This window comes from Colias philodice, chromosome 7 (assembly GCF_061535455.1).
Source record: "Colias philodice isolate Cphi_HAF_F1 chromosome 7, ilColPhil1 Martin Lab GWU primary, whole genome shotgun sequence".
Classification (NCBI taxonomy): domain Eukaryota; kingdom Metazoa; phylum Arthropoda; class Insecta; order Lepidoptera; family Pieridae; genus Colias; species Colias philodice.
The window spans coordinates 9,858,875-10,105,134 of NC_143092.1; the positions used below are offsets into that span (position 1 = coordinate 9,858,875).

Genomic DNA, 246,260 nt, shown 5'->3' on the forward strand with positions numbered 1-246,260 from the left:
AAAATGATGTACCCACTTACCAGCAGCTATTTAGACTTACTTATATTAAAAAATATTATAAAAGCTTGAATTTAAGGTTAGGTAATTATTATTTATGTATGTCTATCAAACTATCGTCTAACTATACCTTGTACTGTATTTACTCAATTGTAGCAATTTAGTATCATTTTTAACCGACATCAAAAAAAGGAGGAGGTTATCAATTATTCGGCTGGTATGTTCTTTTTTTCTCGTAACTAAATGGATTCGAATCATCAACTTTCTTTGAGTGACCTTAACTTTCAACCACTCAGCAGTAAGGTAATAAGTAATATTTTGCGTTGGCCTCTCTGAAGCCCCACAGTGCTATCTTGTTACAGTATCGATCGTCACGATTCATGATACGTTTCGTAGTAAAACGAATAGAGGATTATCCGTGAAGTAGGGGTCTAAATCGACTCGAGGTTTGTATCGATCAGGGGCACAATTTTTATATAAAAAAATAGATTCCCGCTCGCGGCTTCACCCGCATTTTCAAAGAAATAGCATAGTTCCTGTTCCGGTGGGATAAAAATTTCCGTTACCTACTTAAACTTCACCTACCTATATAACAAATTTAATTGTAATCGGTTCAGTAGTTTTTTCACAAACTTTCTAATTTATAATATTAATAGGAATATTTAAACAATAGCGGCCTTTATACGCACACTATATCGCGCATGAATCAGCAATCGTGCGTGAAAGAGCGAGCGTATAAATGGTGTAGGGCGCGGAAGGATAGACCACATGCCGCGCTCATCAGTCGTGCGCGCAATCGCACTCACGATTGTACTGTGGTTGCCTTAACATATAAATTCTTTCGCGCACGAATAAGATGGCGGACATACGCACGTGGAGCAAGGAAATAGTATTGGAGCTTATTACTTTATACAGATCTTTCCCATGTCTCTGGAAAATTAAATCGGTGGAGTACAAAAACAAGAATTTAAAAGACCAAGCATATAAAAAACTTGTCGACTTTTGTAAAGAAAAAGGTTTTATTGACGCCAATCGTGATTTTGTTGTAAAAAAAATGCAAAGTTTAAGGGGATCGTTCCGAAAGGAATTGAAAAAAGTTATGGACAGCCAGCGTAGTGGAAGAGGAACAGAGGACTTATACAAATCTTCCCTCTGGTACTTTGACTATATGCTTTTTACTAAGGACCAAGAAATACCTACCAATAGCATATCAAATATTGATGAAGATCTAAAGAATGAGATTATAAGTGACGAAAATCTTGATCACGATGTTCTTTCGCCTCAGGAAGAAGAAAATACTGTTGGCGGAAATGAGCAACAAAATAGAATCGTAAGTGAACTTTATCATTTTTATTTATAGTAAAGTATGTATTGTACAGTCTAGTAACATTACAAGTCAAACATCTTACTTTTTTATCACCACGCCCGTTGTAACCCGCAGGAGTGGGCAGAGGTGTAATAATAATAGGTACACCCGCGTATCGCTAAAGATATATTCAGTCCCATCGAAGCAGGGAAGCAACTTACCTACTTTAGTTTTATTATTACAGTTATGTATTTTTTAATTAAGTAAAATAATTAATCTAGGTACTCTTAAGCTCTTCCATTTGATACCATACTATCTTGCCACTCAACACTTCCATCTGTATTAAAATAAGTTTTGTATTGGTCTCTATTTCGTTTGGCTTCTAAACTCATATTATGAACGTTGGAACGTCTTTGAAGATTAATTAATGAAGTAGAATTTTCAACTGTCTTGCCATGTTGAATTGTGTCTGTTATAGCATCGCCCCTTGTGAGGCTAGAAATTGAATATGAGTTACTGTGTTTGCACAAATAATTATGTTAAGCGCAAATAGCAACGATGACATAACATATATTGTTGGGGCTTTTTATATTTATAGCCGTTTGTAATAATCTAAACCTTGCTGAAATAATCCCAAAGATTTTTCAACTACATAACGAGCTCTTTTGATAAATTGCCATTTCGTTTCAAATTCCTTTGCTACCTTAATCCATTCTTCCTTCGTAGACGGCATCTAAAAAGTGAAACAATTAAATTTTATATTTTTTTAGGCTGAAGCTACTCTAACTGAAGCGGCGACACCTCAAAGAAATAAAAGAAAGGCTACAACCAACTACCAGGCAGAGTTCTATAAAGTCTGCTCTGATTCAATTATATCCAGTAACAAGGAACTTTCGGAGTTTGATGTTGCTGGAATAAATATGGCCAAAAAATTAGCCAAAATGGATCCGTTACAGGCCATTTATGCGGAATCTATAATAAATAATGTTTTACGCAGAGGGTTATTAAACAAACTAACAGACGATACTGATATATGTGACAATTTTTGTAACAAGGATATTCAAAGAGCATATCCTACAACATCCTCACGCTCGAGAAGTTCTTATGAATCACCATCTTTGGTAAATCAGTACCTTCCTTCTACCTCTAGTGAAACAAGGAACACAGAAGAAAATATAAATTATTAATAGCTTAATAGCTTAATTAAGAAAATTTTATGAACATTAAAATTTAATTAATGAATAAATGTTGGTATCGGTAAAATTTTAGTTGTGCCACGTATTCTTGATATTGTTAATTCCTATTTGTATTTATAATGATCATATTTATCACTATTAAGTCGTAATTATACCGAATAAATAGAAATAAAAGTAAAAGTTTTTGTTTTGACATATTAGACCAGGGTAGAAGCCTTTAAAAATAATAATAAGTGAAAAAAAATCGCAGTAGGATGTAAAAGCTCATTATCACACTGTTTGTATGCATTTCCTGAGAACATTTACTATGGTAATGTTTATTTTTTTTACACCATATGAAAGTAGAGATTTCAATGAACAATAGGCACCCCAAGTTTTTGAAAAAAGCTTCTTCTTTCTAAAGCTCTTTTTTTCCGTAGGACTTGTAGTTTTGTCGGAAATCGAGAGATTTATTGTTCGACGTTATTTATTTTGAAATAATGTTTATTACGATTTACTTTTCACATTTGTCTTGTAAATTAAAATATTACCTATGTAATAAATGTAAAACTTAACGAAAGCTACATTATCGTTTGTTTAAACTCGATAAAGTATTTTTTTAAAGTGTTAAATAACACTATTGTTTTATTTTTATTTCCGCGAACTGCGGCTTATTTACTTAAAAACTTTAATCGTTTCTTAAAGTAAATCAAGCTTTGAATTGAGCTATATATTTTCATCTTTAAGTTTGATTGCGATACCAAGTGTCATAGTCACTTGGGCAATCTCCTTTATATGTTGATTTTTAATATGCAATTTATGTTGATAATAAATATTAACAAAATTTGCAATAGACTTTTATTTACCTTTAAATATTCCAGCTTCAAACTTTCATAAATAGCTCGACACGTTTCTGGTATTATTTTAGAAAGAGATGGAGCAGATATACCGGTACTGAATTTTTAGTCTTCAAATGAACGTCCTGTTGCTAGATATCGAAGGGTTGCGGCTAAACGTGCTTCTGCATTTATGCTTTCTCTCATAACAGTATCTTGTTTTGATATTTTAAACTTGATTTCATTTTACAGTATATTAAATAACTCATTATTCATACGCAAATAATTATTGGAATCGTCTGGATAGTTTTCTCCAAAGGCATGTGACAATATTGCTGTCTATATTTTTTAACCCACACTGAACGTTTCTTTTTCTTTTTGACCTTTTAAATTAAACCAGCAAACATGATAACTTGCGCCACCCGATATCTTGTCTCCATTTTTTCACTTCTATTACCCGCGGTTGTCGATAAAACCACACGGTTTTATCGACAACCGCGGGCACAATGCACACGCATTGCACACACTCCAACACACGCCTCTTTCACGCGGTCTATCACGTGAGATTAGTCTTTACACGGCCGCTCATTCCGCTAAGGAAAGCAAACACGAATAATCGCGCGCGAAAGAACAAGTATCGCAAACAAGACATACAAAGGTAATCGCGAGCGATTGTGCAGGCTCCCGCGCGTAATCCTGTACGATCCAGCTGTCCCTATGTCCCTATGTATGCTTAAATCTTTAAAAATACGCGGTTATTTTTAATATATATTGAGTGATTTTAATATATAGAGGCCTTCCTCTTGAATCACTCTATATATTAAAAATAATTTTAGTATATAATTTATTAGGTTTTAGACAAAGCGGGCGAAGCCGCGGGCGGTAAGCTAGTTTATTATAGTTTCTTGACGTAACCGCAGGCGTTCCATTTCACTATCATAATTAATAATTAGGTATTATCTATAATTTGATCTCATTTTGTCACATACACGTAGTTAGGCACTACATTAGAGTTTATCCTTTTCAAGTATAAACTTGTATTATTTTAAACCACAATCCGTCAATACCAATCTTTTTCGAGTTTTAGTAAGACAAACTCACGGTTTGGTTTTACTTATACAGGGTTACTTGTAAAACACCAGCAACCTCGCAGGACAAGATAGCTAACATCATAAGTAACAACATTTGTTCTACGACTTTTGGCATAACGCAATAAATTATTTTTAAATGATTTTTTAAACTTTTATTGTACTCTCCTTACATTTGTAAGTCTATGTTCTATTCATTATCGGATGGACGACGCGACGCCCCCTTCCCCCTCTCGTTCGCTTTTTGTTTACGTAATTTTTGGGAGGCGTAGAGTTTATAATATTCAGACGGAAAATTAAATGAATATTTATTTTTGTATGAAAATAAAATCTAACAAATTATCAAAAGTCGTAGAACAAATGTTGTTACTTATGATGTTAGCTATCTTGTCCTGCGAGGTTGCCGGTGTTTTACAAGTAACCCTGTATACGTCTAAAGTGGTTTTTAAATTATATTTATACTTAAAATTCTATTCTTTCCCTGAATTTGTTCAGCTTTTAGCGTGAATGAATTACGCACATAAGCATATTTTTTGGCCTTATTTATAACTAGCCTACCGCCCGCGGCTTCGCCCACTTTGACTTAAACCGAATAAATTATATATTAAAACCTTCCTCTTGAATCACTCTATCTATTAAAAAAAACCGCATCAAAATCCTTTGCGTAGTTTGAAAGATTTCAGCATACAAAGGGAAATAGGGACAGAGAAAGTGACTTTGTTATATACTATGTAGTGATGATGTATGTAAAATGAAGATGTAGATTTTTAGAAAGCTGAGTAACAGATGTGTTTTATATTGAAGTGCATAACATAATATTATATTCTTTTGTGTGACTTATATATCTTAGTAATGGTACTTGATATTATGGTAGAGACTAGAGATAGACTAACTCAATCTGTTATCGATATGTACCTATGGAAAATTTTAATTAAGACGCGTTACTGTAGTAGAAATTTTTTTATTTTGTTTAACAAAATGAAAGATATTTTTGCGAAGTTATTGTGTAACTTCACTACATTGTATAAAACAAAGTCGCTTTCTCTGTCCCTATGTCCCTATCCCTTTGTATGCTTAAATTTTTAAAACTACGCAACGGATTTTGATGCGGTTTTTTTAATAGATAGAGTGATTCATGAGGAAGGTTTTAGTATATAATTTATTAGGTTTTAGACAAAGCGAGCGAAGCCGCGGGCGGTAAGCTAGTTCTTTATAATTGTGTTTTTGCTAAAATTAAAACGTTTGCTTATATTTAATCCTTGTATCGGGTATATAATAATATCGGGTGGAAAATAATAAACGCGATTAATTTTTCAACGTGTTCCCGATGCAAAATATCATCTTTAACTTTTAAATCTTCACAAATATTCAACTTTTCAAGCTAAGTTCTCTATCTATGAAACAATTCACAAGTCTCGGTATATCTATACTAATATTATAAAGAGGAAAGGTTTGTACCTATGTATGTATGTATGGTTTTCACGCATAAACTACTGAACCGATTATAATGAAATTTAGCACACATATAGAGGGTAACTTGGATTAAGACATAGGATAGGTTTGATCCCGGAAATCCCACGGGAACGGGTTTTCCTTTGAAAACGCGGGCGAAGACGCAGGCGAAAAGCTAGTAATTTATAAGCTAGAATTCGGTTTTGAACAGGCATTTTCGCATTTATAATATCCGCCATTCTTACTGAATATAAATCTACTAGCTGAGCCCCGCGGTTTCACCCGCTTGGCTCCGCTCCTGTTGGTCTTAGCGTAGGTAATGATAGATAGCCTTCCACGATAAATGGGCTATCTAACACCGAAATAATTTTTAAAATCGGACCAGTAGTTCCTGAGATTAAGCGCGTTCAAACAAACAAACGAACAAACTCTTCAGCTATAAAATATTAAAGTAATGATTCAAACTGAATAATCCATAAATACCAAAAAATATAACTTAGGTAGTAACAGATCACATGAAATAACGAACCCCTCGAAACATAATAATACCACGGCTTTGTCTGCCTTTTACCTGAGTCACCCTTGCGAAACGAGAGATAAAAACGTTCTTATTATTACCTATGAACAAACACACGGATCCTATTTATAAATATCGACAGGGTTCATATGAAAGGCACCCTTTTTGATACTTTTGTAATCGGCTAAACTTTATTTAAATAAATCGATTTATCTACACTTTTAGACCACTTTTAAAAAGATTTTTATGTCTGTTTGTACCCCTATAATTTCTTTATATGGAACCGTTTTGAAAATTCTATCAGAAGGTGAAAGCTACACTGTTTTTGTATGTTTTTTATTCTAACATAATTTAAATTTCCTTAAAAATATATGAAATACTAAAAATTATGTTTTATTTCATTCAATAATGTCGTCGTAACCTATATAAAGAGCAACTATGGAGTTTCTCGCAGGTTCTTCTCCAAAGATACTGCTTTCCGAATCGGTGGTAAATGTTAAAAATATGTAATGACGATTCGAAAGTGCTTCTAAAAGAAGTCTAATTGAATAAATAAATGTTTGAGTTTGAAATATCGTAACTTTATAATGAAAGGGCATTGTTTACCTATTTATTTATTTATTTATTTATTTATAACACTTTACTATGCTAGTTATACAAATTACTTAAAAACTAAAACTTATAGCTAAACTAGCACAGAGGGCGGCCTTATCACTAAAGAGTGATCTCACTTGTTTCGTTTTGGACCTAATTAACAACCAAAAATTATTTTACTTATCATCTAGATCAGAAAAAAATGTTGTGTGGTTTTATGAAACCACGGTAAAAGTGAAACTGTTCGAACGGTTCCGAACACTGCTTTGTGTAGCGCATGTCGCGTGACGGTCGGCTGCCGAGTAGGTATACCTACTCGGCAGCCGCGATACACGCGACATGCGCTACACAGACCAAAAAGTTTGAGACGATGTAATAAAAGTTTCACTTTAAAAAATATGAAAGTAATAATATCTAGTAAAAATAGATTTATGGAGATAAAAACAATATAATAAGAGAATGTGTAGCGTGTGATACAATATTTAGTAGACTATTGATTGTAGAGGTAGTTATATCTCTTGGAAAACACGCTATGTGGATTAACATTTCATTCGCTCATGCGTGTTTACTTTCTATCTAATAAATACTCTATGAACAATTTAATTTAACAGATAAATGTGTGTTTGTCAACCGACTTCAAAAAGGAGGATTCACAATTCAAATGTATTTTTTTGCTTTGTTATATCAGCACTTTCGACTGGATGAACCGATTTTGATGATTTGTATTTTATTTGAATGCTGGGCCTTCCAGTTGGCCATTCCAATTTTGTCTAGAGCATCTAAATGCAGCTGTTCGTAACTAAATAAATAATTATTAATTTTATTTCTACATAATTGTAGGTAGTAAGTTTTTATTATTTGGGTCATAAGTGGTGTGGAAATTACGTATCTATTGGAAATAAAAGATTTATTTTGTTTAATGGTTAAAGTAACTAAAGTCTAAACAGTTATGGGTGTAAATATCTTGAAAAATTATTACTTACTTAAATATGAATTGTTCTTTTGCCTGGTGGAGATCGCTACCTAGCTATAAGGTCGCTTTTTGCTTATTTTAAATATTGTATGCTTTTATATTTGTATTTCTATAGCAATAAATGATTTTCATTCATTCAATATATCATAATTTATATCAATACATATTACTGTTTAATTCTTATTACAAGGTTTCGCCATTATAATATCTAAGTGAAGCCAATACCGCGTAGAACCTGGGTTTAATACCAAAATCTTCTTTCCAGAAATTGGACTTTTACTGTAACTAAGCTTTTGATTTCTGTAAAAAAAGTTTGTCTCTGTTCTTTCTCTACGGATCTATATTTTCCAAGTCATTAGGCAATAAAGAAAAGAAAGGTGATTAAACAGTGCTTAGTTACTTTTATTTTAACTCATTTTAATGTTTTACCACAAGAACATTAATGGTAAAACTTGAACGAACTGCTTCGCTCGCTTTGTCTAAAACCTAATAAATTATAGGTATACTAAAATCTTCCTCTTGAATCACTCTTTCTATTGAAAAAACCGCATCAAAATACGTTGTTTAGTTTTAAAGATTAAAGCATACAAATGGACATAGGGACAGAGAAAGCGACTTTGGTTTATACCATTACTATGTACTTATGTAGTGACAATGAATTACTTTTTAACTGAAACAAAACAATATAAAATATTATTTGAAAAGGATAACTTATAAAATCTTGTACTTAACAGCATATTATATCAAACTAGCAGTGCCCTGCAGGTTCACTCACGTCTACGCCATTACAACAGCCTTCCTGAGTAAATGGGAACAGCCCAAGGTAAAATATTTTTTCCATTACTACCAGTTTTTTTCTGAGATGAGCGTGTTCAGACAAACAAACAAAATCTTCAGCTTTATAAGTATTAATAGTACCTATGTAATTAGAAGGATTTTCAAAGGCAAGATTTAAGTAGTTTCATGATGCGCTACGCTTGAAAAACAATGACATAAGAAGGTTAATAAATAAAATACAGTAAAATGAATAATGTTGGTGCGAAACTTTTCTGGAAAATCCAAGGAGAATCTGGAGATCCATATTTTTAATTTAATATATTTGATTATTGTACACACACAAATTTCAGAATAAAATCTACTTAATTGGCTTAAGTTAAAATTTGATTATTAATATGAAATTAAATTGTTGCAGTTATTATTTTATTTATTTTTCTGTTAACACTGATTTCAAAGTGAAACGCATAATAAATTCCTGTATTCTTCTATGATTCATCTTGACAAATAACAAAGTTTTTGAACGGTTTTGTAAAAGTTTAATTTAATTAAAAACTTTGTGTTCGTGTTAATGAACTTTGAACTTATCATCTTATAAAAAGTATTGCTTATAAGTGCTTATAAGTTTTAAAACTTCCTGATAAAGTAGGTATATAATCAACCTATGATATGCATAATATTCAGCTCCGTGGACTTAAATTTCCATACGTTATATTTTGTACCAGAAGTTGTTTTCAACCCTTGACCCATATCCTCGGTAGTATAGTGGTGAGTATCCCCGCCTGTCACGCGGGAGACCGGGGTTCGATTCCCCGCCGGGGAGGATATTTTTTGCTTTAAATTTAAATACAAAAGAAATCGTCGTATTCAGTAAGAAATCGAGTTTATTAGGCTTAATTTTTTATGGATTCTTTTAATTATTCCTCTGATAAGGAATTGAGCATAACAGTATAACTACAACCGTATATTTAAACTGAACGTTTAAGTTTAAAATAATATACTTAGAACTCAGATGGAATCTTATAATGGTGAAAGTGGAAAATAATAAATAATAATTCTTTATCCATTTAAATCGTTTGTTAATTAAGGAAAAAAGTTGATAATAAAGTTCACTTAAAATTAGGATTTCGTTCTTCGTTTAGAACTTATCTATGACCGACATAAAAATTCTCTAAGTTCTTTAAGCTACTAAAAAAGGAAAATGTCACGGTTTAAATAAACTGCAGTTCTTAGTTTAACCACCGAACCGACCTATTTGCTTATTAAGAATATCATAATTTAACACCCGAAAATGGTGTTTTATCCTGAAAAACCCCATGCGAACTCGTACAATATTAGAATTACTAGATATTTCTAAGTCTTTAGCGGGTTATCTATAAGTACTACTCGACCAAGCCAACTAGACGCTCGGGTGGAATGCGGCCTCCCCGCCCGCTTACCGCCTCAGGTACCGCGTTCGCCTTAGTACGGTTCGCAGCATCGACGCATTCGTACGTTTCGCATCGCTAGTTATTTCTGTACTTTTTATTATTAATCGTTAAAGCTTGTTGTTGACTGTTAAGTTTTTCGTTGTTATTTGTTTAAGTTTTTACTGTGTTGTTATTCATAGACAGCCCTCGAAATGGGGAAAAATAAGACTATTCATAGCGGAGAGCGAACAGTGATATTATTAATATTTTTTTTTTGCTATCTGTACCCGAGACATGGGCGGGTGACGTCACAGTTGAAAAGGGTCTAGTTGGCTTGGTCGAGTAGTATATCTTATGTTTTTTTTTTTACGAAAAGAACAGCTGAAAGCTACTTCTATTTCTAAGAGTAAATATTTTTACTAGAAAATAATTTTTATTAAAACATTTCTTGAGTCGATTTGAAGAATGGAATAACAATTTTTAATTTTTAGTTAGTTCGATTCCCAGTCGAATCAAGTGAATTTTCTAAAATCTTAAGCCGGGTATCCACTTAGGTTCGCCGTGGATTGCGAACACTGTGCGCTCCGCGAACGTGAACGTGTACAGTGTACACACTTAGGCTGCAACATCAGTGCTCCTGTCGGAGCGCTAAATTCCGCGCTCCGGTCTCCAGTCGACACACGACAGACGGTCGGTGCAAACATGCCGCCTTCAGTATTAGTAGGAAGTGCAGCTTATATTTTGATACATTATATTATGATGGAATACAAACGACCTACTCGATTTTGGCAAGCTAATATATATATATGTATAAGGGAAGAAGAAATAATGAAATAATGCATATATTCATCATTTCATCGGACCACTCCATGTTCGCGAACTTAACAAACACACGCTCGCGTCCACGAACAAACTGCGCTCCCCTTTGAGTTCGCGCAAAAAACCGCTTCTGGAGCGCTCCGCCGTGCTCCGATCGCGTGCTCCAGTCGCGCTCCGCGATCACGACGTATCCATTATGTTTGGTTTGCGGAGCGGGCGCGTTCGCAAACCACGGCGAACCTAAGTGGATACCCGGCTTTAGAATACAGTTCTATTTCTTTTCAAAAATAAAGGAATGTTTCATTTTAGCAAAATTTTCTATCTCTAGTATTTCAAGAACTTTCCCTCCAGGGCCCATCGAAAATTTCCACACTGTATATAAGCTGTGTAGTTGTGTTCAGACTACAATATGAGGTCTTAATATTTACTTAAACGGTTGTTACTGAAAAACCAGTGTTACATATTTTTTGGCATCATTTATATAATGTTAACTTGTATTGTAACTAATTGTAAAATTTTTGTTTATCGTATTTTAGTTTTAGTACCTAAAAACACTAATCTATGTCTATGACTAAATTTAAATCTAATTTCATTTATTATTTATTTATTTAACAATTTTATGTACCATTACAAAATTTTCAATCATATAATATTAAGAGAAAAGGAAAACATTCATAGCACATAAGGCAACCTTATTGCTTATCAGCGATCTCTTCCAGGCTGCCCAAGGTTGCCTTAGTTGTGGTTTTACCTGTGTTTTATATCTTATGGTGGGTAATTCCCACTGAATACTAGCTACTATCTACACAACTACTGTATCATAATAAATAATAATATAAGTAATTATATTATGTGTGTTATAATATTATTGTTGTTATTATCTTTATCAACTTTATTGTTTTATAACCTACATTGATTTTAATCAGTACTGTAATTTAGATAAATACATTTTATTATATCATGATTCATGTATCGATAAACAGACATATGTTTACTTTTTAGCGTTCCGAACCTCAAAAGGAATCACTTTGTCTCATCTCACTTTGTTGTCTGTCTGTCTGTCAAGACCCTTTTTCTCAGGAACACGAGGAAGCTGAAATTTATATCGAATACTCAAATCTACGGTCCCTTCAAGCTTTGAAAAAATCAAACTTATAAGCCAACGCAATCAAAAGATCGAGAGACATTTATGCTATACGCAAATTTCGACATTCGCAAGAGAATCAAAACCTACAGGGTACTTTCCATGAACACAGCCTTGAAATTTGGTACAAAGTAACGTCTTATAACACAGATATGGGAATTATTACGAAAAACATGAATTTTTAATTACATTATATAAATAAAAAATAATTTGAATAATTTTAAACTTACAACCCTTTTACTCATGAACGCTTAGGTACATGTATAAAATTGATATTCACATCAAAAAGTCAGGTCTATAATATCTTTAAGGTATAATAAAATCAAACTTATAAGCCAGCGCAATCAAAAGATACAGCCTACAAACTATTACAAATTTCGACATTCGCAAGGGAATCGAAACCTACTGCCTACATTGTACTTCTCATGAACACAGAGTCTTGAAATTTGGTTAAAAGTAAATGTCTTATAGCACAGACAAAGAAAAATTCAGAATTACAATATAATAAAAAGTAAGTACCTATGTTTGTTCGGAGCCTTATTGATTATTATCCAGTAAAGCAGCTGACAATCTAGATGTCGTAAGGGGTCACTGAAAATCAGTGCTGAGGTATTATGCCTCAGGTATCCTCAGTGGCTTCCTTTTATAGCGCACGCAACCACACATAAATTAATATTTTTATTTATAATTTAAAATTCTATTGTTGTGTGTTTGAATATAAATGGTTTCTTTCTTTCTTCATGAGGTTTTACACTGTGTCGAAACTGCATGGAGCCATTAGTCGTAGTTCCATAGTAATTATAAAATCTATTTTATACATTGCATTGAATCTTTTGTATAAGTACATAGATCTTATTATCCATACTAATATTATAAATGCGAATGTAACTCTGTCTGTCTGTCTGTTACTCAATCACGCCTAAACTACTGAACCAATTTTCATGAAATTTGGTATGGATATATTTTGATACCCGAGAAAGGACATAGGCTACTTTTTATCCCGGGAAAATGACGCAATCCCGAAAATCCCACGGGAACGGGAACTATGCGGGTTTTTCTTTGACTGTGCGGGCGAAGCCGCGGGCGGAAACCTAGTATCATCACTACATAGTACATACATACATACACTACATAGTATAAAACAAAGTCGCTTTCCCTGTCCCTATGTCCCTATGTCCCTTTGTACGCTTAAATCTTTGAAACTACGCAACGGATTTTGATGCGGTTTTTTTTAATAGATAGAGTGATTCAAGAGGAAGGTTTATATGTATAATAACATCCATTAAATAGTGGAGAAGTACTGTTATTTTTGAGATTTCTAATGTGATGTCGTAAAAAATTATATTTTCTCCGCTTACATTGCAAACGCAGGCTAAACCCTACGAGTTTTATCAAAATAATGTACTAAGTATTATACACATTGAAAAGATCTAAAGAAAAGTCCGCGATGGTATATGTCTATCTCTTATGGATAACCCACAATAACTTTTTTTTGTCATTTACTTTTTACGACAAATAATGGCAAATTTTCGATGCGATTTTAACCAATACAGCATTAATCCTTAACAAATTAAATACCTTGAATACATTGTTCATTTAATATAGATCTATATGGCCCTTTACACCGTATGATTTAAGTGAATATTTTCGAAGATATTACAGATTTAAAAATTGCGGGACGTAGCGTTTGCGGCGGTACCGGCCGGCCGCCCGGCTATCTATTTTATACCCGTGAGAAGCCGGAGCGGGTCGCTATGTTTTTATATATAACGTTCACAGTTTTTCTGTAGTGTATTTAGTATCAGCATTGCACCCGTGCGAAGCCGGGGCGGGTCGCTAGTTTTATATAAAACGACCTCCTGCTTTTTATAGAACGGGATCTCCCCAAGGATAACCAGTAGATAAATGATACTATAGTCGCCCAGGAAATATTCTACGAACTACAAGGCAAGGGCAACTCATTGAATATTAGTAAAAAGTCGTACCTAACTACACATTTATATAAATAAATAAAAATCTATACTTTAATATTATAAAGCTGAAGAGTTTGTTTGTTTGTTTGAACGCGTTAATCTCAGGAACTACTGGTCCGAACTGAAAAATTCTTTCGGTGTTAGATAGCCCATTTATCGAGGAAGGCTATATAGGTAGGCTATAATATATTACCACGCTAAGACCAACAGGAGCGGAGCAATGCGTGTGAAACCGCGGGGCACAGCTAGTATTTAATAAGCATTTCTGAGCTAAATAGCTAAATGATTTTATATCAAATTTGGTATCATAGTTTTCATCCTGGATTAGTTATTGACACTCAGTATATTTTATTAAGTAAATTTATGTAGGTATAAAACCTGTTTCCAAGAATCTGAAACAAAACTTTGTCACTGTAAATATCGTCGTCAATAGAATTAAATGTATTGAAAATGTTGTATAAACTTTAATATTCAATCGGTGGGATTGAGGTCGCTTTACAGTTTGTTCTAATTTATATAAAAGTAGGGCTCCTTTATAATATCTACTAGCATACCGCCCGCGGCTTCGCCCGCTGTGTCTAAAACATAATAAATTATATACTAAAACCTTCCTCTTGAACTCTATCTATTTAAAAAAACCGCATCAAAATCCGTTGCGTAGTTTTAAAGATTTAAGCATACATAGGGACATAGGGACAGAAAAGGCGACTTTGTTTTATACTATGTAGTGATTTATTTTTTAGTCCTATTATTGTAGGAAGATGAAATTCGAATTTGTTTCAGTGATCGATTTTCATTCTCGAGAAATTAATTAATTAGTCCGAGTACCTATTGCCAAATTGTTAAAGTTGTTATTTTTTAATTGTAATCACTGTAAAAACGAGGAAAACCTTCTAAACAAATACCTACGTGCCCTATTTATGAAAATTTGAAAAAGATTTTCTAAGATAATAACTACTTCGTTCCACGGATTCCAACAAGAATTTATTCTTCAATCTTATATCAAAAGAACTATAGGTAATAAGTGTTAGTTGTTAATATACTATTAAAATTAAAAATAGAACCTAATTTACCCAAAGAATTATTTAGAAAATTTTATTTGAAACAAGACATGAAAAATAAAAATTGATTTTTTTTACTACAATCTCGCTTTTTATTTACCTAAGTACCTAATAATAAAAAAAAGTAGCCTCGACATCAAAAGTTCAAAGATAAACTGTATTTAAATTTATTCGTGAAAGTCAACAATCATTAAATAAACACAGTGATCAAAATTCAACCTATCTATATATCTAAGCTTCTTAAAACAATATTTATCTATGTTTTACCGAATCCTATTTTATCTATGCTAACATTAGAAATTAGAATAGGTACTTGTCCTTCCATCCCTGAATAACACCATATACCTAACACTATTCGTTCTTTCATAATGCTCAATTTTAATCTAAAATGGACTGCTAATTTTATAAAATATATTTTCAGATGAATGGGCGTTGAGCAAGCCTTATACTTACGTAATTCATGACGTATTCTCTGCATTCAAACATTATAATATGCTTATAACGTTAACGTTTCAAGTTTTGCGTCATGAATCGTATTTTTACTTTATTTTTATTCACAAATGGCTAATGTTCTTTTGACGTAGGTCGTACTTTTCTATTTTTATAATGTGAATGATAAATGGTATAGGAAGTCATGTTTCGCGTTATATTATTTGTATTTAGGACAGGGATATCTCAAAACATTATAATATAACTATAAACTATCCCCTCGTCCCAGCTTGATGCGAGATAAAAATAAAATTAAATATTGCAGGAAGTCACTCAAGAATTGTAACTTTTCATAGTGGTCAAGTAGTTACGCAGCTTATTCTATTCAAACAGACATACAATCAAATATTAGCATTGAATGAACTGCTTAGGATTTTACGTTACCTAATTATGATTCTATATAATATGATATACATATGTTTTAAAAATAGGTAAGTAGTTGAGCAAAAATATAACAAAGTAAAAACAGGTTCGATTTACCATACCTACCTACTTACTTTTTCTAAATCCTTCAGTTGCATCTTGGAGCGGCGCTGGTTCTTCTGCCTAGTTAAAATCTAATTATTTTATCATCTAGTTTTTTATTATCAGGGCAAGTGAAACCGCTTGCTGGTTATGCCCATATTTGATTCTTTCTATGTAATTTTTAATTTTCATACACTATTTTGTTATTTAAACTGATGCTAAGCGAAATATAGCAGGGATCATGAGTAGCAGAGTGATGAGTGGTCAGGTGAAAGGCGCAGGTTAGAATTCCGCCTCATCATCGAATTTTTCTATTCTTTCAAATATTTATAAGCATTTAAATGATTTTTCGATTAAATTGGTAGATATTAAAATATTTTTGAAATTAATAACTTATCTACTCATAAGAATGTATAATCTAGAAAGTATATGTATGTTTCAAAGATATATCAAAATTGATTAAATCGATTAACTTTGTGTACAGAATTTTACCCTAACTTCAACCCTATATTTCGAATCTATCTTACTACAGCCTAATTCCCATTTAGTCATTTATGTCTTAACCCAATGCTAATCTATAACGGCTAACCCATTATTACTATAAAGGTAGAAAATAAAACAACCTCATACACAAATAATTCTTTATTTCTGTCCAAATTATTTATAAGTTACGAAAAAACAACCACACAACCTCTCAAAATAAAACAACATTTTACACAAAATCTTAACTAATCAGCCCGTTCCAATAGTTTCCTGACAAGTCGCCAGTCCTCCATGATATCTGCGTCAGGTAGCATGTACACCACATAAGGGGGGGAGACGGTTACTTGCCTCTTCCTCCGTTTCCTGCCCCACTCTGCCCCACACGTCCAGAGGTCCACCGTGTGCCTTTCCTCTTCGATCTTGCGAATCTTCTCTAGGATCTCCTCTTTTAACATCTCGTAGGCTAGCCACTTTTCGCTCTGTGAACAAAGATAATTTGTATTATTTTAATGATAGAAATAATCGTTTATTTTTAGGGTTTGGATAGCCTCGATTCTCTTTGTGGGGTAGGGAGTGGATGCATTTATTTATTAATAACTTTATTCTGCTGGTAAGCAGAGAGAGATCTTTCAACCATCCCATACAAGACGTTAGACAAGTCAGTGAACCGTAGCTACCTTATAGCAAATTTACCGTTACCCTTGCCTCAACGTTAGTTTGAAATAAATCTGTCCTTTAAAACTGGGTCAAAATCGAGTTTAAATGACTAGGGTACATACAAACATACAAGTGAAGAACTAATATTTAATAAGCGTGGTAAAAAAAAACATTTAATTATACATATAATTAAAGCAAGATTATTCTCGTCGCCAACTATCTAGGGGTATAGAATTTTCAAACACACTCCTCGTTATGTTATCTTAGGGCCGATTTTTCAATCCTTGGTTAAAACTTATTCGTCGAATAATGTATAAAACTACCATTTAAAAACGTATTCTAATTTCCCGTATTTGACAGTTTACGTGACATTTTAATATTATCGTGTAATACTTATTGGACGGATAAGTTTTATCCAAGCATTGAAAAATCGGCCCTTATCTAAATAAACTTATCTATCAGTTAAGAGCTGGCGCACACGAGCAACTTTGTCTCCGCAACTATTTTGTCTCTCCCATCAATTTGTATGGGGAGTTGCGTCGCTACGTGCGCGTACTTTCATACTAGCCCATAGGTGGGAGAGACAAAATAGTTGCGGAGACAAAGTTGCTCGTGCGCGCACTGTCTAAAGTGACAAATACAAATACATACATACAAATACTTGACAAATACATATGAATGTACGTCAAATAATATCAAAAATATATATATAAATTATGTCCTAATAAGGTATGAGCTAAATTTCATCTATACTAATATTATAAAGCTGAAGAGTTTGTTTGTTTGAACGCGCTAATATCAGGAACTACTGGTCCGATTTGAAAAATTCTTTCGTCTTAAGATAGCCCATTTATCGAGGAAGGCTAGGTATATCAATACGCTAAGACCAACAGGAGCGCAGCCACGCGGGTGAAATCGTGAAGCGCAGCTAGTAAAAGATAAATATTATTTAATTTGCCGTTGCATTCTTCTTCTCTTAAAATTATTTTTAACTGCATTTTAAATAAAAATTTCTACAATACATGTAAATTGTAAACCATCATATTATATTATTTCAATCCACACAGGCCATATCAAGCTTGACCTCGCTTCTCAACGGAAGCGAACGATGTGCGCGCATCGCAAAATACATTATTACCTTTTTACGTTGATGTGAAAATTAATTGGTTCATTTTTTTACGCTGCATCTGTCATTCTATAATCTATATTGATTTACTAGTGATCCGCCCCGGCTTCGCCCGAGGTACCTACATGTTTAAACTATCCTATCTCTCAAGTTGGATCGAACTGCACATGGTGTGCGAATTTTATTATAATCGGTTAAGTGGTTTAGGAGTCCATTGAGAACAAACATTGTGACACGAGATTTATATATATTAAGATGTAGGTATATGTTTATTTTACAGAACTACCTAATGTTCAAATGCTTTAGAAATGAGCAAATTAAAAAAAAACGAATATCGTCTCGAGATCGAATTCTTTCGTATGTTAGGTACTTATTATGAAAAAGATGATAATATTTACTTTGGGAATTAACACATTAGCCAAAATAGGGCATATAAATCAATATCAGCTCACGTTATCACTACATAGTATAAAACAAAGTCGCTTTCTCTGTTCCTATGTCCCTATGTATGCTTAAAATTTAAATCTTTAAAACTACGCAACGGATTTTGATGCGGTTTTTTTAAATAGATAGAGTGATTAACGAGGAAGGTTTTAGTATATAATTTATTATGTTTTAGATAAAGCGGGCGAAGCAGCGGGCGGAAAGCTAGTTACTACATAATACTGAATTTTTAAAATTACAACACATGTTTTCATTGTTAAAACAAATAAGTTAAACAAACATCCTTTGAATTTGGTGAAAAGATAAACTGTACTAATCTACGCATGTCTTTTTACAAAGATTCAAATTTCATGGCACGGCAAAGTCTGCAACTTGCGTCTACTTAGCGGTTTACACGATTCGTACGGCGCGAACCTACCCCACAAATTGCTTTTTTGTGAAATAAATGCTTTTTGGATGTTTACGCCATGCATGAAATGAATGACATGCAAACTACATGTTCGTTTAAGGGCCGATTTTTCAATGCAACATAAGTTTTATTGGATAAAACCATAAAACTTATTCGTCGAATAATGTATAAAACTACCATTTTAAAAACATATTCTAAGAGCGTATACGCACTATGCGGGTAGCCGCATTGCGGGTAGCCGTCCGGCTGACCGCAATCACAATTATGTATGTAATATTCATTTCTATGCGCACTGCGATGCGGCTACCGCAGACCGCACAGTGCGCATAGAAATGAATATTACGTACATAATTGTGATTGCGGTCAGCCGGACGGCTACCCGCAATGCGGCTACCCGCATAGTGCGGATACGCTCTAATTGCCCGTATATTTTGACAGTTTACGTGACATTTTAATATTATCTTGTAATACCTGTGTGGAATAAAAAGCTTTGTGTTCACGCACTATACTTAAATGGCGCGAACTGTATACAATACTAGCGGTCCGCCCCGGCTTCGCCCGTGGTACATAATATTTACGTTTTCTACATAAGAACCATCCTCGTACTTCAAGGAATATAATAAAAAAAGAATTATTGAAATCGGTTCAGCCGTTCTCGAGTTATGCGCTTACCAACAAATTTTGCGATTCATTTTTATATATAAGAAGATTATATGCATGATTTTATTTTATTTGGTCACTCATGCATTATGAGGACATGCATGTTAACGCATTTCATGCTTTCATTAGCGTTTAGGGACTGTAATATTATCTACTAGATTTCCGCCCGCGGCTTCGCTTTCGTTTTCAAAGGAAAACCCGCATATTTCCCGTTCCCGTGGGATTTCCGGGATAAAACCTATCCTATGTGTTAATCCAAGTTACCCTCTATATGTGTGCTAAATTTCATTGTAATCGGTTCAGTAGTTTTTACGTGAAAGAGTAACAAACATCCATACATCCATACAAACTTTCGCCTTTATAATAGTATTAAGAAAGATTAAGATTAAGATATTAAGATTAAGATGTATAACGGCCAACGTGACAAAAATTGTATTAATTGGAGTAATTACTAATTTGTGAGGTTTTAAAATGTAAATTGATTACTAGTGTAGTTTCGAATTCTTATACTATGTTGCTTCAATAAGACTGTCGCGTCCGCGTCGGTGGGATTTAGAATTTTCTGTATTATTTTTCAACTACTTATACGAAAAAAATATGCCTTTCTAACAATCAATTCAGATGTTTTATTAAAAAAAACAAACAATTTTGTGATATTGTTCTTTTTTTTCTGCTTTGTCCATTAATGTTTGCTCAATGAAGTGTAATAAATAAATAAATAAACAATTCTCTATTCACTAATAGATCAAGAGCCCACGACGGCCAGACTTTCCTTTCTTTCGGAAAGTTGAAAGTTTCTCTGTATATGTCTCCTATACAGATAAGAACGACCAGCGACTATCAAGTTTGGGTTGTGGTTACTTTGGCAGGAAACAGGTAGTGAAGGTGTATAAAATAGTACCTAACTTTCATTATAGTTTAAAAGCTAAATTTTATATATGTTACTTGGGGACCTATAAAAAGACATTACCTTAAGAGCCAGACAGTTTTCATGGTTCTTACATCTAGCCAGACACATTTAAAAAATAACTAACATATCATCAAATTCACATAACTACCTAAAAGCGTAACAAATATGAAATAACCCACTAAAACATTAGTTAACTATAATTATTAAAAAAATAAAAGTATAATATATAATAAATAAAGTTATTACTTATCTTTTACTTAGACTTATGTTGATGGAATTTCACGTATCTCGATGACACAATAAAAAAGTCATCGGGATACGTGAAATTCCATCAACATAAGTCTAAGTAAAAGATAAGTAATAACTTTATTTATTATATATTATACTTTTATTTTTTTAATAATTATAGTTAACTAATGTTTTTAGTGGGTTATTTCATATTTGTTACGCTTTTAGGTAGTTATGTGAATTTGATGATATGTTAGTTATTTTTTAAATGCGTCTGGCTAGATGTAAGAACCATGAAAACTGTCTGGCTCTTAAGGTAATGTCTTTTTATAGGTCCCCAAGTAACATATATAAAATTTAGCTTTTAAACTATAATGAAAGTTAGGTACTATTTTATACACCTTCACTACCTGTTTCCTGCCAAAGTAACCACAACCCAAACTTGATAGTCGCTGGTCGTTCTTATCTGTATAGGAGACATATACAGAGAAACTTTCAACTTTCCGAAAGAAAGGAAAGTCTGGCCGTCGTGGGCTCTTATATTATAAGTCTTCTGATGTTTAATACTCGTTATTGTGTCACACTAAATTTATATTATAGGTAGTATCTATTAAATAAGCTTTTTTCTCCGCGTCATAATATCTTACTTATACTGGAAAATATATGTATGTACTTATTATACAAAACAATTTATTTATTTATTTTTACACTTTATTGTACAATACCAGTAATAAAAAACATATATAATTTAACATAGAGAACATGAATATGGTAAGTGCACAATTGGCGGCCTTATTGCTTAAAGCAATCTCTTCCAGGCAACCGTAAAAATAAAGGACTGTATGTACGATGCTGGTTAAACGCGAAGGCGCAATCAAAAAGAAAAAAATAAAAATAAAATCAAGGTTAAGAAAACAATATTATTTAAGGAAGTGAAATAAAAAGTCAATATTTTACAAAAATGTACTTTTTATTATTTAAAAATTAAAATTGTAAGTTATTCAGCCTGTTCAGAATTAACTTCAAGAGTCTGAAGTTTTATCATCATCTCGTAAATCTATTTCGGTTCCTTTTACTGACGGTCCTGCTTCGAGAGGATCGTGATCGTGAGAATCCATCGTGAAGTCATGTTCTTCTATCGTAACTTCCGTTATCTCTTCTACCTTGACATCAGATTGTTCAAAGTTGGCTATCATGTGTTTCTCTACCTCGACATTAGATGGTTTAAAGTTGGCTATCCCGTCTTTTTCAACCTCGACATTAGATGGTTTTAAGTTGGCTATCTTGTCTTTCATTTGTTTAAGCATAGATATATCTGCAGAAGAATACCCGTTTTCTTCAGCCCACTGTATACAGAGATCGAAGTTCTTTTTCGCACGGAGAGGCCTCAAATCTTCTTTCTTGTCTGAATAATTTATATCTTCTGTTTCTTCTATTCCATCTAAGTCAATTGTTAAGGCATAGGCTGCAATGTCAGCGCAACGTAGATATTGGGTACCATTCTTGTTCTCGTAAATACCCATGTACCATGTCCTTAAATTTTCGATTGAAATACCGAGTCGAAATATAAATTGTTCTAAAAACTCATCTGTCGAAGAATCATCAGTGTCTGCAATGTACACGCGCGAAGTTGTTTGCACGTTTTGTCCCCACGAACGGACAACATGCTCCGGCATGGTATTCCAGCAATCGGCTAAAAGAAATGCCATGTCTCTGTAATTAAATTTCAGCGTGAAATCTTGCCTTGTAACACTAGAAGAAGCCATTCGTAAAAAGTTATTCTTGTATTCTCTTTTGATATAATCAAAAGTAGCACGGCCATAATCATAATTATCTTCGTAAGGTAAAACCAATGTGATGATGGAATCGTCTTCAGTTCTAAGTTCCTTATGGTGAGGGTGAGCACACGACGAATCTATGAGCAGTACGGCTTTTTCCGGCAACCCTTGTTCTCTAAGGGACAGTTTTACTTCGGGAACGAAGCATTCAAAGAACCATTTCTTGAATAAACGTCTGTTTATGTAAGCGTCTCTCTGTGAAAAATAATGTATTGGTAGTTCAATGTCCTTCAAGGATTTTGGATCTTTATATTTACCAATAACAAGCGGAGCTAATCTATGCTGTCCAGTGATATTTGTACATAGTAAAAAGGTAATTCTATTAAACACATATAATTTCTCAGAATTTTTTGCCGGAAGGCGCCAATAAAGCCCAGATTCGTCGGCCATGTAAACCTGCATCGGAGACAATAATTTTAAATCTTTCATTAAATCATCAAATGAAGTATCGTTCAGTCTCCAAAGTCCAGTTTTGTTATCATTGTTAAATTCACTTATAGTACCGTATCGCTCTTCAAACTTCTCCAGAAAATTTATTTTGTTTACATCGGACACGATTTTAAGGGTCGCGTTGAATTTAATGCCCATGACACGCACGTCGTTCTCGGTTAGGACACAATTCGGTTTCATTTTAGCCATCTGCAGCAGCCAAGAATACACTGCCTCTAGAAGCGGTTCGATATTATGATCTTCCTCGGCTTTCATTGCGTTGCAATATTAAAATGTACTATTAAATAAGCGCGCAATGAAATTTACACGCAAATAATAAAGATAGACGCTGTCAGTTGTGTGATCGTGTCACCTCGTCTGGCACTCTGGCCGCCATTCAACGAACAACTCGCGACCCCAATGAAAGAGAGCGCGCTACTGTTAGAGAGAGAAACCAAACAACGACCTTGAAGGCATCGCGCGCAACAACTTGATATTTTTTCGATGATATGATACCTAGTATTGTTGAAATATTGGAGCTATTTAATTACCTGTACTAATAATTAAAAAGGGTTTCAATAAAGTCAATATATTTCTTATCAAAATAACCTAAAATTACATAATATTAATTAGAATTATTACAAACCCCTCGATTTAAACTTAAATTATGAGCAAATAAAATACGTAGTTTAAAAAAACTAAAAAACACGCTTTTCATAGAAAACCGAACTAAAAAATAGAAAATTTTATAATTATTGTATTGTCATCGGTCCTCAATAAATCTACAAAGTTTGAACGAAATCTGGCCGTTTAAAGTGGGTCAAAATCGCGCCCAAAGAAGTCGGTTACAAACATACAGGTGAAGCTAATATAAAGCGTGTAAAAAAAGATTACATTCTCAAATACCTAGGTAATTTTACTAATTAATAATAATGGCAAAATTTTAATTATTTAAACTTCATTCATTACTATATTTTAAACTTCACTATTATAATATAGACCGTATGTACCAATTAAACGAATTACATGGTAGTACTTAAATAGTTACCTACATAGTACATAGATTTAAGGAAGATACCTATAAGTATATAGACTTTAGAAATAATATAGGTACATCAATATATTTTATAATGTACAATAATTGAATATTAGGTACATAGATATATTCATTTATTAAAGAATATAGGTAATACTTAACTATTACAATATTTTTTTTAATGTTTGTATTTAAGTAAAAGTATTTTATTGGAATGAAATATAATTATGACTTTATTAATTTACTAGCGGTCCGCCCCGGCTTCGCCCGTGGTACATGTTTACGTTTTCTCTACATAAGAACCATCCTCGTACTTCAAGGAATATAATAAAAAAAGAATTATCGAAATCGGTTCAGCCGTTCTCGAGTTATGCGCTTACCAACACATTTTGCTATTCATTTTTATATATAAGAAGAAGACAAGATAACACTAGCTAACCGCCTTAAACCTAATAAATTATATATGTACTAAAACCTTTCTCTTGAATCACTCTATAGTCTATTTATTAAAAAAAAACCGCATCAAAATCCATTGCGTAGTTTTAAATATTTAAGCATACAAATGGACATAGGGACAGAGAAAGCTACTTTGTTTTAAATACTACCTATGTAGTTAGTGATTACTGATTACTTATTTGCATAAAAATCGCAAATAAAGTTTATAAGTACCTACTTACCTAAGTATTCGGTTTCTATTCATAAACATTTATCAAATACATAGATAATTTCAAAAGTTCGATTTGGAAGTTATTTACTTTTAAAAATCTTGTGTTCTTCAACGAAGAAAAATAATTAAATATTTAACTACTTATATCCTTTTTTCTCATTTCGCACATTATGCATTAGGAATAATTTTTACAGTCTGGTTTTTTAGAAGTAGGTATAAAAAAATTAATACTTATTAATTATTATATAGTTATGTTATACTAGATTTCCGCCCGTGGCTTCGCCCGCGTTTGCAAAGGAAAACCCGCATAGTTCCCGTTACCGTGGGATTTCCGGAATAAAAACTATCCTATGTGTTAATCCAAGTTACCCTCTATATGTGTGCTAAATTTCATTGTAATCGGTTCAGTAGTTTTTACGTGAAAGAGTAACAAACATCCATACATCCATACATCCTTACAAACTTTCGCCTTTATAATAGTATTAAGATTAAGATTAAGATTAGTTTTTCGCACGCAAAACAAATCCCCAAGGGAATGAGATGTTTTAAAGATAGTAAAAAATAGCATATTCAATATACATATCACTCTATTCTCTTAACTCGTTTTGACGTGGACGAAAGAAAGACAAATAAACACATTTCGCATTTAGAGCTATATAGGTACTAGTTATTATTCTGTGATATTAGTAAGGATTTTGTTAGTGAGCATGGTGTAAAAACTTTAAAGAAAACCCCATAAATAACATCATATTTTTTATTAAAACTTGCAATACAAACACTAACCTATATTTTATAGTGGAGCCAATTTAATAGGCAACATTTGACGTCTATCAATTTTATCTTCGAAGAGAGGTAACCTGCTTAAAATCATCGATTAAAGTGAATTACTTAATCGATACCGACTTGAAACATTAATAATTGTCAATGTGACTTGAAACATGTAAATTTTAATCATCAGACAAGTCCATATCCCAGTAATATATTTTCTTTCGTAAATTTAAGGAATATCTAATAAGAAAAATATATACATAATTAAAAAATGCGTTTATTCAGTTTTAATTCATAGTTAACTAGCTTTCTGCCCGCGGCTTCGCCCGCGTTTTCAAAGAAAAACCCGTTCCCGTAGGATTTCCGGGATAAAATCTATCCTATGTCCTTTCTCGGGTATTAAAATATCTCTATACCAAATTTCATGCAAATTGGTTCAGTAGTTAAGGCGTGATTGAGTAACAGACAGACAGACAGAGTTACTTTCGCATTTATAATATTGTAGTATGGATTAAAAGAACAATAAATAAAATTCTGTTTTATTATAAAACCAACGAATTTATTAATTTATGGTGATATTTATACACAAGTAGGTAATCATTACATTCGATTTTTAAAGTAACGTCTCTGGTATTTAAAAAGGAAAAAGGTTAATTGTCACAATATTGCAGCGACGTCAGTTCTTTAAATCAGAAATTGTTTATTATGTTTAGAATGGTTAATTAATTAAATTAAATCTTAAAATTACTTGTATCGGTCAATATTATTATTTTATTTTATTATAAATATGTAATCGCAGTTGAAAAAAGTTAAACAAATGTGCAGTTCTAACAAAACGAAATAATATATTATACTATGCCGTCGTTACTAGGTTACGTTGTTGAATTTTGTTGAACTGTCAAATGTTGCCTAAAATGACTCTACTATAACTGCCTCTTCTGTTTTAATTCGTTTCAATTTACTCTGTCCGTCTGGGGTTTTCAAAATGTTAAATAGTTTCGACAGCGATTCTTCACCTGCCTCTGCTGGTTTACTTCGTTTCAATTTACTATTTGATGGGGTTTTCAAAATATCATATCTCATCCGGCGCAAGAGGGCTATCTCCGAACATAAGAATTTCTTCTCTTCCGCCCAGCGTATGCAATACTCAATACCTTTTAACGCTTGGCCCAGTTCTACTTTCGGCTTCGAATCAACAGCGCCAACATCGCCCTCCTCTAAGTAAAGCAACGGAGCAGTGTCCGCGATCTCTTCCTCCGAGAAAAACTGAGATCCATTATATTCCTCGCCCTCTCCTTCATACCAGGTTGTGATATAATCCGCGCTGACGTCGAACCTTTCACAAATTTGTCCTATCATGCCGTACGCCAGTGCGTAGGACGGATTGTAATCCATCGGTTTGCCATTATTTAAATTTATATTATCAAATGCCGATAATATATGAGACGCTGGAACCGCCTTCCAACTGTCCAACAGGAGGGAAGCCATATCTTTGAGATTAAAATTGCTAAGGTCCTCGATAGACTCGCGCTGTAATATCATGCGCAGAATACTATCCTTGTAATTCTTTTTAATAGAGTTCAAAACGATTTGTGTCGATAGCCTCTCGTGAGAATTGTTTGGCAACAATAAAGATGGGAAATTATCATCACTATTTAAACAAATTGTTGACGGATGGCAAGCTGCAGGAAAGAGAAGCAGCAGGGCCGTCTGTGGCATGTCCTGTTCCCTCAAGTACTCCTTGACTTCAGGGAGGAAACATTCAAAAAACCATTTCTTGAACAGGCGTCTGGTAATCCAACCCGATCTATGGCTGTAATAATGTATAGGTAAATCGATGTTTTCGAGCTCTTTGGGGTTTTTTACTTTTCCAATTACCAACGGTTTCAATTTATGTGTTCCAGTGACGTTGGCGCAAGTTAGAAACGTGATCATTTCTGGTTTTCCCGAAGAATTGTTGATCTTCCAATAGAGCCCAGCCTCGTCAACTATAAATACTTGAGCGGGACAGAGGTGTCTTCTGTTTATATACGACATTAAACGATTATTAAAACTCTGCAAGGCCACTACAGAAGGTTTAACAATAATCCCGACGTAGTGCAGGTTGTATCGAGCTTTCAATTCATTCAACCAAACAGGAATGACTTTGATGGGTTTCTTGGGTTTAAACTTTTCGATGAAAACATTCAGGGCGTTCAAGACGTCCGCGTAACGGAACTGTTTTTCGTTACACATATACACATTATACGATTGTAAGATCCAGCTGCAAAGGCATTCTTCGATGAGTCGTTGGTTCTGGTCCATTTCAGTGTCTGGGGACGGCATATCTGAAAATATAACTTCATAGATAACTGTGTGATATACTCGTAACTTAAAAATACGTATTTATTGTTTATACATACGACAACGAAGCGTAAATTACGCGCTCAGTTGAAATAGTTCGACTGACGGGAGCGGAGCAGCGACGAGACGAGCGTGGCTCCCTTGCGTCGCTCCCCTCCGTTCGCGGCACCGCGTCACGAACGAACGAGACAGCGCTATCATTGAACGAGATAGCTGTGGCGCGCGTCTAAAAATAGAACCGGCTGAGCGACTGATCGCATCTATTCCATCTTAAATATAAAATTATTTGTTTTATTTAACTTAAAAATATGAAAAAATATTGTTTAAAAAAGAAAAAAACTATAAGAAAATGCATAATACTTAAATAACTTATAAGTAATACCTTTGAAAGTCATAATTTATATATTTATATTTTATCTTTAAATTAAAATAAATACCTATCGGCTATAGATCCCTGTTTGAAAGCTACAGCCTTCACACAACAAAAAAAAACCTGCTAGGAAACGGCGTATTTAGACAAGAGTTAACGGAATTTAAGACTGATGCAAAATGAAACCCTTGTAAGTACCTACATAATATCTGCAGGTATATTTTAACATTTTTAATTCTTCGAAGTACCCCATATGAAAAAGGGGCTGGTCACTGTTATTTTTATTTATATAATACTAGCGGTCTGCCCCGGCTACGCCCGTGATACATATTTCGCAATAAAAAGTAGCCTATGTCCTTTCTCGGGTATCAAAATATCTCCATACCAAATTTCGTGCAAATTGGTTCAGTAGTTTAGGCGTGATTGAGTAACAGACAGACAGACAGAGTTACTTTCGCATTTATAATATTAGTATGGATTATATAATATATTGATACTACTTTCAGTATACTTTGTCTTATTTTACTTACAAATTATATTTTTATGATTATGTATTGTTATTGAACCAAATGAGAAATGCTATACGCTGTATATCTAACTGCAGATGATGTAACGAAACTGGTTGAAGTTTTTATAATACAAATCTAAATAAAATTGGAACAAGGGAATTGTGTTCCTTTAAAAAATCAAAGCTATAAAATGCAGTTCCATCTAATAAATAACAGCTACAACCTACAAGCGAAGCAAATCCCTACTAATATTATAAATGCGAAAGTAACTCTGTCTGTCTGTCTGTCTGTTACGCTTTCCCGCTTAAACCTCTCAACCGATTTCGATGAAATTTGGCACAGACAATCTTTAGACGGCTACCTTTTATCAAAACACCACGCGGGCAAAGCCGCAGGCGGAAGCTAGTTACCTATAAATTATTTAACGCAGAGAACTTTATATAAATCTGATGCACAATAAGAATTTTATATACTTAAGTACATATAGATATATCTAAGGCAAGAATACATTAATAATTTATTATTCATACATTATTCTAATAGCTATATACTTTATACTATAGGTTCTTATGGAGAGAAAACGTAAACATGTACCTACCACGGGCGAAGCCGGAGACATATAGACACATAGAGACAAAATTACAATGGTATTATATCATTTACGGCCGATTTTTCAATCCCTTTAAAACTTATCCGTCCAATAAAGTATAACACGATAATATTAAAATGTCACCTGTAAACTGTCAATTGCGGGCAATAAGAATACATTTTGAAATGGTAGTTTTATACGTTATTCGACGAATAAGTTTTATCCAAGGATTGAAAAATTAGCCCTTAATAACATCAAAATATAAATCTTGCCACTTTCATACCTAAAAGGACCTTTAAATGAACATAATTTCAGCTTGTTACCTACTAATTGTTGCGCTTAAAAAAGCTCATTTGTACATATTTTTGACAATTGCCATCTATCAATTAAACAAAATGGCCGTGAAGGTAATCTTGTTCATAATATTTCTCATCAGAAGTTACGAACAATTTTGTCCATAGAGATTTACGAAGCAAGAAGGTTATGTAACGAAATTATTTTAAACCCTAAATATTATAATATAGAATTGTGAGAAAATAAGTTCAGTAATGATCATATTATTATTTTTATTATTTACAACAATTTATTGGCAGATCCTGTTTGTCTGAACAGGTACATTCTAGGGAAGCTGCACGCTCCATCTTAGGCCACATCTCAGCTTACCATCAGGCGAGTTCGTGGTCAAGCGCTCCCCTATCGCAGCGTACAAAAAAAAAGTGTAAATTATTACTATTAGGTACTGAAGACTCAGAAGTAACAAATAATCTACTACCTGTTTACTTATCTCACTCAGTTTTATGACTTTATGATAACGTTACAGATAATTATTTACTCAGTATTTTAATATTTTTAATTCTGTATTTTTATTTATCTAATGTAAATAATTTTATTGTTAATTTATTATGTGGCAAAAAATTGTGTTTTTTGAAAATAAAAAATAAATATTATGTAAATAATGTCTCTGGACAATATTCCAGAGGTGGCGCGAACACCCTGTGATGGCGGGTGCATTTAAAAAAAAAAGTTACAGATAGCCTATTAAACAATAATTAGACGTTTATTTTCGTATTATGGTTTTCATCTTTTTATTATTCAGCTTTGGCCAAGTTATGTTTCAATGCAGTTAATGCAATGAGGATGAAAGTAGGTGAGCTGAGAGGGTCGAACAAAGAACACAATATCAGTTTTTATTTAAAGAAGAAAAATGAGCAATCAATGGACAAAGAAAATCTTTATTTATAAAAATGTGACCCGTTGTCCTTGGTCACGGCATCACACGTGAAAGGGTGGACCGATTTCGATAATTTTTTTATAATATTCCTTGAAGTACGAGGATGGTTCTTATGAAGAGAAAACGTAAACATGTACCACGGGCGAAGCCGGGGCGGATCGCTAGTGTTTAATACAAATTTCTGTGTCCCTTCGTCCAGCATACTCACCATGGAATCCTGATATTTCATGAATGTCAAAAAACTGTTCTGAAATAGTGCTAAATAGTGCCCAAAGGAAAAAAATAGTGCTCTTGTACTTGCGAAGTTATAGCCATAGTTCGATGAGTATGCTGGACGAAGGTTTCGCCCAGCATACTCACCTCCGTCCGGAGAATCTGTATACGCTTCAAACATAATTCATACTTCAAAAAATAGTTCCCAAATAGTGCCAAACGGTGCCCAAAAAGAAAAAACAGTGCTCGAATAACTTCGGAGTTATAGGCTTCGTTCAGTGAGTATGCTGGGCGTAGGTTCTACGCCCAGCATACTCACCTCAGTGCGCGAATATCGAACGAGCTATAGGTATAATTTACGTCTCAAAAAATTGTGCTTGAAATAGTGCCCAATATCAGTCCAATTTTTGCTTGACTTTTGACTTAGAAAACCATTAAATTTTAATGTAAACTTCTACATACTAACGTAAAATGGGGTACAGTCGTCGACACATGTTTTTGGACAAAAATATTAAACTTTCTAATTGTAGACTTCATGTTATTGGAAATAATTATGGTATTTTCTCACATGTCAAAAACTTTCGATTAAATGCATTATTATATATTTTATAAATAATAATAAATGAATGAAACTTTAAGCGTAAATGAAGTCTATTACTTCATTGCATTGTGTGTTTGTCTGAATAAAAACAGTCATTTGCAGCCAATAAAATTAATATCTTGAAAAATTGTAAAAAGGAAATTATACAGTTTCTTTTTGTATATATGTTTGGTTTTGCAACCCACTATGTAGTCAAACTCAAAAGCCGGCGTTATTATAATGATGTGCGACGAAGTAAACAAACAAAGAAACTGAGAAGCGCTTGTTCGTTTCGATTGCTTTGTGACACAAAATGGACCCTTATCACCTTCAAAATACAGATCAGTCTTGTCTAATAATCGTAAGATGTTAGGGCAGCGCCATCTAGTATTTAAACATAAACATATTCATTTGCGTCGCGGGCGCCGCGCGTCGTAAGCCCCATACCTATTGACCGTACGTGCATCCATTACTGCCACACTATATTGAACTTTATCACATGAGGAATACAGGTCAATTCCGTAAACGTTGTGGTACCGTCCTTGATCCGGAAAATGATTATTCTGAATAATTTTGTCAGTTGTAATGTAAGCATTAATAACAGCAACTTTATTTTTCATGCATGATTTACTTCATTTGATATCTTAATCCTTCAAGCGCCGTGATCTAGACAAAATATATAAAATCATTATTCCTAGCTACCGGGGTCCCATGCGACGCGCGAAGGCTTAATCATATTATTATAAAGTATTATTAAAATAATGTGTAATTAATAATATTGCGATTCTAAAGTAAATACTCCCTTACATAGACAATTAATAATTTACACAAGACAAAAATTGTTAGAAAGAAAGTTAATAATATTGTATTCGACTGTACTCAATGTAATGTATGTAGAAGTTTACAATCAAATTTAATGGTTTTCTAGGTCAAAAGTCAAGCAAAAATTGGACTGATATTGGGCACTATTTCAAGCACAATTTTTTGAGACGTAAATTGTACCTATAGCTCGTTCGATATTCGCGCACTGAGGTGAGTATGCTGGGCGTAGAACCTACGCCCAGCATACTCACTGAACGAAGCCTGTAACTCCGAAGTTATTCGAGCACTGTTTTTTCTTTTTGGGCACCGTTTGGCACTATTTGGGAACTATTTTTTGAAGTATGAATTATGTTTGAAGCGTATACAGATTCTCCGGACGGAGGTGAGTATGCTGGGCGAAACCTTCGTCCAGCATACTCATCGAACTATGGCTATAACTTCGCAAGTACAAGAGCACTATTTTTTTCCTTTGGGCACTATTTAGCACTATTTCAGAACAGTTTTTTGACATTCATGAAATATCAGGATTCCATGGTGAGTATGCTGGACGAAGGGACACAAATTTCTTGTCTCTAACTCTTCTCTGAATAAACTGCTTTCCAAACCGGTGATGAATGGTAAAACTATGTAATGATTCAAAAGTGCTTCTTTTAAATAATAGATACATATTTAACCACTTATAATTGTAACTAGCTGTGCCCCGCGGTTTAACACGCATTGCTCCGGTCCTTTTGGTCTTAACGAAATGACAAATGGGCTATCTAACACAGAAAGAATTTTTGAAATCGGACCAGTAGTTCCTGAGATTAGCACGTTCAAACAAACAAACTTTTTAGCGTTATAATATTAGATAGATTACCAATTTGTGGATGCTCCTACAAAGTACAAACCCATCTTGAACCCTCATCCCATTTCAATAAGCTATTTAATTTCCATATTTACGATGAAGTTAAAAGTAAGGGTGAATGTTTATTCGTGGTAAATGTACCTAAATACTCGTATTTATGGCAATTTGTTGAGCAACAATTGATCATCAATGTTGCTAAAAACTGTAGTGTTGTCGGACAAGGCCTAAACAACTTATGTATGTACTATTCACATATGTAATTAGCTTTAAGGTACTTTCTACAAAAAAATTATGATTCTAATTGTCTATCCACTCATACAGAATTAAGTTCTTTTTTTAGCACAAAAAAGAAGGGCTTACTCATTATTTTAACATTCTTTTACATGAATACATAATTGGTACTTATTTTCTAAACATACTCGCACAATATTAAACCTATAGAAGGTATATGACGTCACCAATAAACCGAATGACGTCACAACCTTCGAGAATATCCTCTGACTCACGATCCATTGAATCATTCGAATTGGAGTCATACAAGTTTAGTGTCAATACTTTTTCATGAGAATTTATTTCGAAGAAATGATTTTGATAAGAACGTACACGAGGAAGGAAAAAACATTAAATAAGCATTCTTTTAAAGTGTATTAATATGTAATTCACATCAGATTTATGTACTGTAATCTTACGTAATTAGTATTTGTTAATCAGTATATTTTACCTTTATTTACAAATAGCGGTCCGCCCAGGCTTCGCCCGTGGTACATATTTCGCAATAAAAGGTAGCCTATGTTCTTTCTCAGGGTCTAAAGATTGTCTGTGCCAAATTTCATCAAAATCGGTCTAGTAGTTTATACGTGAATAGTGAATACCATACATACATACAAACCTTTCCTCTTTATAATATTAGTATAGATGAAAAGTAATTCGAACAATAATTTTTAATTCCTTATATTGTGCAAATGTAAATCATAATAGCAATATGTAAACTACTTATAAAAATATATAATGTGTTTTGAGTAGGTACTTACCTATCCCATCTAAAGTAGAAAAGCACGTAATTGAAGAGATAAAATAAAATAATTTACGAACTGAACCCGAAACTCCGAACACAAAACCCAATGAATTAACCACTGCGCAATAAGGTATAAAATCAATATAAAATATGAAAGTCAATATATCAATAATACATATTAATAAACACGAAATTCGTAGCACCTTGAGAGCTACGCGGCTACGGGTTACGATGCGTAAATATGTTTTTTGATATTTAGTATTATAATTTATTTGATCTTCTTGGCTCAGTGGTAAGCGTACAAGCATTTGTACCGTATTTACTAAGTTCTATTCCCGACAGACACATGAGATGATTATGCAATCCATCTTGTGTTTGACTTTATTTTATAAATGTTAAAATAATTTAAAGATAGTGATGTGAGTTTGATTGACATTTAAAGATAATAAATTGCACTCTATCGAAAGGTAAACAGAATATTAGTTGAATTCTCTACATTAGTTTAAATTAAAATTTAAATATTCGAAACCACAGAATTGCTATATTTTTTTTTTAATTATTACCAATTTAAAAGTAGTCGAATTTAAGTTTGATTTCAGTTATGTAAATAGGTACTTAATTTTATCCGTTTGGAAGCTACGAAGCCGCAGCAAAACAAACATACAATTTTTTAACTTATAACAACTACAACTGATATAAGTTTGCGTTTGAAATTAATAATAATGAATAAAAGTTTAGATTGTACTTAACCAAAATATAATAATCCAACCAAACCTATTGATAAATAATAAACACAAGAATCAATTTGTTATTGCAACATATAGAGTAGGTTTACCATTAACCATTTCAAAAACCAATTCATAACCAAAAAATAATATAAAACAAAACAGATTGCGCAAGAAAACCCAATACAAGTCCATCAAAAGCGAACTAATAAACAGGCTTATATATAATTTAGTATATAAAAATGTAAATAAGGCTATGTACACAACATCTGCATAGCCACGCATGCGCACTACACTGCTCGACGATCGATTTAAACTTACCTTATTCTAACTTATTCTATTTTGCTTATATTGTGTACATTCAGCGGAGAATCCGTCTGAGTTAAACCAATGTACACTATTCAATATACCTATATCAAATGAAACGGAGAAATATACAATACTACTAGCGGTCCGCCCCGGCTTCGCCCGTGGTACATATGAAAAATAGATGTTGGCCGATTCTCAGACTTACCCGATATGCACAGAAAATTTCATGAGAATCGGTCCACCCGTTTCGGAGGAGTATGCAGACTAACATTGTGACACGAGAATTTTATATATAAGAGATTATAGGTCTGAAAGACTTGTATGTTTGTATAATAGAGACAGGATGTAGTTATAATTCATTTTATAATAATTTCAAGTTTATTGTTATTTTATAAAACGCTTTATTAGAAAACCACGTTATTGCTGAGTCATATAAACTATTGATTACAGGTAAATTTCCTAATCATCCTAAAAATAATGTCTATTATAATAATAATGAGTTGAGCATTATAGTCCTTACTTGCATTTTAAATGCGAAGGTGTTTTGTCTATTTGTCAAGACACATGAAACAAGTTTCACTTCGCAACGGAGTGATTTTATGCTATAAAATCTGTGTTTGGAGATAGTTAGGAGGCTAGAGAGTAATATGGGTTACTTTTCCTCGCTGTGAAACACTCATTCTCATGGAAATTTTCTATGGCGAAAAGCTATAGTTATTATAAATTAGAAATTATTACTGTAACAAATGGGATAATATTTCATCTTTTGTAAACAAATACAGTACAGTTATGAGTTATGTAATGAAATAGGTAACATTTTTTTGAATAGCGCTCTTATTAGCTTTAGATTTTAGAGTTTTTATTATCTTTAAGTAATATAATAGCACAATTTTACATATTGTTTTTAATAAAGCATATTTTTAGTGAATTTACACATAAATAAACTTAGTTATGTGCTTAAAAGCAGGAAAATGATGTTTATTTTATATTGGTTTTTGATCGTGGGTTCTTAATTGGTATAAAATATAAATATATCTTCACAAAAAAGCAATTTGTGCATAAAAAACTTTATTTTTAATGATCAAATGATGTCACTAATATTAGTATTTTATTTTTATCTTTCTGAAGCTTGGAAAATGCTAAAAGACAGACCGGTTGCGAAATCGTATGTTCATTAAAACACATTTCAAAGTTATATTTTGTTAAAACAATATAAAATACCTATAAGTACATCTTCCAGTATCTTTCTTTTAGTTTTAAATGAAAATATACACTTAATGAAGCCAATGTGACAGACTTTCTGCTGTAGATTTCATAGAAAAAAAGAAAGTTATAAAGAATTTTCCGTTCAACTTTCCCAAGTTAAATGAGTAAGCAAATAAACATCTGCTAATGATTTTACTGTTAGCAATGTACCTCACTTTATTTTTATCCCTACTATAATATTATAAATGCGAAAGTAACTCGACTGTCTGTATTACGCTTTCCCGCTTAAACCTCTCAACCGATTTTGATGAAATTTGGCACAGACAATCTTTACAGTTTAGACCCTGAGAAAGAACATAGGCTACCTTTTATCAAAACACCACGCGGGTGAAGCCGCGGGCGGGAGCTAGTATTTTTAATATACAGGGTGACTGGTAATTCGACGTGATCCTTCAAAGGGTCATTTGCAACAAATTAAGTCCCGTTAACCAGGGGTCAAAAATGGATGGTTATTGAGCTATGACGGATTTTGATATGAAAATTTTCTGCCTTTTTACCAAAAACAATTAATTATGAAAAAAACTACTACACTGTTAACATTCAATTGATATTTTTTTGAAAGCCGAAGAATGAGCGATCAGTTAAAAAAAAAAACTTGCCCAAAACTTGCATCGTCTCAAAAAGAAAAGGGTCATAGCTCAATAACCATCCATTTTTGACCCCTGGTTAGCTGGACTTAATTTGTTGCAAATGACCTCTAGTAGGTATAACCCCTTTGAAGGATCACGTCAAATTACCAGTCACCCTGTATATACATTATATTTTGCGTGTATAAGTATTAATCGCAATTCCTAATAGATAATTTAACTTTGTGTAATTGTGTATGTGTATTACCTTTCGACAATCTTGTTCGTAAATACAGTCATCAGTATTCAGTATATTTTATAGCTGTTAATAACAACCACTGCATCGTAAAATGTTCAAATGTTAAAATTAAATTATCTTTTCATTGAATATTTATGATATTTTTAATGGGTGGAAATAATCAATTCATACTTACCTTACATAACTACTTGCCAAATCAACATAGTATCAATTACCTGTAAACAAAGAAAGCATACATTAAGGGCTTGGTCTAGTAGTGCAAACAAATGCATCCTGTCATCCTATATGTAAATAATACAAATGTACTAAGGGAAAGTTGCTCCACTTAATTTTTAAAAATTAAATCATTCGTATAATTTAATATTCGTAAAGTACCAAAAATGACAATTTGAAACAATTTTCGTGAAAATTACACCGGGTGATTTTTTTTTATCAGTACACAAAATTTGCGAATACTTTCTATTGATATCTTCAACTTCATGTTTATATAACTGATCAACTTTTACAAAGAAATTTGGACGAAATATAAAAAAAAATAAGCTTTCCATACAAAATGCATAACTCTATACATTTTTTTCGACCTAAGTTTCTTAGTGAAAGTTGTTCAGTTTAACTAATAAAACGGATAAACAAATTTTGTATTTAATAAAAAAAATGTAATGTTTGTGTTAAAAAATTATAAAATAGAAAAATACGCAAATGAAAACAAAAGATATTTATTTCTGACTAGCTTCCGCCCGCGACTCCATCCGCGCGGATGTCAGTCTTCGCGTCTTCTACAGATTTATTATATTATGTATAATATATAGATTTATATTGATAAACCTAATAAATCTTTTGCTAGCATTCTGATGCTTTATCGGTTGCACTGGATTTATCTCTTTTTTTTCAATCGCTTGAATGATATAGGATGGGTCCTTGATGGGCATCGAATACTGAAGTCTTGAATCAATCAATTCTGACAGTAGGCAATTTATGTAAAATCCAATAATGGTCCATCATTTTATTTTGCCTAAACGTTACATACTTTTTTATATATTCTATTTTTAACGAATGATTCACTCCAGTCCAAACAGCAAATAAGCAGACTTCTGCTTCTGCAACGTTTAGTTGTCCCTGAATTTGGAAAAAATAGTCATGATTCTTATCTAAGACAAAAGTGTTATTTTTTGCATTGTATTTCAAATATTAAATTTTTTTTAACCGCATCTTCCGCATTCATGTCTTTTGCCGGAATTAGACATTTAACTTCTACTAGTCCCATTTTCCCTTTTTGATATGGGAGTGTATAAAGTAAATTTTTTAGATATTTCTCGTTATACTTTTAAAAAGTTATTATTGTCATTTTGCTCATTAGGTAAAGTAATTTCGATATCAGTTTTAAGTTTTTTGATACCTGCAATAATAACGTCATAATCGCCTGCACATACTTATCGATTACACCCTGTATACAATCCACCATCCACATTCATAATGTTTTCCTGTCCTCCTCTCCTTTACGCTGTTCACCGATACATTTTACCACTGAAGGATGTTTCATTGTGATCAGCAAATTTTCACCACTGTTGTCGATTATTTGTTTTTCATTTTTAATCAGCAATTGGGAATCATCAGTTTTGTTTTTTGCAGATTGGTGATGTACCCTAACAATACGTCGAAAAGGGAAAGCATCAACGAATTATCGTTTTCGTCTTCTTTTTTTATTCTTCGCGTCTCTGTTACTTCTGTTTGTTTAGTTCTCAACCCCACTGAATTTTGATGATGTGATGATAATCCATTCGTTTTAATATTGGTACTTAGAGTTTTTTGGTAGTTTTGTAGTTAGACTAAACTAGAAATGGTGGACTAAATTTGTCAGCGCGTCTGTAAGATCAGAATATAAAACCAACATCCTGTATTTAAGTTACAAAATTAATAATCAAACAACATGCCGCTACGTTGAAAATGACTAGAAGAAAAAATTAAAACACCTCGGATCAATTTTGGAGTAAACAAATCATTTTCCCCGTATGGGGATTTCCCCGGATGAACTTGGGAAGTTCAAGTTCTCAATACAAGTTTATATTATATTTCGTATTTCTCAAACGAAAAATAAACATTTTTGGAACTTCAAAAAAATTATATTATAAGAAAATTTATGAGCTTACTTTAGTTTTAAAGAAATATACATCCCTTTACTGACACCCCGTAAAATAAAGAAATTGTTGCCAATCACCTTTGCAATCTATTTGGTTTCATTAACTTTATGTTCGAAGATAATTTTTTTTCTAGTAGTTACACGCGTATTTTTTTCGTTTATTTTCCATATCGAAATCAAATGTTTAAAAATACGAATATTTGCACAAAACTAAGATAAAAATAATCAATTAACAAAAATATTAAATTTAATGAAGTAGAGCAACTTTCACTTCGGTATGAAGGAAAATCGAGCGTAGAGCACACGTCAGAACGCTCCGGCCCAAGGAGCGCGACTAAAGAAATTCGCTAGGATTTTTCCTTATTATTTTAAATATTTTTTTAATATTTAAAGAATTATCAAAATTCAAAAAAAATTTTTTTTAAAGGATTAATACACATTGGTCTTCAACCAACTCGAATAAATTAATGGAAAAAATAACTTTTAGCAGTATTTATCAATCGATTTTGTAAGGCAAAAAATGGGAAATTTAATGAATTTATAACGCTCTAATTAAGAAAATCATAAGTTTTTCGGCAATTGTATTCAGCAGTTTTTAATAACGACTATATAAGGATAATAATGCGCTGATCAGATTATGTAAATTGTAATCGGTTGCAACGTAGTGAGTGCACAAACTTAGCTCGAAATGATTTTGGGGGAAAGAGACTTATCTTGAAAGCCTGATTAAGGTAACATAAAGTAACTTTATAAATGTGAAAAAATTCACGCGCATTGCGTATATAACACTAATTGATAAACAAGAAAAAAAAATTCAGTTTATCATTTCATTAGCCGGGAAAAAATTGTCAAATAACTTGTTGAAAACGCAATTTTGCTAGACTGCAGCCTTAATATTTCAAAGAATTCAAAAGTTCGTTTAAAATTTAGTTCGCTTGATGGAAGTACCACATAAGGCTTTTTTTAGGTTTATATTTTATATTATGATTCTACGAAATAAAAAAAAATATAAACACATGTTGAAGTCAATTAATATATTTAATTTGGAGAATGAATGTGACTTACAAAATCAGATCGTTTACAAGCTTTTGTTACACAGATGTGTGTTTTTTATAAAAAATATGCATATTATATTCGTCATTTCATATATGTACATATTTGCAATATGAGAAAAATGTTTCTCTATAAAAAATATGTATTCCCATTGTTACGCAAAGGGAAGACAAACATACACTTATATTTTTGAAATTAGTATGTGACCTGAACATTGAACAACTCAAAAAGGAGTTAAAAAGATTTCAACGACTATTTTGCATTTTCACATTTCAAAATTTATTCTTTCACATATTGTAGAAATGATATTAAGTTTAAAATTATGACAAATAAGAATGAAAGCGTAACTAGTTTTTCCTGCGACCTCGTCCATCATTGTTTGCATAATATGAGTACGATACTTGTAGGTAATTTTTATGATCAGTTTTAAAGATCAGCTAATAAATTGAATCGAATAGGTGATTAAATAACTACCTATCTATTAAAATTGTGAATTATAATAAACTAGCTTTCCGCCCGAGGCTTCGCCCGCGTAGTAAATAAAAATTCGAATTGTTCCCGTTCCCGTGTGATTTCCGGGTCTCAAAGTGGTTGAAGCGTGAAGAAGAGACAAACAGACAGAGAAGCTTTCGCATTTATAATATTAGTTAGGATTCTCAAGGAAAAATTTCGCTATAAAATCTCTGTCGCGTTTATTTTCCGACGATAAGTTCCAGAGCATTGAAAAGAGAAATTAATTAATTAAATGAATGCTATGTACACAATTGAATAAGATTGATGTAAGTACTAAGTAGTTATCTATAATGTTTTCTAAAATAGTAATTATAAAATTCATACAACACATGTACCTAACTATGTCTCTAAACAAAACTATAAGCACTGCATTATTAGTCAGTTTGTCGCAGTTAACCTTCAAAACAATTACATCGCTTTTACCTCAGTTTTACTAGCCGCAATAAACTGCTATAATATTTTACAAAAACTAACATACCTCATATTAATTATTATACAGACAAAGCCGCGGTTTACAACTAGTCATATTCATAAGTGCAATAGATTAACATTCCAATACGGCGCGCGAGAGCGTCCCCGTTTCATGTGAAAATGCGCACACACGCGCGGCGCCGGCGCACGCACACATGCTCGTGTTCGTGTAGGATGTACTACATCCTGTACTATGTAGTTGATATTATTGTACTAGCTGTGATATTATTGTACTCGAAAGCATGTATTTTTTTATAGCTTATGTGTTGTTCTGATGTATAATCTATATTATTTTAAAGTTTCATCAAAATCCGTTCAGTGGTTTTCGAGTAAATGAGAAATAAACGTTTACATTTTTAGTTATGTACCTTGTAAGACTAGTAGGATTTAAAATATGATGGTATTTCATTGTAAATGTTTGTTATATAATGAGGATAGATTGGCTTGTTTACAAGTATGTTGTTCCGAAATAGCAAATAACAAAGTATTAGTAGTTAATACTTACAAAGTATATGAACAGTTTTAAAGTCTTACATTATTGTAATTTGTACGGTATTTCATCATTGTATTATGCTTTCTGTATATTATTTCCTATAGCAAGCCAGCAACCTTGTTCCTAAGAAAAATGTAAAAAATCTCCTAAATAATAAGTCTCATTTTATTTGTTGTTATCCCGAGCCAGATTCGGTAGAGCCGGCTATTCAGGCTTTTTGATATTGATTATTTTTACTTTTTTAAAGAAAGAAATTTTATACGTAATTAGAAGCAAAAGTAAAATTTGAAAATAAATGAGATAACCCGTGATTCGTTTCGTCAGTATCTATTTGATTAGATACTGACGAAACGAATCACGATAGGGTATTTAATATTTATTTAAAAGTTCGTATGTACAGGGTTACTTGTAAAACACCAGCAACCTCGCAGGACAAGATAGCTAACATCATAAGTAACAACATTTGTTCTACGACTTTTGATAATTTGTTAGATTTTATTTTCATACAAAAAAATTTACCTTATTCACAAAATTACAATTCTATTTTTGGTATGACTTACAAAATGTTTATAGATTGAATACTAAGAACACTGAAACTAGACAAAATATACACATCTCAAAGACCTTGAAAGGTTAGAGCTCAGATAACAATAATTAGGTTTCTCCAGAGCTTCAATTTATCTTATGATAAATACCCAAAATTGTAGAGTAATTTAGTGTAGAAAATAAAAACTTTGCTGAAATATTATCAGGTTCAATCATGTTGGAAAAATTGTGACGATACAGTATAGCATTTAGCGATGGGAAGATTTTGGACGATGGAAGTTTCCGTTCCGATATATTATAGGAATAGGTAATATATGAAAGATCGAATCGAGCCGAGTGTCGTATCCTCCTCTGTGATATGAGGAATTTAGCAGCAAGATTAATTGATAAACTAATCCATACTAATATTATAAATGCGAAAGTAACTCTGTCTGTCTGTCTGTTACTGAATCACGCCTAAACTACTGAACCAATTTTCATGAATTTTGGTATGGAGATATTTTGATACCCGAGAAAGGACATAGGCTACTTTTTATCCCGGGAAAATGACGCAATCCCGGAAATCCCACGGGAACGGGAACTATGCGGGTTTTTCTTTGACTGCGCGGGCGAAGCCGCGGGCGGAAACCTAGTACAAAATAATACTATATTTAGGTGATGACTGATGCACGGTGAACCTAACGCAGACAGACAGACTCCTGAAACGCATATTTGCATTAACTTCTATTCATCCTTTGTATTAAATAAATCGGAATTGTCTTTAGAGAAGTTTTCAAAACATTTAAAATTAAAAGATTGTCAGGCACATACTTAACAGAGAGAATCCAAAAAAAAAAAGATATGAGTAAAATACTACAAAGAGACATACTAAATATTATTTATTAGTAAGTAGAAACCTATTTTACAGCATAATACATACAAAAAATGCAACAATAAAATTCAATAATTATTCTCAGTTGCGTACACGAACAAACAAAACCAAAGCAATGAGTTACACAAGCTTATTTGAACATAAATACAAATCCACGGCGTGCTCTCAATAAATCTCTTAGTGTAACGAAGCAGAGCGGGCCAAGTTAATTATAATAAGGAAATAATAAAACCGGCCAAGTGCGAGTCGGGCTCGCGCACAAAGGGTTCCGTAGCAGCAAATATAATAAATTACAGTTAAATCAACCTATCTCAAAAACTATAAGAGATACTTTGATCAAACCAAAAATCGTTGAAAGAGTTAATTAGCATGCATCACCTCTATTTTTTTTAGAATTTTATACCCCGTAGTTATAAAAATAGAGGGGGGGGGACATACTTTTTACGACTTTGAGAGCTGATATCTCAAAAACCGTTCACTTTAAGAAAAATGTTTTTTAGAAAACTTTATATCATTTTAAAAGACCTTTCCATTGATACCCCACACGGGTATGTACATCGAAAAAAAAAATTTCATCCCTCAGTTACATGTATGGGGGGCCCCACCCCCAATTCTTTTTTTTACTATTTAGTGTCATATTTTTGTAGCGGTTCATACAACACATATTCCCATCAAATTTCATCACTGTAGTACTTATAGTTTCCGAGTAAATCGGCTGTGACAGACGGACAGACGGACAGACGGACAGACGGACATGACGAAACTATAAGGGTTCCGTTTTTGCCATTTTGGCTACGGAACCCTAAAAACGCAAGCGAGGGGTTCGCCGCCATCTTGTTGTGCGCTTGCCGCTCATGACGCGCAACCATGTGTTCGAAATTTAAAATTTGAATTCAAAATTTCATTGACGCGTTCGATTCTATAGTTTTTCTGGAATAAATTAAAAAATGTTCGATTCGATGGAAAGAACAATGGCCAAATTTGTATAGGAGCTGGACTTGACTTTTATTTTTCGTGTCCCAAGACAAACTATAGTTAGATTAGTTTGTTTTTATGTTGTAAACACCATACCGTTTGAAAATCACCTCTAAATAGCCACAATTTATTAGACTAAATACCAATTGTCTTTCAGTCTTCAATACTCAAGTTGTATATGTATTGACAAATCGAGTAATGGTTGCTTATAGGAGTAATTTATGAATTGTAATTTAGGAGTAGGTACTTAAATGAAAGAAAAAGGCTTGACAAAAATACTTTTTATTCTTCATCCTCTCTTACAACTATTTTACGATTTTATAACTTGTCGATGACAAATGACGTTCCGTTGTACGTAATTCAGCTTACTATGAACCTACATCATTATTTTTATGACAATAATTCAGTGCATAATAAATATAGTAGTTGATTTGATGTCTACAAACTAATTGGATTGAATTATAATAAACAACTATTCAGAAAAACGGAAATAATTATAGTCTTTCAATATTGAGTCAATTTATACGCGAAATGAATCGTCTTTAGGTGCGTTCTGAAACTATTATTTTGAATAATTTCGAAACATTTACAAAAACAAAAATAAACGGATATCTTTTTTTTGTGGCTACTTAGAGAGGTATTTCTTGTGTTTTTTAAAGACCTTAAAAATAGGGGTATTTTTCATATATATGGCATATTGGGACGCCATCGTTTCGTCATCTGGTACGATTTGGCCAACCTCCTTTCTAGAATGTATTAATAGTTGTGGGGATAATCAATTAGTTTCAGACTATATTTATTTATTAAGACAATATTGGTTTTATCGTTGATGAGTTTTTAATGTTTGATCCGAGTAAAAATAAGTCACGAGTCACGACCAATAAGTACCTATGGAAAATGTAGAATGTAATTTTTTTAAAAGAATCATCAAAAATATGATAATAGGGCAGTCCCTCTACTACCTAAATCTCTATATTATATTTAGATTTGAAAGCAACAATACTTGCTTTTGATCTTAAAATATTGTTAAGAACACCCCCTAAGCTATTTTTTTTAAATGAATAAATAATAACCTAAGCTAATACATACTTACATCAGGATTCAGGAATCAGAATGTAAAAAATACAACAGTTAATAATTTTAAAGTAACATTGTTTCCTCATATTACAAGTTTATTCTAATAATTTAAAAAGTCTGTATCATACAAGAAACGATCAAATTATCTGTTACTCCATACCTAGGGAATAGCTAGAATTAACTTTACTTATTTATAACTTGTGTTCCACGAAGCTATTACACTTAATGAATAACTTCGTATAACATTTCTAACTTAATTAGAATATTTACCGTTATTCTAACGAAAACTTGAGATAACTTTGTCCCTTGTCCCTCATGGGGCAGATGCATTAACACCTGTTTAAAAGTTTATTTAAAATGCATTTAATAAGCTTTATTTAGATGATCTATCAATATTAGTAACTCAGTAAGTACATACTAGCTTTCCGCCCGTGGCTTCGCCCACGTTTTCAAAGAAAAACCCGTTCCCGTAGGATTTCCGGGATAAAACCTATCCTTTCTCGGGTATCAAAATATATCTATACCAAATTTCATGCAAATTGGTTCAGTAGTTCAGGCGTGATTGAGTAACAGACAGACAGACAGAGTTACTTTCGCATTTATAATATTATAGTACGAGATCCGGCTGCAGGATCAGTGCGTTCATCGGTTTTTTGCTGAAAACCGAATTTTTATGTATATTTATAATTAGGAGAATATATATCGACTAGGTTGCCAGTCAAAATTTGGCCGCAAGCATGTTTAATTAAAATTTTTCTAATCGATTTTTGGGAAAAAAATTCGTTCACTTGTTTTTTGAATAAAATGTAGTCTACATCACGTCAAATCCAAAAAATCCAAGTATTTAAAACTAATTATTCTCAACAGCGTAATTACGCTATGTACCCTACATATTTGTTATGCTATCCGCCTAATGGAGGTCAACGAACGGCACTCGAGGTTATCTCTCGTGCATTTGATGCAGCTCCGAGTGAACGATACATGAATATATTTCATGTATTGAATACGTGGTGGTTAACTTAATGTAGGCAGCATTATATTACACGTATTATCATGTATTATGTCGCATCTTACTAGCTCTGTTTCTTAATATGTAGTGCCTAGCTATTTAGGCTCTTGCCTAGGCTCTTAATTTAAACGTTCAGTTAACAGCCCAAATAAGCTATTAAATTAAACAGTTGGGCTCGAGATTGAATGATATAATAATCTATAGGTGAATATTTGCCTAGCCAAACGAACTCGACTCTTAATTGTATAGGAGGGATATTTGCAGGACAATTTTCACACATAGCACGATCTGATCAAATATTGGCCCTGTAGCTATCAAGCTATAACTTCCTTCCCTATTAAAGTTAATAAATATTTATACGGTGCTATTGTAAGGCTTTCGCCTTAATAAAATAGCACCTACAGTAGGAACGAAATTGGAGATGGCATTTTACAGAGTTAACTTTTTCAGAAATACCTATCTCAACAACATGAAAATAACATAATTATTTGCGTAAAAGCCAATTTGACCAAATGAAATTTCCTGACCTAAAAACACATCGTTATTACTTAACTATACATATAATTTAATATACACTGTACAATCAATCCAACATCTTACATCTTACGAGATACATCCACGTCACATCCAGAGGTCTAACCAGCTTCGACAAACTTCGGCAATTTCCGTAAACGCTGTCACCCATAAACGGATCCTTCACATAAATAGATGCTTGGCAGTTTATCAAGACGAGCCTTATAAAAATTTATTCGGTCTCTTATTTGAATAAGGGCCGATATTTCAATGCTTGGATAAAACTTATCCGTCCAATAAAGTATTACTTACACGATAAAATTAAAATGTCACGTAAACTGTCAAATACGGGCAATTAGAATACGTTTTTTAAAAATGGTAGTTTTATACATTATTCGACGAATAAGTTTTATCCAAGCATTGAAAAATCGGCCCTAAATGTATTAGTCATTGACAGAAGTAGGTAGGAGTAAGACCATGTAAAGCAGAATTTTCTATTTAACAGAGAACTTTTATAGAGTAACAATTTAAAAACTATGTATTAGTTTTACAAATGTAAACAAAAGTATATTTACAGACAAAATAAGCTCATCTATGCAAATCTTCAATCTACGCGAAGAGTAATAATTTCAGGAAAGCCCAAGGTATCAGTCAAATCATTTACGCATAAAGTGAACAAGAGTGTGTCAAAAAATAAAAAATAATTTGTTTGTAGATAATATGTGGAACTACTGAACTGTTATATGATGAATGATATAATATTATGTCTATAATATCATTCTCTCTATAATATTATGTATATGTAATAAGAGCCCGTGGATCCACTCGCTGTGAAAAATTTGGCTTTTATCTAATCACTACATAGTATAATAAAACAAAGTAGCTTTCTCTGTCCCTATGTCCCTTTGTATGCTTAAATCTTTAAAAGTACCCAACGGATTTTGATGCGGTTTTTTTAATAGATAGAGTGATTCAAGAGGAAGGTTTTAGTATATAATTTATTAGGTTTTAGGCAAAGCGGGCGAAGCCGCGGGCGGTAAGCTAGTACAGACTATATTTCTGTACATAAGATTTCATGCAGTTCACACTCTTTATATGTGAAAAAAAAAACAAACAACTACCCATCGATCAAAACCTTTATTATATGAACACAATAGGCTTACAAATAACATCGTCAAATTAACTATCTCTTGACTAATTTTCACCCTCCATTACATCCCCTAAGTGTAATTTTCGTAACACGATGAATAAATTAACAGCAACAAATCAGTACAGCCATTTAGTCATGAATATTAAAATTGCCCATATACTTTGTACAAACTTTCAGATATAATCTATATCCATACTAATATTATAAATGCGAAAGTAACTCTGTCTGTCTGTCTGTTACTCAATCACGCCTAAACTACTGAACCAATTTGCATGAAATTTGGTATGGAGATATTTTGATACCCGAGAAAGGACATAGGCTACCTTTTATTGCGAAATATGTACCACGGGCGAAACCGGGGCGGACCTCTAGTTACTAATAAATAAATAAATAAATTATTTAATCTTTATTTAGGAGTAACAAGCATTACAAACACAATACACAAAAATTACATACAAAAAACTATAAAGCTGATGAGTTGGTTTGAACGCGCTAATCTCAGGGACTACTGGTCCGATTTGAAAAATTCTTTCAGTGTTAGATAGCCCATTTATCAAGGAAAGTTATAGCTATATTATGTCATCACGTTATAACCAATATAAGCGGGTAAATACTCGGGAAGCTAGCTAATTCTTATATATAAAAATGAATCGCAAAATGTGTTGGTAAGCGCATAACTCGAGAACGGGTGGACCGATTTCGTTAATTCTTTTTTTATTATATTCCTTGAAGTACGAGGATGGTTTTTACGTAGAGATAACGTAAATATGTACCACGGGCGAAGCCGGGGCGGACTGCTAGTCTTATATATAAAAATGAATCGCAAAATGTGTTGGTAAGCGCATAACTCGAGAACGGCTGAACCGATTTCGATAATTCTTTTTTTATTATATTCCTTAAAGTACGAGGATGGTTCTTATATGTAGAGAAAACGTAAACATGTACCACGGGCGAAGCAGGGGCGGACCGCTAGTCATCTATAAATATAGGCATATATACCACATATTAGTACATAGTTATAGCAATAGGTACTAATAATAGTACTTAGAAACTGTACTCAATACGAATGTTTTCGACCTTATCTATCAAGCCTGATCTAATTAGTTTATAGCAGTAATGGTCAATTATTCAAATTAATTATAATTCGAGATGTAATATGAAATTAGAACAGAATACTTGTAATTAATTAGTTATGTAATTACTACTTATAACTAAGACGAATATTTGTGTATGTTTGTATATACTACTAGCGGTCCGCCCCGGCTTCGCCCCTGGTACATAATATTTACGTTTTCTCTACATAAGAACCATCCTCGTACTTCAAGGAATATAATAAAAAAAGAATTATCGAAATCGGTTCAGCCGTTCTCGAGTTATGCGCTTACCAACACATTTTGCGATTCATTTTTATATATAAGATTCAATGTATACGCGAAGGAACGCTTAAAAAAGCTTTGGCAATGACTAATTAAAGGTTTTAGGGTAATTTAAAATATAAACAGTAAAAACTGTTATTAAAGGCACCATAAAAATAAAAATACGTATTACTATTCTACCTATTGACTATTCGAAACTTCGGGAATAACCCTAATCGGAATTTGCCAAACGAACTTTAAAACCCACACGAAGTATCACTTTTTCCTATTTACATATACACTAGCGGTCCGCCCCGGCTTCGCCCGTGGTACATATGAAAAATAGATGTTGGCCGATTCTCAGACTTACCCGATATGCACAGAAAATTTCATGAGAATCGGTCCACCCGTTTCGGAGGAGTATGCAGACTAACATTGTGACACGAGAATTTTATATATAAGATATATTCCATATACATGTTTAGGATATAGCACAACATTGTATCCAGGGAAAATCGTCTATATTTAGATAATAATAGACAGTAAATTGGTTTGAATTACGTTTTTACCATTAAACTAGTTGTCATCCGCGGCATTGTATTTTCAGTTTTCCTTGATTTCTTTTTCCGACCCAAATATCGACCAATAGAATTGCACCAATCGACGTCACGTGGTACAACCTACATGGTATTATACTGATAATTTTTTGAAAATTTTCTCTGGTCGTTGACGTCAAACTGACAGGTTCAATTCAATTGTGAAATTATTGGCCGCCATTTGGGACGGAAAAATAATCCCCCGAATACCACACGAGCTTCAAAATTATCTGGCATTTCCCTTAAGGTTCCCTGCAAACAAATAAAGTTTTTCAGGAAAAATCACTCGCGCTTCGCGCCTTTGATTTTTTAACCTTGACTAAAACTTGACTCCTTCATTTGTTTGCAACGAACCTATCGGAAAATACCCGATAATTTTGAAGCTCTTGTGGTATTATAAGTGATAATTATTAGCCCTTTGTAGATATTAACCATGTGTTTAATTCTTACACGGGGGAAAATATTTTTTAATATAGCATAGTAGATACATCCTGCATTATAACTCAAGAACAGCTGAACGGATTTTAATAATTTATATTAGGTACTTTTATTCCTCTTAAATTTTCGGGTTGTCTGGCAGAAATCGCTTACAGCGATAAGACATTATTACTTGTATTGCTCTTAGTTTCTAATCCTGCATTTAGTGTGCAATAAATAATTTTTCATTCATTCATACTTTAGCTTTGTCTCAAACCTAAAGGGACATAGGGACAGAGAAAGCGACTTTGTTTTAAATACTATGTAGTGATTACTTGGGCGGGTAAGTTTTCCGCCCGATTGTTTGTAAAACTTTATATAATTGTACCGATAAAAGAAAGTAAACAGACCGCAAATTAAATTTAATAAAAAAAACCTTAACCTTATATTAAACCTAGCCTTAAATAATAAAATAAAGCTCTCTAGATATTTAATTTAAAGCTACACGAGAGAGCTTATTTGTCATAACTATTAGGATAATAGAATCTTCTAACGATATTCCATGCATATCAAATTATGAAAGGGAGATGGGCTATTTTTGGTGAGATGAATGTATTTAAATGAGACTAATATAACCCTTCTTTTGGTATCTTTACTGTCGAGTTGTTGATGTATCAAAATGTGGTTCACAGAATGAATACAATTCACAACTTTTTTCAATAGACCGTATATGTAATTGGTTATACTGATCTATACTAATATTATAAAGCTGAAGAGTTTGTTTGTTGGAACGCGTTAATCTCAGGAACTACTGGTCCGATTTGAAAAATTCTTTCGGTGTTAGATAGCCCATTTATCGAGGAAGGTAGAGGCTATATATTATCACGCTCAGACCAACAGGAGCGGAGCAATGCGAGTGAAACCGCGTGGCACAGCTAGTACTTAGTAGACTATTAGATAAGTGAAAATGTATCCAGGTGGTTTGTAACTCTTTCTGGCAAAAACAGTTGATCGGGTATGTACCAAATATGGTACCTACAGAGATAGATTAAAGTTCGAATTAGCACATAGGCTATTTTTTCAGGCACATAGGCTATTTTTTCAGGCACAAGGCGAACAATACCACGAACTCCAGGTTTTATGACTAGTATTATTTGGTTTAGAAAAATACCTTATAGTTTTTAAATCCGAATATCCGAATTTTAAAAAATCAAATCAAAATATTCACGATTCAGTATTTTTCCAGTATTGACTGAAAACATAATTTATTCTCTCTTCTAGTTACCATATTTAATTTATTACCATTTCCAAGGCGCAGATGATTTATAGCGTGATCGTTAAAATATTATTCATAGATCGTCTTTCAGGTGTCTCCTTGATCAATTTTCATGCTATTTTTAAATATGTAAAATATTATTATTGTACTCTCTACAATACCTAACCTTATATAGGTAGGTATCGATTTTAGTTTTCGATCTAAATCGAAGCTATGTATAATGATATTAACAAAGGAGTTAAAAGGTAAATAAAATTTGATTTCTAGTTTTAATTTGACGGAATGAGTGGAATCATCAATGGTCATCATTTTATTGATTCCTAGTATGTGTTAATTATATGAGTTTCATCATCATCATCAGCCCATATACGTTCCCACTGCTGGGACACGGGCCTCCTATGAGGGTACAGGCCATAATCCACCACGCTGGCCAAGTGCGGGTTGGCGGATGACACATGTCGTCGAACTTTTTTTTTTTTGATTCTTCGACATGTCGGTTTCCTCACGATGTTTTCCTTCACCGTTCGAGTAGTGGTAATGTTACAACATGCGCAGATAAATTGAAAAATCAATTTATTTCCTGCGCGCTCGCCCGGTCTCGAACCCCGAACTTATGGATTCGAAGTCCGAAGTCTCACCACTGAGCCACCACTGCTCTTATTATATTATAATTATATGAGTTTATCTAAGTCTAAAGTTTATTTGAAATATAAATTCACTCTCCTTCATTAAAAAAAATAGTTTTTGTATAAATACAATCGCAATAATAACAGCTCTTCTATTATATTATCTAGATTATCTAGATAAACAATAAGATATAATATATTAGAAATCTTATTTATCTCAGTATTAAGATAACGAATCAACGTTAGCGTAATATTCCAATAAATGACCGATTTTCATTCAATAAAAACATGACTAACCAAATACGAAAACATATTATATCTACGTTTTTAATAACTTTTATATCCAGCTTAAAAATCCGCATAGTTCCCGTTCCCGTGGGATTTCCGGGATAAAACCTATCCTATGTGTTAATCCCTTATTAAATTACCCTCTATATGTGTGCTAAATTTCATTGTAATCGGTTCAGTAGTCTTTGCGTGAAAGAGTAACAAACACACACATACACACCCTCACAAACTTTCGCATTTATAATATTAGAGGACATTACAATACCACTGCCAACAAATTTCATTTCCTCATCATTTTATTAGTAATTCCCAAATCCCCGTAAACTAACATTCAACACCAATACATAGCAAGTAAATAACCAAAGAAACACTTCACAAATGATTGTATATCGTCATATACCAAAGGTCAAATATATAAGAATATGGAAGGTAGCGCCATCTAGCGGCGGCTGGTGTCAACCGCTCCACGTGTAAGCTACAAGGGTGAGTCGACTTTATTAGTCTCAAGTTTACTATACTATTTATAATCCATACTAATATTATAAATGCGAAAGTAACTCTGTCTGTCTGTCTGTTACTCAATCACGCCTTAACTACTGAACCAATTTGCATGAAATTTGGTATGGAGATATTTTGATACCCGAGAAAGGACATAGGCTACTTTTTATCCCGGGAAAATGACGCAATCCCGGAAATCCCACGGGAACGGGAACTATGCGGGTTTTTCTTTGACTGCGCGGGCGAAGCCGCGGGCGGAAACCTAGTAGGCTATATCTCGCTAAGACCAACAGAAGCGGGGCACTGCGGGTAAAACCGCGGAGCTCAGCTAGTACTTTATATATCCATTTATAGCTATATCTATATAAAGTAGCTAGCTAGATTCATGCGGCTTCGTTTATGTGCTACGAGGTTTCTATGAAGCTTCTTGTTGCAAAATAGTTATGAGTATGTTAATTGCGTTGTTGTGACGTGGAAAATGGACAAATAGACAAACAATTAGTAATGAAGATATCGATTTATATTGCACTTGTTTGCAAATTGATTGCACATGGTAGAGTTTGATTATTGAGTGTCTAAACTTTTAATATATTTTATGACCCATACCTACTTACGAAGATGTGTTCTATGTAATAGTAAATTTAAAACAAATCTACGAAACGTTTATAACAATAACTATAATTATGTATGCATCCAATTAAAGCCTACAATTTTATTCTAGACATCTTTGGCTTCATCCAAAAGCATTTTTCGTAAACGTATACAATTAGATCAAACTGTTATTTTGAAAACTGTTTAAATTATAAATAGGTATTAATAATTCTTATATCTTCACTAATATTATAAAGAGGAAAACTTTGTTTGTTTGTTTGATTGTAATGAATAGGCTCATAAACTACTGGACCAATTTTAAAAATTCTTTCACCATTCGAAAGCTACATTATGCACGAAAGAAAGCTACATTAGGCTAGGTTTTATCCCGGAAATCCCATGGGAACGGGAACTATGGTTTTTCTTTGAAAACGCGGGCGAAGCCGTGGGCGGAAAGCTAGTTTCAACATAAATGACAAACTTATATTTTTTCCACCTTGTATCTTCCTACATTAAAGTACTTCACAAATTTTAATGCGTTTATACCACATATTATGCGACTGTATGGGTGATTAAAAATTTAGTGCATGATTCATCTCGATTCGTCATCGAGAAGGCGTGATACATAATAAGGAACAAAAATGTAGTTTTTAAATTTTACTAGCTGCTCCTTTTTCACTGATATCTATTTAGTAAGTCTATCTTTGTAAATATTATTTATTAAGTAATTAAGTAAAAAATTAAGTAATTATTTTAATCCAGGTACAGACAAAACTAATAATGTGAAAATCATTAAAATCCTTTCAGCCGTTATTGAGTTATAAGTGGCCTAACTACCACAACCTAATACATTTATTTATATAAGGGCTGATTTTTCAATCCTTGGTTAAAACTTATCCGTCCAATAAAGTATTACACGATGATATTAAAATGTCACCTGTAAACTGACAAATACAGGTAATTAGAATACATTTTTCAAATGGTAGTAATACGTTATTCAACGAATAAGTTTTAACCAAGGATTGAAAAATCAGCCCTAAATGTAAAATGGCTACAAAAATAGAAGGCTTTAAGACATAACAAACAATTAAATAATTACAGGTAACATAATATCGATAACATTTAAACCTTGTTTATCGTCGATGTCTGAAGAGAGACGCGTAGGCGAAGGCTTTCGTTGAATGCCAGGTTGAATGTCTTACTTAAATTGCTTACAGGTTAGAAAATAGAATCTATTTTTATTCACTTACTAGCTGTCCCGGCGAACTTTGTACCGCCCTGTCAATGAATGTTGTGTCACCTTTTAGCTGAACTAATTTAGGCTTTGATGAACGTAATACAATGATACAAAATAAATAAAGATATAATAAATAATAGATATAATTTTTTTTTAATTTTATTTTTTTCTAGCTGGCCCGGCGAACTTCGTACCGCCCAGTCAATGAATGTCGTGTTACCTTTGGGCTTGGAACTAATTTAGGCTTTGATGAATGGAATACAATGATACAAAATAAATAAAGATATATAACAGCATTTTATTTCGATGAATAACACATAGGTATAGGAAAAAGAATAAAAAAAACAATAATTAGATACTTGATTACTTCATACACGTGCCAGAGAAAAATTATCGAATTAAACTACGGTTTGCAGCCTGGGATGCTTTTCATTCTTTAACTGGTGTCGACCACGAAATCGTTTCCTTTCACTTTAGTTATGATAGTTCTACCACTATCATCTTGTTGCCTGTGATAGTTTCTACAGTAAATTTTCGTGGATTCCTTTTGGAACACTCGCTGTCAACCATGCATGGTGATTGGCGGTTGATGGTGCCACACGGTCCATCAATCATATTCGTGATTACAACATAATGTCGGTCTGGATCGATTGAATACAGCCATCATTGAATAATCCGAAAGATGTGTTGCTTTAATGTAACTCATTGCTTGAAAACACGTGTGGTAATGTCGAGCCGATCACTTGATAATTGTCCGGGACGCAGCAGTAGAATAATTTCCATCCATTTTGGATTTCATGTAAATGTAATGAATAGATCCAGGCCGACCATAATGACGAACATATTATGTCATTGCATCTTGCGCATATTCATGCGTATGACTTGGGCTACCTGTGTAATGTGTATGTCGCCGGTAAAATAGCACCTAAGCACCTAAATAGCCCAATATTTTCTGCATCTTCTTCTCTGTGCTAATTGCATCGCGTAAATGGATGTAATCTTCAAAACGCAATTTAGCTTGGTTCAATCGAATGAGCCAGGGCCTCCGTTTCAATTTTAACGTTATAATATTATTTCAACGCAATATTGTTGAAGCAGTCGACGAAATCGCGACAAATAGTTGTCAGAATTTTTACATTTTTAGAGATTTTTTTTAAAATAATTAATCGAACTATCCTTCTTGGTTAGTTTCCTCACCGAAAATACCTTATCAATTTCTGAAAGCACGCGTAAACACAAATATTTGAGGAATTTTTATGTATCTGCTTTAATTGCACTTTTCAATAATTGATTTAAAAAAAAATACAGACAATAGTTTATTCACCATTTTTATTTTATAATTATTTTACACAAAATACATTTTTGAACGCATGAATGTCAAACAATATTTTGACCGTATTCAACCGTATTTGACAGGATTGACAACTAATGATTGACATGTACGAAAATCAAAATTATTTTTTTATAGTGGCCCGCCCCGGCTTCGGCCGTGGTACATATTTCGCAATAAAAGGTAGCCTATGTCCTTTCTCGGGTATCAAAATATCTCCATACCAAATTTCATGCAAATTGGTTCAGTAGTTTAGGCGTGATTGAGTAACAGACAGACAGACAGACAGAGTTACTTTCGCATTTATAATATTAGTATGGATTTTATATTCTATCTTAGTTCTTTTAGCGATCGTTTTGCATACGAATATACTATACAGGGTGTCCCACTATCGCGCGAAGGGATTTGTAGTTTTGCATTCACTGATCACGACAAAATTACGTCAAAAATTTTTTACTAAATTTTTCCTTAAAATCCGCGTTTTCGCTTCGTTAATGTGATCATTTTGTCTATGTAAACATAATTTTAAAGGATAGCTCACGTGGGTGGCAAATTTGGGCGGATTGCTTGTTAGGGGTGTACACATAGAGTTTGAGAATTCATCTATTGGAAAAATAAAATGCGTCTGGAATTTTTTAAGTATTTTTTACGTACTCAGCGTATGCAAAACTATAGCCTTTGAGCTTAGTATACCAACGGTGGGACAGCCTGTATATAAAAACCTGCCTCATAATATCTGATGATGGAAAAATTTAACATCGGTCTCGTAAACGTAAAAAGAAAACAATACACAATATTTACAGATTTATGATCCTTACTTAAACTTATAAATACAAGTGTTTGTTTTTTCTTTCCCATTGCAACTGAGTTCATTGTTAGAAAGAGTGATATAGGTACTTTTTAGCTCAGTGAAACATCTAATTCTCATGGGAATTTCCTATGACGAAGAGAGTGAAAGGCTACTACATATAATAAAGTGAAAAAATATATTAATATTAAATTAAAATGTTTACTTTAATATAGCTTTTAGGTTCTTTCACCTGTGATAGAACTGATGAAAAAAAATGTATTTCTTTGTAGTAAATAATTAAAGGAGCTATGATGATCCTCATAAAAAAGCTCGAAACTTTTATTTATATGCTACTAGTGGTCCGCCCCGGCTGCGCCCGTGGTACATATTTCGCAATAAAAGGTAGCCTATGTCCTTTCTCGGGTATCAAAATATCTCCATACCAAATTTCATGCAAATTGGTTCAGTAGTTTAGGCGTGATTGAGTAACAGACAGACAGACAGAGTTACTTTCGCATTTATAATATTACATTATTATCGAGGTTTACAGTTATACTTATTACTTACTATATATTTTCTATTTTACCATTTGATCGGAAAAACATGAGTAGAAAACATAAATTTAAACTTCTTCTGTCTTTTAACACACTTTTATAAGCTTCATCTGTATATTTTTGGCTAAAACCAACTCGTTTAACTCGATTTTGATGCATTATAAAATGGAAAGATACAACTAAAACTTTTTAGATAAAGGACGGTGACGGTGACAATACCATAATTTCAAGAGTTTATCTTATTAGTGCGTGATTTTTATTTTAAACTATATTTATTCACTACCTATATAAGGATAAAGTCAATAGGTAATAGTAGGTTGACGAAAAACTTACGTAAGTAGCTTTTGCGTATTGGGCTTTTCAACTTTAAGAAGTAAAGTTTCTTGTATCTCCAAATGTTTAAAATATTATTTAGGGTGTTCAATATTGCTTCATATTTTTTAGTTACCTTTCAGGACCAATCGATATTTACATGTCTATTTACTGTTTAATATTTATCAAGAAAGACCAGAGACTTCAAAATAATTTTCTCCCAATCAATTATGCCCATTGAACATCTGGTACAATCAAACAATTAATAGCGAAGTAACTTGTCGTCGTAAGATAACGATAGTCCAAGGTCTTTGTTATGTAAATAATAGATTACTGGGATCGACTGCCTGCTAATCTAATGAGATTCAGTTTTTAAAAAATACATATTATACTATATTTTTAAAAGTACTTCTTTAAACTTTTATAAATTTTAAGTTATTTTCCAGATCCATTCGGAGAGAAGACAAACAATTTTTAAATACGTTCTTGATTTTATTTTATACTAGCTTTCCGCCTGCGGCTTCGCCCGCGTTTTCAAAGAAAAACCCGCATAGTTCCCGTTCCCGTGGGATTTCCGGGATAAAACCTAGCCTATGTTACTCGTGGATAATGTAGCTTTCGGATGGTGAAAGAATTTTTAAAATCGGTCCAGTAGTTTATGAGCCTATTCATTACAATCAAACAAGCAAACAAACAAACAAACAAAGTGTTCCTCTTTATAATATTAGTGTAGATGTAGACATAGGAAAAATTTTATTGAAAGGCTCCATGCTTTATGTTTTATTTCTTCGACTTCATACGTTTTAGTGTATGTTAATATTTGGAGGAAGACCAACGGGAAAACTTAAAAATAGAAGGTATAGAATCGTAAATTTTCGTTTCTTAACATATAAACCAAAAAAATAGGAACCACCCTATTATAAACAAAGATATAAGACAAAAATGTACACTAATTAAATACCTATGTATTCTTTGTATCCATTTCACAATTTTATGAACATTCGGTCGCAATGAATCTTTCTTCTTTCTTATCTACAATCAATGTATTTGTTTTTTTGCACGCCTCATAAGCGAAGCGTTGAGGTGGGTACTACTGTCACTTCCCGCAAAACATCTGAAATGTCTTTATGTATCATACATTGCACTTGTAAGATAATACATACACACACGTCATATTAAGAAAAAACACTATTTTTAACATTCATGATATTTTTGATGTCATTTTTGTTATTTAAACTAGTTAAAAAACAGTTTAAAAAAGTTCTGTCTTGGACGTCCGTGTGTCTGTATGTGCGGATCCTTTTTCTTGTTAACACGATAGCGACCGAAATACTTTACTAATCGAGTCTTTCTTTTTCTCTTACGCTTGAGTATGCTCAGGAATAGAACCCTTTCATTTTTCAGGGTCTGATTCGATGTGGTTTAATTGTTATTAAATAAACAAAAATAATAATTAATAAACAATTATTAAAAAAAAATTATGAGGCGTGCACTTTTGGATTTTCCAAATTATTTTTATAATATACGAGCTACGTTCGTTTATTTGGCAAGTTTACGTTTAGAGAGCAATTTCAACCTAAATAACTTCGCTGAAAATGAAATTAGTGACAAAATATTGAAACAATGTAAAATTTTGTAAATGTATGAGTTTATTAAATTACAATCACTAGAAAAACATACAGTTAAACATTTGTTATTAATTATAACGTAAGTTTTAAGAAGGCTTCAGAGTACTTGCTATTGACGAAGTAATTTCAAATATTTAGGTGAGATTGTATTGCATTTTTATACTCTATGGTCTAACAAAATTAATGATATTTTGAATTGACTTTTACAACTTTAGAAGAGAAACACACGATAGACCGGGAGATACTGACACAAAATTTCGAGTCATTTGTAACAGGATGGCGGTTCTACAGGGTTCTTAGTACGCAATGACAAAAAGAAAAATGATGGTGTGAACGCTGGTACTGGCGGCTTAGTCGCGTGGGCGTTAGTCGAACTCGTCGGAAAATAGCGAAAGTCAAACGATTTGTAACAGTATGGCACTTATTTTTCCTGTAAGTTTGAGGATCAACGAATATAAATACAAAATTTCAAAGATCTAGGTGTTGGAAATCTTCACTTATATAAATTAATAATAAATTTATTTTTCAAGTATGACAGCACTTTTTCCCCCTACTAGAAGTATGGCAAATATAATAATGGTCACATTTTATCAAATACTCTCCACAAAGCCAAATGCAATACTGGTACAAAAAGATAGGCGAAATAAAAAATTTTTGCAGATTTTCGGCGGTATGGCGACCATTTGGAATCGTCCGAAAAGTATGGCATGGCGATTTTCGTAAATGGCTGCACGACGATGGTTACCTGTGCAAAAGTTAGCTTGGTACAAATGGTTGAATAATTGTTTTTTTTAAATCAACACATTCGCGTCGGTATGGCGGGCTGTAAGTCATACCGGAAAAGTATGGCATGACACTACCGCCTACTTCTTTTTTATGGGCTATCGGTAAATTCTAAAATTTTTGTGTTACAAATCGTTTGACTTTCGCTATTTTTCCGACGAGTTCGACTAACGCCCACGCGACTAACCCACCGGTACCAGCGTTCACACCATCATTTTTCTTTTTGTCATTGCGTACTAAGACCCCTGTAGAACCGCCATCCTGTTACAAATGACTCGAAATTTTGTGTCAGTATCTCCCGGTCTACGAATATTAACTGTTCCTAAATACAAATAATCCATACTAATATTATAAATGCGAAAGTAACTCTCTCTGTCTGTCTGTTACTTAATCACGCCTAAACTACTGAACCAATTTGCATGAAATTTGGTATGGAGGTATTTTGATACCCGAGAAAGGACATAGGCTACCTTTTATTGCAAAATATGAACCACGGGCGAAGCCGGGGCGGACCACTAGTAATTTATATACGGGTGATTATACAAAAATGGGGTAACTCGATGTCATCAGCCAATTTAAACAAAGTCTTATTATATTTTATTCAAATAAAAATATATATTAAATCAATGAAGCGTCCTTTATTTGGTCACTCAATTTCACTTCTTTATTTAAAATACAAATGAGTAAAAAAAATAAATTAATACTTCAAACGTCAGTACTTTGGCATGTCACAACTCCGAAAACCAACAATCAAGTGACTATCGTTTAAACATTATCATCGATTTAAGAAAACTTACTAATTCACTACAATCTTTGATGTACATAGTATTATATACTACAACTTTCATAACGCAATGTTTTCCATTTTATTTAAAAAATAAAACTAAACTTTGTCATCGTTTTCACTAGTCAGTCCGTTGTGTGTTTTTTAAATTTGAAATTCTCGCTAAATATCACCAAGTCAAGGTCAAATCCCTGTCTAAGTATTAATGTTGGTAATGAAGTAACTTGTGCACCGCATATTTTGACGGCCGTCATAACTGTATCAGCGCATGGGTTGTGTTTGTCCTCTAAACTCGTGCTGGGCCAGTCAAATTTTCAGTCCTATGGTGAGTCGTTATTTTATTGTTAATCTGATTTTTATTTTCATTTATAAATGGTTAACTATGATTTGTAAAAATATAGTTTGTTGATATTAGAAATTAGGCAAAAAAACATAATTTGTGATTATAACCTCATATTATGTCCCTTTTCATCAATCCGCTGGCATCAGTCCTTTGTCAGATATCGCGCCAGAGGACTGACGCGACCCCATAGTACTGATGATTCTATCGTTTTTGAGAACTTTTCTCTTGATTGATATTGGTATAAGCATTTCTATTTTATATTTCAGTTTAAAACATCATGCGCCACGCTAAAAGAAACTCAATTTGACTAGGGAAGAAACATTTAAAAAAGAGTAGCAAAGAAAAGAGCTATTGAAACAAACTACTAATAATTTTATTAAAAAGAGCTTATTATATTTTAATTATTGATTTTGATGCTTTCAGGGCATAGCTTTTTATATTTATCAGATAAATACGTATATATATAATACTGTGAAGTAAAATTACCTCAAAATAACATAAAAGTTAATTAATATGCTTAACAACATTATAAAAATGTCAAGGGGCTCTTATAAAAACTCAGATGAGACTTTCATTCGAGCCTTTGGTTTAATTTTATTATAATTAGTACTTTTAACATAAATATTGTTAGATTTTTAGGGCTCCGAACCTCAAAAGGAAAAAACAGAACCCTTATAGGATCACTTTGTTGTCCGTTTGTCTGTTAAGACGTTAAATTTATATTGGATACTCAAGATTAAGAACCCTTGGGACTGTAAAAAAATTAAACTTATAACGCAACGCAATCAAAAGATACCTACATCCGTTAATACTGCAAATTTCCACAAAATTCAATATTCGCATGGGAATAAAAAACACACAGGATGCTTGCCGTGTATACAGTCTACTATAAACTATATAGTCTACTTGGTAAATAGCAACGTCTTATAACACATATAAAGGTAAATTGCTAAAAGTGTAAATTTTATGTAACAAACATAATAAAAAATAGGTTTATTAGGAGTCCAACTCGCACTTGGCCGTTTTTTTGTTTCTATTGTTTGTGAATTACTTGAAATATTAAGTAAAACTAAGTCAAAGTAGTAAAAGTTAAGTAAGAGAGTAAGAATATACACGTTGCGTTATATGTCAGAAGGCTGGTTTGAAAATTGAGACATTGTTATTTCCCAGTATCACATATTATTAATTATCATTTTTAAACGTAACTAAGTGATTTTAATACTTAAAAGACATGTGGCATTATTAAAACTGAGAGATTTGTAGTAATATTCATTGAATTTCTTTAAGAATATTACAATATTGTGTTTTTTATCAGTACCGTGTAAGCCTCGTCAGTCCCCTGGAGGCCAAATCCAGAAAATTTCAAATATCTCACAATCTACTTAAAAAAGTGGCTGGCCCGATTTGGTACAATATATTCATTAGATTAGCTATCATATACACCCTTATTTGTAACAATCTGATATAAAAAATATAGTAAACAAAATATGCTCAAAAGTTACCCCATTTTTGTATATACCTATTTAAACGCAAGGTAGATAAGATAAGAAAGCTTTCGAATTGGAGTAACAACGCGGTCTAAATTTCAGCGAAAAATTAAGCGAATCCATGAAATAGGGGAAAGTTTTACTAATGTAAGTATTCAGATTAATTTTCATTACATATGTACAGGTTTAGACGTTTCTTATTGAGTACATATTCTCATAGTACCCTTTTTTTTGAGTTAGTGCAAGCTCACTTATTTTGATTGAACGAGCGAATATCAGTAACAATAGAATCGAATGGAAATGTATTTCTATGCTGGATAGACCGTTTATCTAGATAGATTATATATAACATGTGATTGACGATTTATATAAGAATTGTTAAAAAGATGGAAAAAATATCCCTTTAAGAGCAGACGTGACTCAGCAAAAATCAGAAATTACTAATGATTATTATGCAATAAACACATTTATCATTATTTTTCTTGTACATTCGACATTAAAGGAATTGTTTTTAATTTAACAAAAAAAAATTAAGCTCTACCTACAATATAATTATATATACCTTCTAGAAACTCCGAGAGCCTACGTTTCGTAAACAAAGACACTTCCACTTTATCTGTTAAATTCTTTCTATCGATTTACTTATGAGTACTTAATTGGTAAATTATTATTTTTCTGCATTTTGACGCTTCAAAAGCACTAAATTAAGTCTAGTTGAATAAATAAATGTTTGAGTTTGAGAATATTAATATTTAGTATTTACAAACAGTTTAATTTAATGACTGTTACAATAATAAACTATTACAATAACTTTTTTATATTAGACGTGAATATACTATTCACAGTATTTTCCATAAAATATTAAACTGAATGATTATAAACATAGGTAAGTATTTAAATTACGACGCAATACATAATAATAATAATAGTTAAAAAAAACTAAAAAACACGCTTTTTATAGAAAACCGAACTAAAAAATAGAAAATTTTATCAAATTAGTGTATTGTCATCGGTCCTCAATAAATCTACAAAGTTTGAACGAAATCTGGCCGTTTAAAGTGGGTCAAAATCGCGCCCAAAGAAGTCGGTTACAAACAAACAAACATACAGGTGAAGCTAAGCTAAAGCGTGTAAAAATATGTTGCATCATAATGAATTGAACCCCGTAGAAATAGAGTAAGTTGATCTATTTTATATTTATATGACGATTAATATCACTTGTAAAGGTCTGTTTAAATAAATAAAACATCGATTTTAGAGTTAGAAAAAACCCAAAACCACGCAAATACCCACCCTTATCTAAACTAACTAAATCCTCACATACTTTTAATTCCAGACTATTAACTCATATGTATGTATGTATGTATCTATCTCATAAACAACTGGCTCATGTTTATTATAAGTTATATTAAACAAAAGATAACGGTAAGGACGCTTCTTTCAAGCCTTGTGTCGCCATCTACCGACCTACCTACGTTGCTTAAATATATACATATTATATAACTTTTATATCAATATTTTCAGCCTCTACCTTGGAAAATTCCATTTTATAATATCAATATATAATATCAATAGGGTGTATGAAATGATCTTCGTAATAAACACTTTATTTTAGATACATAAATAAACGATATTCGACTTCGATTTATAATTACTTATAGTTTGTCTGTTTAGAACTATTAATTATAAAGGACGAATTTCGTGTAAAATCTCAAATAACATCTTGTTTAGGTAGGTACCTACTTTACATTCTCTTAATTTGTTTTTGATAGAGTTTTGTATCAAACAAACTAAAATATGATACCTATACGTATCACATTTATAAGCAAATTGTATCATTTATTTTAACAATTCATTTTCCATGAATATAAAACGAAGAAATTACAATACGCATTTATAATTTATATGAACAACGCATTTGTTATTCAAAACGAACATCGACAATGTTTACGTAATTATTACATTGTATTATTATTATAAACTAGCGGTCCGCCCCGGCTTCGCCCGTGGTACATGTTTACGTTTTCTCTACATAAGAACCATCCTCGTACTTCAAGGAATATAATAAAAAAAGAATTATCGAAATCGGTTCAGCCGTTCTCGAGTTATGCGCTTACCAACACATTTTGCGATTCATTTTTATATATAAGATTGCATTTATAATAGGGCATTGTACAATTATTCAATCTAAAACCAAAAGAACATAGATAACAAAAACAATAAATTGAAAACCGCTTCGGTAATCGTTAAAACGCCATTAAAGATTTTTATTACGTATGTTACAGTAATAAATAATAATATACTAAAAAGGCGCTGTAATCAATAAAACATCAAATGAACAAAACAAGCAAAGTCCGTGTAACTTTCATTTGACCTCTAGACGCTACCTATAATATAGTCACATGCCTTTTTACATAACTATACAATGCACAAGTACTTAAAATATAGTTTTATTTAATCATACTTTCAGTTCAATTACTGTCAAAAACGCAATAGACAACAAACTTTTTTTAAACAAACATTTTATAATCTATGGTCGAAATTCTAAATTCGTATTCGAAAAGGAATTCGCATTGAAGGATGACGCTCGACGCGTGTCACGTATAAACAAAATGGCGGACTCGCACAGCCGCCCAATGCACTCGGCATTATCGCTTGCCGTAGATACAACACGCATGGGGCTGCACCGTGCACGCTTTGGTATTTTAAATTTTTATCTCCTCTCTAAGCAAACTTGAGTTTCTTTCCAGATTTTTTATTGTAGATCAAATTAAAAAGACTAATTGTGCAATTAGTTAGCTCGCTGCTTTTAGAATATTTAGAACGAAGTCATTCTTGTTTTCATTCAATATTTAACACTAAAAGCAACTCGCTAAGGACGTTTCACGTTATAAACCAACAGTTCGACGTTCATGGCTATAATAGATACAAAAAAAACTCCGCTAAAACCTAATGAATATAATGAACAGCTTTGAGAAAATTCATTATTTAAATTTAAATGAATAAAAGAAATAAACATTTTGCATTTTTTGAAACTACATATATTACCGACTGCAACGTGATCCTTTTGAACTCTATAATTTCATTGTACTTTCAATAGAAACAAAAAAAATTAATATACCTGTTTACTTACTAGGTACTTATTCGAAGAATCTAAATTAATAGAGCAATTATTAAAACGTTTTATGTTCAATATTGAAGTTGGACGTCGGGAAAGTTTTGTCTATTAACAATAGCCCTTTGTTGAAAAATGGGATATAAAACTTTCCCCAGACGGGAATGTATTTTTAAGCCTCCATAATTAATGTTAATAGTCTCGTCTCTATCAAAAACGTCCTTTTCCGCAACTTAATTCATTAAAAACTACCTAGGTATTGAATTTTTTTGGTAGTTAATCTTCGTATACATCTTTCCGAATCGAAAAACCTATGTCATATTTTTTGGAGCTTAACTCTATCACATAATTAGATTTATGCATTTATTGACTGGACTCTATTATAAGTACTAAAAAATTAAAATTATCATATATTCAACGTTCATTGCATACAAAATCACAGAAATCTCCCCAACATTTAGTACCATACTTATATACGCCGCTCGAATCGTAGGTATGACTCCGTTGTATGAAGATAGAATGCTGTTATATTATATTACCGCGCCGTAGACTTGGCAACGTGCGGCCGCATTCCTGCAGCGGCGCGGCAACGTCGCTCCAACCCGTGCCTTAGCGGCTGATGACGTCACGCAATAATGTCGCATGTGAAAATTGATGATTTTTCAATACAAGTCGTAATGATGAAAATCGATTCGTGTGATGGATCGATGCGCAGAAGCGTTGCTTGGTTTTATAGCAAGTTGTTGTTTCGCTATGATTCATTATTATGTATGAGTAAATACATAGCAATTTAAAAATGACTGGTTTTCATTAGGACAAGACCGCGATTCGTGGAAGCGACTTGGAGAGGCCTTTGCTCAGCATTGGGAGTTGGGACACGACAGGCTGATACAATACAATACATAGCATAGAGCTTGAGAGTCAAATTGTAGGATTTAAATTCAGGAATAAGTTGTGTAGGTAATTGTTTCATAAATATAGGTTTATTTTAAAATTTAAATAGATTTACGATAACTAGTCAACTATATTTAAATAACAACTCTACATATTAATAACTTGCGTTTAATAATAATCAGGAATTGTTTTTACTTTTGCTCAGAACCTGTAGAAAGGTAGTAATAAAAATTCACCACTAACAGCCAAGTACAAACACGCTCATTAAAAGTTATATCAACCGCAGTTCAATACATATATAATTTTTTAACCATTAAATTAAAGAAAACATTTTAGTCTTCACTAAATCGATAGTAATGAAACATGCACTTCTCATTATAAATGAAATAACAGTTTAAGTATTAGTATTAAACCTCTTATTAACCTAAAGAGTATTTTCAAATGAATAACAATAAAAATCCTCTTCATCCGGGTCTGTATGTTTGTTATTCTTTCACGCAAAAACGCTAATTACGATACGTTATTGCTATTAAAATTTATAGATTTATACCCTTACAAAAATAGATAATTAATTAACAAAATTTATTAATTATTTTCTTTGGATGAATGTGTCTGTGGTCATCACATATTTGTCACCAAATTCAGAAACCAAGCATAGTTTTAAAACTACGCCATTTGTATAACGGTGCATTCGGGTCAAACGAGCGAATGCTCATTCTAACCCCACTATGTCAAATTATTTTGGTGTAAACAGGCGTAGAGCATTATTTCGTTGTTCTTATTGCGTTCCAAAAGATTCTATGCAATGTTCTAGTACTGAACAACACTGAATACAATTATTATTTATTTATTTATTTATTCAAAAAACACACTAACATTACAGTTTCCCAATACGATAGTGGTTTTACATTTAATTGGTTACATTGAAATTATAAATATTTAACATACAAGTTTTCGTTTACACTAAAAGATCACGAAATAATGCTCTTGCTCTAGCTATAGATAGCTCTATGTTAGTTTGGTCTAAATGCACCGTCACGAACAGTACAAATTCCATTTATAATTTACCTAGTTATTCAACTAAAATAGTTTAAACAATATTAAATATGTTACAAATTACACGAATTACATTTAAAGCCTATATATATATTACTAGCTTTCCGCCCGCGGCTTCGCCCGCGCAGTCAAAGAAAAACCCGCATAGTTCCCGTTCCCGTTGGATTTCCGGGATAAAACCTATCCTATTTCCCGGGGTAAAAAGTAGCCTATGTCCTTTCTCGGGTATTAAAATATCTCCATACCAAATTTCATGAAAATTGGTTCAGTAGTTTAGGCGTGATTGAGTAACAGACAGACAGACAGAGTTACTTTCGCATTTATAATATTAGTATGGATATAAACCTTACTTATTCAACCGAAATACATATATCAATTCTTCGCTTAATAAAATTAAAAAGAAAAACGCAAAGGTTTTTCATACAATTAATAGCTAAGAACTTTCTACCTTATCTAGGAAAATAGAAAGCTGTTGCTAATTGGCTTATACTCATCAACTACATACTTCATCAATTAATTTTTCTTTGACGCTAACATTATCTTAGACTAGCTTTCCGGCCGCGGCTTCGCCGCGTTTTCAAAAAAATCTCGCATAGTTCTCGTTCGCGTGGGATTTCCGGGATAAAACCTATATATATGTGTTAATCCAAGTTACCCTCTATATGTGTGCTTAATTTCATTGTAATCGGTTCAGTTGTATTTTCGTGAAAGAGTAACAAACACACACACACACATCCTCACAAACTTTCGCATTTATAATATTAGTAGGATATAGTATCATAAACTCAGAAACAAAAGCTAAATGGTAAAAAAAAAATAATGAGGAAATTTTCGTCAAAGAGTTGACGATATTTTCATTAAAAGAGTAGAATAAAACGCGTCAACTATAACCATTTATAGGTGCTAAAATATTGAGTAACTTTACATTTTAAAGTTTCGAAGAGCATTATAAGCTCTAAACAGGCATACAGGAAAATATTAAAATATTTGATTATATCAGAATTCCGCCTGGTTATCGATTTTTTTCTATTCTGTAAAATAGACTACAGGCCCGTGTTGAAAAAATTATGGGTCATTTGACCCACCAGGTGACCTATCTAGAACGATATAAGAGCATAAAATAATGAGATTCAGCACTATGACGTCACTTGTAAGCTGTCCACCTGAGTGCAGATGAGAATTCGAAGGTTCAGGTAGAGATTTTCTCCCCTTGTCTCCATGATTTTTGTACGGCGTTGCGGAATAATTGATTAAAAGTACTATAGAAATAGTATGACACAGATGCCGTACAAAATCAAATGACCAAATTTACCCCGGCAACTGTCGAAAAATAAAAATAAATTCCGACTTTGTGGACCACCATTTTTGTACGGCATCTGTTTCATACTATTTCTATACTGCTTTTAAGCCATTATTCCGCAACGCCGTACAAAAATCATGGAGACAAGGGGAGAAAATCTCTACCTGAACTTTCAAATTCTCATCTGCACTCAGGTGGACAGCTTACGAGTGACGTCATAGTGCTGAATCTTATTATTTTATGCTCTTACATCATTCTAGATAGGTCAGGTGGTGGGTCAAATGACCTATAATTTTTTCAACATGGGCCTGTAGTCTAAAAGTTTTTCATATACTTCACAAAATCTTCGTATCGCATCCAAATATCTCCCAAATTTTCCTTTCTTACAACTAATCTAAACTGAGGTGACCGAGTTTCTATGACGGTAGCAAAAAGACGAACTACAAAAGCTCTAACCTAAATTCTGAGACCTCTGAAAGCTGCACAACCTCTGTACATTAATGTGTAGATAATATCAATCTATACAAAATACAAATATTATAAAACTGAAGAGTTTATTTGTTTGACAGCGCTTTTCACAGGAACTACTGGTCCGATTTGAAAAATTCTTTCAGTGTTAGATAGCCCATTTATCGAGGAAAGCTATAGGCTATATATAACATGACGCTAAGACCAACCCACATTGTGGGTAAAACCACAGCTAGTTATTTATAAATCGACCATATTATTGCATTTTTCTATATGAAAGCAAACAGTGTTAGCACAGTTGGAAAATAAGAAAACTCGTATTTAGTTATAATATTCCCTTATGCAAACAGGAGAGCCTTACAGAATTACAATGCTCTTTGAAATAAACGCTAAAGTCGTAAGATTGTAGTTAAAACTAACTCAATCTATACCAATATAATAAAGCTGAAGAGTTTGTTTGTTTGTTTGTTTGAACGCGCTAATCTCGGGAACTACTGGTCCGATTTTCATTTATCGAGGGAGGCTATAGGCTATATATCCATACTAATATTATAAATGCGAAAGTAACTCTGTCTGTCTGTCTGTTACTCAATCACGCCTAAACTACTGAACCAATTTGCATGAAATTTGGTATGGAGATATTTTGATACCCGAGAAAGGACATAGGCTACTTTTTATTGCGAAATATGTACCTACCACGGGCGAAGCCGGGGCAGACCGCTAGTATATATATATATATATATATATATAGCCACGGGGGTTGAGTAATTTTTGTGTTTAGAGGATATTTGGTCATGGCAATTTGTCTGACTGATTAAATATAACATTGTAAGAGCTAGCGCGCACGAGCAACTTTGTCTCCGCAACTATTTTGTCTCTCCCATCAATTTGTATGGGGAGTTGCGTCGCTACGTGTGCGCACTTTCATACTAGCCCATAGGAGGGAGAGACAAAATAGTTGCGGAGACAAAGTTGCTCGTGCGCGCACTGTCTAATAGTTATCTTAATAACATATCAAAAAATCAGACATTAAAAAAATCATTTATTGGAGCTTTAAAGCGTCTGATAAAAGTTTTTGCTCAGGTGGCGCATGTGTCACTGGTAGAGCTCCACAAACATTCAGATATTAAAACGTACACTAGAGACTACTGTGAACCGAAACTTATATGCTTTAGATGGGATCTTACTCTATCAGCTTCATAATCCATATGCGAAAGTAACTCTGTCTGTCTGTCTGTTACTCAATCACGCTCACTACTGAACCAATTTGCAAGAAATTTGGTATAGAGATATTTTGATACCCGAGAAAGGACATAGGATAGGTTTTATCCCGGAAATCCTACGGGAACGGGTTTTTCTTTGAAAACGCGGGCGAAGCCGCGGGCGGAAAGCTAGTCATGTCATAAATGATTTCAGCAGTAGTATTCAAGTCAAGCTCCCCAAGGATGGGTTTGCAGTACCTATTCACAAATGTTCTTTCTTATTTTAATGACTTGTTTAACTCATGAAATAATAACAACAATTAGACCGGGAGATACTGACACAAAATTTCGAGTCATTTGTAACAGGATGGCGGTTCTACAGGGGTCTTAGTACGCAATGACAAAAAGAAAAACGATGGCGTGAACGCTGGTACCGGCGGCTTAGTCGCGTGGGCGTTAGTCGAACTCGTCGGAAAATAGCGAAAGTCAAACGATTTGTAACAGTATGGCACTTATTTTTCCTGTAAGTTTGAGGATCAACAAATATAAATACAAAATTTCAAAGATCTAAGTGTTGGAAATCCTCACTTATATAAATTAATAATAAATTAAGTTTTCAAGTATAACAGCACTTTTTCCCCCTACTAGAAGTATGGCAAATATAATAATGGTCACATTTTATCAAATACTCTCCAAAAATCCAAATGCAATACTGGTACAAAAAGTTTGGCGAAATAAAAATTTTTTGCAGATTTTCGGCGGTATGGCGACCATTTGGAATCGTCCGAAAAGTATGGCATGGCGATTTTCGTAAATGGCTGCACGACGATAGTTACCTGTGCAAAAGTTAGCCTGGTACAAATGGTTGAATGATTGTTTTATTTAAATCAACACATTCGCGTCGGTATGGCGGGCTGTAAGTCACACCGGAAAAGTATGGCATGACACTACCGCCTACTACTTTTTATGGGCTATCGGTAAATTCTAAAATTTTTGTGTTACAAATCGTTTGACTTTCGCTATTTTACCGACGAGTTCGACAAACGCCCACGCGACTAAGACACCGGTACCAGCGTTCACACCATCATTTTTCTTTTTGTCATTGCGTACTAAGACCCCTGTAGAACCGCCATCCTTGTTACAAATGACTCGAAATTTTGTGTCAGTATCTCCCGGTCTAAATTCTCAAATTATCAAGTGTAAAATTAATTTTCTGTATATTTCATAGAAAATTATTTTATCTCTTTCGCAGTGAGATAAAAATAAAATGAATATTTCATAGCAGTATAGCGGTTTGCATAAAATAACGGTGATCTGTATACCAAATAGTAAATAAAGTGAAACATTTGAAAGTCGTAATACAAAGAAAAGTTCTTCACAAATTAAACTCCTATCTTGATACTTGACAAGATGGAAACGTTTAAGAAGCTTTTTTTTTAAGTTTTTCGTTAGCAGACTATGTAACGAATCGGTAGGTACGTAGCTTTAGCCAATAAAGATAATTTAAATTATAGCTACAACGAGTTTACTTTACAAGTTACAACTTAATTCTTTTAAGTCATTTATAACAGGAATACCATTGTAGTATGTAGTTAATGTTTAAGTTAATACACAACTTATTAAGTATACATATCTATGTTCATAATTTCCTTGATAAAATATTTGAAAAATATAATAAATGTTTTTACTTATAAACGTAAGAATAAATACAAAAATTCAGATAATATAATAAGTACGAAACAGGAAATATGAGGAAAATAATATGCCAGATACGAAAAGCGTAGCAACTAATAAACGAATAAGGAAAAATCAACGATAATAGACGTTCGCTTGAAAAACGATAAATTTAGATAAGACTTTTTTTTTCGTTAAACGAATATTATCATTTGAGATTAATCTTCAAAAAAGGTATGTTCTACGATATTAATAAAAAAAAACAGAAATAATAACTTGAGCGCGTGAGAAAATTATTCGAACATTTGGCAATCAACGTTAAAATAACTGTTATAACAGGTTATGTATATCATAGTAATGTAATACTTGCTTCAATTGAATATATTTCACATCTGTTTCTTTTTTCGATTTTCCTAACAAACACGAGGACTACATATTATGTACCTATATAATATTACATATTATGTTTTTCTCAAAGATTGAATCGCTTAATGACCGAAAATCCGACCGATCTCAACAGTAAAAGATCTACATCGCGAAATTCGTGTTATAGTCGTATTAATTTTTGATATATTATATTCCTAAATACAGCATTTATTTACTAGCTGTGCTCTGCGGTTTTGCCCGCATTGCTTCACTTCTGTTGGTCTTAGCGTGATGATATATAGCCTAAGTATAGCTTTCCTCGATAAATGGGCTATCTAACACCGAAAGAATTTTTCAAATCGGACCAATAGTTCCTGAGATAAGCGCGTTTAAACAAACAAACTCTTCAGCTTTATAATATTAGTATAGATATATTAGAGGGAAAAACATACAAGAACGACCCACTTAAATATAACCATAGACCCACGTCACACAAACTTAGTATTGACTCCTCCGCATGTATGACAGAATTAGAAAGCGTATAACAATACAACAAAAGCTGTGAGACCGAAGATGCTATCTGGACCAAATACTTATTAAATTCTGACCTCTATTTAGGATTTCAATTGAGGTTTTAGGTCAAACGATAGATTGGCAGGACGAGGAAAACTTATTGGTACCTATAGGATGATGAGATCCAACTAAGAAATCAAGACAATTTGATTTTATTTAAACTGGCTTTCACATAAAATTTTAATAATAAACAAAGATTAACTTGGCTTATTAATTGATTTGATTATACAGATATAATCAAACAATGCAGCTCGTTGTCTTATAAGTTGGATCATTATTAAGTGAAACTCGAGTGGTACACGTGAAAAAATATGCGAATGAGATGTTTCTGTGTATAAATAACAATTACACAATTATTCTTCTTGTAAACTATAATTAGTAGAGGAGCTGGATTAAAAAGATTTTAAGTGTCGGTTCATAAGGAACGCGTCCTACTGTTAGAAAGCGACGTCACACTTTTAATATCTTATATTACCTATAAATGCGAAAGTTTGTGAGGATGTATGTTTGTTTTTCTTTCACGAAAATACTACTGAACCGATTAAAATTAAATTTGGTATGTAGGTAGCCGAAGATCCACAATAAGACATAGGCTTTTTATCCCAGAAATTCCTCAGGAACGAGAACTATGCGGGTTTTGAAAACTAACGAACGGACGAAGTCGCGGGCGGAAATCTAGTCTGTAAATTTTCATACAGATCCGAATCAATCGTTTCTATGTGAATAAATAACAAACATACATTTATTATTCTTGCAAAATTTTAAGTTTATAAGTATCTACTTAAGGAGTAGAATTAAACCGATTTTTAGTTTTGTCATAAGGAACGCTTCCTACGGGTAGAAACTTACATCACACTTTTATTGTCTATATATTTGATTATCTATTAGACAGTGCGCGCACGAGCAACTTTGTCTCCGCAACTATTTTGTCTCCGCAACTATTTTGTCTCTCCTCCCATGAGCTAGTATGAAGGTGCGCGCACGTAGCGACGCAACTCCCCATACAAATTGACGGGAGAGACAAAATAGTTGCGGAGACAAAGTTGCTCGTGCGCGCTAGCTCTTATAATATATCCTTCTTTCAAACCGATAGTAACATCTAACTATCAAATAGGTACCTAATTTAGCAATGGTATGAGTATGCCCTATTTATTTCATATCTTTGTTAAACTAATGAAAAAATGGTAGTGGAAATGAGAGCACATTTCTTGGCGAAATTTAATTATATATACGAAAAGATATATTGTGAAGTTTTTAGGTATATATGTCTGAGAGAGTAAGTGGTGGCCTCTTAGCAATTGGTCTTGGCTTACAAACATTCTAAATTAAACATTTAAAAGGCGTGAAAGCCGGAAAATTACTAGTGAAAAAGGAAAGAGGAAGAATTTCTGCTAAAAATACACAATAATATTTTCTGCTTAGTAAAACACAATGTTACACGTGGAACTTTTTCAATGAGAATAAATTAATATCGAAACTTTTTTCAGTGTTATACAGTAGACTACCTACAATCTGTATATAAAAAAATAGGTTTTCCTTTTTAACTTTCATGTAATGTATGTAATTTAACATTAATTTAAAGACAAATACGTATACAATACTAATATAGGTACGTTTTTATAATTAATACAGACCTTGATGAAAAAATTAAATTAATTGAGGATAAATATTCATGTAGGTATTCGAAATTAGTATAATTATTATTCATATTTATATGCGTACTTATTAGTTTGAATTGTCTTTTAGAATTTAATTTAATACTTCCTTTTTGAGTATATGAATTGGTTCTGTCCGAAAAAAATTTACATATTGTAGTATAAGGTTCGTGGAAATAAAATTTCTCAACTATAATACACTGCTAAACTCTATAATCATCTTTTAAAGCTGCAGTTTGTTTGGTTAAATGCGCTTATATAATAAGCTATTGGTTCGAAACGAACAATTATTTTTGTTTTGGATAGTCCATTTTTAGAGAAATGCAGAGCCTATATAACATCACGCTACGGCCTACGACCAAAAGAGGCCGAGCATCTCTGAAAAATTATGCAAAAAGGGGGATATTATAATATATTCCTTTAAATAACAGGCGAAGTTGCGTGGTTCAGCTGCTTATAATTAACAGAATCATACAAACACTTTCAAGGCTGAACAACATCACTGTTTTATTTATTTATTTATTTATTTATTTATTTTGTGGCGATATTAATCAATTTCCACATAAATTTTTGATCTTGGAGACGGTCAATAAGATAAAAAAAATTTGAAGGATTTTTTGCCTTTTCACATACCACATACTATAATGTTAATTAGGTTAATTGTTAATTGAAAAACTATCAAGTAAATTGAAAAAGTCTTTAAAAGGTTAAAGGAAACATGCACTTTTATAGCAAAAACAAATGGCCGGAAACGATCGTGGAGAGCTTAAACTTTAAAGGCTCTTGAAATCATGCTGTCACTGTCTATTTAATGTGTGTTGATGAGACAGGACTATTTTAGCAGGTCTTATATTCATAAGACCTGCTGCATAGTTATTCAACTGAGATAGTGATTCTAGCATGTCTCGTAAATTGAGTTTTATTTTGGATATAAAAAATTACAAATAAGATAAATATAAGATAGAATTTCAAGCAAAATGAAATGAACCTTTAAGATAGACCAAGAGATAGCTAGATATTAAGTTCTGCCCTATTGCGCCTTTTTTTTTTGTTTTCTCTCGATTATAACTTTTCAACCTTCACTAAAATGTTAAAAAAAGTTGCCCAATTGGTCGAGCCGTTCTAATAGAAAAACAAATTTCCGGACGGTAAACGTTTCCGATTGAATTTTAAATTGCAAAAGATCCATTTTGTTAACTTGTATGTGAGATAATAAATTAATTACATTTATAATAAATAATAATTGTTTTTATTACTTTCAAATTCAATTTCGATCGGACAATTTGGTACCTAGTTTGGTATTTCCACGAAGTTGTTCATTAAATAAAAATAGCCTTGAATTACACTCGCATTAAATCGAATACAAGTAAATTTTCGTAGTTATTAATTATTACTAGGTAATTTTCAAATAATTTTTAAGTCTTTCACATCTAAAATCAAAATTTTGAGTTAATCCACTAATTGTAACAACAATGTTTTCAGGAAACATAGTCATTTATTTATAAGCATTGACTTGTCGATTTTATTTCGAAGAACTACGTTTCTTCGTAGGTCTTTAAGAAGTTACGTTAATAAACGGAAGTAAGGCATTTTAACTGATAGATACTAAACAGAACATAATATCTAGGGTAAAGGTATAACAAAATTATTTAAAAGATCAGAATTATCAATGATAAATAATAAACGGTGAATACATGTTTGAAAAATATATCTAGAACTAATATATAGAATAAATTTTAATCGTAAATCGTTTCATTTTGTTAAAACGCCTTTAAATAAAGCTATTTGAAATCAGTTGCACAATACAGGGAAAACTGTAGTTTTCCTGTCAGTAGTTTAATCGATTAGTGTTACGACATTCATAGCTTCACTTCTGCGGAGAACATATTCTAGTTAGCTTATCTGTCAATCAAGATGCTGATAATCAATTATATATCACATAAGAAGAAATATGAAGTCAAAATGAGTGATAATGATACATCTACACTAATATTATAAAGAGGGAAACTTTGTTTGTTTGATTGTAATGAATAGGCTCATAAACTACTGGACCGATTTTAAAAATTCTTTCACCATTCGAAAGCTACATTATCCACGAGTAATATAGGCTATATATCATCATGCTAAGACCAACAGGAGCGGAGTAACGCGGGTGAAACCGCGCGGCACAGCAAGTAGATTATATGGAAATAATTATGTATCTTACATAGAGTCAATTGTTAAACAGCATAGTGACTTTATCACCAAGAAGATTGGGCCTGATACTTGAAGTTATACAAACTTCTACCCACAAGCCACAAGGTAAAGCCTTTCTGATGGTATAGATAAGCAAACAAACGAACACGTCAATCTATATTCTATGATAAACTACGTGAGACTTCAGCAAACAAAACGATTAGGTGCGATGTATGCCAATCGTATGGGATTTGCATGGGATTACGATGGGATTTTATGTGAATACATTTTTAAATATTCTCTAGGTATGTACCTAAAGAAAATGACTGATTTGTAAATCAATTATGGTAGAATTATGTAATTTAAATCCAATTTTCTCATGAATATTTTTTACCTATTAATAAACAACAGTGAAAGCTTATTTTTAAACGCATTTAATGTTAGTTATTATAAACAATTATATTATGTATTATATAACACGTTTTCTTTATTCTTTATATCATTTAAGTATTCTATTTTTATGTTGAGCTGTTATGTTTATACGATAAACACATCGACTGATAATAATGTCAGCTAAACAATAGATATTTTGAAGTGTAAGAAATCAAACAATATTACAGTTTCAGATGCAGATGTTTAGATGTATCATGATATATAATATATCAATTACCATATGTTATATTCAGGATTAGGTACCTATATTAAAAAATACAAGCTGATTCCTGAATATCCGTTTCATATAAAACTTAATATCGACTTAACGAAGAAGTAATTCAAAACGCAAAGTTTCCATGAACAAAAGCCCCAGACCACGCAACTAAAAGTTAAAACCCATCATAGCCAACAGCGCGAAAAGAATTTGCAAACGGGACGCTGCGCTCGAGCACACTGCGCCTGTGTGCGTGAGGGTACGTCACACGCACACGAGGCCGCATGGCAGCCGTCTCGCTCGTAGCCCCCGCGTGCGACAGAGACGGCAGCTCGTAGACGCTTTCAGAAACGCTACGCCGGCCGCCATCTTGCTGTTCCTTTTGTTGATAGATTATTTAGAAGGCTCATCGCTATATTTTTTTTCCTTTATTTCCGACCCGTCGAATGTTTTATGAGTGCAGGTTTTTATAATTCCGCCGCCGCGTGGCGATTTTAATGTCCCGATGCGATGGGTAAAGGACAAACGCTTGACCTTCTTTTTTGTTCGTTAATTGAATTTTACGTGCCATCTCCTTTCAATTTACACGAAAGTCCATTAATTCATTTGTTTGCTCGTTGAACCTTTATAATACATTTTCAGATAGTTACATGAGAATAAGTACATGAAGGTACAAGTTCTAGAGGTCATTATGATTTATGATTCAGAAATTAACCTGCCTATCCATTTATAACATTACCTTATCTTGACTGATTATTTTAAAATAAGTATGTATGTTTTGTAGATGCTTTAAAATTGCAAAAACGTATTGCATTCAATGAAAACAAACATATTAATGACAAAACACATCACATCATATTCACACGTTTTAAATTACGACCTAAACGAAAACGTCGTACTAATTCAATAAAATATTTTCAAGATATAATAAGCAATGACGTAACAAAACCATCCATTACATATAGCACACGTGCTAAAATAAATAGAATCTCGAAGCGATAAGATAACCTCATTTCGAAAAGTTTAAAACTAAAATAGGACATTGTTTTCATAAAAAACTAAATATATTCATTCGTTTTGAATCTAAAAATGGTATTTGAATGATTAATTTTAATGTAAATTATGTTTGCAAGGCACGCGAGCACTTAAAAAAAATGCGCAGTAAATATGTTTTTTCGCGACAGCTGGCGCCATCTAGTTTATAACTTGGGAAGCCCGGACTGTCACGGCGCAATGCCGCGTTGTCTCGCGAGTTATTTATACACCGCCTAGTTAGGCTCTCGCACAAAAGTTTATGATGTCAACGACTATTCGAGAATAACTGGCGTGCAATAAAACAATAATTAATATGGGCAAATATGACACAAATCTGTTGTAGGTACTGTTTATTTAATGGCTAAATATAAGTGGGCAAAATAAAACGTTATTGTTCTCTGAGTTAATATAACAATGCAATGTTATTCGTTTTGTTAACAATGAGTGGAAATAGCGGGGGTTTATACTTTATATATGACTCGTTTTATATTTAATCTCATTTTGAATGTTATTTTTATTCAATAGATAAAAAACTCAAGATATTGTGATAATAGATACATTTATACGTGTTTTATGTCACTCAAAATTTTAGCAGAGATTTTTAAAGATTTTTCACATACATATCAGATTAAGCCATACCTATATAAGCTATTGACAAGATTCCAAGCTTAAAAGCTACATTATCAACAAAAGAGACCGCACATATTTCAAGCTACTTATAAATTTAAATTTATGTAAAATTAATTCCACAAAATGAGAACGAGGAAAAACTTCGTTGAATAAATACGTTCCTATTTTCTCAACTGTTGATAATTATCTAACTAAACTAGTTAACCATTTGTTAAATATTTCGACCTTTAAAATATTTAGATTTTGTGTGCTTAGTTTATTTTGTTACATAAATAGATATTCTACTTTATTTGATAACAGTTGTTGCCAAATAATTTATTTTTACATAATTAAATTTGATTAATGAATAATATACCTACTTTTTAAATTGATCATTGCCTGAAATTACATAAAAGCTGTTTTTTCAAAGCCTTATAAAACAGGATATGTACTTCGTTATTTAAGAAAATTTTTACTATTTGTCTTCAATGATAGATATAAGATAGAAAGCATAATAACATAATTATCAATTGATAATGAAGTGAAATAAATAAAATTATCGACATTTTCTCTTACATATATTATACTAGCCGCTCCGCGCGGTTTCACCCCCGTGGCTCCTCTCCTGTTGGTCGTAGCGTGATGATATATAGCCTATAGCCTTCCTCGATAAATGAGCTATCTAACACCGAAAGAATTTTTCAAATCGGACCAGTAGTTCTCGAGATTAGCGCGATCAAACAAACAAACAAACTCTTCAGCTTTATAATATTAGTATAGATTCTTTATACATATTTGTTTCATAATTGTAAATAGTGGTTATAGTTCCTCTAGCTTTCACTTTACTTAAAAATACAATTAAACAAAAAATCAAATAGTTTTGAGTAATAAATTTGAAAACGTCTCAAAACCCCCAACATGTTCAAGTATATCGTCTATTTACGAATGCTTATCACTAATCGGGTCCCTGATACTGATAAGAACCACTTGACCCGTGTAAGCTAAAATAACTCTAAATACAAATCTATTTAAGGTCATTATTGTTCATCACTTTTGTACAAAACCTTGTGAAGTACGTGTCTTGTTGAAGTTAGTGGAGTTTAAAATTATTTAGGCATTTTGATTTAACTTATGAATGTTAAAATAGGACTTCAAACGTAGATTTAAAGTTACTTAGGTTGTATTTCTTTATTTTTTTTCTATCTTTAGTCTTTACCAACTTGAAAGTAAATATATAATACATAATATAATATATATTATTATATGTACTTTTACTGTTTACTTCATACATCTACTTATGTAATAATATTTCATTATAAATCACGTAGTAACTGTGATGTCTAGACGATTGAAAATACTTTATATAGGTAACTAGCTTTCCGCCCGCAGCTTCGCCCGCTTTGTCTAAAACATAATAAATTATATACTAAAACCTTCCTCTTGAATCGCTCTATCTATTAAAAAAAACCGCATCAAAATCCGTTGCGTAGTTTTAAAGATTTAAGCGTACAAAGGGACACAGGGACAGAGAAAGCGACTTTGTTTTATACTATGTAGTGATAGTGATACATATAATAATTTCATACTAGCTATATATTACGTACTGGAAATATTAAAATAAATAAATTTATAAATCGTTTTATATCCTATAAATTCATGCGAAATTGATTTTTATACAAATAAAATTCAAACTCAAACATTTGACGCACTTTTGAATCGTCATGTTTATGAAGGAAAGCTGTAAAATTATGCCTGAAAGCTCTCGAAAGTAGTATTGAAATAACTTTTAATTCTATCAAGAAAATAACAGACAAATTGACCTCCTCTAGGTATAAGTCAATTAAGTATGATTACGATTAGGTATACCCACATAGTTAAGACTTAATTTTTTTGGCTTGAGTTGGGTAATAAAGGTTGGTAATGTAGAGGGAAAAGCTTGGGCTTCCCATTTACGTCGTAAACTTATAATAATTTTTTAGCACAACTATAATTGACTTTTCCTTTATCATTCATAATTATTTCGAGTATTTAGATTGCAATGCGATAGTTGATTCTATATAACGACTTATATTATACAATTTAGCATTATATTAAGGAAAATACGAAACATTTCTTCCAAAAGGTATTTAATAAAATTAGCATGGTAGTGGGTGTTCGTCTAAATTTGCTCGTCGCCTACGCGTTTCGCCCACCGAAGTATATAACGATATAATAATATGTATACATATAGAGCAGTAAAGGTCGATTTTCTTTGACTTTTAAGAGATAAAAAAGTGAAATCCCGTGTCCCCAGGTGGGGTAAGGGGCAGCATGCATTATGCACACCTACATTTGTTTCACTGATCGATTTTCTGTAGTGACACGTAGGTGATCAGCCTTCTGTATACTGCCAGACCGAAACATTTTTTTATCTTCGTCTCCTTTAAGAGGTAAGTGTATAATTAATATATTTTTAGAAATCCCTACTATAATATATATGTATTACCTATAAATGCGAAAGTAACTCTGTCTGTCTGTCTGTTACGCTTTCCCGCTTAAGGGTGCACTCACACACATCAGTCACCGTCAAGTCACCGATGACTGATCGGTGACGGTTTGTGTACGTATCCACAAACACCAGTCACCGTCATGTTGTCCGTCAGTCACGTCGCCGGTTTGACTGAATCATTGAACACATACATCAGGTTAGTCAGTGATTAGACGTGTGTCACGCTAGAGAACATGTAGCAATTATTGACGGTAGCACGACGCTGACTGAACTGAGACGTGACGGCACCGGGTGAGTGGGGATAAAAGTATGATACATGTATGGAAAGATTATTTGACGTGCCTGACCGGTGACGTCACTGATAGATTTCGTGCCGGCGACTGTCGTGTGGGAACAGAGTCATACTAGAACTATTGATACATATTTTTTTTTAATCCTGTCCGGTGACGTGCCGTGACGGTGACTGATGTGTGTGAGTGCACCCTAAACCTCTCAACCGATTTTGATGAAATTTGGCACAGACAATCTTTAGACCTTGAGAAAGAACATAGGCTACCTTTTAACAAAACACCACGCGGGCAAGGCCGCGGGCGGAAGCTAGTTAATTATAAAAGCTTTGCAAATACGAGTTTTAGAACATGAACGTTAGCCAAGTCATGCTAATAAAATAACAATATCAGACGTAAATGTTTTAAAAATATTAATAAAAACCCGAAAATGTATATTATTTTGTAAAATCAAACGAGCTTTATAGAGCAAAAGTTAAAACTAATGTGCACTGAGTTGAACTAAACTGAGAGTGTAATAGCAGCTTGTCAAATTAAACTCAATCCTTTCATTATCCATTCATGTTATAAATCCAATTATATTGGACTAGTGGTCCACCCCGGCTTCGCCCGTGGTACATATTTCGCAATAAAAGGTAGCCTATGTCCTTTCTCGTGTATCAAAATATCTCCATACCAAATTTCATGCAAATTGGTTCAGTAGTTTGGGCGTGATTGAGTAACAGACAGACAGACAGACTTTCGCATTTATAATATTAGTATGATTACAAATTATTCATTTTAATATACAGGGTGTCCCACTATCGGTATACTAAGCGGCAGCGCGAAGGAACTTGTAGTTTTGCATATATATACTGATTACGTAAAAAATACTTAAACAAAAAATTACGCCATTTTTATTATTTCATGTTTTCTTCTCTAGCTTTGCGCAGCCAGCATATAATGCTTCGCTTATGTGAGAATTTTGTCTATGAAAACATAATCTTAAATGATAGCTCACGTGCGGGTGGCAAAGTTGGGCGGGTTGCTTGTTAGGTATGTAAGTACACAAAGAGTTTTAAGAATTCATCTATTTGAAAAAAAAATGCATCTGGAATTTTATAAGTATTTTTACATACTTATGTCTGTTAATAAAGTAATATAAATTATTTAAAGTGGGGAGATAGAGCAAGTAAATTAATGCATGCTCGTGAAAGAAATCGCGGAGAAATGTTTATTTAATTTCTTCCTATATCAAAATATAAAACATAGACAAGCAAACACTATTATACTAATGAAATACTTAAATATTGTATTGTCACCGATGACGATCCTTGATAATAATACAAAGTTGAGGTCAAAATCGAGTGTAAGAAGAGTGAAAATAAAAGCACGTTACAAAATTTATCCGTCAAAGTACAAACCCATCAAACTCCATCTAAATATAAGCAAATAATTAAAATCCACATTCAAAACCCTTCAAATAAACTCCCGAACAAATGCAACTGACGTGGATATTAATTAAAAACTCACAACAGAAGGGAAACAAAGGTTTTGTTGGTCGGTATCGGAATGTTGCAAACGTCTCTGTACAAATATTGTTTAAAGTTTCATTGTGAATATTGTGTTATGATAGTATTCTAATTCTATTTAAGTACTTATTTTGATTCAATATAATACGTACCGATGTAATTTATACTTTGTATTATTACCTCTTCATGGAACTGCATTTTATAGGAATTTTTATTAATTAAATTATGTAGTTTTTGGTAATAAAAATCTAAATAACTAGTGAATTGTGTGTTTCTTTACTATAATATGTACCGACATTCGTAAACAGGTATATATACGTATTATGTATATTGAATCTATACTGATAGAGTAGGTTTTTCGAAGGTTTTAAATAAAATTATGTCTTAGTTTAATTTGTATTGTAGCTAAGTATGACTTTTCTAAGTTTTTAATCATTGCACTCTATATATCTTCATTACTATATCGCATTAATTCTCGCAACAATGAGAGTTTCGTTCAGTTTCTAGTAGTACTAAGAATTTAAACAACAATACGTTGAGAAAATATGACCGAGTAAAGTTTCCTGAAAACATAAAGGGATAAAATAGTATAATTAAAAGGAAATCCCTTAGTATTTTCCGTCCAATATCTATCAATAACTAGCTATGCCATGCGGTTTTACCCGCAGTGCTCCACTCCTTTTGGTCTTAGCGTGATGATATATAGCCTATAGCCTTCCTCGATGCATCTAACACCAAAAGAATTTTTCAAATTGAGTAGTTCCTGAGATAAGCGCGTTCAAATAAACAAACTCTTCAGCTTTATAATATGAGTATAGATTAAATTGTTCATATCGTTTAAATTCATTGAAAAGTGTAAACAATTTTTCAGATTTCATCTTTCACATTAAATCCACTATCGAATACACATTTTATTAATATTTTCACGTAAGTTCGGAAAAGCAATCATACAAGATTCGTAAACTACGATTGAGATTGCTAAGCCATCGTTTCTAAACGAAGGGGTTCCGACCCTTGGGCCGGCTTTGTTATTAATGGGGGTCGCGGAATGTTCAATAAACAAGACCTATATACAGAATATAAGTTTGTTTATATTTATTTATTGCATAAACAAATGAATCTATAAGAAACATCAGGCCCGAATAGCTGAATTTTCGCTGACCGCCTAACACCCCTTAACTATTATAATTAAATTCCACAAAGAAAACTGACGTAAAAGTAAGTTATTTGTCTTATATTTTCTCATAATTATGCTTCAACGCGACGCAACATTCTTAGAAATTCTAAGAATTCTCATTTCCAAGAGTATTAAAAATTACTTGAATATTGCTTCGTCTAAGTACAAGAGAGTAAATTAGTCGGATAAAATTTTACAACCTTTAATTGACCGTTTGTAATTTAATATTTATTAATTCAATTCCTGTCTCTTACTGAGTTTATGGTATAAAAATACGAACGTAACAGGAAAACATGAAGGTATAAAAGGAAATCATAATCTTTTCTATTTATAAAATAAAACCAGTTGCGAAGTAAACATTTTATATTTTCCCATTTTGTTTTTAGTAGTATTTGTAAAGATTTCTCATCAACTATTGCACGCCTCATAAGCGAAGCGTTGAGGTGGGTACTACTGTCACTTCGCGCAAAACATCTGATTTTTCAAACTTAAAATGTCTTTATGTATTATGATACATAAAGACATTTTAATATGTGTGTATGTATTATCTTACAAGTGCAATGTATGCATTGCACTTGTAAGATAATACATACACACACATATTAAGAAAAAACACTATTTTTAACGTTCATGATATTTTTGATGTCATTTTTATTATTTAAACTAGTTAAAAAACAGTTTAAAAAAGTTCTGTCTTGGACGTCCGTGTGTCTGTATGTGCGGATCCTTTTTCTTGTTAACACGATAGCGACCGAAATACTTTACTAATCGAGTCTTTTTTTTTCTCTTACGCTTGAGTATGCTCAGGAATAGAACCCTTTCATTTTTCAGGGTCTGATTCGATGTGGTTTAATTGTTATTAAATAAACAAAAATAATAATTAATAAATAATTATTAAAAAAAAATTATGAGGCGTGCACTTTTGGATTTTCCAAATTATTTACTTTTTAATTTAGTATTACTAACGAAAAGTGTTATTTCTAAAAGTTAAAACATTGAACGGGCTTTAAATAATTATGATATGCAATATGATTGAATAATATTTATGAAAATAGTCGGAAAAATCCATTTATCATACTATACTGTATTATTTTTACATTCAAGAGTTCAAATGAACTTCGAACATACTTAACCAATTTTGTAAAGTTAGATATATTTTATGTTTGCTTCTATCTCAATCCGACCAGTGAATAAACGGGATTAATGAATAATTTTACTAACTGGTATTATTTACTTCGGATATCGCATACCTAATTGTCTGTTAGCAAATAATTTATGCAAATGAGAGAAAGGAGAACGATTTTTGATAATAATTAGGTTCTATTAACATAATAATTATATTTCTTCGATTCAAAGTAATAAATTCGTATGTACATATCTCGTTTATTATGTTTTAATCTAAAAAGGGTCAATAGTCAATACTCAATATGTTTGATCCTCAAAAATAAAATTAACTGGTTGAAATAAGTTAAGGATAGGATCTGTAAGAAACATACCAACAATTCTTTATTACCTTAGTGGTATACGAATAAATATGTATGAATAAGAATAAATATGCCGTATTACATGTAAAGAAAAGTGTTTCCGTTACCTATTTAAATTTCGAAATAAGGTAAATTTATTATTTTGTGAACGTCGTTATAAAATTGGGCTAGTTTTAATTAACTGTAAAAATAAAATTCCTTTCAATCATCTCATTTGTTTAATGAACATAATAATATCATATAGATACTTATATATGTATTTCAAATATATATACACGTGGCCACACGTCCTCATTTAATTTATAAATTAGAATGTAAAAGATTTTCTATTTGGAACACGTACTTATTGCATTATTCTTCGATTCACGCTAGTTTATTATTGCTACAGTAATGTTTTGTAATTTGTATCATAAATTACATAATATAAATAAAAAAAATATTTATTTCTGTTACAGGAAGGAAAATCGTCTCGTCACATGGCCATGGCGACAAGTGACAGGCGCCATCTTGTGAATGTACAGCATGATTTTTAACAATTAAAGGTCCGTATAGGTAACTAGCTTACCGCCCGCGGCTTCGCCCGCTATGTCTAAAACCTAATAAATTATATACTAAAACCTTCCTATTGAATCACTCTATCTATTAAAAAAACCGCATTAAAATCCGTTGCGTAGTTTTAAAGATTTAAGCATACAAAGGGACATAGGGACAGAGAAAGCGACTTTGTTTTATACTATGTAGTGATGATAGTGATGATGAAACTGTTGAAATTGTATTCAAAGTCAAGCAATATTAAATGTAATGTTTAACGTTATATTTATTCGTACTTTTTTAAAGGCTGTATTATAGGTATTATATTATCATATACTAGCTGTGCCCCGCGGTTTCACCCGCGTGGCTCCACTCCTGTTGGACGTAGCGTGATGATACATATAACCTTATACCTATAACCTTCCTCGATAAATGTGTTATCTAACACCGAAAGAATTTTTCAAATCGGACCAGTAGTTCCTGAGATTAGCGCGTTCAAACAAACAAACAAACTCTTCAGCTTTATAATATTAGTATAGATACGAATATTACATATGTGTATTGTGTTTTATGTATGTAATTTGAATCAATTCAAACAACCTTTAACTGGTATGTACCAGATACATGACTTCATGTTGTAGGATGTTTATTTCTTTGGCATGTCAGAGTTATAGAGATATCTATAGGTAGGTACCTATGTAATTTAGTTTTCTTTCTTTCTTTCTACTGATATCGCAACAATGAAAATTATAATTTTATTGCTATCGTATTAAGCTAAATTTTCTTTCTTTTTCAAAAAAAAATACTATATTTACGCTCCAAATTAATGTTATTAAATCTCTGTCCTCCAAATCCTATCAAAATCAATATATAAGAATACATATCTATATATATATATATAAAACTCAAAGGTGACTGATATAGTGATCTATCAACGCACAGCCCAAACCACTGCACGTATCGGGCTGAAATTTGGCATGCAGGTAGATGTCATAACGTAGGCGTCCCCTAAGAAAAGATTTTAGAAAATTCATCCCCCAAGGGGATCAAATAGGGGATGAAAGTTTGTACCATGAAAATTTATCTTTTCCACGCAGGCGAAGCTGCGGGCAACAGCTAGTTAGACTATATACCAATAAGGTTTTTGAATACCTAAACAAATACATATACATCCTATATAAATACAAAAACACAATAATACCATTTACCAAAAGCTAAACCATGCTAAGCTGAAAACATCGTACGAGCCGGGTCGTTGAACCCGTCCGTAACGAGCGCGGCGAGGTCACCATACTGATTAATATTTTATTCACATTTTATACGTACTTGCATGTTTCACTTGGAGTTGAGTTAAAAACTTCGATATTTACTTGTTTAATAGTTCTATTAAATATTTATTACTAGTTATTAGTTACTACTAAAAATGCGAAAATAAGTATCAGTTTAACTGTTACGCTTTCACAGCTTAACAACTAATCCAATCAATTGTGATGGCATATTTTCTATCTTAGACATTTGGAATATTTAAGGCTATATAAAAAACAACTTTTAAGTAAAAGTTTAAAAATTTAAAATCTATACAATAAAAATGATGTGTTGCTAAGCGCAAAACTCGAAAACGGCTGAACCGATTTCGTTGCTTCTTTTGTTATTAGAACGAGTATTATTCCTTGAAGTATGTGGATGGTTTTTGTGGAGTGAAAACGTCAACATGTACCTTGCGCGAAGCCGGGGCGGACCGCTAGTCTATACTAATATTATAAAGAGGAAAGGTTTGTATGTATGTATGTATGGTTTTCACGCATAAACTACTGGACCGATTTTGATGAAATTTGGCACAGACAATCTTTAGACCCTGAGAAAGAACATAGGCTACCTTTTATTGCGAAATATGTATGTACCACGGGCGAAGCCGGGGCGGACTGCTAGTTTATGATAAAATAGAGGATGCAAAAATGTATCGAAAACAAGGCAGAAAGCTAGAGTAGGCATAGTTTATATTTTATCGATTCGCGATTTAACATCCATTAAATTTTGTAATTGTTTGCTCTTCAAAATAAAAAATGTTGTGTGGTTTTATGAAACCACGGTAAAAGTGAAACTTAGGCACAAAATTATTTAAATTGTACGATAATTATGTACGGTTCCGAACACTGCTTTATACCTACTCGGCAGCCGACCGTCACGCGACATGCGCTACACAGACCAAAAAGTTTGAGACGATGTAATAAAAGTTTCACTTTAATAAATATGCATTATAATACGAAAACAACACTAAATAACTTCGTATGTACCTATTAACCCTTAAATACATACAAAGACGAGCCACTGCTTTTTAATGTAGATGGGAGAAACGTCGGCCTATATTTTGATCCAGGCCATAATCTATCTGCATGCCAAGTTTCATTTCTTTTCGTTTATTATTAGTATAGAGGGATAGAGAATGAATATAAGTAGTTGATATCATAAGGATACCCATAGATTTCTTAAATAACATAAATATCTGGTAAGAAGTTAGTATAAAAATTTCGATTTGAATCGAATGATTATCACGACTCGACAAAAAAATTTTCGTTCTTTGTCCTAAAGTTTATACTATTATTTTCCAGTTAGTTATGCACAAAAACGAAAAGAAAATACCTTTTTGCGGTATAAAGTTTGCTTTTGTGATAGTTATAATAATAATACTCATTTTTCAATTTTTTCATAAATTTTCATTGATTTTAATATTTTTAAAAAGACCGCGCGGTGAGAGTGGGGTATTAACGTTTACACTGTGCCGCTAGATGGCACCCGAGTGATAAACAACCATCAGGCCCAGAATAACTTAAAATGTCGTCACGAAAGTGCAAATACGATGCTGATGCATTTTGTGGTCAATTTATTAAAGTTCGAGACGTGAAATATGAACTAAAGACATCTCACGTTCTCTGTGAAGCCTATGAAGCATATTTTGACTGTCCTGTACGGAATCAAGATAAGCCATGGACTCCACATGTTGCTTGTAGATATTGTAAAAGGTGTTTGGAAGGTAATGCAAATTACAAATTACAAATTTTAAGGCCATGGGCTGCAGGATGTCATTAAAAGTACATATGCTGCATGCTCATTTGGATAAATTTAAAAACAATATGGGAGCCTATTCCGAAGAGCAAGGAGAACGTTTCCATCAGGACATCATGAATTTTGAACAACGCTATCAAGGCCAATACAATGAAAACATGATGGGCGACTATATTTGGGGTTTATTGAGAGAAAGTAGCTATGAACATAAAAGAAAAAGTAAAAGTATGCACTTTTAAGTTATTTTCCACTTTTCTGTAAGCTAATTTGATAGTAAAACTTAATAAAAATAATAAACATTTTTATTTCAATAGTTTTATTTTCAATCAAAAATTAAAATCCGAGATTTTTAAAAATTTCCTTCAATCAGTCTTCTAAGCACAAAAGCAAAGTTTTTCATGCCATATATTTTTTTTCCGTCTAATTACGACCTAAACTACGAAATTTAATGCTTTGCAATCAAAGTCAAATTTCATGGTGACCCGTTGTTATTTATTATGCATTCCTAAAATTAAAAGGCCTCTTTCGATTTTTGTAATGTTTGGTATTTGCAAGGCTAAAAAGCATTTTAAACTAAAAGCTCTATATCTAATCCATACTAATATTATAAATGCAAAAGTAACTCTGTCTGTCTGTCTGTTACTCAATCACGCCTAAACTACTGAACCAATTTGCATGAAATTTGGTATGGAGATATTTTGATACCCGAGAAAGGACATAGGCTACTTTTATCCCGGGAAAATGACGCAATCCCGGAAAAAAATCCCGGATTTTACGAAAATACTAAATAGTAAATACGATAACCCTAACGAATCATAAAAACGAAGCGAGAAAAAACAACAACTTCTACTACTTACTACTTCAATTTATAAGAGAGATGAAATAAATCGAATGTAAGTAGGTATGTACCTATATTATGTAAAAAGTTTTATCAATAATAAAATAAAATCTATATATTATGTATTTACCTACCACCTACGTGTTAGCTAGGTACCTACTATTAATTATTATTAGTATTTTGTGCCTCTACCATTAAAGTGGTGTTGAAAATTTTGAAAAAGCTTCAAGTAAAAGAAAGACAAATAGTATTTCAATACCTAATATACTATTATAAAGGCGTAAGTTTGTATGGATGTATGGATGTATGGATGTTTGTTACTCTTTCACGTAAAAACTACTGAACCGATTACAATGAAATTTAGCACACATATAGAGGGTAACTTGGATTAACACATAGGATAGGTTTTATCCCGGAAATCCCACGGGAACGGGAACTATGCGGGTTTTCCTTTGAAAACGCGGGCGAAGCCGCGGGCGGAAATCTAGTACCTAATATTTTAGTATTAACAAATAAAACCAAATGACCTAAACAACTATTAGAACAATAGTTGACCCTGTAGATCGCCGGCACAATGCAACATAGGCTGTGACGTCACATCCTCGCGTTTTCACCGTGTTGAAACCGACATCCGCTGACGAACGGTGGATATGAACATTGAACATTTATTTTTGCTATAAATATAACATACTAGCTGTGCCGCGCGGTTTCACCCGCGTTACTCCGCTCTTGTTGGTCTTAACATGATGATATATAGCCTATATTACTCGTGGATAATGTAGCTTTCGAATGGTGAAAGAATTTTTAAAATCGGTCTTAAGTTTATGAGCCTATTCATTACAATCAAACAAACAAAGTTTTCCTCTTTATAATATTAGTGTAGATTAAAATGGAGAAATACAAGTAGAAACTGTGCGTTACATTCAAGTTTGAATTTTAACTCGCATCATTTAACTTTTGAACCGATTAATGCAATAAAAAGCTAAATATATAAATTCAAGCCATTGCTGAGATAAGGGCGTTCAAGCTAACAAACAAACAAACTCTTCAGCTCTATAATATTAGTCAGGATTTTTAAAGTGAAACTTTTATTACATCGTCTCAAACTTTTTGGTCTGTGTAGCGCATGTCGCGTGTATCGCGGCTGCCGAGTAGGTATACCTACTCGGCAGCCGACCGTCACGCGACATGCGCTACACAAAGCAGTGTTCGGAACCGTTCGAACAGTTTCACTTTTACCGTGGTTTCATAAAACCACACAACATTTTTTTAATCTTACCCCATTTAGATCTAACTCAAGCCGTAACTTTTACATTATTTGACTATACCCAAGCCCTTTATGTCCTATCTTAAATACCACAAAAACAAAAACCTTACGATACCATATCATAATTTATTATTAGCCACATAAAGGGCAAAGATACAGGACAATAGCAGTGTCATCGACATGCATTCATGACGTGACGTCACTTCCGGCAAGCCAACTCATCCGCCAGACAAACAATTCATTGTAATTATATTGATATTGATGTTTGTTTCTTTACCCGACTGCGGAAGGGTGGGTTAGGTTTTCCGAGTATATGTATGTTTATTTGGCACGCCGTAGAGCCTAGACGACTATTTAGTGTCAATTTATACTAATATTATAAAGCTGAAGAGTTTATTTTTTTGAACGCGCTAATCTCAGGAACTATTTTGGTTTGATTTGTAAAATTCTTTCGGTGTAAGATAGCCCATTTATCGAGGAAGGCGCTAGGCTATATATCATCACGCTAACACTTACAGGAGTGGAGCACTGCGGGTAAAACCGCAGGGCACAGCTAGTAAATTATAATTCGACAAAATCGTAAGTGTGGCACTGGGTACATACACCAAAATTAAAAAATGTCGCAAAAAAGTAATTAATAGTAATTTACAGTGGGGTTTTTTGTTTGTATTATACCTTTAATATATCTTGTTTGATTATATATAAAGCGTAATCAAATATTATGTAAACAAAAATATATAACCAATGGTAAATAGGTAATTTTCTTTAAAATCATAACTATAACGAAGCCTTGTAAAGTAAGTAAATGTTTGAGATTGATGTTGATTTCATGTAAAAAGTTTGACATTAGAAAAGGTTTTTTTGGTTAAAGCTAATAAATAAACGCAAACGTTTTTATGGATGATTGATTCAACATTACTTTGGAACTTGGAACGCATGCAAACACGTCTCGTCTATTACAATGAAATTCCTCGGAAACTGCTGGACTAAATTTGATGATGTTTCGTACTACCATGCTTTATTTCTATACACAAAAACAAATGCATCAGGTGAGACACTATAATTTGAATAGCATCTTTTAAATTTATAAAGAATAGAAAAAATTCGATCACGAGGCGGGACTCGAACCCGCATCCTTTCGCGCCATTCCGGGGCGGATGCCTAACCAACTCAGCCACTCGTGACCCGCCAGAGCGATCGAATTTATTCTATTCTTTCAGTTTTATGTGTCTGAAGGGACACACCGCTTTCATTTCGCATCTTTTCTATTCTTTATTTTATATTTATAAAGCATTTGAATGCCATAAAACCAAAAATATAAATTAGCATCTTTTAATCAATAAAGAATATATTATCATATAAATCCCATATGAAATAAACATACTCATGTTGCCAGCAGTGTCCAATATATTTTTAGTTTTTTAGTTTCATTTCAGTTAGAGGATTATTTAAAAAATAACGCAAATAATCACCATGTTTTCATAATTATCAATATATAAGATAGCATCAACATGCACTTAAAAAAATCATATATAAGGGTTTGTAAACTATTGTTGAAATTACGTTGAATTCCCGAAACAAATAATTGTGCTCTATACAAAATTATTCAGCCTTTAAATTACATTGGAAGTAATGTATTTCAACTAACTTACCTACAGATATTTAAAACCACCAGAAGCACCTCTAATCATATTAGACGAAACTAGATCAATAACCTGCTAATTAGCACAAAACTTACCTTATAAAATATTTTTTTTATTGTTTCTATAGTTTGATTCTCATTCAAATATATTAAAGTAAACATGCATCTCTTACCTTTTCCGATGTATTTCAAACTTCCTTGTATCAATTACAAGATTGACACTTTATCAATTAAATATAGGGTACTTCTACAAATGAAGTATATTTAATACTGTGAAGTCCCATGTCCCCAAGTGGGCTTACCCCACTTGGGCAGATGCATTATACATCTGTTTCACTTATCGGTTTTCTTTAGGGACAAGCAGGTGATCAGCCTTCTGTATCCTACCAGACCAAGACATTTTTTTTTCTTCGTCTCCACCGGGAATCGAACCCAGGGCCCCTCGGGGCTACGCTCACGTGTCAACCACTGTACCAAGGAGGCGGATTTAATACTGTAGTGGGTATCAATGTCTGTGACCTCATCTCAACAAACATTAAATCTGTCTAATTTACCTAATTTTCAACGCGATAAACTAAAAAATATGCGTAAATCTGTAGCGAATATCTAAATATTTAATTGGTTTTAATAACATTTACTATAAAGGATCGAACGTTATAAATTTAATATTTTTATTACCTAAATGCTCACAGTTCTAAATACTTTCAGTGGTAAAAACAGTAAGACAATTGGATTCAGATAATGATATAAATTTATAAAGCATTTGAATGCCATAAAACCAAAAATATAAATTCAGATAATGATATAAAACTAAAATCGATAACTTACCTGAAAGTGTTGATGTGCTGCCTGGTCCTCAGCCTCGTATTTGTGTTTTATATTATCTATACGCATCTGCTTCAAGATGCCGGCCACCTCGATTCTATAACAAATACAATATACATTTAATATTTTATTATAATTTACTAGCAGTCCGCCCCGGCTTCACCCGTGGTACATATTTACGTTTTCTCTACATAAAAACCATCCTCGTACTTCAAGGAATATAATAAAAAAAGAATTATCGAAATCGGTTCAGCCGTTCTCGAGTTATGCGCTTACCAACACATTTTGCGATTCATTTTTATATATAAGAAGATAAGATTACAATATACATGATATTTTCAAAGTTTATTTCATGACTTCCAGACATATTTTACGTTTAAACTAAACTTAAAAATCCTAATTAAGATAAGATTATAAATATTAAATAAAGCATAATATTATGATGATTAAAAATAAAATAATAAAATAATATGAAGAAACAACAAACACTATTTTTACGAAAAGAATATTTTATATTTTGTTTACTGTAGAGAATATTTAAAAAATAAACAAATATCTGGTAAAAAGGCACAACTCCTACATCATTAATATTTTGTATGAAAATTGATTAATAAAAATATACAATGTATTATAAAATAACATGTAACATAAACTATGTTATACAGTAATAGTTCTATTACTGGGATTAAAAAAAAACTTACACAATCATAAATGTTACATTCTCTAATTATAATATTATATTATTTAAAAATAATAGAATAACATTAAAAAGTAATAAACAATACATAATAGTGAACGTTAACTATGTAATATTATGCTAATGAAACTTCGTAGCAGTGCTACGAATATCCGCTACGCGCCGCTCTACGCAACTATGCGTAGTCGATAGTGCTTGCGGGTGGTTTATTTTCAGTTACTTTTTAAAGTAGAACAGCTTTTTTAAATTTATTGTTATTTATTTATTTAGGTAACTTATTAAATAATAAAAAAACAGGTTCGACTAGCGTATGTTTTTTACACGCTTATAAATTTTACAGTCGTAACCTGTTTTTTTATCATTTGTAGAAATTAAAAACGTGAATAATAAAAAATAAGGGCGTAGGGATGTGACGACCCCATCGCCCACGGTTGGAATATCTATTGTCTACGTGACAATAGATATTCCACCCGTGCAATCAGTCAACCCGCAGGACACCTTGTGGCGGGGTGTCGGGGAGTAGCGACCCTGCGGGAACCGAGTGCTCCCGGGGGAGGCCCCTGTCTTCATCTCCGGCTCGCCTTCACCGGCCGGTCGGAGTGAAGCCTGACGAGGACAGGACCCCCACCTCTGGCTTGCCTTAACCGGCCGGCCAGAGTGGAGTCGCGAGAGCTTTTAGCTCGAAGGGTGGATGCGAAGCGTAAGTGGCGAGTGGGCACGTGATGCTGGACCCTCAGGGAGCGCGTGATCGTAGTTAAAAGTCCAGGGACGCCTCTCCACCCTTAGCTGCTCACAATATGTTGCCCCCTTGTCGCACTATTGCAGCGACTTATTTCGGGGGCCCATACAGTGAGAGGGCGAGTCACCACCTGCCAACATATTTTTACTTTCTTTTAGTAGAAAGGCAGGTGCCATAGTTTCCCATAGTCCTCAGTACCAGTCCATTTAGCATCCCAATCCATAGCCCAATCATTAAATTTCCATACCCTGCAATAGTCCTACATCGGCCGCGGACTGCCCAGGGCTGTATCTCTATAGTGCAGTCATGGGCAGGCTGCGGCTGGTGTCCCACAACACATTAAAATTCTCGAAAGGGCCTCTGCGTGTTGGATCCGTGTCCCCACGTAAGCCTTCCAAAGATCCGGGTACTGTCCTTCTGGTGGTACCCGAGTATTATGGAAATGAGAAACATAAAAATAAGGAAAGCTTCAAGGTCATGGATAATAATCATTTTAACGGTTTTTCAGTTCCAATATAAGCAACTGAGTTTATTTTGGTCCTTTTTCAAGAATTTAGTGTATTTCTCAAATCTCCAACTATTTATAATACGTTGAGAATAAATACGTAGTTAAAGCTTGTACAAGCGTACATCATACATCAATAATCGCTCAGGCAATAATTGATCATTGAAATTATAGTGAAGCATTGTGAAATCGTCATTTATAGATGAACTAGCGGTCCGCCCCGGCTTCGCCCGTGGTACCTACATGTTTAAACTATCCTATCTCTCAAGTTGGATCGAACTGCACATGGTGTGCGAATTTTATTATAATCAGTGGATTGAGGACAAATATTGTGACACGAGATTTATCTATATTAAGATATTTAAAACTAAATTACTAATTTCCTGCAAAATTAATTTTATCAAAATCATGAAGAAAATAGTATGAAGAAGAAAGCTTTGGATTATGCGTCAGATATCTTCTCGATAGATGTTTTTGACTTATCTGAAGATGGACTTTATATTATAATACTAGCGGTCCGCCTCGGCTTCGCCCGTGGTACATATTTCGCAATAAAACGTAGCCTATGTTCTTTCTCAGGGTCTAAAGATTATCTGTGCCAAATTTCATCAAAATCGGTTCTGTAGTTTATGCGTGAAAACCATACATACATACATAATTACAAACCTTTCCTCTTTATAATATTAGTAACTATAGATTGAATGAATTAAAAATTATAAAATGTCAACTGGCTATAGCTCGATAGCATAGAGTGCCTTGAAAGGTTTGTTACCCGTCTGTAGCAACTAGCACCTAATTAAATGTTCTTGTTGACGAGTTCATCCCTTCGACTAATATATTCTGGTTCAAATTCAAATTATATTTATTTGCAAGAATGAAGTTACAAGTTATAGATGTTTTAATTACAATATTATGTTTGCGTTGATAAAAAGTTTATTTCAATCCGAGGAGAAAGTTACGTATCTAAAGTTGGTTCACATTACGCTCCATTTTCATGGTTCGTGCGCTAACTGAAATATGTAATTAGAATGTTAAGTTGTTGTTGTTGTACGTAATTTACGTACGTACGTAATAAATATTTCATATTTTTTTTTAGTTTTAAGCTATTGCATAGCTTCTATCGCGGGCCTTGAGCGCGGGGACCGAATCCAGAAATTTAGTAACGGAAAACTTCACGCTCAACACTCCGACGGGCGCGGAGGTGTGGCTTGAAGGCATAGCATGCAATAGCTTTACCGCGGCAGTCCCCGAGTGCCACACGTCTTTTTTTTACTTTAAAATGTATTACTAAGTAACCCACTTAGGAGAGACCACTTAAAAAAGTCATTATAACATGTATAATTGTTTAGGCTTTCTTAGAAACGAAAAAACCGCTCGTAGAGTCACCGATTTTGCGAAATCAGATGGGCAGCGATAACCTTGCAGAAAGTGAGTCTCCTACTTCTTTGTTGGAGTTTACATAAAAAGTAAACTTATAACTCTAATCTAATATATAAAAATAAGTCGGGTTTTCCTTCCTGACGCTATAACTCCAGAACGCACGAACCGATTTCCACGGTTTTGCATTCGTTGGAAAGGTCTCGGGCTCCGTGAGGTTTATAGCAAAGAAAAGGTGTCTCTGGTGGCGAAACGGAGTTCGCCGGGTTTGCTAGTAATGGATAAACGTAAGTTATATTTAATGATAAAGAAACTTTAAAGACAAAAAAGCGTAAGTATGACTTCTTGAAGAGCTGCAAACATTTACAATTCCACTTTCGTAATAAATAAATGTAAAACTATAAAGCAACGTATAATTGAAGTGAAACTTCTTTATCGGGGTTGGAAAAAAATTTTGTGTAACATTTTTTCGTTACGCGACATTTTTCGTTACGCGCCATCTTTTTCTTATCCCTACCACGCGTGATTCGACGTATTTCTGTAAAGTTGCATATAGTAAATTATTTTTTGAAAAATAAGGTCATAAAGAACTTTCACTTCTTACGTGTGTACACTAGTTCACGCACACATTTTTTTGGATGAAACTTCTTTATCGGGGTTGAACAAAAATTTAATGTAACATTTTTGCGTTACGCCGTACGCGTGACATTTTTGCGTTACGCCGTACGCGTGACAGTTTTGCGTTACGCCATACTCGTGACATTTTTAAGGTCATAAAGAAGTTTCACTTCTTACGTGTGTACTCTAATACACGCATACATTTTTTTATTTATTAAAGTAAGTTTGTGATGATGGGTAGAAGGACATGCGTTAATATTTCACGCAAAGCAAAGCTCATCGTATCTTGAGGAAACTTGTTAAAGATATTATATGTAACATAATATAGACTATAGTAGTATGGATTAGCTCATTGGCCTTTTTTACCCCGGTACGTCGCAAAAACCTTAAGTATTTAATAAAATTACTATTACTTGTAATATTTTAGTCAAATGCTACTAGAAAATCTATAAATATTTTCTATAAAAAAAATTAACACCTGAACTGAACTTATTTTAAAATTTATCCCATTTTCAAAATAAATATAACAAGGTCGCGACTTAGATATTTTTTTTAATCGTTGTGAGGCTCTAGGGCTTTTCGTTACCTGGCTACGCCACTGGTTTCTACAATATTAATTAAATATCGCATATATGATATAGTGCATATTAACATATTTAATTTAGATAATAAAATCGAATGACCACGCTCACTGCAGTGTGCGAAACGTCGGGATAATAATATAATGATTAAACCGCGTTTGAAATCCGTTAAAATCTGTAATTTGTAAGATCGTATGTTTTATTGAATTAAATATCTTTACTAATATATATATATATATATATATATAATATTTAAAGCTGAAGAATTTGTTTTTTTGTTTGTTTGAACGCGCTAATCTCGGGAACTACTGATCCGATTTGAAAAATTCTTTCGGTATTAGCCCATTTATCGAGGCAGGCTGTAGGCATATATCATCTCGCTAAGACCAGCAGGAGCGGAACAGTGCGGGTAAAACCGCGGAGCACAGAATATATAAATATGAAAGACTGGTCATAAAGAGCAGTCACCTTATTCTCATATTCTCTTGCAACCGCCTCAAGGGACCCAAATACTCCGGCGATCTTCCTCCCCGCACCTCCGCGAGCTGATATTCCACATCTTTGATCCTCTCGTTGAACAGCTGCTCCCGTAGCACTGTGAACTGATGCTCTAGGTTCGCTGGAATCGAGAAGCTATAGTTATACACTTATTTTGGTAAGGTTTCATTCAGATGTGTGGAAAATACTGTTCAAAATCTATACTAATATTATAAAGCTGAAAAGTTAGTTTATTTGTTTGAATGCACTAATCTCTGGAACTACAGGTCCGATTTGAAAAATTATTTCCGTGTTAGATAGCCCATTTATCGAGGAAGGCTATAGGCTATATATCATTACGCTGAGGCCACCAGGAGCGGAGCTTCGCGGGTGAAACCGCGAAGCGCAGCTAGTATTTAATAAAATACAAATCAAGCTCATAGGCTTAAGCTGTAAAAGTGAAATTTTTAAAGAAACAGGCAAAATCAATCATCTTATTATAATATTGGTATGTTTCTTTCACACTTTTCTGGCATTTATTTACAACTGGTTCTTTGAATGCTTCTATTTATATATTCTCTGTTTATGGCACTTATGGTGTTACTGTTCTATTCAGGTATTTTCTCATTTTATGACACAAAGACTGTGATATCTATACTAATATTATAAAGAGGAACGGTTTGTAATTATGTAATTATGTATGTATGTATGGTTTTCACGGATAAACTACTGGACCGATTTTGATGAAATTTGGCACAGACAATCTTTAGACCCTTAGAAAGAACATAGGCTACCTTTTATTGCGAAATATGTACCACGGGCGAAGCCAGGGTGGACTGCTAGTAGATAATAGAATTGCAAGATATTTATTTTGCTATAAATTTGATTATAGTTTTAGCATACATTATTATCATAATATTTATTTGGAAATACTTTTAAAATAATTTAAGTGCAATTTATTTTGCAGATCCCAGGAACACTGCCTTCATAAGTAATTGACAAAATTGATCAGGCTGTTCATGTTTCTAAATTGCTTTAAGTATTTATTAAATGTTAAAATTATGTGTCTGAATGAAAGGCAATTAATTTATGGATTTGTTTAATATTATTATCAACATGAAAATTTATGGGTATTTGTTACACTTTTCTTACAAAACCAACTGATAAACGAACTGACAAGTGAAGACACAGGCTCAAGCAAGTACAAAATAAACTGGTACAATTTAACTAGGTATAGGTTATATTTGAATTGTTTTTTCTAATTAGTTTAAAGTATACCTTTATAATGACGTTACATTATACTGTGATTTTATAAATAAAGTATGTGTTCAGGACCTTAATTAATAATTATTTATGCTTAATTTTACTTGATTAGTGTTTGCTTTGCAATTATTTCTGGCTATGATGGCTGAATAATGAACAGTTTTCAATAATAAACAGAAGAATTGAAATCTATTGGCTTATTGGATTAATATTCTTCAAATACTATAAAAACTAACATTTATAATAACTTTCTATGTTAAAATCAAAATTCTGTTTTGATTTTTCGTACTTAAATCACCTATGCAGCATTTAAATCATTGCCATTGTATTTTACAACAGTTCTTGTTACTAAAGACCAAAATCCGCGACCCAATTTGTTTGTAAACATAACCTTAAAACCAACCTAAGTTATCGAGGCATTCGTTGCGACGCCTCTCGCATTCACTCTCATCCATTTCTGAGGAATCATCAGAATCAGGTTCGTCTGCTTCTTCAGCGCTGGAGTCTCTGTCTGGCCCGCGGGAAGACCCACCAGATCTTTCTGTGTCACCCCCAGATAAATCGCCATCGCCATCGCTGTCACCTTCCACTTTCATTGACGGCATTTTATTGGTTACTATCTATCTAAACAAATACGGTAACTCTATTTTGTGTTTTAAACTATTACAATTTAATATTTTTGCTTTCGCTCCACCTAAACAATAACAAGAAACGTCAAACCGTAAAGTGTCAATTGATGACGCAGTCAATTTGGCATTTGTTGTTCGGATACTCAATGTGAATAGTGATTGTTTAACTTAGCGCTTTAACTTAGCGTCTTCAGTACTGCCATAAATTAAAATATTGAATTGAATTGAACTTAGCGTCTTCAGTGAATGTGCAGATTTTTTTCTACGTCTATTTTCATGTAATTTATTAATAATAAAAACAACCATCTATTATAAATAAGATAGGTATTTTATATAGCAAAATAGTTTCTGATTAATGTAACTACTAATTCGTCGATTATAAATTAACTAGATAAAAGACATCCATCAAGATTCAAAATATGTAATATGCTTATATTATCATTTAATTAATGATCTAAGCATAATATGAAGTCGGTGCCAACTGCCAAGCAATAAGCACTTAGTATTGAGCCCGTACACCGACATCAAACCTTTTTATTAAATAGCACATCTAAATGATATGTAGTAACTAATAATATCAAATCTTTTTAATTTTTTTACTTTTTCGTTTTTGAAGTCGGTTGTTTAAACCGATTTTTGTATTGTTATTACAAAAAGTATTAAATAAAAAATATAACTACGTTTTAACGTTTTTAGTGAATTTTTTTACACGAATTAAACGAGCCCAAACTCGATAAAGTTGAGTCAATATAATACTATATAATATTACTGAGTTCCTATGGCCACCTTCCGATTCTACCATCAAATTAGCTCTATGTCTGCGTATGTATGTAAAAACTAGCGGGCTGATCCGAATAAAATTTCTATAGGACCAATTCGACACCATTCCGCATAAAAAAAAATAAGAATCACGTAAATCGGTTTAGAAACCTCGGAGAAATCGGTGTACATACATAAAAAAAAAATATCTTTATGTAAATATATAAATCTCGTGTCACAATGTTTGTCCTCAATGGACTCCTAAACCACTTAACCGATTATAATAAAATTCGCACACCATGTGTAGTTCGATCCAACTTGAGAGATAGGATAGTTTAAACATGTAGGTACCACGGGCGAAGCCGGGGCGGACCACTAGTATAAATATAAAAAATACATACATATATATTATAGTGTGGAAATTTTCGATGGGCCCTGAAGGGAAAGTATTTGAAATACTCAAGATAGAAAAATTTGCTGAGAGGAAACTTTCCTTTATTTTTAAAAAGAAATAGAACTGCATTCAAAGATTTTCGAAAATTCACTTGCTTCGACCGGGAATCGAACTAACTAAAAATAAAAAAAATATATTTTATTTTATTATATCTTTATTCAAATCGATATCTTCTTCTTCTTCTTCTTAGTCGTTGATAGATCGATTATTGATTGATTGATCGATTGATCGATCGATATATCGACTGATCGATTGATCGATCGATTGATTGATTGATTGATTGAATGATTGATTGATTGAATGATCGATCAATCGATCTATCAATTAATTAATTTCTTGAATCTCTTGAATATCTCAATCGATCATTCAATCGATCAATTCAATCAATCAATCAATAATCGATCAATCAATAATCAATCAATCAATAATCAATCAATCAATAATAGATCAATCGATAAATCGATCAATCAATCAATCAATCAATTATTGATTGATAAGTTATACATGAAATACGCTATAAGTCATCGCGCGTGAATACAGAATCATGCCATAAGGATTATTTTTGTGTATCAGTTGCCGCGTTCGACGCGCTTCGCGGCGGGAGCTATAAAAAGGCGGCGGGTCTGCACCCGTTTCGCGTTGTCATGGCATCACGTGTGAACGGCTGAACCGATTTCGATAATTCTTTTCTATTATATTCCTTGAAGTACGAGGATGGTTTTTATGTAGAGAAAACGTAAATATGTACCACGGGCGAAGCCGGGGCGGACCGCTAGTAAATAATAAAATATTAGTTTAGTTTTAACATAAAATGCATAGATATGCGTTTTAACATAAAATGCATAGATATGTGGTCTTATTATTACACATCTTATTAGTATGTTTACGGTGTAATTATTATTTACGTGCCTGATTCGATTTATGGGCATTTTTTTTCAATTGGTACCACCTCTCAAAATATGCTACTATTCAGTAGCATATTTTGTTTCCAGTATTTTGGGTAATTGTTGGTTTATTAGAGTAATAGATTACTTAATTAAATTTAACTAAAAATGTTTTTGGATTTTATTTTAAACCCCGATTTTATATGAAACTAGCTGCGCCCCGCGGTTTCACCCGCGTGGCTCCGCTCCTGTTGGTCGTAGCGTGATGATATATAGCCTATAATGACCAACAGGAGCGGAGCCACGCGGGTGAAACCGCGGGGCGCAGCTAGTTTCATATAAAATCGGGGTTTAAAATAAAATCCAAAAACATTTTTAGTTAAATTTAATTAATCTATTACTCTAATAAACCAACAATTACCCAAAATACTGGAAACAAAATATGCTACTGAATAGTAGCATATTTTGAGAGGTGGTACCAATTGAAAAAAAATGCCCATAAATCGAATCAGGCACGTAAATAATAATTACACCGTAAACATACTAATAAGATGTGTAATAATAAGACCACATATCTATGCATTTTATGTTAAAACGCATATCTATGCATTTTATGTTAAAACTAAACTAATATTTTATTATTTACTAGCGGTCCGCCCCGGCTTCGCCCGTGGTACATATTTACGTTTTCTCTACATAAAAACCATCCTCGTACTTCAAGGAATATAATAGAAAAGAATTATCGAAATCGGTTCAGCCGTTCACACGTGATGCCATGACAACGCGAAACGGGTGCAGACCCGCCGCCTTTTTATAGCTCCCGCCGCGAAGCGCGTCGAACGCGGCAACTGATACACAAAAATAATCCTTATGGCATGATTCTGTATTCACGCGCGATGACTTATAGCGTATTTCATGTATAACTTTGGTGTTTCTACACCGATTTACATGATTCTTTTACTATAACCTGCCCAGGAGTATGAAGAATAATTGTGCCAAATTTGGTTAAAATCCGTCGTGTAGTTTTTGTTTCTATAACGAATATACAGACAGACAGACAGACAGACAGACAGACAGACAGACAGACAGACAAAAATTTTACTGATTGCATTTTTGGCATCAGTAGCGATCCCTTATCACCCCTTCATAGTTTTTTTTTTAATATATTTCATGTACAGAATTGGCCTCTCTACAGATTTATTATAAGTATAGATTGGTTTCTATCTTACAATTTGGTTGTCTTTATGTTTAAATTATGTAACATAATAGAAGAGTTTTTCTGTATCGGATACATTTTACAGAGTATATTTCTATTGATTATTATAATCTATCGACCCATCATTGAATAATTCTGTGTAGACCTCACTAAGTGGGTGGGGCCTGTCCATGAAGTACCTACAATAACTATTTGTATGACATATTAACATAGAAAATACAATCCTTCATAGGCGTGAAGCTGTCAAAAAGCAAATAATATAATGGACAGAGATTTTGCATTTTTCATTTATTTTACTTGTATTAAGAGGTTTTTGAACAATTTATTAGTTTTATGGCCGATTTTTCAATCCATGGTTAAAACTTTAATCTGCCCATTATATAGTATTACACGATAATATTAAAATGTCACCCGTAAATTGTCAAAGACGGCAAAGAATACATTTTTGAAATGGTAGTTTAATACGTTATTCGACGAATAAGTATTAACCAAGGATTGAAAAATCAGCCCTTATAGTGTTAAATTAGTACCTAACGTTCTTTATGTTGACATAGTGTTGATGATACATTAAAAGATGGTCAATTCCATGATATTTCCATTTCTAAGTGCAAATGTTTTAACCTTAGGTTTTTACGATCAATAATTCTTTAACATTGTCTAATTCGATTTTAATAATAAAATAACAATTTTTTTTTCATTTTTAGTTAGTTCGATTCCCGGTCGAAGTAAGATTTTTTTTGAAAATCTATGAATGCAGTTCTATGTCATTTTAAAAATGATGGAATGTTTCCTTTTAGCAAAATTCAATATTTCAAATACATATGTACTTTCCCTCCAGAGCCCATCGAAATTTGAAATCGGCCGAATTGATAACCTCCTCCTTTTTTTGAAGACAGTTAAAAAATGGTCTATGTCAGACAGATAACAAAGTAATCATAATATTATATTACCGTTTTTTCTAGTCATGGGCGTTTTCGATTATGAACGCAATCGGATATTTATTCGATCTCAGATTTTGAAATCAATCATTTCAAAATCCGATTTTAGAAATCCGATTTCAGTTTTACCTAGCTTTGCCAATTCGCTTGTTTGTGTTTAGATATGGCTTTATTATGGATATGGATACTCGCGATAATGATATGGATAATTTGCGCGATTTTCCTGCATGCTTTATTCTAGTCCTAAGGACTAGCAGAAAGTTATAGTCTTTATGTACTTACTGAGTTGTAGGACTATATTGAACGCACGTATTCAATGGCAATAGATTTGCGAAGAAGTTCAGTTTATCTCGTTCTAACCAATTGACACAAAGCGGGGTAAAGAAGATAGCATGAATTTCAAATCCGATTTGAGTTTGGATAAACACACAGTACGTTTGGTGTAGATTTGTCATTTGATACATCGGACGCATGCCTAGTTTTTTTTTTTTTTTTTAATTGACGATAGGGAAGAGCTTGACCACAATCTCGCCTGATGTTGAGCTGAGATGTGGTCTAAGATGGTACGCGCTTCCCTAGAAGGTACCTGTTCACTCTACGCTTGAAGACCCCCATATTGTACTCGTCGGGGGTAGTTTTTTCCGCTTCAAGCTAAATCTTCAAGCAAAATTTTTGACCTTGTAATACTCATTGTTAAATGAAATTCTATCCACCGTCGGTATTCCAAGCTCAATTTAAGTTATAGTTTTGATAACGCTGAGTACGTAAAAAAATACTTATAAAATTCCACATACATTTTTTTTTTCAAATAAATGAATTCTTGAAACTCTGTGTACACGCCTAACAACTTAACAAGCAACCCGCCCAACTTTGCCACCCGCCCGTGAGCTATCGTTTAAGATTATGTTTTCATAGACAAAATGCTCACATTAGCGAAGCGTTATATGCCGGCTGCGCGGCAGCGAGAAGAAAACATGAATTTTAAGGAAAAATTTAGCAAAAAATGTATGTCGTAATTTTGTTGTTTAAGTATTTTTTACGTGATCAGTGCATGATCAGTGTATGTAAGACTACAAGTTCCTTCGCGCTTAGTATACCGATAGTGGGACGCCCTGCATATCGAACACAGGTCGTCTAAGTTTTTCAGTCGCTTTCAGTCGCTCAGTACTGACATAGTATTTAATAAAATGGGTACCTGGATTAACTGGATGAGGATAATAATTAATAAAAATGAAACAAGGTAATATCTGATATTAAATTTAATAGGTATAATCTATTATTTACATTCAATTGTTCTCTATTAACATGGTATTTATAATAATTTTAATCAATTTGTTGTCAATAAATTTTATATACAGGACTATTTATAAATTATATAATAATAATAATATCAATACTGTGAAGTTCGATAAATCCACAATTGAATACGTGCACAAAATGTATATTAAAATACACGGGGCAAAAACATTTCGTTTTAAATACAAATAAATTTGCGAATACATCCAATGCACGTTTCATAAATCATACAGATAACATAGAATTCTAGTTACATTAGCACCTCCACAGGCTACCACAAAATACTCAAACTTACATTAATAAAAATCAATCAATGTATAAAAATAACACGATATCCGTATCGGTACATCAATCGGTAAATATAAATTAAGTAATATACACAAAATTAAAATGCTAAGCGCTCTGACGGTATTTTACTATTCCACTGAATATTTGTATTACATTTTATTATTATAGTCGACATTTGGCAACTGCAAAGCAATATCACTAGCAAAACAATCAGTTTTTGTGAACGCATTAATTGATTTTTTTATCAGTTCGTAAAATTCGTCAGTGGGCCCACACTAAGTACATTGCAAAATTGTGATTAAAAATATTTTAAGGTAGTTATTGTTATCAATAGTAACACCACGAACAGTGGTTGGTATTTGGCACTTAATTATTTGGAATGCACTTTTCTGTCTACTTATTAATATAATAAAAAATCGAAACTAACTGCATATATATAGGTACTAAATTTGAACATGGACATAATATTTTAGAATATTCACAGCTGCAATTTTTCTTATTGGATAACTATTTAATACTTTTCATAGAGGAATTTAGTAATTGTGTTGTAAAACATTTGATTTTGGCGCCATTTTTGACATGCAATTTGCAAGGAAAATTTTATTGGACAAGAGTTGATAAAATAAACTAAATTTGGAATGTTTAAAGTACTATTAAACATATATACGAAAATGTTATAAATAATGTGAACTATTTAAACCGCGTTAATGCCTTCATCATGAAGTAATATGAATAGATAAGTGTGAAACTATTAAGGTATAGGTAAAGATAATATAAAAACAGATATGTCATTTTTAGGTTAAAATATTGCTTTCTACTCGCTATTACAGCTGATTTTAAACACTGTCCAATATACTTGTTAATATTTAAAATCTACCATTGATTTACCTCCCTCAAGATACTACAGGAGAAAATTTCCAAAAAGTTACTATTTTTTAAAAGCTACTGCAAAATTTTGGAAGTATTGAAATATTTTAATAATCTTTTTATTATGTATAGTTTTATAGTTTTATTTCGTTAGTATATTTATTTATTAGTTTCGTTAAATATATAATATGTGAATATAAAAACGACCAATAACATGAAAACATATTAATTTTAACAGTTAATATTTTATAATTTATTTTGTTATTACAAAAGATCAATTATAATCAGATAAATGATTCTAAATATAGAAAATTATTATTTTATTGAATATTAACAACGTTATTGATTAAATATTGATCCATCAAGAACATGACGAGTATTGGTTATATTGTTACCTAATGATTCATTAAAATTAGAAGCGTTTCAACGATGGTGTTTAGCTAGAACCCAAATGATCGTATTGAATATTCTAATTTTAACAAACAACTATGTTTAACGTTTATAAATTTTAAGGCAGTATTAAAAGTTGTTACACGAAAAACAGATACAAATATATTTTATCACCTACGCCGACACTCCACGACAATTATTGCCAGTGCATTTAATATAATTTCAAAACATGTGTACGATTAATTTAATCAAAATAAGGAATATTCGAAACAAATATCGTTCTACGAATGCGCGATTCTCGATGCGCAAATGAAATCAATATCGATTTAAATTGAAATAAATTAAGAACAGTCTTCAAAGTACTCGTTAAATACATAGTATTATTAATTTTCATTCGTCTACGCTACTCTATGAACAGAACTTTTTATCGCGCCTACGAACTTTCCAAGCAAATGTATAACCATTCGCGTCACCAGACCCACGAGGACAAATTTAAGGATATTTCTGTTGACATCAGAAAATGATTGAACACGTCTGTTGTTATCGGAAATTTGTCTCTGAATGATAGTTGGAATTTTATCGAAATCAGATATAGGTTCATCAGAAATATGTAAATCTTGTTTATTTTCAATTGGATCATTACTGGTAATGTTAGAATCATTGAAGCTTATTACGTGAGATAGATTTTGAACTTTTGATTTATATTTTCTGATTTTAAACTTTTGATGTTTTGTTTTACCAGCGTTTTCAAGCTGTTCAACATTTCTAACAAAATCAGTTGAACCAATTTCGACCTCATTAGTATTAAAAACTTCAGAGACTATTTTGTAATTTCCGATATCAACAGAACAATTACATAGTACATTCCCTATAGCATCAGTCCTGAAACAATTATGTTTCCTTTCTTCATAAAACATATTTCTGTTGTCAACAGAATCACACAGTTTATTTCCAACAAAATTAGTTACATGTCGATCACTTTCCATATTTTCGTTATCAGTACTGAAAACACCAGCGTTTTCTTCATCACAAAGCTTTTCATCATCATCATTGTTATAATCACATTGTTCCACATCTCTATCAGTTTTGCAAGCAATGGAATGGTTTCCTAAAGGATTAGGTTGGAATATATGGGACATTTGTGGCACTTGGGAAAATTGCTGTGATTGTTTCACTTGATTCGACCATTGTCGCTTCCGTAGATCTGACTGATCTAGTTTCTGTTGGGGCAGTTGGTGAAGGGAAAGAGCTACTTGGGGCAGATTTACGTGTGGCACATGGGGCAGCCCAACGACTTGAGACGCAGTTGTTCGGGGCACTTTTTGCATATTATGGGATACAACTAGGGGCAGTTGAGGCACAGTTACTTGGGGCACTTTTTTCACATGAATCACATGTTGGGGCACTTTTTCCATTTGACACAAAACTTTTCGGGGCACTTTTTTCACATGAATCACATCTTGGGGCACTTTTTCCATTTGACACACAACTTCTTGGGGCACATATAGCCGAAATTGTCCCCGGGGCACTCGGGGCACAAGGGGCAGGTCCCGCTAGGTGTGCTTGAGCCAATGTGCGGGCACCCACTGCGGCTCGCGCTCGAGACTGTTTATTTCGTTAAGTAATTGTGTGTAGGCACGCTGTGTGTCGTTGTTAATGATGATCATGTCGAACAAGTGTCCCCAGCGGAGTTCCATGTCCCGGGCTGTCGCTATTATCTCTTTTAGCTCTTCTTCCTGTAAATGAGGAATAGTAAATGTTAATAAATAACAATATATGCTAATACTGTGACATGTTTTCATATTAATAATAGTATGTCTCGTTGTGATTTTGTATTTTTTTTCAATTTTAGTAATTATAAATTTCTCTTGACAAAAAAAAAGTGTGTTACTGAATACATTTATGATTACAGACACAATTTATAAAATATTTATTATTAATTTAGCAACAAAATTGAACCTACAGGTTGCAGAGCAAAGATTGTTGAAAAGTCCCAAGAAGCTTATATCTAATACACTGGAGATTGCACTATGACCATTAACTTGTAACAAGAAAATATGCCTAACCCCTAACATGGCCAAGTTAGGTGTAAAAGGGATAAAAAAACATACAGGCGTCATTCAACGTCATATTTTCTTGTTACAATTTAATGGTCATAGTGCAATCTCCAGTGTATTAGATATAAGCTTCTTGAAAAGTCCTCATCTAAAGAGCGACAAGTGCCAAGTTACAACAAATAACATAGACATTTTTTAAAACATAAAAATTTACACCAAGTTTCCAGCAACATTTTTCATAAGAAAAATGGTCATAAAAAATCCTTACCTTAAAAGCCTCTCCGTTCCTGATCTTCTTCTGCCGTAACTTCTCCAAACTAGGTGGAGCCACGAACACGGTGTAGGGCTTCAAGTCAGACCCTCGCAGGATCTTGAGCGACTGCGGATGTAGGTTTAGGACGCATATCTTCCCGGAGTTCACTACTTCGCGGATCGCTTCTAGTGATGTGCCTGGAAAAGAAAACAAATATTTTACTACTTGCCCTACTATTTCAAATTGTGTAAAATTTAGAAACGAAATAAACTATTTTTATTTTATTTTTTTATTTATTTATTTTAGAACATTTCTTTTACGATATTAGAAGATTAATGCCTGGTGGTAACTAAGGCGGTAAATAGATTTCCGTAACCAATGTTACGAGTATTGTCTACTTGGAAAAGAAAAGGGACAAGAGACAACATAGATTTATGATTAGTAACTATTTTCTTATAAATATGTTATTACAGTATATTTTCGTAGATGTTTCTTTTTCAAAATTTAACTTTATAATGGTATTCAAGTTTTTTCAAAAATTTGATAAATGGTATTCAAATTTTAGGTATAGGTAAGACACAGATTAAATGACCAATGTAATTTTTCTACAAACTTTAAATTATTGTACAACAAAAATAGACCTAATAAAACGTTTTAGCCAAAGCAGGTGAAGCCGCGGGCGGAAAGCTAGTACATATATAATAAACACTCACCATAATACGCCTTTTCATATTCGCCATGTTCCACAAACTTTCTATTCAATATATCTGCTTCAAACTGCGTCCGCGATATAAAGTGATAATCCTGCCCGGGGACCTCGTGGTCTTTGCGAGGTCGGGATGTGTCTGGAATCAAAGATATTTATTAGAAATAATAGTAATTATTTAACATCTGCCTATCTATACGCGTAACATACGTCTTTTTTTTCAAATATACATATTTTATTGACGTGACAACGTCTTATAATTCGATAGCGCCGACTGCACGCCCGAAAAAACATGACTCATGCGGCATTACCTCGCTCTGAGGCGTTCCATGTAAGGCTTGAAGAGCGAGCGAGAGCGCGGAATGAACGACAAAGAAGCACAATCGGACGTTGTCACATTCAACTATCATCAGTAAACAGACTTTACAGACAACCAATTTTTTTGGCAAATATATATATACATATTTTTATGTTTTATATACTCACGTGGTACAGCAGCAGCGAACCTCGCCGTGTCCTCCATGAGTCTCTGCCGGAGCTCGTGGCGGCCGATGTTGGGCGGGCCGATGAGCACGATGGGCCGCTTGTGCGACGCGCGCGGGTAGTACAGACCCACCTCCTCGTATGTGAGGATCTCTTCTTGCTCGTATTCTGAACATGGAAATTGAAAAAAAAAATATTAAAGAGTTTAGTAGTTCTGAATTTAAAAACTTACATAAAATATGTTCTAGTTCAGAGAGCCTATTACAGTATTAAGGAATATAAAAACGGACGATAAAAACGCATGGAGGGTTGTCGCGTAAAAACCACAGGACAGTTCTTTGGCATATTACTATAATATATGATGTTACATATGTAATTTGTAAAATTGTAAAACTGACATGATTAAAAAGAGCAACTATGGAGTTTCTTGCCGATTCTTCTCCGTAGAAACTGTTTTCAGAACCGGTGGTAAATGTTAAAAATATGTAATGACGTTTCAAAAATTTTTCTAGAAGAAGTCTAATTGAATAAATAAATGTTTGAGTTTGAAAAGGAGCGTGACGAGCACACGTCAGAAGTGAAACTTCTTTGGTAAGTTCAGCATTGTCGCCGTCGTCCATGATTTCATGGTAATGTGATGACCTTGAAATTTTACGCTCAACGCGCCAGAAGTTTCACATTTTTGAATTGAAAACTTCTTTAGCGGCGTTGAGCACTTTTTCTGTAATGGGTATAAAATCTTAGACTCGCGTCAGGACACGTGTCCTGATCGAAAAAGCGTAAGACGGATACCATTCCAAAATATCAAACATGCTCAACGTTAATAATCAAGTTTTCACTTCTGCCGGCACTCCCGGAGTGCAACCCTTCTTTTTTTAAAGACAGTAATTGATGGGATGAATTCATTCTCATAAACAACGTTTGGCGTTGAATATCACAGTCTAACGCTTATATTATAAAGATGTTTTTTGAACTGGCTAAGTAACTGCTAGGTTCACATTCATAATAAATTATTAGCAGTATATTTTGAAACAATAAAAAATTTGATCATTTTTCGATTGAATACAAAAACGGAAACGAAATAGACCAGTAGACCATTTATAATAATTACTTTACTAATCTACAAGACTGAAGTGTGGCAACGGCGCAGTACCGATAAATGTTAGAGAAGCTAACTATTATCTACAGGGTGTTTTGTACAATGTACAGAGTTATATACAGTTATACATTATACATGTCAAAGATCAAAGGGACCAATAAGAGTTTTGCATACTGATTTCGAAAAAATAATATTCCCTATAAATACAGATCTGAACATAATTATAAAACTCACCATCAGCCCCAGACGTAGAGTACAGAGGATATCCAGCCTCACTGGTGGCTTTTTTGCCCTTTTTCTTTCTTGGCGGTTTCTTCGCACAAAGTAAGGTGCCGCCTTTCCGTGGCTTGTCTCTCGCCGCTACCTCGCCCGCTAATGTTAACTTCATTGATTCACGTCTGGAAGAATAAATTACAACTTTTAATAAATAATAAAGAGCGTGTATGAATAGCACACGTGTCAGAAGTGAAACTTCTTTGGCAAGATTTTGAATCTCTGATTTATAAAAAATCATCGCCTTACTCCATGACGTGACGATATTGCCATGACCTTGAAATTTTACTCTTAACGCACCTAAATTAGTTTCACTTCAAAAAAACACTATATATCTGAGAAATTATTAATCTTGGAAAGATAAAAATATTTTTTCGGAGGATGGATGTGTTTTAGCTGTGCAGATAGGTTAAAAATTGTGGATTAAAATCATTAAATAATGTTTAAAACAAATTATATAACAAGAATTTTACTTAATAGAAATTAAAAAGTATTAAGTTTTTTTTGCAAACAAATACAATTTTAATAAAAATGTCGGCTAAAAAAACTGGTTAAAGAAAGGTAACTTCATTTTGAAGTGAAAACTTCTTCAGCGGCGTTGAGTACTTTTTCTGTAATGGGTATAAAATCTTAAACTCGCGTCAGGACACGTGACCTGATTGAAAAAGCGTAAGACGGATACCATTCCAAAATATCAAACATGCTGCACGTTAATAATCAAGTTTTCACTTTTGCCGGCACTCCCGGAGTGCAACCCGTCTTTTTTTCCAACTTTATTCATTTTTGTGTGTTTAAATAAAAAAAACTCACTGGTGCTGAAAAGCTTGACTAGGAATGAGTCCAGCGAGGGTCTGGTCCTCCTCCCCCTCGCGGAACGCCTGCCACCAGTTCGGGTCCTCACGGCTGATTACGTGTAAAACGTCGCCTTTTTGGAAACTTATACCTGGAATCGTATTAGAACAAAAACAATCTTTAATCATTAATAACTATTACAAAGTTTGCATAAACGGTATTTACAGATAACCTTTCTATAAATAAACTATCATTTATTGCTAAATTGAAAAAAAAAGTTTAAAAAAAAAAATACAGTTAAAAATTTGGAGAAATTAAAGCCTGTGTTAGTTCAAAACTGTGTTACAGGCTTTAGAATCCCCTTACGTATGTGGGATTAGTTTTGATTATCAGGTAAATAATAGTCTATTTTATTGCTGTAGTGGTAGTTTGAAGCGAGATTAAATAAAAGTGGAATTGTTTTCCTTTTATTTAGCCAAAGCACAATATAGTTGAGTATCTAGACACGCGGTAGTCAAGCCAAGTTCAAGCGAAGAGAACTGGCGAGCAGCAGCCGTGTGTATATTACACACGAATATTTGGAACCACTTTTCACCCCCTTATAACTCGAAAACTATTAAACTTAAACAAACCAAATTTGCTACATAGCTAACTAGCCTGATCAAATTATGGGATAGGTCATTATTAGTTGTTTGCTTTGTGAAAATAATTCTATTATTCAAATTAAAAAAGTCATATTTTGGAATAAACGTTGTTCTATATGGGAAAATAAAGCAATCGAGTTTTCAGTTCACCTAAGAATTTAATACATCTTTGTAAATAAATTTCTGGACTGTCTACAGAACTTGGCACATGATCTCAATTATTTTTTCTGGAATTAAGTCGACGACTGAACTTGGCTTCCATTTTTACATAGTTTATGTTTTTGGTGGGATTAATAATAAAAATGTATTATGTAGTTGGGTTTAACACATAGTTTGTGTGTGTTTTGTGGTTTTCCATCGAGCTAACGAGCGATCAATAGCGATAATCGAGCGTCAATTTATTGACGACGACGCGGTTGGCGCAGTGGTAAAGTAACTGCAGCCTACTGACCCGACGGTCCCGGGTTCGATCCCCGGTCAGGGCAAATATTTGTGTGATGAACTCAATTATTTGTTCTTGGGTCTGGGTGTTATCTATATATGTATTTATCAAATATTATATTTATCGTCGCCTAGTACCCTCAACACAAGCCTTAAATGAGCTTACTGTGGGACTAGGTCGATTTGTGTAATAATGTCCTATAATATTTATTTATTTATTGTGTATGCATTGCAGTGTGTGTGTGTGTGTGTGCTCACCCAGCTCGCGGCACGGTATGTACACGTCGTCCTCGGGGTCGTAGTCGAAGTGCGCGCGCACGTGCAGCACGCGGTGCGGTGCGGGCGGGCGCGGCGCGGTGCGCGCGCACACCACCACGGTGAGTGTGCCCGCGAGCGCGCCCAGCACGCCGCACACCTCGTGTACTGACTTGCCGCGCATGCTGACCCCGTTCACCTCCAGGAGCTGGAGTTACAGTTATACAGCTGATATAGACTTGCTATACAATAGGGTGTAATCGTTAAGTGTGCACAGGCAATTATTCCGTTACTATGACAAATATCAAAAAACTTTAAACTGATATTGAAAGTACTATACCTAATGAGTAAAATGACAATAATAACTTTTTAAAAATAAAACGAGAAATATCCAAAAATGTTACATGAAACGCCCCCATACATTTAGTATGAAATATGACTATTCCAAACATTTAATATGGAAGGTTTTGCTTTTTATTTGATTTTGTGCTTTAATTACTTCGGAAATTTTAATGAAAGTTCATTTAGAAACTGTTAATAGAGCTCGATGCGGAATACAATGGTAATCCATTACATGGATGTTATTTCGAACATTTGCTTTGAATACAAAATGTATGGGAAATCAAATGTATAGGAGCGTTTCATGTAACATTTTTGGAAATTTCTCGTTTTATTTTAAAAAAGTTATAATTGTCATTTTACTCATTAGGTATAGTACTTTCAATAGTCAGTTTAAAGTTTTTTGATATTTGTAATAGTTACGGAATAATCGCCTGTGCACACTTAACGATTACACCCGGTATATGGTTCAAGTGATACGGCTCCGTATATATAATTGTAAAAACCGTTTATTTATTACCGTTAAATCATAGGATTTATCGAAGTGAGATGGTGAATAAAATGATATAGAAAAAACAGGTACGTTTTTTGGGCGACTTTTTCAAAGCTTTAGAACAATTTTTTTAAACAAATTTATCAAATAACATGGTCACTTATTATCTCTAATTTGAAAAATTCTACATACTATAAATATTTTTGCTTAAATAATAGTATTTCTACAAATCATGTAAATCTTACCTCATCTCCCTCGTGTAACAACCCTGACTTTTCCGCAGCTCCCCCTCTCACTATCCTGCCGATTATAACTGCTTCACCTTCATTTCTTACTGTAGCACCTGTAAAATAACATAATAATAAGTTGAAGTACATTTTTTTCCATATTTTCCTCATTTTGTTATCTATTTTTTATTTTTAGGAGTTAATGTATAATTATACTTATTTACGTAGCGCATGAATATTGTATTAGGAAAAAAATAGTCTTTGTATAGGTAGAGACTTTAATAATTGAATTTGATTTGTATTTTTTGTGTTTCAATATGTTATTACATTTGTTTCATTAAAAAAAAATCGGAATTTTTATATTGTTTGTCTGTTAATAGCAGTAAAAATTTGTCCAAAATTTCAATTTAATAGCTGTGTTTTACCTGAAAATAAAACACATATTAAATACTTACCTATATTTGAAGCTTACTTCATTGAGAAGGTACCTAGCTTTTTCCGCCTATTTTGCCCTCTCTTTCCGTTGTATATATGCTATCTCTCTCGCACACCTCTCCACCAGGTGGCGGGGCGCACGATAATGTGCGGGCGCTGGATGTTTTTTCATTGAGTCGAAATCCACAACAGGTGGACGTTAAGTGTAAGCTTCAAATATAGGTAAGTATTTAATATGTGTTTTATTTTCAGGTAAAACACAGCTATTAAACACTTGACCGTAATTTGAAGCTTACTTCATTGAGACCTGTTTGTTACCCACCTGGTGTACAATGTGACGCCAATGTGAATTTGAATACATAAGTAATTACTTATATTTCTTTATTTGAAAGAGTAAGGTGTGCAGATAGTATACCTACTAATAAATCACACAAATTTTTATATTATATAATATATTAACAATCCCAGATGAAAAGTTAATCAAATAAGAACCAAAAAGTTAATCATAATGATTAAAAGTATTAGAACTTATGAGATTGGTTCAAGCGTACCTTAGTTAACCTTTTTGGGCTTGAAAAGTTAAAGTTACTACAATTTCCACTATCTTTAGCGTAAATCTGCGAAAGCGCCAGTAACGACTTTCAATTACGCATTTAGATGTTACTTACAAAATGAAGCAACAGCTGATCCCGACGAGGCAAAAATACCTCAAACTCAAACCTTTATTTATTCAATTAGAACTCTGCAGAAGCATCATTGAATCATCTTAACATAGAATTACCAAATGTCTCAACTCACACAGTTTTAACCCAACCTGCTACAAGCGGACAAGAAGAGACCTTGGTCCTTACTTTTGGGGTCAGAAGTAAGGTCACCCCTTGAATAAGGCAATAAAATATCAAAACAGGTAAACGGTTTAAATTATAATACAGATTTTTAACATCCAACTAAACCGTGCGGTATCTTTTAATGTTTAGACTTTAGAGCCAACGTCGCAATCATAATCTAAACATGGCTGGTACTTTCAGTACAATGCATGAATTATTTATTTAAAACTGATAGGTCATAAACTCTGTACTGGAAACAAATATACTGAACTCAAGAGACTAAAATGATAAAGAGCTTATCTGTGTCCCAAAACTGCAATTACTACAGCTAAGTACGTTACTTTTAATCAATTCAGTTTTAAGATATAATTATGATTTACATCAGAACTTATATACCGAAAGTCTCGGGACTACATAACGTGACTTATTTATAATAGTGTTTGTGAATAACACTAGGCAGTCAACAGCTATATGAACGTCAGATAGGAAAAGAGCCAAATTTATCCAGTCAGTAATAAAGGATTTTAACTATACTTATTATAATTCAACCAACTACTACTAGCTACTCCGTACGTCTTTTGGGTAGACGGAGGCAAATTGGATTTTTATTCCAACTATATCATTTGATATTTTGAAAATGTACTCCACATTTTTATACCGTCAGAGTCATTTTGCAGATTATAGTGGTGCAGCACTGAACACTGTCTATTAGGTGGCTGGTGCTGCTGACCGGGCCTTCAGTTCCGCTTTCCAGAATACCTTCACCCTTCTAGGTGCTACTACTACTGAAATAGCGGTACTCTATCGCGTCGTTCAGGTCTCTAACTGACAGGATTTCTCATATTATCGTAACAACCTCGCTCGTTCTAATGCTGGGGCCACACTAACGGGAAATGCCATTAATTAACGCGATAATGGGCATTAACATTGCCGTTTGGCGAGGCGATAGCTTTATCGCGAGAATTAACGCAATGAAGCGGTCACACTACGTCCATCTTGCTAGAATTTTAGTAAAATTAACGCCGTTTTTATCGCCAACAATCGGCATTCACGTTGACCGTTCAAGTGTAGCCACCCACTTAACGCCTTAAAAATTATCGGAATAATTATCGCGATAAAGGGCATTAGACGTTAGACGTTAGTGTGGCCCCAGCATTACGAGAACAAATTATCGCCAAGGAATTCTGCTGCAGGATAATGGCAAGAGAGATTATAAGCTTAACTATGCATTATTATGCTCAGGAATATGGTGGATTTTGAATACTATCGTCGTCTGAAAGTATCTCCTTTCGATTAACTTCATTAAGGATGCAGATCTGATCCCATCTTTGTTCCGTAGGAATGCTACGACAGTCTAAACGTTACACTGGACAAAGCAAATTGCCCTAAATATAGTCGGTTGTTCCAACATCCGTAATATGGCTAGCCTACCTTGCTAGCCCTTGATTGTAACTGCTACCAATGCAGGCATTGCTCTCGTGTTGTCCACAGTTGTGCGAGTGCAAAAATGAAGAACAGAGCTCGTGGGGAGCTATGTCCAATGAATCTGTGTTAAGATTATGACAGTATAGGACAGTTAGCTGTGGATGCGAAGACAGGACATTACTTTATTCATCCGTAAACACGCGAGGCAGCCACGGACAGCGATATAGCAAGAACTAAACTAGCAAAGTTTAGTTCGCTTACCAGACTTATATTTTAAAAGCCGTATAGTCTGTACCTACTGCATTTCATTTATTGCCCCCCCCCCCCCCTCAAAGCAAAGAAATGAACAGTCATTTGGCAGAGCTTTCTCGTTGGGGTAGGGGTTCCAAGTAATATCTAATAATAAGAGGCTTTTGTTTGGATAAATTGACTTTCCGTTATTTATCCTCTATCCTATGTAACTCAACAGTCAGTATTCTCAGTATTCGTTGAGTACTTAAACGTTTTACGTAAATAGTTGTAGGTATATAACTTTATTATACAATATAATAATCCTGGTGGGATGACAAGAAACTTGTCTAACAAACGATTATCCTAATCCCTCAGCGATTTATTGTTTGAGCCCTGAAGAAAAAATCTCATGGGTGCAATAATGAGGTCAAATGGGTTGAAAAACGAGTCAAATAAATTGCCTACAAGACCGGGCAACTAAAATAGGCCTATGAGAGGTCAAATATACGTAATCAATCGTTTGAAATTTGAAATTTGAAATTTGATTTTGAATCAATCGTCATTTGTTACATTCAATCGCTTTGCGATTAAAAAATCTCTTCCGATGTTTTTATATGAAAATTGGTAGGCTAGTGCCATTGAATGACGATACCAAACATACCGTTGACACAAGGCTTGGTGACAATCCTCGAAACCACCGCCACAAATCATCTGCGAGATGATATTTGATCCGACTCGCCTTCCTTTGTTGTGAATAGGCTTTACATTGGTAAATACGATTTGTTCAATTCCAATTTCCATAATTGGTAAACCAATGGTGGTTTCCTGATTCCTGAAGCGTAAACTTTTAGGATACGAAGTATCAATTTCATGCGCCCATTATTTGACGTCTCTAACCTTTATTGTATTTATTAGGTCATATTACTATACTGCCCACTGTGAAGAAGATTTCAAAACCTCTTTCTACCTACCTTAGAAGAGTGAAGATCCGATACGGTCATATCCAAAACTTCTTTCGTGGGTCCTCGTTGACGAAAACAAATATCTATGATCATTTTAATGATCAATCCTTTTTATATTTGCACCAATCGCCATCAAAGCCCCGCGAGGGCTGATATATATTTGCACCATGTCTCCGTGAGGTACTGTTGTAGTCAAAGCCCCGCGAGGGCTGATATATATTTGCACCATTTCTCCGTGAGGGACGGTTGTAATCAAAGCCCCGCGAGGGCTGATATATATTTGCACCATCTTTTCCGTGAGGGACGGTTGTAATCAAAGCCCCGCGAGGGCCGATATATATTTGCACCATTTCCCTGCGAGCGACAGCTGCGCGAGGGATGTTTGTAACTAGAAATAAGTAGGGCCTGCCAAAAAATGCTTAAGAGACACCCTGCGAGGGTGGATTTGACCTGGCTAACCCCTGCGAAGAGTAGTGGCCACATTTATGTATTCTGCTTCGAGCAAGAATACACCTTAGTGCTAATCCAAAATTAGCAGTAAATAATCATTTAAATAATATAGCAATTAACAAGGTCCTTTAACTTATTTTCCAATGTTAGCGACAACTGTCCAGGATGAATTAATAAGAATTGATTTGACAATGGTAATTAATTATTATGTTTATATAAAAAAGAACTAACTATTTAATAAATTCATAATTCAAATCAATTCACTAAATTTTAAAATGAACTTCGATTCATATTTATTTTTGTTCATGCAATCGATGTAACATTTAGTTGCTTTATATCCGTTAACATTCCTTACGAACGCAACCATACCGTCGTAGGACGTTATATTTAATTGAACAAAATAATCTCCACTCACCCGCAATTTTTTACTTTTTGTCAAGGTGTACAAGTTTATAATATTATTCTAAAACGTTAGAAGTGAATTGTAAATCCTTTGAAATAAATGTATCTAAATCTAATTTATATTAAGGTATCTCGATAATTATTATACGGTAACCCTTTCAGCACAAGTTCAGTAAACCAAAGAATTTAATTGCAAAATTTTGGTACTTACTCGTTTAAACAAAAAGTTGCATCATTTGAAACATAGGAAACGTAATTTTCAATCAAATTAGCCGTGTGTAATATGTCTATTTTCACATAAAAACGGATCAGAATAATACTCATAAAAGGACACGTATAGACTACGGATAGTTTTGAATGTGTGGTACATTCATGGTACGTATCTACTATACATGAGCGAATTCCATCATTATTCAGTTGAGCGGTAACTCCCGTACGATTTATAAAATAATATCACAACGTGTTCTGACATGTCGTGACTTCTTGGAGCTGACTCATCTCGTTCGATAATTTTTAGTAATAAACTATGATAGGAATTCCGAACCGTTCCTAGCGATAACGACAATGTAATAAAGTCGTAGCAATGGATTGTATGCCTGTAAAGCTTTGAGTTGGCTCATATCCATACTAAGTATTAATTGTAATTTTTCCACGAAAAATTCACTTGTACCCTTGTAATAAAAACACATTATTAAAAATGAAATAAAATATTAAAAATATCTATATACAAGAGAGGGTATTTGATATATCTAGTAATATCAAATAATCACAAAAGTAATATTAACGATTGAAAAAACATCCAGCGCCCGCACATTATCGTGCGCCCCGCCACCTGGTGGAGAGGTGTGCGAGAGAGATAGCATATATACAACGGAAAGAGAGGGCAAAATAGGCGGAAAAAGCTAGGTACCTTCTCAATGAAGTAAGCTTCAAATTACGGTCAAGTGTTTAATAATGAATTGTAAGTCAAATTATAGGTTAAAATTAAATACTTACCAAGTGGTTCATTAGTCTTCTCGAGTTTAATAATTTTAATTGTATCGCTCGTGTCGTCGGGCGAGCCCGCGGGCTGCAACTTGTCGTTCTCGCCCCTGTGGTTGCCAGTCTGCAAAATATATAAATTTTACCTTAAAATAAAATTTGTATTATGTTTCCTAAGACGTCCGTAGTCCATTATGAGAGTACATCGCCTTTTTCCCCGTGAAGTCGCTAGATGGTGCTAGTTTTAAGCCCGTCACGTGGTACCGCCGCCAGCGCCGCGAGTGGTGGGAGACAAAACTCACCACAGTTCCGGCAAGCCACCAGAAATATTCTCATTGTTCGTCTCATAAATGATACGGAATGAATGGTGCAAAAATAACACCAGGAAGACCTTATCTGGACTACGGACGTCTTAGGAAACATAATACAAATTTTATTTTAAGGTAAAATTTATATATTATGTGTTCCGTTTGACGTCCGTAGTCCATTATGAGAGAGTTGTTTGATATCTCCTGGTGGCTTGATGAATAAGATGCAACAATGTGATAGAGTAATGCCCCAAAAAGCTTACATACATCCTATAAACAAAGTATATAATGTATAAAATCATGACTGATAATTATTGAAAATTTGTCTCAATACCGTGCATAAAATACATCCATAAATATACTACAAGTATATCTTGACAACATTTTAATCAGTATAATATGCACTTAAACCTGAGTAGGCTGAAATATCTCGATTGTGATTACTAATGACGAATTAGTATTAGATACACTACGACAATAATATAATAATAATTCCACCCTGTGGCGGAAAGACGGGGGTTCGAATCCCACCTTGTGATCGAATTTATTATATTCTTTAAAAATTTCTAAGTAAATAATAATGTTTATAAACATATCTAGATATAACTAGATATTTCTCCAAATAGATTGATGATGCTACTATAACTGTGTAACATTACCCAGATTTCAAACTCCACTCTAAAAGAGCTCACTTTACCCTGCCACCTATGATAGCCGCTGTAGCTGGTCTCACCGGATGCTGTGTAGTAATAAACAGATTAGTCAGAGAACCTCTTATGGATTGGAAAATGCGCTTGAAACTGGATTCATATTTACATAATATGTGACAATAATTTAGCTAACTTGCGGAATGCGAGGTAAACGCGTCTTCACTCTCGACCCATTGTTTTGAATTGCAATGTAAACAGGAATAAATAGAGAACACGTCCAAAAGCTAATAACAGTATAGTAGCTGCGCGTTAATAAATGCAAACAATTTTTTATTAATTTTATAAATCACATAGTTAAATAATTATTTTTATTATGCTGATTTATTTTAAAAATATCTCGATAAGAGTTTTTGAATAACCTTCCTTACTTTCCGGATTTGTAATTTTGAAAGATTTGTTCTAGCTAAGGAAATACCCTAAGGTAATGTTTGCTTAAATGATCAGATGAAATTTTAATAAAATATTATTTTAATACAAACCGACTGATTTTATGTATAAGAATAGTGTACTAAACCGTCAGTTATACATAATTTAGCTAAGTATTTAGCATCCTTTTATAGCCTGGTCAGTGGCCACCAGCAGTCTATGTATGTTTATTTTTTTAAGCTGTCCATCAAGGTGTACAACAGGTTGACCTATTCAAAATGAGCCATACTTTCAGCTGTAGGTTCTGTATTTGCTTTGGAGTTGAACCTGTGCGTGTTTGTCAGTGAACGATTGTGAGGACTTATCCTGATAGTAGCACGCCTCTTGAGGTCTGGGTGCAAAGAGGGTTTCTTCCACTTGGGTACTATTATAATGAACTCGAGGCAATAGAGCCGGTTGTTTATGACTGTTTTACTTGAAATAACGTAAGCTGTTTGAGCTGTGATTAAAATTTATTTGTAGAATTCGGCTTCCTAGCTGTACAGCCCTAGAAGGTTGTGAAGTGTTCAAACGTTCAAACTAATAACTCTTGTCAAAGAGATTTCGTTCTGCCTTTGAATAAAATTTTTTCTTACTACCTCGACAGTCAAGATTAGGAAAGCTATTACTGCAAACATTTCAATGGCACTGGGTCCAAGGTCCTTTCATTCACTGCCAAGACTATCCTGTGAATTGGGTACGGCTGGTAGATATTATACTTGTTTTTTCACTTACTTGCTTTTAAAAGATGTTTTTGAAGGTAACCTATTAAAAACTCGAATTTCTATTACCCGAATCTTAAAACCCCGAAAACGGTTGTTAGAACTTTTAAAAGACAGATGTAATGAATGACAAATTTTTAAAATTCCTTTTTTAATTTCCCAGATGAATCAATTTCCAGATGCATCAAAACCAGATTTTTAAAAAGTATTTTTTTGTTTCCCGTATTCTCATAATACAGATCTCATTTTACCAGATTCTCAGAATACTTTTTTTTGTTTCCCATCGAACCATTTTCCAAATAAACTATTGCCAAATTTTCATAATCTTTTTATTTGGTTCCCATATAATCGTATAACAGATAAACTATTGCCAGATTTTCATAATATTTTTATTTGATTTCCATACAATCGTGATTATACCTTTACTATCGACTGAAAATAATCATTGTCAGTAAGTAAATTTATTGTTTTACTTGTCCATTACAGACCGGTTTTAGTGTCAAAATCGACTCAGTAGGTTAGGTTTGAACTACGACCCCCACGCTAGAACTGACTCGCTATTGTTTTACTTGCCTATTACAGAAAGGTTTAAGTATTAAATTCGACTCAGTAGGTTAGGTTAGGTTTGAACTGTGACCCCCCATGCACGAGCCGAGCGAGCGAAGCGAGCGTGCCGCGGCAGCGGCCGGCGAGTGCCAGAACCGACTCGCTTTTGTTTTACTTGCCCATTACAGAAAGGTTTAAGTGTCAAATTCGACTCAGTAGGTTAGGTTAGGTTTGAACTGTGACCCCACATGCACGAGCCGAGCGAGCGAAGCGAGCGTGCCGCGGCAGCGGCCGGCGAGTGCCAGAACCGACTCGCTATTGTTTTTCTTGCCCATTACAGAAAGGTTAAAGTGTTAAAATCTATTCAGAAATCAGAAGGTTAGGTTAGGTTCGTGCTGCGACCCCCTGGAAGGATTACGTTTTGCTGGATATCATTTATTTGAATTTCAAAAATCTGGACATTGTTTGTCTGGATATCAATTAACTGTCTTTCAGAGTTCGAGCGTTTATCTCTTTCTGAGTGCACGTGTGAATTGTACTATTGTATTATACGTATTTCTGTGATAACTAATTACCGCGTTCGGGCGAGATTCGCGTTGTGCGCGAGATTCGCGTTGTGCGCGAGTGGCATTATGCGCCTTATGAATCATGGCGGAGAGCACAGAATGCAATGTTGACCTACCTAGTAATGAGAATTATGAGTTGAATAATATGTTTGCTATTGAGGACTTACACCAATCGAACGACGAGAGGAATGTGGTTTTATTACAACCGACAAAGCGTGGAAGAGAATCAGACAATGAACAAGAGGAAGAATGGACCCAAGTTTCGAGAAAAATTAAAAAAAAAGCATTAGAGGACATACAAATTAGCGTTACGTGCAAGGAGAAATTTCCCAAGCAGTATGCATTAGCGAATATATTTAAAGATAACTGCATTAATGGTATTTTACGAATAAAATACACGAATCCGTACAAAATTATAATTACCTTCTCTACGGAGACTTGTGCAGAAAAATTTTTGAGCTGTGAAGCATTTGTTGAGATGGGATGGAGCTCGTCGAAAGTGTGGGAGGTTGGGTTTTCGTATGGAGTTGTAAAGGACATTGACGCTGATCTACCAGATGAAGACCTACTTAAATCAATAGATAGCCCGGTTAAAATAGCTAACATCAGGCGATTAAACCGGAGGTCTGGTGATGAGTGGATCCCCAGTGAATGTGTTAGAATTGGGTTTGAGGGCCCTACGCTTCCGCCTTTTATTTACATATACGAGTTGAGAGTAAAAGTGGATACGTATATATTTCCTGTGACTCAGTGTACGCATTGTTGGAGGTTCGGACATACAAAAAAATTTTGTCCTTCAAATAGAATAATATGCCCAAAGTGTGCAGATCATCATGAAAATTGTGATACTACTATCTTCAAGTGTTCTAATTGCAGGGGAAGTCATACGGCGTTCTCTAGAATATGTCCTACCTACGCGAGAGAAAAGCGGGTGAGAGAATTAATGTCTGAATTTAACGTCACTTATAGAAAGGCTTTAACTATGTATGTCCCTCCTACGCCTATCCATAGAGTGGATTATAAAAAAATTGACGACACGCATAAAGACAAACTGGATGATTCGGTTACAATTAATCTGAAAAATGACGAGTATGTGGCGTCGTCCGCTAATAAGTCAAATAAAAGTTATGCGGAAGCTCTTCAAACACCGAAACATAATATTAATAATAAAAAAGGAAAATCATCTTATAAGAATATTGATATTATGGATGTACAGGAAGTAGAAGAAGAAAAGGAGGTTTTCGACTGGAATCAATTTGAGTCTGACAGTTTAAACGAGTGTAGCATTAATAATTCAAAAAATCATAAGGACGGTGAAGGTATCGGTCAATTAGGGAAAGCTGGCATGTTCACAGTACTCACACTTATGCAATTTCACTTACAGTATGTTCAAAAATAAATGCGACTCTAGTTTCATTTTAGACTTGAATTGTAAAATGGGTGCGTTGTAGATATATATATATGCAAATATAATTACTTATGAAAGCTCTCATAATTTACCTGTAAAATTATAATTTAAAAGTAAATCAATTGATGAAGTTAATTAGTTATTCTAATAATAATCAATTGGATAAAAGTATTAATAATCATTCAATTAACAAATAATAATTTAATTCCTGACTTTGGTCGAGTAAAGATATTATCTAAGAAATATTATATTTGTAGTAAGTACGTAATACCTACCAATACGCGCTAACAAATATGTGTTAGGTACATGTTTATTGTATAATTTTCACACTATTGGTTTTAAACTCAAACTCAAACATTTATACAATTAGACTTCTTCTAGAAGCACTTTTGAATCGTCATAACAGTTTAACAGTTTTAACATTTACCACCAATTCAGAAAGCAGTATCTATAGAGAAGAAGAAGAATCTATTTAATCATAATCGTAATCTTCTACTTCACTGTAACTTTCATCGCTCGAAGAACTCAATGTTTCGTTGTCGGAATTTCTTAATGTTATTATAAATGAGTCAGTGTAATTATCTACTTTTGGTTCTAATCATCACTACATAGTATAAAACAAAGTCGCATTCTCTGTCCCTATTTCCCTATGTCCCTATGTCCCTATGTCCCTATGTCCCTTTGTACGCTTAAATCTTTGAAACTACGCAACGGATTTTAATGCGGTTTTTTTTAATAGATAGAGTGATTCAAGAGGAAGGTTTATATGTATAATAACATCCATTAAATAGTGGAGAAGTACTGTTATTTTTGAGGTTTCTAATGTGATGTCGTAAATAATTACATTTTATCCGCTTACATTGCAAACGCAGGCTGAACCCTACGAGTTTTATCAAAGTAATGTACTAAGTATTGTACACATTGAAAAGGTCTACAGAAAAGTCCGCGATGGCATATGTCTATCTCTTATGGATAACCCACAATAACTTTTTTTTGTCATTTACTTTTTACGACAAATAATGGCTAATTTTCGAAGCGATTTTAACCAATACAGCATTAATCCTTAACCAATTAAATACCTTGAATACATTGTTCATTTAATATAGATCTATATGGCCCTTTACACCGTATGATTTAAGTGAATATTTTCGAAGATATTACAGATTTAAAAATTGCGGGGCGTACCGTTTGCGGCGATACCGGCCGGCCGGGCCGCTATGTTTTTATATACAACGTTAAAAGTTTTTCTGTAGTGTATTTAGTATCAGCATTGCACCCGTGCGAAGCCGGGGCGGGTCGCTAGTTGAATATATTTTTCCTCATGTTCTCGCGTCTTTCTCCAAACGTCACTAAACATATCCAGACTAATAGCATTTGCTTCCTTTCTAAATAATTCTTCCACAGTTTTCAAGTTAAAGTTCACATTTTGTGATGCTTCTTTCCCTTTAATTATGCCCCATAGTAACTCTATTGGGTTGAGTTCTGGATGGTATGCAATACACTATGTCCATGATCTTTGAGGATTGCATCAAGTAGGTAAAAATTGTGTAAAGTTTGGCTTATTTTTTTTATTAATGTGGTAACTCTGATTATTAATTAGTAATTTGATTTTTGAAAAAAAAATGCCGATTTTAGTCAAAATTTATATTTTTCTAACAAGATCCTTATCATCCAAATTTCCACCTTGGTGAGAAAAATTGACATTTCTAATGAAAATGAACAAAAAATTAAATGATTTTATTAAATACTGTAAAATAGTCTATAATTCTTCCATTTACTGTATCACAAAATTCTTCATAGATTTTTAGATATTCGTACTACTTACACCAATTACATCACCCTGTATTTATAAACAATTGCAAAATATGACACATACATAGGCCGGGAGATACTGACAGAAAATTTCGGGTCATTTGTAACAGAATGGCGGTTCTACAGAGGTCTTATTACGCAATGACTAAAAGAAAAATGACGGTCAGAACGCTGGTACCGGCGGACTAGTCGCGTGGGCGTTAGTCGAACTCGTCGGATAAATAGCGAAAGTCAAACGATTTGTAACACAAAAATTTTAGAATTTACCGATAGCCCATAAAAAAGATGTAGGCGGTAGTGTCATGCCATACTTTTCCGGTGTAACTTACAGCCCCCCATACCGACGCGATGCGTTGATTAAAAAAAAAAAACAATTCAACCATTTGTACCAGGCTAACTTTTGCACAGGTAATCATCATCGTGCAGACATTTACGAAAATCGCCATGCCATACTTTTCGGACGATTCCAAATGGCCACCATACCGCCGAAAATCTGCAAAAAAAAAAATTTTTTTTCGCCAAACAATTTGTACCAGTATTGCATTTGGATTTTTGGAGAGTATTTGATAAAATGTGACCATTATTATTTATTATATTTGCCATACTTCTAGTAGGGGGAAAAAGTGCTGCCATACTTGAAAAATTAATTTAATCGTCACGTTTCAAAAATACGACTGTACAATACGTAAAATAATTTTTTACAGTATGGGATTATTATATTCTGTTTGTTTGTATACAATTCTACCTAGAAAAAAATATCGCAGAATGCAAACATGGGGCGGATGATTGTAAGACTTAAGCCAAGACGTAAAAAAAAATGAAAAGAATTGGCGATTTGTACCAGTACGGCATTTTTGGAAAGTATATGATGCAACGTGACCATTATTATATTTGCCATATTTTTAATAGAGGGAAAAATTAGTGCCATACTGCTACAAATCGTACAAATCGTAATCGTAATCGTGCTACGAATAAAATCTTAATATAAGAATAAAAAAAAATAGAAATCAATTACAATACAATCTTATACACATTCGTCACCTCCCACAGGTATGGCATTATCACACTTCTATTTATAATCATTCAGGAGTTGTTGAAAAAAAAATGTAGGATGGTACAAAACGTTTGACGAGAAAAAAAAATTCAAAAATTTGCAGATTTTCCGCGGTATGGCGACCATTTGGAATCGTCCGAAAAGTATGGCATGGCGATTTTAGTAAATGGCTGCACGACGATGGTTACCTGTGCAAAAGTTAGCCCGGTACAAATGGTTGAATTGTTTTTTTTTAAATCAACGCATTCACGTCGGTATGGCGGACTGTAAGTCACATCGTCAAAGTATGGCATGACACTACCGCAGTACATCTTTTTTAAGGGCTATCGGTAAATTCTAAAATTTTTGTGTTACAAATCGTAGGACTTTCGCTATTTATCCGACGAGTGTAACTAACGCCCACGCGACTAGTCCGCCGGTACCAGCGTTCTGACCATCATTTTTCTTTTTGTCATTGCGTACTAAGACCCCTCTAGACCGCCATCCTGTTACAAATGACCCGAAATTTTGTGTAAGTATCTCCCGGCCTAACATGTGCAATGTGTAAATGTGTTGACGTTCCAGCTCTTCTTAATATACCCATACATCAAAGGATAAAAGCCTTTTTAGAGAGCTTATTACTAAAATTAAAACGATAATTTTTAATCAAAGAAATAGTTTATCTGATAAAATTAAGTGTGTAATTAAGACTGTGATTGAGTGGCTGACTTTAGTAGTAGTAGACTTTTTTTCGGATTTATCAATATTTAAGAATATTTGCAATATGTTTGTTAAAAATGGATAGCTTACCAAACAATGTAACATTGAATCTATTTCAGTGGAATTCTAGAAGTTTAAGACCTAAGCTTAAGTCCCTGGAGTTATTGTTAATTCAAGAAAATGTACATATTGTAGCGTTATGTGAATCATGGCTACAGCCTGGAAGCCTATGCAAAGTGACTAACTATAATATGTTTCGGCAGGACAGGGACTCATCTTATGGGGGCGTAGCTATTTTAACGCATAAGTCAATAGATGCATACCAGGTACCTATTAGTGATGTTCCGTTGGGTTTAGAAATAATACATGTTAAAATTAAGAACTGTTCTATCGTTGAAAATATTTATTCCTTATACTGCCCGAGTAATGTTACTATTTCACAAAATGATTGGGAGTTGTTATTCGCTAGGATGAATTATAAGTCTATCGTAATGGGCGATTTCAACGCGCATCATTCCGCTTGGTCGAATAAGACCGATATGAGGGGCGTAAGACTGTTTGATTCTTTGATTGATAATAATTTAGGTATTCTGAATGATGGAAGAGCTACTAGATTTCAATTGGTTGAGAATGTTTTACGAGAATCTTCACCTGATGTTACACTTGTTTCGAATGATATTTATTTGAATTTTTCTTGGAATGTAACGAATGAATGTATGGGAAGTGATCATTTAATAATTAAAATAAAAGCCGTCATATCATATGTACCTAAAAATATTAAGCGTAGAAATTTTAAATTGGCTAATTGGCCGGGTTACACAAATTTTTTGAGGAATGAATTTTTGAATTTTGATTTTAATATTGATTATGATGTACAACAATTATATAATCTATTTACAAAAACAGTCAATGTAGCTGCAGATAAATTTATACCGTTTACTAAAATTTGCTTTAAACCACAATCTAAATTCGTTCCCAAACCATACTGGAGCCCGGAGCTATCGAAGGCAGTTGCTTCTAGGCGTCTAGCCCTTTCTAAATTTAGGCGTAATCCGACACCAAGCAACTTGGATGTTTTAAACAATGAAATAAGAATATCACAACAACTCATCAGGAATGCACAAAACGAGCATTGGAAGAAATTTTGTTCTTCTTTTGATGACGTTTGTTCAGCACGTGATATGTGGAATAGAATGAAATGGTATAAAGGTATTCCAGCCAAGATAACCCATGTTGACTCACAGAAAGCTGAAAATCTTTTAAATGTATTGTGCCCCTATTTTGTTAGCCCAGATAAACCAGATTTCTCTTCCTTTAATGAAAAAATTGAAGCAGAAATATCTTTACATGAGTTTGAAAAATCTATTAAGGTTAAGGATACTGCTCCAGGTCACGATGAAGTGTCATATTCTATGATAAAATATTTGCCAAAAAGGGGAAAAGAAATTTTAGTTAATATTTACAATAAAATTTTATCTTCCAGTATTACTCCTCAACAATGGAAATATATTCTATTAATACCCATACTTAAGCCTGGAAGAGACCTGAATGATATGAATGCTTTACGCCCTATATCACTTATATCTTGCTTGTGTAAAATATTTCATACCATTTTAAATAATAGAATAGAGTGGTTTCTTGAAAAAAAGAGATGTTTTTCAGATGATACAATTGGTTTCAGGAAGTCCAGATCAACCTTAGACTGTCTTTCTAAGCTTGCATCCCAAATTCAGTTAGGTTTTACGAAAAATCAAGTAACGATTGGTTGTTTTTTGGATATTGACAGTGCCTATAATAATGTAAATTTAGCAATTTTGACAAAAAAATTAGATCAAATAGGGGTGGGATCAAAAATATGTAATTACTTATGGTATTTTCTTAATTCCAGGAATTTAGTTGTGAAAGTGGATGATTCTTTTATAAAACGTAAAACCAGCCAAGGTTTAGCTCAAGGGGATTCATTATCCCCATTATTATTTAACGTTTACACATTAGGTATTTGTCAGGTGCTCAATAGTGTTCATATGTCCCAATTTGCCGATGACTTTGTACTTTATATTACGGAGAAAAATATAGATATTGCTAAGTCCAAATTACAGAGTGTTCTAAATAGTGTTATTTCAATGTTTTATGATATAGGCCTGGAAATATCACCAAATAAAAGTAAGATTTGTGTGTTTAGTAAGGGGTGTAATAAGAAATCTATTTCTATTAATATTGATCAATTTAACGTGCCGCTGGTTAAAGAAGTTAAATATTTGGGCTTATGGCTTGATCAGTCATTAAGATGGAATAAACACATTAATGAAACTATCAGTAAAGTGTCCAGATTTGTTCAATTATTTAAAGTTCTGGCAGGCAGTAGCTGGGGTGTACATCCAAAATATCTACGTACATTATACATTTCACTGATAAGGAGTCGCTTAGATTATGCTAGCTTCTTGTATGGGGATGGTTGTAGATCCAACCTGTATAAGTTGGAAAAAATTCAAAATTTAGTTATGCGCATTATTGGAGGATTTATTAGAAGCACACCTATCCATGTAATGGAAAGTGAACTTGGTTTACAACCATTGCATATACGGCGTCAATATTTATCTGGTAAAACTTTATTAAAAATTAAATCTAGAAATGATAATCTATTGGATATTTTAAACGAATTATCGATTGCATGTTCAGACAATAATAATCTTTGGCGTAGGAAGTATAAACCACTATTGATAGAATCTTATACATTGTTTAAGGATAAGGTGATGTTTTCTAGCGATGTCTTAGGGCGATATAGTCTGGATACTTGGATAAATCATATTAATCTAGTTGATGCTATTAAAACTAACATTCCATCTGTAAGCAGACCGAAAAATAAAATAGATAGAAATATTTTGTCTACCATTTGTAATGATTTTATTAGTGGGGGGTATACGAATTATTATAAGGTGTATACGGATGCATCCAAACACAATTATGGTCTTGGTGCCGCCTTTTATGATGAGCAGACTCTAGAGTTTATGAAGTTTAGAATAGCTGTGATAGATAATGTTAATATTTCAACCATGCATCTAGAGTTACTCGCCATTGTTGAAGCCCTGTCCTATGTCTACTCTCTTAATACTAAAAAAACGGTTATATACACTGATTCAAAGAGCGCCTTATACCACTTGGCTCAATGCACCTCTTCAGCAAGAGGTCTCCCTGCAGCCTATGAGGCTTTGAAAATAATCTATAATTTTCAATTAAGTAAAAGAGAAGTCATTTTGCAGTGGATTCCATCTCATACGAACATTATAGGCAACGATAAGGCGGATGAATTAGCGAGATTAGGTGCTTCTGACGGCATGGTTTTGAATATTATACCTTTCTTTACAGAGTATCTACCATACCTACAAGGAACGATTCAGAATTTGTGGAAAGATTACTTTGATCGTAGATCTAGAGAGAAGGGTATCTGGTATAGAACCATGCAGTCGGAACCTTTAAGATGTCCTTGGATCTGTAAATGTGATTTTAAAAGACCCGAAATTGTGATTGCTTTACGTCTTCGCTCTGGGCACATTCCATTGAATCAGTTTAAATATCTTATGCGTAAATCGAATACAATGAATTGTGCACAGTGTGGAGTGGTTGAGGATGTTTATCATGTCTTGATGGAGTGTGTCCGGAACCAAACTGAACGGAAAAGAGCCCTACCAGATGACTATTTAACTAAGGTTGGATTTTGTAATAGCTGTCTAGCATTCCCGATGTCGGACAATGCAAGACAGCTATATAAGCTAGGTAATGTGTATTTAAATCAGAGCTAATTACATGTTTTTGAGGACATACGGAGCGACATAATCGACTTCCGACTAAGCTCCTTAAATAAAGATAAAAAAAAAAAAAAAAAAAAACTGTCTTTCAAAAATTTGTGTTTTAAAAATCTGGCTTTCGTGCATATGGATTACGGTCATCTGGATTTTGTGCATTTAGATTTCGTATGTCTGGAACTCATTCGTCTGGATTGTAAAACGTCGTACAAATAAAGAAATGGGCAAATGAAATTCGGAGTTGCGATTATATGGCAAACAAAACTTCGAAATTTTAAAATTCGGGGTTATGAAAAAATGTCCAAACGTTTTCTGGATTATGATATTCGGAATATTAAAATTCGAGATTAAGATAGGTAACCGTTTTTGAACTAGATCTTTAACAAGAGCGGCAGTTCATTCTTCCCCGGAGGGAGACAACGGTTTCAAAGTTGATTAGCCCAAAGAGGCGTTCCTGTAGCGCTGTGGCGTGTGTCAGTTCATCCTTCCCCGGAGGGTAATAAAATTTGCAACGATGACAAACCTTGATAGGCGTTCCTGTGGCGCTGCAGCGTGCGTAAGTGCTTCCATCCCCGGAGGGTGATGAAGGTTTCAAAATAAAAGGCCTGAGAGGCGTTCCTGTACCCCTGCAGCGTGCTGCGCCACTGCATCCATCCCCGGAGGGTGATGGAGGTTGCAAAAATAATAATAAGCCCGTGGGGCGTTCGTGTAGCGCTGCAGCGTGCTCCAGTGCATCCTTACCCGGAGGGTGATAGAGGTTGCAAAAGTGATAAGCCTGTGAGGCGTTTCTGTAGCGCTGCAGCGTGCGCCAGTGCATACTTCCCCGGAGGGTGATGAAGGTTGCAAAGGTAATAAGCCCCGAGAGGCGTTCCCTTGGCGCTATAGCATGCGGCAGTGCATCCTTCCCCGGAGGGTGATGAAGGTTGCAAAGGTGAGAAAACCTAAGAGGTGGTATGCCTGCTTGAGGGACCAACTGCCTGCTATTAAGCCTGTTTTTAGGCACTGACACTTTCAATTTAATTTCCATCGCCAATTTCAAATTTGCTTCCGTGCTCCAAACCATTCGTAGAAAATCTTAGCAACGCTCGGGTGTCAGAATAGATTCTATCGGATTGATACTCCAAAGTAGGTTAGAGACGAACTTTATTTCGAATTGAATTGAGTTGAATTGCAATTCCAAAGTCTCTGCAAGCCAATCAATTGACGATTTGTGCGGAATAATGAAATAATATAACATATGTAAATTTTTCACATTTCTTGCAAAATAAATCATTTCATTTCGTTTCAATGTGGTGTACATGCTGTTCTGGTGAGCGCAAATCATTGCCCATGTAAATCACCAAGTAAAGGCCACAGTCCCTTGGTTCTTCAAACATTCTTTGAGCTGACGCTAGCCCGAAGGGCTGATACGTTATCTTAAGTAATTGACCTTCGTTTATGATGTATTTATAATTATAATATCGATATGGTATACAATAGTGATACAAGGATATAGGAGGCGTCGATACGTACGGGTAGTCGATAGCCTCGCAAATACAAAAATTTACGATTTTATGTTGAGTATGTCATGTCACAGTTAACAGTGGGTGTGAAATTGAAAATTACTCTGTATTTGCAGAACTTGCTTTTCTTAATTATGAAAAGGGGTGATTAACAATAGTCATGGTGTTCGTTTGACGAACCCCTGATTTTCAATAGAGACTTGAATCTTCAAAGACATAAAGTATGATGTCAGAGTTAAAGAATAAATAAGTATTATTACCTCTTATGTGAAAACTATGGCTGGTTTTCGAATTACATGGTATTCGAGGGTGACGAGATTAATTTGAGCTTTTATTTGTTGAAAATCTCCCCCCCCCCTTTTTTATTCTTTTGGTGTTTCCTTTTGTATTCATGAAATGATTTGAAACGACTTAAAAGGTCGATCTTAACGGTTATTGAATGTACTGGTAAAAACTGATTGTGACGAGTTTTAAACCAACTTATCAAATCCGCCTATCTGCATATGCTACTAATCATGTTAGTAAGTTAAAAATTCTTTCCACAGCGGGAGGAATTTTATATGACTTTAAACTTATCAATAATCCCCTTCAAAGCATCTCTATTAATTCTTAAGTTTATTTGTATAGAGAATAGAAGTCGCTTTTAAATTTAGCAGTAATTAGGCACAGAGTCGCGGACCAATTTAATGCGTCAAGCAAAAATTATTGATAAATTTGTAAGAATTCGTAATAATTTACCTATTTCTATTGTGCTTACAAGATATAGGCAACAACATTCCACTTGATTCGACTCGTATCGGATGAATTTTCTAATCTAACGAGATTGAGAATTCGTTTTTGATATCTACCCTCAATTCGGAAAAGGAAGGCACAATTCACATACATTTAGAATGTCCGCGTAGCGAATACGATTCAAGGAGGAATAAAATCAAAAGATTGAAACACGTTTCGAATCTGCTTTCGGCAATTAATATACTATCTTAAAACCGATATTTGTGAAAATAGGTTATCTAACGCGTAAAATCCAGTAATAACTATTAACGTTGAACGATTTGTATTGAAATCATCGTAAATCACGTATAATGTATTAATAACATGACTCACCGTGTTGAGACAAAATCTCAAACCTGCACACGAGCGGCTGAACGCGCGCTGGCGGCGCTATACGCGCTGCGGCGGCTCCTCGTTGTCGCTGGACCCCGAACAAGAAGAACTCAGCTCGGAACACGTAGAAAACGCGCTGTTAAGACGCTCGACACGATTCGGTAGGCCCTTGGCCTGCGCTATAGACTTATGGTCGCGATGCCACGCTCGTGGTTGCAGATTTATACTTCAAATAAATCCGATTTTCGTTATTCGTTTGAAATAACGATAACGCAGGTAACACTTGAATATTCATTTCACTATGAAACGTAACGGACTTAAATAAAAACTATTTAAAAAGAAAAAACTGAACTTTCTACTTCAATCTCGAAAGTTCGTATAAAATTATTATTTTAAATTTAAATTATGTATATATGTAATTTAAAATACAGTATTTTAAAATTACATATAATCTAACGACTTGCGTACGGTTTGAAAAACGACGCAACAATGAGAATATTTCTGGTGGCTTGCCGGAACTGTGGTGAGTTTTGTCTCCCACCACTCGCGGCGCTGGCGGCGGTACCACGTGACGGGCTTAAAACTAGCACCATCTAGCGACTTCACGGGGAAAAAGGCGATGTACTCTCATAATGGACTACGGACGTCAAACGGAACACATAATATTATTTTTTCTATAACTTTTTTTCATAAAATAAAATTGATTTTTGTTTTTTTTTTTCTAATATTGTTTAGTAAAATCAAGATTAGACATAGCACACGTGGCTTTCATTGATTATATCGGATGGAGTTGTAATTGTATTGTGTGAGCACACGTGTCAGAAGTAAACCTTCTTTGGCAAGATTCAAAGATACCAAAATCGTCGCCTTACTCCATGACGTGATGGTATTGCCATGACGCTTCCTTGAAATTTTACTCTCAACGCGCCTAAAGAATTTTCACTTCTAAAAAATAAAATAAACAGCCATACTTAATATTATAAATGCGAAAGTAACTCTGTCTGTCTGTCTGTTACTCAATCACGCCTAAACTACTGAACCAATTTTCATGAAATTTGGTATGGAGATATTTTGATACCCGAGAAAGGACATAGGCTACTTTTTATCCCGGGAAAATGACGCACGGAAAATCCCGGAAATCCCACGGGAACGGGAACTATGCGGGTTTTTCTTTGACTGCGCGGGCGAAGCCGCGGGCAGAAACCTAGTACAAAATAGGCATTAAAAGTATTAAATAAAATAAAATGTACCTTCCGATTCCTCGCAAAGCACGCCGGGTCTACCAGGGCCGCAGCGCTGTCGTGCGCTTGCAGTAGACTCTCGAGCTCGAGCCCGCCCAGCACCGACACGAGTTCCGCCGCCACACTCGACGTCGCACCTCCTGATGCGGCGTGCGCGCCTAGTACGTCTATACACTGAAATAACAATTATAATTATATTTTAATTATTATTTTTAAAAAATTCACCATTTATTTATTTAATCAGATATTTTCCACATAAGTTTTACACGACTTATTTTAATTATTTTTAATCGTGAAAAAATTGGTTAGGGAGCCAGGTGCAAATTGGGTTCATTATTTCCTCTCAAGAGATAATTCGTCAGAAGCATCAGAGTATAGTATTATAAAGCCTCGTGAACGTCAGCTGGCGCTCGGTTGGGGGGGTGAGCGGTTGTAGCCTCACACGCACGTAGGAAAAAAAAATACATTCATTCATTTCCTCTCAGCTAAAAATTTGTCAAATTGTAGCTAACCCAATATCTCAACGAAAAAAAATAATCAGCTGGTTACAACGTGGTGTATTATACGTCAGCTGGTGTCTCGAACATGAAAAAAGAACAATTATTTTCCGTGATTTCCTCTCAAACAAAAATTTACCTGATGATAGCTTATATGTAACTGTGGATAAATATATAAGTCAGCTGGCTGTATCTTGGTGGAAAAACCGTCAGCTGATACTTTGAAAGTTATTACATAGGAGTTAGACAGAAGCATCTATTGCCAATTTATATGCATCAGCTGACTAGGTTTTCCTCAACTTATTGCTAGCTGTTTTTTTAACTGACTTCAAAAAAAAGGAGGAGGTTATCAATTCGGCCGGTATGTTTTTTAGGGTTCCGTAGCCAAAATGGCAAAAACGGAACCCTTATAGTTTCGTCATGTCCGTCTGTCCGTCTGTCCGTCTGTCCGTCTGTCACAGCCGATTTACTCGGAAACTATAAGTACTACAGTGATGAAATTTGATGGGAATATGTGTTGTATGAACCGCTACAAAAATATGACACTAAATAGTAAAAAAAAGAATTGGGGGTGGGGCCCCCCATACATGTAACTGAGGGATGAAATTTTTTTTTTCGATGTACATACCCGTGTGGGGTATCAATGGAAAGGTCTTTTAAAATGATATAAAGTTTTCTAAAAAACATTTTTCTTAAAGTGAACGGTTTTTGAGATATCAGCTCTCAAAGTCGTAAAAAGTATGTCCCCCCCCCTCTATTTTTATAACTACGGGGTATAAAATTCTAAAAAAAATAGAGGTGATGCATGCTAATTAACTCTTTCAACGATTTTTGGTTTGATCAAAGTATCTCTTATAGTTTTTGAGATAGGTTGATTTAACTGTAATTTATTATATTTGCTGCTACGGAACCCTTTGTGCGCGAGCCCGACTCGCACTTGGCCGGTTTTATTTTATGTATGTTCACCGATTACTCCGAGGTTTCTGAAACGATTGACGTGATTCTTTTTTTTTTGTTTGATGCGAAATGGTGTCGAATTGGTCCCATAAAAATTCGGATTCGGATTTATTCGGATAGGCCCAGTAGTTTTTATTTTATGAGCATTTTTGTCTAATCTCGATGACTTAATTGAAATGAAGCAAGTAAAGTTGATTCACTTCCTGGTAACCGATTGAGCTGAAATTTTGTATACGTATGTAAATTGGATAGCGATGAAACATTATCATGATATAGAGCTGATTTGATGATGGAATCGGAAGGTGGCCATAGGAACTCGGTAATATATTGACTCAACTTTAGGTATCGAGTTTGGGCTCGTTGGATTCGTGTTGAAAAATACACTAAAAAGTATTAAATAAAAATAACTACGTTAATCATTGATCTTTTTTAGACGATTAAATCCGTACATATGGCAAACAAACTCTTCATTTAACATTTATTAACATTTACGAGAAATTATTTCAATCTGACTTTATGTTGACGTCCTGCAAAACTTACATCGTTGGTATATAACGACTCTGATAATGAATCGGAAAGAGAGGAAAGTGACTCAAGCCAGAGCGAAAACGAATAAATCATATTGTTCTCATTATCATTTTTTATCAAGTTTATATAATAAATATTATTTATCGAGTAACTAGTTCATTTATTGCTAATTGATTATTTAATTATTTAAATATATAAAATTATTTGATTACATACTTATTCGTTTCAAAAATATTGATACTGAATGTTTATTTCAACTTAACTCTTATATTGAAGCGCAATGTCGAATAATTAAAGATACGTCATTTCCTCTCAGATGAAAATTTGTGAGCTGATTGTTAATATACTGATGCGATAAATAAAAAAAATCAGCTAGCAATAAGTTGAGGAAAACCTAGTCAGCTGATGCATATAAATTGGCAATAGATGCTTCTGTCTAACTCCTATGTAATAACTTTCAAAGTATCAGCTGACGGTTTTTCCACCAAGATACAGCCAGCTGACTTATATATTTATCCACAGTTACATATAAGCTATCATCAGGTAAATTTTTGTTTGAGAGGAAATCACGGAAAATAATTGTTCTTTTTTCATGTTCGAGACACCAGCTGACGTACAATACACCACGTTGTAACCAGCTGATTATTTTTTTTCGTTGAGATATTGGGTTAGCTACAATTTGACAAATTTTTAGCTGAGAGGAAATGACTGAATATATTTTTTTTTCCTACGTGCGTGGGAGGCTACAGCCGCTCATCCCCCCAACCGAGCTCCAGCTGACGTTCACGAGGCTTCATAATACTATACTTTGATGCATTTTACAAATTACCACTTGAGAGGAACTTGGTCATAAAATCTGCTGCTGGCTCCCGGACCAATATCTATATGTGGGGCATTTCACGCGAAGCGGACACAGATTTCAGGGTCAGGTTTCAGATTTCGGTTATATTTTAGTATTTTACATACCGAGGATATAAACAGGTGTAACATACTAAAATATAACCGAAATCTGAAACCTGACCCTGAAATCTGTGTCCGCTTCGCGTGAAATGCCCTATAATAATAATTTCATTTCAATATTATATTTTATAAGAGAGATGATGATGGAAAATTTATTAAAGATCGTTTGTTATTTAATATATGAATAATGTATAAATTACAGTAGCACAAGATGATGTAATTATATTGTTTGATAAAAATTTGGGCATCCGTGTGTAACCATTATTGTTTGCTAATTATTATTTAAATACAATAGCTCAATTGTTGCATGGCTTTGATCATTTAAAATTTCCATGATTTTTCGAGTCATTACTAGGCTTATACAATTACATATATACAGGTTTCGTCACGTTACCATAAGCAATTAGATAAACATAAAGAATAAGGATAATTCACAAACACCCAAAAACACTCATATTGGCAATTAATAATATTGCAACAGATTTTTATGTAGTTCTTTTGATAGATAGAGTGGTTTAAGAGGAAGGTTTTAGGCCATTTCTTAAGTTTGTAGGAATAAAATAAACTTACATCTTTTAACCGATCCTGCGCTCTCTGTGTCTGCGGGGGTGATAACCCCGGTCGCTTGTGCCTCACCGCATTCAGCACAGCCGTTCTCGTGGTGAGGGGTGTAGCTAACCCGGGGCAGAGCGTGCTGGCTGCCCCGGCGATACGCGCCGCTAGACCCGACTCGCCCAGGGAACCCAGGGCCTTTTGTACCCTGGATAACGCTGCGCATACTTCTTGGTAATCTGGAATAGAATAATAGGTAAGATAAATAATGTAGAAAAATTGTATATATGATTATTATAACAAATAGAATTGGTTTGTGGTATTAGAATTTAACCTACACATATTATATAATACTAGCGGCCCGCCCCGGCTTCGCCCGTGGTACATATGAAAAATAGATGTTGGCCGATTCTCAGACTTTCCCGATATGCACAGAAAATTTCATGAGAATCGGTCCACCCGTTTCGGAGGAGTATGCAGACTAACATTGTGACACGAGAATTTTATATATAAGATAAGGAATTCAGAATGCGGTACTTAATTGTAAATTTTTTTCAAATTATGGATTCTATATACAATTTTAATAGGTATTCTTATTCCTATGTATTTGTACATAACAAAGAAGTTTTTAATATTCAGTATTTCATACATTACATTGTCTTTTATTTTTATTCAAATAATTTGTACCATTTTAAGATCTAAGGCATAATTCTTATATTTTAAATGTTAAGACAATACATTGAATGTTTCACATATTATTCCATGAATGCAATATGTTACATTAAAAACGTAACACTTTTATTCAAATCAAGAAAATAGGTCATCACATCTTCAAACCAATTTCTACGTTGACGATTGAAATCCTAAAAATGATATCTGATATTGAATCCCAGGAATTCTATTACATATTTCCATGGAATATTACACTTCGAAGCCTTATATAGTGGACGATGGGGCCACATTATTTCTATTTGGATGGGTCCAGCTAAATTAGATAGCACGTAGAAATAGATTTTTAATTAGGTTTAGGGTAGTAATTTATATGAAAGATCTCATCTTAATTATTGATCCATTGAAATGTTACATTTTTTAGGCCTGACCTTGAGTTTTTTAGAGGACGCAATTTTATTTTTTTGATGTGTAGGGGGGGTCAGTGTGGAGCTAAAACCAAGTTTGTGGGGTCGCCACCCTTGTCCCACGGCCGCCATCTTGAAAATAGCGGTTGAAAGGGTTTTTACGATATATCTCTTAAACTATTTATCTGATAATAAAACAATGTTAACATTATTCGTTGCAAATTAAATTCTCTACAACTTTGATTCAGTAACTTTTTGTCGTAGAACTATAAATAAAAAAGTTATAAGCGAAAATGTTCAGAAATTAGAGCTATTTATATTTTTCAATAAAACTTTTTTTTATCATTTTACGAAGAAATGATATGACTATTTTTGTAGATTGTTTTTCGAGGAACAACTTTTATATACAACATTTTTTCATTACGTCAATAGCTAAGGTTTTACAGCGCTCAGAAGTGAGTACTATTTTTCAGTTGTAACTATACATAATAAATTGGCTATTGGCTCTTTTCCCAGACTCCACAACAATGGAAGCACACTGCAGAACATTTCAGCCCTGCTTTTCGACGTAAAAAAAACGCACTTCCAGACTCCTCCTGGGTTGTGGGGAAAAGATTCAATAATTAATTATTAATAATATTGTAAAATTAATTATTAAAAATATTATTATAACAAAAATAAAATAATTACTGGTGACAAATTATTATTAGTACACAATAATATATCGTATTCTGTATAGTAAAGAGTACTTAAAATAGTACTCACTTCGGATGGCTGTAAAACCTTAGCTATTTACTTAATGAAAAAATGTTGTAAATAAAAGTTGTTCTACGAAAAACAATCTACAAAAATGGTCTGATATAATTTCTTCGTAAACTTATAAAAAAAAGTTTTATTGAAAAATATAAACATCTCTAATTTCTGAACATTTTCGCTTATAACTTTTTTGTTTATAGTTCTACGACAAAAAGTTACTGAACCTAAGTTGTAGAGAATTTAATTTGCAACGAATAATGTTAACATTGTTTTATTATCAGATAAATAGTTTAAGAGATATATCGTAAAAACCCTTTCAACCGCTATTTTCAAGATGGCGGCCGTGGGACAAGGGTGGCGACCCCACAAACTTGGGGATAGCTTCACACTGACCCCCCCTACACATCAAAAAAATAAAATTGCGTCCTCTAAAAAATGCGACCCCAAATGTAACTTTTCAATGGACCATATAAATATTTGAAGATCCAACAGCAGCAAACAGTTTATATGATTAATACAAATTGTTATATCACTGTTGAGTGAAATAAAATACCCTCTGACAGTTAAAATGACATTGCAAGATTCCACAGGGATTCAAGACTACCCAGGTTTATTTTTTAGGATCCCAGAAAAATTCCTTGAAGAGGCTACGTTAAACGAAATTGTTAAAACTAACTATTAACATAAATTGCTAGCCATATTTGACAAAATTACATTACAAATAACAACATAATTCCAAACCAATAGACCAGTCATCTCCAAACTTAAATTCTTAACCAAATATTATTACAATAGATGAAGGTTTTAAATCTTTTATTGTCCTACTGATATTATAAATGCGAAAGTTTGTTTCCTACTCCTTCACGCAAAAACTGCTGAACCTAGCTAGTATACTATAATAGAGAAAGGTTTTAACTGCATATCAACTCACCAACAATACTATACAACTGTGAGGGTTCCTCCACATCCTCTTCATACGCCTCGTTCACAAAGGAGGTAGTGTTGGGAGGGTTGGACTCCAGCGCCTGCAGTTTGTGCGACCCCCTGAGGGAGTTTCGGAGGAACTCATTCTGCGCTGCGATCCTCTCTTCTGCTTCTTTACGTTGGCGGAGCTGTTCCTGGAAAGAGAAAGAGATATTAATAAAAATGGTTGGTGGTACTTTTTGTGCATTTTCTATTTATAAAAAAAGATGACAATATTTGAGGTTCAATAAATTTAACAATCCTTAAAAGATTTAGACTGAGATTTTACAACGCAGTTTCTGCAAACGAGTTTTGCGTTATATTTTATTGATTTATACAATTGCGAATATTTAAACAATAGTAGTTCAATGAATAAAAAATACAATATTCAAAACTTTAGATTTTCTAAAAATGTAATGATATAGTTTCGTGACAAAACGTCGTACGTTTTTAAAGAAACTAAGAACAGTTAATTTGGGTATACTGTTCCAAGTTTCTAAGTAAAAGGTCAGGATTGGAAGTTATGTGAAGAAAGGGACTCCGCAATACCAAAAATAGTGAAGAAATATCTGTTTACTTCACTTGTTCTCGTACCCTCGTAGTTATTACACGTGTTTTATAATAAATCTGTAAAATATTAAAAGATAAGAATAGAAAAATATTCGACAAACTTTTATGCAATACACCTAATTTTTAACCAATATCAGCTTCAGTGTCTAAGGTTTAATACTGAAGAAAAAAAGATGAATAACACCTATCAAATCGTACGTTTAATTACTTCTTAGATCCGACACCAGCTATAAAACTAAACTAAGTAAACAATAAAAAAATAAAATCTCCCAACAATATACAATACAAATATTTCGGAAAATATTATTTTATATTTGAAACAGAACGTTACAAACATGTATCGGATTTTCATTTGTAGTTCCCCGTAGCTATGGCATATAGCATACGATGCATTCCAAATTACTGTCTCGAAGAAAAGAGTTTTGTTCGTATCTTTGTATTTTCAGTTTTAATGAAGGGTTGTATTTGTTCTCGGTTTAATATTGGGAACAGATATTATGTTATACATTGAATATAGTTTAAAATAAGACAAAATGTTGAATTCATAGATATCTTATCTAAGATCTAATAGATATAACATCAGGCAAAAATCTTAACACTATTTTCAGTGAAATCGAAAATGCTGAAATCGAAAATCTTAGCGTTCTTAGCTAAAAAAATCGAACACTAATTGGTTGATCAGTTTATGACTGTAATCGATACACATCGAATCTACTATTCACAATTGCAATTCTTTAGATATAGATGCATGGAAAAAAACTTATCTTTTATTTCAAATTAATTGAAATGAAACAAACCTTAAAGGGTACCTACTCCTACACTTCTCGACAACAAACAAACTGAAACTCTTCTATATACCACTATATACCTACTAAATACTAATACAATTAAAAAGTTTGACGTCAATGCTCGTCGGTGATTGCAACGATCTGTTCCCAGCCAATATCCCGCTAGATGGCGCTGAATTCTACATTTCTAGTTTATTTGAGTTTTTGCGTAATTGGAATAGTCATCAAACCTAGGAATAGTCATGGCGGTTACTGAATATTATATTTTATTGAAATATGTTATATCATTGCCTTAAAATCCACCCAATTCGGTAAAATTATGCGTTTTAACATCTGTCATTGCATACAGGGTCGTTTACACACACAGACGTATACAAAAATGATAAAGATTTAACTCTAGATGGCGTGAATGTAAAGCGCGTCACACACGGTGAAGATACTACCTATAATATTTTATCTAATCTAGTAATATTTTATATTACAGTATCTTAAGGTATCCGGTATCAGCGTTCTGACCATCATTTTTCTTTTTTCGCTGTAGAACCGCCATCCTGTTACAAATGACCCACAAAGGAGAATGACCACGGGTGGTATCGGTAAAATTTTAGTTGTGCCACGTATTCGTTATATTGTTAATTCCTATTTGTATTTATAATGATCATATGTATCAATATTAAGTCTTAATTAAACCGGATAAATTGAAATAATAGTAAAAGTAAAAGTTTTTCTTTTGAAACATGTATGAACTTTCGCATTAGTAGGAAGTAGGATTGTTATAAAAATAAAAGTTATATTTGTTGGCGTAAACTATTTTATTGTAATTTTGGGAAATAAATAATGTCAAAATTGATTACCTACAATAAAACGCAGTTTTATTTTATTACCTACATTACACTATTGTTTTTTTTTTATCAAAACATGTATTTGAAGTAGCAAATATGATATTATGCTGATCCAAGCATTTTCACTCAAAACTAATATCACTAATGATTTGTAAAAGTAAATTATTTCAAAATACATTTCATAACCAACAAGTAAGAATAATTATTCATACAACAACAAATCAAAAACACTATTTACTATGGAAAAAAAACCAGGAAGGTGAAAAACATATTTACGATTTCGATGCACTCGACTTTTAGTAAAATAATAGGTAAAAATATTATTATGGTTTTGATCACAGACATATCTGTGGTTTTGATTTTAGCTACTAGTATCAGAAAGCTGCGTGTTCAATGCACGTCGGGGTCCCACAACTGTGGAGGAAGGAAGGTAGAATACCTCCATCGAATAAGTGAAGTTTCTCGACATACTCGATTTGCCGGCCGGCCTCAATGAAGATTGTCCGAAAGTTGTATATGTGCTCTGTAACGAAAAAATTTCGCTAGCGCGATTCAGAGTGAGGTGTCGTACAATATACCTAATGAAGTTTTTCATCTTTTTATTTTACTGCAAATACAAAATAAAAATTAAACAATGGTAATGTAAATTCTAAACAAACTACTACCAAAATACAATTAGAACAAAAATCATTTGACTTGTTTATTTCACCCAGAGGCCAGAGGCGGCTCGTGACAAAATTGTATAGGTGTTCACTTGAAATAAAACAACGAAAATACAATAGCGTTCGGGATGATTTATTACAAAAAAATGAGCACCACATTTTATAAATGTCTATAACACTAAAAATTACAAAGTACAGGCTATTTCAAAACGAATTCAATGACTAGGTATCAATAATTAGTAAATCACCGAATTTGCATTCGCGAGCGTAGGTATCCATAGTGTTTGTCACTGACGGTCACTGACCTCTATAACTTATAGTTATAGAGGTCAGTGGTGTTTGTTGTGTAAACATGTATGTATTTGAGTAGTTAGTAGCATATTATATTCTGAATTTCTGATCCATGCCTATTCACTCAAAACTAATAACACTAATGATTTGTAACAGTAAATTATTTCAATAGGTAGGTATTTGAACATTTCCCAACAAGACGTAAGAATAATTATTCGTAGGTATACAAGATACAATAACAAATCTAATACACTATTTATTATTTTATTATTTACTAGCGGTCCGCCCCGGCTTCGCCCGTGGTACATGTTTACGTTTTCTCTCCATAAGAAGCTAGAGAGCTAGCGCAAAGCTACCTGTATGTATTTGACCAGACCTGGATTTTTGTGTGTTGATTCCCCTATACCTACTATACATGAGATGAGGAGTCACTAAGCCCAGAGTGGTGGACGGGGCGCGCGCTTAGGTAAGACAGGTGGAAATTTTTGGCGAACTTTGAAACCATTTGACCACGTCTGCCATTTTGATATTTGAAAATAGATTATTATTACTATCGGAAAATAACAATGGCAGACCATTATCACGCGGATAACATTCTGGCAGACACTTATGAAAGTGCTGAAAAAAATACAATTTTGAAAGTATTTGACCAGATCTGCCATTCATATATTTTATTTATTAGGGTCTTAAAAACTTATTTTCGAAACGGCAGACATTTTCATTGCGTACAGACTTCAGCAGACAACAAAACTTTACAGACTTCAGCAGTCAACAAGACTTAGCTTCTACATGGTCAGATGTATATATGTATTACGTTCCCTGACCTTACATCAATGATTTACTTTATTAATGTTTTTATGGTCATTTACATTTAATTTTGAAAACTATGGAATAAAATTTATAAATTTGATGATACAAAACTAAATATACATTTGTAAAGAATCTCAAATATAAAGTTGTGTTGCAAATAACAAATCATCATTTAAATATTTAGTTTATTTCTTTATTTAAGAAACAATTAACAATTACAAAACAACATAAAAAAAACACGCATGCATTTATTGAAATGTTCATTCATCATCACTATCGTATGGCGTTGTGTGACTCGTCTTCATAATCCATTGAATCGGATTCTGTAAAAGTAAAACGTAAATTATATAATAAAAGAAATGAGTCATTATAAACTTACCTAGTAAGGCAATGCCTTTGATGTCGCACGATGCCGCCGCGCCGCCAGTGTAGGTACTTCTGCTGCTACATGAAAATATGCTAGGGTTGCAACAAATGGGAAATAAAACAATTGTGATTATTACTATTATGATGTAATCATTTATTCATATTATGTACATTCAAAACAATTGCTATTATTAAATCTGATGTAATTATTTTTTCATAAATATATAATTATTATTAATTACATAATATATTGCACTGTGAAATATTTACGTATCACTTTATTTTTGATGTTCTTAATTGTCTTTTATAAAATTTAAGTGACGCATTCGCATTGGGATCAACAATCCGATAAGAAAAGAATGGAGACAACATATACATAGCTTTGATTTCAATTCTACAGATACAAAATATACAATCTATCTAAAATGATACAACGGATGTTTCCTGCGTTTTCTCGTCAAAATACCGAAACAACGTAATTATTGTATAGTAGTTGGGCGTGAAAGTAAAAAAACAAATGAAAAGTGTTTTCCATATGATTATTTATTAAATTTACGCGATTAAGAATAATTTCAACGATACAATTTAGTAACCGAGAATTCAGAGGATTAAAGAAAATACCTGCCTGATCATTTTATCAAACTCTAAAAGAATTATGGTTATTTCGCATCACTCGGTTTATTAGTTTGGTAATAATTATTAAAGGTAGTTACAACCCTAGCCATTGAGTCGAACGGTAGGCAACACAATATCGACTTTGTGCGGGTACATATGGTACATTTCTTCTTGCTGTGAAGCGTAATTATTATTATTAAGATTTTTTAGGCTATTTTGAATCAGCTGTTCTAATTTAATTCTAGAAATTTATTAAAACGTGATTTTCTTAAAAGTATATTATGAGTTTATAAATACCTCAACCAATAGTTATTGTGTCCTATCCTCATTTCTTTATATCTTGGTAGTTAACTAAAGTGTTAAATTTACATAACCTCAACAACAACATTTACACTGCCACTGCACTAAAACTAAACTAACTAGCTCTCTAGCTATAAGAACCATCCTCGTACTTCAAGGGATATAATAAAAAAAGAATTATCGAAATCGGTTCAGCCGTTCTCGAGTTATGCGCTTACCAACACATTTTGCGATTCATTTTTATATATAAGACTAGCGGTCCGCCCCGGCTTCGCCCGTGGTACATGTTTACGTTTTCTCTACATAAGAACCATCCTCGTACTTCAAGGAATATAATAAAAAAAGAATTATCGAAATCGGTTCAGCCGTTCTCGAGTTATGCGCTTACCAACACATTTTGCGATTCATTTTTATATATAAGATATATACTAGCGGTCCACCCCGGCTTCGCCCGTGGTACATAATATTTACGTTTTCTCTACATAAAAACCATCCTCGTACTTCAAGGAATAAAATAAAAAAAGAATGATCGAAATCGGTTCAGCCGTTCTCGAGTTATGCGCTTACCAACACATTTTGCGATTCATTTTTATATATGTATAAGATAAGATTATGTGAAAATAACCAGGAAGGTGAAAAACATATTTACGAAAACATAGTAACATAATACCTATGGCTGTCGCTACAATAATTATATTTCAATTTTATCTTTTTATACCTAGTAGAACTGGCCGACGAATAAAAAAAATCGTATTAGAATAAATACAATAAATTACGGAACAAAAAAAGGATTGTAACATGATTGTAACTGAATTGAAATTGAATTGAAAAATTGAATTGAAATGTTTGTTTCTGGGCGCACCGTTTTCGACGACGCGACGCGCGACGTAAGCGTATAGGTATAGGTACCTACTTTGCTAAAACAAACTAATAAAATTGTGTGTCTGTCTGAAAATTCGGAAAAGCATATTTTGCAAGTTTGTAATTACTTTGATAGTTTACCGATTTATAATAATTGTAATTGTAATTGTATAATATATAATTTGCAATGTGGTGAAATTTCATAAAAATCACGGGCCAATTTTTTGTTTTGAATCCCACCGAAAATATAATTGCGTTATTAGAATAATTAATTACTATACCTACCCACGATCAATTATTACAATATAGTCTCAAATGCATACTAGAGAAATATTGCAATTTGATTCAATTAAAATGCATAGCATACAAAAATAAATTCACAACACAAGAAATTCCGCGCGCAAATCATAGCGCGTGTCAATGAAATCAAGAATGTTTTATATCAAGCCGACGCGGACGACGACGCGACGCCGAACAAAAGTACCTACGACGGACGACCACGCTTCGAGTTGCCAAACAACATGAGTAATAAATTGTTTACAAAAAAAACAAGTTTTCCATTTTTCTGTATGAGTAGACAGAACTTCAAAACGCCACCTGCTACGGTTTATATTATGAACGATTGTTATAAAAATAAAAGTTATATTTGTTGGTGTAAACTATTTTATTGATCAATAATTTTGGAATTTAAAATTGTCAACATTGATTACAATAAAACGCAGTTTTATTTTATTACACTATTGTTTTTTTTATCAAAACATGTATTTGAAGTACCATATAATATTATGCTGATCCAAGCATTTTCACTCAAAACTTATATCACTAATGATTTGTAAAAGTAAATTATTTCAATATACATTTCATAACCAACATGTAAGAATAATTATTATTATTCCTACCTACAACAACAAACCTAAAACACTATTTACTATGGGAAAATAACCAGGAAGGTGAAAAACATATTATTATTTACGATTTCGACGCACTCGACTTTTAGTAAAATATAGTAGGGAAACATAATATTATGGTTTTGATTTTTGCTACTAGTATAAGAAAACTGCGTGTTCAAACTACTTGTTTGTCTGTCTGAAAATTCGGAAGTACTTTGGTAGTTTACCGATTTATAATAATATTGTATACCTATATCGTTGTTTAAAAAATATTCAAACACAATAAAATATGATATATGTACTGATTTATCACTGGTTTCAGTGATGAACTGATGAGTCAATTATAGCCACTATACTTTCGTCATACGTGTGTATGATTGATGTGATTTGCAACGTGGTGATATTTCAGAAAAATCACGGGTCAAATTGTCCCACCGAAAATATAACTGCGTTATAAGAATAACTATACCTACGATAAATTATACCTACATAATACAATATAGTCTCAAATGCATACTAGTGAAATATTTTATTTGAATCAATAAAATAAAAAAATAAATAAAAAATAATAATAATACAAAAATAAATTCACAACACAAGAAAATCCGCGCGCAAATCATAGCGCGTGACAATGAAATCAAGAACTTTCGAGCCGACGCGGACGACGAAGGAGCCTAACAAAAGTACCTACAATCATAGGCGGCTCGTGACAAAATTGTATGGCCGTGTTCACTTGAAATAAAACAACGAAAATAGGTACCTACAATAGCGTTAGCAGTACAAAAAAAATGAGCACCACATTATAAATGTCTATTTATACACTAAAAATTATAGAGTATTTCAAAACGAATTCAATTATTATTTAGCAATAATTAGAAAATCCCCGAATTTGCATTCGTGATCGTATTCATATTGTTTGTCTACACTAATATTATAAAGAGGAAAACTTTGTTTGTTTGTTTGATTGTAATGAATAGGCTCATAAACTACTGGACATTTTACCAATGTTTGCAAGTTTGTGATTACTTTGATAGTTTACCGATTTATAATAATTGTATACTTATATCATTGTTTAAAAATATTCAAACACAATATGATATAGGTACTGATTTATCACTGGTTTCAGTGATGAACTGATGAGTCAATGTTAGCCACAATACTAATCACTTTCGTCATACATGTGTATGAACTATGATTGATGTGATTTGCAATGTGGTGAAATTTCATAAAAATCACGGGCCAATTTTTTGTTTTGAATCCCACCGAAAATACATATATTACTAATTGCGTTATTAGAATAATTAATTACTATACCCACGATCAATTATTACAATTTACAATATAGTCTCAAATGCATACTAGAGAAACATTGCAATTTGAATCAATTAAAATGCATAGCATACAAAAATAAATTCACAACACAAGAAATTCCGCGCGCAAATCATAGCGCGTGTCAATGAAATCAAGAATGTAATTTTATATCAAGCCGACGAGCGACGACGCCGAACTAAAGTACCTACAGTACCATTTACCTTCAGTGTACAATACAGTTTACAGACCTACGACGGACGAACAATAATGAGTAATAAATAAAAAAAAACATAGTTTCTAAGGTCATTAGTTTTATTTTATTTTATTGTTATTTTCTTTGAACGATTGGAAATGAAATTACTCAATTTTTACACAGAACTTTGATTTATTAGAATTATGCTCATTATGCATAAGATAACGAACGCGAATGCACGACATCTAGCGCGTCAATGTCTAAACATCGCCTTTCGTTTAGACATTGACGCGCTAGATCTGTAATAAGTATATAGTCTATGCGCTAGATGTCGTGCTTTATGTCGTGTTTCGCTTGGCAAAAGTCACGCACACTACTGTAGAAGTGTCAAATTTTTCCGGTATTTTACTGTTGTTTTTCTAAGTAAATATTGTAAATTATTGATTAAAAAGGTCGAACGCGCACACATTTCATTATAGAGAAGTGATAAAATGATTAGTTTTAAAGAAATAGTGTCTGTGTTAAGTGTTTAGAGGTAATCAAAAATGTATGGAGGGACGGTCGGAACATCAACCTTAACCCGTAATGTCCGTTTGTCCCACTTGGCTGATATTTTTATGTCTTTCTGCCTCAAATCACATTCTATGAGATTTTTAATCTAATGAATTATTCTTCACGCGATAGCAGTTTCTATACAAACTTAGCAACCTATTTCCTTCGATTTAAATTATAGAAATCAAAAAGAGATTACATTCCTTGATCATTTGCAGACTTGAAAACATCTGAGATAGGCTTTCGCATTTATTTAACTAAAAATAAATGAAACAACAAATTAATTTAACTATAATTATTATATTCTATGCATATGTAAATGTAAATATACCTATACTAAAAAGGTATTATTATAATAGTCTAATATTGAAAAATAATTTACTTACAGATAATTTCAACATTATAAAAACTATTGTACATACTCATATATTTTATATGTTTTTTATATGTCAAGTAGCATCAAGATACAAAGTAAACATAAGCATAATGAACAAAGCGAATCTTAATTTGAATAACAAAATATCTTGAAGTTGCGAAAAGTTCAAAGACCCCATAACTGTGCCAAATATGTACTATAAAGATAAAAAATTCATTTAATTAAATCATGTGAATAAAATCTAACTGTTTTTTATGCAAATAACATATTTAAAAGCCATTTTATCACCAATTCTTGATATATTTCCGTATAAAATTTGACAAAAGAAACGCCGATATTACATTTAACATTTTAGCGATACATTCTTGTAAAATTAAAGTGAATAAAGGGAGCATACCTTTAAAATTCTTTACAGAGGCTGTATCAAATTTGGCACTCAATTACGCTACACCCTCGAAACGCATCTACCCTTTGTGACTAAATGTAGTCACTTCTATGGACAGTGGTTATTGGCCTTTTGTCACTCTAATGCAATTTTGAACCAAGTTTAAAAGGTTCGTAATATTTTTATGTTTAATTTTTGTACCTTTACTACTGTATTAGCTTTAGTTGATATTAAAGTAAGCAAATAATAATAAATACTAGAAAAATTATTCAAAAACATATTTTTGTTCGGAGGATGTCGTAGATTGCATTAAAAAAACCTGTGTATTATTTAGGGCTAATTTTTCAATCCTTGGTTAAAACTTATTCGTCGAATAATGTATAAAACTACCATTTTAAAATCGTACCTATCTAATTGCCCGTATTTGACAGTTTACGTGACATTTTAATATTATCGTGTAATACTTTATTGGACGGATAAGTTTTATCCAAGCATTGAAAAATCGGCCCTAAGTCACATTAAAAATAGACCTATATTGTTCGCAAACAGTATTACACGTACAGATTGTCAATACATTTTATATAACACTTGCAACACAATTCAATCACGCTTACGTCACAGAATTATGCCACAGACTAAAAAACGTGTGAAACTCACCGAGTACGCCTTTATCCTTTTTGGGTCAACATCATGCGACCGCGTCTGCGCACGCGGCGACGACGATACCATGATCTATGGATCACGATCTATGATTCTATGGATCACTAAGCTAACGGTCTACACGCACAGAACGCCATCCCAAACATGGTACACTTTCACAAACCACTATGAAATTTCGTTGGAATAAAATATGGCCGCCTAATTGGATTTTTAGCGGCTAATTGATCTATTAGGGTAAAGATTAATTAAGGTTGAGTGTTAATCACGATTTCATAATGCGAGAATTTTATAGATACTTACAGAAAACTGATATATACGACACATTATAAACATTGGTTTTAACTATCTCCTTGTTCCCAAATTATTTTAAAGTTATTCCCAAGTTATTCCGTTTGAATTAAGTTACTATTTGTAGGTTTTAAGGTTCAATCTATTATTAAACTACCACCGATACACTATCGATTCTATCAAGATTACAACAAGAAATTTAAGAAATCGTACAAAATATATTAATAACCATTTATGTATAAACGATTTTCACTCCTAGATTTATTTCCAACTACATATATTACTTATCTAATAGGCAAGCAACAGCTAGTACCTTGTAGTCCTAGTACTCATAACTGTATTATAAACTAAATCTGATCATATATGGCTTATTTGATTAAAATATTATACACAGCCTCCAAACGAACGCATAACATTGAACTTTTAGCGATTACGTCACAAAATAGCGTTAATCGAAGGTTAAGTCACTTTAATCTATAAATAAATAGGTACGTTATTTATAAAAATATGTATTAAATAACACGACAATGTTATGTATTAGTTTTACTATTACGTTTGAGATGAATCGAATTTGTACTATATTAATATGTGCTGTAGCCCGTCGACGTTTTTTTTTTTTTTTTTTTTTTTATTGGTAATAGGGAAGCGCTTGACCACAATCTCGCCTGATGTTAAGCTGAGATGTGGTCTAAGATGGAACGCGCTTCCCTAGAAGGTACCTGTTCACTCTACGCTTGAAGACCCCCATATTGTACTACGTACCTAAAGAAATATTAGAAAAGCTAATTTTCATCATGAAAAACAATTGAAAGAATAGAATTCTATTAAGTAGAAAGAACTGTTTAATTTAGGAATCGTCGTCTCTCGGTATGAAGTGAGTGAAGTCACGAAATGGACCTACTAGCTTATAACACGATTCAACACCATGGTCATTGGGCAAAATTGTGCATGAAGGAAATAGTCTTAAGTTTGTAAATAGTCTTAAGTGCCCTAAGTTTCCATACATAAACTATAACTATAATAAATTAAAATCATAATCTCTGGGGCTTCAAAACAAACGTTGTTTACAAGGTAAAAGATTCACCTTTCAGCTTGCAGATATACAAGACAGCTATTATATAAATCGTATGTTTTAATTCAAAGAAATAGCAAGACGTTTCGTGAATTCCATTCGAATTCCCCGGTGTGACCTCAATATATTCTACATGTTTATTACGGCTTGTAATTTGTTGTTACAGTGGCGGTTATATGTTGTTACAGAGGCTGTAATATGTTGTTACAGTTGTTGATATTCATTTAAGGCATTATATAGTTTGTAATGTGTATTGCTAGTGTAATAGAATTATTTAACCACTCGCTTGGTGCAGTGACGGAAACTCTAGTACGGTTCCGCTTAAGTTATATGGAATTTTGGCGTATATGATATTAATGTTTTTGTTAACAATTTTGTAATTTAGATCCTATAATGTATGAAAATAAGATAATGGTTGAAATTTTAGTCCGTCCCGAAAATATAAATACATTTAAATTAGAGAATTACCGATTAATATATTAGACTTTTTTCGCGTGTTTTATTAACCCGATATAAAGCTTGTCAATCCTTGTATCACGCTATCATGAGCAATATCATAGAAAAAAATATCGTGAAGTACCTATAAGGATTATACTTACTTATTCCTTTAGCGAAAAGGGAACCTCTCAGTCAATTGGCCAGCCATTAGACTTCGATAGATGTTATTGGAATAAAAATATATGGTGATCGTCGAAAACACTTCAATTGCGATAGAGTAAAAACTAGCTGTAATACACGGTTTTACCCGCATTTCTCTGCTCCTATTAGTCTTAGCGTGATAATATATAGCTATAGCCAAAGAATACTAAATAGTTAATACATAACTATAGCCTTCCTCGATACCTAGGCTATCTAACACTGAAAGAATTTCTCAAATCTGACTTGAAGTTCCTGAGGTTAGCGCGTCCAACCATCCAAACAAACAAACTTATCATATATTTTAATATAACAATATAGATATAATATATGAACAAAACACTTCACCAAAATATAATAATCTGATTATAAATCGATTATAATCTAACAAGCGATACGTTAAAATTAAAACGCAAACTAATCAGTTGATCCACACTCAAAGCACAATATTGGATAGCGCAAAATTAAACTGATACCTCTTGTGTAGATAAAGATGAATTTATAATCGAAAAGCTGAGCTTATTTAGGATAATATAATTGATAACGAAAAAGATAAAAATCTAAAGTTAGTGTGTGAAATTATTTATAAAAATTATTCGTGAAAATTAATTTCAATACGAATGTCCATAATTATTCTCACTTAGTAAAAGAAAAATTGATTTAAATTTTAAATCCGTTCGGTTATCTATACTAATATCATAAAGCTGAAGAGTTTGTTTGCATGAACGCGCTAATCTCAGGAACTACTGATCCGATTTGAAAAATTATTTCAGTGTTAGATAGCACATTTACCGAGGAGGGCTGTAGGCTATCATTACGCTCAGACCAACAAGAGGGGAGCAATGCGAGTAAAGCAGCATAAAAGTGTATGTCAAGACAGTCATATTTATAACACTTATCAATCTTCGCTACCAATCATAAAAGATTCAATATTCGCAAAGGCATCCGTAAAACCTTTATAACGTACACACAAGGTCAAAACATTCGTCACACAAACCAATGTGTGTGAAGTGACTTTATATTATGCGTTCATGTTAAATTGGTCACAGTGTTTTTATTTATACATGGAATTTATCCCCTTAATTTTAATGGTTTTTTACATTTTTTTTAATGAATATAGGCAGACGTTTGACCACAATCCCACCTGATGGAAAGCGGCGATGTGGTCTACTTTGATGCACGTCTACCTAGAAGAAGCCTGCTCACCTTTGCTTTGAAAACTTCCAGATTGTGCAGGAAATAAGTATGGAGCTAGGGTGAGAGTTTTTATAAGAAAGATGACTCGAAGGGACGTGTTTTTTATATCATGCAAAAAGCTAAAATATTTTTTAAATTGCTGATCAAGTGTCACAACAATAAAGGAAGAAAAATGCACTTCATATTAAAAGTTTTAAAATATTGTATTTTCCTGGTAACTTTTTCGGTGCATTACCACTGCAGTTGTGTTTCAAAAAGCATTAATTTTGGGCTTCAATCGGTTCACTAGCCACTAAACAGAAGAATATTATTTTTAACTTAATACGTACATTGTAGAAGAAACAAAATCTTTTCCAGTCTTAATTTAAACTTGTAACAACACAATCACTACAAATATCGAACTAAAAAAGAAAAAAACACCCAAGTTCTCTTTTGTTTCCCTAGAGCAATGTTTACGTTGTTTTTTGTAAAATCCAATAAGTATTTGTTCTAACTTCTAACGATAATAAGGCGCTGTGTTCTTCGGTTAGAAATATGTTTAGTTTCTTCTTAAATTTAATAATTAATATAGTGTTAAAAACTAAAAACACGCTTTAAAGAGATGGAATTATTGAATTGTGATTGTTTATTGATTAGTGTACAAAGTTTGAATAGAATCTGTCCGTTTAAACAGTCCTTCAAAATTGATAGTAAAGAAGTCGATTACATACAAACATACAGGTGAGCTAATATAAAAATAAAAAGACGTATGGCACTCGGGGACTGCCGCGGTAAAGCTATTGCATGCTATGCCTTCAAGCCACACCTCCGCGCCCGTCGGAGTGGGGAGCGTGAGGTTTTTTCGTTACACAATTTCTGGATTCGGTTTCGGTCTCCGCGCTTAAGGCCCGCGATAGAAGCTATGCAATAGCTGTTTCATTCATTCATTCATTCATTCAATAGCTTAAAAAAAACACTTACAAGGCGGTAAATATAGCGTTTGTATAAAATTCCTTGCTTTACAAGACACAACATAAAAATATTAATTTTGCATGCAAAGCGTAAATTCTAACCTACATTTCAGAGTTTTTTAAATTAGAATTCCATTGTAGTTAGAAAAAAGTCATATATAGTTCGCACAAAGGTTTTCTTACAAAGAATTTACAGCGTTTAATTAGGCTAAACTTTTAATCACCGTTGAGAAATACAAAGTGGGTTATATCGTCCAACAGTTATACTTTGCCGCGATCACTTAAAATTCGTTGTTTTCTGTGTTAAAGATAGGATATCTCATTCCTTGTTTAGATACAATTTAAATTTATTTCACTTTGGAATTGTGAAGTAAATCGTTGTAATTTTCTTTAATGTTGGCTGATGTAAATTTTAAACTGTCAAAATAATTTTTCGTGGGTAAAGTACTTTTCTTACAAGGTCGTAACCTTATGCTAAATGAAAATAAGGTCACACATAATTAGAATTTGTTTTCATTATTTACACTCTCGAAAAACGTTATCCATGATATTTTTCCCTTCCAATAATATATTTTTTTATAATATGTATTATATTTTTCCCAAATTCTCTTGTTATCCCGTCTTGACCAAGACATTCGTCGAAATATAAACATTCAAATCAATAATTCTCAATAATACTATGACCAAAGAGAAATCAATTACTACGATTAAAGAAACAAAATTGTCGCGTATTTCCCCATGATAACATTATCCTCAAACTGAACGATTTTCATTGGAACTTATTTACAATTCAAAACATTTACTATGCGCTTACGAGCACTTGTATGTCTGTATATTTCCTGCTTTGTTTAATAGTTTGTTAACGTTTATTGTTAATGTCGTACTAGTATTATAAATGCGAAAATTAGGATGTTTGTTATTTCTTTCCACAGAAATAGCTGACCGATTTTGGTGGAATTTTGGGCACAGATAGATAATATGGATTAATATAGCCTTTTTATTCTGCTCGATTGTCGATATTCGATTATTATTATTATTAGAGCAAAATTCGATAACAAACATAATGATAACAGAGGCAAAATTTTGTCAAAAATTGTGTAAACAACCTCTTATTTTCTATGATAAAAATATACATTTCTTATCAAAGAAACAAGTAAAACAATCCAATACATTAACATGTAATGTTCTTCCAAATTTATTTATACACGAAAATGTATTATTTCTTTTCTAAAGCTGTCTCAAATCCACATACGAGGTCAACCAATACATCTGATTATGATAAAATATTTTTTATATCTCCCTATCTTATAAGATCGATAAAAATACTTATGATAACTCCACTACAATTCATATATTGTTATAAATAAGGATTCATTCACGAGAGAAAATTTTATTTATATTGAATTTTGACAGTTAAACTAGCCTTTTTGTTAAACGAAGTTCACTATTATAAAACTCCTAATTTACCTAAATAACAAGAATATGTATGTTTTTTTACTATTCATGCGTATAGTTTTCATGAAAATATTTAAGGAATTTAGCAGTGTATTGTTGAAACAAAGTATTTCTGAAGCAATATTAGTTTACAATAAACGTCATTAATATTTACACATAGCGTTCTTAGCATCATTATTATGCTAATTTCTTTAACACTTGCGTTATATAAGATTTTCCGAGTCTTTAGTAGATACAGTATTGGCTTCAAGTGTCAATAAATAGTTTTTTTACAGCGTTGTATAATACAAAAACAAAATTAACCTTCCAAGGATAATACGTTCTTCAAACAAAATACATTTTATAACATTTTTACAGGGCCGGATTTAGAGGTCCAGAGGCCTCGGGCCAACAAAGGAGTGGAGGCCCCCTCGCCCCAAATTATTTTCCAAATAAAATGAACAATTTTTTTTCAGTCGAGTTTTTCAATAAATAATTTATTGTGAAACCAAGTAGATTCTCTTAGTATTTAACAAACGCATATATAAATATAATCAGAAACATGAATTATCTGAACTAAATTTTAGTGATAACGAACGGAACCTTTCGAGCTTTTTTTGCCGAAAAATCGTTGATGATTTCGCTGAAATCCAGTTCTCGGAGTAAATCGCTTTCAATGCTCAGGAGAGAAACCTTTGATAGACGGTTTTGTCCCATCGTGGTTCGAAGCCTATTTTTTATAATTTTCATTTTTGAAAATGAGCGCTCTCCAGTGCAATTTGATACCATCAAGACCAAATACATTCTCAATGCAATTTCGAGGTTTGGGAATGTAGCTCTGAAAGGAGAATGGCAAACTCCCATAGGACTCTGGGCCTGATCGTTACACTGATGATTTATAAGGGATTAAATAGATACAAATTATACAGGTTCTATGAATATAATAATTATAGATCTATTCTATGGGATAGCAGAGATATTGGGGTGTAAAGTAACAAAAATAAAAGTTAGTTTGCTTGAATTAAATGCCTTTTAAATGCATTGCCTTTTTCTAGGTCCAGGTAAGTTTATTTTCTATCTACATTGTCTAGTTAATAATAGTGTAACAGTAGAACAGTCAGGTACCTAATACAAATATTGGATCCAACACATATTATTCAACACACATTTTAACTTACCAAAACATCAACAATCACTATCACTAGGTATCTATGTACATTTCTTATATCTTTATAAATGGATGAATCAGGATTCGCTTTCATAATAAGACTAATTAATTCAAATAATATCTTTAGAGTAAAAATAGACGATTTGCAAATTTGAATTTACTAGTTTTACTAGTTGGAATTTGAAAGATTTTTTTTCCGAAGTCTCTATTGTGGGGGCCCCTTGCTTGTGGAGGCCCCGGGCCTTCGCCCCGTTTGCCCTCCCCTAAATCCGGCCCTGCATTTTTACCAATTCAATTTTTAATTACAACCTCGCGCTTGATTACCTCATTGTCACCTTGATACCTGCGGCAAAGGCACAAATGTTTCAGTCTATCCACGGCCGAGCAACACCGGGACGTATCCAGTAAGTTCACATTCAACAGCTGCATCACCTTTGCCATAATGGAACGCAAAAAAATCAAACTGTCACATCACGTCATGTCACTTTTTCGCGGGAATTGTTTTTTTTTTTTCTTTTTTTTTTAATTAGTCCGCATTGTTTTGCGATAAGGTGTGTTGGCGTTTTGAAAAGTCTGTGAATACTGGTTGTTATCAGAGGCTGGTTATCTCGATTCTCGAGTTTGTCACGCCAGATATTGTTCAGTGTTGATGACGATAACGCCGGCATTTGTGGGCGTTTGGATTTTATGTGTTGTTGTTGCGAAAATAATATTGTTGTGCACTTATGAAGTAGGTTTAATAATAGAACCGTGATAATTTGCAGTTTGTGTGAAATTATTAAATATTTTAAATACTATTTAGTTTTCCGCATAATAAACATACACATATTAACAATTTAGCATAAATGGTTATCGGAAAGACGTAGTTTATAAGATTTATATTTTTAATTATATCTGACATTGACTTTGACTTTATTAAGTTATATAATGTTAACAACCTGTTCTCAGAATAAGCAGAATTTATTTAATAAATTAAACATACCAGTTAAACACGGCTTTAGTTTAGATTTTATCAAAGCGTCTTACACATCATCTAAAACCTACTTAACCATCAAATGCCTAACAGATACCTCAGGAAACCATCCTTATACAATATACATATATTTACTTCATACTAAGATGTAAACTAAAAGGTTCTATACAACATAGAGTAGCAGCTGACCATAAAAACCTTACCGTATCGTAAAATCTAAATATAACTGTCCCTCTGTATCGATTAGGCATATATTTAGACATATCTAGATATATTAGGCTGGCAGGTGACATACTAACGTAGCCTTGGCGACAGCTGTTCGCATTCCTTAGTGCCATATGGTTTGGTTAAATATCAAGATATTTATATTTGTGGGAATAATTTTGTATTTACTATGTATATAAAGTATGATGTGGTATGAAACTATTTAATAAAGTAATACGAGTAAAGTATCAAAATAGAAAGTAAAAATTGAGATCAGCAATTCTATAAAAGGTTATATATTTTAGTATTGAAACCCATTACAATGAAAGTTAGAATCATTTTTTTATTAAGTGGATAGTTTAACCAAATAAGGGCTGATTTTTTCATCCTTGGTTAAAATTTATTCGTCGAATAACGTATTAAACTACCATTTCAAAAATGTATTCTAATTGCCCGGATTTGACAGTTTACAGGCAGAGGCGGCTCGTGACAAAATTTTATGGGTGTTCACTTGAAATAAAACACTGAAAATACATGGTGTAAAGCAGTACATTTATCAAAAAAATTACTTAAAAAGGAAGTCTTTCTTTTTGGTGTGCAAAAATATCTATAACTTAAAGCGACAAGACATTCGTAAATGTCTGTTGTTGCTTTCATCACAACCATACAACCACGGTGTTTTCACATAATATTGTTCGGATTAAAACACACGCGTAGGTATATGTTTTCGTTTTTGTCGTACATTTTTGCGTAAGGTCAAGTTCAGGCCGTGGCAGTCCCTGCTTTCAATTCAAGCCGAATTTGTAACGTTTTAACACACTTTTTAATGAACGCCACATTATAATTGTTCATTTTCACACTCACAAGTAATACTGATAACTACAGACTATTTCAACACACGTATCTTATGATTTTAATTAGAAAATTCCCGAATTTGCATTCGCGCGCGTGCATTGAAGTTGACTCGAGAGTCGAGTGTTTGTTTATAATATAAATAATGGCAATGTCGCGCGCGGCGGTAAAAACGAACCGGCAACGTTTGCGGGAGCGGCGCACCGAATTTTGTTATCTTTCCATAGAAAATCTTCTGTTTCACGCGCTCAGGGCACTGGCAAACCATCTCTTTCACTCCTATTGGATTTCGTATTAGGAAATGTACTAAATATTTTTTCATTGGATCGCAATCGTGAGCGCTCCCCTTCGCGCGTTACTGTATAAATACAGTATTATTCAAGTGTATGGAATGATGGATATATTCATTGGTATTGACAGTAGATTTTTACGATTACGATTGATTTTAAATAGTAATAATTAATATTAATAATGAAATTAAGGAGTATGATTTTATTATAATTATTTATGGGAGTTCACTGCACCAGCGCTCCTTAGGGCGAGCCGCCTCTGTTTACAGGTGACATTTTAATATGTTCGTGTAATACTTTATTAGACGGATACATTTTAACCAAGGATTGAAAAATCAGCCCTAAGGGATTTAAAACCTTTTCGAACCGAGAGCTTACTGTGTTATTTTCGTTAGAGATTTTAAGACGTAATTCCAAAAAACATAAAGGTCAAAATATGCTGATGTAATACGTGAATATTAACAAATTATGACATTACTATAAACAAAAGCAGCAATTCAACTATACAAATACTAATTCTTCTTTAATTAAAACTAAAAGCGAAAGATTTCACATTAATACCGCAGAATAGAACGATAAAGTCAATAAAGCTAAAGCATTCACGGCGCCACATAAAAAATAGAAGAGAGAACTTTGAACAAAATTCCGTATTAGTTCCCGAACTTCCATCAATTGGCAATCGCAGGAGCTGCACTGGCCTCGTTTTAAACCAAACAGAACAATGTTAATTAAAATTTTATTGTCTCAACTCGCAAAACGAATTATAACGAAAGCATTGTAAAATAAAGTATATGTAAATCCAAAGGTACGATTAAATACCGCTCAATTTAATCGGGAAATTCTATCTACTTTTTAAAAGTTTTGCAAATCATATTTCAAATGGTACTCAGTCAAGTATACTTCACAAATTGGTTTAACCAGGAAAATTTTCAGTAAGGCTTGCGATAGCTGTAATAAGCGGTGTCTTCAAGGGCTTGGCCTTTTATCTTTCTATCCTATAATCATTCAAGCGTTATAATTAATAATATGGCCGACAAATCTATTTAAGGTAGCGATGAACCTGCTTGTTTTACATTATCTTTGTTTAAACATATTATAGACACTGTTATCTATACTACATCTTCACATTCATACAAACAACATGTAGATGTTAGTTCTCTTTCTCGTATTCCGAATGCAACCTATGACGTCACAAGCCAGCACATTTACGCCAAGTAGGAAATAACTTCCGCCTAAGTAGTAATGCGCTGACACCTCTTGACCTAGGACTAAAGACCTCTCATTGTGCCCTAGAACACTGAGTGTAATTGCGCGCCACTTGAACCTCAAATGGAATATATTATGGTTATTTTTACCCCCTGTCTAGTTGGAATGAATAGCTTGCTAGTTGATGGTAGTTTTGTGTAATGTCTGTTATACATGCATGATATGGTTTTTTGTAATTAAATGGCAGGATGCTAGTCGAATGGTACGTTGTGAACAGTGGAAGGATTAGAAGGACGTTTAGCTGGGGGAAAATACAACAATATGGAAAATAAGTAAGAATTGGTGTGGATTCCATTTCTATATAGATGATATTATGATAATAAATGACTAGATACATTCGTAATAGATTCTTTGTATTCATATTTTAGCAATTAATTAGCGTCAAATTATGGAAAATAATTCACATTACATGAACATCTATGCTGATTATAATCGTTTAAGGAATAGCAGGAAAAAAAATAGAGTTACTAAATAACAATTATTTCGCAGTTTAATCACATTAGCTAAATGTATATTGTGAGTGTATTAGAAATGTTATTATTAATAACCTTATTGTATTCACTACTAGCGGTCCGCCCCGGCTTCGCCCGTGGTACATATTTACGTTTTCTCTACATAAGAACCATCCTCGTACTTCAAGGAATATAAAAAAAAAGAATTATCGAAATCGGTTCAGCCGTTCTCGAGTTATGCGCTTACCAACACATTTTGCGATTCATTTTTATATTATAGAAATAATCATTTTGATGTGGCGTCACAGCTAAATTATTGCGTTGCGAAATTCATACTGTATGCTTCTGCAATTGCTTCTAGCTTCATAGCTTCAAACCTATGAATCTAGATAAAAATTGTAACGGTTGATTCTCTGCAAATTCTCTTTGGTTGTTTTGATGCACTTTCAATCAACCTTTGATATCACTTCATGCACGATTTGTACCGTAATCAAATCATTCAAAATATTATTTTTGTCGATAAACTATTTTTATAGACGTGCATTTTAAATGGAATAACTGTTAACTCCTAGTAGTTTGTTATCGTTATATTTATGGTAAGGAAAGCATGCGGGTCACAATAGTCTATAGGTACAGACTGCTATTGGAAACCGATAAGTCAATTTAGTGAAGTTTTTAAGTCCCGTCTACAGTGCAAGTACATTCACTTCTAATTCGTATTGATCGAGTTTGTATGTTATCAGACCTATATATTTTGTAAATTTTAGTAGACTAACCTTTACTTATAAACGTTAATTTTTATATGGGGGTTAGATATGATTAAGAGAATGGCTAATGGCTAAAAATTTTTTTTCTAGTGATATACGTCTTTGCATGGAGCACAGATACAATAAAATTTCACACTGCTTACTAATCCGTAGATATAATAATATCCTTCCATAAATTATTTAATCAATTACTCTTAAAAAGTACGTTACATTGAACTAGGCGTTTAATTAATAACTGATTATCTGTTCATTAATTACGGTCATTATTGTAACACCATTAGATTTAAAACCTTCCTATGATTTGACCTAACTGGCTGAACTTTAAACTGTTCTTGTAAATAAACTTAATTTTATGTTATTTTTATTTCTTCTAGTCTCATCCAGTTAAATTCTTTCTGCGTATACCAAGTATCGAAGCTTTCTCCTTGTTGAGTCGACCCCATTCACTCGAACGCTTAATATCAGCTATGTTTAGATAAATTGATTTACCAAGTATTGAGTTTAGATGCAGTTTGCTTCGATGGTAATATTGGTTGGTTTGTGGATTATATGAGAAGCTTTTTAGATGAGTTATAATGGATAAGGAGTGTTAAAATGATGTAGACGATAGGCTTAGTTGGTAGTGCCTTCCAAGCCAGAGGTCGTGGGTTCGATTCCCACCCAGGGCAAATATTTGTGTGATGAACATAGATGTTTGCTCTGTGTCTGGGTGTTAATTATCTATAGGTATAAGTATTTATTTAAAATTATATATGGATGTTTATCAGCCATCTCGTTTCCATAACACAAGCCAAAGCTTAGTATGGGATCAGATCGGGCCGTGTGTGAAAATTGTCCTGAAATATTTATTTATTTATAGAATATTGATAGTATTATAACATGTTAATAATATTTAAGTTATTAACGTAGTAGTAGTACCACATTGGAAGTTATGGATTTAGTTATTTAAAATTTACCTACACGTGTTTATCAAAATATGCTATTTCTTTCTTTCTATTCATACAATCACAAATTCACAATGTATTCCATTAATATCAGGCTATAAAATTTATAAAAAATGGTATAAAAATTTAAATTCACTTCTATAAAACAGAATTGTTGTTGGCAAGTTATAATAAAACGATTTAAAATCGTTTGCAGTTCACCGGGCCGTTTAATCTCATATAACATGTTTGTTTAGAAATGTGTTTTAAATTTTCTCTTTTATATTCTATACATTTTACTTTTTAACCATTTAGAAAAGACTAGCAACTAGATATTATAATATCGTTCTCAAAACACATCCGATGGAATTGTAGTAATATTTATCGTTCCGATAGGAATACATCCGATGTCGTAAACGTTTATGCGATATTTGCATACACACTGTAATAAGGTTTAAGATGTTATGTAAGTTACGTAATACGAATCACATTATGTCGTAACGATATTTATGGACGATAAATTTGTCGGATGTTTTTGATATATTAGAACAGTTTATCGAATGGTTTGGGGAGAGAAAATATGAATATCTGAAGTTGTAGAAAATACTGAATTATCTGCGATAATGTTTGTAAGGTAAAAGGTTCTTATAGGCAATGTTCAAACTTAAGTTTACAAATTAGTATTTATTTGTAGGTAATTTGTTTTTAGGCAAGCTTTAGGCAGGTATATAAAAAGGTAAAATACAGCGAATTAACTATACCTTGGCAAAGGGACCGAGGTAATTAATTATTTATGAAAAGTTGATCCTTTTAGGTACGGGATCCTGAATAAAGTGTCTAAAAATATCAATATAAATTATCAAAATTGGCATGGTATATCAAAGCTATAGCAATATTCAAATTAGCCAAATTACTTATTAAAAACGTCATCCATACATAAAATTTAAAAACATTGATTCTACCTGATCACCTGTTATTTTCTATCTCTATTCACCCGTATATGATAATGAGAGTGAGAGAGACAAAACACAATGATTCACCGGTCGCCATGGTGACGGACAGACAAACAGGCACGTACTTCCTGTTTCCTGTTAATGAATGCTATTTCTAAACGTGAGTTTTAGGGCGCGTTCCCACTATGTCGTAACGACTAATTTATCGTTCGACGACTGTCGTCTCTACCTGTTCCCATTATAACGATTGTTTGTCGTCAACATTTTTTATCGTTTAGCGACTGTCGTATCTAGCTGTTCCCATTGGATCGCGACGACATTTTATCGTTTCCTGGCAGTCGCTTTGTCGTTTACACATCATCAGCAAGCTACAAATCTAGTCGCCTCTGCGTTCGCTTGGTGATTACTAGTGCGTTTACTCTCCTGAGTTCAATGGACGTCATAGAGTTGCCGTCCACGATTTTTTATCGTTTTACGACTGTCGTGCTTGCCGTTCCCACTGTCACGACAAAGTGTCGTCACTGCAAAAACTGTCGTAGACGACAGTAAATTGTGTCGTTCTAAATGTGAACACCTCCATTTAAACATATAAGCCACGACACTTAAAACTACACGATTATCTGTCGTCACGACACGGTGGGAACGCGCCCTTACAGTATTTTTTTGTTTGAATGTAATGCTCTTTTGTATTTTAGTACGGGACATTCGAAAATTCTAGAAAAAATTATATGGACAACGATAAATACAATAGTTAAAATGTTTTTTTAAAGCGACAATTGATACAAATGAGCTAATACTTTTACTTTTAGATCTATTCTAACTTGCAGCATGTCAAAAGGAAATAATATTATTCGTTTATAAATTCAAAAATAATTTAAGATTAAGATAAAGAATTGCCCTAATACGTATAATAACATCTTCACTTCGATGTATCGAAAACAAAAAATCGAGAATTCATCGCAAACATTTTTTGAAAAAACGCGAAAGTGCTTACATAAATCGATTGTTTCACGTTACGCTGTATTAAAGTGCATTATAATACCATTTGCACCTTCTGGGAATACATTCCTTGCAAATGATGATATTATATGGCTACGGTACCGTACTATGAGAATTCTAAAGCTTTAGGTGTCTATACAAAAATGTAAAATCATTCTACTTTATTGTGAACCTTCTTCAGTGTGACCGAATTTTTTACAGTCATGAAACAATGAATGCTTGAGTATTTTTCCTTCCTATCCTATGTTTAGAATAATAGAAGCAAAGCAAAAAAGATATCTACGTTCATACGCAACAAAAATGACCATAATAGCACAAAAAATTATGGTGGTTAATAAATATAACACCTCTTACAATAAAGCCAGACAACGTTTCTATCAAAACTAAACCGACACCACCGATATAATACTATACTACCGGGACCTTCCGTCAAGCAGCATAAACAATATATTATGTAAATTATAAAGTAGGTACGTGATATTTGTAAAGAACAAAAAACATTCACCGACCTTAAGTATTGTATTTGAAGCATGCTCAAGAATTTATTGCACAGCACTAACACTGATGCCAAAAATATATCTGATATTTTTACTCAATGCACGGATAAAATTGGATTTATACAGCATACAGAACGTCAATGGGGTTAAATTTAGAATGTAGATCTAAATTTAGTTTTCTATCCAAAAATAAGGCTGAATAAAAACTACTTCGGTGAAGCAAATATTTTTCCCCGTGGGAGCCCGTGGGATTGCTAAGGTTAGGTTCGTTTAAAGAAACTGGTAGAAGCCCTTTGCTCAAGTATAATTAAAAATTCCCTTAGATATTATACCACTTGGTCTATAAAATATAAAGTCTGATGAGAAAGTATAACCTTGTGTTTGTTACAAGAACCGAGGCCGTTCTTGCTGTGGGTTTTCTATCGAGATAAAGTTCATGATTTAGAATTATATAAATGTATAAGTTTCGATTATATAAAAGCTAATGGATACATAGACAGCTCAATATCAATCATGAGTAATATATAAAAATAAATCATAAGATAAACTAGGTAATCCATCAAAATAAATAAACTTTTTTATAACAATGTATTCACTTAAGCAACAACAGATCATCATCATTAGCCTATTTTTGACGAAAATGATATTTATTAAAAATACATGACAGCCTCAAGTTTACAATATGGCTAAAAATGGCGAAATTATCTCGATCAGTGTTCACTTAGCGTAAAACTGATCAGGAAGAAGTTCATGCCTCATTAGTTTGATTACCAACATAAATATACGATCCTTTCGTACATCCGCTTTAGTATTTTATTTAATTATATAATAATGCTAAGTACTGTTTAAAATATGGAAATAGGAACTTAAGAAAAAAGGAAATTTTGAAGCATTTAGTTCGTTCCCAAAATCTTCAAAAGGATTAGACCTTTAAAAATACGGTTTTATAGGTGATCATAACAGTAGTAAACTTGTAGTAAATAGGGCCATCAATATGGGAAACACTTGTTTTACTACCATTACACAAAAGTTCTACTAACAAATCTAGTAGATCGAACAGAAAACCACCTTATTTGGACGAACATTTCCTTCGAAGTACAAGTGTAGGCCGAATAGCAACCGGTTAGAACCGGTTGTGATCTTTTCCCAACGCTGACCTAGTCTGTGCCTACTCCACTATGGTCGGATACCGTATCATGTATACGATAACAAGTTTACTACGAACTGATTCTTATTGTAGCTGGAGATATCTGCAATCGCGTGGTACTGGGATAAAAAAGATAATGTTCTGAGCTAGAAATACATAGCTGTGCAAAATTTGATACTGAAGATCCAGCTTATGATTTAACAAACAAACATTCGTCTTTTTATCCTTACCCAAAAGGAATAAAATTTTAGGATGTGTTAATATGTCTAATAGGAATACAATCGAAAGTATATAATGCTAAATAAATAAGATTGAGTATTAAATAAGAAATCACATCAGAAGCCATGTTAGCATTAGTGACAAGAATAATACATGAATAGATAAACAACAGACTGTGAAGTAGTTCTTGTTGAACACGAAATCAATGTTAATTATTGATAAGATTAAGTTGTTCCTAATTCAACAGATAAAGCGGATAATTTTCAACAATGTTAACAGATTGAAAGATTAAATAGAAAAGTTTTATTCATTACAAGACTCGAGAACTCTACGAAGATTACAACAGAAAAAAACTTTCAAAGGAAATGAAGTAAGTATAGATGGAGGAAACTTGAACGGAGCTAAGAGCAAACAGTGAAAGACGGGAATCCATTGAAATATTTAAACGATTTATAATTAACTAGCATTAAACATTATTAATTGCCCACTTGAAATAAGTTGTCACCACTTGGAATTCTTTATGAAACGAGTGATTTGGGCATATTTTGTGTTATTTGAAAGAACCACTTAAGTTTCTTTTAAATTATACGTTTAACATGTGCAATTCTGCTCGACTCAAAGTATATTTTTTGTTAGCCCCTACCGGGATCGAATCCTAAGTTCTTCGCTCATGTGTTTATCACTATACTAGTGTATTTTTACGTAGAAAATGGTAAAGATCAAGACTTCTATAACCAGACATAAAACAGTGATAATTATTTCCAAACGATTACCATAGATAACCATATAGGTAACAAACTTTACACCCGACATGCAAGTCAGCAGTACCCTAAACACACTCATGAATATTATGCAAACGCTACCCCAGCACTAATTGTTGCCATCAACTACGTGACCTGTAATAGGCATGTTTTGGTAATTTTAGACTTTGGATCTAGTAAACCGACGGTAAATTATTTATAGTGGAATAAATATATATTTGAGATGAAGTTTAAACTAGAAATATTGTTGGGGCATAGCATATTGCTAGGTTATGTTCATTAATATATTTTTATTAAATCCATTAAAAAGCCTTTTATTTCTACGATATGATTATTCTTACAATCTAACTAGAATCAAAATATTTATTGGGAATATTAAATTAAAACACTAAATGGCATTTTGACAGTAAAATATAAAATGGCTGCCGCGTGTTGGTATTGTAAAGTAATAATTTGTTATATATGTGTAGTAAATAATATTTCATTCTATGTAGAAGTGTTATGAATACACAACTATAATAATTATGTATCTTTATAAATAAACTATATGTATTAACAATGCTGTAAATTGTAATATATTATTCAGAATGTCGGTTGACAAATCAATAGGGATGACGTCATTTATCTTTGAAATCAATTAGCGGCCACCTAATACCAGATTATTAACACATTATTAATTACTTCAACATAATCTAATTAAGGATTATTGAATTTTTTATATATTTGGCAAGCTCTAATCAATTATCTAATACAAATTTATTAAAATAAATAAACGATTCTAGCTTAGTTATGACTCTTACTTGAATTGTGACCGCTTTTGATACCACATTTTACAAAATTATCACACCTCATTTCTTCGGAAAATAACTACAATTGCTACAAACAAATATTTTTTATTCATGTATATAGCGGAATGTCATAACAAAGTGTTTATGCTTTTAACAAACAACATTAAAATGTTAATTTATTGAGCATAGTTGTAAGTAATTTGCTTGTTTTTTTCTCAAATTTGAATAATATTAAATTCCAAATCCAATGGTTATGCAGAAAAATAACTTGAGCGAAATACATATGTATAATACATCTGTATATTTTAACCGCTACTATATTTTAACCGAGAATAAAATAAGGAGAACTTCAATTAAATGTTTTTTATTACATACTTGATTCAAACATTACACAGGCAAGAGAATTTTCGCAAAAAACGTGATATTGTAAGTCTAATTACTTTCTTTGTAGACGGCATTTTTTCAGTTTGTTAGTTATTTGCCGGAAAAGGCCATATCAGTATTGTTTTTTTTGTTCAGTTCAGCCCTCAGAGTAGGTATTTAATTAAAAGCTATGTTTGGTAATGTATAAAAATGTGTTTTATGAAAAAGAAAATGCCGTTCTGTACATCCCGGCAAATTTCCCAAACCTAAGCGTATATGTAGAGACTCGTAGAGACCAACTATCGTAAGTTTTTCTAGCATGTATATGAAAATAAATGCTAGGTATTATCTGTCTTATTTCATCCCTAATCTAACGGAGCGTTGACGCGATTTTGTGCAGAAATAATCCCGTAATTACTCTTAATTGTTGTTGAGTGACGTCTGCTTTTTGTGACGGGAAAACTCGAAATAGAACCGCAGGTTAAGCTTCAGGATAAAGGGAAAGCTATAAATAAAATTAAAATAAAAAGTACATGGTATATTAAACCATTCTGCGGCGTTTAAAGGCTGTTTAAACGTAAAGCGACGTTTGGACTTGGTATGTTTATTTTAAGAAATTATTAATTTCTAGGAATGCCGTTAATTAAGTTATTTTTGAAAGATATTTATTATCTAGGAATCTTGAATAATTTTGAATCAATTTAATCGTTAACGTAGAATAACGAAAAAGCGAAAGAAAAACTTTAAACTAAACTTAAACCACAGTCTGAAACGCGTGTCATATTATATTATATTTTAAATAACATTTATACCAAAAAGCATGTAAACTACGCCTCAACACCTCCGACTCAGACACTTGGTAATAATACATCAGTACATACTTTTTCTATAAATGAAAGCTATTTTTTCCCTAATAGACATAGCCCTTCTACAAACGTAGACGTCTTGTTTCAAGAGTCTTTGAGCCCAGGTTTGCATCTTTAGAAGTACTTTGCTACAATACAGTAAGCGTACCTGAGACAGAAAGGGCAAAATTAACATCTTCGCCTTAACGTTTCGTTTTGGATCAAGTGCAGGCATTTTCAAATTCAACCGGAGAATAAATTACATGAAAAGATGAAGTCTAAGGGATAAAAATAATCTAAGTAAAGTTAGTTTTGCAACAATTTGATGCGGAAATTGAATCCACTTTACAAAATAGCAGTAAGGTAATGAACGCTATTCACAAACGTAGAAATTTGAGTTTTGGAATATAATGACATGACACTCTCGGATTTATAATAATACTTTTTAACCGACTTCAAAAAAAGGAGGAGGTTATCAATTCGGCCGGTATATTTTTTTTATATGTTATGATGATGGTATATGGTAGATGGTATATGCTTGTATTTAATATGAACAATAAGGATATATTTATAAGAAATAGATAAAACGTCACACGGATCGATACTTGCAATAACATAAAAACAATAGTCGCTCGTTCAAGGACGTCAGCATATATGGAATATTGTATATTCACATCATTGAGATAATATTAATTATGGAGACGACACCGCCTACATCACTTATGTTCCACTCAACATACGTCATGTGACGTATGTTGAGCGGTATTTTTTAATGGTTTTAAAGTGAAACGCATCAAACATGCCTTCGTGTGTGTTACGATATTGCACAAATAATACAAATAATACGGAAAAGTGCAAAGGAATAACTTTCATCGTTAAGTACCTAACTAAATAATAATTTTTAAAACTTAGTTAGAGCAAAAAAATGGCGCACAGATTTTGTTCGTGGTGTCTCCTCCATACGTAGTAATATTATCTCAATGATTCACATGTACTTATTGTTTGTTAACCACAATGTCCCCCTCCCCTCCCCCTCTTGTAGCGTTTTATGAGTTATGGTTTAAATTATGTGTTGTCTGTTTTCGATTGCGTTTTAAAAATGTTTCAAACCCATATTGTAAGAACAATAAAGCTATGAGGTCAGAGGTGTGAAACAAAACATTTAACTGAACCGATTACAATGAAACTTAACACACATATAGATGGTAACTTGGTAACACGTACGTTTTAACCCGGAAATCCCACGGAAACGGGAACTATGCGGGTTTTTCTTTGAAAACGCGGGCGAAGCAGCGGGCGGAAAGCTAGTAGACACTATAGTACCTAAACTAATTCAACATAAATTTATTTTTATCGTCAATATGTATTTTTTCAGTATTGTACGGGAAACGTATAGAAGTATATTCTTATCTTTTTAAGCACAGTTTTTAAGTATTTAGCGCATGAGAAGTACAGTTACAGGTATGGAGTTCGATTTCCTGTTGAAACAAGAAAAACAGTGGCCTAGCAAAATATAGAGCTGGTAACTTACTTTACTCCATAAGTGGACATGAAATTTTCACTATAACATTTTTATATTCCCTAGTACAAATAACATTAAAAATAAATGATTTAGGAAACTGTCGTTTTTAGGAACTTCTGTCAAACTTTTATTAATTTAATAAAAAAATTTCATATTGTACCATGTTTCATAAATAGGTATCATAAAATAACTAGCTTATTGTTTATGCAAAGATAAGTCGTTTTAATATCTACACAAGGTTGAATTTTGATTGACAGTAAACCCTTAAAGCAAATGAACAGACAGGCCAGCGATTATGTGACAAGGGTCACATGATCTAAGAGTACATGAGTGTAAGAATTTTTCTTATTTTGTATTAAATTTTAACGTTATCATTTTAAGACTAAAAAGTGAAGGTCAAAATACTAAAGTTACCAAAATTTTTAACAGGAAATTAAAATACTCCTGCTTATTGCGGGTTAAAAACTTTTTCTTACATCAGATTCTAAAACGTCAAACGTGGTACAATTTTGCCGCGTAACGTCAACGTCTGAAAAAATGCCACAGATAACCTACGAAACAGAAGCTAAAATATTAAATTCTCGACATCTTATGTCGATTTATACGCACTTTTAAGATTTTGCCCTTGACTGTAACGTTCAACCAAGGTATGAAGGAAAAAACATATTTCATGGTCATGTCTTACATATTTTACTGTATTTATAATGCAGTTGACTTAAATCGTTTTTAATAACCAACGCCTGGTTGTTGTTGCACGTCGAATGACATATATTTAATGTGTGTATGTGTGATTGTGTTGAACGTATTTTCTGCACCAATTTGGTAGAGATTCGAGATTTAGGATAATCTTTATCGCAATTGTTTGTTCAAATTTCATATTTAAATATAATTTGTATCAAAATACATCGCCTAAATTTTTCTTCACCGTGTCTTTTCCCGGGTACCACCGGGAGTTAAGTACCAGTATATTAGAATAAATAATTATTATTATCTTTTAATTAAAAAATATGCCTCTTCATAATAACAATTCTTAATACAAAAAACATATAATTTGTGTTTCAATTCAGTTTTTAGTTCATACCTCTCAGTACCAGATTTCGATTTACCGAGTTCATTGGAAAATTAATAATTATTAAATATAAAATTTTCAATTATAAGTTAGAGAAATCTAAAATGTTATACGATTCGTATTTTTGTTATTGTTGTCTGTAATAAGGTTTAGTTTGATGTGGTTTTAGGTTTCAGGGAATACAATAATTGCTTTTGAGACTTTATTTCATTATTTGTAATTTTATACTTTTAGTACCTATTCGATTCCTGGGTCGAAAAATTGTATTTTTTTTAAATTATTATTAATGTACTTGTTGATAAAATTTTATAGCATTATATAGCGTTATGAGTTAACCATAAAACGATCAATACCGTCGGTTCTCAGTCCATACTAATATTATAGATGCGAAAGTCTGTTTGTCTGTTACGCTTTCACAGCTAAACCACAGCACTGAAAATATATTTTGTTAATTTTGTCAAAATGTATCTACCCCTAGAGAGTAGAGTTGAAATAGGGTATGAAATTTTTTGCTTGTAGTTTTTTTGTATTCGAGGGCAAAACCGCGGCGTACAACTAGTGTTCTTATAAATTCAATTGATAATTATCAAATAAGTTACGCGTTTAGGTCACGGACGGCGCTAAAATACTAAAAACCTTGAAAGTACGCCGTCATCGTAATTGATACGGGTGATTTTGTTTTGAAATTAATTCGTATTAACTATGACTTCTATATGAAAATCAGTTAAATTTTAGTAATACTAAGGAAAAAAAATCGATTTCATATTATTAAACATGATCAGCTCAAAAATGAATTTTTTTTTATAATAAAAACCATAAGGTCAAATCTTGTTTCATAGTATTACATAAATGTATTAATATTCATTGATTCATAATTAATTGGTAGGTATGCATCATGTTAATATTATAGTTTCAAGTTTAACAAGATAATTCTCGTTAGAACTCTTCCAAGTACCGACTTGTGAATTATAGGTACCTCTACCTACCTAGTACCTAGTACCTAGTTACTAGTTTATTATGTAATATTAAATATAGTTTTAATTTATTATTATTTTTCTATATTACTTGTGTTTACTATTAGCACAAATGTTTTAGATTTGTATGTAAAAAAAATATCTCATTTTTCACTCAGTTGTGAAAAAATTACTATTTAAATGGATTTTTTGTAAAAAAAATACGCAATAACAAACTTCACTTTCCTACAGTTAACAAAACATGACCACAGCCCCATAATTTGAATATATCTACGTCACAAACAGGAAAGTGTCCAAGCACGTGCCGGCTAACCAGATTACACACACGCTCAGTGGTGAAAGTTAACAAGAAGGTCACAGGTTACTCCCGCCTTCGTTATTTACTTGAGGACTTTTACTTAGTGTTATTAGTTATTACTTATAGATAGAGTACCTAATCTAATTTTTCCCAATAATAAAATTTGTTATTTTTTTACTTCATAATAATAATGTTTCAGGACAAATAAATGTATTGAAACTTATGACAATAATGTCAATTGGCCGTGACGTCATTATAAAAAAATGTAAATAATAGGTGTGACCTTCGTAACTATTAAAAACATTTTTCAGGCTTACGATAGTATGACGTGACGTCATTATAAAGATATTATTTCATCCATTTATAAGTTACAAAATATTATCATATGCTTTAAAATCTTCGCTATAGGTGTTTCAATAAAATGTATTAGTATTACATACTAGCGACCCGCCCCGGCTTCGCACGGGTGCAATGCTGATACTAAATACACTACAGAAAAATTGTGAACGTTGTATAGGTATAAAAATATAGCGGCCCGCTCCGGCATCGCAATTCGCACGGGTATAAAATACATAGCCGGGCGGCCGCAAACGCTACGTCCCGCAATTTTTAAATCTGTAATATCTTCGAAAATATTCACTTAAATCATGCGGTGTAAAGGGCCATATAGATCTATATTAAATGAACAATGTATCCATGGTATTTAATTGCTTAAGGATTAATGCTGTATTGGTTAAAATCGCTTCGAAAATTAGCCATTATTTGTCGTAAAAAGTAAATGACAAAAAAAGTTATTGTGGGTTATCCATAAGAGATAGACATATACCATCGCGGACTTTTCTGTAGACCTTTTCAATGTGTATAATACTTAGTACATTATTTTGATAAAACTCGTAGGGTTCAGCCTGCGTTTGCAATGTAAGCGGAATAAATGTAATTTTTTACGACATCACATTAGAAACCTCAAAAATAACAGTACTTCTCCACTACTTAATGGATCTTATTATACATATAAACCTTCCTCTTGAATCACTCTATCTATTAAAAAAAACCGCATCAAAATCCGTTGCGTAGTTTCAAAGATTTAAGCGTACAAAGGGACATAGGGACATAGGGACATAGGGACAGGGAAAGCGACTTTGTTTTATACTATGTAGTGATAAACCAAGCAACTTCATACATACGAATAGTATCGATGTACAAAGTACGCAAGTACTTCGATAGGTTTACGAGTCACGTTTTTATTGAATACAACAATGAATCAACCGTGGAGACTGACCTCAAAACATACAAATAAAAAACTTATTTTCATAAACAAATACACGTAATGTGTGCGTAAAACACACCCACACATGTGAACATGTGGTATTTATCAGTTTTCCAAAAAATATAAGCGCAATTAAATATTTCAAATCATTTTTAATTGAAACAAAATTCAAATTGGATTTAACGTGTAACCAATTTTAAATTTTTCTCAATTAAAATCCCGCTTAAATTAAATTACCGCTTATATCAATCCACTCATAACTTGTAACATTATAAAAAAAAACTGGTAATCACTTTATAGACACTGGCAGCCATAAATTATTCACACACAAAAAAATAAAACTGTCACGAACTGTCAAAAATTTGGTGGGAAAATTTGACACTTGACTTTTTTTCGCGCGAACGTCAGGCTACGGCGGGAGAGCGCGGCACACTGCCGAGAAGCGCCTATGTTGTAGGGACCGGACAAACAGCCTACTTTTCGAACAAGCTTTTCAATGGAAAATGTTTACAATATAGGTACAACATAAACTCTTTCCATCGTTTATAAAAAGTTACACAATATACTTTGTATTCAAACGGCTATAATAATTGAAAAGTTGTATTCAATGGACTGACTGAACACTTTACTAAAAGAGATTTTAAAATAAAATGGCGTTGTCATTATAAGAATAAAAGAATAAAAAATGAATGGATTCATTCTTTTGTAACATAAATAATAATTATTAAAAGGACGAAAAATAAGAATATAACATCTAAAACAATCGTGCAGGTTCTGTTGACATACCTTTGGAAAAGTTTTAATCTGATTAGTAGAGAGAGCTTATAAAGTACGAAACAAAGTTCTGTATAATATTAGTGCAAACAATTTTGGCTAAAGCGTCCGAACGAGTTTATTTAGCGATCTAGATTTAATTAGATTAATGTCATAATAAAGTCTGATATTTTAAGCTGATAATACTAAATTGTAGGGGAAGCCATTTTAGGGCGGTTTCCAAAAGTTCATTGAATTCAGATAATTAGGAATATATCATATAGAAAAACAGAAAAATGCTCTATTTACTTTTTTTATGGTCCTAATAATAAATTCTAAAGCTTATTTAAGTCCTAGGATATACAAAATACATTCTCACTTAATTTATTCGACTCTGGATACAAAAGTGGAACTAAATTGAACAGAATTAATCGCGGCTACTGTTTGGAACTAAATAAATCGACCAATTAGAAACAATCGTATTATACTGTCCTTTACTAGAAGCTATATCAAGTGTTTAATTGACAGAGAAACAGACAAAAATAAATGTACTGAGAATAGAAGTTAAAAATAAATAATTGTAATATTTTCATAGATACAATTTATTAAGAATAATCTAATTTAATACGAACATGATAGAGCCTGTTTGATGGCTTAAATGTATCTTATATGAGCTTTTCATAAAACCCAAACACAATGTCTTAGAAAGTTCATTTACCAAGGAAATTAAGCCTCTTTGAAGTATCTTTAAGACTCTCGTGTTTATAAATAAGACTGCAGAATAAATAATAATCAACACCACCTCAACTAAATTAGCTAATAATACAAAACAATTAAAATCAAAATAATAACAATACAAAAACAAGTATCTAAACACAACAACAATAATGTTTCGCTATCAACTTTTTTGTAACATGAGCGTCATTTTGACCTACATTTAAATTTAAAGTATTATTTAAATTCACAAGGAATGCGAATAATTTACGAAACACTTAGTTCAAGATAACAGATTACATTAATTTGTGAATTAATGTTCTGAACCTTAATATCGGTCATTAGTTTAAACATTACCAACGATTTACATAACATTAGCTTCATTACTCTCTGATACTCTGTGACGTAACATTTCCCTCCCTTTCTAAATAGTAAACAGTAATAGAGAGAGCATACATGATGTCGTATAGCAGTATTATTTCCAGTGTGGGAAAGTGATAGCGCTATACAACCTATATAGCGCTGTTGTTATTCCACACTGGAATAAATACTGCTTTAAGACATCACGCTACGCAGGAGAGTGGATACATAGATGTTTGTGTGTGTTGAAACCGATTTTTTGTAAGAGTGATGATGTAAATTAAAATAGCAAGACCAATCTACTTGATAAAATTGTGGCAAGTCCATAGTTTTACTGTTTTACATCACGGATGCTAAACTATAATGAATAGGTATAGTATTTTCCAGAAATAGAAACATAAATTATGTACATACATGATTAAGTCTTTGGTGTATCACGGAAAAATAAGGCTTTGAATCACCGATATATCGTTAGAAGTCTATTTTATAAAATTTATTATACGCACATGAAAATCTGAAAATAGTAGAGTAAATATAGAAAGAAGAAGAAATAGTGCACAAAATGTATGACCCCCTGAACCATATTAAGAAACATACAATCGAAAACTGTCCTTAACTTACATAATAAATTGGTTTAAAAAACAAAAGTTATTAAAATGAACAACAGACCTAAAATTGTAATAGTAAGTATTATAAGTATTGTATAAATTGCTTTGAATTATGTACGTGTGAGGCTATGTGCCATTAAATAAACGTTTTTTCTTTCTTTCTTTCTTTCTTTCTTTCTAATAGCGATTTATCACAAGAAACACGATCTGGGAACAGCGTGGAGTAAATATTTTTGTTTTGAATGTACAAAGTATAAACCTGTTTATTTTTGCTTGTCTAGACCGAAACCTAGCACAACACGTTATTTACGACTTACGTATCATTTATTTTGTTTACAATTATTTTACATGGAAGCATTGAAAATTAATTACGTAATGCGTATATTCATATTTTTATTATTGTTTTTCTAAACAGAAATACTTACCTAAATACCTAAATGTGTACCTATTACCCATGGACGTATAAAAAAAGACGGACGCCGTATTACGAACAAACAACGTGAAGCCACCATAGTAAGCTAGCGATCGTGTAAAGACAATAAACACGCACACACTCTCACCATAGTAAGCTAGTCGGCCGCCATTACGTCGTGAACTACCGACTGATTAACTGCGTCACTGTTTCACAAAAAATATTTAAAATGCCGTCTTGCGTGGTTAAATGGTGTCGCAACAGTACAATTTTAAATAACAAAACACGAGGGATTACATTCCACAGGGAAGCAAGTTATTTCTTTTATGTTTTAATGCCAAAATTATTACGGCAAAATTTATAGAAAAAAATACAGCCGCCATTGTCAACAGGACAGCTGTTGCCATGGCAACATGGCACACACACATGGATGTTTCGCCGCCATTACTAGGCTTCACTCAATGTTTAGGCGATATACCGTCCGTCTTTTTTTATACGTCCATGCTATTACCTATATCATATTTATGTTTATCAAAAAAATTGTCAGATTTCTTTGAATTCAGTTAAATTAATACTGAGATGAAAGCTGACAGATAAACATAAAATAACTCCGATAAAAAACAAAACTCCAAATTTATATGCAAAAGCGAGCAATAGATTGAAAATAGCCGATAAAGAAGAATACGATAAAACTCTACAAACTAATGCAAATATTCATATTATTACCATACGAAAACAAATTTAAAAAAGTCGCATCATACAGTAACAAAGCCACAGACAATTTAATAGAAAAAAGCATAGATTTCTAGAATCTGTTTTGTAAAAATACCAAATATATGTGCATAAATTATGTATGTTTGCTTTATCGATAAAAATATGTAAGTTTACTGAGTTTTTATTCTACGGCTATAATCCTACTAATATTATAAATGCGAAAGTTTGTGAGGATATGTATGTGTGTGTTTGTTACTCTTTCACGCAAATACTACTGAACCGATTACATTGAAATTTAGCACACACATAAAGGGGAACTTGGATTAACACATTATCCCGGTTTTATCCCGGAAATCCCACGGGAACGGGAACTATGCTAATTTTTAAAACGCGGGCGAAGCTGCGGGCAGAAAGCTAGTATTTGGATACTTTTATAGGTCAAAGTACTTGATATCTTATGTTGGACGCGGTTTTAAAAGTTTTGACGGATCTAGAGCATGTTTCGCGAGTTGGCGGTATGTTATGACATTAATGTATAAAACTAGGATTTGTTTAAAGTTCAAATATAGAAAGATTTATACGTTATAAAATTAAGTTTTATTTATTTATTTATTTATTTATTAGAAATACCAACGTTTGTTTACATTGTTTCATTAATTATTAATTACAGACTTATTGTATTCTTCTAAATGTAACAAACAATTATAGGTATTCACAACATGCAAATATAAATTACACAAACTGACAATTTTTAATTGTAAACTCAACAGCGAGAAGAGAAAAAACAACATTACATTATAAAGAGAACAAAGGAAAATGTATATAATAAAAACAATAAATAGTTGCGTCTCATTACTAACACATAACTATAATAAATTGCTATTTTGGTGTTAGAACATAAGGCTAAGAACATAATATAATTTTTAATAACTATGACTACATGCTATCCATTAAGCTTACATACAAACAATTTACGAACAGTTCGGAGAGAGGTATTATTAATATCAATGATATCACCATATTTATTTACCATCTTGCACAGTCTTGGAATAGGAGAGTTGGCTCCGAACTTACACCTACGGACTGGTGGAACAAGTGGATCAATTTGCTTTCGGGGATACCTACTAGGGACACGAAAATTTACTTTATTCAAAAGTTGAGGGCAATCAATTTTATTATTTAACAATTTTAATGCAAAAATAAGATCGATTAAAATTTGCCGTTCCTCTAAAGAAGTCATTTTGAAAAATTCCAGTCTATTAGTATAGGAACGCAAACTATTTCTTGATAGTCCGTTTGAATAAATTAAATGCCAAATAAATCTTTTTTGAATTCGCTCTATTCTTAACATGTGTCGACACACAGGTGGTTTGGAGACCTCACTATGCGACCATAGTGAGGTCTCCAAACCACCGATCCGTATTCCAAAATGCTTCGTACTAATGAGTTGTATAGCGAAATTTTTAAGTTATTATCCCGAAATACTTTTATATTTCTAATTAAAAATCCTAGCATTTTATATGCCCGGGAGGTAATGCACTCTATATGAGGAACGAAAGTTAACTTAGCATCAAAAACAATGCCCAGATCTTTAACTTGGTTCAGTCTTTGAAGAGAAGTGCCATTGATACTATATGTGTACGCGACGTTAGTGCTTTTTCGTGAAAAAGTAATAAAGTGGCACTTATCTGAATTCAATTCCATGCCATTATTTTGGCACCAAGAAGCAATGCTCTCGAGATCTGATTGAAGTCTGATACAGTCTTCTATTGAATTAATTTCTTTAGATATTTTCAGATCATCGGCATATAGATAAGATTTCGATGATTTCACGGTAGTGACGATATCGTTAATGAAAAAGTTGAAAAGAAGAGGCCCTAAATGAGAGCCCTGTGGAACACCAGACGTAATTCTTTTAGAAGATGAATTGAATCCATTGACCACCACAAAAAAATTGCGACTAGATAAATATGATCTAAACCATTCCAAAAATATGTTGGATATACCGTAAGCTGACAGTTTGGCAACCAATACACTATGACTAACCCGGTCGAAAGCCTTACTGAAGTCAAGTTCTTGTTTATTAAATAATATTATTTATTTATAGTACAACCAGTGTTAGCTATTATTAAGTATTTTGTGGTACAACATGTAGGTATCTTACAAAGAAAATTAATACATATAAGACTATGTATTTGTGAAAAAAATTTCAACATAACTGTAAAAGAACGATTTTCACAGCATTTTCAATTTGCCTAGTAAAATATTATGAAATACTATTAAGACAATTTCCGTGATAATCTCCTAAACGTAATACTTATTTGAAATCCTAATTTTGAATCTTATAAAGGAAATGAACTCTCTACATTTTCCCGGCGTGCGAATCATTTTACGTCAAACCGTCATTGCCACTATTAACGTCAAGTCACAGGCTATAACAAACATACATATATAAACAATGTTCTATAATATAATTCAAAGAATAACTAATGCGTAATTTCTGCATTTGTCTAAACAATGAAAATGCGAAATTGTTTTTTAAAATACTTATGATTCCTAAACCATTTTTATAAACTGTATTTTTTATTATATAAAAGTATTTTCTATCAAAAACATAGGTCTGAAACGTAATATTTTTCAATAAATTGATTACCAATCCAGATATAAAACACTACAACTTGCCACAAATTTAATATTTCAAACAAGCACCGCATAATTTTAATTAAAATTAAAAACGCGAGTTCATTTAATACTAATTAAGAGTGTATCCGGGAACGAAACAAATTCGCATATACCGAAGAGGTTATAAAAACTCAGCAAGCGGTCGGTGTCGAAATTATATTTAATTTTTAATTCCTGTAGCAACCACTTGTGCAGGAAAACTTGTATGGGCTCTGGAAAAGCTTTTTCTTTAACTGGTTTATTTCAAAACAGGATTTCCTCAACTTTTTCAGTTCATGGACACGGAATATAAAGTGTATATAAAATGGGCAAGATTTGTTATCCAAAGATTTATCGAAGGCAGAAACTTTTAATGGCAGACACAGCGTAAAACAGATGCTCATTTATAAAATAGTTTCTTGATTAATACGTGTTTTGTCTCTTTCACTTTTTATTTGACCTAAGCAAGAACAAAGGAAATTTATCATTATTCTGATTAAAAAGTTTATGACTCAAAGAATACGAACATAAATAGTGTTCGAACCCATTTCTGAAAACAGAAGTGTTTTATTCAGTTTTATTCAACACCGACTAAATGGCCTGGCCTATATCGTGGCCAATATCATTAGGGAATAACGTAGTTTTATACTGTTCATGAAATATATATTTAATCGGTCTAGTAGGTTTGAGTATAATTGTTAGAAACATTAAATTATATCAACATACAAATTATCTTCACAATATTACCTACCACATATTACGGGCCGGGTTCACCGCTTGCACCGCTTTTCACCGCGCTACTTTTTTCTGTAAATTTGCATAAGCATTGTCTTTTTAACTGACGGATAAACTAAACAGAACATATCAAGAGGCTGTGAAGCCGACCCTTAGATATTCAACATCTCTGAAACATATTTTGACCTAATCGAGTGGATTCGAGAATCCTTTGAGCAATATCACCTTTCATAACAAAAGCAGGTTTCAGGTGTCCATTGACCAGTGTACTATTTCGGCTACATATTGTACGAGATTGTTGGCCTTTGGAAATCGAGATAACAATATGTGTTTCAGTGATTAGAGAAATAGGATCAAAATACAACAGCGACATTGGTTTCTGATTCATGATTACCTATAGGTATATTTTAGCAAGGCTATTGATTTTAAAAGCGGGGTTTGTTTAACCTGATAGTTAAATATGTAATTGTATAATTTGACCATTAAAAAGCACTTAGATATAAGATGAAAGGAGATTTTTTTTCAAACATATTATATTATGCATAATACGAAAATAGCATAACATAACTTCACTAATAACATTTTTAATTATAGATATAGAAAATACGCATAAAATAAAAAAAAACAAAGTAATAACTAAATTCAAATGTGTATAACCCCACCTTTGAGTCAAGTCGAATAAAGAGATTTCACTTTTTAAATTTCAACAAAAATTTTCCTCAAAGAAACAAATATGAAACAACCCATTAAAAGTACCATTAAAAATTAAACTTTATACGCACTTTTCGGCAGCCATTTTGCCGGCGTGGCGTTGAGCAATATTTTTTTAAAATCCTAAACAAATAAAGTTTTTTTCACAAAAGTCGCTTTCACAACTCGTGTACTGAAGATACAATTGTTTCTGAGTGAAATATTCAGCTGAATGAAAAAGGCTGTATTTAAATTTTACTTTGATTAAAATAATATATTACGCGTCGTTATTAATTATTATGAACAAAAATACGGTATTTTCATTGTATTATGATAACTGCGTAGCTAAGATGTTTTTTGACGTGACAACGTCCTATAATTCGATAGAGCCGGTTGCACGCACGAAAAAACATGACTCATGCGGCGTTACCTCGCTCTGAGGCGTTCTATAGGCTTGAAGTGCAAGCGAGAGCGCGGAACGAGCGACAAAGAAGCACAATCGTATGTTGTCACGTTCAAATATCGTCAGTAAACCGACTTTACAGACAACCATTTTTTTATATATTATCATATGTTTCGTCTTCTCCTTGATATAACAATAGCGAGGAAGAGATAAATCTTAATATAGACACAATAATATATATAATTGCTCTAATTCGTAGCTCGAAATCGTTTCACGGTTTTGGTGATTCTATGGCTCTAAGTATAGACATAAAGTCTACCAACAGATAAATGGAGATTAGAAAGAAGAAGTGTGGTTCCTGATTTGTTTTAGAGCATACGTACCACTGCATTTCTCCCACTTTAACTCCACTACAAACAAGAGACTCATGTGTATACGCATAACGAATACAAACTAAGTATATATATACACTTCGAGAGCTACCTATTGGTCAAGCAATATATTATTTTCTTTCTGTTTGCGAGTGTAATTTTTGTTGATATACAGGTTGATATATTATGATCGTTTTCAAATATGAGCAGCGCCTGTCCCGCCCACAATGCCCTTCTAGCATCTCTCTTCTGTTCTTTGCCCTCAACAAATTGCACTCTAGAACACTGTGTGGATAAAAAGACGTGTGGCACTCGGCGACTGCCGCGGTAAAGCTATTGCATGCTATGCCTTTAAGCCACACCTCCGCGCCCGTCGGAGTGGGGAGCGTGAGGTTTTTCGTAACTAAATTTCTGGATTCGGTCTCCGCGCTCAAGGCCCGCGATAGAAGCTATGCGATAGCTTAAAAATATATGAAAACACCTGAAAGAACTAACTACAACTAACCTGGTACTTCCGAATGGACTCGATGTGTTCCTTGGTGACGTCATGCGCGGGGGGGCGAGGGGGTGCGTCCCGCGGCACCTCGCGCGGCGGTACTGCGGGCGCTATGCCTTTGGTCGTGCCGTTTAGTTGCTACAGGAAATAATATAATTAAATAGGAGTACATTTTTAGGTAATTAAATCTTTTTACTCGAGTACAACGTACATAAGTGAAACTGGGTTCTTCTACTAGCAACAGAAGGAGGATTTATAAATATACAAGTTATATGCCAGAGCCGTTGGAGCTGTTTGTATCCAGATTCTAATGAAATTAAGCACTGATAGATTGTATTCTACAAAAGCAGGTAAGTTGCTAGGTTCGATTCCTGGTGGTAACGAAAAGTATAGGTCTGGCAAAATAGTGCTGCACACCTACTTGTTCGTAAAGAAAATGGATCAGTGAAACAGAATTTATATTGGCTATATTTTCCCGCAAATGTAATTTAATACTAAAATATTACCAGAAAACAGTCAACTAGTTTGTTATTCTAATATAAACAAATAATTATCTTAAAATACATTAAATATGAATAACCTTCCATAAAATAAATACCATATTAATGTTACCCTGATAATCAAAAAAATATTTTTTCTTGCATATCATGCATTTCTCAACACTCAAACCAGTCAGTCAAACCCCTTTATCGAGCACAAAATATTCTGATCATGCTATACATATATATACGTACATTCTCAGACCCATTAGCCTAAAATAATACAATACAATAGTAGAGATTTGAAAATTGAGAAGATTGTCGTACCATACATCTATCTTCCTTATAAATAATTTTATCACTATTTGAAATAAAAATTTCAACAAATTACTTAAATATAAACATATTGAACTTTAACGTTTCTTGTCCTTTAAATAATGACACCACATTATAATAATAAATCAGTAAGAGAAAGCCAAGCTAAAGCCCTTTGTAAATAATTTTGTTTCAGCTTATTTCGCGCAGCGACATCTAGTATGTAAAGCAAGAAGTAAAACTGAGGACACTATGGATTGAAAATCTTCAATTCATTTATGAATGTATTGTTTACTTTTAAATCAATTTTCCTCATATCGGAATCATAGGTAGCATGTTGTTTCCGTATATTAATGCATATTCGTAAAATATGTTTTCGTAAAATATGTGAGTTTAGACCACCTGAGCGATTTTAGTGTAAATATATAGATGATCAAATAGTTTAACCACGTTTTTTCTGTATTACTATACTATGTACTTATTTTATTCTATACCTAATATACCTTTACAATTTTGGGCACACGCAATTATTATTATTTTGCCCTTTACATAGGTCTATTCAGACCACATTCACTCTTCCGTACAGTTTACTATAAAGTTTAAATCACTAATACAGAAAAAAATGTCAATCCCTGTTATAATATGGTCTCATTAAAAGAAAAACTGGACCCAAATAGCGTTTATTCCCATTTTGAAGTGTCAGTTGATGCCCTGAAAACCAAAAAGCATATGTACATACATATATATAGGATAGAAAGAGCGTTCGTGCAAAGTGTGTTCAATGATGATGGTAAATTATATGACTTAATATTAATATACAGGGTGTTTTTTCTTAGAGTGCATATATTCCACATGACCATGAGGAAGTCGGACGTCGGTGTGTTATTACTTATTATTTTATGTAACACTGCATATGAAATATGAATGAAAATTTAATAAAAAACAATAAATACAACAAAAAAGTTCAATTTTATTATTCATGCGTGAATGAAAAGGTTAAAATTATATCATTCACTTTTAAATTATATTCAAACAACAACAGTAAATAATTACTATACAAGTGATTTTACATACCTAGTTTTAATTTTTATTAGCAGAATCTCATAAAAATCTTCTCAGAAAAAACACCCTGTATAATAAATTAAAAATAACCAAGTAAACGACCTCGTCTGGTGCAATCAATTGTTAATTATTCTTTCAGGAAAGCCCATATAAAACACTGTCCATGTTAAAGTTAAAAATACCTTGGCCTTGTATGCATTTTTATAATAGGTTTAAAACCGTAAAATCTGTAAAAATCTAGCAATGTTACTGTTCTACAAGACTTTTATAAAATTTTAGTATTAATTATTGTGTCTTTATGAACACGTGTTATCCAAATTATATTTTTATAGTTTAGTCTCAAAATTAAAATCTTTAATTGGTTAAAATGTCAATCATTGACGATTATCTGAATTATTAAAACATAGAGGTTAAGAATGATTAATAAATCGATTTCAAATTCATTAAAAAAGCCTCATTTCTATACGTTCAAAAATATAATTTGTTAAACACTCGGTTTAGTAAAGGTAAAGACGCCATTTTAATAAATAGATAATTATATCGGAGTTTAAAACTGTTATAAATATTCTATTCTTTAGGATTGATGCAAAAATATACAGTGATATTTTATCTTGGTTGTGTTTGATGTAAGTCCCATAAATTAAGTTAGTTTTCTAATACAAATTATGCGCATGCGCATGCATTTACATAATTTTTAGTGGAATTTTTCTTCTTTATCACAAAGTTAATGAATTCAAAATCAAAAAGCGTATCTTTGTATTGCAATCATACTATTTAATGTTAGTAGAAAAAAAAATGTTGTTTATTTTGACTACCAAAGACAAGATAATTGTATAAAGCAACGAAGAATAATACTTTAATCGATAACAATATTTATAAAAGAATGCAAAAATACGCTTTGAATTTTTCCTCAGTTGACCTCCCTAAATATTACTAACTCATCCGATTGAAATGTTAGTCCCAAAACTATCTAAATTTCCCGTACCAAACCTTATCTACCCAATGATCCAACACCAATGACAATGAAGTGCAGTGCGTTACCTGAAACACCACGCTCTTTCTATCCGTACTGGGGTATTTGGGGGTCGTTTTCACGATCTGCACAAAGTTATCCGGGACATCCACCGCCACTTCTCGCCCCAACAGCACTGGGGTGGTATCATACCCCGGGGGCAGTTTGTACGATGCGTATAGAGCCTCTCTAATTAGGACAGTGTCCGTTCTCGTCGAGTATGTGACCCCCTCCCTGCAATCTAGCAACGAGTCGTCTCCGTTCGAAATCAAAAGCTGGATTTTATGGTCGCTCAAATTATGCGTTACGTTCGACGCAACTGAATGGCTATCAGAGAGCATATCGCACTTCGTCGTCGTCGTCTCTGAGGAGTTCTTGCTTTTCTTGCTGCCGAAGCTGATTGAATCCGAACTTTGTGGCAGGGAGAGGAGTTCGGAGTTGTTTTTGAAGCTGCCAGAGCCAGAACTCGGGTTAGACGTGTTCATGCTTTGCAGGACGCTCTGTTTGCTCGCGTAGCTCGTGTTTGAGCCGCCTGAGGACAACAGCGGCTCTTCGTCGCGGGAGCGGGCGCGTACCTGCGGGGGGCGCGGCGGCGGGTAGCGGGGGGGCGTTTTGTTCCGCGCGATGAAACTGTCCGGTACGTCCACCGCCATCTCGCGGTGAGGTCCTGGAAGGTGATGTTGTTGGTTAGTTCTTATTGAATTAAAATTATTATCAACTATAGATAAGTAAAGTAATGCGCTTATTATTATTGATGACAAATAAAACTCAGTAATATAATAAGTTGGAATTCAGTATACTTAGTATGTGATGTACTATTTAAAACTCTGTTAATTTGAAACTCTGTTAATTTGAAACTTATTGTTACAAAGCATGAATATTGAATAATATACATATTATACATAACATTAAAAAAAAATTAAAAAGTACATCTGATGAGAGAGACACGAGTAATAATGTGAATTCCAAAGAAAACTAGTTAAATTCGTAAAAAAAGTACATGTTGATAGCTTTTACTCATGAAGATAATTTTCATTGAATTATTGCTTTCGTCGTTATCAATAATTAACTAAAACATAAAAAGTAATTCTACCAATTACAATTTGGTTTCGGTTACTCTGTTGATAAACCTAACCTAAATTTGATAAAATTTTTATAACGTAAAATAAAATACGAAAAAACCTCTACAAATAATAATCGTACAAAATCCAAGGTTCGCTAAATTAAATGACCTAAATAATTAAGAAATCCAAACAATACTGTTCCTATTTTTTGTTCAACATGAAGGCCATCTGAACCACGACGTCTATTTATCAAATTATTTCACGGTACTTTACGTCAGCAAATAATTTACTGAAAACCGCTCCATTTCGGTACTTAAATAGATTTTCACTTTTACTTTACTTTTAAAAACATTACTGAAGATCATCTGCGATTAAATTATTGTTTTTGTAGTAGAATAAATTAGTTTCATTCATTATTAATGTATGGATCTTATAATCTGTATACAGCACCAAAATGAAATATGTACATACATAAATAAATATAACATATTATATCATTAAAAAAGTAATATAACTCAAGCAATATTTCTCAAACTGAAACTCACTTTTTAGAATATATAAAAATATGTAATAATATGTCCCGCGACAGTTCTGCCAAAAACTAAAGGCGTGTACAACCTATCAACAGTACCAAAGTTCCACCGCTAGATGGCGGTGTTCTTAATAAATAATTATTTTTAAACGAAATGGTCAGAACCGCCTTCAAATGGTCAGAATTCGACAAAATTTAAATGGGATCAACCGAAAGGTAAGGTAGTAAGCTTACAAAGAATATAATAAAAAATTCTGAGGTAACAAATCCAAAAAAATACAGTCGAACCTCCTCCTTTGAGTCGGTTGAAACGGAACTTTGTAACGAGTGTTGTAATTAAATAAATAAATATTATCCACATACCGGTGTCTGAAGAGAGTGACAGCATGGTAAGCATATCTGGCCCGTCATCCGGCGGCGGTCGTTTCTCCTCGTCAGCGCCGACCACCACGATACTGGAGCCCGACCGGCGGCGCGGTCTGGAATTGAACACGTGGAAATTAGTATGTGTAGTAGTATAATGGTCCATGTACTTAGTAATGTAGTTAATAATGGCCAAACAATTAGTTAGGGTCCAGGTAAAATACATAGTTTATAAGTAATGTGTGAATAGTGCTGGTACAATTAAAAAGGATTGTAAATAATGTAGGGTAGATTGAAAGTTCTTTTAATAGTTTTATAGGAACAGTAATCTACATACTATTACGTCGTTTTTAACCTTTATTATTTCAAAAATTGCGAACTTAATTAAAAATGCACTGTCCCAACTCCCATTATAAAGATCATGTCTGGTAGTTCTGACTTATTAACCTACTCCAGGACTAGGAAATAGTGTCATAAGGTATGTAGAACATTCATGGGATGATAGTCACAAACAAAGCCACGGACAGTAGCTAGTACATCAATATAACGAGATAGGCTAAGGCTAGTAACAGACGCGGCAGTGCGTGTCGTCACGCAGTGTGCACACCGCTTTATATAACGGCTTTGAATTTAAAATTCCTCCTGTTATATTGTTATGGATGTATAGGATTTATTTACTATGCTATTACATAATTATTATACGTACACATACGTACATACATCGTAGGTACATGGTGATTAAGCTCATTATTTTTATAGACGTAATTTTTTCAACGTCACGATTTGCGATAACTATAGTATTGTTTGAAATTAGTTCCGTAGAAGGTAAAACGTTAACCATAATTTCGGATAACAATTACTTAGTAATTGTACGCATTTATTAGTAGGTACATATTTTACAACTTAAATATCCCGATGTTTTAATGCTTTTTACGATGAAAAATATTCAACAAAGTACAATAATTTATAGCACTGAATTAATATTGAATCTCTTTGACCCATAATTTGAAGCAAGCTTCAAATTATTATAAACATTAACTTCCTTTGATAACTATAACAACAGTAATAATTCCCCGCCACAGTCTCTAAATTAGGCATCATAATTATCCCAAAAAAGCTCATTTTCAGCGCACAAAGTATGTAGATCGCAGAGCAGTGTCAAACGAAGCGAATGATTGCGGCCTAAGTACGGCGGGGCTCATGTTTATTTCCACCCGTAGCCAGCCGGAGCAGCGATGGAATGAATACAACGGGGTAAAGTCGTGAGCGATACGCGATTTGGATTTTTAATATTTTGATACGTATATCGTATTGTATTCGTAGTTTAAATACGAGTACATTTGGTAAGTAGTAGGAATGTTGTATCAAAGTCCATGCTCTTCGGTTCATACGCAGCGATGGTCTTTTTAATTTGATTGAAAAAAAAAGAACTAGACTGTGAAAGGATTCATAATAATTAATAACATTTGAAAATGGAAATTATATGTACTAGTTTTCTACTATCACACGGATTTTCAAAACTAAAATAACTAAACATAATAGAAAAACTTAATAATTGATTCAATTAGCTTAAAAAAATCCAACTCTTAGTTTTAAATAGTGTGAAATAAATAAAACCGCTATCGCTTATAACTTATGTCGCTCATTTTCATACGAAGTATTCCAATTTCGGCGTCGCATGTACGTAAAATAAAATCTTGGCTAGCGTGACCATGCTTTAGGGACTATTTTGGTTTGCTTTTATCCAATAAAACGAACAGGAGTAAATGCAAATGCAGCCAATGCAATAGGTAACCCATTGCAGAAATATCTGTAATGGGTTTTTCTTATTTTTTAACGAAAAGTAAGTAATTTTTTCTCGCAATAACGGACTAGTCGGGTCTGTAGTGAAACAAGAACAGAGAAATTAGAAATTAAAGTTCATGTTAATGGTTATATCGCTTACCAATACCTATAGCGTAATAAAAATATATGGCGCAAGCTCGTTTGCCGACTTATATATAAAAAAAAAATATGGTAGGTACTTATTTTTGCATTGTCATTGACCCTTACAAATGCGGAAGAACTGGTTATCATCTATATTTCAATAAGGATTTTTATAATTTCATATGTATCGCAAACAAGTGTAGCTGTTTACTTTAACAAGTGTATGTTATGCTTCTACAAATATTACAAATGAAGATATTATTATAATAGACCATGATTAATAATCAAACATTAAACCAGAGACAGACGTATGTATTTTATATTTACTTTTGTCGTTAATACAATATTTTATGTTACTTTTTTTATAAATAATTTCATGTAAATTGTGACATCACAATCCATACTAATAATATTATAAATGCGAAAGTAACTCTGTCTGTCTGTCTGTTACTCAATCACGCCTAAACTACTGAACCAATTTTCATGAAAATTGGTATGGAGATATTTTGATACCCGAGAAAGGACATAGGCTACTTTTTATCCCGGGAAAATGACACAATTCCGGAAATCCCACGGGAACGGGAACTATGCGGGTTTTTCTTAAACTGCGCGGGCGAAACCGCGGGCGGAAACCTAGTATAACAATAAACCACAAATCAGCCGTGGTACTTGGTAGTGATCTACATTTGTAAATATTGCAAGCTCTGACGTCATACCAGACGTCAATTGCAGTAACTTATGCATCACTAGTTAAAACTATAATATTTTTCCACAAATCACAGTACAAAGCTCATGGAAGGAATATTTTCCTAACAAAAAATCACAACGCACGAGGATTTTCACGCAAAAATAATAATTAAAAATGCAAAACTTAAAATAATTTCCATTGTTCCGAATATGTATTTATACAACATTAATCAACTATTCATACTTTTTATTCGCATATTTTGTTCCATATTCATCAGTTACATAGGTATAATGAAGCCAAGAGAAATAGCCACCCTACAGCTTAAAATAATTTGCGGATCAAGGGCTTTCCGTCCCAGATTACTAGTCATTTGAACGGGCTACACTTGGAGACATCTTTAGTATACTTGGACGCGTCTGGCGTTTATCCACATGCTAATAATAATAAAAATTAGGAAATACAGCCTTTATATAATCTTTAATGAACATTTAAAGTATTGACCCTTTATATGTTTAGGATTGGTCAAAAATCTTGAACGATAAAGTTGGATTAAAAGATGTTGAGACTTTTAGCACATAAAAAAATATATTATTGAATCAGTATACGAACATTATTGAATCAGGGCAACGAGGTACAGAGGTATGTTAATAGAAACAACGTAGTAATAATATAATTAGTATTCTGTTAACACCTACCTCACAAGGAGGTAGTTAAATACCTTCCCACTTATGTCCCTATTTATCGGTATCTAAAAATAGAAACATACGTTATAATGTACCTAAGCCAAACATAAAATAAAATATTGGTCGATTGTGTAATGTAATATCACTACATAGTTATAACCTTAGATCATTAAGTAATGGATGGAGTACGCTGGCAAATGTTCTAACTAAACTTTCTGCTGATTTTGGTGCGGGGAGGGCAACTCACACTATTGAAACACAATCACACATTCTCAAAAATAATTTGTGCCACGAAAGTCGTAAAAATTTACGACCTTTTAAGCGACGAGTTTTTAAATTCAACTCTATCCCTAAGTTCATAAAGATTAAATTTGTATTTCATTCCAAGTTGTCTCGTGGGGAGTGTGGTTCAATATCGCGTTCTAAATTCAACTTTATAACTTAGATCATAAAGTTTAAATTTGTATTTCTTTAAAAGATAGTCTCGTAAGGAATGCGGTTCATTATGGCGTTTTAAATTCAACCTTCTCTCTTAGTAGATAAAGATTAAATTTGTATATTTTCTTTCCATGATAGTCTCGTCTCTTTCTCTCTCGAAACATGACTCGATTATTTGTTTTCATAATTCATCATCATATCGCTAAACGATACATCGACGATTATTAGAAATTGCATTTAATTAGAAATGTACGTTAAAAAATAAAAAAATATACACAAATTAAAGGTTATTCCATCTTTTTTAATATTCGACATGTTTGAATTGCTTCTGCAAGACTTGACAGTGCAAAACGGCATTTTTAGCGGAGCACTCGCAGACGTCCTTTCGATGTTTTACGAATACGCAGAGTGTTTGTAATCGATTACGCAAGTAGTTTTTATGAAAGCATAAGATTTTTCGATTCGAATAATCTTATACCTCAGCAAAAGGGGAAACGCCTGCGAGTGTTATCCATTACTCTGATGATCTAAGGTTATAACTTATAATACAAAGTCGCTTTCTCTGTCCCTATGTCTGCTGAAATCTTTAAAACTACGCAAACGCAACGGATTTTGATGCGGTTTTTTTTTAATAGATAGAGTGATTCAAGAGGAAGGTTTTAGTATATAATTTATTATGTTTTAGACAAAGCGGGCGAAGCCGCGGGCGGTAAGCTAGTAATACGATAAACATACAAATGCAATTTCCTAGTACAGTAAAATAAATGTTTATAGAGACTTACTTACATTTTTCTAAACGTATATTTTCTTGCTCTCATACATAACCGATTTTAGTTATAATGCGATTTATAATGAAACCCAGTTTTTTGTATTGTACTTCCTAAAAACTTGTTGCTTATTTCTTCAGTGTTTATAATCTTCTTATATATATAAAAATGAATCGCAAAATGTGTTGGTAAGCGCATAACTCGAGAACGGCTGAACCGATTTCGATAATTCTTTTTTTATTATATTCCTTGAAGTACGAGGATGGTTCTTATGTAGAGAAAACGTAAACATGTACCACGGACGAAGCCGGGGCGGACCGCTAGTATCTTATAATAATACTTTTCGCTAATTATATAGATAAAGCTATCATAATATCTTCAATTTCATCGGTGTTTACTGTTTATATACTTATTATGTAAATGAAACTATCTTATTACGCCTAAAATTAAAAATAATTCATCTTACAACGAGTACCCACGTAAAGTAAACTGTGTTTAATTTGTGTTCGGTCAATATTTTCGTTTTCCATACCTAAATAGATTCATCCTTGATTCATCTTAAGTATCAACATAATCTTGAAGAAGGTTCGGCTACATTTCATCGCAAAAATAAAAGTTGAAGAGTGTGAAATAGAGAATAGAAACTTATATGGCAGTAAGAAATGGTGTAACATAACAATAATATCCTGGCTATGAACACACTTATTTTATCTGGCTGAAACTAAAACATTTATTTTAAGTTTTAACCATCAGGAATGAAAATCTACCGGGTACGGGCGTTTGTCCACTACAAGGAATTTTACGGTCCGGCATTCCGATTTTTTACGGTCCGGTATGGCACGCAATTAATCTAAATACTAGCTTGTGCACTATACGTAATTTTACTGTCCGACATTTTACTTTTCCCTATTCCGGATGGTTTTTTGAGTTTACGAGTCGCTGTAGGTATAATAATTGTTTTCGAGTGCCCACTTGCTTGGATTTTACTCTTTTTATTGCATATGCCAACTGAAAGCAAGCTCTTGTTTTACTTTGTTTTAGCTGGCAATGAGATTTGAGAAGTCGGTATTGTTATTTTATATACATTGACCAAGCATTGACCTATAATTATTATCTAAGTAAGTGTTGGTAAGTTAAAGTTCAAGTGGGAATAGATTTAGCTCCTCGTCACCGATTAAAATAAATAAGTGAAACACGCATTTTGAATCTCTTACGGAACTTTACTTTTTATTATAACGAAGTAATATAATATTTCACCTTCTATATTTTTACTCGTTTCTTGTAAAATGCGAAAACAATCATTTATGATAGCATTATACCGCCATCCTCCTTGAGCTGTACCGCACTGATCCGAGTAAAGACGGACAGGTGCACAAGCAATTCATCGGTTTTTTCATGCCACACCGGACCGTAAAAAATCGGAATGCCGGACGGTAAAATTCCTTGTAGTGCACAAGCGCCCTACTTCCAGTGAACAGAGTCTTGAAATTTAGTTAAGACAACGTCCAATACGCACAGATAAAGGAAAAAATGCTAAGAGCATAAATTTAATGTTATAACAATAAAAAGAGGTTTGTTCCGTGCCTTCGACTCGCACTTGGCTTTATTTAATCGATGTTTAATTTATCGTGTTGTTTCTTACTTGCTCATGTCGAACAACTTAAAATTAAAAGAGATATAATACGGGGGATATTAATCAATGTCAAGTTATTATTAAAAGTGGGGCTAAAGATATGAGATGATGAGTCAGGTGTTTTCCTTTTATATTTTATCAACCGACTTCCAAAAGAGGAGGATATAACTTCAACATTTTTTTTGTACTTTTTTACGCGATTATCTTCTATACTTATAATAAATCTGTAGAGAGGCCAATTCTGTACATGAAATATATTTAAAAAAAAACTATGAAGGGGTGATAAGGGATCGCTACTGATGCCAAAAATGCAATCAGTAAAATTTTTGTCTGTCTGTCTGTCTGTCTGTCTGTCTGTCTGTCTGTCTGTCTGTATATTCGTTATAGAAACAAAAACTACACGACGGATTTTAACGAAATTTGGCACAATTATTCTTCATACTCCTGGGCAGGTTATAGTAAAAGAATCATGTAAATTGGTGTAGAAACACCAAAGTTATACATGAAATACGCTATAAGTCATCGCGCGTGAATTACATGCCATAAGGATTATTTTTGTGTATCAGTTGCCGCGTTCGACGCGCTTCGCGGCGGGAGCTATAAAAAGGCGGCGGGTCCGCACCCGTTTCGCGTTGTCACGGCATCACGTGTGAACGGCTGAACCGATTTCGATATTTCTTTTCTATTATATTCCTTGAAGTACGAGGATGGTTCTTATGTAGAGAAAACGTAAATATGTACCACGGGCGACGCCGGGGCGGACCGCTAGTTATAACAATAATAATGTGTCATAGTGTTTGTTTTTGGTTCGAAATTAAAAAAAAATACACTTTCGGACGTTCGTAATTAGTTATTTACCATTTCTTTCAATTCATACAAGCACGTATAGTTTTTGAGTCTTATATTGTTGTTTATTATAAAAAAAAATAGATTTACTACAATGTAATGATCGCGTGTTTCCCGCCATTTTTCAAGTGTCTCGTCTCAGATCAGCGATTGTAAACAAAACAGCTAGGATAGTAATATTAATGTAGCGTAACTATAGGGTGGGTTGGGTAAGGCTTGAACTGGCAGAGGTTTAATTTATTATATGAATATTTTTATCGAAATTTTACGTGCTTCGTTTGAGGTTTGTATCATGCACATAATTTATCTATAGGTAGTCAATTTTCTTTTAATATTAGTAAGTAATTTAAACAAAAACTTCTGATCAGTGATATTATGACCTACTGGTCCAGATTCAAAAATATGTAAATGCACTCTAATTTTGGACTGTATGGTATTCACAAATACTAAGTATAAAGAAGATTTCTGTGCATAATTTTAGTTTCTAGTTTGTTGTACGGTTGTACCTTACACTTATATAATATTATGTTTATGCTCTTAAAATTTGCCAACCGGGAAATACTTTATTCCGGAAATTTAAATCGATTTAAAACTTAACCAACCGCTCTCTCCCATACCTCGGGCCACTCATCGGAAGTTCCCCTCACAATAGCTACCTGTTCGTTCAGGTAGCAGGTACGTACCTGACCCATTTTATCTTTGTATGATATTTCCGACCGGTGTTCCGTGAGATGATACTCATTTTTTATAGTTAATATGTAATTATTAATTTTAAGAATATATATACTGGGGAAGACGGTAACGGATTCTATAGTTTGGCTTTATCTCGGCATAGAAAAGTATAGATTTTGAAACTTATTGCTAGATTAAGAATAAATAGATTTGAACTCGGTATGTGGCAGGCAAATTGTACATTTTCGCCGTAAAAAGGCATCGTCAGTTTACAAATGTTGGGCATTTTGTCAATACAAAAGCAATAGGTAATACATATTTAGAAACATAAAACTAGATAAATATAGTTCTATAAGCAGTAAAATTGGCTTTTTAAGACAATAAAGAATTAGATGACGCAGCTGATAACGTAAATATGACGCTACAAAGTACCGTCAAAAATTAGTGAGGCATTATTTTGATAAGATTGCATTGTTACGTTTAAAAAATGTGTTTTTCTTATAAAGTTACATCATGTATTACGATAAAAAGTTATTTCCATTTGGAAGGAAATTAAATCGATAAACGTGAAAACTAAAACACAATATAATGTATTTTATCAATAGGTATTAATAATGTCTGGATGGAGGCATATGTTGTTCGATAGCTGATAACAATTTTATTTCGAAACATAGGAAACATAAAATATAATAAATTACCGATAGAATGAGGATTCAAATATTTTTACGATATTGTTTGACCCGAAATGTTCATATGTGCTGAATCAAAATATTTTGATAAATACGAAAATTCTCGAGATACGTGTGGTATTTGAATGATTGTATATGTCATATTATCCCATTGCTAAAAGGCTAAACAGATTTGCATGTACCTAGGTGAAGAAAATAAATAGAATTGTATCTATATGTTTTGGAAAAGGTTATGGAAAATCGTCTTTTCAACAAATTCTTTGCAATATATCGAGCGAATTCATTCTGAACCCAATAATCTCATATTCAAAGTTTTTACGTTACATTGCCCTCCCTTCAATTTGGAAAAGGCTTTCCGGTCAATATTAAAATATTCACACATATAAAATAATAAAGTTTTTAACCCAGTTTTAATTAATTTAGCAAAAAATATCTCGACTAAATAAATCGAGCTTACAAGAGAAAATTTTCTCAAGTCGACTTCTTTATATATAAGAAATATTATTTTCAATGGACTGGACTTTGAATTCATAATTTCTTGAAGAACCATTAGTAGATTAAATGGGGCCGTATAGCGAAGAAAGTTGTTATTTCGCAAATATATCCCTTAGCGTTAATAATAATATATTATATCAATAAACATGTTTTAAATGCTAGTTGCTCAATTGTGGAACATAACTAAATTATTATAGGGATTGAAATGGATTGTCTAATTCTTTGATTTTAATAAAAAATACAAAACAATTTACTCAAATGTTAGAGCACTTAGAGGAAATTAAAACCACAAAACAGTTATATTTATAAATTGTTGTATAATTACATCTAAGATCACATCACTGCTTAACATCAGATTTGATACCGGTCAAACTGCCTATATAAAAAGACTAGTATAAAAAATACCAATGTTATACTTCTTCTTTCTTTCTAACCAAATCAACAACAATTACAAAGTTTGAACCAACATTCTCAACAAAAAGTCTTTAACATCAAACCGTTCATGTCACACTAAAAACGAAACACACCCGGAACAAAGCTTTCCAACATACATAACCGACCAACACTTACACAAACTAACACAACACTTAACACCAAACTATTAGTACATATGAGCTACTAGCTGTGCCCCGCGGTATTACCCGCAGTGCTCCGCTCCTATGGGTCTTAACTCTTAGCGTGACGATATTAAGTAGCCTATAATCTTTCTCGATAAATGGGCTATCTAACACCGAAAACATTTTTCTAATCGGACCAGTAGTTCCTGAGATTAGCGCGTTCAAACAAACAAAATCTTGAGCTTTATAATATTGAAATATAGATAGGTACACATGAGCCAAGTACACATGAACTGTATGTACACATGAGCTAGGTACATGGACATAGTCCAGCAAGCAGTGACGAGGGTGTGAGATCGCTAAACAAACGATTGTCACCACAATGGCTATTGTGCATGACTTTACAAATATTTGACGATGCTCACTCTGGTTTGTGATACATTTCATCGTTATAACTGACTGGACGTTCTAGAATTCCATATCTTTGTATGTAGGTTGGTTATGATAGGAAATCTAGCTGCTATTGATCGATTGATTTCTATGGTATTACCAAAAAACAATTTAAACACAGTCTAACTTTAAACCAGGGATCTGTCACTTTAATAGTTGTCTATGTGAAATACGACAAAACCAGATTAAAGAGAACTCGTGCTTAAAGTTAAACCCTGTCTAAAGTTTTTTGTGGTAAGACAGCTAGTTTCTTAAAGTACTTGTCTATTTTCCCATAATTAGTATTATTTATTAATAACTAGTGGTCCGCCCCGGCTTCGCCCGTGGTACATATTTCCCTATGTCCTTCTCCTGGCTTTAGACTACCTCCCTGCCAATTTTCAGCTAAATCGGTTCAGCCGTTCTTGAGTTATAAGTGGAGTAACTAACACGACTTTCTTTTATATATATATATATAACTATTCTCTTTTCCAACCGACGTTCCCAAAAACGAAGTAGGTTCACTGTATTTTTTTTTGTTACGGATAACTCTGTAGGTTTTCTATCGACGAAATTATTTTAGTGTTTGATAGGAAATTATTGTCATAATTTATCCCATTTTAAAGCATGGCGTCTGGAACTTTCGTGAAAATAGGACATTCTTTTAAAAGAATATAGTTCTGACAATTTTAAAATCGTCCATAAACCACATCGATAAAAATTCTACGATACGATCATTAAATGCTCATTTAAAATCGATTTCCAATCTATATTCTAGCTTCTATTGTGATCTAGCTTCTCTAACTATATAAGGTATCCACTTGAGAACTGAGACGGTATTGTTGTCATTGTTACTGGTAGGAAGGCTTAGTTCAATATGAGAGATGCCAGCAGCTTTGATGCTGTTATTCAAAGATGAGCATTATTGTGTATGGGAATTTAAGAACAGTATAGTATCAAGAATAGGTGAAAATAATGTGGATATTGTAGGCAGGATTGATGAGAATGAAATTATAAAGATAATTGACAATTAACTATTGAGCACAGAATTTTCAAAGTCAAGAACCATTAGTAACTATCTGCTATTAAATATTGAAGATTATGATTATTCTCTAATTATACTATAATTACGATATCCAGAGCTTTAGTGAATAAGAATTAATTTCATGATGTTCAATATTCAATGCAATTTGCACGCAATCCATATTTTTCCGACATAATATAGAATTAAAAATACAGCTAAAATACATCTTTTCTACCTTTACAATGTTTTTATAATCTCATTCAGTTTATAAATAAATCTAATTGCAGAATGCAGGATTATAGCCGACAACCTCTCTAATGAAACAGTTTATTATGATAAACAACTATGTAGTGATGAACAAACAAAACGAATTATTTGTATTAACAATTATCCTACGCTCTACAGGAAATTCATAATACTCAATCTACAATGCAATTACGCTCTAATTTCATATTCTCTATGAGTTCCTAAATCCTGACATGTACAATCTGCGAACAGTGATAAGCAGAAGCAAATCATAATTCTACCATTGTGTGATTGTGTCTGCGCTTTTGGAATTAGAAGCTAATCATTCCAACTTCAAAAGATACTTAAAATAGATAAACAAGCTTTTAAGCTAGCGAATAATCACACCATAATAGGATAATGGGACTAGGTCGATTTGTGTAATAAATAATAATGTCCTATAATATTTATTTATTTATTTATTTATTTATTTATAATAGTGTTCTAACTTCGAAGGATACTTCCGTAGCTAGATATAATAATTCTACAAAAGCTTTATGTGGAATTATTTATTAAAAGTGACTTCATAATAATTTTGCTAGAAAATGCCACTTCATAGATTCTATTAACTACCAATGGATATTTTGTTAATTAAAAGAAGAAGCATAAGAACTGCTTCTTTATCCAGAAGTATAAAATTGACAAGCTTCAAGTCAGTCTGTTGATGAGCATTTCTTACTTTAGAATCAAATAAATCTATGGTAGGTACCTAGATTTACTTTGTCAAGCATTTCTTTCTTTAGAATCAAGTAAATCTACCAAACTTTGTCGAGCATTTCTTTCCCTAGAATCAAAGATATAATTATATTTCCTTGAGAATTTTCGTCAAGTAGATGCTTGAAGTTAGTAGCAGTGTGGCTAGGTACATAGCGTATCGCTGATGATCGTTGACAAAGCACGTTGGTATGCGGTCTGTTGAAACGTGATAGGAGTGTAAATTACCAACGCCTGGGTAGTATCTGAGTTTTATTATAACTGATATTATTGAACAGATTGGCTATTTGCAGAATCAAAAGTCTTTTCCGCATTGAAAGAGGGTGTATAAAAAATAACAAAAAATGTATTCTCAATAATGTAATAGGTTCTACAGCTAGTTCATCAACATTGATGTGGAACTACAAAGTAATAAGAAAATATCAGTAGTATGTGTTGAAATTTGAAGTAACAGTGGTAGCCAAGTGCAATTTATTGCACAAATAATAAAATTGCCACCCAAAAGTAAACTTAGCTTCGCACAGGAAATAGGATTAAAAATAAAAATCAATCACGTATCACAATTTTAACATTTTTATTCTTATTCTGTATTGAACTTTAAAGACATTGAATATTGAAAGTAATTTTAATATTATATATACCAGAATGTCCTAGAAACTTAAGAACAGTGTTGAAGCCAACATAATACAATGAATGACTAGAGAAACAGGAAAAGGAGGAAGCTTTTCAAATACACCGGCATTCCTTCCTCAATAACGGTACAGAACATAGCAAATCTACACTACACGCCTTTTACCTTCAAACATGTGTCTCTCCAACTCTACCGTTAGGAAATTGCATGTGAACGCCTAGTGTAAACGCGGCCTAATTTAAATTAAAAAAGTAACAATAGTCTATGCCAGTTTACAAACAAAAGTACTTAGACTGAATGGCAGACCCAAAACAAGTATTACAGGTTTGGCCGGAAACGAGCGATTTGATCGCGTTCGCGTTGACGTCACATCCGCGTGCGTTGGAGCGAGATGCAAGATGCGCTCTGTCATCAGCTGATTGCTAGATTGAAAAATATATTTTTCGGATAATTACATTGTCAATTATTTATTAATAATTAATGATAATTCCTCTTCTTCTTCAATGCTATTTTGGAATTTTCACTTATAAAACGTCCAAAGTCTTCAACATACCTACATTAAATAATAAATAATAACTGTATTCGCTATAGGAAAAATATTGAGTATTTGACTTGGTATTGGGTAAGCGACGCAATTTTATCATCATTTGAATAAATAGACAATTTATTGAGGCCTTAGAGTTAAAGTTATTTGGTTTCATTTTATATCCACACCAGACTTGATATTATATTACAAATGGGAACATCGATCTGTCTGTTTGTAACGTTTTCGCAGTTATACAACAATTTTAATACGTAGATAAATAATTGTTTGTTTAATTATTGTACTTTACATGTCATATCCCTATCATGAAGTCATCATCACTACTCAGACACAACTATCTTCAAGTACACGCAAGCAAAGCCAAATGCAAAGCTTGTAAACTCATTTACATATGATATTTCTAGTTCTCAATGTGTATGTACACTTTGGTTGTGAGTATACGGCTTCTCAACTCCACCTCAAAATCAATAACAGGTGTAAGTAACAGCGTGATTGGCATAATTTAATTACCGAGTTAATTGGATATATACTGATAATTTAACCAAACAATAGTCGTCAGATGTTTACATGAATCATCGGTATAATTATACGCAGAACACCAACGTACCTTTGAATATGTCACAATTTATACTCTGAAAATTGAAAATATAACCACAGCTGAAACTTCAACAATAAAAACGTCCATTCAATTTAACACGTAGCGATTTACACTGGACTGCACTTCTCTGGATATTCAGAGCACTATTAAAAAAAAAACAATAGCACTTTCGGTTTCCCGCGCACTTAATTTCAGCCGTCACAGAATACGATTCCAGGCTGTCAATAATCCATTAAAAATAAAATAATTTAAATATCGAAGCGCGCGTAGTTTCCCGCGCGCGCGTACACACTAGCTGGGTCCACACCGGCCGATCCACCGCGATCCGATCGCGCGCGGCAGGCGCACGATCCAAAGATGCGGGCGGTGTGGACGTGCCACGCGCGATCCATGCACGCGTTTTGCCGCGCGCGATCCCTACCTGGTGCGATCCGTTAGCGGGCGGTTTTTGTACCCGCTTCAAAGGTGCCTCAGTTGCGTGATGCGCGCGGTGTGGACGGTTGTGTTGGATCGCGCGATCCACCTCACCATGGACATCTCAGAAAGTCGAATATTATCTCAAATTGATTAGCATTCATTCTTGCAAAATTGTGTTCAACTTCATCTGAAACTAACTCTGCGTACAGCTGAGTCCCAGATGCCAATCGATTTTTATAAAATTGTTTCACCCAAAACCGTCGATTTTTATTTTTTTTATTTTTTGCGCAAACATTTCAGTATAATAAAAGTTACTGCTGCAACGGCAAGACGCCGCCGTTGTACGTGTGACTCCATATCGTACAAGAGTTAGACTGGCTGAATCACGGATCGCCTTAGGATCACTTGGAGCGCATATTTTGGATCGCAAGTTTTTAAAGTGGATCGGCCTAACATGATCCATGATCCATGCTCCGCGATCCTGGATCGCGGATCGCGGGATCACTGGATCGGCCGGTGTGGACCCAGCTAATGACAGGTACGACTGACTAATTGCCACAGATAACAAATTGATAAACAAACACGCGCCGATGGTTGGTGACGTGTGGCGCGAATGGGTGTGATTTATAAATAAGAATTGAAGTGACGAGGAAAATCATCGTTGCATTATTCGATTTGTCATTAAAATTAAATTATCATTTTAACAGCGTTTTTTTATAATTTACGACTTGAATAGTTTTACACGATGAAATAAAGTATTGAAAACTAGCTTTCCTTATTATATATAAGCTTTCAGTATTTAACTAATTCAGGAGCCTATGGATTCATATATAAGCTGTACCTATTTTTTAATGCCAATAAAGTTATTTATTATTATTTCCGCCCGCGGCTTCACCCGCGTTTCCAAAGAAATAGCATAGATCCCGTTCCCGTGGGATTTCCGGGATAAAGCCTATCCTGTGTTAATCCAAGTTACCCTCTATATTATGTGTGCTTAATTTCATTGTAATCGGTTCAGTAGTATTTGCGTGAAAGAGTAACAAACACACACACACACATCCTCACAAACTTTCGCATTTATAATATTAGTAGGATATTCATACCTCGTTAATACGGGTGCAGTGGGTGTTCATTGAAAAATTAAAGTACCTATGACATTCATGTTGAATTTTTCAATTTCCTTTTTATAATTCTTGATTCTTAAATGAAGCAAAGTAATATGCTCTTCCTAGAAACGCTATTTACTTAGCTCATATGAATGCTAAAATGAACAATATTTCTGCACAAACTTTCACTACTTTTACCGGATGTATGCGATTAATACCTGAAGACCAATTCTTGTGATAATTTTTACAAACATGTTCTTTAAACTATGTTAAATCGATTAGCAAGAATATTTATAAGTATTAATTTATATCAAAAAGTTATCAAAAAATTTGGTTAGTTCTAGTTTATTTTGTTTCAATTTAAACCCTTAGAAGTAAGCGTACCAGTTTGCATTATTGACCCTCAAGGGACAGAAATCTCTGCACACTAAAGTTAACAGCAACCCTCATAGTAATTACTGTTGGACATTATATCCCAGAATCTGGGCAAATAGGTAGCTATTAACAATTTTGTCACCTTATATGAGCATTTTAATTTAAAACGGGGCAAAACGAGCGGATAATTGCAATCAACGATGTACTACATACTATATACAGGTTAAGCAACATAGAGTGCGGTCAGAAGATTGATGGATGACCTGAACTATGAATTTCTATTTTATCCTTGTTACATTTACTTTACAATATCACTTTTTCACCATTAACAATATTTTAATGATTTAAAATACATTACATCACGCAGACTGGTAAGTATAGGTACCTACCCAATCATAGTTTTAATCTATGCTAATATTATAAAGCTGAAGAGTTTGTTTGTTTGTTTGTTTGAACGCACTAATCTCGGGAACTACTGGTCCGATTTGAAAAATTCTTTCGGTATTAGATAGCCCATTTATCGAGGAAAGTTATAGGCTATATTTCATCACGCTACGGGCAACAGGAGTGGAGCCGCGGGGGTGAAACCGCGCGGAGCAGCTAGTTAATTATATACAGGGTGTCACACTATTGGTATACTAAGCGCGAAGGGACTTAAAGGTTTGCATACACTGATCATGAAAAAAATACTTAAACAACAAAATTACGTCAAAAATTTTTTGCTAAATTTTTCCTGAAAATCCATGTTTTCTTCTCTGGTTTCGCGCAGCCGGCATATAACGCTTCTCTAATGTGAGCATTTTGTCTATGAAAACATAATCTTAAACGATAGCCCACGTGCTGGTGGCAAAGCTGGGCGGGTCGCTTGTTATGGGTGTACACATAGACTTTTAAGATTTCATCTATTTGAAAAAAAAATGCGTCTGGAATTTTTTAAGTATTTTTTACGTACTCAGCGTATGCAAAACTATAACCTCCTTTGAGCTTAGTATACCAACAGTGGGACACCCTGTATAGGTAAGTACCTAACAAGAAAACAATTAAATAAACTTAAGATCAATATTCAACGCACTAACTAGACTTATTACACAATTTTTACTTTAAAAAAATGTTTGTAGAAAACGAGAAGGTACTTTCAATTTTAGAGTGCAATTTTTTAGTCTGACTTTTAGTAATTAGGATCTTTAGCGTGACCTAGACTAATTGGTGCTGTCCGTCGTTTATGAGAATTACAAATAGGTAGCCGTTTTATGTTTTGATGTCAAGAAATGTCAACTTTTTAATTATTTTAATATTGATTCCCCTTTAAATATATCAGACTTCATATATATCTACTGTAATATTCATAAATAACTAATCATGCTTTGACATAGAGATAACATATCGAAAATAATACAATACCCATTAGAAATAAGAATATTGTAATCACTCTACTTTTTTACAAATATCAAAGCTATATCACCTTATTCACTCACGACTACATAATCTCTCTCGAAACTAACATAATAAATATATATGGGATGGATTGGACTATTTGTTTCTATTTTACTCAAAAACAACAAGCTCGATTTCCAAAATTCCTTTACTGTTAGAAAGCTACATCTTTACCAAGTAACATAGGATATATTTTACCCGGCTCATACAGCTGTCAACCCGGGGCGAAACCAGGACAAGCAATAAAGCATTTTCTAAACATCACATAGAAAAGAGCAGCCACAGAAAATCTCAAAACTTTAACTAACCACAACAGGACCTTTGCAAGGCTTCGCAACCCTGTTGTTGTTTTTAATTAAACATTTTCTCATTAAAACATGCTTTTATGTTGTTTTTTCGCCACATTGACATAAATGGACCAAGCGGCGAGTACAACGTTATCAGAAAGTATTATTTTTTCATGACCCCAAAACACATTGTTACTCAGGATTCATATTTAATATTTATATGTATATTTTTGGATTTATTTATTCCACCAGAAGCTGTAAATGCTTTGAATGTTATATAAACATCGTTATAATTTCCTAAGGTGTAGAAATGCCGTAAATTAATTGTAGTCGATTTCTTTATAATTCGAATATTTTAATGATTTTCAAAAATAAAACAGTATTTTGTAGTCCATGAGTATCCATGCAAGAATTCTCCACTCAAAAAAAGGTCCTATTTGATTGTTTAAATACAACACTGACAAATTAACAACCTCGACACCAAGCTTATTAACAAAATAAATATTTTAAAATAATGTTCTAGACGTTCTCATATCTATTGTTGAAATCTGCGTTTACTATTGTTCAAATCTGTTAGCAATTAATAAAATCTCACCGTGAACACGACATACCGTACTTTCTCAATTTATTCACCGGCCATTGTTTCTAGCACATTCTATTACATAATTCGATAGTGAAAACATTGACAATGGTTTTGTAGATAATTAAATGAAAGGAAAGGTTTTTGAAATAAAATATCCCTGCGTCGAAAGTTCTGAAGTGGTATACCTAGTAAAAAAAATTATAATCACCTAATGTTATGATTATAATGAAAAAGAAAATCTCATAATTATTGGTAATTATAAAAATAATTTATTGACAATTTAATTCAAGAGATAAATTAGATCTAATCCAACACATGCCACATTGCTTAAAATCTTTATGAAAAGATAACAACAAAATGGGACTAATAATTTTAACGACACCTCACATAAGACATACCGTTATTTCCAAGTTATTTCACTCCTGTATTTTTAGATCTATGAATTATTCATTAATATTATACAAATATCGGAACAAATCAGCAATTTGGAGTATTCGCAACGGCATAAATGTAATTGTTGAAATAAACAATCACCGCTACTTCCTATTTAGTTATGTCATTTCTTTCCCAAAACATTTTTAAGTACAAATGTTAAATAGCATGAGAAATATTAAAACTTGCTTCAGATGAATACCGTATAAAAATCAGCTGTGTGTAATCAATCTTTCAATTAAGTAACGTTTCTATTAATACAGATATAAAAATACTAGCTTTCCGCCCGTGGCTTCGCCCGCGTTTTCAAAGAAAAACCCGCATAGTTCCCGTTCCCGTGGGATTTTCGGGATAAAACCTATCCTATGTGTTAATCCAAGTTACCCTCTATATATGTGTGTTACAACTTACACACACACACTCACATCCTTACAAACTTTCGCATTTATAATATTAATAGTAGGACTAGTAGGATACAAGTCTAGATTTTTGTTACAATATTTAAATAATGAATATTATGGAAAAATATCCAGCACAATTTATGCAGTAACTAGTAAGTATTAGTTTCTTACTCCAGATTCCAGAAGTTCCCAATGCAGACATTAGATACCAGAATGTATTTTATATTATGACGATTTAAAAAGCTCTTCCAAACAAGTCTAGTTGAATGAACATAATATGTTTCAGTTTAAGTATAACGTATTCTTTAAATAAAAAAAAAGACGGGTTACGCTTTTTCGATCAGGTCACGTGTCCTGACGCGAGTTTAAGATTTTATACCCATTACAGAAAAAGTGCTCAACGCCGCTAAAGAAGTTTTCACTTCAAAAATTAGACTTAAATAAATCATTTCATCATTTTCATATTCCTTTCTCCTAAACAGAAACTAATTTTGGGCAACACTTTCGAAAATATTATCTCTGTACAATTTTGTCACACTCTTTTTAAGACAACATTGCATACAGAATTGTAGTCTTTTTACACGTCTGGTTATATCGCCCTACTAACCCGATCCAATAGAAAACTAAAGCCGCAATTCTTGGATGTTTTTATTCACTGCATTCACTAGAACAGGGATGGCGAACCAATGGCACGCGTGCCGTTGCTGGCACGCGACGAAATAATTTCGGCACGTCACTGATTGAAACAGAAAGATTGACCAGTAATATAAGTAAAGATGCCAATAATAAAATTTTAGAAACCTGGAATGCGTTGCCAGAAACATTTAATTGTTTAAAGAAGCTGGCTCACGCTATTCTAACTGTATTTTCATCAACATATGCCTGCGAGTCATTGTTTTCAGAGATGAATAACATCAAAGCCTCTGTTAGAAATAGACTGACTGATGAATCAAGTTGAGCATGCATTCTGCTAAAAGTAACATCGTACAACCCCAATATAAGTCAATTATCGTCCAATCTGCAACAACAGAAGTCGCACTAATTTTTAATTGCTCTTGTAATTGTATTTTTGGTAAATATAGAGCTTTGAGTTGATATTGTTTTTTTACATTATTTTTCCACTGATCACAAAGTCAAGAATATTTGATGGCACGGCTGCGACGTCATTAAATATTATTCCAGAAAATTGGCACGTATACGCATAAAGGTTCGCCATCCCTGCACTAGAACATCTCAGACGCTTAGCACCAGAACAATCACACATTGTTACACAGCACAATACGATTTCAATGGCACGCCATTGACGGCACACCCTGTGGGTGCGTCGTGGGAAGATTGGAGAATGAGCGTGGAAAACGCAGCGTTTTAACCGCCTCTTTTATAGGAGAATGCATAATTTACGTTTATCGCAGGACTGTGTGTAATTTTTACCAAGATTACCATGACTAGTCAGTGTGGACAGTGGATGAGGCCGGAGTCGGTTTACTGGTCGAGTATATGGAGTAATTCATCCGCGACCCGGCATTACTTGCCAAGTCTACATACACAATACACATTACACATTTCCATACTAGAATATAGGTACTATATATACTAGCCAAATTCCATCGTCATTCAAACTTTTTTCCACTGCACGTATCGCGATGAAACATATACATATTTTGATAAATATATATTTTAATTCGGAATTATGATATATAAATGTGATACGCAGAGACTAGAGGTAACTCTGAAATACGTAAAATACGACCCACGAACGAACGACTCCGAACAGTTTATACTTTATTTACATGAAGTTCTTATTTTTATTTAACACTTATAAACTTTAATTTGCAGCGTTTAAACCAGCCTTAACTATCACAAATGGTAATAATTCACAAAAAAATGTGACGATAAGTGAAATGTTCATCTGCAGTCTGCACTGGTTTCAACTAATTACCATTGGTAGCTGTGTGACGACTTTCAAACGTGAATATGACGAATGATTATAATAAATTTGCGCTCTCAAACCAGTGACCTACAATAGCGGGTTTTGATACTGAATATGTATTATTTTTTTGTTCAATATACGTATAGATATCGTAATTTATCACTACATAGCATAAGTCGCTGTGAATGAATGAATGAATGAAAAATGCTTTATTACATTGAAAATACATAAATACATATATATAACAAAGACAAGATACAGAAACAGCAAGGGCGGCCTTATCGCTAGGTAGCGATCTCTACCAGGCAAACCAATGCTGTGGTTCTCGGTCCGTACCTATATATGCTTGAATCTTTAAAACTACGCAACGGATTTTGATGCAGGTTTTTTTTTAATAGATAGTGATTCAAGAGGAAGGTTTTATAGTATATAATTTATTAGGTTTTAGACAAAGCGGGTGAAGCCGCAGGCAGCTAGTAGATTATAAAAGTTTGTTACATTACTTCTATTTTATTTAAATTACGATATGGAATTTAAATAAATATAGGGAAATTATTCAAATTGTTACAATTAACATGGTAATGTTTTGGCGTTGTGACTGCCGAAAGTTGGTTCAAGTTAACTTTGCCACAATTAATCAAAGAAAGTCGTTTTACTTATAAATTACACGCAGCTTGCACCTATGTGAAGTTGGCAACTAACTAAATAAAAATGAGTGTTTCTCAATTCTATTCGATTGTACTAGGTTTGTACCGGATTGTACCGCTATTTATTTCGTTTGTACCCCAAAGGGGTGGGGAGAAACATAGGGTCGTAGTTATATGGCAACTAAGTGAATAAAAATGAGTGTTTCTCAATTCTATTCGATTGTACTAGGTTTGTACCGGATTGTACCGCTTTTTATTTCGTTTGTACCTCAAAGAGGTGGGGAGAAACATAGGGTCGTAGTTATATAGTTCGCTGCTAACTGAATTAAAATGAGTGTTTCTCAATTCTATTCGATTGTACTAGGTTTGTACCGGATTGTACCGCTATTTATTTCGTTTGTACCCCAAAGGGGTGGGGAGAAACATAGGGTCGTAGTTAAACTGAATAAAAATGAATGTTTCTCAATTCTATTCGATTGTACTAGGTTTGTACCGGATTGTACCGCTTTTTATTTCGTTTGTACCTCAAAGAGGTGGGGAGAAACATAGGGTCGTAGTTATATAGTTCGCTGCTAACTGAATAAAAATGAGTGTTTCTCAATTCTATTCGATTGTACTAGGTTTGTACCGGATTGTACCGCTATTTATTTCGTTTGTACCCCAAAGGGGTGGGGAGAAACATAGGGTCGTAGTTATATAGTTCGCTGCTAACTGAATTAAAATGAGTGTTTCTCAATTCTATTCGATTGTACTAGGTTTGTACCGGATTGTACCGCTATTTATTTCGTTTGTACCCCAAAGGGGTGGGGAGAAACATAGGGTCGTAGTTAAACTGAATAAAAATGAATGTTTCTCAATTCTATTCGATTGTACTAGGTTTGTACCGGATTGTACCGCTATTTATTTCGTTTGTACCCCAAAGGGGTGGGGAGAAGCATAGGGTCGTAGTTATATAGTTCGCTGCTAACTGAATTAAAATGAGTGTTTCTCAATTCTATTCGATTGTACTAGGTTTGTACCGGATTGTACCGCTATTTATTTCGTTTGTACCCCAAAGGGGTGGGGAGAAACATAGGGTCGTAGTTAAACTGAATAAAAATGAATGTTTCTCAATTCTATTCGATTGTACTAGGTTTGTACCGGATTGTACCGCTTTTTATTTCGTTTGTACCTCAAAGAGGTGGGGAGAAACATAGGGTCGTAGTTATATAGTTCGCTGCTAACTGAATAAAAATGAGTGTTTCTCAATTCTATTCGATTGTACTAGGTTTGTACCGGATTGTACCGCTATTTATTTCGTTTGTACCCCAAAGGGGTGGGGAGAAACATAGGGTCGTAGTTAAACTGAATAAAAATGAATGTTTCTCAATTCTATTCGATTGTACTAGGTTTGTACCGGATTGTACCGCTTTTTATTTCGTTTGTACCTCAAAGAGGTGGGGAGAAACATAGGGTCGTAGTTAAACTGAATAAAAATGAATGTTTCTCAATTCTATTCGATTGTACTAGGTTTGTACCGGATTGTACCGCTTTTTATTTCGTTTGTACCTCAAAGAGGTGGGGAGAAACATAGGGTCGTAGTTATATAGTTCGCTGCTAACTGAATAAAAATGAGTGTTTCTCAATTCTATTCGATTGTACTAGGTTTGTACCGGATTGTACCGCTATTTATTTCGTTTGTACCCCAAAGGGGTGGGGAGAAACATAGGGTCGTAGTTAAACTGAATAAAAATGAATGTTTCTCAATTCTATTCGATTGTACTAGGTTTGTACCGGATTGTACCGCTTTTTATTTCGTTTGTACCCCAAAGAGGTGGGGAGAAACATAGGGTCTTAGTTATATAGTTCGCTGCTAACTGAATAAAAATGAGTGTTTCTCAATTCTATTCGATTGTACTAGGTTTGTACCGGATTGTACCGCTTTTTATTTCGTTTGTACCTCAAAGAGGTGGGGAGAAACATAGGGTCGTAGTTATATAGTTCGCTGCTAACTGAATTAAAATGAGTGTTTCTCAATTCTATTCGATTGTACTAGGTTTGTACCGGATTGTACCGCTATTTATTTCGTTTGTACCCCAAAGGGGTGGGGAGAAACATAGGGTCGTAGTTAAACTGAATAAAAATGAATGTTTCTCAATTCTATTCGATTGTACTAGGTTTGTACCGGATTGTACCGCTTTTTATTTCGTTTGTACCCCAAAGAGGTGGGGAGAAACATAGGGTCTTAGTTATATAGTTCGCTGCTAACTGAATAAAAATGAGTGTTTCTCAATTCTATTCGATTGTACTAGGTTTGTACCAGAACGTACCGCTTTTTATTTCGTTTGTACCCCAAAGAGGTGGGGAGAAACATAGGGTCGTAGTTAAACCGAATAAAAATGAGTGTTTCTCAATTCTATTCGTTTGTACTAGATTTGTACCAGAACGTACCGCTTTTTATTTCGTTTGTACCCCAAAGAGGTGGGGCGAAAAATATGGGGTCGAAGTTATATTATGTATCTTTGAGGTACAAACGAAATAAAAAGCGGTACAATCCGGTACAAACCTAGTACAATCGAATAGAATTGAGAAACACTCATTTTAATTCAGTTAGCAGCGAACTATATAACTACGACCCTATGTTTCTCCCCACCTCTTTGAGGTACAAACGAAATAAAAAGCGGTACAATCCGGTACAAACCTAGTACAATCGAATAGAATTGAGAAACACTCATTTTAATTCAGTTAGCAGTGAACTATATAACTACGACCCTATGTTTCTTCCCACCTCTTTGAGGTACAAACGAAATAAAAAGCGGTACAATCCGGTACAAACCTAGTACAATCGAATAGAATTGAGAAACATTCATTTTTATTCAGTTTAACTACGACCCTATGTTTCTCCCCACCCCTTTGGGGTACAAACGAAATAAATAGCGGTACAATCCGGTACAAACCTAGTACAATCGAATAGAATTGAGAAACACTCATTTTAATTCAGTTAGCAGCGAACTATATAACTACGACCCTATGTTTCTCCCCACCTCTTTGAGGTACAAACGAAATAAAAAGCTGTACAATCCGGTACAAACCTAGTACAATCGAATAGAATTGAGAAACATTCATTTTTATTCAGTTTAACTACGACCCTATGTTTCTCCCCACCCCTTTGGGGTACAAACGAAATAAATAGCGGTACAATCCGGTACAAACCTAGTACAATCGAATAGAATTGAGAAACACTCATTTTAATTCAGTTAGCAGCGAACTATATAACTACGACCCTATGTTTCTCCCCACCTCTTTGAGGTACAAACGAAATAAAAAGCGGTACAATCCGGTACAAACCTAGTACAATCGAATAGAATTGAGAAACACTCATTTTTATTCACTTAGTTGCCATATAACTACGACCCTATGTTTCTCCCCACCCCTTTGGGGTACAAACGAAATAAATAGCGGTACAATCCGGTACAAACCTAGTACAATCGAATAGAATTGAGAAACACTCATTTTTATTCAGTTAGTTGCCATATAACTACGACCCTATGTTTCTCCCCACCCCTTTGGGGTACAAACGAAATAAATAGCGGTACAATCCGGTACAAACCTAGTACAATCGAATAGAATTGAGAAACACTCATTTTTATTCAGTTAGTTGCCAACTTCACATAGGTGCAGCTTGCGTTTAAACGTTTTTAGCTTAAGTTAAATTGTTAACAGATATAAATTGGAGCTGTCCTTATAACTTGACATTCTTGACACTTTGTTTTTCTTTACGAATATTTGAATATTTCCAACTAAATATATAAGAATGTATAAGAAATGTATAAGAAAACCGAACGAAAGTTAGGAAAATAACTTGATATTCCATGTGCTATAAAATATTTTATGAAATATGGATTTCACATTTTGATAAGAAGTTCTTATTAAGAACTAAGTAAATCTATGTTTTATAAAAAATGTACAGTTTACAAGAAAATTTCTTGAAAATTCCACCTAAGTAAATAGACATGCAGGAATACGTACCTATTTCAATGTTACTAAAGATTCACTATGATATAAAATATATAATTTTAAATATTACTAATTATTTGCTCTTAATCCGATAAAAAATCTTAACCATCCAATTTAATAAAAAGTTAAAACATCCTCATAACACAAAAAGCCAAACAAAATACCAATTTAACAAGCTATTTAAAATATCTCACAGAGAAAATCCACAGTTAAAATTCAATACGGGTATGTGGAAACAATATATTAAACAATGCTCAGACTGATAATGAGCTGGGTGAATATTTTGGACTTTCGCTACAGAAGTAAAAATATCGCCACAGAAAATATATAATACTGCAGTAGTAGTACTATCTATCCATAGACATACTTATTTATAAAATAAATACCTATCTGTTTGAAGACAATTTAACTGAGACATTTATGAATTTACATGTTGCAGTTTAAGAAACTTGAGCTGTTATGGAAAAACATAATATTATTTTGTCTATTTATTCAATCTTAAATGTCAAACTTTTAACTAATCTTTCAAATAGAGAGCAGATGCTCTATAAACCTGTCTGTTTGAATAAAATATACCCTATAGAAAGAAAAATTTTTAAGTTATGACACGAAACAGCTATCCTTAGACGAAGTGCATTGAGTATCGTATTTATCTTCAGTAATTAGTTGAGTCACGGCTATAATTACCGGCATTGTTATGTAATCAGCGAATAGGAACAATAACAACGTGATTGCGGTCTCCTCTTCTGTTTTCATGTTTCATTCTTAATCTAGGGCTGCCACTTATGGAAAATAAATACATTAAATAAATAAAAATCTTAGCCACGTATTTATATTATGTTTGTTTTTAAATAGAGTAATAGAACCAGATGGACATTACTTTTTACAATACAATCTAAAGCTGGCATAAAAAAAACTTTTTCATATCATATTTTTAGTCTCAGTTTATAACCTTGAGACAGACTATCGATGTATTAATGGTTTTCAGCGCTATTAAAGATAAAAGTTTACAAATATTAAACATTCTCTATTACTTAAATAATACCATGTAGTACTGAAAACGGCTAAACATACTGCAACCGTGTTTATTAAAATACAGTAATTTAATATCAATTTCAACTACCGCGTACCAAATAACATCTGTCATTACTCATTACTGATCAGAATAGTTCTCAAGAAACTTACTTTTGACAGCCCTACTCGTGATTACAGCGATATACTTTGATATTATTAGCTCATGATTCTCCTATTAACGTCAGATTAGTTTTATAAAAATTTTTTGCTATAATGCTTTGATAAATAATGAATTAGTTTATATTGTACGTACCTTTATTGGAAGAAGCTTTGTAACAAAACCATGGATATTAAAACTTAAAAGCAACATAATCTTATATATAAAATTCTCGTGTCACAATGTTAGTCTGCATACTCCTCCGAAACGGGTGGACCGATTCTCATGAAATTTTCTGTGCATATCGGGTAAGTCTGAGAATCGGCCAACATCTATTTTTCATATGTACCACGGGCGAAGCCGGGGCGGACCGCTAGTTATATTATAAATGTTTACATAGAAAAGATATTAATTTCTCAATAAACTATTAACACAGCACGTGTAAACGTTAAACGTCATCCAATGAAACTAATCCTTTGTAAATATTGACTTTAACAAAGTGAAGCGGCCATTTTCTCATTTATAATGCTAACAAAGTAAAATTGTACTTTGTGGATTAACTGATTGTTACTTTCAAATGGATTAGTTTCTATTAAATGGGTTGATTGTAAAGCAATAAAACTGATGGAATGAATATTGTGAATATGTTATTATTTTTACTTTTTGTATGGAAGGCAATAATGCCTTTGTTACAATGTTATTAGGACCAAAGTCAAATGTTTTGCTTTAGGGCTCTAAATGTACCTACATAGTACCTTCTATTCTAGTTAAGTAGCAAAATTTATAATATTTCATTATGATTTTTACACACTTTCATTAGCTTCCCTACCTTGTATGAAACAAACTCCTTTAGAATCGATTTTGACCAAATTTTAACAGACGCACAGGAAAAATTTAACTCAAATATTTTATTTTATAAATAACATATTTAAACGGACAGGTTTCATCTTAGATCATTAATGATCTAAGGGTTTCATTCAAACTTTTTAATTAATTTATACTTTTATGAGCTTTTATGCCTGCTTTTTTTAATCTTTACATAATTATCATTTTACGCGCACTAAGACATAAAATCACCATAATATTTTATGTTTATGAGCATTTCTCAGATATATCAAGATGTCGTATCCCATGACATGTGAAGCTCTCCGCTTACCGGCCACCTGACACCGTCTGCTGGCTATATTATATTACTGGATGAACTAACGGTCGACGATATTTTATCGTGACGATGTGTCGTGACGATATGTCGTAACGATATTTTGAATAACGGACGTGTATAGTGTTTAGACTTTAGAGGACAGAGGTGCCTAATGAATACAATACAATACGAAGATTATAAATCGCTTATAAAATACATCTTAAAGCTTATAAATTATGCCTGACTTTCACTTTCGTTAAACATTTAAGCTATGCTTGAAATTTATATAAAAAACAATAAAAACACCTTTTGATGTTCCGTGACGAAGACTTTTTTCCCAACTACGCGACGTTGGGGAAGTCACGATCTCACCTCAGTAACTAATCGAATTTATTCTACTATTTCTATTTAAAATGAATTTAAGGGAATACGTATAACACGACCTTGAAAATGATATTACAAACAGATATTTTAAAATAGTTTGTCTAATGTAACTACCGTAAAATTTGGCTCTCTGCGTTCGAAAGTTTTTAGAAATTTGTCAAATTTTGTTTCTACACTTAAATTTTACTGATACTGTATATAGAAGGTGCTTAAAAAGTCGTTAATAATTTCAACAAACAATAAATAAATAACACGTAAGTAAATGAATCCCAGAGCACGTTTTTAAGAAAATACTTTTAAGCCAGTAACTTACCTACAAAAACTATAAGTACCATCCATAAACTACAAAATGCAATTATAAATTACGTTCACAACTTACTCAGCTTAAAAGCTTAAAGTTATTTTAGCCCAGTTTACAGTGCAGGCATGCGATAAGCTTTTGTTTGCTGCATTATCGTGTAAACGAACTTTAATCTGTTAAGGAATTTTAGTCACGGGAATGCGTTCTGGCTTCGATTTTATACTTAAATATATGTTCGTTTGTTTGGCAGAAAATAGTAATTTGATAAATATATTAGTGTTGTGTTATGTGTAAGACTGTTTAATATTTATCGAAAAAGCTTATAGGCAATATATCTAAGGAATATAATTCTGTCAACAATAGGAGCGTATCATCAATGAAAGATATAAAAAATGGTAAAAAAACACGTCATCCCCATCATTGTTAAAACAGACATAAAAAATGTTTAAAACATTCCCACCAATCATAAGAAACACTTCTAAAAATACCTACTCATCCTTTACTTAAAGCACTAACCCCCACAAAAACCCATAAACATTTAAAGCAATTCCCAAAACATAATCGCAAATATACCAGGAAGCATATTCTCACGGCACCAACAATGCGCATGGGCATACCAAACGCACAAAAACCATCAAAAAAACGTCAAAAACTCAAAGTGTTTAACTTTAGTGCTCGCCGCACTAATCGAAGGTAATTCCCGAAAAGGCAGGTAAAATGTATGACGTCACGACTTAGACATTTTTTGGAGATACCAGTTATCGTAAAAAATGGCTACAGTGGGTTTATTTGGAGATTACTGCGTTTGTTTATATGATTGTGTGTATGAATCGATACATAGTGACAAAAAAATTACAGATATGTATCAATTAGAATAAATAATTACGTAAATAGCCTAAATAGGAACGAAACGGCTATCTATCAATTTTTACACGCTTTATATTAGCTTCACCTGTATGTTTGTTTGTTTGTAACCGACTTCTTTGGGCGCGATTTTGACCCACTTTAAACGGCCAGATTTCGTTCAAACTTTGTAGATTTATTGAGGACCGATGACAATACACTAATTTGATAAAATTTTCTATTTTTTAGTTCGGTTTTCTATAAAAAGCGTGTTTTTTAGTTTTTTTAAACTATTATTATTCTTTTAACTTTCTTTACAGACTAGTAGTTATCGCCAGTAAATTTTCAAATGAATATCATACAAGTAATTATTTTCAACAACAGTGGAAGTATTAGGTAAAATAATAAGATAGGAAAATCTTAAATGACTGGATGCAAAACAATACAATTGAATGTTTCCACGCTCTGATCAAGACCTTGGCTTGACTGAGACTGAAAGGAAAAGATTACCTTCCTGTTTTGGTTTTAGAAAATAAACGATTCATTCACAAAAAACATTCACATTTACAGGAATATTATAAAATTTTGTGTAGGTATATAAAAAATATCAATACAATATCGCAACTCAGGATTAAGTCGAATCTAACGATATCTAAAGGCAGAAATTAACATACGCCACGAATTGAGAACGTTCTCTCTTTACAAATACGTTTAAAAATCAAATTACCTATTTAAAAAATGCTAAACGACATTCACTCATAAAACTTCCTTCTGACACATAAAATACACATACACTTTTGCACATTCTCTCAAAACATCTCAAGTGCACAAAAAATGCATTAGTATACAATACGGGTAATATTTCAAGTCCTTAAGTATGAACACAATGATCATCAACACATGTTCAAGTCAAGGCACTTGACATTCTTATTTCTTACCCTAATTGAGGATAGCAAAAAATATTAAAAACTTTCCATAGGGATCACTTTTTGTACGAATTACGTTTTTGTAGTAGGTATCGATGTTAGTGAGTTGTGTAGTATTGTTTCTTCTATTATTGTTATGTAGAATCTAAATAACACGCTGATGTTAACGTATCAATAAAAAAAATCTAAGTTAGTGAAATATAAATTGAAAAATAGTTAAAGATAGGTCAACAACCTGAAAATTTAATTCCGGCGTAATAAGTAAATAAAAATAAAATAAGGTATAAAAAACCATATGAAAAAAAATTCACACAGTAGGTATCTAACCTGAAGATCTCTTCAAAGCCGCAGGCGAAACTAGTAATAAAATAAACTTATAATTGAAAATTGAAAAATAACACTCACTTCTGGATGGATCCAAAAATAATCGCACTTGAAATTACACTAAAAACAAAAAAGACTCCCACACAAACCAGTTTGAGACAAACGAACTTAACCTCGGTTATAACTGGTAAGTCATTACAAAACCCGTGACTCATCAATTGTACTTAATAATTACTTACTTTTATCATAGATATCGCATATTGTTATTTTATCGTGGATACCTTCTACTGATGAAGTTAAGTTTACGTTACATACGACATACTGTGTAACTGTAGCATCGAATATCTGCTAAATAGATGAAGTTTTTTAGTGCTTTTTCCCTGGATAACTTTTTGTAAAACATTATTTTACCATTTGGTGGAGAAATCGTCACCAAGATAAGATCTTTTTATTTTTTATTCTGATAGTAGGTACCTACGGGTCGGTACAGTTCATATAATTACTAATTTAAATTTAACTTGCACTAAAAATCAAGATCTGGTAACAAAATACGTTAAGATTTACGACGTATCATCCAGTGTCCAAAAAGATAACTTATCTAATGCCATCAGTCATTACTCATTACCATTCCAAGGAGTTCATGAATTTTATAATACGTTTTAGGGTTCTGTCAGTTTATGTTTAAAATTTTAAACAGAAAGATACGTAGGTAGGAACTCTAACAGCTCGGAAAAAACCAACGTAGGTATTATTATAAGCAAATAATTCCAAAAAAACTAGACAAAAAAAGATAAAAGGTTTTTTTTTATGGTAGGATATCTAGACAGTCTAGTATGTACATATTGAGGTACGAATTATACAAAAAGCCAATCATACAAATCTAAGAAAAGCTTTTTTCGAAATGACAACTCAAAATTTTTTTAAAACTCCTGTAAAATAGTAAAAATAATACAAATTATAGGAATCTTCAAAGCACAAGCAGAGCTAATCTACGTATCCCAGATTTAAGTAGGTATATTTTAATGCGTGTCTTCTGACGTTTAATGTGATTAGCAGCTTATGCTCCATTCTTCAAATTCTTTAGACAATTTATACTTTCATAACTTTAAGGTTAAAACTTATTCATATTTTGTTACGTACGGTAATAAAAGGCTTAGAGGTTTTAGATTGAGTATTTATATTAATGGCTTAGTAAATATTCAGAACCCAATCAACGTGTGTCAAGATATAATACCGTCTTCTAGCTTATACAATATACAAATATAGATTTGAAACCATTCATCATAGATTGTATTTCATTGACTTTAAAATCGCAAGAACTCTTCATTTTCTCACAATGTACGTAAATACGTAGTTGATGCAATTTGCTTAACAAACTCAGCAAGCCAGCTGGACAAGCATTCGAAAACGTTCATCCAGAAAACTGAAATTCAGTAAATTGAATTGTTTGCACAGCGAGTTAATATGCATCTTATTTCTACGTCAGAAGTACAATGCTTTAAACCAGCCATAACCTACACGAACACTATTCTTCAGTTAACAGCCAAGTGAAATTGAATCTTGAGATAACGAGATAAAGCGCGAATCGCATTAACTCACAAATAGGCCGAGCGCCGGCGACGTAAATAATTACGTATTCGTTGAACGTCAGAATTTCCCGCGATATCGACTTGATATGCGATGTCAGTTGAGATTCCGTTTGGGATTCGAGCCGCGTCACTTAAATTGTTTCGTATTGTCCATTTGAGAGACAGGATGCTATTTTTTCAATTGTGTAACTTTATTTTTACTTTTGTCCGTTGTAGCTTGTGAATTTTAAGACAAATCTTTTATAAAGAGGCTTAATCTTGTGATATATTTTAGTGTAAGAGTTAAAAAGTTGGTAGTTAGGTACAGATATTATATTTTAGTAAACTGTACGACTTTCAAACGCACTTTAATTTTATCACGTTCGTACATGGAAAGTGTGAGTAAGAGAAAGAGGCGATAAAAGAAGTAAATTTAACACTGACTTTCGAAAAATTGCTAATAATAAACTGTTTTAAATTTTAATGAAGCTAATTTTGTTACTAGTGTTTTCGGGTAGGTACACTTCAATGCCTATTAAAGTGAAATTAAGAATTTTTCGAAGAGGTCCTGGAACAATGAGCAGTGGAATTACATATATCAAAACGAAAAAAATAATAAAAACATATAAAAACGCGATTAGTTAGTAGGTATTTGATACAAATCATCTGAGCTACGAATACGATGCCATCATTCACACGAATGAAACAGCAACCTTCGTTTGACGTTAAAAAAACACTACAAAAAATTCAACCCCCAAGTGTAGACACAACAGGTGTGTTAAGAATTTTAATTCTAAGCTCCTAAACTTTCCTTTGTCCCAAAATTAAATTGTATTTTTACTTACTTTGTAGTACCTATCAGTACTTTACATTCCATCATATTGTGTCAAATTACCATCCCAGTTAAAATATGTATAAAAATATACCTACTAAAGTCTAGATATTAGCCCCAGACCTTAGTTACGTCTAGCCTTATAAAAACGGCTAAAAAAACACGTCAATGTAAATATTTTCCGACGAGATTTTGTTGCCTCTCAGTAACAACTTGACGCGGAGGTAGAATCTTTTAAAATGGAAATTCAAAAGTGCTCATCAAAGTGTGCTTAATTAGAATAACCGTTTTGCTTTTTTGTATATTATTTGCTTCTGTGAATCAGATAACAATAGAAATATTTAATGTAGGTAAACAGTGTTTGTATGAAATTAGAAAATTTTATTTTTTGTTTTGAACTACTAGGTTCCAACCATCGCCACCAACAATAGGGCTAAGTGGCGTGCCATGTGCATGGGTGAGACCTACGTCCAACAGTGGACGAACACAAGTTGAAAAAGAGAGAGAACATCGTTATTCTTCTTCTTCTTCTTCTTATATATAAAAATGAATCACAAAATGTGTTGGTAAGCGCATAACTCGAGAACGGCTGAACCGATTTCGATAAATTTTTTTTTATTATATTCCTTGAAGTCCGAGGATGGTTTTTATGTAGAGAAAACGTAAATATGTACCACGGGCGAAGCCGGGGCGGACCGCTAGTTGTCGATAAAAATTGTCTTTAAAATATCAAATAAAAAACAATTAAACCATCGCGCGCGAACCCTGAATAACTCAACGACGAATCAACTAAAAATAGAAATATTTATTTATTTACGGATTATACCTAGGTATATCACTATGAAAATTGTAATGTAAATCAGAGTACTTATAAAAGTATTTGAATGTGTCCTTTCAATCATAATTTTTTACTAGGTCAGCGTTTGCTCGATTGTAATGTTAATTGACAACTTATAGTAACAAATAAAAGTAAGCCAGTAAAAGCAGTTGGCAGTTGCATCGGCTTTTCAGCTTATCTGCTTAATGTAATGTCTAGCTTAATAAAATGGAAATTCTAATTCTCACGTTTTTATAACTTCATCTAGTTAATTAATTAATAGTTTGTTGGTCGCGATTTCCTAACCGGTTCCCATCCGTTCATGACTAAAGAATCCAATTCATTGAACTTGATCGTCATTAAAACTATGATACTTTTACCGGCTTCTAAAACTATGTAGTATGTGTTTAATGTTAATTAAAATATCCGCCTAATTATTCAATAATATGAAGCGAAAAGATAAAAATGAAGCTTCTTTACGCTCTAATCTTCTTTACGAAGTAAATCTTTGCTTTTTCATTTAATAACAACAATGAAATATCATATTAAAAACGCTTTACTTATTGTAAACGTAACTAAAAACTAAAACACTTGGATAAACAGCAAAATTTACCTTTTAAACAACTTATAGTGCATCCTGTATAACACTCACATCACTTCACTATCACAAACACAACACACAACCGCTCAGCGACGCGTCTAACAATTTCTGAATAAGACCTTGCGCGGGAAAGAGACGGAAAAACAAGTTTGCGCTCGCGCACAGGTGGGAGAAGGAACAGGTAAACGTACCCCGATATAGGGGTTTTTACGCACAGTTTGTATCCCTTGTTTTCATTTGTGAAATTAAAAATTTCTAGATAGTGAATCTCGTTGAATGAGCTGTATAATGTTGAGTATACGTAACGGTAAATATAAAATTGCTGATAGTGATCTGAGGCTGGTTGCTGGTACACGTTCAAAATAAATTACTGTTCAGACGCAAGAGATGAAACAGTTTAGGTTGTAATTCGGTGAAACGGCTCAGCATTGTGTCCAAGTCAAACATCACTGTATTTTTATGGATGTAAGTGATGTAACTGGCATTTAAAAATTAAAGCTTCTGATATGAAAAGAAAAGTCATATTATACCTACTGGGCTTAAATTTTCCAGGTTCTAAAGGCATTTGGCAAACTGTTTACTCAACTGTTTGTAATATTAAACGCTATCTAGCCGTTTGTATATGGAAATATTTATTATCTCCAATCCTTTAATCTAAAACAAACTTGTCCACTGATTTTATTTCATCGGTATGCCTTTGATTCCACCGCCAGCGCCATATTGTCACGTACCAGACTGACCATAGATAACGGGCTTTTTATAGAGCACAGGCATGTGTGTGGTCTAGTTGATAGAAGACATCTTTCTCTTCTTAAATTGATAAGTTAATTGTAAAACTTAATATGAATTACGTTCAAACAGGTTGAAGTCCTAAACACAATAACTTTTTAAAAGTTTTTGTTACCATTTATTTTGACGAACAAATTTTATAATTATTTCACTTTCAATACATTTACGTAAAAATAGTGACGTAGGGTTTAACTGTAAAAACATACAGATGTTAAGAACAATACTCAAGTGCTCTTTATAGTAAATTGTAAAGACAGCGTGCGTAAAGGCACGTTCGTAAAACGTGTTACAATCATAAAAATACAATATTTATTTGCATGAAAACGAAGCGACCTAACGACACCAAACCATGCCTATAATTAAACATTCTTATTGGTCTGGGATTAGTTCAAGGTATCATCTAAATAGATGCATTTATTTATATACTTAATGTCGGAGAATAATCATAATGTGCTATAAATAAATTGATATCATTAGAATTTATCCTTACTGTAATCATTATCATCATTAATTCTAAATCGTTTATTAAACGTCTGCACTGCATTAGCATTGCATACCCTGATAAGGCTAAATTCCTACTACATGTGCATCAAAATAAATGCTTTAGATATAGGTAACTATCTTTCGCAGGTATCGAAAAGTTGTCAAGGATTAGAGACTTTGAAGTATAGGCAGGATATCAGTAAATATTCTGGCATACTACCTATCAAGAATAATAATAGAATAAGTCATTTATCTTTTTTTTACCTTTAGATGAGAATTGGTAAATTAGGACGGTTGCTAAAGCAGTTATTAGGGTTGCCTTCAAAAGTGATAAAATTATGGTACTAGGCAACAAGGACCATTGACCATACTAATTATTATTTGCCCTTTAAGCATTGTGAATACTGGCCCTATTTGATAGGAAACAAGTCATTAACAAGTGACAACTCACCGATTCTCTCCCGGCGTCAGCTTATTATCCCCACCGGGCGCTCGCACCCTATCCGTTTCACCAATTAGTTTCTCACACCGGCCGTTACTCAAGTGCTCTCTGGCCACATTCAACGCATCACAGATCACTTCACTATTACACTTTTCACTAACATCCTCCTTCTCCGGTTCCTGGACGCCGTTCGCGATAACAGGCGCTGGTTTTGCTTGCAACGCTTTTGGCTGGGATTTGGGTGACGATATCGCTGGCTTGCTTTCTATTGCGCCGTTTTCATTTATAGACGTTACGTACACTGTTGAGTTTGCAATGTAACCGTTCAGTTCTTTGTTTTCGGGTTGCGTTCGTTTTCTTCGATTCAACTGGAAAAGGAAGAGCATGTTAATAATGGTTGAAATTAAAGACAAAATATTGAATGCCTACTATCGGATTACTAGCCGAATATTTAGTCTCTGCACATAGTGTGTTTGAATACTGAATCAATAGCTAAATCAAAAATAATGAATTAAAATGTTTTATAGCTTCAGCCATCACTTCAAGGTATTCATACTCGATTTTATAAACCACCGAAAACTTTTTACCAATAATGCTGCCATGTCAGCAAATAAATTTATATTACGAAAATTCCATTCTAACGACTCTCATCGGCGTTCCACTGCACATATTATCACAATTAGCGCACATTCTACAAATCTGCATTGTAATCTAAAAACAACGATATCATCGCAATAAGTGAAGAGAACTCCGAAACAGAGAAGACGTTCTACAATCTACATAGTATTTACTATATGTATTGTTTACAAGCACATCTATCTAGGAGCAAATATTGCAAACGCTACATTCAAATGATATCCAATGTATTGCCTACGTGATCTCATATTGAATGATAATAAATGTACAACAATGGATCATCAGCAATATGGTCTCCACTGTTATGTAAATATCTATCGAGGTTTTCACAAATATTTGCACCGTGTGTGTAATAAACACAATGTAAGTATTATGTATTGATATTTTGAAATGTTTACTTTAGATTTTATAATGCTTTGGTATAGAAATAAAATGTTTTATCGTTTGATATTTAGTTTTATAGCGTTCAAATGGTTTAGTTACATAAATATTTGAAGAATAGAAATAAATTAATCACGAATTTGTCGTAAGTATTCTTCAAAAATGTATAGGTATTTATTGTTTTTATCAACTCTGTTATTTTACTTTTTCCATGTTGACTGTTGACCCATTACGTATCTCTGATATTTATTATATTTTCAAGTAAAACCATTCATTATTTAATAAATCATTGTACAATATACGTCAAACGGATAACAGCTAGATAGTTAGATACCTAAGTGATAAAACAGCTTCCATCTATTTTCTCATAAAAACTTGTATTTTATAAAGAAAGAAACAACAAGTAGACTGGGGTAGAAGCCTTTGAAAATAATGAAAAGATAAAAAAAATCGCAGTCGGATGAAACCCATTAGAAAAGGAGGGGAATATGATAAAAATGTAAGGAAAAATAAATTACGGTCAATCCGAGTTCGGGAAGCGGGAGGGGGGAGCTTTTAAGAGAAAAAAATGGTTTCTCTCGATTTCCGACAAAACTACAAGTCCTATAGAAAAAAGTTCAATGGCAAAGTTGTAGGTAATTAAAAGTTCTACAACTTTTGTATTCACAATTTTTTCACATAACCTAAAAATTTAGGTGAAAAATTCAAAAAACCAAGTTTTTGGTGTTTTATTTCTATCTACTTCAAAATTTATTTTTTTTCTACGAAATTTGGTGGAAACTTACTTTATTGTGTCCCAAATACACTGTAATTTATTTGATTGAAAATATTTATTTTTTCGCCTTATTTTGAATTAATACCAAAAAAACAACCTACTTTTCAATCGAAAAGTCACCCGTCAAAATATCAGCTTTTTTCAAAAACTTGGGGTGCCTTTTATTCATTGAAATATCTACTTTCATATGGTGTAAAAAAAAATAAACACCACCATAGTAAATGTTCTCAGGAAATGCATACAAACAGTGTGATAATGAGCTTTTACTAAATCAGGCACACTTCTTGAACTCTATATCTTCTCTTGTATCGGCTTTTCGGTAATATTTCAAAAGAAAAATAATTATCTGTTCTAAGTTTAATATTTTACAGTATATTCAAAAGCAAAATGATGTCGATAAAAACATTTCAGGTAGTTCGAGAAGTGTGCCTGATTTAGTAAAAGCTAATTTTCAGACTGTTTGTATGCATTTCCTGGGAACATTTACTATGGTGGTGTTTATTTTTTTTACACGATATGAAAGTAGAGATTTCAATGAATAAAAAGCACCCCAAGTTTTTGAAAAAAGCTGATATTTTGACGGGTGACTTTTCGATTGAAAATTAGGTTGTTTTTTTGGTATTAATTCAAAATAAGGCGAAAAAATAAATATTTTCAATCAAATAAATTACAGTGTATTTGGGACATAATAAAGTAAGTTTCCACCAAATTTCGTAGAAAAAAAATAAATTTTGAAGTAGATAGAAATAAAACACCAAAAACTTGGTTTTTTGAATTTTTCACCTAAATTTTTAGGTTATGTGAAAAAATTGTGAATACAAAAGTTGTAGAACTTTTAATAACCTACAACTTTGCCATTGAACGTTTTTCTATAGGACTTGTAGTTTTGTCGGAAATCGAGAGAAACCATTTTTTTCTCTTAAAAGCTCCCCCCTCCCGCTTCCCGAACTCGGATTGACCGTAATTTATTTTTCCTTACTTTTTTATCATATTCCCCTCCTTTTCTAATGGGTTTCATCCGACTGCGATTTTTTTTTGTTTCAAAAATTATCTACTCTAGTCTAAAGTGGCTACAGGCTAAGATAAATAATTGTTTCTTGATAAATTAGACTCTAGTCCAGGAGCGCGTTGATTGAACCCACTATTTTAGTCTTAACGAAACCATTTATTTTGCTGTTGAAATTGTTAAACTTTGAACTTTTCTTTAATATTTTAGTACATTAGCGGCTCATCCGGAATACAAAATATTTACGTCATTTAGAAGTTATAATTTAAAGCATATGAATTTTCAAATTCTATGAAGCCTATTCTGAGTTTATCTATTATCTAATAATTTCGTAAAATTTATAAAAAAAAAATTGATAATGAATGATTTTACCGCCGAATCCTGAAGTAAAACAATTTATACTCGAAACAAAATAATTGAACACACGCAATTATGTACTTAATCAACGCCTACATATTCGTTGAAAACATCCATCTTAGCTGTTCAGTTTAACATTAGTCCTGTCCCGTGACTTACCTCACTTTGATATTATTTATTTACTCTAATTTATGTAAGTTTCAATTCCGAGATTTTGTTGAGACAAAATTGACTACTTATCCTAATTAATTCCTTCATTATCTACCAGATAGCAATTAAGAATATCTCAATTCCCCATCGCCACTTTATCTAATGACCTAGATGGGGTATAATTATCTAATTCTTTTATAGAACAAACCACATACTAGCCCATAAAAATCGCATTTATGAGCTGGTCCTTGGAACTTTGACTGCCTAGGTTTTATCGTTTCTAGAGACTCAATTAATGTGCGGTTTGATTGTTAGGAAATGGAAATCCACTTATTTTTTGGTTTATGAAATCTTATGATCAAAACCGTGTCCTTAAATAGTCATAATACATGTATTGCGTTCTGGAAAACTCTATATTCAAAACTCTCCTCTCATTAAAAAATTGATCAACAAATTCAACAACTTTAGGCCGAAAGTATGAATTTCCCAATTCCCAGAATAAGGGAAAGCTTACCTAAATTAGAATTGTAATCTAATTTCATATGGTTTAAAAGAAAAAATAAATACAAATGTATTGTAAAAAGTAAGTAATTTAGAAGTACATGTTCATGCCTCTGCAAACAAAAACCTAGTTTCATAGAAGCCGTAATTGCACGTAAAATCAACAGACCTTCCAACCACTTCAATATTCGTTTCTACTGTTATTTAATTGTTTGTACCTTATCCAACTGGAGCTAAGCTTACATATTTAAATGAAGTGTTTAAATCTGTTTGTATTATGCGCAAAACATTAAGAGACAATTTTCTATACCAATTTTATATGTTTCAATGTTTAAACTAAACTTGGACACTGCTTATCCGATCTGGATTAAATTTATATATCCGTGTTCAAATTATTACTTACAGCACACAAAATATTCTGACTTAAAATTAAATTTAACTTGATTAAATTATGAAAGAAAATTCCTGCTTTAATGCGAGTTTCGTCGGCTTAACTGACAGATAGTCTGTTTTAAAAGCCTAATGATTGTCTATATTATTCTTGATCTCTAGTATACGCCACATCATATACTAGACAGGTCAACTTTCATTGGTCACATTTCTGTTTATTCTACAAGGGATATGTCCCTTAACACTAAGCACACATACTCTTCATGAAAGTAGCTTTTTGTGACACGTCAAGAGACTATCATAAACACAAAGGAAAGCAAACATTCATAAGAATCACAGTTTCAAGCTAAGTATGCATTTGTTCCTATTATGTTCCTTTTAGAGAATCCGTCTGTAGGGAAATTAGTGAGGATAAAGCTTAAAGGTTGGAAAAGTTTGAGATGGATTAATAATTAATAAGCAGGGAATATAGTTTTGTGCGATCCTACCTTGCAGAGGAGTTAATTCGTTACGTATATATAAAGATTATGTAGATTCAAAGACTAGGTATACAAATTTTTTTTTGCTAAAATTGGATATCAGATGAATGGCATTAGGAAACCGTTGATTTCGCTTAGGAAATGAATGTTAACAAATTTCCCCAAAAACGTTGAACATTGCATATGTCACGCTCAAATTAGATAATGAATTGCTTTGATTAAACACCTATGTGCTATAACGTCACAATATGGTGCTGAATCGATCCTATTCTTAGTTGGATCGCACAATTTAAGTATACTTACTTCTACAGACAATTTGGACATGTCCACAGGTGTGATTCGCTTGAGAGCGGACAGCCGCTGCAAGCGCTGACGGGCCTGCTCTTCCACCGCGATGAGGAAGGCATCTTGGATTATGTTGTGGCCAATGTCTGATACTGCAACAAAAGCTTGAGTTAGAACATCAAATGTTTATTTAGTTTCTGTTTAGTTTGAATGTGTAGTTCTCTGCATTTAGATCACAGAGTTATGTTCTTCTAATGTTGATGATGTAAGTATATTTTTTATAATTTAAGACAATTAATCTGGAGTAAGTATCGGTGGCTAAATAAAACAATATAACGTAAATAATAATGAATTATATAAATGAAATACATGCAAAGAATACTTATACTCTCAAAAAGAGAATACATGCATATGCTATTGCCCTCTTCTTTTGGTAGGTAACTAATTTTCAGTTTTAAAATTCATTTTTATACGGTTTTTAATATCTACAAAATACTCGTGCCACATTGATTTTAAACAACAATACCTATAAAAGAAACCGTAGCGTATGATTTAGAACACGTTATCAACATGTGTGTTTTATTGTAACCGTCTATTGTTAGATGCAACTGGTAGTTTAGTATTTCACAAATCTAAGCATCCCTTTGGTTATGACTATTACATAATCTAACTTATAAATTTACCACAAACCATAGTGCTGTATATGCTTTGCTTTGACACTGTCGAATCAATACATAATCAAACTACCCGCACTTAGTTAAAATTTTTTGTTTCTAATTGCGATTTTTATCAGCTCACCTTAATGATTACTAGCCGGTTATGAAGAAACATAACACCTAAACCCATCAGTTCAAATTACTTTCCTCTTGAAATTCCGTTTAGTTCTAGAACTATAAAAACTGCTACATAGATCAATATGCCTTGATACACAGAGAGAATAGGGCAAATTTTAACTGTATTTACCCAACATTAGCATGAATCAGAGCCAGCTGCCGCGAAAATAACTATTAGTTACATAACAGATTCCGAACCTACATTATTCATACAGCACTAAAATTCCTATACCATTCATGTGATCAGAATTTTATGTTATAGCAAAATCAACTCTATTTGTTTCTGCTTTAATAACTATAATTTAATATGAAAATAACACTTGCAGGATTGCATACAATATAAACGATGATGGCTCTTATATTCAATCGCATTTTGTTTAAAATTGTATGTAGATTTCAATTATCAGTTCCTCGTTCGACAAAGGTATTGACAGCTTCTCATGAATACGTAATTTTTATCCGAGGATGTCATATGACAGTGGTGATCGAAGATGTACCCAGATTTGTCCTTGTAATCTTACATATCAATATAATTTTTATTACCTAGCTTACCTATTTCATTTTAATAGTAATTTTCAGATTTACTCTGTTATGCTCTAGGCAATATGTTTCTCTCATGTCTACCGTGTGTCTAGTTCCATCTTTTATCTACGTTTTAAATAATTATTAAGTCAGAAAAAAGATAAGGTGTTTGTAAGTTTATTAGGTATAGACTCAAAAACGTCGTCACCAATTTCGACTTTCTCCAGTACAAAATACAAATCCCTTTAACACAACCTATATTTTCCCAAATCCTAATCCCAGTTCACCCCAATCCATATTCGCTTATAAGTTATAGCTTTCAAGAACCAGTGGAACAGCTTACCAAGAACCAAGTACATATATCAAAAGACCACTAGTAAAGCCGATTGTCTCAATTCTGGAAAATGATCGTGCTCCACGATTGTGGCTAATCGCTTTTGAGAATGCCTTTGCTATTGTCTTTTCGCTTTGAATTAGGTCTTAGTTAATCTGGCTATTTTTTAAGCTTTCTTTGATAATAAATCGATGGTTTAGTAATTGAGAGATTGTATTGAATCTAGTCCCAAATCGTCTATAAGGATCTATCTAAATGATGTTCCGTTTAGTTCATTTAGGCCTTCAAACGGCAGACTATATTCCACGTACTAAAATAGTACTTAATTTAAGTTTTATAAAATGTTATTACCGATACTATGTGTAATTACTTATTTTAAATACCACCTGATTGGATGCGCTTTTCTCAGAAACTACGGGCTGGATTTCAAGAATTATTTTTATAGCCCATTTAGCGAGACACATAATACTGTAATTGCGATATTAACGGAAAATTGTCATTAATTATCGAAGGAAGAATCAATGAAAAATGTTTTAAAGTAATAAGGAAATATTTCTATTCAGAGTCAACAAATTTAGTCAGAAGTGGGTCAGCTTTTAAAGTATTAATGTTAATTGCAGGTGTATGAAGTAAAAGAATTATTATTTTAGGTCATATAAATCTGTAAAGGTTATAAAAATCTTAAAGCCTAAGCTCTAATGGAGAACCGAACATATTTATTTCGGGTATACCTAGTAGGTCAGTAAATATAGATCAGAAAGGTCAGGCGACCAGGAAATTATATTTATAGGTAGCTTTAAATCTAAGACATGTATTGATGATCATTTTGTTTTACCATTTATTTCATTTTGAACAATGGCTCTACTTTCCCCATAAGTTTTTTTTTTCCTAAATCTACTGAAACCGTTTCTATGATTAAGTATTTGGACACTTTTACGAATTTTAATGTATGGCTTGTGATAGGCCATTTTAACCCTCAACGCAAAAAGAGGGGTATTATAAATTCTATATATCTGTCTGTGTGTGTTTGTCTGTCTATCTGTGGCATCATAATTCATAACTCCCGAAAGGCTGATATGAATCGATTTCCATTTATGTGTCTCTTGCTAGACGAGGCCAAGGCAAGTTATTATTGTACAGACAATTTAAAATTGAGATATTGATAATAAATTCCGACATGTGTTTATTCAGACTTTAACAACGCAATTGTAATTTGAAGACAGACTAATATAGTATTATATTATCTGTGACAATAATTCTCACAAACATATGACTTACATCTTCATTCAAAATTCAATTCTATGTTCACACATGTAAGTTCACTCTTGTTTACCATTTATTTATGAGCTTATGAGAGGTCTAATCAAGTAATCGGCGAAAGCGTAACAACTTACACAAGTGTGAATTGTCACTCGTATCCACTCTGTTAACTTAGCGATTTTATCGAACGATTTATACAGGGTGTCCCACTATTGGTATACTAAGCGAGAAGGAACTTGTAGTTTTGCATACACTGATCACGTAAAAAATACTTTAAAAAAATTGGGTCCAAAATTTTTTGCTAAATTTTTCCTGAAAATTCATGTTTTCTTCTCTAGCTTCGCGCAGCCGGCATACCTATACTGCTTCTCTAATATGAGCATTTTGTCTATGAAAACATAATCATAAACGATAGCTCACGTGCTGGTGGCAAATTTGGGCAGGTTGCTTGTTTTGGGTGTACACATAGAGTTTTAAGAATTCATCTATTTGAAAAAAAATGCGTCTGGATTTTTTAAATTATTTTTTACGTACTCAGCGTATGCAAAACTATAACCTCCTTTGAGCTTAGTATACCAACAGTGGGACACCCTGTATAATAACCGCGTCATCCTAACGTTAAACATGCATTCAAACGAAATTGAACTCTACATCTATAACAATATAATCGAAAATCCTTCAAATGTTTCAGTAATTGTCTTCCAAAGTCATAACTTGAAAAATTGCTTTTATGACATTAAAAATACGGTCCATATTTCGATGTGTGAACGAGATCATCTTTTTGACGTCCCATGGAACCAGTTTTATGCATTCCATGGATAGAACGGTACACATTTACAAAAAAAGAAAGATTGTCCGTCTCGTATATTGTCTGGTAAAATGCGAGTTACTGTGTATGTATTGCATGGTAATTATAAATAAAATATGGAAAAAAGACATTGTGAAATGAAACCTGCGTTTGTCTGGTTTATTCTGCAACTACCTACCTAGGCAACTTGATTTGCGTCGATTCGGTCGATTTCCTTAATAAATATTGGTTCAATAACGCCTTTGGATGGATATCGATGTGTACAGACTACAGATACCTACATTGAAAAAATCTGTGGGAATTTTAGCATGTTTGTCTCGAAATGCAACTTTTTGGTTTTAATCGGAACGAAAAAGCCACCACTGTTTATTCGTACATATAAGAAATGTAAAAATTACGACAAGTCAATGCTAAAAAAAATTCTACGTAGATAAAAAGTAGCGTGGATTGGAATTATTAGCAACATATTACTTTCTGTCATGATACCAACAAGACATATCCTTGAACAGCAAAACTGTTATTATTATTACCGCATAAAATCGTATATAACTGCAATCAAATTGATTCATATAATTATTGGAATTTGGAAGCTATTCTGACACTATACGATACTCACTACTTTTAACTTATAAGTGATATTCACACGGCTATGATGGTTATGCACGTTTACTTATGTGATAAAGATGATTAGTTTTTTTGATTGGACGCGCTAATCTCAGGAACTGCTGGATCGACATTTTACCTATTTCAGTTTCAGTTTTGAGTTATGTCTATAATTATTGAGGAATGTAACATTGCGCTTCGAACAATAGGAGCGGAGCATAAATGAAAAATGTTGCAAGATTAGAAAAAATATTATTTTTTCGAGGTTATATTATATAGTTAATCTTAATCTTAATACTATTATAAAGGCGAAAGTTTGTATGGATGTATGGATGTATGGATGTATGGATGTATGGATGTTTGTTACTCTTTCACGTAAAAACTACTGAACCGATTACAATGAAATTTAGCACACATATAGAGGGTAACTTGGATTAACACATAGGATAGGTTTTATCCCGGAAATCCCACGGGAACGGGAACTATGCGGGTTTTCCTTTGAAAACGCGGGCGAAGCCGCGGGCGGAAATCTAGTTAAATCATATAACTAAAGCAATATCTAGCGAATACTAGAATAGATTTATGTAACGAAAGGCTCATAGAGTCATCTTTGCACAACCTCTGAAGGCTTATTATAATGTTGTTGTAAGCCTGTTAGTTACTCAATGAAGATCTCTTGTCAATTTACAAAAGACGTATATGTACTTATATGTAATTGACGATAGACTAGTCAATTTATTATATTGACTATCTATTCTGTTATATATTGTATCTATTGTCTTTCAATTGTAATGTTCACGCTTTGCCAATTTTGATTTCATCATACGTGTAAAAAATAAGGATAATTGCTGATGCTGTCATCTTATTGTGTGAGCACACCAAGTGCTGATGACGTCATGACATATATTGATCGTTTTTAAATCATAATGAAGGTTTAAAATTGTATTAATTATTTTATTAAACTGATAGAATAATTGGTGTGGTAAACTCAAATAGGGTTCATAGTTCAACTAGAGAGTTTTACGAATTTAATTATTTATTTTAACTCGATTATAAAGTTATACTTCGTTTAAAACATGATGTATTGAAAATAATGTTTGGAATGTGATTAAAAAGAACACAATCCAGTGTTACTAGCTTACAGATCTAGATACTTGAGAATAAAGCTCGCTAAACAAGTTTAAATTGTTCCACCGACAATTCCACGTATAAAAATCCCTGAATCGCATGTTTTTTTTTTCTTTTCTTTTTTAAAAAGGCTATGGGTTTTTTTATTTAATGTATTCTATTTTTAAATATTCACAGATAGGATTGACTATTTCGAACGGGATTTCACAGATAAAAAATGAACATAACAGTACATTTAATTGAGTGAAAGTCACAATTAACCTATGACCACATCATCAGATTCATTACAACAGCTAAAAATATTGCAGTAAAGCGAGAGAAATAAAAGTTTCTGTATGAGAAATTGCATTGAGGCTGTATGGCTAAGGCCAAAGCCAAGAGGTCACTCACCCCGAGTCGGGCCACTGTCACAATCCAAAAGTAACACAAACACACAGAACAAATGTCACATACACAAAACAATGTTTTGAATCGGAACACGTAATTGTTTTTCAATATTATTGTTCACTGTAAAACGCGCCGGTAAATATTGCTTGTCGCGGTGACTCGTCAACCTGTTTTCCCTCTCTGTCCCTCTGTACATTACTGTGCTGCCATACGTATGTTTATAATTTCCTTGTTTAATTAACTTGGGTAAAAGAGGCTAATAAAATATTATGACCTCTACAGAAGGCAGAGATAAATTGCAATTTTAATTTAATTTCTTGTGGTAGGTACTTGAATAAAATGATACAATTCATTCATTTTAAATACGTTTGTCAATGTTTGCTTATTATGTGTCTTTCTAAAACACACAGCGTTGGTGAAGAAAGCTGTCTATGAATCCTATATATCTCTATGAAAAAGGGTCACCTTACCGAATATCGATGGATTTTTCACCTCACTAGCAAGAGCGCGTCCCTAGTATGTCATCTGTCATCGCCAATTTGACATCACCTTTGAAGCGCTGTCATCTGCCTCTGCCGGCATAGCGTTTATGAATTCGTGCGCAATAACATCGCGCAGAATTTAATTAATATTTATCTCTAGTAAAAGTGATCAGATTATGTTACTTTTACCTTAATAAAACACATAAAGCGTTAAATTTTAGTAGTAATTGGTTTAGGAACGGAATTAGTTCCAATACGAAACACAAAAGACCACGTTGTCGGAAGAAAATTCGAAAACCGGTGCTTTGGTATGTATAATAGTGGCGGGAACTCTTTTTCGTCCTCGGAGGACGAGAGAAGCAATGGTTCGTCACTGCCCAAGAGACCGGGAGACGAGAAATTCCGTAAGTACAATCAGACTTGTCATAACATGTCCGGACTCGTGCATAGAATTCCATGCAACACGTGGCATACATATTTTCACAGTATTTGACACAAATACATCAATATTTAGATGTAGGTAATTAATAATAAAACACAATGCATGCCTATAGTGAGATCGCTATATTATCATCGGGTTTCTTTATCATACACAGGCACATTGGTTACTGTGTCAAGTATTGCTTTTAACCAGAATTGTGAGAGATCGTTAGGCTACCTAGGTAGAAGGTACTTAGGTTTATGGAATCGACCGTGATTCCCTATGACTAACGAGCCCCAGCAGCAGGTAGTGAGGTATCTCAATCACTTTGACCATTCAATTGTAACTACCTCAACAAAAGTGAGTACCTACTACTTAGTGCCCACTACTACAAGGCTTTATCCCTCTACATGCTATACAAGACTTAAGAGTTGTGGAAAAGAAACATAAACAGAAATGTCTTTGTAAAGAACAAGTTTCTCACTTCCTAACTTCAGATGCCGCGGATGCGGGCTGAGTAGGACATCTGAACAGTACTTACCTGTCAGAGAAGTGGAGAGGGAAGCAAAGGACTTGGCACAAAAATTTCTGAGTTATATGTAGTATACATAGGTATGCAATTCTTTATTGCTTCTGAGCAAATTGAAATGGGCGCACATCCTTTAGCCCAAGCTAGCAATCAGGTAAAAATCAAAATACAAAGGTTGCTAACTCCCTTAGCTCTCACAACTGAGTAACTTTACCTAGCTGAGAAATTAGGATAACTCTTGGCACGCTTCCAGGACGCCTAAATGGCTTTTGGTTTAGATTGCCTCTCAAGAAATCAACCTGTACCGGAGTGGCTTCTCCTACCTTGTACAACAGGAAATATATTTCGGAAGCTCCTGATATGGACCATGTCGCTACCCAAAGGAGTGCTTTAGTGCCAAGGCGTATTTGCCATAGCCCGCTCCGAATTTTGCGACATCTGCAGTCGTTGATGGAGCTGACGCCTAGACTGAATATTCCTTTCCAAGGGTAATCCTACAAGTGTACTAGCGCACCTCGCACCCCGGGACCGGGGCAGATACATAGCACCCAAGGGTGGCTTATGGTTAATATAATAAATAATAATAATATACGGACATTTCTCCGCAACTCGGCGTCAAGCGCCTAAAGATGGCTTAGGGTTATTCTACGAAAGAGACTTAAGACTATTATGGTTATAGATGTTTATTAACCCTGAAGTCATGAGCACTCAGACCATTGGTGAATGGCCTTATCCCCCAACTGCTCAGTCAGAAAAAGGGGGGGGGGGAGGAAACAGCCCATTGTAAAACAAAGGAGAAAGGGCAGTTAAGTTGTGGTGCCCCCCCACAGTGCCAACATATGATCCTCCAAGCAGAAGGTGACTTCCATAATGCAAAGAATGCAATGCTAATAAAAAAAATAAAAAAATCCTTGTAATCTAGTACACAGAGATTCTATTTAATTAGCTTAAGTCTATAATAAGCAAGCTGACCCTGTTCCCTCAGGAGCTTTTATGCTATTATTGGGGTCAGACCGAGAAGCTCATGACATGAACATGACTTCTGAAGATCTCAAAATAAAGTTTTTTTATCACAGCAAAAGAAGATTATAACCTGACCTAAATTTGGATATAAAATGGATACAACAACACATTATCCATCAGGTGGTCGGTTGTGAGGACACCCAAACACATAAATATGCCCAGTGACCCATGTGGAAAGGATGGTTCAAGTAACAAAGGACTACTTTTCAGTCGTAAAAGTAGATAATTGATTCTTGTCTATAAAGGGGCGGACCCTTAAAGCTTGCAACACAAACCTTTATCTCTGACTAGATAAGGTCCTTCCAGATCTTAAAGACAGTAAACGTAGCAGCCCTGTCCAGCAGTGGCTTTAAGAAGGTGGTAAGAGCACCTACCCGTTGAGGCAATGGAAAGACCATACAGGCCTTTATAAAGTTTTACTGTCAATCAGTCAATTTAGCCAGTGCCAGTGAGTCTGGTTTACTTTAAGGTAACCTTAAACTGTTTAATGAATTATTTTATTCAGTGTAATTAATTTAAGATCATAGTAACGATCAATGTGTAACAAACATGCTTAATGCTTAAGGTACAGTTGTGTTAACATTGGTTATTATAGTTATTTTATATACAGATGTTATTTACTGTAGTATTTAGCCTTAGAGGCTCCATTGTTTATCCTTGATGACATTGATCTTCCTTTGAGTTATAATTTTTAAAATGTTATTTTTATCTTATTATTTGAACTTTGATTTGTTTCAAAGATACAGAGAAATAATTAATCAGTTCTTAGGTTCTAAGACTTAGTTCATTAGTATTGGCTTATGATTATCTGAGGAGAATAATTTAAAATTTAAAGGATATATGGTTAGTTCTTACATGAAAGAAAAACAATTTTTGTTGTTGCTACATAACCCCCTTGTATTGTTTTTAGAATTTAAAATATAACTTTATTTTACAATACAAGAGGTTCATTTAACATTCTGCAAGGAATGAAATTTAAGTTGTTAATACTCTTAGGTATTACAATATTAACAAGATAATTTATTTTCAACATAGCGTTTGTATGTCTTTCTTCACCAGCAGATATCAAACACATCTTCACCAACGCTGTGTGTTTTAGAAAGACACATAATATTGATGTTTTGCATTAAAACAAAACATGTATTATGTGTCGAATAAAACACACAGCGTTGCAGTTTACTGCTTGCTGATGAAGATGCTATGCCGGCAGAGGCAGATGACAGCGCTTCAAAGGTGATGTCAAATTGGCGATGACAGATGACATACTAGGGACGCGCTCTTGCTAGTGAGGTGAAAAATCCATCGATATTCGGTAAGGTGACCCTTTTTCATAGAGATATATAGGATTCATAGACAGCTTTCTTCACCAACGCTGTGTGTTTTATTCGACACATAATACATGTTTTGTTTTAATGCAAAACATCAATATTATGTACATGAACGTATAAATAAGACTATTTTTATGATTTCTACTATTTTGATAGGAAACTCTAGCTGTTAAGCTACTATGATGTTACATTGGCTCATCGAATTCAGATAAAAGAAAAAAAAGTTTATTAAAACGATTACAATGAATTGAATACTAATCATTTGAAAATTTTCATAGAGTATTCGCTGATTAAGTTTACGAAAAATGCATCATTATATATATTCATCAAATTGTATGTATCCACTATCCACAATACTACACATATTTAATGTATTTGTGTGTGTGTGCATAATGCGCAGTTTCGCTTGAGTAATATCGGAGTAAAAAGTAACATACTAATTTATGTTATGCCATAACATAATGTGTCTATATCACGCAAAATGGTTCAGAAACGTCATATTATAATATATTTATCTCTATAAAAATAAAACTTACTTGAACACAGCGGTATTAAATTCTTATTAGATTATTATCGTTATAATAACTATCATTAAAAAAACCCTAAAAATGACCTTTATGGAACATATTTTCATTTAAAATACTATAAACTATATCAACTAAAATGAAAAGCTCTCTAAAATGTCGTATTTCGATTAAACGTGGCAACACTGCATATAACCTCAAAGGCTGTGTCCAGCGAAAATGAAGAACGCAAGCCATTAAACCGACAAGGTTCCAACGTCGTCATTACTAACAGACTGTAGGACTTTGTCCAATTTAGTATGTTACTTTAAACCGTACGGCCAGTACAAACAGTACAAACATATTTTCAGTTATTCGACGTCGTGATATTGTATTATGTACTTTATGCCATTCTGTTAAGGATGATATTAGTGCTAGAGGTGTTAAACAGGTTTGTATCCAAGTGGAAGCCATTCTACTCATAGGTAATCACATTACAAAAGTGCTACAATTGTATTAACTAGGAGTTAGGAGGAAATCCACAGGACATGTTACCTTTTTATCCTAAGTAGTTGCAAATGCATTTAATCTTTTTAAAGTCTATTTCACAGTAAAATAAAATCAGATTACGAAAAGTGCACACTGAAAATATTGCCTATTGAATTTGGTATTGATTGTCTATAAATATTTTGTAGAATTATGAGGTTTAGAAGTAATTCTGGTGGAAATAAACATTCACACTTTACGATGCACTATAAACATGAGGTGTTTAAAAAAAATGAATTATTTCATTTGTCTGTCTATGGGAAACTCTCTTATTACTTTTAAGAAGAATTTTAAATAAAGAAAAAATATAACGTATATAAAATGAAATTATTGTAAATAATCAACTCATTGAAATAATAGACAGATAGGTATAGCTTTCGATTGTAATAATAATCTGCTCTGATTCATGCTTTACAAATACTGGTAGTAAACTAAATATAATACGAAATTATCCTTAATTATTGGGTATATCTTCAAGAACATAAGAATTAAAGTCACTTACATAATTTCGTCTCACTTCGTCTCTTCACACGCAGTTTTATAACACACGACGATATGCACTGAAACAAAATTATTTATTTAATACCAAAGAATAATTACCTAATCAATTAATCTTCTGTACAATCATGAGTTTATTTACTAACATAATAAATAATAATTAATAACGTTTTGACCAAAAAGCAGGCTTCGTAAAATGCGTGTAATCCGCGAGGTAGAGTCGAGTTTCTTTATTAAAGTAATTTAATACCAGTTTAGATTTGATTGTCTAGCTAGGATCTTGGTGACTACAGAATTGCTTCAAAATACAGGCTTAGGCTTATATTATGACTTTTGATATACATATAATAGACTTGAAACACTTTAAATAGTACCTATTATGTACTTCTAAAAAAAATAACACTTGTTAACCTTCTTTAGTAAATCTACTTATCTAATTATTTTTTTTCTACAAAGAGCAATAATTGAAGATTCTATCGAGGTAATCTTTGCGGAGAGAAAAACATAAGGAAGTGGAAAATAACATAGACATAAATAAGGCTATAGATAGATCATAGAGTTAAGGTCTTTCTGGAAATTTTAAATATAATTTTCACAGGATATTTGTATTATTGAAAATGTGTTACTGATAATTAAAAAGCTCAACACAGCGGAAAAGGTAGGTACTGAAATAAATCAGACGGAAAGAGCGATAAATAATATTTAAAATCAATACATATAACTAAGCGCTTCAATTACTTCATATTATGTAACTGAAAAATGTTTATATTTCCTCAATTAATCGAACTTTAAAAAATGGTGAATATGCCTGAAATATAATTTTAAAAACTGATAACAATATTTTAAAATCCACAGAATCTTCTTCTTATATATAAAAATGAATCGCAAAATGTGTTGGTAAGCGCATAACTCGAGAACGGCTGAACCGATTTCGATAATTCTTTTTTTATTATATTCCTTGAAGTACGAGGATGGT

General features: G+C 33.0%; 3 protein-coding genes and 1 non-coding gene across 7 annotated transcripts; 2 read left to right on the forward strand and 2 right to left on the reverse strand.

Moving 5' to 3' along the window:
• The first annotated feature begins 853 nt into the window (after nucleotides 1-853).
• On the forward strand, nucleotides 854-2,490 carry LOC149487315 (uncharacterized). Its single transcript, XM_089697367.1, has 2 exons — nucleotides 854-1,327; nucleotides 2,074-2,490. Exons 1-2 carry the CDS (start codon nucleotides 854-856, stop codon nucleotides 2,488-2,490), a joined length of 891 nt encoding a protein of 296 aa, XP_089553493.1.
• Nucleotides 2,491-9,463: 6,973 nt separating this feature from the next.
• TRNAD-GUC (transfer RNA aspartic acid (anticodon GUC)) lies at nucleotides 9,464-9,535 on the forward strand. Its single transcript has one exon. It is a non-coding gene; the product is annotated as a tRNA-Asp (tRNA).
• Nucleotides 9,536-16,705: 7,170 nt separating this feature from the next.
• Brms1 (breast cancer metastasis-suppressor 1-like protein) lies at nucleotides 16,706-101,935 on the reverse strand. Its single transcript, XM_089697667.1, has 4 exons — nucleotides 101,619-101,935; nucleotides 99,944-100,094; nucleotides 94,962-95,055; nucleotides 16,706-17,034 (listed from the first exon to the last, which is right to left on the reverse strand). The coding sequence occupies exons 1-4, from the start codon at nucleotides 101,818-101,820 to the stop codon at nucleotides 16,801-16,803; spliced, it is 681 nt and encodes a 226-aa protein (XP_089553793.1). The 5' UTR covers nucleotides 101,821-101,935; the 3' UTR covers nucleotides 16,706-16,800.
• Nucleotides 101,936-109,500: 7,565 nt separating this feature from the next.
• On the reverse strand, nucleotides 109,501-240,146 carry sdt (MAGUK p55 family member stardust). 4 transcript variants are annotated; one of them, XM_089697636.1, is made up of 18 exons: nucleotides 239,958-240,146; nucleotides 234,098-234,231; nucleotides 229,129-229,487; nucleotides 193,271-193,386; nucleotides 191,341-191,978; nucleotides 188,453-188,581; nucleotides 144,849-145,035; nucleotides 142,104-142,324; nucleotides 138,601-138,765; nucleotides 122,727-122,835; nucleotides 117,017-117,114; nucleotides 115,943-116,147; nucleotides 114,618-114,750; nucleotides 113,769-113,932; nucleotides 112,439-112,603; nucleotides 111,960-112,091; nucleotides 111,262-111,443; nucleotides 109,501-110,672 (listed from the first exon to the last, which is right to left on the reverse strand). In XM_089697636.1, exons 2-18 carry the CDS (start codon nucleotides 234,116-234,118, stop codon nucleotides 110,490-110,492), a joined length of 3,207 nt encoding a protein of 1,068 aa, XP_089553762.1. In that variant the 5' UTR covers nucleotides 234,119-234,231; nucleotides 239,958-240,146; the 3' UTR covers nucleotides 109,501-110,489. The 4 variants fall into 4 exon arrangements, with proteins under 4 accessions (XP_089553762.1, XP_089553765.1, XP_089553763.1 ...); XM_089697639.1 differs by having other exon boundaries at nucleotides 191,887-191,978; nucleotides 239,958-240,145; XM_089697637.1 differs by lacking the exons at nucleotides 229,129-229,487; nucleotides 234,098-234,231; nucleotides 239,958-240,146 and adding an exon at nucleotides 227,418-227,578.
• Nucleotides 240,147-246,260: the final 6,114 nt, after the last annotated feature.

Excerpts from the sequence above, each read along its gene's own strand:
- LOC149487315 (XM_089697367.1), top strand. The coding sequence starts at position 854 with ATGGCGGACATACGCACGTGGAGCAAGGAAATAGTATTGGAGCTTATT. Across the intron at positions 1,328-2,073 it reads ATGAGCAACAAAATAGAATC|GCTGAAGCTACTCTAACTGA; the intron begins GTAAGTGAACTT and ends ATATTTTTTTAG.
- Brms1 (XM_089697667.1), bottom strand. The coding sequence starts at position 101,820 with ATGCCGTCAATGAAAGTGGAAGGTGACAGCGATGGCGATGGCGATTTA. Across the intron at positions 100,095-101,618 it reads CGAATGCCTCGATAACTTAG|CGAACCTAGAGCATCAGTTC; the intron begins GTTGGTTTTAAG and ends TCTCGATTCCAG. Across the intron at positions 17,035-94,961 it reads CAGCACATCAACACTTTCAG|AGCGAAAAGTGGCTAGCCTA; the intron begins GTAAGTTATCGA and ends CTTTGTTCACAG.
- sdt (XM_089697636.1), bottom strand. The coding sequence starts at position 234,118 with ATGTCCAAATTGTCTGTAGAA. Across the intron at positions 116,148-117,016 it reads TGTTACACGAGGGAGATGAG|CTCCTGGAGGTGAACGGGGT; the intron begins GTAAGATTTACA and ends CTGTAACTCCAG. Across the intron at positions 110,673-111,261 it reads GGAACGGAGAGGCTTTTAAG|GAAGAAGAGCTAAAAGAGAT; the intron begins GTAAGGATTTTT and ends CCTCATTTACAG.